Source organism: Leguminivora glycinivorella, chromosome 20 (assembly GCF_023078275.1).
Source record: "Leguminivora glycinivorella isolate SPB_JAAS2020 chromosome 20, LegGlyc_1.1, whole genome shotgun sequence".
Classification (NCBI taxonomy): domain Eukaryota; kingdom Metazoa; phylum Arthropoda; class Insecta; order Lepidoptera; family Tortricidae; genus Leguminivora; species Leguminivora glycinivorella.
Window position 1 is genome coordinate 8,148,725 of NC_062990.1, and position 230,106 is coordinate 8,378,830.

A 230,106-nucleotide genomic window follows, 5' to 3' on the forward strand; every position below is an offset into this window, starting at 1 on the left:
TCCGTCCTTATGCTTATCAAAACGCGAACTAATATTATTATCATAGTTGGAAGTTTAATTTGATATTCGCACTAATATTGAGACGCCTGAGACAGCTCAACAGATCCTCTCTATAACTCATGTGTAAACACTGAGTCACAAGTCCTTATCCATGCCACAAATAGGTATTTAAACTGAAAACCGTTAAACCTTCGTAATACATATTTAGATATTAAAAAACGGTTCCAATTTCATTCAAAATGTCGCCAAATGAGATATAATTAAAATTAGCTAAACGTTTTTAATTTTTTTTTATATTTAATTATTTAACTCTAAATGCATGATCTCGACGAAGATTTATTGAAATTTGAATTTTGACATGCTGTCAATAGAGTAAAAAATGCATGATGCATATATGCATTTACGGGTTAAAACATCTAGCGATAGTGATTATCACTGAATGGGCGAAAAGAACAGTATAAATTCATCAAATACATTATAAAACACTCTGACCAAATGCAATAAGTTTTCAGAGATAAGCCTGGACCATATTTTATTTTTATCCCTAGATAGCTTCCCCCAATGCTAGGCAAAGGTATCCTACACTTCCAATACCCTTTATTAAGTACATACATACTTAAAAACGTATTAAAGTACCAACTACCATAAAAATTGTATCATTCACGATAGCGCCAAATCTGACAAATCTAGTTTTTAACATCATGACAATACGATCCAAGTCATGCGTATACATGAATATCACAATGTTTATTTTGCAACGTTCAAACATGGTAAAAACATAGGCACAAAGATGGTGTCCTCTTACTTTCAATACAAGTCCATAGGTATTAGGGTCTCCCCAAACCTATTGACGAGGAATCAGCTCTAGCAGACCAAAAATCGCTCGTTTATATGAAGACGCTTACGGGTTTTACGTTTTACGGGTAATAACTCCGTATAGACAGATAAAGTCTAAGAAAAAAACGTACCTCAAAACCATACAGAAAAAGGTACGGTGACCTAGATGGCGATACACCTTTGGGGGACGCTCGGCTAGATGGCGCTAATATTAATTTTTGACATATCAACCTGATCAATGGGCCAAATTTTCAAAACTGAGGTTTAATAGTTTTAAGCTTGTGTCGGGAGATAGCAGTCTATACAATGTGATTACACGTTTTACTTTGACAGTAACTCTCTACACCGTGTTTTATTTTTCGTTAAATTCGACACACAGTTAGATTCATCATCAGGAACCGTCCTGTATATCGCTTTCTGTTAAATTCGAAATAGGCTAGTTTCCTATACTTAAAATAAAATATTTTATGCCGTGCACGAAATAAAGCACCACATAATTATAAGAAAAACATGGACAGTAGTTATGTTTAAACATAATTTCTATTTAATAAGTCAAAGAGAAAGATATAAAGTAGATGAATTGACCGTGACGTCACTCCTCAGTATTTCATAGTATTTCCATATAAGCAAATCGTTTTGACAGTTCTTAAAAAGAAGCTGAATTGACTAGTAGGAAACTAGCCTATTATGGATTAATTAGTGTGATAGGACCTTAATCATAACATTAAAGCCATTGTCAAGTGTTTGACGGCACATGTCAAAACAAATAACATTAGGAAGTGGTAAGGGATGCTACACAGGTGTTCAGTATTTTTTTTTTATAATTCGATAACCGTAAGAGTTAAAGAGGCTAGTTTCTTAGAGAAATTGATTGTATTTGAACTAAAGAATCTTCCCTTAAAGTTAACAGAAGACTCTTTGTTCATACTAGCGAGCGATTTTTTGATCGGTTATAGCCCATTCCGTGTCGATATGTTTGGGGAGACCTTTACAGTCTTTCATACACCGCTAGCTTGTCCCACCGTCCTCAATACAAGTTTATACATAATATATCTCTGTATATATAATAGATTGCTGTACATTTTAGGAACCAAATGATTATGCTTTCAATGCGTGTAAATAAATAGAGCCTAACCTAGGTTTGATATATTGCGAACTGTCGCTTCCGTTTTAATCAAGATATATGTCACCGTTATAAGATTCAATTATTTATATATTACGCATTATACCCACCCAATATATTTTATTAAATATAATGTAAAATTAGTTTTTTGACATTGAAAAAGAAACTAAAACTTTAAATAATCGATGGAATCAGGCGTTACTTTGCGGAAATCCATGTTAAGTCAGTTGCGGGACTTCGGACCGTCAACATGAGCTCCTGAGGATGCCTCGTATTGAGGCGAAACACGTGTCGAGTTTTGTATTTTTGGTGGTGGGTTGTTATATTTATTTGCGTATTTATTTTTATTTTTGCGGTGGGAGGGTGGGAAAATTAATTGCATGTAAAAAATACGCAAGTAATTATAACAGGTTAGCACTGATTGACTTGCACGTTATCTATTCGCGGATTGGCAAAGGAAAGTTCTAGTTTACGACTAAAACTTTAATCACATTTGAAAATTGAATAAATAATTCATCTTTTAATAATAAAACTACCGTGAGACACTGACATATTAAACATGTAAAATCGGGTAACTCACGTAAAATTGTCGAAGGTCGCTCGACATGTTTCACTCCGTAACGAGGAGCATTTTCATTGAGCACGCGCGATGTCGTTACGGAGCGAAACATGTCGAGCGACCTTCGACAATTTTACGTGAGGTACTCGATTTTACAAGTTTAAATAATTCATCGTTTAATAAAACTGAAATTAATACGTCAAAGAATAAATTTAAAAGTGGAAAATGTCTGCCCTGGGTGAGACTTGCAGACGTTTCTGCTAATCAGAAGTTAAAATTTAATACGTCAAAGTTATTAACTTTTACAAAAGTGCGTTTCTTCTTATAAATTACAATTTCACTTATAAGATGTTTAAAAAAAGGTATAAAAATTTGGAGATTCCAATTTAGACCATATAAGGCGTTTTCAGGGTTAATACATACACAAATGTTCAAAACATGCTGTTCAGTGGCTGTTTTCACCACAGTGACATGGACACTGACAATCTGTGCATATATCTGGGTTGATAAGTAACATTATTGCTCATCATCAATATTTCTTTGTCGAACAGGCAATGAACGACAAATTGTCACTGTGGTGTTACAGGCCACAGAAAACATATTATTTTTTAAATTAAATTCATAAAGACTCTAGTTATAGGTGGGTCTGAGCCTCAAAAACATAGTCGCAGTCCGCGCAAATAACATACCTTATAGTAAACGGGCTAAGGACGAATTTAGCATGAGTTTGGCGGACTGTTGCAGAAAGCGAGTGTGGCGTGAAGTATCGAGTTTATATTACGTAGTATAGTCATTTTATTATGACTTTTTGCTTACAGGTCGAGTCACCAACATCAAGAAATAAACTATGATTAAGAAAATAAGGCCCTAAAAAAACTTTATACATAAATTTTGACTGCATCGATAAGAAAATGGATTTAAACGACTAACCTTAAAGAATGGTAAAATATAACCCATTGCAAATAGTACATTACGATACAAGTGCGTAAAAAAGGATACAAGTGCGTACGAAGTTCCTTTTCGCACGTGTATCGTACGACGTTTTTCAGTACAGATGATCTACCGAAGTTTCGACCTACCATATAATGAACCACTTCTCGCACTAGTGCGTAAAAAAAACACCATCTGTACTGAAAAATAAGTTACCAGTCATAGCCCAAATAGAAAACAAATAGGCTAGTTTCCTATACTTAAAATAAAATATTTTATGCAGTGCACGACATAAAGCACCGCAAAATTAGAAGAAATATATGGACAGTAGTTATGTTTAAACATTATTTCTATTTAATAAGTCAAAGAGAAAGATATAAAGTAAATGAATTGACCGTGACGTCAGTCCTCAGTATTTCCTAGTAATTCCATATTAGCAAATCGTTTTGACAGTTCTTAAAAAGAAGCTGATTTGACTAGTAGGAAACTAGCCTATTGTGACACCTGTTACGGCTCAGCCACGACATTGGTCTAAGCGCGACAGCGGTGAGCGGCGGCCATACATTGGAGCGAGACAAAGCGATGGGACTTTTCATTCGCACGCATGGCTGCCGCTCACCGCTGTCGCGTTTAGAGCAGTGTCATGGCTAGGCCGTTATGCTGATAACCTAGACTTCACATCCTCTAAGGATGGAATCGATATTTTGAAAGCAAAACCATTATGTATAAGGATTGTTATTCTCTCCTCTCATTCGTTCTTTAGTGAGTCGACCGGTAAGAAACAAATACAGTTGACCATTCTTAACGTTAGTCACAACTTGTTTCAGATTGTTCAGACTGGTACACGTGACTGACTTCTATACAATATAATACAAATAAATATTCAACTTATTCAACAGCGAGTATCAACGTTCAGGCGGGCACGGTCGCGTGACAAAGCGTATCACGTCAGTCCTTTTGGTACTATTTTTAAGTGCGATAGGGACGCACCCACGTGATAGGGTCTATCACAATAGGGATGACGACCACATAAAAAAAATGGCATTCTTTTTAGTCCGTCAGTTAGATCGTCCAAAAATATTGAACAGTAATTTTTCGCTTTTTATTATTAATGAAAAAATACAAAGATATAGAGCATCAAAGTTCCGTAGTAGGGGCTTGTGACGTCACTTCTAAGTAAACATTGTACCTACGCGTGACGTCACGCGAAACTTCAACGCACTGTACCGTCGTCATTTTTCGTTTACGAGAAAAAGTATAAAAACGTGTCTAAAATTCTTTGATGATCTAACTGACGGATTAATAAGTTTTTTTTAGTCGTCTCGCCTATAATGCAACGGCCGGTTACATACGTATATGGGGTCTTCACACCACCGGTCGCGACGCCGTTGGTAAATCCCTCGGCGTCGGTGTAGCCTCGTGTTGCGTCGCTAGCAGAAGCACGCGTAGAATCGGGACACGTCGAGCGACCAGTACGCGTTCAATTCGTTTCTGGAAGAAAGCGAATTAAGTTAGCTGAGCCGGCCTTTTTAATAGGCCCAATAACAAATTTTGCATCAAAATTTTGGAGTAGGGCTGAAAGTCGTCACTGCCAAAAATCAGTTTCAAGTTGATATTGTCAAGGATCAGGAGGATCAACTTATAAGCGCTGGTAGCCTAGCGGTAAGTACGTGCGTCTTTCGTTCCGGAGGTCACGGGTTCGAATCCCGGCTCGCACCAATGAGTTTTTTGGAATTTATGTGCGAAATGTGTTTTGATATTTGCCAGTCGCTTTTCGGTGAAGTAAAACATCGTGAGGAAACCGGACTAATTCCAATAAGGTCTAGTTTACCCTTCGGGTTGGAAGGTCAGATGGCACTAGCAGTCGCTTTCGTAAATCTAGTGCCTTTGCCAAATCTTGGGATTCGTTGTCAAAGCGGACCCCAGGCTTCCAAAGCCGTGGCAAATGCCGGGATAACGCAAGAAGGATGATGATGAATATCAAGGATCAACTAATATACTATTTTTCACCTTAGATGAGTTCGGTGACACTTCCAATTCTGAATTACGCATACTATGTTCGCTGTACCGTACTGATCCAATGGACAAAAACAATGCGGCCAATAGCGATAAAGGAAAATGAAACAGGACCATCAATAAAAATTGTATTATGGAATAGATCAATAATGTTCTTTTACTTGACTTTTAAAAATGTGAAGAGACTTAGCATGCCTCATGTCAATAGGTAATGATCGAGTTCCACAACCGAACTGCCTGGAAAGTAAAGGAATCGTTGAAGAGTTTAGAAGATATAGTATTGAATATAGTATTTTTTCTACTCCCGTACTGTTATGCGTGAGTTACAAGGTCGTGCAGAGAACTTAAAAACCGTACATAAAATATGTCAGGACAAGTCTATCTAGTCTATACCCTGAAAACATTTTGTAGCAGTAGCACGATATAGCTGTTAAAGTTCTCGAATCGTCGTCGAATCGCATTCAAATGTATGAGAACTCGATTCGACGCGGCTCGATTCGTCTTAGTGGCCAGGCTTCAGAGAACCATACCATAGACAGTTTTATTTTCATGTTCGCACTCAAACTGCATATTCAAAATGGTAGGCGGTCCACTAGATAACTAAGATGACTGAAAGTAGGTATTTGTTGAATTTATAATTTTCTTTCAAAGTAAGTGCTTGGTTGTAGAAAAAGTATTGTATGCAACGGTGTTTAACTGAGTCAAAAAATGCTCGTGGCGTCTTTATTAACAATTTTCGGCTTCGCCTCAAATTGTTACCCACGCCACTTACCTTTTTTGACCTCTTTTAACCACCAGTTGCATAAAATACTCTAATAGGTGGTGCTAAAAAAATGAGGTACGATTCTTAGCATGGAGACTTTAAACCGTATATATTAAATGATCCTTGGTTTTGCTGCTTTAGGTCATAATAAAATATGGTAATATTTTATTTCGGTTAATTGGACAGTGCTTAATCATATAAGACAGACTTTAAAAAAGGGTCAAGTAGCCTATAACAGACAAACTCACGATCAGGGATCGGCGGGGTGTGGCGGAGAGGCCCCGCAGCTGCTGTCCTCCGAGTGCAGCGCATCGCCCATGTCTGTGCCCACCTGCGTAAAAAAATACGGCATTGATTAAAAATGCAAACAAAATCTATACTTCATATTATAAATGCACAAGTGTGTCTATGGCACTGGTCCCACTGTGAGCTAGTAAGCATTCATTTCATTTCATTTTTTATTCAGTAACAATATACATTGTATTCGAATGTCTATAATATAATCCTTAATTAACAATACACTATATTACAATAAATATAATTATATTACTTACTTACTACTAAATTACATGCTATGCAAGCTATGAGCTATCGGCTATAAAAACGAACAAAAGATAAGCACTCCCGTGCAAATGAAAGAGATACGGCGATATTGATAGCTCACCGCTGGGCGAGTAACTATAAACGTCGCCGTGTCTCTTTTATTTACAAGGGAGTGATTATCTTTTGTTCGTTTTTATAGTCGATAGCTCATAGAGCTTACTAGCTCGCTGTGGGACCAGTGCCTATCTAGCTAATAAATACATAAAAAAATCTGTCTAAAAGACTTCAGTGACCTCTTATATGTCTATTTCTGTGATTTCCTGTTGAAATCGCTGAACCGATTGACGAAATTTGATAGAGATAGTTAGTCCCAGGGACGGACAAAATATGATTTTCATCCTAATCCTCGCTAAAGTGTCGATTGCTCCAAACCGCAAGCTTCAAGCGTTCGCAAAATTTTATTGTATGGGAAGTTCGATAGACCTCTACTTGACGTTGCTGTGTCTTTTAACTATGGTTAATTCAAATATTCCTAAGTAGATAAAATTACGTCACCACCCCGAAAGAGAAATAATTTAGCAGCTCTTGTTAATTGATGTAAACAAACTTGCTGAAATTGTATTTCTTTGCCATCGATTTTAGCAGGCGCTATACAAAATACTAATTCTGCGCAGACGTAATAAATAGCAAAAAATGTACATGTGGGATAGTTCCTTTAAAATGTTACTTTAAGTTATTTTAATTATCGCAAACTCACCTTAAGTACATCGTGTAGAGAGCTCATACTGCCCAGACTTAATGGAGTGATGGAACGTTCTAATAGGAGCGAGCCGCTACCCTGGGATCCGCCACCTATCGACCTGTAAATTTCAATCGGTTAATACGTTATAAGCAGAATTTGTAAATTAGAAACAAATAAGATTTCGCGAATCGTGTACGTTACAATATTTTAGGAATTATTGATCCTTTATGAATTAGAAGACAATGAGCGTTGTAAAGTAGGTAAGTTGGCATAAATAATATTTGCAATTTTGACTCCTGCCACTATGATCGACGCGTGGTCTAGGGTCTAGGCATATTTTCCGTAAACTATGACGATAGTACGATTTTAGCTCTGGACATCACCCGGCCTTGATCATTGTTTTCGGTATATGATTTTTTATACTTAACACTTCCACTACCAGACAAAAAATAGCGTACTACGCCAGAAATCGGTTATAATTTACAACCGTCAGTTCGTATGACGAGAACCTCCCTAGCAGGTTCTCCAGCATTCGAGCAAAGTTCACGAGTGGCCTGGTGGCGGGTTTTCGGTGGAGAAAGTATTAATTTTATTTTTATTTATTAAGGTCTGCCAACAGCGGTTACAATGATACATTGTTAGGTATACATGCATTAGTATTTTAAGCTTATCGCACAACTAATTATAGGCAAACACCAGTTGTGTAATCTTAAGTTAAATTAACATTGAGTAGTTAAGAAATTAAGCACAATATGTGTAGTTGATATGACACTTTACGGCTCAGCCTCGACATTGGTTTAACCGCGACAGCGGTGAGCGATGGCCGCACATTGGAGCGAGACACAGCGATGGGACTTTTCATTCGCACGTATGGCTGCCGCTCACCGCTGCCGCACTTAGGGCCAGTTGCATCAACCAAATTTAACAGACACATCATCATCAGGCAGCAGACATCTATGGAATTTCCCATACAATTTTTTTTAACTAATGCTTTAACGGTGACAGACGGTTTGATGCAACCGGCCCTTAGAGCAATGTCGTGGGCGGGTCGTTAGAGTAGCAGTGGCGGTGTGTTACCTCTCCATGGGGCGGATGGAGAGCGGCGGCGACGGCGGCGCGTCGAGCGGCGCCGGCGCGCGCGTCGCGCCGCGCCACGACCCTGCGCAATAAACAACACTCATTTAAATACACTCGACACGATGCTGTCGTCATCATCGCAGTCTTCCTTGCGCTATCCCGGCATATTTATTTATTTATTTAAACTTTATTGCACGATTGAAAAAAAGTACAAATGGCGGACTTGATGCCTTAAAGCGTTCTCTACCGGTCGACCATAGGGCCGAACGGAAATATTTATTTATTTTATTTATTATTTATTATTGCACGGCTTATTTATTGCCGCAGCTTATCCTCTAGCGGCCGACCGTATAAAATAATTGCCAAACAAATTTGAATCAATGGTATTAAAAAACGGAGCAAAAACTTTTCGGTGAAGGAAAATATCGTGCCCGGTTGCCCTTTGTGTGTGAAGGTCGGATGGCAGTCGCTTTCGTAAAACTAGTGTCTGTGCCAAATCTAGGGATTAGTTGTCACAGCGGACCCCAGGCTCCCATGAGCCGCGGCAAATGCCGGGATAACGCAAGGAGGACGATGATGGTATTAGAAAACAAAACTGAATTCCTTTTGTTTGAAAATCGAACGAATCAAAACAAAGGCAACTCGATTCCATTTAACGTAGATTCAAATTTCTTCGTAGGTATTTTTTCCTAGAATTAAGACATAGAACCCCAGGAGGTTATGGGAGGATATGGCCTGAGGTGCGCCTTTGCCAACTAGTCCCGACAATTTGCATAGGCACTTACGTCACTTTTTATAAAAAAGGACTACTATCTGTCTGACCGAGAGAGTAATATCTTTACCTTGATAGAACTAGTCAAGCGACAACATTAAATTAAAATGTAACCCAGTCTTGCACCGCCAGCCATTGCGGACGCGCGTGCCGCTGGATTACCTGAGTGATTGCGAGTTTTATTTACCTACCTATTGTATTATTGTTAGTGTACCTATCGTAAACAACACCGTGGTGATTAGTGAAAGTGCAAGGGCTCCTGTTAACAGGAGTTCCTTGAACTAGTAATGGAACAATCCCAAATGTCTCAAAACCCCACAACGTCTCAAAACCCCACTCTGCCCCCCACCCCAATGTCTGAAACTATCCCATCGAGTTCTCAAACAGAAGTGTTGGAAAAACAACAGCCAAGTGCTCAAAAACCGGTTAGCTATGCAAACGTTACTTCGACAGCAAGTTTCCCCAAGAAAGACCAAGCAATAATTCTTGACGCTGTTGACGGTATTACCATAAAAGACTACTTGGTGGCGTTGTCGACTATCGTACCATCGACTTCAATTCGTTTCATCTCTCGTATATCGAATGCCCGAATATGTATTTACATGGATTCTAAACAAACTGCAGATAATCTCATAGACACAAAAAAACATGTTAAAATCCGAGATAAGAAACTGGAGATAAGGCCGTTAGTAACAAGAAATAAAAGAATCGTCTTATCAAACGTATGCCCTGTGATTCCGCATAGCGTTATAGAAAACAAATTCGACGAATTAAATGTAAAAATAATGTCCCCTATCACCTTCATGAAAACTGGTGTTACGGAACCTGGTTTCTCTCACGTGTTGAGTTTTAGAAGACAGTTATATGTCACCCCTGAGGATGAAAAACACCTGCCGGAGTCATTCCAAGTAACCTTTGAGGATACTAACTATTGGATATATATCTCCACGGATTCCCTTAAATGTTTTACCTGTAACAGTATTGGACACCTGGCTAAAAACTGTCAACAAAACATTGCTCAAAATATGAACATAGACATAGACACACAAGAAGCTGCAGATGAATTAAAAAATAGCTTTGAGAGGAACGATGACAATATCCCGGTAAATTCACAAGGTATCAAAAGGGCCCATTCACCTACTACAACAGAATCGTCAAAATTAGAGATGGCAGCCTCTCTCCGACCCCCTCTCCCGCAAACAAAATCGGCGGCAGCAATAGAAATAGATTCCGACGACCTTGAAACTGATGAAACCGCTAGTAATGTATCCCTAGAAGAAAATTGGACAGATGTAGAAGCGAAAAAGAAATTGAGAAAGAAATTAAAGAAGACTGACCCCAGGAACGAAGAGCAGGTTTGGAAAGATGTAGAAAAAGAAATGACTAAATTGAGCGAAGAGGTAAAATTTCCGTTAAATATAGATCAATTCAAAAGTTTACTGGATAACACTCGTGGCAAACAAAACGTAAAAGAAGTAGTTCTTTCGTACTCTGACAATGTTAAAGACATTATTATGATGTGCAACAGCCTACATGCCAAAATGAACAAAAGTCTGAAGAACAGATGTTCGCGACTATCAAGAAAACTCCATGAGATTATAAACACTGGTTGATAGATTTAATTTAAAATTATATATTTAAGTGCAACCTTATTTTATATTTATATCTATATATATTTTATATTACTCATATATAGAGTATATATAATTATGGATATACTGCAGTGGAATGTGAATGGGTATTTTGCACGTCTGGAGAATATTAAATTGTTAATTAACCAATTAACTCCAACCTGCATTTGCCTACAGGAGACTAACTTCGCTTCTGACTTTTGTGCCTCATTGAGTGGTTTCGAACACTTTTACAAAAACCGTCTACATGGTAACAGGGCCAGTGGTGGAGTAGCTATTTTTATCAAACCTTACACTTTTCCAGAACAAGTTCCATTAAATACACATTTAGAAGCTTGCGCAGTTCAGGTAAGGTTTCCCTTAAAACTTACAATATGTAGTATATATCTTCCGAATAGTAGTTCCATAAATATACATGATTTAAACGATCTTGTCAATCAGCTACCGCCTCCGTTCGTTTTGTTAGGCGACTTTAATAGTCATCATTTTTATTGGGGATCAGAAAAATGCGATACTCGAGGTCGGATAGTGGCTGATTGGCTAGACGCACATGATAACATAGTGTTGTTAAATACAGATCAACCCACCCATTTTGATAGTGGCTCCGGTCGCACAAGTAATATTGATCTAACAATTGCTTCACAAAATATTGTCGAATATTTTGAATGGAATGCTTTTGACGATTTGTATGACAGCGATCACTTTCCTATTTTGGTGAAATCCTTAGTTAATAACATAACTCCTGATCCCATAATTATGCCAAAAAGATGGAAATTCTTGGACGCTGATTGGTCACAATTTAGAGAAGAATGTGATAACAACATTAGTAAATTAATTGACTTAAATTATGATACTGACGTTTCCATCAACGAAATAGTTACCAATTTTAATAACTTTATTTTAGAAATAGCAGAAAAATGTATACCAAAGTCATCGGGAAATTGTAAAAGAAAAAACTTAGTACCATGGTGGAACGAAGAATGTAAAATAGCTACTAAAGAGGCAAAAAAGGCTCAAAGATTATATTACAAATTTGCAAGAAATGATCATGATTCAAAATTAAAGATTGATTATAAGAAAAAGAGATCTAAAGCTAGAAGAGTACTTAAAGAGAGTAGTAAACAGTATTGGGAAAAGTTTATATCAACCATTAATAGTCATACACCTATAGGGACTTTTTGGAAGAAAATCCAAAAAATTAACAAGAAAAATACTAGATGGCATACTATTGTGTTGCAACACAATGATGGAACCTTAAGTGATGATCCTGTTGCTAACTCAAATCTATTGGCTAGCTCTTTTGCTTCTAATTCTAGTTCCACAAATTATGATCAAGATTTTAATGTTTTTAGAACTTCAGAAGAAGTTCTAAGTAAATTTGATTTTACTGATAACTCTAATACAATAAATAAGGAATTATCCATGCAGGAATTGTTATCAGTACTCCAACAGTTAGGAAATACTAGTCCCGGACCAGACAATATCCCTAATATCATTGTAAAACATCTGCCGATAAGTGGTTTAAATTATTTACTTAACCTCTATAATTATATATGGAAGAAACAGGTGTTTCCAGATTGTTGGAGAGAAGCTTTAGTCATCCCTATTTTAAAACCTGGAAAAATCCCGAGTTCTTCTGGAAGTTATCGTCCTATATCTTTGACATGCAACCTATGTAAAATTTATGAAAAAATAATAAGCAAAAGAATCAGATGGTATATCGAATCAAAAGGTCTTCTATCACCTTTTCAATATGGGTTTCGCCAAAATAGGTCGACGATAGATTATTTGATGAATATTGAAAATGAACTACTAAATGCTCTTGCCTGTGACAACTCGGTAATAGCTGTTACCTTAGATATCGAAAAAGCTTATGAAATGGTATGGAAACATAGAGTACTCGAGCTTCTTCATAATCTTAATATAAAAGGTAACACCCTGGCGTTCGTCAAAAACTTTCTATCAGATAGATATATCAGAGTCAGAATAAAAAATTATCTTTCAGACACTGTCTATGTAGAGAATGGTTTGCCTCAGGGTTCAGTTTTGAGTGTTATTTTGTTCCTCATAGCTATAAATGACATACTCACTGTTGTTGACAAACCTGTGAAAGGCTATCTATTTGCGGATGATTTAACTATAACTTGTAGTGGTAGAAACCTTGAACTTACAGCAAAATTAATTCAAAATAGTTTGAATGGCCTCCAAAAGTGGTCTGCTAAAACAGGATTTAAATTTTCTAAGACTAAGACTGAATTCATTGTATTTACAAAAAGAAGAATCCAAACAAAACAGTGGAGTTATCATTAAATGAACATTTGATTAGAGAAGTTAATAATGTTAAAATACTGGGATTAACATTCGATAAAAAAATGACATGGAAAACTCATATAAATAACTTAAAATCTGATTGTCTAAAGCGAATGAGCATAATTAAAACTTTGTCGTCTTTATCTTGGGGTTCTGATAGCAATTGCCTTTTAAAAACTTATCGTAGTATAATAAGACAAAAAATAGACTACGGTTCAGTTTTATATGATTCGGCTAATATTGGAATATTGAATTCACTTGAGAGTGTACAAAACACGGCCCTGAGACTTAGTATTGGTGCCTTTCGTACAAGTCCTGTTAAAAGCATATTGGCAGAGGCTGGCGAAATGCCACTTTCATATAGGAGGAAAGCACTCTCCTTGTTTTATGCAACGAAAATTTTATCGCGGCCTGATTGTCCTACATATGAGCATTACGTCAAACAATCCGTTACTGATGATGAATTTAAATTTAACCCAGGTTTACATCAACCTTTCAAAATTAGAGTAGCAAGATATTTGAAAGAACTCCATCTTACTATTCCAGCACTATACCCAGTAATATTACTGACTGTTCCGCCTTGGGAACAATTACAAATACCGATTAACCTAGATTTAGCGGAAAATAAAAGGAGTGAAACGACAAATTACATATATAAAAGTCTATTTAATGAACTCAATGATAGTTTTGAAGATTGTAAAACGTATTACACAGATGGCTCGGTATGCAATGGCAAATCTGGATGTGCAGTTGTATCTGGTAACAAACACTACAATTTACACCGGTCAAATCTTACATGAAAATCGGCTAAAAAAACAAAGTGTGATGTAAAGCTGGATTTTTGGTATGTTATTTGGAGTCCTTGGGGGGATGTAAGACTATATTTTGCAAGCAAAAAAAAAGTGTGCTAACTTCGTAATTTAAAAAAAAAAGTAAAAAAATCGGACTTTTTTTGGTTTTTATTTTTTTATTAAAAAACTAAGCGTTTTTGGTCAAAAGTTGCTGTGTAATGTTAAAAGCGCATTAAATTTCAAACAGTTTGACATCTTTTTTATCAATGTCCGTCAAATAGTTTTCGAGATATGAAGCGTCAAAAAAGGTTAATTTTTGACGCATTTATAAAAAGTAGCGTTTTGCCAATATTTTTAGACAAATATCTGCAAAATACTTCATGATATGATATATATTGCAATATAACATTGTATAAAATTTATTTTGCTTTAGTTTTAGTGCAAATAAAGGTCAGTAAGTCGAATAGTTACTTTGGTAAACAAAAAAAATCTATAAATAGAGAAGCCAAGAGTCTGGTAGATTGGTTAAGGTAAAATAGTTTACGCTAAAAGTTTCAGGTTGAAAGTGCTATCTATTCGATCTTACTTTCCTTGATATCCGTTTATCTGAAAAAAAAAGTCAAATCGATGCAAAAGCTAACTTTGCATCGATTTGACTATTACTAATGAAGAAATAAAATACAGTAAAATTTTGAAGTTTAGTAAATTAGAAAAATAAAACAGAATTAGTTACATTTTACTTTTTCCTTTTTGAGGGTCCTGGTTCTGCATCTTGATGGCACAACTCCTGTAGTGATAGAAAATCCACTTGAGTTGTATTTGACCACCAATTGCTGTGGAATAAACTACGGGAACGGAAAGCGCCCACGCCAATTATTAAGATACTGGAGAAGTGGTATTCCCAGCAGAAGAACGTAGTAAGATGGAAGTCAACTCTGTCCACAGCCAGCGGGCTAAACTGTGGCGTGAGACAAGGAGGCAGTATGTCTCCGGCTCTCTTCAGCGTATACATGGATGGGCTGTCGCAGGCTTTGACCAGTACCGAGGTTGGCTGCTCCATCAATGGGCAAATGATAAATCACATCGCATATATGCAGACGATATGGTCCTACTAGCACCATCTGTGGGAGCTATGCGTAAGTTACTTGCAGAATGCGAGAGATACACCAGCCAGCATAACATGAGATACAATCCGGACAAGTCTGAATTTATGCTCATGGAGGCAGCACATATGCCCACACATGTACCACCTCTTTTGCTTGATGGAGTTCAATTGCGGAGAGTACACGAAGTCAAATATCTTGGCCACATCTTGTTGTCCAGTTTAAAAGACCAGGAGGACATAGAAAGGCAGAGGCGAGCCACCGCAGTAAGGGCAAACATGTTGGCTAGAAGATTCGCCAAATGTAGCGTAAAAAGACAGCTGTTCCTCAGTTTTTGTACAAGCGTGTAAACTGTCGAGTTATGGTCCGACTACACTTACGCGGCGGTGAGAGACCTGCGCGTGCAATACAACACATACTATGTACTGATATTTCGTTAAACGGAGAATACTATGATTCGACAACGACAACGCTCGTGAGATTGCATCGATGTTATTGACCCTCAGTGATATGACTGATATGCTTTAAAAACCAGTCCATACAAGAACAATTTCGGAACAATCTGATTCAATTAATGAGGGTTTTCTACTCGTAAATATTTTTTCCGCCAAGCGGCGATCCTGAGGTCTTTCTGACCGTAAACTTAACTTACTTAATAAATGTTGATTTGATATACGCAAATATGTGTCTGAGTAATACTTGAACAGCCCCCAAATAATAATAATTCGTTCTCCGCTACGCCTCCTGTAAGTTTACATAAAACTATCCCATTTGGCCATTACCATCCACCGATTATTTCTGATCCAGTTAGACTTATGATATAATCCTATTTTTTTTAAATAACTGGCACTCTTTTGGTCTTAAATGAAAGCTAGTAAAATTTCCTACATTTTTATTTTACAATTTATGTAATAGCCTGAGTTGTTTTGCTGATATCTGTCTCAAAATATTAGCAAAACGAATATTTTCATAGAAAGGGGAAAAATGCTCTTTTTTTGACGCTTCATATCTCAAAAAATATTTGACGGACATTGATAAAAAAGATGTCCAACTGTTTGAAATTTAATGTGCTTTCAACATTACATAGCAACTTTTGACCAAAAATGCATAGTTTTTTAATAAAACGGCAAAAACCAAAAAAAGTCTGATTTTTTTACTTTTTTTTTTAAATTACGAAGTTAGCACACCATTTTTTTGCTTGCAAAATATAGTCCTATATTCCCCCAAGGACCCCAAATAACATATCAAAAATGCAGCTTTACATCACACTTTGTTTTTTTATTTCTCTTTTTGACCAGTGTAATTATAGACTTGATGATTCCAGCTCAGTTTTTACATGTGAAGCTATAGCAATCTTTAAAGCATTAGAGTTAATTGAAAGGGATTCTAACGAAAAGAAACATGTGATTTACACTGATTCTAAATCATGCTTGATGGGCTTGCGGAACCCCAAGAACTCCCATCCGCTTGTCATGCATATTAAACAAAAAATTATTAATCTATTAGAAAAACATTTTAATTTTGAATTAGTCTGGATTCCAGGACATCAAGGGATTATCGGTAACGAAAAAGCGGATACAGAGGCTAAAAAAGCTACTGAAAATCTTCAGATAGATTGCTCCATTAAATCCAGCTACCCGGAATTTAAAAACAAATCAAATCAATTGTCAAAATATTTTGGAATAATTCTTGGAAAAATGGTAATTTCAATGATTTGTCAAATATTAGAGATTCTATTTTTGAAACTCCACCAATACCCTTTACGTGTAGAAGAGATCAGATAGCTATCACTAGACTAAGAATAGGACACACAAACTTAACCCATTGCTACCTTATTACTAAGAATGAAAAGAGTAAATGTGATAAATGCGGTTTGGAGTTAACTATTAAGCATATTTTAATCGAGTGTTTAGCATATAAGGAAGAAAGAGAAAAATGTAAATTGCCTACAACCTTAAAGGACTGTTTGAATGATAAGAATCTGAATGTACTTAGATTTATAAAATTAATTGATGTATATAAAAAAATGTAATTCTCTTGTGGTCGCTAATGACCTTGTTGTTAAAAAGCGACCTTAAATAAATTAAAAAAAAAAAAAAAAAACATGTAACCTTACCGTTATAAGAACCGGTGCCGTGCGATATCGTGAGCGGTGACGTCCGCTTACTGCTTTCTCGACTGCTGTACATCTGTAAAAAAAGACAAACTTTAATTATTAAATAACAATGTTTCTAACATTTAAACCTGTAACGATGTCTACTCAGTAAATACTTGTTTACAACAGCATAGTAAACATTTTGGAATGGAGATTTTTGTGTATTCATTCTTACATACATACATACAATCACGCCTGTTTCCCAGAGGGGTAGGCAGAGATCACGGATTTCCATTTACTACGATCCTGACAAACCACTTTCGCTTCACACACTTTCGTAACGTTTCTCATACACGCTCGTCGGTTTCGAGTACTTCTGACCTGGCCTTTTTGCAATATTTCCCCGATTTGATCAAGAAAAGTTCGCCTAGGTCTTCCACTACCAACTGACCCTTCCACTCCTTTTTCATATACTTTCTTCGTTAATCTCCTCTCATCCATCCTCTCTACATGCCCAAACCACCTTAACATACCCATCTCAACCTTTGTCACCACATCTACATCCACTTCACACTTCTCTCTTATCACGCTATTTCTGATCCTATCACTCAACTTTACACCAGCCATGCTTCTTAACGCTCTCATTTCCACGGCATTCATTCTTCTATATAAATAATAAAATAACATACTTAATGTTTACAACATTTTCACTGAATGACTAGTGTGACAAGTATGACATTGCATACAATTCTTTGTTAACCAGCCGTAGAGGTTTCGTGGTACGAAATATGTATAACAGAGATACACAGATTAACACTCATAGCAAAGACATGATTGTCACCGGATAGACAGATAAAATCTAAGAAAAAACGTACCTCGGAACCACAGAGAAACAGGTACGGTGGGCTAGATGGCGGTATGAGCCAAATGATATTTGACATTTTAACACATATCAAGCTAAGAATATGGGCCAAATTGTCAAAACTGAGATTCTAAAGTTATAAGAGAGAGATGGCAGTATACGCCCTGTGACTACACATTTTTCTTTGGCAGTAACTCACTAGAAACTCGATCCTCTTTGCGCATAGTAACATTAGACATATGTGGATGTCTTTGCCGCTCGTAGGATTGTCTGACCTGATGTAAGATGCAACCTTAACCATTTGAACGCTCGTTTATCTAGTGCGATGCGGCATTGTAAACCCTAAGGTAACGATCGAAGGTATATTAGACCGCATTCACAAACGTCTATAGACGTATTTAAAGTTTAAATAAATTAGTCCATACTAATATTATAAATGGGAAAGTGTGTGTGTCTGTTTGTTTGTCCGTCTTTCACGGCAAAATGGAGCGAGGAATTGACGTGATTTTTTATGTGGAGATCGTTGAAGGAATAGAAAGTGACATAGGCTACTTTTTGTCTCTTTCTAACGCGAGCGAAGCCGCGGGAAAAACCTAGTAATTTATTTTTTGTTACCTGTTGGTGGTCATCAGCAGTCTCAACGGTGGTAGGCAAGTCGAGTAGACGTTGAGAGCGGATGCCGTCGCCGGGACCCATATGAGAGAGGTGTGCGAAATTCGTCGGCGCTGAGATGAGGCGCGATCTTCGCTCCGATCTGATAAAGAAGGATAATGTAACATAGTACATTTTCTTGGTCGTAATTAATATTTTTATGAAAAAATACAAAAGGGCGTATACAATCAAATTGTATTTGCACAGAGAAATAATGCAATAAAAGTACGAAAACAGCTAAGGTATATCGCAGTCAAAAATAGACCGTCCAAAATATTAATAACTTCGCCGCTGATATAAAAAAATATTTAGCTTTAGTGTAAATAAAGGGTCGCGTGTGAATATTTCTTGAGCCCTAACATTAACTACCAAGTACCATGGAATCTGAGTGTCAGCAATATTTTATGCCTATATTTTTAAGACGGGCAAGATGTGTTTATAATATAGACGTTTTGTACCCAGTAGAAAAACAACATAAACGATTGGTTCCCACAATCGTTTACGTTGTTTTTCTACTCCCGAACTGTAATTCGTTATTTACAGAAACGAAAGTAACGAAACAAGAAGTAACGAAAAAATTGAAAACGCATTGTTTGGCTCTGTAACCTAACCATGGCAACGCATTGTTATAACGATACTGCGCGGTGGCTTTGGGCAGAACCTTTGCGTCAAAATACAGGAAACAGTGTAAATTTCACGAAAGTTATTCTAGAAAAGTACGAAAAACTGGTCGTAGAAAAAGTATTGTAAGTATGCAACGGTGTTTAACTGAATCAAAAACTACTCGTGGCGACTTTATTAACAATTTTCGGCTTCGTCTCAAATTGTTACCCACACCACTCGTCTTTTTTGACCTCCTTTAAACGCCTGTTGCATAAAATACTATTTTATATCTTTACTTGATACTTCTAACGTGTTCCTGACCAATAATAAATTTACTATAAATTCGACCCAAATAATATTAAAAAGTACTTACAATCTGTTATGCGCCTCGATAGCCTGGTGAGACTGCTCTCGTACAGAGAATCTCCGTTTGGTTGAACCCCATAGCGCGGCGTGCTCCACGTTTAGGGGACCCTCTGAAATATAAATGAGATTATAGTTAAATAATCAAGACGGAGATCTGTTCCCGTTATTCATCCTCCTTACGTAGCGACCCTGCATGTATTCGATGCTAACTTACGTTAGATGATAAAGGAGGCACAATGCAAGTTACACACACCACTTAATCAGGTATACCGTATTCCGTAAGTTACTAATCAAATTGCAATAATTAATCATAATTTCATCGAAAGTGTTTCTCTCTCCGCTTCCCCTTACATGGCGACCTTATAAGTAAGTAAGTAAATTTATTAATTAAATAAAAACACAAAGTTTTACTCACAGGCAATGTCCGGTGGACTACACAATAGGCTAGGCCTGTATCTTGCAGGTATGCTTGCTTGTACCATGTGATACAATTACAGAGTTAATAAGGATTCAAACCTAGAAGTTTCTGAGTTTCTCTCTTCGCTCCTTACATGGCGACCCTTCCAAGGTTCGCAGCTAACTTCTGTGATGATATGATATAAACTAGCAACTTACGCGACAGTAGCGGGCACAGCACAGAACTAGTTTTTACATAGAAGAAACAAGTTCATCTATTTTTATAGGGGCCGAGCGTGTCAGATTTTGTACTGAACTTGTCTATGATTTTAAATATTTCTTAGGCCCTTGAGTGTTCATAATTTTTGTGTTGTTGCAATTAAATATCTCGTAACGAGGCATTTCTTATGTTTTTATTGACTTCAACTTACAATAATTGACGCCCGTAAGCCGCAATTTGTGAATAAAGACGGACAAGTCATTTGACACGCTAAGTAGATACGTTTGCTTGATCTAGTGGGGCGCAGGTAGATGATGAAAGGCGCGGCGTCGCTCGCGAATGGGAAGCCATTGCTGGCGCCGCACTGTTAGAGCGAGACAACGCTACGACACTTCAACTGTGCGTTGCACACGCTTTTATATATCTTACATGGCGACCCTACCAGGATTCGTAGTTAACTTACGCGACATTAGCGGGCGCAGGTAGATGATGAAAGGCGCGGCGTCGCTCGCGAACGGGAAGCCGTTGCTGGCGCCGCCCGACACGCAACATAACCAGCCTTGATCATCCAGCGGCCGCGCGTTTGCTGTATAAAATACACAAGAACTTTATAAAGGGCTGATTTACACGGTGGGAGGTCTTGCATGCGAGTGTTATGCAATAGGCTATTTGATTGGTCAGCTGAAGTTGATGTACCTTCAACAATCCGCAATGTTAAATCGCATGAGCAACTTAATTTGATATGACTGTTACTGCTATATGAGTATAGAAACTGTAAAAAATATTTGACTTACGTATATTAATGGTCTGAACCCACTCTCCGCTCTCGATGTCGTAAATATCGATGTGCGTCGTCGTGAATATCAGTAGATGCGTTTCATTGATCGCTGTAAAGAAGATATGGGTATATCATTATTAACGTAAGAAGCGTTGAAGAAAGCCTTTTTTTACTACCATTAGTGCTTTTCATGTATCTATAGATAATCCGCACCGGTCGACGTATAACGCCAGAGAGCCAGTAACGTATCAGTGCTCTTATAGATTGGTGGCGGTAAATTGTTCCAGCATTTAGCTACAGCATATCGAAGTGTGCTTCGTACTGCTGTCTGAGAGCATCAAAAATATATATAATCTGAAAAAGAATCAACCTTTTAGCAGAATGGATTTACCCGAGTTTGAAGTTAAGCGACACATGTGAGTCTTCGAAAACCTGAGTTGTTCTGAGCCCGATGTCTCGATGGATCTACTTACAGAGCGAGAGAGATGTATACGATAGTAAGACAGCTGCTACGGTACTGCTCTAATACCAATTACCGTGATGGCTAGGCTGCTGTGTGTACATTAGTTCAGTATCCCTCGCTCTATGTCCACACCGGTCGATAGATAACGCCAGAGAGTTAAACACCAGTAACGTATCAGCGCTGTTTGTATAGATTGGTGGCGGTAAATTGTTCCAACACAGTTACAGCATATCGAAAGCTGTGCTGTGTACTGTTGTCAAGGAGCGTCATGCGAGCCCTCGAAAACCTGAGTTTTTCTGAGCCCGACGTACTCATTGATCTACTTACAGAGCGAGAGATATGTATACGATAGTAACAGGTTCTCTGAGACCACTTACCGTGATGGCTAGGCTGCTGTGTGTACATTAGCTCAGTATCCCTCGCTCTATGTCCGCACCGGTCGACATATAACGCCAGGGAGTTGAACACTAGTAACGTGTCAGCGCTATTTGGGACGCAGGCCGCTCCGAGAGGCCGAGCGCCAGAGTGAGATAGGAACAGGTTCACTTGGTTCTCAGGGTGGACTAGAGCTGTGGACAAATTTAAAACAATTAATAATGATAATACACAGTTCAATACTATGCTCTCGTGAATTGTGCCTTCACAATTAAAAGACTAAGCAGTTACGTCACGCACAAAATACATACTGTTTAACCCATTCATGGCCAAGGACTGTCGAGCGTACACATCACGCCGGGCCACCATACAAACCGTTTTTAGCTAAAACGCGTGACTCAGCTCATGGGTCTCTGGCCTGGCGCGAACGCAAAATAAATTGCCGCTTATGAATCCGGCCAGTTGAACAATCTTATGCAACATTTTTACGAACCAACTGTTTTCTGTTCATATTCAAAATAAATGTATTTACTAATTTGTTGCTATTTGTAAGAATTAACATTTTATAGTCTGACCAGAAATATATGATTGTCAAGAGGATGCTGTTATTCTCATATAATTAATTAATAATACGGTTCAGAAAAGTATTTATAATGAAATTCCGCAACTTAGCGCGTGATTATGTATATTTCTAGTCATCCATAGCCAAGGTCACAAAAATCACAAAATACGAAATCACTGAAGAGCACTGCGACGAGTATAAAGTCGCCAACGAATAAATCATGACTAAATAGAATTTCCCATATTACTCTAAAATACATCCTAATATTTAATTTCTTGAGTTTTTGTCAAAAATACCACGTGAAAGATGAGACGACCGCTTAAGACTCCTTATTCCTTAGAGCGCTCATCAATTTCACGAAACGGCCATCGATAGATGGCGTTGGCGCTCGGTACGCGAGCACCTGCAACTCAACGCGCGTTTCAACGCCGACACAAATAATCTTGATAGTTTTGAATTAAATTGGTAATAACATAATTTTCAATTTTATACGGGGAATTTCCTGTTCATGGTATGGTAGTAGTAAATAAGGTGTATGAATGTAGTAAAAGTATAGTAGTCTACATATACATATATAAATACAGGTTTCCTAATTGATTGATTCAACAACCAACACCGCTGAGCCGAAACTACGAAAGCTAGAAAGTCGAAATTTGTATAGATTGCATTAACAAAATTTCGAAGAGATAAGAATCGATTATGAAAATTTACACCCCTAGTAGAGGGAAAAAGGGAGTGAAAGTTTGTAGCGGGATCAATTTGTTTTTTTTTTTATTAGGAAAATTTTAGTTAGGAACTTGAAATTAGAGAATAGTTTAATAGTGATTTCTGTTTTTTAGGGTTCCGTAGTCAACTAGGAACCCCTATAGTTTCGCCATGTCTGTCTGTCCGTCCGTCCGTCCGTCCGTCCGTCCGTCCGTCCGCGGATAATCTCAGTAACCGTAAGCACTAGAAAGCTGAAATTTAGTAACAATATGTATATCAATCACGCCAACAAAGTGCAAAAATAAAAAATGGAAAAAAATGTTTTATTAGGGTACCCCCCCTACATGTAAAGTGGGGGCTGATTTTTTTTTCATTCCAACCCCAACGTGTGATATATTGTTGGATAGGTATTTAAAAATGAATAAGGGTTTACTAAGATCGTTTTTAGGGTTCCGTAGTCAACTAGGAACCCTTATAGTTTCGCCATGTCTGTCTGTCCGTCCGTCCGTCCGCGGATAATCTCAGTAACCGTAAGCACTAGAAAGCTGAAATTTGGTACCAATATGTATATCAATCACGCCAACAAAGTGCAAAAATAAAAAATGGAAAAAATGTTTTATTAGGGTACCCCCCCTACATGTACAGTGGGGGCTGATATTTTTTTTCATTCCAACCCCAACGTATGATATATTGTTGGATAGGTATTTAAAAATCAATAAGGGTTTACTAAGATCGTTTTTTGATGATATTAATATTTTCGGAAATAATCGCTCCTAAAGGAAAAAAAAGTGCGTCCCCCCCCCCCTCTAACTTTTGAACCATATGTTTAAAAAATATGAAAAAAATCACAAAAGTAGAACTTTATAAAGACTTTCTAGGAAAATTGTTTTGAACTTGATAGGTTCAGTAGTTTTTGAGAAAAATAGGGAAAACTACGGAACCCTACATTGAGCGTGGCCCGACACGCTCTTGGCCGGTTTTTTTGATAATATTAATATTTTCGGAAATTATCACAGTTATAGTGACTTTCATATTTTTATAAGAACAGCATGCACTTACGTCCAGAACAGTGACATTTGGTGCATTGGAACTGCTCATGATGTGTCACTTTTTAAGGTTCTCAATTCGTCTGTATGTTTATTTTTTTTTTCATTTTTTTATGTTTGTTCCTCGATATCTCCGTTGTTACTGGACCGATTAAAAAAAAAAAATTGAATGTATATGAATACAGATTGGTCCCATTTTTCTCAGAACCCAGTTCTGATGATGGGATCCTGGAGTAATCGAGGGAACTCCTCGAATCTGAAAGGCATACGTATGGTGATTTTTGTGTTTTTAAAGGAACAGCATGCATTTAGGTACGGAACAGTGACATTTGGTGCAGTGGAACTGCTGATGATGGCCAGAACGGAACTTCTCAAATCTGAACGGCACGCTTATAGTGACTTTGGTATTTTTATAAGAACAGCATGCACTTTCGTCCAGAACAGTGACATTTGGTGCAGTGGAACTGCTGATGATGGTCAGAACCGATCTTCTCAAATCTGAACGGAACACTTATAGTGACTTTGGTATTCTTATAAGAACATCATGCACTTACGTCCAGTCCAGAACAGTGATATTTGGTGCAGTGGAACTGCTGATGATGGTCAGAACACTCAGAACCAAACTCCTCAAATCTGAACGGCACGCTTATAGTGACTTTGGTATTTTTATAAGAACAGCATGCACTTACGTCCAGAACAGTGACATTTGGTGCAGTGGAACTGCTGATGATGGTCAGAACCGAACTCCTCAAATCTGAACGGCACACTCATAGTGACTTTGGTATTTTTGTAAGAAAAGCATGCATTTAAGTTCAGAACAGTGACATTTATTTAGTTATGTTTGTTAAGCATATTGAGTTTTCAAGTCAAAGTTTGTCAAGCTTCGATTTATTATAATCGGATTCATGAGGAATTGAGAAACTCCTCAAACCTTAGCGTTATACGTATATTGATTTGTGTTGCCATCAAATAATTAAAGCATTAAAAGCAGTTTTAAAAAATACCTACACATTTCTACATAATCCAACATTCGCAAGTAGCTTTCACCAGAACCCGAAAGGCGGCGGTTTTTTTTTTCTTAAAAATATTAAACGTTTTTTTATGGGATAGGAGGCAAACGAGCAGATAGGCTGCCTGATGGTAAGCGATGACTGCCGCCCATGGACACCAGAAGCACCAGAAGTGTTGGAGGTGCGTTGCCGGCCTTTAAGATGGATGTACGCTCTTTTCTTGAAGGTTTGAAGGTCGCATTGGTCCGGAAATACCGCTGGCGACAATTCATTCCACAGTTTAACTGTGCATGGCGTGACCAAATTTGCAAAACATTGCGTCTTAGAAACATTTTAAACTTTAAAATGTTTTTAAAATTTAAAGGGTGAAAATCAAAATATGTACATGTTCGTTCTAAAAGTAGCTGATCAAACATCGTCGGTTTGGAAAGCCTGCGGTAAAATTTTTGCTCATTACTATACATATTCGATTTAGAGGGTTTTGAGATTTAGGAAATAAAACAACGCTTCATTAGATTTAATTTAATAGCATTATGTAATTATAATGTCAATGTAAGTGCAAGCAGTCTTATTTACAATAAACTTACAAGCGGAAAGAAATATATGCAGAAAGAAAAAAAGAAGCTGTCAATACTGAATCCCCTAGGGTGACAATGTATGAATAGCACAGAAAAGTATTAAAATAACATAAAAACCGGCCAAAAGCGTGTCGGGCCACGCTCAGTGTAGGGTTCCGTAGTTTTCCGTATTTTTCTCAAAAACTAACCTATAAAGTTCAAAACAATTTTCAAAGAAAGTCTTTGTAAAGTTCTACTTTTGTGATTTTCTTCATATTTTTAAACATATGGTTCAAAAGTTATAGGGGGGGCGCACTTTTTTTCCTTTAGGAGCGATTATTTCCGAAAATATGAAAATTATCAAAAATCGATCTTAGTAAAACCTAATTCATTTTTAAATACCTATCTAACAATATATCACACGTTGGGGTTGAAATGAAAAAAAATATCTGCCCCCTCTTTATATGTAGGGGTACCCTAATAAAACATTTTTTCCATTTATTATTATTATTAACGACCTTCCACATATTTATAATGAGCCCAAATATGATGGGGTTATGATGAGGAGAATAGCAGTTCTGTTGACCACCTCCTGACTCCATCATGAGAACTTGGACCTCGTCTAGTTTAATGGTGCTCGTCAGCCCAAATCTAATGAGCCCGAACATGATGGGGTTATGATGAGGAGAATAGCAGTTCTGTTGGCCACCTCCTGACTCCATCATGAGACCCTGGACCTCATCTAGTTCGATGGTGCTCGTCAGCCCAAATCTAATGAGCCCAAACATGATGGGGTTATGATGAGGAGAATAGCAGTTCTGTTGACCACCTCCTGACTCCATCATAAGACCTTGGACCTCATCTAGTTCCATGGTGCTCGTCAGTCCAAATGTAATGAGCCCGAACATGATGGGGTTATGATGAGGAGAATAGCAGTTCTGTTGGCCACCTCCTGACTCCATCATGAGACCCTGGACCTCATCTAGTTCGATGGTGCTCGTCAGCCCAAATCTAATGAGCCCAAACATGATGGGGTTATGATGAGGAGAATAGCAGTTCTGTTGACCACCTCCTGACTCCATCATAAGACCTTGGACCTCATCTAGTTCAATGGTGCTCGTCAGCCCAAATCTAATGAGCCCGAACATGATGGGGTTATGATGAGGAGAATAGCATTTCTGTTGGCCACCTCCTGACTCCATCATGAGACCCTGGACCTCATCTAGTTCGATGGTGCTCGTCAGCCCAAATCTAATGAGCCCAAACATGATGGGGTTATGATGGGGAGAATAGCAGTTCTGTTGACCACCTCCTGACTCCATCATAAGACCTTGGACCTCATCTAGTTCGATGGTGCTCGTCAGCCCAAATGTAATGAGTCCAAACATGATGGGGTTATGATGAGGAGAATAGCAGTTCTGTTGACCACCTCCTGACTCCATCATGAGACCTTGGACCTCATCTAGATCGATGGTGCTCATCAGCCCAAATCTAATGAGCCCAAACATGGTGGAGTTATGATAAGTAGAATAGCAGTTCTGTTGAACATCTCCTGCCTGACTCCATCATCATGAGAACCAGAACCTCATCCTGGTCCCAAAATATAATAATAATTCAAACTCTCAACAAACTTCACGTATAACTTAAAATCCAAAATCATATGAAAAGCATCTCGAATGCTAAAATTGCATAAGGTGTAAAAAGGATCAAGATTTGTTTAGTCGCAGTTTACGGCACTTCTCGGAACTATCGAGCTGCTTACGAAAGCTAGGTGCGCCGGACGATCAAACGCAGGTCCGTTGTCTTCGAGCGCTCGGCGCAGACTGAGCGGGCTCGCGTTAGCACAGTGTCTTTTATTCGAATTTTAGGTGTTTTAAAAACATATCTATCGACAGAAAGGTATGTCTTATATGTATGATTTTTTTCTTATAGGTCAATAAGAAGTTCTAGTTTAGGATAATATTATTTAAGAGTTACAAAAAATGCAGGAATCGCGGGAAAAATACATAATGTAAACCTCTTTTTATCGAAAAAATGGGGAGGATACGGAAGGTTATTTATCCACCATTTCAAGTAAATCTTAAAATGTCAAAGTATTAGCTAACTCGTACAGGATATAACAAATAGGATTGTGATCATTTATTACCCCAAATAACATTTTTAACAGCACAATCACGATTCTAAACGAGCTATCCCACTACGAAATTTGAAAACGTCTTCCGAAAAAACTGATTTTTCGGAAGTATAAAAAGACATATTTTAAAGTAGTACCAATTGACTTTCTAGCTTAAGATATGTACTTTTAGGAACATTATCATTTTTTTAATAATCATTTATAGTTTCTTTATAATTTTGAATGAAAAAGGTTCCATTTTGCAAAAAACGCTCGTCTTTAGGAGTAAGGCCTCTTAATCCGCCGCCGCTCAGGTGCATTCTTTGTTTATTGGCCAACTTTGTTTATTAACGTATGCATACTAATATTATAAATGGGAAAGTGTGTGTGACTGTTTGTTTGTCCGTTTTTCGAGTCGAGGTACGAATTGACTTGATATTTTAAGTGGAGATAGTTGAAGGGATGGAGAGTGACGTATGCTACTTTTCGTCTCTTTCTAACTAACCTCACACTTTCCTAAAATGGGGGGTTGATTTTTGTATGGAGGATTACGCAATTTTCGAATTTAACGCGAGCGTAGCCGCGGGAAAGAGCCCTAGTCTCTGTATAATACTACACTTTATACTTTAGTGAACGTTATTCACTCGAGACGACGATCATATCGTCACTATCTAGAGAAAGATACTGTATGTAGTTTGATCCGTATGGAATTCGTGTCAAACTTATTGCTACACAGTTGAGTCGCTACGAACTTGACAGTCTTGTATTATGTACAATACCTATACTCTGTCAACCAAGTCTGTCAGTAAATAAGAACAAAGAAAACTATATGCATCCTTTTCTTTAGGGTGCTAGAGAATAGGATACCTATAGTTTTCTTAGTTCTTATTTACTGGCAGACTTGTTTGACAGAATATATCAGAGCCAATCGTCAATATCTCTGCTTGTATAGTTACTCTAGTCACTAGGCTAGAGTCTAGTGAGTGACGGCGGGCTGGTCACGTAAACGTCTGAGACGGCATGTGCCACATTTGCGATTTCTGAGCAAATCTCGAAGGTCACTCACAGACGGCGGGCTGGTCGTGCGAAGGTCTGCGCGGGTCCGGTAGCGCGTGCGCCGCGAACCCGCCCCGGTAGCCGAGTATGAGCCGGCCTCGCACCAGTTGTACGGAATGCACGGCGCCGGGCGCGCGGAGCTCAGCGATTCGACAACGGCGAGCGGCGGTGCGAGTTATCTCGTACACGTTCACTATGTATGCGTTCTGTAACAATAGAGAAATATAGGGTCGGTTAAAATTATGTCTAATGAAATTCCGTTTTCGGGTGAAAAGTATCAGTGGTGGAGGGAACTGCACGATAAAATATGTCGAACCCATATGTGTTGGTCTTGAGCTAACCGGCTGCGAGTAGGACACAGCCTTTCGACTCCGCTAGCTTGACGCACTCCACTTCTGAACATTCTAGAACTATGTTCTTACCTGTCGCTTGCACACGACGGCGAACCCATATGTGTTGGTCTTGAGCTGACCGGCCGCGAGTAAGTCACAGCCTTTTTTCCGCTAGTTTGACGCACTCCACTTCCAAACATTCTAGAGACTATGTTCTTAACTGTCGCTTGCACACGACCGCGAACCCATATGTTTTGGTTTTCAGCTGACCGGCCGCGAGTAAGTCACAGCCTTTTTTCCGCTAGTTTGACGCACTCCACTTCCAAACATTCTAGAGACTATGTTCTTAACTGTCGCTTGCACACGACCGCGAACCCATATGTTTTGGTTTTCAGCTGACCCGCTGCTAGTAACACACAGCCTTTGGACTCCGCTAGTTTGACGCACTCCACTTCCAAACATTCTAGAGACTACGTTCTTACCTGTCGCTTGCACACGACTGCGAACCCATATGTATTTGTTTTCAATTGACTCGCTACTAGTAACACACAGCCTTTGGACTCCGCTAGTTTGACGCACTCCACTTCTAAACATTCTAGAGACTTCTTACCTGTCGCTTGCACACGACTGCGAACCCATAATACGTATTGTTCTTCAGCTGACCCGCTACTAGTAACACACAGCCTTCGGTCTCCGCTAGCTTGACACACTCCACTTCTGAACATTCTAGAACTATGTTCTCACCTGTCGCTTGCACACGACTGCGAACCCATATGTGTTGGTCTTTAGCTGACCGGCTGCTAGTAACACGCATCCTTTCGACTCCGCTAGTTTGACGCACTCCACTTCTGAACATTCTAGAGCCCGTACTGGTACTAATCGCACGTGTCGTCCCCGACCCGCTATGACAACTGTAACAAAAAATAACTATTTAGAGATGATCAACGATCAATATTTTTAAAATTTGGCGCTTGAATTGTACAAACATGGTTTTTGATAATAGGTATTCTAAACCTAAAGAAATGGTCCATGGTCATAAACTATAGCTGGTATAAAAGGTTGGTGTGTTTTGTGCCACATGAGTAGCTTAATTGTATGACCGATAGATGTCGCCAACTTATATGCAGTCCAATCTGCTCTAAATAAAATGTTGAGCCTTCTACTACTGGTCTACTTGTGGTATACTGCTATAGATATTGGACCACTTACCAAGTAACTGCTCCTCGGGAACGTAAGCCGCCTGGGCCACAGGTGCGTGCTGTCTTCTTGGTGTAATTTCCCCCCTCTCTAGATCCACTAGGGCTAAGCCAGCGTCTCCAATCTTGAGCCATCTATTACTGGTCTACTTGTATAGATAATATGTATCATACATGTCATATATTATATGACCACTTACCAAGTAACTGCTCCTCGGGAACATAAGCCGCCTGGGTCACAGGTGCGTGCTGTCTTCTTGGTGTAATCTCCCCCTCTCTAAATCCACTAAGACTAAGCCAGCGTCACCGCCGACACAAAATCTTGAGCCTTCTACTTCTGGTCTACTTGTGATGTACTTCTATAGATATTGGACAGCTTACCAAGTAACTGCTCCTCGGGAACATAAGCCGCCTGGGCCACAGGTGCGTGCTGTCTTCTTGGTGTAATCTCCCCCCTCTCTAGATCCACTAGGGCTAAGCCAGCGTCGCCGCCGACGCAGAATCTCGAGCCTTCTAATACGACAGCGCATTGAGCGCCGCGGAGCGCTGCCGCTGCCCCGGAGTCGACTATCACGCATGCGCTGTATACCTGTAGCATATACACTATCATTAGTACGAACTCCTATTCTAAAATAGGCACAGTACAGGGGGCTACAATCAACATATCGTCACTACTTTTAAAAAATCTCGCATCTCACGCTGCTCCTCAAAGTTAAAACGCAGTAAGAGTAAGTCTATATGCATTCCATACATACTTACTACAATTTTCTTTTCATTGACAGACGAAGATACAAGTTTTTTAAAAAGTAGTATATATTTGTTAAAAGAACCTCGCTAGCGGTTTTAAACTTAATATCAAATATATCTTTGACGAACTTAATAAAACACTGTATGGACCATATTCCGCATTTATATGGAATTCTTGGAGGTAAAAAGAAACTAATGTTTCAGCTTGTTTTAATAAAGTATGCTTAGAGCGTATCCACAATACATTTGCATATGTGTACCTAATTTCAAATTGATCGGTGTAATAGTTTCAGAGAAAATAGGCTGTGACAGACGGACAGACAGACGCACGAGTGATCCTAGAAGGGTTCCGTTTTTTTTCCATTTAGAGGTACGAAAGCCTAAAAGTATCATAGGTTTAGGTCTTAATCTAAAAAATAAAAGTGGTAACTTACGCATTTGTCAGGGAGATTATTCCTCTTCAATATCCTATGTAGTTCACTTAGCGCGACCACCCATTTTGTCTTCTCGGATTCGGATTCAGCTAACATTAGTGTATGAGATCGCTTGCCTCCTTCCAGTTGAGACGTTGATATCTGTACAGGAAAACGATAAAATATTTACTATGTGTCCACAAAATAAACCTTAACCCTTCGTCTGTTTGTGTCAAAAAATTGTCATAAAAAAAATAACTTTGATATACATTTTTAAAGTCCATTGCCTTATGTTAGGATCTTTATAAAACACAGACGAAGGGATGAATATGATTTATTCTCAAAATCACAACAATAGCAAAAACTTACAAATTAACACTTATACTAAAAACATACAAAGAAAAAATTATACTACTTACAAATAAAATAATTTACCCAAGTCATCACTAGTGGGTAAGGTGCCCAGAAGGCTGGCCGCATTGCCCCGCTGGATAGCTATACTTATCCGCTGAGCGAAATACTGGTCAGCCCTCTGGTCACCAGATGCGTCTATGAGGCGCTTGGACAGCTCCTCAACCTACCTTACGGCTCAGCCACGACATTGGTCTAAGCGCGGCAGCGGTGAGCGGCGGCCGTACATTGGAGCGAGACACAGCTATGGGACTTTTCATTCGCACGTATGGCTGCCGCTCACCGCTGTCGCGCTTAGACCAATGTCGTGGCTGGACCGTAAATGCATGTGTAAATAAATTCGAGCATTGTTTAGAAGCTTCACTCGCGTTAAATATTAAAATTGCGGAATGCTCCAGACAAACATCCACCCCCCATTTTAGGGAAGTGAGGGGGTCAGAAAGAAGCAAAAAGTAGCCTATGTCACTCGCCATCCCTTCAATTATATCTCCACTTAATTCACGTCAATTCGTCGCTCCGTTTTGCCGTGAAATGCGGACAATCAAACAGACACACACACTTTCCCATTTATAATATCAGTATAGATATTTCTCTTACTCGAGTCAGTAACGATTAGGTATCTTTCATACAATATCTTACCCTAAATATACAGGGTATGTCCCTCTTGTTGGCGTGTATGACGTCAGAGTCCTTGACTGAAGCCACGCTGAAATCCGGGTCTCGCATGTCCAGCACTTGGCTCACACATACTGATGGTAACGCGTTCCTGAAACAATTTGATCAGCCAGAATTTCTAAAAAATAATCCCTAAATTTACCCATTTACAATTTTAACATTAGTTGCGTGTTGCGTGCATATTGGTTTAATACCGGGTGCATGTGCAATCTAAAACAGGATTAATTATAATCCTTTTATTATGAATTATAATCCTTTGGATAGTAAGGTATCCGCGGACGGTCGACAGCATATTTTTTTTTGGATACATGCTATCGTCGGACGGCTAAGTGGATAAAAAATCTACAGTATTTTTGCCATAATGATGTCAATGCCTAATAACAGTAACAACTCTACATTACATTTTACATTACGAATAATTGTTCATCCTGAGCTCGTAACTAAAAACATCTGTCAAACAACAGTATGAATGCTAGTATGTCTAATATGTACAAAACGCTTATTAATTTTCTTACCTGTCTTGCGTAATATCATATAGGAAGAGCTTGAAATCGCAGACGACGACAAACTGTCTCATCCATCCTTTCTTCACACCTCCCGGCTTTGGTACCTGAGAAACGAAAACAAAAATCCATTAAGATCCCGAAGGTTTGTATTGAACTGGAGGCGATGACTGATTTTATGATATTTTTTTGTGTTTTGGTTAGTTTTCGTCAAGCTACAAGTGCCAACGAAACAGGTGATGTCCACGATACACCGTCAACGGCTAGCGCAGCACGCCGTGGACTGCTAGACTGTCTTCTTCAATCCACCAACGGAGCGGCAGCTAACGTCCACGAGTGTTCATCACACATAGCCGTTAACGGACAGCGCGGCCACTCGAGCGCAGCACGCCGTGTCTCGCAGCCGCGCTAGTGTCAGCAGACCCCGCTATAATTGTGTAGTGTATACCTTGACGTAGCCCTCGTAGGCCGTGCCCTGCCCCCGCGCGGGGTCGATGCCGAGCGGGCGGCGCGAGCGCGCGGCGGGCAGCGGGCAGCGCGCCGCCACGCGCGCGCAGCACGCCGTGTGCACCGCCAGCCCGCACGTCTCGCACACCACTCCTTGACGGGTTAGACCGATCTGAGAATAAACATTTACAAGTGTGAGATGAGTGGGTCGACTTTGTCGTGCTTCTCGTTGCCATAGTTACGGTTTTCTTCGCCCCTTTTTCATGAGATATTAACCGGGTCCATACTGACCGCACGCCTCACGAGGCATATGCCTGGCTAAACGTACTTTTGATTAACCCGAGCAAATTTGCTCGTCAAGATGGCGGTTCTCGGTCAGCTATTGAAAATAATTCTGCACTAGAGCACATATTTATTACCGTGAATCGTGAATGATTTACTCTTCTTGTTAATCCTTATTCAAAAGAAAGTGCGTTAAACCACGAATTACGTACCACGGGAATAAATATGTGCAAAATTATTTTGAACAGCTGACAGCCATTTTGCCGAGAAAATTTGCTCAGGCGAGGCAAACATGAGCACGGGCGTTTTGCGCGCGAGACATTGCCTCGCGAGGAGTGCGGTCAGTGTGGACCCTTCACCTAAAGACATCAAATACGGAGAGTATTTTGCTTTAAATAAATAAATATTGGAGACACCTTACACAGATCAACTTAGCCCCAAACTAAGCAAAGCTTGTACTATGGGTGCTAGGCGACGATATACATACTTATATAGATAAATACAAACTCTATGAACTCCATAGAAAAAGACACACCTCAGGTGTCTCACTTTACTCAAAGATATACACAAATACATCTATCTTCGTACAAAAAAAAACGGTTGTCGCAAGTCTTTAAGAATGAAAAGTACATACCATAAGCGACGTGCAGTGGTTACATTTGGTGGGACTGCTGAACGTCCGCACTAGGAACTGGTGGAGTTTCTGCTTGCCCGGCACCACGGGGCCTAGTGAAGGATCCTGCGGAGCAAAATATCGGAAAGTCATATATCTATCTTACAGTTTAGAATTATTTAAGACATAAAACGTATGGAGGTGATATGTGTTTAATTTTAGGTACCTACGCTAGACATTTCGGTGCACGATTTCGTGTATGAAGCAGAAGTGACGCACGCGCTTTTATCTCGCCTTAGGATTCGGCAGAGCCATTTAACGCTGACTCTAAAACCCAACGGAGCGGCAGCTGACCGCCACAGTTCAACACTTACGGTGGACATTTCACTAGGAGAACTCTTGCTAGATGCAGGAGTAGCGGCTCGCGCTTCCATCTCAATTCAACAGAGCCACTAATACACTGGTCAAAAAGAGAAATAAAAAAACAAAGTGTGATGTAAAGCTGCATTTTTGGTATGTTATTTGGGGTCCTCGGGGGAATGTAGGACTATATTTTGCAAGCAAACAAAAGGTGTGATAACTTCGTAATTTAAAAAAAAAAGTAAAAAAATCAGACTTTTTTTGGTTTTTGCCGTTTTATTAAAAAACTATGCATTTTTGGTCAAAAGTTGCTTTGTAATGTTGAAAGCGCATGAAATTCCAAACAGTTTGACATCTTTTTTATCAATGTCCGTCAAATAGTTTTTGAGATATGAAGCGTCAAAAAAAGAGCATTTTTCCCCTTTCTATGAAAATATTCGTTTTGCTAATATTTTGAGACAGATATCAGCAAAACAACTCAGGCTATTACATAAATTGTAAAATAAAAATGTAGAAAATTTCACTAGCTTACATTTAAGACCAGAGTGCCAGTTATTTAAAAAAATAGGATTATATCATAAGTCTAGTATAACTGGATAAGAAATAATCGGTGGATGGTAATGGCCAAATAGGATAGTTTACATACATTTACAGGAGGCGTAGCGGAGAACGAATTATTATTATTTGGGGGCTGTTCAAGTATTACTCAGACACATATTTGCGTATATCAAATCAACATTTATTTAGTAGGTTAAGTTTACGGTAAGAAAGACCTCAGGATCGCCGCTTGGCGGAAAAAAATATTTACGAGTAGAAAACCCTCATTAATTGAATCAGATTATTCAGATTGTTCCGCAATTGTTCTTGTACGGACTGGTTTTTAAAGCATATCACTGAGGGTCAATAACATCGATGCAATCTCACGAGCGTTGTCGTGGACGTGCCCGAATCATAGTATTCTCCGTTTAACGAAATATCAGTACATAGTATGTGTTGTATTGCACGCGCAGGTCTCTCACCGCCGCGCAGGTGTAGTCGGACCATAACTCGACAGTATACATGCTTGTACAAAAACTGAGGAACAGCTGTCTTTTTACGCTGTCACTACATTTGGCGAATCTTCTAGCCAACATGTTTGCCCTTACTGCGGTGGCTCGCCTCTGCCTTTCTATGTCCTCCTGGTCTTTTAAACTGGACAACAAGATGTGGCCAAGATATTTGACTTTGTGTACTCTCCGCAATTGAACTCCATCAAGCAAAAGAGGTGGTACATGTGTGGGCATATGTGCTGCCTCCATGAGCATAAATTCAGACTTGTCCGGATTGTATCTCATGTTATGCTGGCTGGCGTATCTCTCGCATTCTGCAAGTAACTTACGCATAGCTCCCACAGATGGTGCTAGTAGGACCATATCGTCTGCGTATGCGATGTGATTTATCATTTACCCATTGATGGAGCAGCCAACCTCGGTACTGGTCAAAGCCTGCGACAGCCCATCCATGTACACGCTGAAGAGAGCCGGAAACATATTGCCTACTTGTCTCACGCCACAGTTTAGCCCGCTGGCTGTGGACAGAGTTGACTTCCATCTTACTACGTTCTTCTGCTGGGAATACCACTTCTCCAGTATCTTAATCATTGGCGTGGGCGCTTTCCGTTCCCGTAGTTTATTCCACAGCAATCGGTGGTCAAATACAACTCAAGTGGACTTTCTATCACTACAGGAGTTGTGCCATCAAGATGCAGAACCAGGACTCTCAAAAAGGAAAAAGTAAAATGTAACTAATTCTGTTTTATTTTTCTAATTTACTAAACTTCAAAATTTTACTGTATTTTATTTCTTCATTAGTAATAGTCAAATCGATGCAAAGTTAGCTTAGACAATTTTTTCAGATAAACGGATCAAAGAAAGTAAGATCGAATAGATCGAGATTAGTCGCTTGTCGCGATCGAGACTTTCAACCTAAAACTTTTAGCGTAAACTATTTTACTTTAACCAATCTACCAGACTCTTGGCTTCTCTATTTATAGATTTTTTTTTTGTTTACAAAGTAACTATTCGTCTTACTGACCTTTGTTTGCACTAAAACAAAAGCAAAATAAATTTTATACAATGTTATATTGCAATATATATCATATCATGAAGTATTTTGCAGATATTTGTCTAAAATATTGGCAAAACGCTACATTTTATAAATGCGTCAAAAATTAACCTTTTTTGACGCTGCATATCTCGAAAACTATTTGACGGACATTGATAAAAAAGATGTCAAACTGTTTGAAATTTAATGCGCTTTCAACATTACACAGCAACTTTTGACCAAAAACGCATAGTTTTTTAATAAAAAAATAAAAACCAAAAAAAGTCCGATTTTTTTACTTTTTTTTTTAAATTACGAAGTTAGCACACTTTTTTTTTGCTTGCAAAATATAGTCTTACATTCCCCCAAGCACTCCAAATAACATACCAAAAATCCAGCTTTACATCACACTTTGTTTTTTTAGCCGATTTTCATGTAAGATTTGACCGGTGTATAAGTGCTGAAGATTGCTTTATTCTGAAACCCAACGGAGCGGCAGCTGACGCTGCTGATCACTAGGAGAGCTCTTGCTAGACGCGGGTGTAACGGCGCGCGCTTTCATCTCATCCTGGTATTCGACAGAACCACTTAGTGCTGAAGATTGCTTTACTCTGAAACCCAACGGAGCGGCAGCTGACAGCTACAGTGTCACCATACACTCACCGTGGACATCTCCTTAGAAGAGCTCTTGTTAGACGCGACAGAGTCCCTTAGTGGTATTGCCATACTCTGGTACCCAACAGATCGGCAGCTGACGCTACAGTACAATACACTTACCGTATACATTTCACTAGGAGAACTCTTGCTAGCTGCAGGAGTAGCGACTCGCGCTTCCATTTCGTCTTAGGATTCGACGGAGCCGCTTAGCGCTACCGATGCATTTAATCCGAAACCCAACAGAGCGGCAGCTGACAGCCACAGTGTCAGTATACAGTTACCGTTGACATTTCGCTAGTATAGCTCTTGCTAGAAGCGACAGAGCAGCGGCTCTGCGTTGTTTGCACTAACTCAGCGTGATCACTTTATTCTGAGACTCAACAAAGCCGCAGCTGACCACTGCAGTGAACCAACGAAGCCATTATACACTTACCGTGGACATTTCGCTAGGAGAACTCTTGCTAGACGCGGGAGTAGCGGCTCGCGCTTCCATTTCGTCCTGGGATTCGACGGAGCCGCTTAGCGCTGCAGATTGCTGGGAACCGTACATCATCTGCTGACAAATGTTTTGACAATTAAAATTAAGACTTATTTGGGAAAGAAACACTACCATGCTCTCTCCATGCAATATTTTACTACATTTATAAAATATAGTTTAACAACGCGAGCACTGCTAAGTTTTTGGTATACTCTTGGGTCGACACTCGCCCTTTACTCGTCATAATCTTCTTTCGGCATGTTCGCTGTTAAATCTATCTTTTTCGTGTTTTGTCGTAGTCTTAGGTCGGTACCGACTTAGAATATGCCCAAATACGAAATGACGAAGAACGATTAAGGCGAAATAAGGAAAAGGCCAACAATTCATTATGGTCAGACGATCATGACTACAGACTAAGTTGATGAATGAAGAATGGCAGACGAAAGCAGAATCGGCCAAATTTAGGAACATGACGAAAAACGAACGTGTCGACCTAAGAGTATACTCGTACCAAGTTTTTCATTCAATATCATGCAGATAAGACAAACGTCAAGGCTGCCAAAAAATCTAATAATTAGGATACCTATTAAAAATATGCATTGCAATTTCATTCTTATTATTCTGTTTTTCTACAATTTTTAGAAATAAGTAATTCGTTACAATATTGATTACTCGATTAGATTAAACTACGAAGTTTTATCAAACTCGATCTGACGACATGCACATTCAATTCAGATTACAAAACAATAATCTAATAGAACAAAGAACATACACACTACATTCTAGATTTTTCTTCTGCAAATAAAAACATGCGCAAACAGTACAAAACTACTATAACATACGATACATACGACTACAGTCAACATCGAATAACAACAGACAAAGTGATCAAATATATCGTAACTATTTATTATTTTCATGGGAACAAGTGAAACTGTCACTAGGAAAGACATAGCCTAGTATAATCAAGGCCATAATTTACGATTTAAATGTTTTTCAGAATAGTTCAAATCTCGTTTTTTTTTTGCTTCCTCGAGTACGCCAAGACATTCTCTAATAAAGTTGACTACTTTGTCTGTCGCTATTTATAGTTGACTGTACAAACAAAGCTGTACCTGCGTACTGCAACAATGCTGTACGTTTCCGTATCGGTAATGCGGCGACATCTAACGACGGACAAATAAAACTTAAATAGCAAACAAAAATATACATCAAGCGCCAATTATATGTCAATTTATTTTAAATCATTTAGTTTAAGGGCAGATGTAAAAGAACTTTGCAAAAATAAATACCATAGCGTAAAAATAGCGGTTTTCTCAAACAGTGTATAATATACATTTGCACTGGCAAAGTAATAAAAGTTTCATAGATGTAAAAAAAACAATGATAGCATTACTCAAAATCAATCTTCAATATCACAATTTACCCTACTGACATATTGTCGTAAGCTCTTTTATACTTTACAATGGAATTTCTTCACAAAAATTAAACATTCCTTTTTTTGTCAACTTGCACATCTGGCTAGTGGTTTCCTACCACGTTGTGACACTTGCGACTATTGTTATATCAGTGCAGATGTCTCCAAAACCCGGCTAATTGTAGCCCTAAGCGTGCCAAACCGGCCAGCGGAAACGATAGACAACATTATACGAAATTTTGGTCCACTGCTCCTCAAAAGTAAAAAGTTTGTAGACCCCTGCATTACAGCAATGTCTGAGAGACTGTCAAAAATCCTAAATATATAATATATCCTACAATATATGTTTTTATAGAAACTAACCTTTTCATCATTGTTGACCGGCACATTATCATAGTGCCGTTCCGTCGGGGCTTCCTTCAAGAACTGATCGAGGTAGCTAAGCTGCGATGGCGGCCGATCTAAAACTGAAAAATTGAGGAAGATTAGATGGCGAACAGTTGCTAGGTTAATCAGCTAGGCTCGGGAAAACGTCCGACATTTTTAAAAGATATCTTTTGTTACTTCAAGAACTATAGTGTGAGTCGCAAAGTCAATATTTTGGTTCTATATGAGCACTTTCAGAATTTGGAACACCCCAATTAGCGAAAGTTGTTAACAAAAATTAACTCACTGTCAGTTTTGTAACGATAATAAAATTAACCATGAAATTTCGATAAAAATATTGTTTTTGTGTTAATTACATAAACTTGAAGCGATAATCTACACACAGAATGTAAAAAAAGTATATTTTTAAACAGATTTTATGCTTAATTTGTCGTCACAAAACTGACAGTGAGTTATTTTTTGTTAACAACATTTGCTAATTGAGGGGACCCAAATTCTGAAAATGTCCATATGAGTTTTCTGCGTTTTCGAATATGTTGATCGATAACTTAAAAGTCACGGAAACTGTAATATTTGATTCTAGTGATTACTCACACACGGTTACCCGTTTCGGTGTTCACCTCCCTAGAACGGTTTCTACATAATGAATGTCATTTTCCACTCAAGGTAGAGGTTCTGATATTTTTTTGACAGTGCGAATCACATGGTCCCGTCTGTTGTCATACGGATTACCACAATTTATGGTCCTAAAATGTTAGTCAATCTATAAATGTCGCTGGATTTTTAATCAAGAAAATTGGTATAATGAAGTCTATCATGTTTTTAAAATGGCGGACGTTTTTCGAGCGTTATTTCATCGGTTAGGGGAACACAAACCAATCCCAACCGAAACCAACACAGAGTTAGGACGATTTTCGGAATGTTTATGAAATAATAACACTTTTGGACGATACAAACAGAAAATACACAGGGACTAACTCACAGTGGCCTAGTAGTGTATAGAATAACCCTCTTTTTCATAAACGTTTAGGTAAAGTTTTCAAGCCGATAAAGTTCGTTTGTCCCTTTCTATCACACCAATACTACGGACAGGGACAAACGAACTTCGGCTTGATAACAGTAGTGTACGTTTATGAATAAGGGGGGTAAGTATTTTAATGTAATTTTTTATCTATTTGTTTAGGTACATGACACTCATGTTTTTGCATAATTTCAAAGAAAAACCAATACAATTGTAGGTTGGTAGGTTGCACCTACTAAACCTACTTAGATGAAATTGTTATAAGTATGTGAGACTTTTTTTACGCCATTCGATAATATAAGTTCCAATGCTTAAAGATTTATTTGTAACTAATGTCGGGAGTACCTCAACAAACAGATTTTAGGTATTTCTAATATAATATTCTAAAGAAGCATGCACATAGGACAATTCTTGTGGACACGGTACAAACTAAAACCAGGAGCCCACATTGACACAAGGCTTATATGTACAACATAAATATGAGATAGAAAGAAGATCAGTACACAAGTTTGTAAAAACATCTTATATTTCCCTTATATACCTCACCCGGTGAAAATTCGCTGTTTGGTCTAATTTCACACACAGTAAAATATACATCGTACATTCTGACCAAAAAGAGAAGAAATTAAATAGTGGAAACATTGTACTGTCATCCCTTTCAAATCAATATGTGTGAGAAAACGGGACGACACTACGATTTTGCCATTCTTTAATTTCTACTCTTTTTACCCACGACGGCACGGAGAAGGTATATGCGTTTTTGGGCAGACTGTAATCAGATTCATAATTACCTAATGACACTGAAGTTAAAATAATATTAGTAAACCAAGTCCCAAGATTTTTTCCAATATTGGCCATAAAAATTGTTATAATATTAAGAAAGTAAACTAATATTATGACAGGTACAGTGAGCCGCAAAATTTCATGGAGAAATTATGAACGAATTCATCGATAAATTCGCCATGCATTTTTGCGGCTGATAGTAGAACACACCCAAGACCCACACGATAATACATGTGTCAGAAAAATACTGTATCCCTGTATCCCTCTAATAAAAGATCATTTTTAATAATTATAAAATTTATAAATTACTCATTGCCACATACTATCCGAGGCGAAGACGTGGCCTACAATGGAGTGAGCTCGCCCAGGTGTCTATCTGTCTATTCACCCTTGATTTGAAGATTGCTGGGTTAGAGTCTGACCAGCGAGTCGCTGCACAAGCATTTTTTCACAATTCTATATATGGCAACAATTTTACATGTAAAACTGACTGTCAACCTCTGTTCGTACATAACCTCAACCTTTGTCTCAGTGCATTTATTACGGATGTTATAATGGCTAAACCGATCAGGAGCAGTGTGAGAAGCATACTATTTTCGATAATCTGTAGCTGGAATCAGGTTCGAAATGATGAAAATGAACGAATACTGAAAAAAAAACGAATATTCGTACTATGCTTCGGGTTACCAGCTAAAGATTTTTTTTAATTTGTCGGTTTTTTTTTGTGCAGCGATTCGATGGTCAGACTCTAAATGCGCTCTGAAATATAGAGGCTATATAAAGAACACCGCTATATAAAGAACACCAGCTACCTACCTATATATTTTTGTATCAATATGGGCTCATGTTACGTCTAAATTTCACAAACTCATACGATTAGTCATCGATACAAACAAGTGTTAAGGGAAACCATGGCTGAGCGCGTTAAGTGGCGTTGGATGAACTTTCAGACCTTGTTTTACTATTACAAAGTCGAACGGACATGCTACGCAGTCTGATCAAAAATAATATAAATTAAAAAGTGGCAACATAGTGTCGTCTCATTTTCTCACATTTTGATTTGAAAGAGATGACACTACATTGTTGCCACTATTTAATTTCTACTCTTTTTGGTCAGACTGTATCTTCTGTAGATAGACAACGAAGGAATATGCCTTCAGTATAAAAATGATTCTTAATTGTGACTTTATTGCAAGTGATGTTACAATGAGATCAAATATGCAGTTCGAATGAAGCTACAATATAATGTCTAAGATAGTTTAAATATCGAGCTCCTTTTGACATTGCGTTGTACCACAACAAGGAACAAACCGTTACACGTTATATTGAATCCAATGAGTAGGATATATGAAAACAATACTTTTTGGAAAAGGCTTAAGTAAGGAAAGAGTTGTAGGTAACTCCATAAATCAGTAAAAAAAAAAGTAAATGCAAGTTGTAGTGACTAGCGTCAATCACGTGTCAACTAGCGTATGAATTTTGAATGATAATGCGTTGAAATGGGATGTCAAATTTTGTCACATCCATGCCACCGCAGTAAGCTCAAGCAGAAGCAAAGCATCTTACAAAAGAAAACGGATGATAGCCAATGAGTGCGATCATCACTGTCTTGGAGTCTTTACATTTCAACTTAAAACAAACTAAAAAATATAACACTTATGTAACTAAAAGGACAAGAAATGGTTAAGACCATTCCACAAATCATACCTCATATTAAAAATAAAAGAATAAAGTTAACAGCAAAAGTACCAAAGCGCACGAGATGTTCAAAAGTATTTACATTTTTTTTTAATACGTGACCGCATAAGATCATCTTACTGACAATCAACCTTCGTACATAATGACAAAGTTGAAATGACGCGCAGCATATATTAGGGATGGCCTTCAACATGTTAAAGAGAAATCGTTTGAACATCTCGCTCTTGCCAACATTACTGTACATACATTACATAAAATATAATGTAAAAAATGTGAAATAAACATAAAAATCTTATTTCTAAAATGTGACCCGCAAAACAGTGATAACGCTAATATGATAAAAACAAATTTTCCTTGACACTTGCTCGTATTTACAAAATGGACGTTTAAGACTAGGTCTAGAGCGGCACAAACAAATAAACTAACACCTCAACACTCTATATTGTCTATTGTAGTTCTTGTTACTTTGAAAAAAAAAAAGTTGGGTCAACTCAGTGGTGATAAAATAAAAAAAAACTAGGGGCTTCTAAACGGGCAATATTTTCACTGCAATAATTATGTAGCCGGAAATTATTGGTGTCCCTCTCTTACATAATGTAAATGTAAGGCCTGAATGGGCCATTTTTTTCAAAGTTGTCCACCCCACTTTTTTTGTAACATGGGTATTTTTTACGCGATTCATACTCAGAATCGAGAGCTCTTTCGATCCTGATAGGAGAAAAAAAAATGTCCCAAGATTTCCATACATTTTTTCGAACCTTCCATTCCGTTACCGCCATACAAAATGTATGAAAAAGTGGTAACGGAATGGGAAAAAAACCTTGGGACACTTTTTTTCTCCTATTAGGATTGAAAGAGCTCGCGATTCTGAGTGGAAAACACATACAAATTTCCAAATCTAAAAAAAAGTGGGGTGGACAACTTTGAAAAAAATGGCCCGAATAAACTTGTATGAGCTTCAATTGTTTGACACGCACGTCGCACTCTCCGCCACGCTGCACGCACAATATGAGCGTGCACTCAGGCCTTATACTTAGAGTAAAGCTGAGTTTAGACCAGCAAGTTATTGCTGCAAGTTTTGAGACGCAGCTATAGGTAAGAGTGAGTGACAAATATCTGCATCTCTGTCTTGCATATACTTCTGTCTCAAAACTTGCACGTTTAAACTTAGCTTAAGACACTAATAGTTGCTGGCCACATATTGCAGTGAAAATATGACCCGTTTAGGAAACCCTTAAAAATAAGCACAAAAAAAAGAAAATTGCTCATTTCCCACCACGCAATATCTCAGCAAATAAACGCTTAGTGAAACTATCAGTATTACATAAAAAAATTATTATATGAAAGTTTTATTTATTAACATGGATTGGAACAAAAATAACAATAGACAATGTTACCGGGGCAAAACAGATGCACAATCACAAAACAAAAAATCTACTTTAAGGACGAATACTTAAAATAACTAGATAATCAGTAACACCTTACTTCTTTCTGCAACTTTTAAATCGTATCAACTGAACAGGGTGAATCCACGTAAAAGTAATGAGTCACGACTTCATTTGCGTGTTTATTTGAACTACAACAGCAAATTAAAGGATCTATGCATATATCTGGAAAGTAACACTTATTTAGAGATACTTGAACTTGCGTAGTGAATAAATGGAACACGCCACAAAATCGTGACTCATGTTACTTTCGCCGCGGATTGACCCAACATATATCTTTTTTACTATCAGACTCAAATGAGCTCATGATTTTGAGTATATCAAATATCATAAACTTCCGAATACAAAAGAGTGTAATACATAACCAACATTAAATAATGGCATAATCTGCACAAGCCATATTCCCTCAAGGATAGAATATTTAGATCATTTTGATTATTACTGAGTCAGGTCAGAAGTACTCGAAACGTTATGAAAGTGTGTGAAGCGAAAATGGTTTGTCAGGATCGTAGTAGATGGATTAATCTGTGATCTCTGCCTACCCCTCTGGGAAACAGGCGTGATTGTATGTATGTATGTATGATTATTATAGTTGTCTTTGTTTATTATAGTTGTAAACAAAATCTACCCCCAAAAGGCTCCTTGAAGGTAAAGGACAACATTACACGACCAAATACCAAGGTCGTTTACAGATCTGCATGGTTTTTGGTTAACCAACAAATTTTGTAACTACCCGAAAATTAACAAATTAGTTTTTTAGTTCTTTTGAATACTTAAAAGTACAGAGTATAGATAATTGGGAAGTGGTGAAAGTAAGGTGTTACTGATATAAAAATCAACGAACCATTTTCTTCCTTCCCCGTCCAGTATGTTGAAGATTTGGTGGATCCCTGCCTGGCTGCTTGCGCACAACTTACAACTTTAATAATAAACTTGGTTGGTAAGGTCATATTTCAATATTAGAACTGCATGATTGCAATTGCACACTAAAGTAAGCAATGTCAAAAAATAATCAAGGATATTTAATAGATATAGCGTTGAAAAGTATGACGATTTTCAGCTGCACTTTTAATGCCCCATACAAAAATAATCAGTATAGTCAAGTGTAAAAATATGGGGATACACATACACGTCTTGTCCCTTAGCATCTTAGTCCAGTGTAATAAATAAGAGCGTATTTATGAGACGATTTTTTCGATACATATTTTTGCACTTGACTGTACAACAACAATTGACCATATGGTAAGCGTTTTATAAAAATCCAACAAAAAACATGATTACCAGTCTTCGACACTGCTATTTTTATTTTTTCGTTAATAGACAGGCTTATGAAATTAAAAATAGATATACGAATTCAATGGATACTCCATCATTTTTCGCCACTGGTTCTTACTCAGTTAAAACATTTTACAGTAAAGTTTAAATTTATGTATAAGACCAATAGCGACGAAGTATAATGCCGTACAAAATAAATTAAACAACATAATATAAAAACAGGACTTTAATTATGTACAAGAACAGTACTGTACACCGGTAATAAGAAAAAAAAGTACAGCGTAAAAGAAAAAGTAATGCAAAATTAAAACATAAATGCAAAAAAAGGTGAAACAAAACGCAAAGTTTATACAATAAATAAACAAAGTTCAAGACTATTCTTAAACAGGGTGTCATAAAAATAGGGATATTTTTAAGGGCATACTCGGTATCATATTACTTGTTAGGAAACAGCGGAAAAAATATTTTTCACGCTAAAGTTTATAGCGATTTATAGTTTATCGCTCGTCGTTGAACTAATAACTCACTCGCGCTATCGCGTCTCTTTTGTTTAGACGGGAGCAACTATCTTTGATTCGTTTCTATCGAAAATAACTCATCGCACTTTTGACGGGACCAATGCCTATATCGACACAGGTATCATTTATACAGTTTGATTATTCCATACGTGACAGCTAAACGATCTGTACAATACCGAATAAGTCGACCCTTAATAGGATCCACACTATTTTTGCTACACCCTGTATCCAGTCACCTTCATTTTAAATGCATTTAACACCGTAGATTGAGAAGCCTTAAACATGGAAATAAATGAGATTCTAAAATCTAGATAAACTTAAACTAAATAATAAATAAATCCTGCGTTGTCATGTCAATTATTGTGGAGAGAAGCATTATTTTAGACGGCTTCAACCAAAAGAAGTTTAAAGGGTTTCTGTAAAATATTCCTTTATTTTGAACAATCTAAAAGTATTATTTGATCAAGATTCTAAAGAAACTAAATAAATCAGATTTTTGTTTAGGTAAAACAACTTACAAAACACAGAGGTTAGATTTGTAAAACATGAAACAACACTTTCGTAAATGAATACACATAAACTGACGTCTGCATTCCCAAAAAGGGTAGGCAGAGCACAGGAAACTGTTCAAGTTTCAGTGTCTCTTAGCAAAGAAGGAGAAAGAAAACGAAACAAAAACGAAATTGTGGTAAAAAAGAATACTTAAATAATAAAAATAACCTAAAATAATGCTTCAACCCACATTATAATAGTTAATAACGTTAAAAATGACTAGTTCGAGTGTTCGAGAGCTAATTTCTTTGGCATAGGACGGGACTAGACAAAAATAGACTAGAAATTACTCCCTTAGCGAGATTCCTATAAAATATAAATTTTGAGCACTAATATCCAAATAATTTAAAATATATGTCCATAAATTGATATTAAGTGGCGTTAAATAATAAAAAGCATGCCATTTTTGTACAGTTGTAGCATCATTTTAAGAATATAACATGTTTTATTTTTTTCTGGTACTTAATAAAATACTTTTCTTTTTATAAAAATCATAAATGTCAATCATATGGCCATTGTAACATTGCCAACCACAAATAGGGCTTGAATATATTTTTTCATATCACACCCAAATATTTTCCGATTCTAAATTTTTTATTTAGAAAAGGAGTCATCGCCAATTTGATGACCAATTAATGACTTTAAAGAACTTTTATGAATCTTTAATAAGAATCTCTCAGGTCTCTTTTTTTTTATTATTATAAATGGGCTTATTCTTGGCCACAGACTAGCCAAAGGCAAAGACAAGGCCTACGATGGAGTCAGCTCGCCCAGAAGATGCCTTCTTTAGGGAATTCATACCGATAACCTCCTTTTTAGCACATTTACACTGATAAGAAGACATCAAAATTATCAATTGATCAAATGTTCTAATTTCGCTCATTTCGGTACATACAACTATAAAGCAACGTTTTTTTATTAACCCCTATCAAGTTTTCTAATCAAAATAAGGCTACAACTGTACTATTTATATACGTCAATCGTACAACTGGTGATACACGAGTATCGCCACCCCCCATAAGCATGACGTCACCCCCAAAAACAGGGGTATGTACGGCCTGAACCACGTTCGAACTGTCATACATACAACGCAGGACCCATTCAAACCCATACAATGGAATACCACCGGTTAAAAAGTAAATGCAACAGATAATACAATAAGTTACACAAAAAATGCGCGAAAAACAAGTGTAAATTTCGATCGAATAACAATAACAACGTTTTGGAATTACGAATCACAGTTCACATTTATAGAGTCCATAGATAATATAGAACCATAGATTATTTTCGTTTTTTTCGCCGTTGTCGACGTTGGACTTTGGGGGCGGAGCCAAATTCCAAAAGGACGGAGGCCGTGGCGTCATAAATGTGGATATATTTGTATTGGATGGGATTGAGAACATGTAACGAAAACAAAAAGAAAAGGTGCACTAAATAAACATATTATATATACCGTGGTGTGCTGGAAGCGGAACTTTATAAGCATGTAATTGTGCTAGAAAATAAATAAAAGATAAAAAATAAACTGAAATAAATAATAATATAGTTGAACAAGTTTTTCTTCTTCCTTTAGAAAAAGATTCCGTCAAGGACCAGTTTATAATGTCAAAATTAATAACTGTCATAATTCATCTTGTTCAAATGATAATAAAGCAAAATCTAACGTAGAATCTGGACTAAGTCGTGTTCCAAATCTCCTCACATGGCGACCCTGGCAGAGTAGTACCGTAGTAAATAAGGGTTCCTTTTGAACCCTTTTTGGTACGGGACCTTAAAAATGGACAGGATAATTTATCTAAATTACCGGCAAACTACTAGCTTACATTGCAAATTATATTTTCACGAATTTAAATGAAAGGCACTTGCGGTTGCCATGACATAACGTTGGAATCGACGTGTCATTCTCCAAGGCTTGAAAGTACTTTATACCGCAGAAACACGCACTCAGTAATATCAGTCTAGGTCAGAACTAAAATGTGTAGAGGTGGCAAGCCTACAATGACTGGCCTTGACGCAACCTTAATTTCGAAAATACCCTCCTTCACGCGTATAATAAGGGTATACTCACAGGAATTGTTGGGCTGGTGCGGCGCGTCGAGCCGCGTCTGCATCTCGCGAATGTGTTGCTCTTTCCGCTTCATGTCATGCGCGAGCGCGTCTAGCCGCTGGCGGGTTTCTAGAAGCTCCCTGGGAACAAAATAATACAGTTTTAGTGGTTCACAGACATTTACGTTTAATAGTGCATTAAAGACACTGAGATATTGCGGGCAATTAAATTATTAGACACTTCTAAAGGTGCTGGTCCAGATGGTATACCTCCTATATTTGTGAAGCGCTGCGGCTCAGCATTGGCTTTGCCCCTCTCTATAATATATAATAGGTCACTTTCTGATGGATGTTTTCCTTCTGCATGGAAGGAGGCGCGAATAGTCCCGGTTTTTAAAAAAGGAGATGAAGCTGACGTACGAAACTATCGCCCAATCTCTATTTTGTCGTGTTTTTCAAAGCTATTTGAGTCTCTTGTACAACCAATACTCTCGCGACTTGTAGACAATTATATGTCAGATCATCAACATGGTTTTAGACCCGGACGCTCCGTAGTTTCGAACTTGGTGCCTTTTGTTTCGGATTTGTGTCAGCATGTTGACAAGGGCCTGCAAGTTGATACGGTATACACGGACTTTAGCAGTGCCTTTGATAAGGTTGACCATACAATTCTTGTACAAAAGCTTAATACTTTTGGAGTGGGGGGTAATTGGCTCAAATGGTTTAAGTCCTATCTAAGTAACAGGCCCCAAAATGTGGCTGTGCATGGCTTTAAATCTCTAACCTACAATGCCAGTTCAGGAGTACCACAGGGTTCACACCTGGGTCCAGTCCTTTTTCTCATATTTATAAATGACATTACGAACCACATAAAACAATCTAATTATTCCCTGTATGCAGATGACCTCAAGCTTTACAGATCAGTGACATGTGACTCTGATGCAAAATTGCTGCAGGGTGACCTTAACAATATAGTATCGTGGTGCAATACAAACCGCATGACTCTTAATGCAAACAAGTGCTTTTTTATAAAATTCTGTAAGAAAAAAAAACCACTTGCATATAGGTACGAGATAGGCGGTACAAACATAACAGAAGTTTCTGAAGTTCGGGATCTTGGCGTCATAATTGACAATAAGCTCAATTTTAATGCTCACATTGACGCCATAGTAAAAAAAGCTGCACAGATGCTTGGTTTTATTAAGAGAAATTCCATTGGTTTCAAAGAGCAGCAAACTAAAATAATCCTCTACAATACACTGGTACGCAGCCATCTCGAATCTGCCTCAATTGTTTGGAATCCATTCTATCATGTGCATTCGCAACGCATAGAGAGTATACAGAGAGCTTTTACCAGGTATCTGGCTTATGGTACTCCAGGATTCTCGCATAGAAACACCTACGACTGTCGCCTCGCCAAATATAACATGGTCAGCCTACGCGATCGGCGACGAATGCTGGATTTCTGTTTTTTGCACAAGGTCGTAAACGGACAAGTAAATTGCAGTAACTTGCTCGAGAGACTCTGTCTAACTGCACCATATAATTATCCTCGGCAACCCATAACGAAAGTTTTCTCGCTACCAGCAACTAGGACTAATCTTGGACTGCAGTCGCCCATGGTACGAATTTGCGCTGCATACAATGCCTTTGTAAGGGACGGGACTTGCATCGACATTTTCCACGACACTTTATCCGAATTTAAAAATAAAATAATAAGGGGGATGATAAAAGGGTAAATAAATGATTAATAAAAATAAAAATAAAAAACAACAAAAATTGTAAAAACAAGTTAATAATTATAGTTGAACTTAATTCGTGTAGTTATGTTATATATTTTTAAACTAAGTAATTTAAATTTAGTTCTTGTGTAATTCTAGGTTAGATAATAGTATTAGTTGGAGCTCGCTGCATTATATGAGAGAATGTTATGTACTCCGTAATTGTCATATATATCAGTACTTAATGCCTGTTTGAATGCTTGTTAATGTAATCTACAATATATATGATGTGGACGTACTTTTATAATAAAATAAAAATAAAATAAAGACACCTCACTGTGTCTTTAATATACATAAATTTTATTATAATATCAGACTCAACTTTGAGATTCAACGACAGGTTTAAACTGTTTTTGTCGTCGCGGCATTGAAGGTCATGTAAGGGACTATCCACACACACAGGCGACGCATGTCTTAAGACGCGGAACGGACGTCAGCGCCGCGTCGCTTGAGTGTAATTTAAAAAACGTCTCCTCAGTACATAGGAAGGACGTAAGACGCGCCCCCAGGCAACGAGGCACGCGCCTCAAGCGACGCGCCCCAAGCGTCGCGTCGCCTGGGGCGCGTCTTACGTCCTTCCTTTTCCTAGCGACGCGGCGCTTACGTCCGTTCCGCGTCTTAGGACATGCGTCGCCTGAGTGTGGGTTGCCACTAAAAAATTGCACGTAAAGGTTACATATGAAGTCGTGGCGTGTTCGGGTACAAAATGTTAAGAGCTGAGACTTTACAATAGTGAAGTTTAACTTTTTGATCAACAAAGATAGCCATCAACATGCACGGTAACAATTCAATATTAACCTTAATGAATTTCAATAAAGTTTACAATGGCAGCAATAATAGGCGTGGCATTACTACAATTGTGTCCCTTTTGATTACCTAAACATTTGCTTTGCGTTTAGGGATTATGATCAGGGGATACATTTTCATATGAAATGAAATTGTCTCCTAGTGACCACTATAACTGACCTCTGGCTGTGCAGCAGCTCGGCCCGGGTCCTGCTGAGCTCCTCGCCGACTTGCTGCTTGGCCTGTATCTCGGAGTGCAGGCTGGACTGCAGCGTGAGGATCTCCATCTTGTCCAGTTTCTGCGAGCGCCGGTTGTATAACTGACCTCTGGCTGTGCAGCAGCTCGGCCCGGGTCCTGCTGAGCTCCTCGCCGACTTGCTGCTTGGCCTGTATCTCGGAGTGCAGGCTGGACTGCAGCGTGAGGATCTCCATCTTGTCCAGTTTCTGCGAGCGCCGGTTGTATAACTGACCTCTGGCTGTGCAGCAGCTCGGCCCGGGTCCTGCTGAGCTCCTCGCCGACTTGCTGCTTGGCCTGTATCTCGGAGTGCAGGCTGGACTGCAGCGTGAGGATCTCCATCTTGTCCAGTTTCTGCGAGCGCCGGTTGTATAACTGACCTCTGGCTGTGCAGCAGCTCGGCCCGGGTCCTGCTGAGCTCCTCGCCGACTTGCTGCTTGGCCTGTATCTCGGAGTGCAGGCTGGACTGCAGCGTGAGGATCTCCATCTTGTCCAGTTTCTGCGAGCGCCGGTTGTATAACTGACCTCTGGCTGTGCAGCAGCTCGGCCCGGGTCCTGCTGAGCTCCTCGCCGACTTGCTGCTTGGCCTGTATCTCGGAGTGCAGGCTGGACTGCAGCGTGAGGATCTCCATCTTGTCCAGTTTCTGCGAGCGCCGGTTGTATAACTGACCTCTGGCTGTGCAGCAGCTCGGCCCGGGTCCTGCTGAGCTCCTCGCCGACTTGCTGCTTGGCCTGTATCTCGGAGTGCAGGCTGGACTGCAGCGTGAGGATCTCCATCTTGTCCAGTTTCTGCGAGCGCCGGTTGTATAACTGACCTCTGGCTGTGCAGCAGCTCGGCCCGGGTCCTGCTGAGCTCCTCGCCGACTTGCTGCTTGGCCTGTATCTCGGAGTGCAGGCTGGACTGCAGCGTGAGGATCTCCATCTTGTCCAGTTTCTGCGAGCGCCGGTTGTATAACTGACCTCTGGCTGTGCAGCAGCTCGGCCCGGGTCCTGCTGAGCTCCTCGCCGACTTGCTGCTTGGCCTGTATCTCGGAGTGCAGGCTGGACTGCAGCGTGAGGATCTCCATCTTGTCCAGTTTCTGCGAGCGCCGGTTGTATAACTGACCTCTGGCTGTGCAGCAGCTCGGCCCGGGTCCTGCTGAGCTCCTCGCCGACTTGCTGCTTGGCCTGTATCTCGGAGTGCAGGCTGGACTGCAGCGTGAGGATCTCCATCTTGTCCAGTTTCTGCGAGCGCCGGTTGTATAACTGACCTCTGGCTGTGCAGCAGCTCGGCCCGGGTCCTGCTGAGCTCCTCGCCGACTTGCTGCTTGGCCTGTATCTCGGAGTGCAGGCTGGACTGCAGCGTGAGGATCTCCATCTTGTCCAGTTTCTGCGAGCGCCGGTTGTATAACTGACCTCTGGCTGTGCAGCAGCTCGGCCCGGGTCCTGCTGAGCTCCTCGCCGACTTGCTGCTTGGCCTGTATCTCGGAGTGCAGGCTGGACTGCAGCGTGAGGATCTCCATCTTGTAGTGTGTGTACCACACCTTACCCACACATGTGCATAGCTTAGTATATATTGGCATGTACTTGTTATTTAAGACACATTAAACGTATACTCCATACGAAGTAGTTATCATTTACGCTCCACATCACATGGCGATCCTGCCAGTGCGGCCTCGAGCTGCACTGGCGGCGCGCCGCGCCAGCCAGTATTACTGACCGTGAACTTCCGTAAATAAATATTTGGAACTCTAAGTGAATGAAAAGGACTATTATATATTTATAGTGACAGTGAAAAGTTTCAAGAGAATAAATAGAACTTACGGATTGGACTAATATATCAAATATATGAGTATCATATAGTGAAAGTGAAAAGGTTACAGAGACTAAATCGAAAGTTACGGATTGGTGCTTATTGCAAATAAAAAAAAATATGTGCAGTGTGGACTAAATTACATTTCTAATATCTACTTAATAGACTCATGTTATCAGGAGATTTTGAAAATAAATCATTTTTTTTTTTCGAATAAACGAAAGTGGCAAGTTGTAAGGACGTTGCAGCTGGGAGATTGTTCGCGTCACGGACCCCGGGCGTGGCCTTGCCGACGTTGTACGCGACGACGAGGAGACTGGACACGAAGTCCTGGTCCCGCCACACAACGGTCATGGAATGGTCGTAATCTAAACTAGGTGGTTATATGGTTTTAGTTAATAAGTATAAGCAGTTGATTGACAGTTTCTTCTTGTGTTTAAAATAAATATGAAGCGCGTTATATGCATTATTTTCATTAGATAACTATTTTAAATTTCGTTTTTTGAGTAGGTAATAAAAATTAAGTTTCAAAATTGTGTCTGTGTATACGTAATATTAGCAATTGCTATTATTTACGGAAATTAAGTTTAATAATATTGCGATGTAGGAATACAATGCATATGCAAATTAAATATTATGTGGAATCTAATTAAATGCTGCTTGATGACGAAATAGTAATATGGTTAAAAGTACGGCACGTTTTAATATTACATCATTCGATCTCTACTTTGCATTCAGTAATTCAAATTGGTAAACTTAACAAATGATTTCGTGCACTTGGATACAACATTCGTCATAGCGTACAGGTGGGCCGCGTCATCCGCGACACGTGTTCACATATAAGGGATCGGTATGTAGCTTCTGTTATTACGTCTCGAATTTCAGTTTCAACATAATGCATTATTAATGTATTGTGCAATAATTTAGATTACTTCAAATTTATCGTATTTAACTTGGCAATTGCATATAATTATAATCTTACCGACTTTTGACCATATTAAACTGAAAATTGGTATTTAGAACTAGATTGTTAAGAAATAATAATGTACCTACTTGAATGTTTCAGATTTTTTTTCTCGGAATTGACTATAATATGTTTACACGGATTTAACAATATAATAATCACGGCAAATGACATTATACTGTGGAAAATAAATATATTTGAGATTTAATGATTTTGTAAAATGTTAAAAGTGAATTGTTGGTATATGAAATGTTTTTGTTATTTAGGTATAGGAGTGTTCAAGTTTTGTTTTATTTTGCGACGGAGTTATGGCTAGAGGTTTTATTAATGTAGAGGGTGGAATAGAAAAGAATGGTTTGTTTTTTGAAATTAGGTATGTGTGCGAGATTTTGGAAGTCGAGTAAATTGAAGCAGGTAAGTTTTTCAAAGAGCGACTGGTCTGATCAACCAAGGGTTGTTGAAATTCTTATTTGTTGAAGTTTTATGGTGTTGGTTTAATTGTGGTTGGTAATTGAATGTTTTTTTTTAATGAGTGTTACTGAATCGATATACTTATAAATATGCCTATCGTATCATCGGCAGCCCGAGAGGGGTCATGAGCGATATGGTATAGCAAGGGTACGCCAGGGTACAAGGCAGGTAGGGAATCCTTGGAGATCTGATCATGATTTGATCGAGCATCAATCGTGAAGACTCCTTGGACACATGGAAGGTTATTATGTAAGGACGTGTTAAAAGAACTGCCTGTGTGAGTTAATATATTGTATGTGTGCGCGCTTAAAAATAAATATCCTTGTATCCTGAGCAAATAAATAAATAAATATATAGTAAGGTCGGCCGGCCAGGTAAGTAAATGCGTTGTGTACCCTTGCCATAAAAAAAGAGAAGCACGCTTTAGATGCATAAGTAAATACAGTGTTATTATTATGATAAAAATAAAGTTAAGACGTCTATGAATGAAAGTAAGACTTGCAAGTAAATAATGAGATAAATATGATGTTCACCCAAGGTACCCTAGATTGGGAGTTCATACTCGTACTGTACGAACTATCTATTTGGATTTGAATTGTATCGACGGATACTTATTTCACTGTGGATTTTTTTTTAATTTAGTGTAGTTTTAAGTTTTGTGTTAAGTCTTTGATGTTGTTTACATTTTGTATTCTGGTTATTTTTATACAAATATGTATAATTGTTTATTAAACGATTCGTCATCAAAGCAAGCATAGATAACTAAGTGTATAAGTTGTATAACCTTTATAAAAATACATGGGTACCCACCCATGGTAATAACTATTGTATGGTGCCCTTAGCGTATAATGGAAATTTGTGTTTATTTTAGACAAATTTTATAAGTAAAACTTATAATTTTCATTTACCTATATATAAGTATCTCTTTAAATTTTTTTTTTATTCGTCAAATATTCTTTCTTTGAACTTCAAAGTATTTTTACTGTATGTCTAATACCTATATGTGTAAAAAAAAATGATTTAATTTTGTATAAGATATACATTTCCTGAGAGATTTTGCTTACAAAAGATACCTTTCCTTACTTTTTTTTTAATTTGTGTAATTCTTTTTTTTTGATATTTAAAAAAAAATATTCCTCATAGTATAGGACAATATTTTTTTTCTCTGAGGGGGAAGGTGTAGTGTGTGTACCACACCTTACCCACACATGTGCATAGCTTAGTATATATTGGCATGTACTTGTTATTTAAGACACATTAAACGTATACTCCATACGAAGTAGTTATCATTTACGCTCCACATCACAATCTTGTCCAGTTTCTGCGAGCGCCGGTTGTATAACTGACCTCTGGCTGTGCAGCAGCTCGGCCCGGGTCCTGCTGAGCTCCTCGCCGACTTGCTGCTTGGCCTGTATCTCGGAGTGCAGGCTGGACTGCAGCGTGAGGATCTCCATCTTGTCCAGTTTCTGCGAGCGCCGGTTGTATAACTGACCTCTGGCTGTGCAGCAGCTCGGCCCGGGTCCTGCTGAGCTCCTCGCCGACTTGCTGCTTGGCCTGTATCTCGGAGTGCAGGCTGGACTGCAGCGTGAGGATCTCCATCTTGTCCAGTTTCTGCGAGCGCCGGTTGTATAACTGACCTCTGGCTGTGCAGCAGCTCGGCCCGGGTCCTGCTGAGCTCCTCGCCGACTTGCTGCTTGGCCTGTATCTCGGAGTGCAGGCTGGACTGCAGCGTGAGGATCTCCATCTTGTCCAGTTTCTGCGAGCGCCGGTTGTATAACTGACCTCTGGCTGTGCAGCAGCTCGGCCCGGGTCCTGCTGAGCTCCTCGCCGACTTGCTGCTTGGCCTGTATCTCGGAGTGCAGGCTGGACTGCAGCGTGAGGATCTCCATCTTGTCCAGTTTCTGCGAGCGCCGGTTGTATAACTGACCTCTGGCTGTGCAGCAGCTCGGCCCGGGTCCTGCTGAGCTCCTCGCCGACTTGCTGCTTGGCCTGTATCTCGGAGTGCAGGCTGGACTGCAGCGTGAGGATCTCCATCTTGTCCAGTTTCTGCGAGCGCCGGTTGTATAACTGACCTCTGGCTGTGCAGCAGCTCGGCCCGGGTCCTGCTGAGCTCCTCGCCGACTTGCTGCTTGGCCTGTATCTCGGAGTGCAGGCTGGACTGCAGCGTGAGGATCTCCATCTTGTCCAGTTTCTGCGAGCGCCGGTTGTATAACTGACCTCTGGCTGTGCAGCAGCTCGGCCCGGGTCCTGCTGAGCTCCTCGCCGACTTGCTGCTTGGCCTGTATCTCGGAGTGCAGGCTGGACTGCAGCGTGAGGATCTCCATCTTGTCCAGTTTCTGCGAGCGCCGGTTGTATAACTGACCTCTGGCTGTGCAGCAGCTCGGCCCGGGTCCTGCTGAGCTCCTCGCCGACTTGCTGCTTGGCCTGTATCTCGGAGTGCAGGCTGGACTGCAGCGTGAGGATCTCCATCTTGTCCAGTTTCTGCGAGCGCCGGTTGTATAACTGACCTCTGGCTGTGCAGCAGCTCGGCCCGGGTCCTGCTGAGCTCCTCGCCGACTTGCTGCTTGGCCTGTATCTCGGAGTGCAGGCTGGACTGCAGCGTGAGGATCTCCATCTTGTCCAGTTTCTGCGAGCGCCGGTTGTATAACTGACCTCTGGCTGTGCAGCAGCTCGGCCCGGGTCCTGCTGAGCTCCTCGCCGACTTGCTGCTTGGCCTGTATCTCGGAGTGCAGGCTGGACTGCAGCGTGAGGATCTCCATCTTGTCCAGTTTCTGCGAGCGCCGGTTGTATAACTGACCTCTGGCTGTGCAGCAGCTCGGCCCGGGTCCTGCTGAGCTCCTCGCCGACTTGCTGCTTGGCCTGTATCTCGGAGTGCAGGCTGGACTGCAGCGTGAGGATCTCCATCTTGTCCAGTTTCTGCGAGCGCCGGTTGTATAACTGACCTCTGGCTGTGCAGCAGCTCGGCCCGGGTCCTGCTGAGCTCCTCGCCGACTTGCTGCTTGGCCTGTATCTCGGAGTGCAGGCTGGACTGCAGCGTGAGGATCTCCATCTTGTCCAGTTTCTGCGAGCGCCGGTTGTATAACTGACCTCTGGCTGTGCAGCAGCTCGGCCCGGGTCCTGCTGAGCTCCTCGCCGACTTGCTGCTTGGCCTGTATCTCGGAGTGCAGGCTGGACTGCAGCGTGAGGATCTCCATCTTGTCCAGTTTCTGCGAGCGCCGGTTGTATAACTGACCTCTGGCTGTGCAGCAGCTCGGCCCGGGTCCTGCTGAGCTCCTCGCCGACTTGCTGCTTGGCCTGTATCTCGGAGTGCAGGCTGGACTGCAGCGTGAGGATCTCCATCTTGTCCAGTTTCTGCGAGCGCCGGTTGTATAACTGACCTCTGGCTGTGCAGCAGCTCGGCCCGGGTCCTGCTGAGCTCCTCGCCGACTTGCTGCTTGGCCTGTATCTCGGAGTGCAGGCTGGACTGCAGCGTGAGGATCTCCATCTTGTCCAGTTTCTGCGAGCGCCGGTTGTATAACTGACCTCTGGCTGTGCAGCAGCTCGGCCCGGGTCCTGCTGAGCTCCTCGCCGACTTGCTGCTTGGCCTGTATCTCGGAGTGCAGGCTGGACTGCAGCGTGAGGATCTCCATCTTGTCCAGTTTCTGCGAGCGCCGGTTGTATAACTGACCTCTGGCTGTGCAGCAGCTCGGCCCGGGTCCTGCTGAGCTCCTCGCCGACTTGCTGCTTGGCCTGTATCTCGGAGTGCAGGCTGGACTGCAGCGTGAGGATCTCCATCTTGTCCAGTTTCTGCGAGCGCCGGTTGTATAACTGACCTCTGGCTGTGCAGCAGCTCGGCCCGGGTCCTGCTGAGCTCCTCGCCGACTTGCTGCTTGGCCTGTATCTCGGAGTGCAGGCTGGACTGCAGCGTGAGGATCTCCATCTTGTCCAGTTTCTGCGAGCGCCGGTTGTATAACTGACCTCTGGCTGTGCAGCAGCTCGGCCCGGGTCCTGCTGAGCTCCTCGCCGACTTGCTGCTTGGCCTGTATCTCGGAGTGCAGGCTGGACTGCAGCGTGAGGATCTCCATCTTGTCCAGTTTCTGCGAGCGCCGGTTCCGCCAGCCGCCGGGCGCGCCCGGGGCGGCCGGTGGAGACGCGGGGGCGGCGATAGTGCCGCGAGTGGCCGAAGCTGAAACAACGGGGAATATCAACTCTCATCTCAGAACCAAGCTTAACATGGAACAGGTCGCGTGACTAGGGTTAAAAATAGAAAAAAAAAACAAATGTTATTTATTTTCAGAATTATGAAAAAAAAAACGAGCACCATCGTTTTTTTTTCTAAATATTGTTTTTTTTTTCAGATGAACAAATAAAACGACAATAACGGTTTTTCGTGAGTTGTTATAACGTGTTTCAATAACGTACATTTTAATTCTATCAACATTCAGTATACAAAAGTTTATTGGGGAATCCCCGATGCGGCGTGCAGCGCGAAGAGGCGGTGGTGTTGCCAACAGTAAATAGTGATAAATACCAAATAAAGATTTCGTAAATGTTACTTTTATAAGACCAGAAATTAAAGTTATTTGATTAAATTCGTTTAATAGTTAACACGTCTAAAAACCGCATTACATTATTAACTGCTTTGCAAATTTTGAGATTTCGTACTTTAGAAAAAAAAATTCCAGAAAAAATCTGTTTTTTTTTTCACGGTTTTTATTTCATGTTTTTTTTTTCAAGCCAAAAAAAACCGTCTTTTTGCAACCCTACGCGTGACACCTCAATCAATATGACACGCATCCCGCTCGAACATCCAATTTAGTTAATTGCATTCAGAGACGTTTTAGCTTTTATTTATAAAACAAAGGCAGTTCAGCTACGCTGTTTCTAGAAATGGCCTTGATTAATAGTAAAGAACAGAAAGCAAATTCCAGAAAATCTTACCAATCTTGAGGTACTCCAGTTCCTCGGTCATCTTAGTAGCCAGCGCTTGCAAGTATCCTCGAGCCTCCTTCTCGTCCGCCACCCATCGGATGATGTCCGCTATCTGTGAACCGAACTTAACCTTGAGAGGAGGTCGTAAGGGAGAGAGAGGAAAAAATTTGCTCAGATTCTTCAAAAATTAGTGACTCTGTCTGCTAAGCTGCAGGCATTTATTTGTGTGATAAGTACAGATATTTTGTCTCTGAGTCATTGATGTTTTCTATGTATTTAAGTATTTGTATATTACATATATCGTTGTCGGAGTATCCACAACACAAGACTTCTTGAGGACTTCTGTGGGACTCGATTTAATCAATCTGTGTAAAAATGTCCTATAATATTTATTTATTATTTGTCTTCGACGCGCGACGGCACAACCACGTTTGTTAATATATGCGAATATTTGCATTCTTAATTTAATCTTACTTTCCAAAGGGATCAGTAACTTCCTCATAGTGCTAAGGCACCTGACACCAGCGTCTCTCGATCGTCTGTGCTTAGTCAACAGCTCTTCTTCTAATTTGTGTTATCCCTGAATTTGACAGTCCTCTATAGCTGCTAATTGACACAGTGACAAAACAGAGCAACGTCACCATTTTCCATATCGCCGACTAGGCCGCCGAGAAGACTCAATCTAACAATAAGTTACTGTCCCAAAGACGTTTTGTAAATACAGTCAAGTGTAAAAATATGGGTGCGTACAACTTATCAAAAATATGTCCCATAGCACTTTATGTCGGCGGAATAAGGTCTCGGTACATATTTTTGAGCGGATCACAGACCAACCCCTATAGACATCCATTACAAGACGACTCGCGGTCGCCAGCCTTCCTAGTATTTGCACTGATAAAAGCGCGGGCGCTCGCCGTGCCCGATCAGTAGCGACCAAGTAACAGACCCGAAAGCAGCGCGTGTTTTTCGCACAAAAAAATTGGAAAAGGGTACTTTGATGCCTTAAAGATGTCCACCTGTAGTGTGAAATGGTGTGGAAAGGTAACAAGAAGCTCAAATTTAACACTTTCGCTACCAAGAACCCGACTGTCGGGTACACCGCTCGTAGAAGCGTAGCCGATTACATGGGTTTCCCCGTATGTAGCGAAAATGTCGTAGCGCCGCGTAGAGCCCGGTTTCGAAAGTGTTAAAAACAGACGGCATTACATTCCACAAATAAGTCAGATTTATAATTTATTCAGAGCCGGCATAGGTCAACTTACATTGGCCACTTACGCGTCAGTAGAGGGACAGTCTCTTTCATCTGGCGCGACTGCCCGCCGTCCTTGAAACGGCCAATCACAGCGCGCTTAACACATTCCCCGCCCGCTCCTCGCACCCCAAACACTGGTGACTCGTATCGCGAACAAAATATACAAGATTTCTACTCTATAGGAGGTTCTCTGTGGAGCGGATAAAATCGATACGTATTTTTGCACTTGACTGTACAATAACGCACCTGAGTTTCCCAGTGTTGCATGGTGTCTCGTTTAGCTCTGAGCTCCTCTAACTCCATTTCTAACTGCCTTCGCTCCGCCTGCCACCGGCGACCGTTTTCGGCCATCTGTAGACAAAAAGGTTTCGTATAAAATGTTACAATTGCATTTACAATCGCTCGTTGTACTCTTCTTGAGATAATCGTACCAGATTCTAAAAGAATGTACAGTACACGACTTCAGGTAAGTGAATGTAAATGATAGTTGGATGTAATTAAGGTACAGCGGGGCAAATCTCGACTGGGGGGCAAATGTAACTGGTACATTTTTTCCATGTTTTACAATGTTTACATTATTAAATAGAGTGTCCACCGGTTATATCTGGTAGGCGTGTTCAGTGGATACATGTAGAACTCAACATCATAGTGTAATAATTGAAAAAATGGATTAGTTACAATGCCCCCCCCCCCAGTCGAGATTTACCCCGCTGTACCTTAGTAGATTGTGTTACAAGGCAGCAAAATTACATATTTACAGCGAGGGTGTAAATTGAATCCTAAATGAAGAGAAGAATCCTGAATCCTGAGCGCAGCAATGGATTCTAAAATAGAATCCTGACTTGAGCCTAGTGAGGGATTCAAGTGTTAACGCCCAAGGTGGAAATCATTTTTTTTTTTTTTTTTTTTTTTATTATAAATGGGCTTACTCTTGACCACAGACTAGCCAAAGGCAAAGACGTGGCCTACGATGGAGTGAGCTCGCCCAGAAGATGCCTGTTCACTCTTGATTTTCCACAGAAGAAGTGCGAAAAGGGTTTCCTGCGTATTTTTCCGGAAACGTTCGTATTTGTCATGCTAGTTCAGTCAATGTCAGTATATCTTGTACTGAGACTGGCTGAAATAGCATCACACGTTCGTATGTTTCCGTAACAATACGAATACGAAGGCAAATCTTTTCACACCACATCTGTACCGTGCGACAAATACTGCTTTTCACATCACCTATGATATTTTATAAGTAGTGTTCTAAAAGTTAAGTTCATTAGAACTAAAATTTCTCTATATTGATTTAAACTAACACGATCTTCCCTCATATTATTAAATTAAAACGGGACTTAACGGGGCATCTTCGTCGAATCCAGTGATTAGCAAGTGTAAACGTGAGAAAACTTCCCGTCCCATACCATCGGATGTCGTGAGTGTTGTATGTAGGCAGAGTGGCAACCCTAGCGTAAAAGTGACTGATGACAATCAAGTGCGGGTAGTTAGAAAAACTCGTACAGCTAGAAGATGTTGATACAACTCCCAGCCAGTCTAACCGTGACCACGGACGTAATGTCATGTCCGAAACGTCGGGTTAAACATAAAACGTAAGTTTTACGCGATTAAGTCCCGTTTTAATTTAATAATATAAAATTTCTCTATCTAAAATTTGATTTTCAATGTGTAATCTAATCTAAAGGAAATACTAAATTACTAGTAGTAATAAGGTTGAAATTATATGTATTACTTACCGCATCTAGGTCCTTGGCGAGTTTCCTGTTCTCGTTGATAAGCATCTGTCTGTCTTCACTGTCGTTCATCTGTTCTAACCGCCGGCTCTCCAGCTTATCTTTCGATGTCTGTAACTGAAACACACAGGTTTATAAGTATGTCTTTTTTTTGACATTGTATATCTTTCTAAGCTACAAAAAAGGAAAAACGTAGCGTTAACGTAATTACAGCACATATAAAGACATTTGGCATAGCAATGACATTTGGTTTATATTAAAAAATACTCTAAGGTACTCAAAAGAATATCTGAGTATGCACTCTTTAACAATAGGGAACTTTACTGTTCTTAAAATATTTTATACCTTGCACGAAATAAAGCATCAGATATTTATAAGAAAAACAATTTCTATTTAATAAGTCAGGTAGAAATATATAAAGTAAGTGAATTGACCGTGACGTCACTCAATTCGATTTCATATTAAATTCCATATAAGCGAGTCGTTCAAATTCGTTTTGACAGTTCTTAAAAAGAAGCTGATTTGACTAGGAGGCAATTAGCCTACAGAGGATGCCTCTTGTTAGCTAATAGTACATTACGCTGCAAGTGCGTAAAAGAGGGAATTCAAAACGAATGGCGATAAATTAAAATATAATAAAAACAAAGTATTATAAATACATCACGTACATCGTTTTGTGCTTTAATTTATTACTCCACGTTTCGAATTTCCTGTTTTCCGCACTTGTATCGTAATGTACTATTATTTGGTATGATTTTGATTACTAACCTCTCTATTGAGCACGCTCCTGACCGCATCTCCTTCGTGTAGTTGTTCTCTGAGCGACGCGAGGTCTGCGTTGTACCGCTGTTGTTGTTGCGCGAGCGATTCTTTGTACTGCAACTGTCGACAAAAATAGTTGGTTTAGTGTTTGAGTTTTATTAATTAGTGGAAAATAACTTTTAATAATTAATTTGTGTTTAGAATAGTTGAGAATTTAAGTTGTATAGTCTGGAAGTGATTACAATGGCAAATGGCAATCTATCAGTAATGGTTACGCCAATATCCATACTAGTATTATAAATGGGAAAATGTTAACGGAATGGTGGCCGCTAACAAATAGAAGAAGTGCCTGGCATCCGTTGGCTCGTTGGGTCGACGACATCCGAAAAACTGCGGGTCACAACTGGATGAGATTAGCTCAGGACCGGGAGAAGTGGCGTACTAGAAGAGAGGCCTATGCTCAGCAGTGGGCGATAAAAGGCTGATATGATGATGATGATGATGATGAAATGGGAAAGTGTGTGTGTCTGTTAGTTTGTCCATCTTTCACGGCAAAACGGAGCGACGAATCGACGTGATTTTTTTAGTGGAGATAGTTGAAGGGATGGAGAGTGACATAGGCTACCTTTTGTCTTTTTTTAACGCGAGCGGAGCCGCGGGAAAAAGCTAGTTGTATAAGAAAAGTGTAGCAGTATTTAAAAATTAATTTGGAGGGAAAGTACTGTTAGGTAGGTTTTAGTGGTATGCGGACCGATAGTGTGGAGCGATCCGCACCGGACTAATAAATAAATAAATATTGGGGACACCTTACACAGATCAACTCCCAAACTAAGCAAAGCTTGTAATATGGGTGCTAAGCGACGATATACATACTTAAATAGATAAATACATACTTATATACATAGAAAACATCCATGTCTCAGGAACAAAATATATCTGTGCTCATCACACAAATAAATGCCCTTACCGGGATTCGAACCCAGGACCGCGGCTTAGCAGGCAGGGTCACTACCGACTGAGCCAGACCGGTCGTCAAATATTATGTAGTAAGTTTTAAACTTTTTAAAGTAAAGCGGAAGGGTCCGGTCGGACGACATCAACTTCATACCAATCGGTCGTGCGGATCGCTCCGCGCGGTCGGTCCGCGAGACACTAAAACCAGCCTTACTATGTTTATTAGTGATTAGTCTCTGTCGATCTGGGTCCATACAGAGCTGAGCACGTAGCAAGGAAACGTAGGTGACGCGACGTGTAGCATCGCGTGTATTTCTTTAGTCGAGCGACTCGCCTCTTTCGAGGCACGTTTACGTTCGACGTTTGTCTCGCGAGCACATCGGGGAATTCCACGAGGTCGTCGCTTACGACATGCAATTTTTCTAATACTTCTGAAGACGTTAAGAAAGAGTCGCGTCTGACAAACTTTCATGACTCGGTTAACAAATAGGTAGTATTTTCTCGAGCTTTACGGATTTTATTGAAATAGCTGGCAAGGCGTAAGCGACATCCTCGTGGAATGAGCCATCGCTTCGCTCTTAGTGGGCCCGGGTATTGAAATGTGGAGTGTGACAAGAGCAGCATATGAGAGTGAAGAGTGCGGCGCACCTCGAGCGCGTCCACCTCGGCCTGCAGGCGCGCCACGTCGGCCGCCGCGCCGCCCGCCACCGCCACCGCTCCCGCGCCCGCCTCCGCTCGGACGGAGCGGAGCGTCTCTTCCCGCAGCTTGCGCTCCTACAAATTATAACACCATTAGCAAATACGAGCGTGAACAAACACCTACGGACACACGGGTTGATATCGTGAGTGTTGTGTGTAGGCTAAGTGACAACCCAGCGCAAAAGTAAATAATACGCCCATACGAAAAAGCGTACCCCTGAAATGTGTGGGCTTTTTAGGCTTGAAACTAGATGGCGCCGTTCCTCAGCCTGGAAATGGCCGAAAGCATATTTTCCCCAAATATTTTTACGTGTTTTTATTCTTTATAAAAACAAATGACACGGTTTTAATATCACGATATCACGTCAATATACATTTTGAAAAAAATAAATTTGTAAGCAAGCATCTGATATTCATCAGTGTAATTATGACAGTATTTAATAGGTGGCGCTAAAAAATGGAGGTACGATTCTTAGTATGAAGTTTGTAAATCCTATATAAAATAATCCTTGACACAAGTAACAATATTTGTAATTCACTTACTTTAGTAGCCTCTGAAATAGCAGTGTCGAGCCTCGCTTCTAATTCTCGCCGACCTTTATCCGAGCGACGAATATCCTGTCTTAGTGCATCTATCTTCTGCATAGCCACTTCTAGCTCCTCTTCTTTATCGCGAACCTGAAAGAGAATACTTATTTGTTACAAGGCAACCTCCAAATCAAGAGTGAACAGGCATTTTCTGGGCGAGCTCGCTCTGCTCGCTCCATCGTAGGCCACGTCAAAGACCTTTGTCTAGTCTGTGGGTGGCCAAGAGTAAACCCATTTATAATTAAAAAAAAGGGGGCAAAGTAGTTGTTTAACCGCACGTGCCCGCATTGACACCCGAGCAAGCAAAAGATTCCAATATAGAACCGCGAGCGTAGCGAGTGGTTCAAAAAGTGGAATCTTGAGCATTGCGAGGGTTTCATGGCACGAAGGTTAAATAAACTTTGCCACCGAGTGAAACACAATTTTTTTCACCACACCAACACGTACAAAATACTAACTATAAAACTAATAAATACTAACTATACTATCAAATCCATCAATTTACTCAATATTTATGATTCAAAATCATCATTTATAGGTAAATTCTAGCAGCAAGATTAAGACATCGAGTTAAAATTTGTATGAAATTACTTTGCACTCTTGTGGATAAAATGCAATGCTACCTGTTTTCGAATAGCAAAGTAAGACTTTACCCGTTGGTGTGGTGAAAAAATATTTTCCCCTCACTAGCTCGGAAACACGTGTTTTGTCCTTTAATATCAGCGGGTAAAACCGCATTTTATCCACTAGTGGGTAAAGTAATTTGACCTTGAATAAAGTCAAATTAACTGCTTTAAAAGTAGGTGAATCTAGTAATAAAGATGATTTACCACCTATGGAACTACTGGAAGCAGTGATAAACGCATTTTTTGCGTTGTACTTTCCTCGCTATAGTGAGGGGAAAAGTGTTGTGTTACACTCGGGTGCAAATGTATTTTACTTCTCGTGTGTTAAAAAACTCGCAAGTTCAGGATTCTATTCTCGAACCACTCGCTTGGCTCGTGGTTTAACTACATAATCCTTTCACTTGCTCGTTATTCAATTCCACACTCGGTGTTAAAATACAACTTTGCCCCCTTGTATAACAAATTTAATAACTATTACATTTTACCTACGCATGAAAAATTAGTGCAAATAATATCTGCTAACGTAACGTGGTTGGATCAGATAATAAACACACTAGCATTTGTAATAAAAAAAGTACAAAACGTTGTTTTTAAGAATTTCGAGAGAATTTGTCATTTAATTGAGATGCGATATTACGTTGCATTTCACACTATAGCCTGGCAAACAAGAGTAGAAAATTATAGGGGCTCTATGTAAACCGCTTTGCATGTGGCAATTATTTTGACACTTTTCTATGATAAAAACATTTAGTTCCAATTCTACTCTTTTTTGCCAAGCTATAAAAGGCATATTCATTTCGTAAAAGATCCATAAACATATACAGTTATCCATATTACCACACCTCGGACACTGGCGATCAAATATATGAAAGAGGCGCGTTCCTAGCACACAGTCTAAGCTCGTGTAGGTGAACGCGTACTATGTTTATATGAAATATGACAGGTCGACTGTTCGAGTTTTTGACAGGCGGTAACTGTGAGGTAACCGAGAGGCGGCGGGCGGCACTTTCAGCGGGGTGCAGAAGTGGCCATACTGTACGATAGTACTCTTTATTATACTGTGATATTGCATATATACATAACCACAAAATTAAAATATTGAAAAAACCTCCGACCGCAACATAGTAGACCGATTTTCATGAAACATGGCTAAGAATACTCCCGACTAACTCAGCTTTCAGACAAAAAAAAACTAAATCTAAATCGGTACATCCGTTCGGGAGCTACGATGCCACAGACAGACACACACACAGACAGACAAACAGACAGACAGAAAGACAGACAGACAGACAGACAGACACGTCAAACTTATAACACCCCTTCGTTTTTGCGTCGGGGGTTAAAAAATATAGATAAACAAACAATTATTTATTACCTGTCTCGATAACTTTTGTTTCTGTTGCCGCAACTCCGACAGCCGGTCCGTCACTTCGTTGTACTCCGTCATAGCTAGTTTCCGCTGCGCCACGGCGTCCTTCAGTTCTTTGTCCTGAAACAGAACGTACATTATTGCAGCGCCCCCTAGTGAGTTACCACCATAAAACCTATCTAAGAACATGCACCAATCATTCAAAAACCTGTTACTGTAAACCGCATCAAGATCAGTTTCATAGTTTCGGAAATAATCGGTAACATTGGTTGCATAAACAAATGTTTACTGCAGCGCCCCCTAGTGAGTTATCACCGTAACATCTATCTAAGAACGTGCACCAATCAACCACAAACCTATTACTGAAAACCGCATTAAAATCGGTTTAGAAGTTTAGTTTGCACAAACAAACGCACAATCTCTCACTCTAAACGCATATACCTTCTCCGTGCCGTCGTGGGTAAAAATATTAGTTAACTACCTATTCTACATAAGGTATTTCAAAGACATTGCAAGTTATCGAGTGTGAAACCTACTGCAGTTATTGAAAACTTTAAACCATTTCCAGGCCGCACATTCTACAAGGTTCAAAGACTTATGTAACTCCGTATAGACAGATAAAGTCTAAGAAGAAAACGTACTTCAAAACCATAAAGAAAAAGGTACGGTGAGCTAGATGGCGATACACCTTTGGGGTACGCTCGGCTAGATGGCGCTAATATTAATATTTGACATTTTAACACATCAAGCTAAGAATATGGGCCAAATTGTCAAAACGGAGGTTCAAAAGTTTAAAGCCTGTGTCGAGAGATGGCAATCTATGCACAGTGATTACACATTTTACTTTGACAGTAACTCTCTATAATACTCGATCCTCTTTGGCAAGGTTTTAAATAGAGAATAGCCGAATCCACACAGAGCGAGGCAGTGTCCTAGCGCGGCAAATAAATCTGAATACTAAAATTGAAATTACATATATTGGCACTCAAGTGGTCGATAAATTGTACTCTACCTAGCATAAACTCTTTTCACCAATAATAGGTACGGCCTCTTACCGAGCGGTAAGTTTGTTCATCAAACTTTTGACAGAAACATAATGTTTGTGATACAACGGAATTTTCGCCGCGATGGGAAAAAAGTTATTTTCATTATAAGATGCTATAAAAATAGTGAATTACCTGCAACCTGAGCTTTTCAGAAGAATCTACTTTGTCCTTGACGAGTTCCTCCTTCTCAAGATTGAGGGTTGTGACCATCACCTCCAGCTCTCGAACTCTCGTTACTAGATCTTGAGGCGCCGATGGATCCTGAAATTTATAAGTACACACTTGATTATTAAGTTCTGTTACTTAAGTCTTGACTCAAAGATAAGGAAACAGTGAGATTGTTTCACTATTCAAATATGGTTTGAAATCCTGTTAAATTCTTCATTGAATTTATTAAAAAAAAATTATTTCAGTTGTGCACAAAACCTTTTAATATTCGGGAAAAGTCAATGAAAAAATACGCTGACTAGTAAAATTTTCGACACATGACAGTCGCCATCATATACATATCTGAGCGGCCGGGACGGGCAAAAATATCTGAACTCGCCTTGTCGCCTTGACAATAAAGGCATGTTCAGATCGCTACTATATCAGCTATCAGATGGCAACTGGGCAAAGTATGTTCTTTAACACATTCGCGAACACGACTGCTATAGCATAAGCGTAGTTTTTTAGGGTTCCGTAGTCAACTAGGAACCCTTATAGTTTCGCCATGTCTCACTGTCCGTCCGTCCGTCCGCGGATAATCTCAGTGACCGTTAGCACTAGAAAGCTGAAATTTGGTATCGATATGTATATCAATCACGCCGACAAAGTGGTAAAATAAAAAGTGAAAAAAAAAAACCTCCCCCCCTCTTACATGTAAAGTGGGGACTGTTTTTTTTTTTCATTCCAACCCCAACGTATGATATATTGTTGGATAGGTATTTAAAAATGAATAAGGGTTTACTAAAATCGTTTTTTCGTAATATTAATACTTTCGGAAATAATCGCTGCTAAAGGAAAAAAAGTGTGTCTCCCCCCCCCCCCCTTTAACTTTTGAACCATATGTTTCAAAAATATGAAAAAAATCACAAAAGTAGAACATTATAAACACTTTCTAGGAAAAAATTTTTGAACTTGATAGGTTTAGTAGTTTGCGAGAAAAATACTGAAGACTACGGAGCCCTACACTGAGCGTGGCCCGACACGCTCTTGGCCGGTTTTTATTTGTTTTCCTTGGCCTGTGACAGATGACGTCACTAGCCGTCCGTGAAGCCGTGAACGTGTTTAGTGCCGTATAAATATGAAAAGCAATCACCTGAGCTACTCCACCGCTGAGCTGCTCGTAACACCGTACTTGCGCTTCTAACTCTGCGTTCCTTTTCGATAGTGCAGCGAGCTCCTCTTTCAACGTGATCGATTCTTCTGTAACAATTTGAGTTTGAAAATGAGGATAAACTAGGTTGAGCTATCTTGGGATAGATTTTCGGTTGTTGATAATGATTGCAATCCTTTTATTGCAATCATTATCAACAACAGAAAATTGCTTGATCGAAGCCAGTTACAGAGAAGTAAAAAGAAAGCTTCGATCGTAACCAGGTTACGAAAAAACTTTGGTTATATAGAGGGCCGAAGGGGACCTGTTGTTTTCTACAGGTCCCTGGATCAATAGAAAGTCAGTTTGAATTACTGAATCGTTATTTATTGATATTTAATATTTACAATAACATGTTTATGAATCCGTGTCTGTCAGAAGAGTATCAGTGTGAAGTCTCAGTTTCCTATGCATAGACAAACTGAGCTTCTAAATTTAAAACTTAGTCAAGCATGAGTCGATTGCATATTTAACCTTCACAATAACAGGACCGACACAAACGAGCAAACTATTAGAATTAGTTCGGTATGTTCAAGATATTTTTCGTTCCCCGAAAAGCGACGAGCAAATATCAAGTTTCATTTGGCACATAACTTCCGAAAACGTTATTGAATACCTCGCATGTTCTTATTGCCACTAGCGTTTTTCTACGCTACCGACGCTTATTAAATTAAAATTATACGTTAACGTTAATTATGACAAGTCTTACCACTCCCAGCGTCCAAAGGTTGGCCTCCAGATCTTAACTCGGCGATGGTTTGTGCTAGAAGCGCGTTTTCTCGCTCCAGGGCTTTTAGGGCTGCTCTGTCGCCAGCGTTTGATGGAGCCTGGAAATAAAGAAGGTACGTATTAGATGTATTCTGAAGACACAAGTTACACCATTGCCTCTTTCACGTTCAACTTCGCTGTCAAGATCGCGGCAAGTTTAGTTTAATATTACTTTATATCGCAGAATATATAATAGTAAAAGTACAAAAGCCACCTACCTACATTAACAATTTTCTTACCTACATTAACTAACGGACCGCACGCGAGCAGCAGCTATTGAGTTGTATTGAGCCGGGCGAAGGTCGTCCCCACTTTTGGGCCGCCGGCATGTACTTGTAGCTAGGCGAAAGAATCGCGGAGGGAGTCTATATAAATATGTTATTTTTCTGTGGGATATGGGAAATTGTGGCGTAGGCGAGAGGCTGGCAACCTGTCACTGCAATGTCACAGTTTCGTTTTCTTTCAACCCCTTATTTGCCAAGAGTGGCACTTCAAGCTTTAGTAGTTTCATGTGTTCTGCCTACCCCTTTATGGGATACAGGCATGATTGTATGTTGTATGTATAACGTGAAATAAACATTTCTCTTTTATATATTACAAACAGAATACAATCACAATTACTATACTTCATTACCTACATGTCAAGTCTGTGCGATTATAGTCCATGGACTTATGTTGGTAGCGCAAACTTTTTGTTCGCAGTGTCTTCTCTAGTATTATACCAGAGGCGGCTCACTCTGCGATTCCGTCGCCGCGCTACAAGTACATGCTGGCGGCCGCGAGTTCGCGGCCTAATCAGGGGTGGCGCGCATTCTCACAAAACGCACGTTAGCACTTTCTATTGTTACTATGTGTCGCTAGTTTTTCATAGGTTAATATGCGATATCCGCGTGTGGAATGGCTAATAATGCTTAGTTTAATAAAATTCATGAATAAAATAGGACAATCTTATCGATCTAACTATTAATTCTGTCATTTATGTCCCACGGAAAAGTTCAATAAGGCTTGTGACTTAAACAAAAATATATAAATACTGTATATACCTAGAAAGTACCCAAGACTTGAATATAATAGCATAACATTTTGTCTGACTATTAATTATTTTTAATCCATAGGCAACCCTAGCGTCCGACGCTGCGCACGTGCGGCTCGTTTCTTTGTAAGAATTTTGTAGGCATTTAAAAAGGCGGCATTTCGTGAACATCAAAGTAGTGGGCCTTCTGTACTTGTACTATTATATATTCTGTGATTATACCTCAATGACGTAAATGCAAGAGTGTTTGCTAGATGTGTACCTGGCTGGGAGCATTCTTGGCGGGGCTGAGCGGTGTAGCCGGAGCGCCCAGGTCGGACAGGCGGCTGCCGGCCGTGAACGTGAACCCCACGAACGGCAGGTGTAGCCCCGAGAACGCTGATGACGCTGACGGCGGTGGCACTGCTTCTGACAATCTGAAACGATATAAAAACACAATAAAATCAAGTCATTTCCACTAACAAGTCAGTGGAGCTAGTAACAATTGTTCTATGAAAACGGACGAGCTGTATCCTCGTAAGGCCCACCATAGTCAGTTTTCCCATTTTTAATTTGAACCTTATTCTATAAATAAATTGGTAAGATTTTCGTTTGTTTCAAAAATCAATGTAACAATTGAAATTCTACTTTATTCAGTTCATGGAAGGTTCAAAATTAGATTGCAATACTATGTACATTGTAATGTACATTGGGCCTTACGACGATATGAAGATTCATAAAGCCTGACCAGATATATATAGTCATAGGGCTTACGGAAAAAAACTGCATTTTATGCAGAAAGCAAACCACTTTGCACAGTGATACTAGGGACCAATACAAATGATTTCATCCGAGGAAACACGATTTTCATCCACTAGAATTCAAGATGGCGGACATTTTCCAAAATGGCGGCCGCACATTTTTAAAAATTTATAGAATCATAACGGTTGCACCGATTTTGATGGTTGAGGTGTCTATCAGTTTGTATTGAAGAGTTTATTAATATAAAAAATTAAAGTCATAAAAAAATTAAGATGGCGGCCGAATAATAAGAAAAAATTGAAATTTTTAAACTTTTTTTTTCATTCTCGTGAAATTTACCAATAAATTTTCTTTGACATGGCCACATTTTTATATATTTAAATTAAACCTAATAATATTATCTACATAATAAAGTAAAAATCATGAAAATCCGTTGAGAAGTTTTTGAACTGTACCCATTTCAAATGGAGCGCGCGGATTTAAAAGACGTTTTTGCACGTGATGTAAAACATTTTGGAATCATAACGGCTGCACCGATTTTAATGGTTGGGGTGGCTATCAGTTTGTATTAAAACGTTTATTAATATAAAAATTAAAAATCATTTAAAAAATTAAAGATGGCGGCCGAATAGTAAGAAAAATATGAAATTTTCAATTTTTTTGTATTCTCACGAAATTTACGAATAGTTTTTCTACGATATGGTCACATTTTTATTTATTGAAATAAAATCTGATAATATCATCTGCAAAATAAAACAAAAAACATTAAAATCCGTTCAGTACTTTTGAACTATACGCATTGCAAATGAAGCGCGCGGGTTTGAAAGACGTCTTTGCACTTGATGTGATGCATCGTATCGTTTGGTACCGCTATACACGCAAGACTGATTATTTATTTTGGTCACAACTTACTATATTACTGTTCAGAATCAATGTTTTTAGTATTTATATACATTATTAGTTTTTTATTCCGAGTTTAGGTATATTTAGATAACCCCCGTAAACTTTGATGATCATAATTTTTATTTTAATACCTACCTAAAAGAACTTACATACATACATACAATCACGCCTGTGTCCCATGAAGGGGTAGGCAAAGCACATGAAACTACTCAGGTTTCAGTGCCACTCTTGGCAAATAAGGGCTTGAAAGAAAACGAAACTGTGACATTGCAGTAACAGGTTGCCAGCCTCTCGTTACGCCACAATTTAACCCATATCCCACAGTCGCCTTCTACGACACCCACGGGAAGAAAGGGGGTGGTGAAATTCTTAACCCGTCACCACGGGCAAAACCTAAAAGAACTTAAATGCACATAACATAACATTTGTATTAATAGCAATTGTCCTTTCCGAGAACTCCAGAGATAATTCTCGACAACTTCTGTAGGGGCTACAGAAATATCTATGTATAAAATAATTTATTTTCTTTTCTCGTCTACTTAGCCTACGTTTGGAGATGGTCTGCTTGTTATAGACAAGGAGCGTATGTTATTGTAATGCTGACGATGTTGGTGGGATGCTGGTTATTAATTTTGGTTGGAAACAGTTCCTTGCGCAACAATTTCACCGATAAAGAATCATATATAGGCCGCAGGTGAACTTTTCAAGCTTGGCCATTATTCCTCCAGGAAAACACTGACAGCCAACAAGGCTTTTTACAGAAACTGTAGCCTGTTGATGTTATTAGTGTGGTGAATTTTTTGTCTAAACAATTTACTTCCTCAGAGAACATTTGCTCTGCTATTTCAGGGTAAACCATAGGAACGTAACCGGAAGAAGCCGATAGCCTCATTGTATCTCAGGGACTCACGCGTATCATCAAATCTTCCGATACATATGTCTTGGTATCTAAATAAAAACTACTGAAGTCTGAAGTACGAGTGAAGGATAGACGTAAAGTCAGTGGCCAGATTCGGGTTTGGACCTAGCTTAGAGCCTCGAAAGGTCTTTGCCTCATGAAGAGGCCTCGAGTGAGTTCAGGGTGCTAAAGTCCACGCTTGCTCACTAAAATATGTGTTAAGAACGGTTCCAATTTGGCATTTAAGCATGGGATCTATGGAGCTCATTATATTGGGAAATTTCAAAGTCTTGTCTAGTATATTTTCTTAATATTTCAAAGGAGAATAACCTGCCAGAGTATAAGTTATAAAATAGCTGTAATTGTTACTTTCCTCTTTTGTTACTACATACAACATGTACGGAAAATGGTAACAAAATAAGAAAAAATGGTATGGGACACTTTGGACACTGGAAGACCGACTGCTCTTCGTGGTTTTTACGCCTTTACGTATGACACCACTTCTTTTTTCAATACAAAAAGAAAAAATCATGTTCTAAAACTTGAAGTTATACCAGCTTTGATAGAAACATCGCAGTAACTACAAAGTCTTCCTGGAGGAATAATCGCCATGATTGAAAATTTCACCTGAACTTGGTGAGCAAGAAACTGTTTACCACCAAAAATAAATTAGTAACCATCATCGGCACTTGCGCTCCGTGTCGTATAACAACGCCCCATATTCTGGATATTACTTATATGCCTATGCCATCACCCTGGGGTTGGAAGACGTACAATGATAGTTGAGTACTGCAGTGGTCTGAAAACAGGGAGATATGGTATGAATGGGTATACTTGGTCAATTGCGGTTGTGAAAAAGGCTGCTAAACAATACGCTGTACGTGTTGTGGGTCTACCCTGCGCAATGCAAATAATGCAATGTAACATTTGCAAAGGCAGCTGCCGAAAAAAAAGTATTTTGCAAAAATGATATTATAAATTATTCATTATTTCCTTGTATTTTGATATTATTTTGTATGACTTTTATCTTTCAGTATAACCTAGACGAGAAGCAAAAAATAAGTTTTGTATTAATATATGTTTCCGTAGCCCCCTACAGAATTTGTCGGAGATTATCTCTAGCCTTGAAAAGGAGAAGTGATACAAATGTTATGTGTACCTGTTGAAGTTCTTTTATGTATTAAAATAAGAATTATGACCATCAAAGTTTACGGGGGTTATCTAAATATACCTAAACTCGGAATAAAAAACTAATAATGTATATAAATACTAAAAACATTGATTCTGAACAGTAATATAGTAAGTTGTGACCAAAATAAATAATCAGTCTTGCGTGTATAGCGGTACCAAACGATACGATGCATCACATCAAGTGCAAAGACGTCTTTCAAATCCGCGCGCTTCATTTGCAATGCGTATAGTTCAAAAAGTACTGAACGGATTTTAATGTTTTTTGTTTTATTTTGCAGATGATATTATCAGATTTTATTTCAATAAATAAAAATGTGACCATATCGTAGAAAAACTATTCGTAAATTTCGTGAGAATACAAAAAAAATTGAAAATTTCATATTTTTCTTACTATTCGGCCGCCATCTTTAATTTTTTAAATGATTTTTAATTTTTATATTAATAAACGTTTTAATACAAACTGATAGCCACCCCAACCATTAAAATCGGTGCAGCCGTTATGATTCCAAAATGTTTTACATCACGTGCAAAAACGTCTTTTAAATCCGCGCGCTCCATTTGAAATGGGTACAGTTCAAAAACTTCTCAACGGATTTTCATGATTTTTACTTTATTATGTAGATAATATTATCAGGTTTAATTTAAATACATAAAAATGCGGCCATGTCAAAGAAAAATTATTGGTAAATTTCACGAGAATGAAAAAAAAAGTTTAAAAATTTCAATTTTTTCTTATTATTCGGCCGCCAGCTTAATTTTTTATGACTTTAATTTTTTATATTAATAAACTCTTCAATACAAACTGATAGACACCTCAACCATCAAAATCGGTGCAACCGTTATGATTCTATAAATTTTTTAAAATATGCGGCCGCCATTTTGGAAAATGTCCGCCATCTTGAATTCTAGTGGATGAAAATCGTGTTTCCTCGGATGAAATCATTTGTATTGGTCCCTAGTATCACTGTGCAAAGTGGCTTGCTTTCTGCATAAAGTGCAGCTTTTGACCATAATTTCGCCGTAAGCCCTATGACTAATATACGCGCCATGTTGCGGAAATTCATAAGAACTATTTTCTTCATACTAAACTTAACTGTCACTCCATTCATCAGAATAACAGCGACCTCCTGACAATAGTCATACCAAGGACGATTATAAAGGACCAGCAGAGTCCATACTAAATACCGTACCCCGTTGGCAGCCGTAAATCTATGTCACTAGATGTCACTAAGAGTGTCATTTGAATAAAAATGTCGTTTTTTTTTAAAATACGTACGCGGTAGTTCAACGGCATTACAAGTGATACAGTGAAAAATATATAGATGACGCTAGGGGCCCGTGTCATGTTTCAGTCCCTGTTTACAACGCAAACCATCGTTCTTATTTTGAATTATGACAATCATGCAAAAGAGTACCATACTGTCAAATTTTCTATCTCTTTCATTTTGAGCGTGACGTCAATGATTAGTAATATTACTTTCAATATATTTAAAATTTAGATTTTAATGAGGCCATTTCGAACGGTGTTTATGATAGATATCATGTTGACAATCAATCTCCTGACCGTCTCGCTCATACCAATCCTATCCTATATTTGAACGAGTGCGACCGAAACAGTTGAGTATTATTAAAGATTTTTGAATGTCTAAAATCTTATTGGTACTTAGTTGTCGAAAACCCGCTTTTTCCATAAAGTGTTGGCGCGACGTCAAGTGGGTGATAGGCGTACGAGCAAGTACGCGTTGGATGGTCGACTACTATGCGCAGCGGTTTTTACGCGTACTTACGGTGACACACAATCGAAAAAGGTCGTCGAGCCATAAGTACGCATACCTGCTCGTATCGTACGTTTATCACCCACTTCAGACTGCGTTTCGATCGGCGTTTAGCGTCAATGATTATCAGCTCGGCTTCATGGCTTTACGAACCTTAGCTCGGACCATCGAATATGAAACTTATAAATTTCTTTATACACAAGGGTATAAAGAAGTTTATAACCAGGTGCTCCATGACACCATTGCACCAATCTGTCGCCAGCACCGCTACACTTCAACGGCCAAGTCACACAACATCCATACTAATATTATAAATGGGAAAGTGTGTGTGTCTGTTTGTTTGTCCATCTTTCACGGCAAAACGGAGCGACGTATTGACGTGATTTTTTAAGTGGAGATAGTTGACTGGATGGAAAGTGACATAGGCTACTTTTTGTCTCTTTTTATATCCCCCCACTTCCTTAGAATGGAGGATGGAAGTTTGTGGAGAGATTTTCGAATTTAAAGAGAGCGAAGCCGCGGGCAAAGGCTAGTTAACTATAATAATAAAGAAATCGCAGTAAGGAACTTTATGTAGATTTCATTACTTTTTAGAGATAAACAAGCAGCTCCATCGAGACGGCTATTTTTTACAGAATGTTTTTGGTGGGATATACATAGGCATAGGTATATAACACTAACAAGGTATCTATTGTCTTAGTCCGTTTTCACATTATCCGATCCGATATCGGATGTCGGAAGGATTTAAATGGAAAAAATCCAAGATAGCGCCTGTAATGTATGGGGTATCAGTCCTACATCCGATATCGGATCGGATAATGTGAAAACGCATTTAGTCTCATTAATTATTACTTATGTCAGAGTTTCACTAATTATTTCCTTTTATTCATTTATTATCTCAGTTTAGGTTTATACGAGTACCAAACGAGTAGTATACGAGTAGAAAATATATTACCAAAACAATACAAACTATCATTAATTTATTATAAAAACGTAATCCAAAGTGCCACACCTGGCGGCCTAACTATCCGCGTTGTGTCCAAGACGAAGCCTGACCGACGAAGCTAGCAAGTCTCTCTACATGTTAGCTGAAATACTGTCAAACCATTCACTGTGATTACTCAGATTATTATAAGCAAAATGATCTTCGAATGAACTTTCTGGACAATTGAGATGCATGGGCGCAGTCAAAACCAGCTCGCCCCTTCAGCCGTGTCCCGTTGAAAATCGGAAAGATTCTTTTCCTTAGCACATTTAATGTTTACAAATTGGATTCGCCTTCTGTCACCTAAACTGGTAATTTTATGTATGAGGTCATTGGTCATACAATTATTAATTTATACAGTTATTAATTCTGTATCTCTACTCGCATTGCTGCTGCGATTGTAAAATATTTAATATCCATATATTATGAATATTCAATAAATCATACAATGACATTTGTGATGTGACACATCTGTTGGCACAATGATTGCGTTTTGTTGAACGTATTTGAGCTCAACATATAGGTTTATTATCACTAAGTATATTATATTAATGAACAACGAAACGGATGTGACATTTTCCTAGTCCACCAACGTCATCTAGTCGTTTTATTTGGCAATAATTAGACAACATGCGAACAAACTTAGCCAGCGAAGCGATCACAACTACGTCGAGGGCGACCAAAAAATATAATTTGTAAAAATTGTGTTTTGAGCCAATATTTTGATATTATAATAAAGTTTTTTGATAGTTATTCATAGTATAATATAAAAACAAGTAAAAATATGTGTAAAAATATGTTTTTTTCCACTCCCGGGTTACGAAACAACGCCATCTAGTTTTAAAGCATAAACTAAGCTTTTTTCAGGGGTACGCTTTTTTGTATGGGCTATATCAGTCTAGTATTAAATGGTCCTTGGTCATACTATATTTCTATTCTGGTCAGCCTTTAACCCACAGAACTTAATTTAGATGGAAGAAACAAATTCATATATTTGTATAGGGGCCGAGCGTGTCAAATTTTGTACTGAAGTTGATTCTTGCCTGTAATTTTAAATATGTCTCAGGCTCTTGATTGTTCATAATTTTTGTGTTGTTGCAATTGAATATCACGTAACGAGGCATTTTTTATGTTTTGGTTGACTTCAACTTACAAAAATTGACGCCCGAATGCTGCAAGCTGCGAGTAAAAACGGACAACTCAGTGGATTTCACTGAGTTCATTTGACACGCTAAGTAGATACGTTTGCTTGATCTATGTATGTATGTATAAGCTTTATTGTACATAAAGGAAACAAAAGAGACACAGTTACAGAGTCAGTAATATACAATGTAGGCGGACTTATCCCTTAAAGGGATCTCTTCCAGTCAACCTTTGAGGAAATGAGTAGAAGCGAATTAACGATGAGTGACGAATTCAAAAATGTACAACCACTAAAAGAATTAAATGCAAATTTTGTATACACATGGTAACAAATATATACATATACAATTACATTAATACACCAATATATACATATATAATAATATAATAATAAATAAACAAATACTCATAAAATATATATTTATATAGGTACTTAGACCAAAAAGTATATGGATATTAATTCGAACCACAAAGCAAGACGACAATTAAAAAAAAATTGATAAAAATTAAAGAAAAAGAAAAAGAGAGAAAAAAAAAAAAACAATCCGATAAAAAAAAAAAAATTAAGTGTCGGAAAGCCATAGTTTTTTAACACGCTTTTATTAGGTCGTCGTGTATGTAACTATGTATGTAATGGAATCTGCGGAGGCTAATTTAACCATCTTCCAGGAGTCGTAGTGTAATGAAAATTGGCAGCTATATGTAGTTCCGATGACAATACAATAATATGGTACTGTTGAGCTGATCTGATGATGGAGTCGGAAGATATGAACTGGAACTACATGATGGAACCTCGTATCATAGCCGTTTTTGGGTTTCTTAGAAAAGTCTTGTAATGAACTTTGACTACAATTAGGTTTCAAGGTCTGATGATGAAGCCGAAAGATATGAACTGGAACTACATGATGGAACATCGTATCATAGCTGTTTTTGGGTTTCTTAGAAAAGTCTTGTAATGAACTTTGACTACGATTAGGTTTCAAGGTCTGATGATGGAGCCGGAAGATATGAACTGGAACTACATGATAGAACATCGTATCATAGCTGTTTTTGGGCTTCTTAGAAAAGTCTTGTAATGAACTTTGACTACGATTAGAATTCAAGGTCTGATGATGGAGCCGGAAGATATGAACTGGAACTACATGATGGAACATCGTATCATAGCTGTTTTTGGGCTTCTTAGAAAAGTCTTGTAATGAACTATGACTACGATTAGGTTTCAAGGCCTGATGATGGTGCCGGAAGATAAGAACAGAAAAAAGGGGGGGCTCGAGGAGGGAAGCATGAAAGAAAGATCAACGTAGTATTTAAAATAAGTTGGGTTAGCGTTTTCTTGTGACCTTTCAGAGCAAACAAAGGGGGCTCGGGGGGCGAAGCCCCCCGCATAAAAGAAAGATCAACGTTGTATTTAAAATACGTTTGGTTAAGGTTTTCTTGTGATCCTTAAGAGTAAAGAAAAGGGGGGCTAGGGGGGCGAAGCCCCCCGCATGAAAGAAAGATCAACGTAGTATTTAGAATAAGTTGGGTTAGCGTTTTCTTGTGACCTTTAAGAGCAAACAAAGGGGGCTCGGGGGCGAAGCCCCCGCATGAAAAGAAAGATCAACGTAGTATTTAAAATAAGTTGGTTTAGGGTTTTCTTGTGTTCCTTAAGAGTAAAGAAAAGGGGGGCTCGGAGGGCGAAGCCCCCCGCATGAAAGAAAGATCAACGTAGTATTTAAGATAAGTTGGGTTAGCGTTTTCTTGTGACCTTTAAGAGCAAACAAAGGGGGGCTCGGGGGCGAAGCCCCCCGCATGAAAGAAAGATCAACGTAGTATTTAAGATAAGTTGGGTTAGCGTTTTCTTGTGACCTTTAAGAGTAAACAAAGGGGGGCACGGGGGGCGAAGCCCCCCGCATAAAAGAAAGATTAACGTAGTATTTAAAATAAGTTGGGTTAGCGTTTTCTTGTGACCTTTCAGAGCAAACAAAGGGGGGCTCGGGGGGCGAAGCCCCCGCATAAAAGAAAGATCAACGTTGTATTTAAAATAAGTTGGGTTAAGGTTTTCTTGTGATCCTTAAGAGTAAAGAAAAGGCCCCCGCATGAAAGAAAGATCAACGTAGTATTTAGAATAAGTTGGGTTAGCGTTTTCTTGTGACCTTTAAGAGCAAACAAAGGGGGGCTCGGGGGCGAAGCCCCCGCATGAAAGAAAGATCAACGTAGTATTTAGAATAAGTTGGGTTAGCGTTTTCTTGTGACCTTTAAGAGCAAACAAAGGGGGGGCTCGGGGGGCGAAGCCCCCGCATGAAAGAAAGATCAACGTAGTATTTAAGATAAGTTGGGTTAGCGTTTTCTTGTGACCTTTAAGAGCAAACAAAGGGGCGCTCGGGGGCGAAGCCCCCACATGAAAGAAAGATCAACGTTGTATGTAGAATAAGTTGGGTTAGCGTTTTCTTGTGACCTTTAAGAGCAAACAAAGGGGAGCTCGGGGGCGAAGCCCCCGCATGAAAGAAAGATCAACGTAGTATTTAAGATAAGTTGGGTTAGCGTTTTCTTGTGACATTTAAGAGCAAACAAAGGGGGGCTCGGGGCGAAGCCCCCGCATGAAAGAAAGATCAACGTTGTATTTAAAATAAGTTGGTTTAGGGTTTTCTTGTGTTCCTTAAGAGTAAAGAAAAGGGGGCTCGGAGGGCGAAGCCCCCGCATGAAAGAAAGATCAACGTAGTATTTAAGATAAGTTGGGTTAGCGTTTTCTTGTGACCTTTAAGAGCAAACAAAGGGGGGCTCGGGGGCGAAGCCCCCGCATGAAAGAAAGATCAACGTTGTATTTAGAATAAGTTGGGTTAGCGTTTTCTTGTGACCTTTAAGAGCAAACAAAGGGGGCTCGGGGGCGAAGCCCCCGCATGAAAGAAAGATCAACGTAGTATTTAAGATAAGTTGGGTTAGCGTTTTCTTGTGACATTTAAGAGCAAACAAAGGGGGGCTCGGGGGCGAAGCCCCCGCATGAAAGAAAGATCAACGTTGTATTTAAAATTAGTTGGTTTAGGGTTTTCTTGTGTTCCTTAAGAGCAAACAAAGGGGGGCTCGGGGGCGAAGCCCCCGCATGAAAGAAAGATCAACGTAGTATTTAAGATAAGTTGGGTTAGCGTTTTCTTGTGACCTTTAAGAGCAAACAAAGGGGGCTCGGGGGCGAAGCCCCCGCATGAAAGAAAGATCAACGTTGTATTTAGAATAAGTTGGGTTAGCGTTTTCTTGTGACCTTTAAGAGCAAACAAAGGGGGGCTCGGGGGGCGAAGCCCCCGCATGAAAGAAAGATCAACGTAGTATTTAAGATAAGTTGGGTTAGCGTTTTCTTGTGACATTTAAGAGCAAACAAAGGGGGGCTCGGGGGCGAAGCCCCCGCATGAAAGAAAGATCAACGTTGTATTTAAAATTAGTTGGTTTAGGGTTTTCTTGTGTTCCTTAAGAGCAAACAAAGGGGGGCTCGGGGGCGAAGCCCCCGCATGAAAGAAAGATCAACGTAGTATTTAAGATAAGTTGGGTTAGCGTTTTCTTGTGACCTTTAAGAGCAAACAAAGGGGGCTCGGGGGCGAAGCCCCCGCATGAAAGAAAGATCAACGTTGTATTTAGAATAAGTTGGGTTAGCGTTTTCTTGTGACCTTTAAGAGCAAACAAAGGGGGCTCGGGGGCGAAGCCCCCGCATGAAAGAAAGATCAACGTAGTATTTAAGATAAGTTGGGTTAGCGTTTTCTTGTGACATTTAAGAGCAAACAAAGGGGGGCTCGGGGGGCGAAGCCCCCCGCATGAAAGAAAGATCAACGTTGTATTTAAAATAAGTTGATTTAGGGTTTTCTTGTGTTCCTTAAGAGTAAAGAAAAGGGGGGCTCGGAGGGCGAAGCCCCCCGCATGAAAGAAAGATCAACGTAGTATTTAAGATAAGTTGGGTTAGCGTTTTCTTGTGACCTTTAAGAGCAAACAAAGGGGGGCTCGGGGGGCGAAGCCCCCGCATGAAAGAAAGATCAACGTTGTTTTTAAAATAAGTTGGGTTAGGGTTTTCTTGTGATCCTTAAGAGTAACGAAAAGGGGGGCTCGGGGGGCGAAGCCCCCAGGATAAAAGAAAGATTAACGTAGTATTTAAAATAAGTTGGGTTAGCGTTTTCTTGTGACCTTTAAGAGCAAACAAAGGGGGGCTCGGGGGCGAAGCCCCCGCATAAAAGAAAGATCAACGTTGTTTTTAAAATAAGTTGGGTTAGCGTTTTCTTGTGACCTTTAAGAGCAAACAAAGGGGGGCTCGGGGGGCGAAGCCCCCGCATGAAAGAAAGATCAACGTTGTATTTTAAATAAGTTGGTTTAGGGTTTTCTTGTGACCCTTAAGAGTAACGAAAAGGGGGGCTCGGGGGGCGAAGCCCCCCGCATAAAAGAAAGATCAACGTAGTATTTAAAATAAGTTGTGTTAGGGTTTTCTTGTGACCTTTAAGAGCAAGCAAAGGGGGGCTCGGAGGGCGAAGCCCCCCGCATGAAAGAAAGATCAACGTTGTATTTAGAATAAGTTGGGTTAGCGTTTTCTTGTGACCTTTAAGAGCAAACAAAGGGGGGCTCGGGGGGCGAAGCCCCCCGCATAAAAGAAAGATCAACGTTGTATTTAAAATAAGTTGGGTAATGGTTTTCCTGTGACCCTTAAGTGCAAATAAAGGGGGGCTCGGCAAAAAAGAAATACTTAAATTTTGTTTGAATTAGTTGAAATGTGACAATATTTTCTAATCGAGTCAAACAAAATCCCACTAGCTGAGAGCTTCAAAACAATGTATGGCGAAAGTATGTCTCTCTAATGTCTTCAAAAAGTCCGCGATGGCACATGTCTATATTGTCTATCTTTTACGGATAACTTACTAGGTATAAACATTTTTATGATAATACCGTAATAAGAAGGTAGCCGCTAGTTATTATTAAGTAGCAATTAGCAATAAGTACACGTTAAGCCACAAATGACATGTAAAATCCGCCTACTTGAAATAATTTTATGTATAAATGTTAAAAGGTATTTATTTAATTATTAATGACTAAAAAGTATAAAATAAATTAATAGTTTAAAAAACACTATAAAACACGCTTTTATAAATGCACGTAAAAGCCAAAAATAAATTATGGATCGTTCAAGTTGTCTCTATTTGTGAGCTGAAGTTTAAAAACTATGTGCTTTTAATTATAATATTTGATTGTAAAAGCGTGGGGCGCTGGAACAGGAAAGACTTTCTTGTAAACAAATACTAATTCGAACTTCCTGGCGAATGAAGTTGCATAAGAACATAACGTTTACATATGCCGCCTAAGGGTTACCAAAGAGAACCAAAGATATCTCGTCCACGAACAAGAACTCTGCATCCTGTCACTGTAGACACTTTCCCCTTTTGTACTTTGATTACCGGAAAAAAGCTGCGTTCTAAGTGTCGGTGACTGTCGACTCTCCTCGCTACTAGCGCATATTTTGTCTGAGTTCGACAAACTGGTACCTACTTTGAACACTGACTTTTAATTGATTTGACTGTTTAATGTAGAACCTACTAGTCATGCTGCAACTCCAGTTAGCGCGTCAATCTGTGTAACCTCCTTCCCGTAACATAGCATAATTTGATTTATCAGCAAGTTATACTTATATATTCTGTGGTTATACAAAAAGTCTTTCCTGTTCCAGCGCCCCACGCTTTTACAATCAAATATTATAATTAAAAGCACATAGTTTTTAAACTTCAGCTCACAAATAGAGACAACTTGAACGATCCATAATTTATTTTTGGCTTTTACGTGCATTTATAAAAGCGTGTTTTATAGTGTTTTTTAAACTATTAATTTATTAAGGTTATTCTTGAGTGCTGCTACAGATTGGGATTGCCTCACGGACACCGGTATCTCATTCCACAATTTAGCGGCATAGACAGAAAAGGATTTTCTGTATGTCCGCGTCTTATTGGGTGGAATTGCAAGAGCAAGATTGGCGCTAGATCGCAAACGGTGATTACTGCCAGCAGCCAAGTAACTAAATCTTTCGGAAAGGTAACGTGGCGAAGACGGATTAAATAAGACTTTAAAAAGCAGTGACAGGACATGCACGTCTCGACGACGGCGAATCGGCAGCCAGCCAAGCTGAGATCGGAACTGGGATACGCGATCAAACTTACGCAAACCATAGATGTAACGGATACACAAGTTTTGCAACCGCTCGAGTTTGTCAAGCAACTCCTCACTAAGGTCCAGAAAAGCGATATCACCGTAATCTAACAAAGGAAGCAACAATGACGAAGAAAGTATTATTTTTGTTTGAAGTGGAAGAAAATTTTGTAAACGCCTCAGCGAGTGGAGAGACGCAAACACTTTATTGCTAACATCAGCGACGTGGGCTGACCAGGACAAAGTTTGATCTATGGTGATACCCAAGTTTTTCACTGTAGCGGAAAATGGGATAATTGTTCCATCAAAAATTACGTTGGGTACCACCATTTCCGACAGTTTGGACACAAAGTGAGGGCCACCGATGACAATCGCCTGCGACTTCAACGCATTCACTTTCAACCCAAACTTGTGAGCCCAGAGACGTATTGACTCAAGGTCGCTGTTGATTTTATTGACAAGATGAGGAAACTCGTCCATGCTAGCCGACGCGTAAATTTGCAAATCATCCGCGTAGAGATGAAAACTACACTTTAAGGATTCAGTAATGCCATTAATAAAAATTGAGAATAGGAGAGGAGAGAGTATCCCTCCCTGGGGAACACCAGCAGACAGATCACACCAATCCGAAATCTTGTCGTCGACCCTGACACGCTGGCGTCTCCCAAAGAGGTAGTTACGGAACCAAGATAAAGCCGTCTGTGACACATTAAAAGTACGAAGAATATGAAGAAGGATATCAAAATCTACTGTATTAAAAGCACTACTGAAGTCCAAAAGTACGAGAAGCGTAAGCTTTTTATTTTCAATATTAAGACGAATGTCATCGGTAACCTTCACCAGAGCCGTGACAGTGCTATGCCCGGGACGGAAACCCGACTGAAAGCGATTCAACAACTCATGCCTGTGGAAATATGAGAGAAGGTGGTTATTAACAAAATGTTCGACAATTTTCGATAACACTGGGAGGATGGATATGGGACGGTATTGGGAAGGTGACGTGGGATTAGAAATTTTAGGAAGGGGTATGACGTGAGCTAATTTCCACATAACAGGGAATGTACCGGAAGTAAAGGAAAAGTTAATGATTTCTGATAGAATTGGAGCGATTGATCTATGGTATCTTTAACCTTTTGACCGCCGTAGTCTGATATATCAGACAATCAATATCCAGCCCACCTCGCCGGAATCTGATATATAAGACAAAGGTCTGATTTGGTTTTTATAGTGTATAAAGTGGTCCCGTCCAAATGCAAGCTCTGATCTGCGTGGTGAAATTTTGTATTGGTAGCGCTACGGGCACGCACGATGAAAAATTCACGGCGTTCAAAAGGTTAACTTCATCAACGATACGACAATCAACGTACTATACGTTGTGCAACATGATGCGAAGTTAAATATGAGATTATTTTTTTTATAAATGGGCTTACTCTTGACCACAGACTAGCCAAAGGCAAAGACGTGGCCTACGATGGAGTGAGCTCGCCCAGAAGATGCCTGTTCACTCTTGATTTGAAGGTTGCTGGGTTATATGAGATGATGTATTGCAAACAAGAGTGAAAGTCGCGACGGATTGCCGGAACGATTTAAACCTTAAATGCATGACCTTGAGAAAGATTTATTCAAATTTAAACTTGGACAAGCTGTCAATAGAGTCAAAAATACATGATGCATATATACATCACTATGCATTTAGGGTTAAACACTCGAGTTTGCTATTCTCACTCTCCAAAATTCACACAACGATTTTCATAACACTTTCATGTAAAAAACATAAAATCAATTTAAATACGGTACTAGAACTTTACGGCTCAGCCACGATATTGGTCTAAGCGCGTCAGCGGTGAGCGGCAGCCATACGTGCGAATGACAAGTCCCATCGCTGTGTCTCGCTCCAATGTATGGACGCCGCTCACCGCTGACGCGCTTAGACCAATGTCGTGGCTGAGCCGTTAGGGTCAGTTGGAAGTGGAAGACCTAGGCGAACTTTTCTGGATCAAATCGAAGAAATATTGCAAAGGCCAGGTCAGAAGTACTCGAAACCGACGAGCGTGTATGAGAAACGTTTTGAAAGTGTGTGAAGCGAAAGTAGTTTGTCAGGATCGTAGTAAATGGAAATCCTTGATCTCTGCCTACCCCTCTGGGAAACAGGTGTGATTGTACGTATGTACATATGTACGTAATAGAACTTTCATAAGTTTCATAACTCCCTCATGATAACGAGATTTTATAACTCCCGTGAATAATTATGACTTCGAGGCCGTTCAAGATCACGTACGCACGTTTTTACGTAAAAGGCATACCTGATATCGGTGTCATCAACATCGAAGTTAGAAGTGTCAGTGGGACTTGCTACATCCGGAACGAAGGGTGCTTGCACTTCTCGAAGCGCCTCCCACTCTAAGCCAGCGAACCAACCGTGGCTCTGTAAAGACAAGAAAATGTTTCATTAGAAAAATAACAAAGATTAATACAATAGCTTCAAGACATAAAAAGATACACCATTTCAGTAGGTATTTGATAACAGTACTCCACTTTATAAGCCTGAATAACCTGATATTTAATTGTTTATTTTTATCTCTCATGTTGTTTTATGTATTTATGAGAAAGGAACAAAACATTTTTCAAACAGTTCCGTAACTTTCTTTATGAATAAGGGGGCAAATGTCTGATAGAGGAACTATACATGGCCATAAATAGTCACTAGTCAGTGACTATAAAAATGATCATATTAGTAATAATGTATGTGTCCTACATGTAAGTTTGTTTTACCTGGCAGCAAGCACGTTCGCATGATAACCGAGGTGCCCGATTGATATTCCGAAATAAAATACGCCGATTTTCGGTACGCCGACAACGATTCGCCGACATCTTTTTTGACCGAATAACGATTGGAAGAGTCTCATTTCGCATAATATTCGTTCGTAAACGGAGTCGGTAAGCAGAAATTTTATACGCCGATTGAGTTTTCGTCGAATAATCATTCAGTAATTGTAAAAATTGGCCGACAAAAAATTGGTCGAAACACAATAGGTCGAGTGATCATTTGGTTTTTTGTTTTGATGAGTTGGCTGGAACTTGCGTACAAACTGTTCTGCGGATTCAAAAATCTAGTTGTAGATCGTTTATAAGACTCACATTTATTTCAACGTGTCAAAATGTTCTGATTCTAAGGATTAATTTTAGTAAATTATGTATTGTTGTTTCCAACTCACCAAATTTATACATTTAAAATTTTTAGTTCTCCCATTCGGAAATTAGCACTTTTCTGTTCAAGAACATAATGTTAATTGCCAGAATATGTAAATTATTACCGCAACGAAAAAAATTTCACATTATACATTGTTTAAGAAGAAAAAAATTTCTATTAAGTGCGTAATTTTTTTACAACAACGATAATTCATTCATTCGAAAATATTTTATCAATGTATAAAATGTGAAACGTTATTCGACTAAACGTGGCCTACACGAAAATATTACTTTGCTAAATGAAAAATGTCCAATGATAGTTCGGATAATTTGCACAGAAGCGAACTGAACTGTATGCGAACCAAGATTCTACGTAACGTTTTTCGACCAAAAGTGACAGCGAATAGTTTGATTATTCGGCTAAATGGCATTCGGCGAATCGTTGTCGGCGAATCAATAATCGGCTAAAAAATTGTCGGAGAATCATTAGGTAGCCGATAACCGACGTAACGACAGGCCGTCCTTTTCGCACTATTTGAAAGTGCGATAGGAACACACCGATGCGATAAAGTTTATCACACTAGTGCGCTACGCCCGCTGCTTTGTTATTACCACAGATGACACTTAATATAATAAGTGTAATAGTACATTACATCAGAGGCCGGGAAAATGAGGATTTCCGGCGGATAGGGATACGAGGCCGGGAATCCGTTTTCACGCCGAGGCATGTATAGTGCTTTTCTCAAACATACAATGAAATAAAAAAAAATGCTCTAAAGGACAATATTTTATAAAAATAATATGAAATCCCTTTACAGTCCTCTCGAGTTGTTGCGCCCAAAAAGGGTTTACTGACGATTCGCCAAAAAACGTTTCCCAAAGTTTCACATCCCAAACTATTATTCCCAAATTATCATTTCCCAAATAAACGTTTGGCAAAACAACTTATCGCAAATTGACATTTAGCAAAACTTTTTTTGGCAAGTATTTGTTTCCCAAAATATTTACTTGGTCAAATTTCATTTTACCAAATATTATTTAGTCAAAGGTATTGTTAGGCAAAATTTCCATTTCCCAATATATTGTAATTAAATGGTGCACTGGAAATTGTTTGTTGATTTTATACTATGTGTCCAAGATTTGTGTGAAATAATGTGTATGTCGTACCTACTTTTTTTCCTCCTGCTGCAAATGTCAAAGATGACAATTTCACTTAGGTACATGTATGTCCGGATACATTCTATTAATAAGAAACCTTATGTTTTCAAGACCATTATGTTCTATTAATTTTTAATGACTTTAAAACGCCATTTGCTCACTGTCAACCTAACACGCTCCTCCTCGCTTCGCTCGTCGTCGCACCTAAACTGACCCTGTCACACACGAGTTTTCTGTTACAATACTAATAAAATTATTACATTACATTTATGCCTTGTAATATTTATTGTCAAACGTGGTTTTGCATGGTGTAATTTGTAGAAACATTTTTTGAGAAAAAAATAGTTGACAAAATAATTTTGTCCAGTAATATTAATTTGACAAAAATAATGTTGAGCCAACTTTTCGTGTCCAATTGAAGCCTTGGGAATAAAACTGAAATTATCATTTGACAATTTTAAGTTAAATTTGTCAAAAAAATCTTCGGTAAATTAAATTAATCCCGTAGAAATGAAAATGCAAATGCCTAAATATTTTCGAAATTTGCGATGTGAAATTTTGACCAAACATGTTTTTGGGATATAAGTTTTGCCATTAAAAACGTTTGCGAAATAAAGTTTTGACTAAATAAAATTTGACTAAGTAAAATTGTGCCAAATGATAATTTGACCAAACAAAATCATTGCGAAACATACCTTTGCCAAACAATACTTTGGGAAATGAAACTATTGCGAAATGATTATTGGTAAATGAAATTTGACGAAACGTTTTTTGGCGAAACGGCAGGACACCCCCAAAAAGCGATACTTCCCAGCCCATTTTAAGGAACGTAAAGACAATATTTCATTGCATGTTTGAGAAAATTAAATTTACCTTGAAATCTTGCAAGCCATTCTTTCCCAGCCTTTGGTCAGCAGCGCATATTAGTTTCCTAATCAAGTCCGTAGCCTCGTCTGACACCTGAAATAAATATTTAAAATTCATCATATTTAAAGGATCACTTGTATGTACATTATACCAATACCATTTCGTTCAATTTCTCAAACGGAGTGTTAGTAAAGACAGACAAAATAGTGTGTCTTACCATAATATTTTAGTAAATGAAAGTCTGGATTACTCTGTGTTGGATTAAGGGTCCCCCCACATCTAGCGTCTCGCGAGCGTCGCGTCGGGCCAACTGTATGGAAAAAGACGCCGCGTCAGGCTTTGCCCATGCAGTTGGCCCGACGCGACGCTCGCGAGACGCTAGATGTGGGGGAACCTAAGTATTAAAATTATTGGACATACTGTCTTAATTAAATATACGTCTAGCCAATCACGATAATTTAAAATGTATGTAATATAATTGAAATTACACTAAGAATTTTAGTTTCCTTTTAAAATAGTGTTGAACACCAGGAGTCTGGCTACTGTTTCTATTTCAACAGCCACGGCCCACACAGAGCAAGGCACGTCACGAAGCGACGTTCTCACGAGGCAAACTTCTATAGTAGACGTACCTTGGCCGAGGTCTTCGTTAAACAATATACATACTCTGTCTATATTTATTTTATTATATTATATACCTGTTTAGCATGTTCTAGAGGCGGCGGGCAGCTGAACGAACGAGCGTGGTTCATAATCTTGCCGTATGTCTCCACGAGAGACTCCGCGTAGAATGGCGTCTCTCCGAATAGCATCTCATACATGGTTTACTGACGATTCGCCAAAAAACGTTTCCCAAAGTTTCACATCCCAAACTATTATTCCCAAATTATCATTTCCCAAATAAACTTTTGTCAAAACAACTTATCGCAAATTGACATTTAGCAAAACTTTTTTTGGCAAGTATTTGTTTCCCAAAATATTTACTTGGTCAAATTTCATTTTACCAAATATTATTTAGTCAAAGGTATTGTTAGGCAAAATTTCCATTTCCCAATATATTGTAATTAAATGGTGCACTGGAAATTTGTTTGTTGATTTTATACTATGTGTCCAAGATTTGTGTGAAATAATGTGTAAAATCGCTGTCAATAGAAATTGTCAACAATGTAAACAAACCATTATATAAAATATCAATATTTTTGCACAATTTTATTATTTTAAAGGTTGAGGAACATAATGTGAGATGAATTGATTAAATAACACATGGATTTAGCCAGTGTCTGATGAGTTAGAATGGAAATTAAAGACATTTTGACTAACAAGGTTTGTTTACATTGTTCACAAATTCTATTGACGGCGACTTTATGTCATACCTACTTTCTTTCCTCCTGCTGCAAATGTCAAGGATGACAATTTCACTTACATGTCCATTATGTTCCTTATGTTTTCAAGACCATTATGTTCTATTAATTTTTAATTACTTTAAAACGCCATTTGCTCACTGTCAACCTAACACGCTCCTCCTCGCTTCGCTCGTCGTCGCACCTAAACTGATCCTGTCACGCACGAGTTTTCTGTTACAATACTAATAAAATTATTACATTACATTTATGCCTTGTAATATTTATTGTCAAACGTGGTTTATTGTCAAACGGGGGTGTAATTTGTAGAAACATTTTTTGACAAAAAAATAGTTGACAAAATAATTTTGTCCAGTAATATTAATTTGACAAAAATAAAGTTGAGCAAACTTTTGGTGTCCAACTGAAGCCTTGGGAATAAAACTGAAATTATCATTTGACAAAAAAAATCTTCGGTAAATTAAATTAATCCCGTAGAAATGAAAATGCCTAAATATTTTCGAAATTTGCGATGTGAAATTTTGACCAAACATGTTTTTGGGATATAAGTTTTGCCATTAAAAACGTTTGCGAAATAAAGTTTTGACTAAATAAAATTTGACTAAGTAAAATTGTGCCAAATGATAATTTGACCAAACAAAATCATTGCGAAACATACCTTTGCCAAACAATACTTTGGGAAATGAAACTATTGCGAAATGATTATTGGGAAATGAAATTTGACGAAACGTTTTTTGGCGAAACGGCAGGACACCCTCATACATACATACATACATATTTATTATATTGTATGTTTACCTGTTTAGCATGTTCTAGAGGCGGTAGACAGCTGAAAGAACGAGCGTGGTTCATGATCTTACGTCTCCACGAGAGACTCCGCGTAGAACGGCGTCTCTCCGAATAGCATCTCATACATACATACATATTTATTATATTGTATGTTTACCTGTTTAGCATGTTCTAGAGGCGGCGGGCAGCTGAATGAACGAGCGTGGTTCATGATCTTGCCGTATGTCTCTACGAGAGACTCCGCGTAGAACGGCGTCTCTCCGAATAGCATCTCATACATACATACATACATATTTATTATATTGTATGTTTACCTGTTTAGCATGTTCTAGAGGCGGCGGGCAGCTGAACGAACGAGCGTGGTTCATGATCTTGCCGTATGTCTCCACGAGAGACTCCGCGTAGAACGGCGTCTCTCCGAATAGCATCTCATACATACATACATATTTATTATATTGTATGTTTACCTGTTTAGCATGTTCTAGAGGCGGCGGACAGCTGAAAGAACGAGCGTGGTTCATAATCTTGCCGTATGTTTCCACAAGAGACTCTGCGTAGAATGGCGTCTCTCCGAATAGCATCTCGTACATGCACACGCCTGAAAACAAATAAAAACGATGTTATCAATGAGGAAAATTGGTTCAAATCTAATATATCTTCAACGATACGTCTGGCTCAGTCGGTAGTGACCCTGCCTGCCAAGCCACGGTCCTTGGTTCGAATCCCGGTAAGGGCATTTATTTGTGTGATAAGCACAGAGATTTGTTCCTGTCGTGGATGTTTTCTATGTATATAAGTATGTATTTATCTATTTAAGTATGTATATCGTCGCTTAGCACCCATAGTACAAGCTTTTCTTAGTTTGGGGCTAAGTTGATCTGTGTAAGGTGTCCCCAATATTTATTTATTTATATGTTATATTCTAAAAACTGTTTCACTCGTTCTTGTCTACAACAGAAACAGCACCATAAAATTGATGTCAGTCACTTTCAATAGGTACTTTGATTTTTTTAAAGTGAATATTGTATTATGGAGTGCACGAAGCCATTGATTACAAGCCATACATTACAGCTTTGGAAAAAAATATACATAAAAAAAATATTATTGCAAAAAGGCCAGGTCAGAAGTACTCGAAACCGACGAGCGTGTATGAGAAACGTTATGAAAGTGTATCAACCGAAAGTGGATTGTCATAGTAAATGGAAATCCGTGATCTCTGCCTACCCCTCTGGGAAACAGGCGTGATTGTATGTAAGTATGTATAAAAAAAACATACACACTTTTTACGATTCTTCATGTCTGTAACTTCCTATAATCTCGGGAAGATTTGTTCAAATGATAGACAACATATTATCAGATATATACCTACCAAAGAGGATCGAGTATTATAGAGAGTTACTGTCGAAGTAAAATGTGTAATCACTAATCACAGTGCATAGACTTGACACAGGCTTAAAACTTTTGAATCTCAGTTTTGACAATTTGGCCCATATTCTTAGCTTGATATGATGTCGATATGTTTTAAAATGTCAAATATAAATACTAGCGCCATCTAGCTGAGCGTACCCCAAAGGTGTAATGCCATCTAGGCCACCGTACCTTTTTCTGTATGGTACTGAGGTACGTTTTTTTCTTAGACTTTATCTGTCTGTACGGAGTTTATATATGTCTTTGTACTTAAACTTTGTACTTTGTACTTTCGCAACCAAGCACCCGCCTGGTGGGCACTCGTAAACTTCTCTCAGATGCCGGAGAACCCGCACGGCGGGTTCTCGCTATACGAGCTGAAGTATTGCGCCATTTTATGTCTGCTATTGAATTTTAAATGTACAATTGTATGTCACAGTTTCGTTTTCTTTCAACCCCTTATTTGCCAAGAGTGGCACTGAAGCTTTAGTAGTTTCATGTGTTCTGCCTACCCCTTTATGGGATACAGGCGTGATTGTATGTATGTATGTATGTAATTGTACACTCACCTAAAGACCACCAATCGCATTCAGGGCCGTATCTTCCTTGTCCGTCTTCCATCGCCTGAGAACATACGAGAGTCAGCAATGAAATCCATACTAATCCATACTAATATTATAAATGGGAAAGTGTGTGTGTCTGTTTGTTTGTCCGTCTTTCACGGCAAAACGGAGGGACGAATTGACGTGATTTTTTAGATGGAGATAGTTGAAGGGATGAAGAGTGACATAAACTGCTTTTTGTCTCTTTCTAACTCGAGCGAAGCCGTGTGCAAAAGCTAGTGAATAATAACAACAGTTTATGTTTACATGGGTTAGCGATCTGATCTAAAATTCATATATAAATGTATCAATATAGGTATATCGATATTAGGATAAATTACTATAAGGCCCCGCGCACACGGAGGCAACAGTTGCTCGGCGACTTTCGTATTTGTATGAAAAGTTGCGTCGCCTCGTGTGCGCACCTTCATACTAGCCCATAGACCGAGCGACGGAGACAAAACAGTTTTGTCTCCCGTCTGTGGGGGCCCTAACACGAGCATATTATTATTATTATTAAATTATAACGGGACTTAATCGCGGAAAACTTACGTTTATATTTAGCTCCTCGGACGTGACATTACGTCCGTGGTCACGGTCAGACAACGGGAAGTTTAACGCGATTAAGTCCCGTTTTAATTTAATAATATAAATTACTACAATTTCTCTAATAACCTAAGTAACTTAACACTTCTTTGCTACAACCTTATCAGGGTCCATGTATGTTATAATTATATTGTATGCAAATAAATTCTCTATTCTATTCTGTCATTACTTGTTTTACTTACCCTAAGAATCTCGGGTGATATGTAATCAGGCGTTCCAACAGCAACGTTGCTTTGTACCTGCAATGTTCAATAATTATTACGTAACATATCAACTGGTTCATGTTAATTATGTTTACTCAACAATCTCAAATCTTTTTTTCTAGACCAAAAAATGTCGATTTTAACAATGAATACATTTTTTCGGAGTTATTGCATTCACCAAGTATGGTCTCTATTTATAACTATGTGTGTTACCTTCCCGTCGTCTCCCAGTCGAAGGCACGAGCCGAAATCAGCGAGTCTGATGTGTCCGCTCGCATCCAGCAAAACATTATCTGGCTTGATGTCTCTGTAATACAAACAAACAAATATAAGTAGCAGAAATAACAAACATTTATGTTAATTCACGATTTAAATACTGGACCATACTACATCCTCAATATCGACGAAACTACTGATGAAAAACTGGTGGTAGATTTTAGAATACACAGTTAAAAGCGTCATATTTAGTTTTTTTAAATTTCTGTCTCTTTTAGTCTCCTATCATCCTCTGCTCTGCAAAGGCAAGCAAACAACAATCTTTATTTTAGTCTGATCGGTCGGAGTACTCGGCCTTATCAAATTATTTATTTGTTCCGGTAGCCGTGGAGACTAGTGGGGTAGTGGGTGCTGGTGTGTGGAAGCAAAAACCTTCCTCCGGGAGCTGGGGCGTCGTCCGCAAGAGAGCGGTCTCAACCCCCGCTCCGGGTCGTTCTTGGCGCAGAGGTTGTCCATCGCGGTTCAGCGTGGAAACGCGGCCAGTGTGATGGGCACTTTTGCGTCGGGAACGATGCGGGGTGGGTTATTTGACTAATTTAGAACTTAAATGGAAAGTAATAAAATTATATTACCTGTCTGATCGGTTGAAAGAAAATAATATAACCCAGAGTCTCAGAATAAGTTGCTAAAGTCGTAGACGAGAAGAGGACATCGTGAAGAATTTCGCGTGACAAAGTGTTTTTTTTTTTATACTTAGGTACTTGCTTTTTCCCGCGGCCTCGCCAGCGTTACATTCGAAAATTGCGAAGTGCTCCACAAAAACACCCTATTTTAGGGAAGTGGGGGGTTAGAAAGAGACAAAAAATAGCCTAATGCACTCGAACTATCTGAACTTCAAAATCACGTCAATAGGCTAGTTTCCTATACTTAAAATAAAATATTTTAGGCAGTGCACGAAATAAAGCACCACATAATTAGAAGAAAAATATGGACAGTAGTTATTTTTAAACAAGAGAGAAACAAGCTTTTACCCATACAGGGATCCATATAAAATGACACCAAGAAGAGCCACAAATAGAACATATTTAAATATTTGAAGAACACAATGTAAAATATATATATATATAATGTAACAAAAAGGTTTTATATGGAAGAATAAAGCTTAAATAATAATAATAATAATAATTTTAAACATAATTTCTATTTAATAAGTCAAAGAGAATGTCACAATTTCGTTTTCTTTCAACCCCTTTTTGCCAAGAGTGGCACTGAAACTTGAGTAGGTAGTTCATGTGCTCTGCCTACCCCTTCATGGGATACAGGCGTGATTGTATGTTGTATGTATGTAAGTCAAAGAGAAACATATAAAGTAAATGAATTACGTCACTCCTCAGTATTTCATAGTAATTCCATATTAGCAAATCGTTTTGACAGTTCATAAAAAGAAGCTGATTTGACTAGTAGGAAACTAGCCTATTCGTCGCTCCGTTTTGTCATGAAAGACGGACAAACAAACAGACACACTGTCGTATGAGTTTATTTACCTGTGCACATATCGTAGTTCATGGACGCTCTGTACAGCGAGGACCATCTCAGCGATGTAGAAACGGGCCATATCTTCGGGTAGACGGTCCTCAAACTTCGATAGAAGGGTCAGGAGATCGCCTCCGCAGTAGTAGTCCATCACCAGGTACTGGAAAAGACGGCTCATTTTATCTAACAAATATATTTAAATATATTAAAAGTGGAAAAAAATACGGTTTTACACTGTCAAGATCAGTTTTATGGTAAAATGTCACTAGAGTCCTTTATAGTATGATATGCGATGGAGTTATTTACGGTAATGGGTTAAGTCTCCTAGCTCAGATGAATAACGGGCTAGCGATTCCGTGGTGGTGACTTCAAATCTCAGCCAACACAGATTTTTTCTAAACTCTATAAAACACCATAGTTTTTAGTTGATGTTGGTCTTATATGAAGGAAGTCATTCTCCCACATTTACATAGTCTAGCCATAAGTTCTGTTACAAATGAAAATAAACATATTTTTAAAATAATGTAATTTATTTACCACAAGTAAATGTTTATTTGTAGGTAAGTTAATAAGGTTTCTAAACAATATATTTTTTATTCAAAATGCCCGCCTTTAGCTTTAATACATGCCCTCAAACGATCCGGCCACTCGTCTATAGATTTACGCACTGTCTCCATTGGAAAATTTGCCACTGCTACCTTCAAAGATTTTTTTAGAGAATCGATATTGGTATGGCGTTTAGAGCAGACCATGTCCTCTAACACTGACTACAATTTATAGTCCAGGGGATTTAAGTCGGGACTAGAAGAGGGCCAATCATCTGCCTTGATGAAGTCCGGAACATTCCTTTGCAGCCAAATCTGGGTGGTGCGAGCTTTATGACCCGGGGCTGAGTCCCATGTATGGGATGTTCCACAGACGTCTGCTGCGTGACGATGATAAGTCTATCAAATGTGGTTGATGCAACTGGCCCTTAAACGCGCTTTGTTACACATCGTATTTCCGAGCGATACGATATGTGGATCCCACTTAACACTAAATATGTGAGAAAGTGTGATAAGCTACTCACCAAATTGTGTTCGTCCTGAAAGGCGTAATGAAGGTTGGTGATCCACCGCCGGTCTCCATACACTAACACATCTCGCTCCTCTTGAAAACATGCTGTCTCCGCGCGCTGTAAACAGACAATGAGTTGATAAGTTTTTAGTAAAAATTTCATTTATGATTGCAGGATTTTATCAGACTGTTTTTTCCACGCAGGCAAGCACGGTCGCGTATAATGTCTAGCCGTCCTTTTCGCACTATTTGTAAGTGCGATAGAGATGCATCGATGCGATAAAGTTTATCCCACTAGTGTGCCCGCACGTTAAGTTGTTTTATCTCAGTTCCTACCTTTTGTCTCCTTCATCAGAGCAACTCCGTGTCATTTGACTTACATAAATAATAATAGGCGTGTCCAAAATTTCTGCTTTATCTGGATAGAGCAAGTAGTACGTCAACTTGAGGACGGTCACGGTAAAGTCAAAAAAGATTTGACCCGTAAAAACACATAGCCCACATATAATGCAATTGAAAGTTAATAAAAAAAGTAACCTAGGCTGTCTGCTTACCATCCGGCGGGCCGTATGCTTGTTTGCCATTATGTGGTACAAACTTACTGTAGACTTTTCAGATAAAACATTGTTGAAGGCAAACTTACCTTGAGCATCTCCCATTTGTTGAGTATCTTCATGGCGTACACCCGTTCGCCCGTCGTAGTCGAAACGGTACCACCGGGCACCGTGTTCGCGCCTGCATCTGTGCCCTGAAAATACAAAATTAAATTTTATTACTAAACTGGAAAAAAAAAAACTAAAGGCATGGCATGTAGCTGCTATGACATTGAGTAAAACAATCGGTTAGGTCAAAAATTATGGTCATGTGAACGAGCTTCGATTTTTCTAGATATTTCCGAAGTACCTTTTTTCTTAGACTTTACTTGTCTTCTAATTAACTTTTAAATAACTCCGTCTTTGACTCCAAGGTAGTTTTGGCTGGCAAATATCTTGGGAGATAAGTATACCTAGATATTTTTCTAGCACGAACGAAGTGACACTAGTGACTTCCTTCCGATATTTAGTTCACCGATAACTTACATTATGATACGTCATTAATTATTATAATGTCATTAATTTTTGCCGTGGCACTGAATCTTGAGTAGTTGCATGTGCTCTGCCTACCGCGTTTAGGGAATATAGGCTAGAATGTATGTTTAATGTTTTATACAAATGTCACATATTTGAAAATAAATGGACAATAATATTAAATCGAACCATATTTTAATAGTTTACATGATTATTCAAGATTTTAGAGATTATTATTAGGGGTAAATAATAACCTCATGTCCCTATTTATCGATAAAAGGATTATCGATGTTTTTATTTTGTCAAGCACTAACAATTTGACGTTGGTGCTAGAAAAATATCTAGGTATAGAGATAAGAGAGCTATCGTACCTGCATAAAAGACGCCCTGACGACGCACACCTCTCCGAAGGCGCCTCGGCCGATCACTTTAACCAGCTCGAAGTCATCGCGCGACAACCGCAGCCGTTTGAGGGCTGTCGCCACTGGCTTCACTGTAGAGGATACAAAGAAATGCTTGTAAGTATGGGGAATATGGCTAGTTGGAAAACTTGAAAAAAAAAAGGGCAACTGTTAAGTACAGTCACCAGCAATAACGATCTTACAAAAATAAGGCTGGCTCTAGAGATAAGATTGTGTCCGATTTTTTCGGCCTTTTGTGCGATGTTATTGCCGGTGACTATACTACTATGCTTAAATTTTCAGCTTAGCCATGGGATATAATATATCATCAGTTCAATATGGCGTTTTAATATTTCATTGCATGTACTTTTACCATGTAAAACGTGAAACACATCGAGCCCTGGGTGAAACAATCTGTCATGGAATGGCAAACGGCCTATTTACTATGTTGTATAATGTACGTTAGGTTACTAATGAAGTCAGAGAATTGAAGATGCTATTGTTATTAAAACACACATAACAATAGAGCGTTTTCAACTTTTCACTATATTTTACTAGAAGCTATAGGTCTATAAAATTAAGTAGTTAAGACGCAGCATTCGTACAAAACCAACAACTGTCAAGGAGCGTCTCCATATAAGTAACATTACGGACCACTAATTAAGTAATAACGTTACAATTGGCGCCCGAAGTTTTTCTCTTACCGTGTTGTATGAAGTCAGCAACAGCCTTCTCCCTCCTCAAGCTGCTGCCGCAGAACTCGTCGTACAACACCAACAACACGTTGAGGAGCGTCTCCACGCTGAGCCCGGCGTGCCCTTGGAGGAACGTCTCGATCTGCTCGAGACGTGTGATGCCAAGAGGACCGCTAAGTAATAACGTTACAATTGGCGCCCGAAGCTTTTTCTTACCGTGTTGTATGAAGTCAGCAACAGCCTTCTCCCTCCTCAAACTGCTGCCACAGCACTCGTCGTACAACACCAACAACACGTCGAGGAGCGTCTCCACGCTGAGCCCGGCATGCCCTTGGAGGAACGTCTCGATCTGCTCGAGACGTGTGATGCCAAGAGGGCCGCTAAGTAATAACGTTACAATTGGCGCCCGAAGCTTTTTCTTACCGTGTTGTATGAAGTCAGCAACAGCCTTCTCCCTCCTCAAACTGCTGCCACAGCACTCGTCGTACAACACCAACAACACGTCGAGGAGCGTCTCCACGCTGAGCCCGGCGTGCCCTTGGAGGCGCCGCGCGAGGAACAACGTCTCGATCTGCTTGAGACGCTTGATGCCCAGGACTGGAAAGATAGGATTATAATGAACAAGTTGGCGACGATCGATCGTCTTGATTAAGGAATAGATTGATTTGTACAACATAGGTGTACATAGGTAACAACATATATGTAACAACATTTCATCAGTTTTACTATGTGGCACTTTATGGTATACAAATTTTGAGAGCAAGGCGACGAAGGCGTAGTTGTCTTTAATTTAGGCGGCAGGCAAATGTTTGCCCACGTAGATTGTGTACGAGGGTGAACAGAAGGTATGTGTTGCTGGCAGTGAATCTAATTTTATAGAGGGAGCGCACCGAATGCCTCGACGGACCATCGTTTGCAGCACGTAAATCCGTTCAATTTAAATTGCGATCGAGAATTACAAATTGTTCGATGAACCTTATGTTATGTTACGGTACTTGGCATTCTATACGATAAACTGAAATAAATGTCATATACAAAGAATAAATGACCAAGGCCTCCAAGTATCCGATGCTGGATTCAAACCAGCGTACTCCGTTATAGCCACGGATGCCTCAACCACTCGGCCAACCGGTCACGGCGGCAAGGGTCGAAATTTTCAAGTATATGACACGATTCTATACGATTTAGGGATTGACAATAGATAAATTGCGGACTACTGACATCATATTCAATTCAGCTGACCAATCCAATGCTTCATTGTAATGAAACTCGCAATCGAGATCTCCGAGATCTCGTGTCATCTACAGCGGACTTACTAATACTAAAGCATTTTTGCTAAGGCTAAAAGGGAGACCTACGCTCTCGATATTTCAATTTTCCCAGCCGGCCTCACCGAATAGACAATCGTTGGCCCTACACGCCGAACAAAACCGCCGACTGGCTCTGTCGCTTCAATACGAAAGAGCAATCAAGATACCTATGATAACTATATTATCGTAAGCGTTTGCATACCCTGAAGTCCCTGAACATACCAAAGCCACACGTCGGACACTGGCGATCAAATACATGAAAGAGGCTCGTTCCTAGCACAGTCTAAACTCGTGTAGGTGAACGCGTAATATGCTTGTATGAGTGAAATATGACAGATCGACTGTTCGCGGTTTTGACAGGCGGTAACTGTGAGGTAACCGAGAGGGGGTGGGTGGCACTTTCAGCGGGGAGCGGGAATGGCCATACTGTACGATAGTACTCTTTATCATACTGTGCCAAAGCTTAGTATTTTAATTCGGATTATTTGTGATCACAATTAAGCTCTAATATATATATCAGAATGTTACAAGTTATACGTGTCAGTCAAATCAATATTGCATAACTCATGTGGCGTTCAAGAATTTAGGTCAAGCCCTGAACTGATAGGCACCATTGTTGACACAGTTTAATAGACAATTCATATCCCTATGTTAAACACACAAAGTCTACTTATTGTCAATAAATAAAATATAATTGTTATATAGAATTTCCCCTACATGTTGCAATGAGGAAGTTTCATTAACAAACTCTATAAATACATTTGATCTGGTAGTAACTATGATCACATATACTTAATGTTTAGCATTTTCGGTTTTCCATTTTCATATATCAAGTATTTTTTTATCACACTTGCTCAATAAGTGTGCGATTGTATGCAGGAGTAGCGGGAGTTATAATTATTTTCTTTTTTTATTGCAAGATTTGCAAGTGTGATTAACATTGTGTGTAACTCGGGGCGTAAGAATATTGCAAACTAGTTTTTAAACCACTCTGGCAAGCCGTCGCGATTGAACTACACTCTCGTTTGCAATATTTAACTAACGCCACCTGTACTATGACTATTATATTTACGAAATCACCACGAGGATCTTTACCGATAAAATCTTTAAAGATCTTTATCAAAACATACTTGTAATGGAGAAATGAATATTCAAGCTTATCCCCAAATCCATACAGGTGTCATTAGAAACAATGGGCAGGAAATGGTATTCGAATAATTGTAAAGGATATCCCCCTCCATATGTGAACAATACCTAAAAGGCTCTGTAATGGCGTAACAAACACGGGTAACATTCAAAAGATGTGGCTTTCTTTTTAAAAGGGACCTTACGGTTCATGTGCAAAGGCCATGTTAACAGAATTTTTGTTAGTAGATGGGCTAAAGATCTCATTACACTTTTTACTGAAGGTCCATACTAATATTATAAATGGAAAAGTGTGTGTATTTGTTTGTTTGACCGTCTTTCACGTCAAAACGGAGAGACGAATTGACGTGATTTTTTTAAGTGGAGATAGTTGAAAGGATGGGAAGTAACATAGGCTTCTTTTTGTCTCTTTCTAACCCTACGTTTCCCTAAAATGGGGGGTGGTAATTTGTATGGAGCACTGTACTGTACTGTACTGTACTGTGACTACACCATCCAGCAGTTACTGCTGCAAGGACGCAGAGGCGCTGGTCCTAACGGCCCAGCCACGACATTGGTCTAAGCGCGACAGCGGTGAGCGGCACCCATACGTACGAATGAAAAGTCCCATCGCTGTGTCTCGCTCCAATGTATGGCCGCCGCTCACCGCTGTCGCGCTTAGACCAATGTCGTGGCTGAGCCGTAACAGAGAGGGAGGGACGGGAGGCTCCTCGAGCTTGCTCAAATGCACGTACCGGCACGATACAGGCCGCCGGTCAGAGGCGTATGCTGGGTGTGCTAACAACCTCCGTCCTGGCAAGCATTCAGAAAATTTCTAATTTAACGAGATCGAAGCGGCGGACAAAAGCTAGTAAACACATAAAACATCGAACACCATCCTCGCCGAGTTACGCATAATTATCATTAGGAACTTTGAATCAGTAAACAACTAATTGATACCTATTGTATCAATTTAATGGTGTGATTCATTCAACAGGATAAAACTGAGGTAATGATGCATGTTAAACAATTTTATTGTTCGTCCGTCAACAACTTTTGTTTACTATTATAAACCTTTTAGAAATCTCATAAGGTTCAGTTTTATATTGCCATGCACATTGGTGTGGATCTGTATTTATAAGTATATGTTTTCCTTATATTGGGATAAGGTGATAAATCTGTGTAGGTACTTGCTCAATACAATGTTGTGCATTTACTTCAGTGGGTATAAAGAAAATAAAATTAGCAGTAGGAAAAAAAACAATATTTTCCTGTGAATGTATCAGCTGGAATATAATTTAGGTCATATCTTACCAACCTTTTTTTTTTGAGTAGTACTATAACCTAATACAGATAGAATGTAACTTGTATGAGAAATGCATGCAGACTACAACATAGGCATACAGTCCCCCAACTTGCTTATCTGTATCAGCCTTAAACTAAAGTAAAATATGTATATAGCAGTACATTTAGTATGGTCATTGGGTATTTCTACATATTTGTATATTATACACATTATTGTCTGAGTACCCACATCACAAGCCTTCTTGAGCTTACCATGGGACTCAGTCAGTGTAAGAATGTCCTATAATATTTATTTATTATGGTAGTTTACGTCCAAATATCTTAGTTTTCACCTTTTAACAGACTAGGAGATGAAGTGATTTGTTAAATTTTCTATGTAGATATATTATTTAGATAATCATGGATTTCAATAAGTGAGCCAGACAGTGTAAACTACTGCTAGACGGATTTCACGCCCGATTGTCTTATGAGGACTATATTAAGAAATAAAATATAAACACATCCACTCACTTGGCACATTGTTAGAGGGCACCAGCGCCCAGTCCGGTGAAGAGTCCTCGTCGTCCGACATTCTGCACTTGCACTACACTAGCATGTCCGTACACTAACACTAATATGTAGAAAAGCTACCGTAAACTTAAGGCAGTTTATTGTGTGTGTTGCTTTGATCCATGGTTGCATGTACCTGGAAGAAATGGTAACAGTTAAAGAATTTGATATAATTACAAATGTACACTATAAACATTTTTTGAGCAACCGAGTAGTGAGATCTTGGATCAAACACCCAGAAGGCATGGTCAACTAGACAAGCATAATACATATGTATACAACTCGGCTATGATTACTGTCAATGGTTACAGGCTATATCAGTTTTCTAATTGCCTGCCTGCTTAATAAATAAAATATGTTTCCTAGAATGATGAAGAAGGAATGACTTGCAATAGTTTTTATCAATTATAATCAAGCAATTGTAAAGATACTCGTCTTTATTTTAAATACCAACTGAAGTATTCCTACAAATAGTCACAGTTACATACCGTTTTATAGCCAAGGTTAGTATACTATATCACAAACTTAGGAAATTATGGGAACCATAAACATTTGAATACAGACTTTGTACACAATAACTTTTTTCAGTGCATAAAAACTAGCTAAGCTCCTGACAAAATACATCAACCAAATCTGAAATTTGATGAATTTCAATTCAATCAAAATTTATACGAATTATGCCACTCAAACTTATGATGTAACTATAAACTGGAAAGTTTACTAAAACTATTCATTAATAAAATAAACTTGATTTACATATTATACCCATTTGCAACAGCATGCTGCGGTCTAGTCAGTTAATTAGCATTTTAGTGTCATATTACTCAACCCATATTAAACATTATCATTGTAAATAAATATATTGTTGCCATCAAGAGATATAACAGATATCAAAAGGAACTTATATTGAAGTTAGATACCATGACTTGACACAAGTTATGATTTTTATCAGATAATAATATTTACAAAGCATTTACAGCTGCTTTATGTCAACACAAGTTTTGTAATCAAACCAATGAAGCTACCAGCTCTCAAAGATAAGAGATAAAAATAAATAAATAAGTTGAATGTTTAATGTTTAAAAACCTTAGTCACTAGATATCTAAATATTAATAGCATCTCTGTTTACCTTATAATCAAGCTTTCATCAACAGTAGCCGATATTAATAATAAAAGAGGCAAAGAGAATAAAAATTACAGTGGGGGAGCAAAAAAACTAAAACGCCCATAACAGCTTATAGAGCAGGAAATCAAAGCGAATTTCACCATTGTCTTAGTACACAAAAGGCGACAAATTACTTTCTATCCATTCATCACAAGGTTGCGGCGACACTCGATATTACAACTCTTTCGCAACCCAATCCAAACGTAGATTTGAATCTAAATACCAAATCATTTTTTTTTCACAAAAAAACTATAGTTAGAACACCGATGACATATCGATACGTTTCCGCATCGAACCTATAAATAAACAATAACATATTACTTGCGTGAGACGAAAATAACAGCCCGTTGTAATGCTATATTTCCAGTTTTAATTTTGTATTGTTCCGAATCCTATAGCACAGAGATCTTAACCTAAATCCATTCTATCGATTGTTATGCAAAAACACTGAGATGACTCATTGTTGTCACTTTGTGAAAACACTTTAGCTTCAACATTATAATATTCACCTGAATTTTTCGATAAGTTTAGGGGTTAATAAATTAGTTAAAAAGTCCCCGAAGCGGACATTTTACTCGGGGGTAGCCAGAGGGCTCGGTCGAATCCATTTTGTTTGACGTTCCTTGACAAACTTGCTAAAGGCTTTATCCCGTATAAGATCGCTCACAGTACGAATCATCCACTGCGTCAAACAGAGCGGAAAAACCATAGACTCAAACCAAAGACAACCAATAACATACAAATACACAAATTAGAAATTGTGGCTTATTTAATTGCAAAAGATGAAACTAGTAAAATCTATTCAAAGGTATACATTTGTATATAAATAGCAATTGATTCTTATAAAATAAGTTTCATTTCTTTGCTGTTCGAAGGACTCTACAATTGTCTCAATTTGTTTTAAATCCCTACGATCTATCAAAGGCAACTTTTGTCTCGCTCTAACTATACCTTCATCTCACTCAGGTGTGTTAATAAATTAAGTTTTGTGTTTAAATAGCTTGAAATATTTTCAAAACTATAAGTTTAAGAAAGCCAGTATTATTATGGTCTTATTTCACTGTAATTTACTTCCAGAATTCATAAATAAAATATATTTTGGTGTTAAAGGAAAATGTAGCACGCCCTTAACTTTGCCTCCTACAATCACATTCCAACCGGTTGGCTACCGAGATTGCTAAATTCGGGAGCATTGTGCTGGCAACGTCCTATCCGGAAATGCCAGCGGAAAGTGTAAACTCGTTGCAATACAAATTAACAGGATTTAATATTTAAAGAGCTAAAATTATTTTATGTTGTGTTTTTAATTTTAACTAATATTTTTTATTTTGTTAAAATTACATCTTATGTCCATTTTAGTCAATATCACAATAAATTCCAATGTAAAGAATACCTCAACTGAATGAGCGTCATATTGTACGTAATGGAGTCGATGTTCTGTTGAACATAGTTTTTCTTACAACAAATAGTGTTTTCTCGAGAAAAATCACATAAAAGTTTGTGTTATTGTGCATTATTGGATTACAGTGAATGATATACCACGATTTATGGATTCCATCGACAGAATTATCAACTCCAACAACCTCACCCGCCTGTCAATGGTATGTGTGCCATCAAAATATTTTGGAAAGTTCATTGAAATTCTAATATAAATCCCAGTTTCGTATGGTATTTTATATGAATGTAGCAGTTGAGACAATAATTCATCGATTTGTATCTGAAAATACTTGTGAAGCGTCCCTTTAACTCAAAATATGCGATGGCTTTGTGGTCCGCGTAATTGAGTAGCTACTTCGAAAGGTCACGCATTCATTTTCGTCTTTTTGTTTCCAGTCTGGCGATTGGTGCTGTTCGAATATAAATCTGTTTTGCGGACGTGATTGATAGAGCCAGGCCTGTCGACGGGTTAATGGTTTTGCGAGGGCACTTGGATTGCGGATTGCAATCAAATGAAGGTATGGCTTCCGATCAGCCCGTCAAGAAGAAGCAGCGTATAGACGCGCCCGACATCGACGATGGCAGCGACAGGTCGGCGGAGGAGATCACTGATATATTTGACTCGGAAACTTCTCCAGCAGAGCCATCAGATGACTTCCCTCGACATGGTGAGTCTCCCGACAGCGGGACCGTTAGCGAGGACGCCGTGGACTGCTCGACCATCATGCGGCTACCTAGTGAAGAGATAATACCATCCTGTTCAAGCACAACCCAGCAATGGACAGTAGCTGATGACAAACTACTTGCTGAGCTAAGAATTTTACAAGAAAACCTTGTAGGTCAGTGTCTTTGCACGGTAGAGGAACATAAAGTCTCACAAATGTTCGATAGACGGCTTAACATTGTATCATGGCCGTTGACATGCTCATTGACTTACTTATCCACAATGCAGCTAATGTTTGACATATATTTAAAACAAAATAATACAGGTACAATATGTTCAAAGTTAATGCAAGCCTGTGACTTGCTTGTAAGAAACAGGCATGATTGGATTACAGAGGTTGTGGAACTTGCTGACCATAAAAGCAAATTCATAACATTTGTGGCCAGTAGAGTGCTAGCAAGCTTTCTTATAGTCGCTAAAGACACTGTTGATGAGAACTGGCTCCAACAGATCGCAGAAAACATCTACCTTTTTGATAGAATTAATAGAATAACAGTACAAAAGATTAATTTTAGTCTTGATATAATTAAAAGGATAGTTGAATGGAAAGATGTGGAACAGCATCCGTTAGAAGATAGCAATTACATTAACTCGGTGGGCAACATGCATGTTCAGGAAGACAACCCGTTCAGGAGTAGCGTCGGTTACAGTAGTACAAGTCAGGTGCCATCCAGCTCTCATGGAGACAATCTCCATAATGAGTTTTCCAATCTTCAAACACATAGTGCACCTTCAACATCCTCAGGTGAAAAGCCTGTCGAAGCCAAACCGGCTACATTTAAACTTCATGAGCCAGTGCTAAAGTTCCCTATGGATCAGCAAGTTAGTGGGATTGAGCAGCCAGAATCCCCAGAGCCTCCAGCATCTAGGATGGAACGGGTCAATGAGAATGGTTGTGTCACAGTCATCCTAACAGACTCGGAGTCATTTGACACCTCACATATCAAATGCTTGACTATCAAAACACTAGAGCAGCACTGGCCTGTCCTAGTTAAAAACATGAAGCTCCTACTCCTCCGGTACCTGAATTTAGCAAATGCTGAAAACTGTATACTAACATTTTTCTCACTATGGGAAAATATTATTAGTGTAAAAGCCAACCTCTCAGTGATAGACACTAAGCCATTTTACGCCGATTTGCAGGGTTTTGTAGACTTATTAAGGAACACCATTCTGCCCAGCATGGTATACACGCATTTATTAAGTTTGTTTAATGAAGTTTTATGCTATGGCTCCACATTGGCACTACAAGATATTTTGCCTGAAGAGATATGTTGTTTGGCTCACTCTATTGTCCGATTTGTGAAAGACTTCAGGCTTTTAAATGATGTTAGAGTCCGAAACAGTAGAAGTGGTTTTGGCTTCCTAGGAAATGAATGCACTGTTCTCAGGGACTACTCTCTAGGCCCCACGGTTACGCCACTTTCAGCGTCCATACAACTGGTAGATCAAAGCTATGGGGATGATGAAAATGATGACTCTAATCAGTCTAGCACCGAAGTAGACAAAACTATGTTACAAAGAATGTCTCTCTTAGTTCTGAAATCCATAGCAGTAACGGTTAAAGAGATGAGATGCGATTCCTCAGATTCCTCTATTGATTCTTCTGATTACAATGCTATACAAGACATGCAAATAGTAGAAAGGTCTATACGCGATGTCTTGAAAAAACTAGATGTTTTTATTAGAAACACCATGGAATTTCACCCGGAGACTCCTTTCACTAAAATGCTGATACATTTATTTAGTGAACAGGATGACTACCTAATTGAATCTATGGTGTGCACTTTGGATATAACAGTCGGGATAGTATATAGGAATTCCATGTACCCTGACTTAATACCTATGCTGAACCCTATAGCTTCCTTTATCGAGTTCTTGAAAGTAGTGTCACATGACAGTGATGTGTTGCTAGACTATTTGGTGAGCAATGAGACATGTTTCTTGCTGTATTTGCTTCGGTTCCTCAAATACGTTAGGCGCAACTGGCCGAAGTTCATAGAAACGTGTCAGCACACAGACTCCGCTGGAAGCAGAGGCCTGGACGACACTATGAGGGTTTTAATACGGCTCAGATTGCAGATCAGTAGACTGGTATCGAGATCTTTGTTCCCGTATAATATTAGCCCGGTACTGAGACTGTTGGAGGTATGTGAGAGTCTTTATGAAGGCAATGAATTGAGCTGAAGATTAAGTTATTCACTTAATCTGATGTGTATTTTCTAACTTCAATTAGCCCTATGCATTATGCATAATCTGCATCGAAACGAGGGCATTAGAACTTATATCCTTTTCCAAATAGTTATGGATGAAATAGATAAAATCTCTCAGAATTGCTATAAATCTATGAAATGAAATGGAAATGAGTAAAATTTAAAAATAAAAGGTAAAAGAACCAATTGGAATAATCTAAAGACTGCAAACCAGAAATAATACATTCCAAAATGTCTTACTTGTTAGAATTAGTCTGAAGTTAATTTATATCAACTGTAATTTGATGTAATTTATGTAGCTTTTCTTAGTTTAGGTAATATATTGCTTGTATGTCTATTTTTATTATCAAAAGTCTTCCTTTAATATGGGCCAATGTTTTTCACTAAATTGACGATTTTTTAACAGAATTCATATTAAAAAAATACTTTAAACAATTTTATTGTAATGGCTTTCGTAAACTTCTGTAAATAAACTTTTGTGACAAATCTGTTAAGGCTGGTCCACCTTGTTAAAGATTTTGAAGTGAAAAACATGCGAAACGCTCAATTATGTGCCTTAACGTAATATTATTAAAGGTGCTTTTAATCTAATTTGAAAGTGTTTTTGCACATACATAAAGTATACAAACAAATGCATTTTTATTTTGCATAATAATTAAAAATAAATAAAATATATTCGTATAATTTAAGCTATATTTTAGATTTGAAAATAATGATAGGTACATAATGGTTGTACTATAATAGTTAGTTGTAAGTAAGCATAGAACCATGCGGGTGTATATAACATTTTACTAAATTATATTTCATGCCACAATGTTGTAAATATCGCCATCATTTACCATATTATTAGTAACTGTAATATCAGTATTAAAGCAATGCTCTATTTATTATTTAAGGTGTGGTGTCGGTTGGCAAACTAAAGTGAAATAGGTGTAGAAATCATCATCCATCCGTCCTAATTTTACCTAACTGACTGCCATCTGACCTTCAAACCGAAGGGTACCTAAGTTCAGATGTAGTGTGAAAAGGGTTTCCTTAGTATTTTTCCGGAAATGTTCAATTTTGTCATGCTAGTTTCAATGTCAATACATCTTGTACTGAGACTGACTGAAATAGCATGACACGTTCGTACGTTTCCGTAACGATACGAAAGGCAAATCTTTTCGCACTATTGTAGGCCTTATTGGGATTGGTTTCCTCACGATGCTTTCACCGAAAAGCGACTGGGGAATATCAACTGACGGTAGGTAAGAAGTGTCAATCAAAATATGTTTTTCGCATTTTGACACGCCTATAACTTCTTCTGTTTGCCATCTCATATCACATCATCACTTTGACTACGGGATCTTTTTAAGATATACATAGTTGTAGCTTTAAGAGTTAGGGAACAACATACAGACTGGTTTTATAATGGTATATCTAAGCGTTTTCGTCAAGATCTAAAATCAAGGGAAACTTATATTTTTAACAGTAAAAAAAGCTTTTTATGTATGCTTAGAATCTCAAATCATATTTATTTAAATCATCTGTATTGTTAAACGAATATTACGCTTTTGAGTTTCTGTGACCCCTCTAAACGACAGATCTTGCCAATATTGTCCTAAAATCTGTCAAACTACCGTCATAAAATATTTTTGGATTCGTATTTTGTAATTTCTTTTGAAAAATTCTAAATTTTGTATCGAACTAAGTTATCAATAAGTTGTTATTGTTAAGTAACAATAATTTAACATCAATAAAGCGAAATATTTTTATATTCATTTTTGTATTCTCTCCCACCAGCCTTTCCCAACTCATTTTAATTACAAGAATGGAACCATCTGCGTTCGGCAGGGACAAGCGAAACTGGGGATACACCAAATCAGGGGGCCTAGTACACTAGTGTCATATAGCCTATCACGTCGATGCGTCCTTGTCGCACTTACAGAAGGCGCGAAAAGGATGTACAACGCGATAAGCTAGCATCACACGCGCATCTAGGCCCGCAGGGGTGGTAAACCGCGGTAGGCCAGTTGCTTTATGAGGCTCTTCGAGTGATCGAATCATTTAAGTTAGTTCTCAGACGGAATATAAAACTTAACCACAAAATTAAAATTTTGAAAGAACCCCCTCATAGTAGACCGATTTTCATGAAGCATGGCTACGAACACCCCCGACGACTAATTCAGCTTTCAAACAAAAAGAACTAAATCTTGAATCGCGATTCAGCGTGGCAATGCTGCGAGCGTGTTGGGCACCTTTGCACCGGGGATGACGCGGGGGGGGGGGGGGGGGGGGGGGGGTTTTGACTGATAGTTAGTTAAGTAAGTTAAGAATAGATTAGTTAAGAATAGATTGGTGTTTTGCTTTGTATACTTTATGTGTTACTTGATATCTAGGTTAAGTTACGTTTAGTTTTTTTTTTGACGTGTAATTTTTATTGTGTAATATGTTAATGTAATTAAATAAACCTAATCTTGAAAGAACCCCCGACATAGACCGATTTCCATGAAACATGGCTAAGAACACTCCCGACTTCAAACCAAAAAAAAACTAAATCTAAATCGGTTCATCCGTTCGGGAGCTGCGATGCCTTAGACAGACACATCAAACATATAACATCCCGTCGGGGGTTAAAAAACGGTAGGTACCTGCCTGTTGCTGTAATAGAAGGGAGATAGTTAAGGTGTATCCATCCGACATCGGATAGGATAATGTGAAAACGCTCTTACGGTTCAGCCACGACATTTTTCTAAGCGCGACAGCGGTGAGCGGCGGCCATACATTGGAGCGAGACACAGCGATGGGACTTTCCATTCGCACTTATGGTTGCCGCTCATCGCTGTCACACCTGGACCAATGTCGTGGTTGGGCCGTTAGGTTCCCTATTGAGACAGTACTGACGCCACCTAGCAATAATCTGTATAGTTTCATTCATCGTAGAAGAAAAACAATAATAATTACGTATCACCAAACTGTATTTCTATCATAACTTACAACATAAAAACATACAATGCATCGGTTGTACACAATTCTAACATTTTACTATACATATACCTTTACACATTATTGCTTTCGAGTCTCACAGTCTTACATCGGTTATGGAAAAATCAACTTAAAATCCGTTAAAAATTAAATAACTCATCAGTTTCACTGGTAACTGGCTCCAAAAGGAAACAAACTACCGATGTATTCTCTCTACAGTTTACACGCATATAATTACAAACATAAATATAGGGTAACTACCCAATAATTGGCCTGAAAGGTACCAGTTGTTTGTACAAAACAAGAGTAACCACAAGGTAAAGTTGCCAACTGTGAAGTGCCAAAAATAGGGTAGTTTATCTAAGTCCCAAAATATCCATAGATAGCTCTAAATGAGACAATCCACGTACGTTACATCAAGGACAAGTAAATAATAAATACTGCTAATTTATGTAAAAGTATCGCTGTAAAGTCACCGGCATAAATATGTGATGATTTCTATACCTTGTCACATTAACGTCTTGTTTGAAATGTCATACGAAATTGTCAAACGATTAAAAGCGACAAGGTACAAAAATCATCACTCATTTATGCCGGTGACTGTACCAACTTTTTCATATAAAGGTGGGACCACACTACGGTCGATTCAAGTTACATTTTTTGAACGTCACCAATTAGTACATTTTCGAAGAAACAAAAAAAGAATGTAAGCAGTCGTTATTCTTTACACGTCTCTGACTATACTAACACAGTACAATTATAAATTAAATCACTTTAATGACTTATTTTTTGCGTGATCTTTGTACAGTGTCATAAAACAGATACGTGGCGTTCCAATAAAAGGGTCCTTTGCTTTTAGTGCGTTAAGCGACCTTTTCATACCTTTCTCTCATGGTAAGCCACATTTAGGTACAAAAATAGGTAGTATTACTATATTATAAATATCTTAGTAACGTTTTAACCCTCTTTCTGCTTTATAGAAACATACTCAAAGAGGGCAACACTTAGGTCACAACTGACTTTAAAACTGTAAGTTTCAACTTCATTTTACGAACTACGAAGCACATACATTTTTTCATATAAATCTCAATTTAATTGACATCCAGCAAAGTAAAATAAATTTAGCATTTTTACTTACATTTTATACACATAATTTACTTACATATAAAAACAATACAATTTGATTTGCACAAAAACATCAACTTGAAAAAATTATATGTTGAAAGACTCTTTCAAATTTTACAGTCACTGATAATGTCAGATTTATTTACATAACATAATATATAAACTCAAAAAGGCTCCACCCATACAAAATATCTCGTTTCAGTTAAAGTTTAGTGTTTACTTCGCAATTTCAGCACATTATTTAAACTAAAAGGTACTTAATACGGAGATTGGATCAAAACCATTCGGAAAAAAAATATTATACCTACGCGATTAAGTCCCTTTCAGTTGAAATACTGTTTAATTTTTACTATTAATAAAAAGATTGAAACGCTTCGTCAAGTCATACGTTAAGCCCTCGACTGACGACGCCGATAACTGAATGCGATTTAGTTAAAATTGGGCATTTTGATCGATTGAACTATACTTGACGCGGCGAATGATGATCCGCATGACAGTTCGGCAAATTCGCTTTTGGATGAACTTAATTTATTGTTAGATTTCTAACTTGATTCTAATTTTAAAACATGTCAAAGTGCCAAATAAGACCAAAAAGGTTTGACAGTGACAGTTCAGCGTTTTCACATTATCCGATTTCACATTGTCGGATGTAGAAAGGATCTCATGTCAAAGGCACATGGCGCCTTTTATATAGGATATAGGTCCTACATTCGATATCGGGTCGGATAATGTGATAAAACGCTCTTACTCCGTACAAAAATAGACTGCCATAGAGATCATTGGTCGTGTCAAGTATAGCTACGCTATTAATTCTCTAATGGCCTCCTGACGTCGCTGATAATCGCATGCGATTCACAAGGTATAATATTGTTTAATTTGATCGATTGATTGAATTCGTTGCTCCTAATACCAGTCCTACTTAGCTAAAGTTTGCACAGCTATGGCAAGAGCGAAAATAAAAAGTCGCAACATCGCAGTGTCGTCCCGTTTTCTTAAGTAGCTAACAAACGGCCGCACAATACACTACGTACTCGCAAGTGAGAGCGAGAAAGGAATAACTCTTTCTCGCTCCCATTTACAGGATAGCAATTGGATGACCTTGGTGCGGTAAGGTCCTCGCACGGTCATGTGTTAGCACTATTAGGCACTGGTCCCACCGCAAGCTAGTAAGCTATGAGCTATCGGCTATAAAAACGAACAAAAGATAATAAAAGAGAAACGGCGATGTTTATAGTTACTCGCCCAGCGGTGAGGTATCAATATCGCCGTGTCTCTTTTATTTGCACGAGAGTGCTTATCTTTTGTTCGTTTTTATAACCGATAGCTCATAGCTTACTAGCTCGCGGTGAGACCAGTGCCTTACACACATTGATTTGAAAGGGACAACACTACAGTGTTGCCACTTTTTTAATTTCTACTCCTTTATGCCAGACTATAGCAACTTGGATATTGGATTTATGGATTTAAAAGTTAGAACATTATGAGATGAGAACGGGTTTACAGACATTACAATCCGACCACCAATTTGAGCAATTGAAGCAAATGAAATATAGTTATATTTATAGTAAGCTGACATTTTGATACCTAAATAGAGCATTTTTCATTTTTATATGACATCAAGTCTGACGTATTCAAGTTTTGCTTAAAGCGACTTCCAACCCTTTGAATGCTACTTCGATCGTGTGTGAAGGTCGATAATTAGCTGTAGTAGCATGCCCTTTGGATCGAAATCAAAAAAAGTCAATGACGTTTGGGTCGCGTGCTTTTTTTTACATATTAAAATGAGAAATTGGTAATCAAATTGTAATGTCTGCGAATCCCATCCGTCCTTAAAATGAGCTTTTAGGCAGTATTTGTAGGTAAGACATGAAACTTTGGTTTATAACATAAAACCATATATACAAAAATATCAAGAGATCAAAAAATAAAAACCTTCAGGACAATCTTTATCGACAAATGTCGGTAGCGTCATTATTAAAAAAAAAAGTGTTGCCAGTAAACATTTTTATCCTTTGATAACCTTAAAGAAAATAGCTCATCTTAATTTAAAAGATAGAAGTCATATAACAAAACATGTTTTTCTTTGCAGCCACGCAAAATAAAACAATAATCTTATCTATAATTTCATTTTTTAGGTCCGACTAACATTTTGTAGGTACGGTACGTAAGAGACAAAAGTACATGTCTCTCATTCGAACTTACTAGTGTAAGTCAGAGTTAATGTCAAATTTACATAGTTATCTTATTTACCTAATATTTTGTTTCGCGCTAATATCTGGGGTCAAAACACTAGTGAACTGATTAATAGATTTTTTTGGAAAAAAAAAACAATTAGAACTAAGATATCTGTGCGAACCAAGGACTAAAATCAACTGTTTCCATTTTCAAATTCGCGTATATGACGTCATCTTTTAGTAGACTACAGTGACGTCTAGTATAGAATCGGGAAAGGTTAAACTCTGGTAACGATAGATGACGCTGTGAGCTGGTATATATGTAAATCGCGCTTTCGAAAAAAAAACAGTCGAATTTTATACTGACTCGTATAAAACTCAATATATTACTCGTCAAGAATGTCAGAATATAAATGTTCAATCTTATGGACTAGCTAGGCGATAAGATTGAGAAAATCAGAACGAATATCGATGTAGCGACTAAAACATACCACACAACTTGGTAAACAACACAACATAACATATTATATCTACCTGTTACACAATGAGGTTTTTTAAATATATTTCGCAGCAAATATTGGAGATCCCTACATCCAGAGCCACGATATCAAGATATACGTAAGTGACGAATATATAAAGAAAATAATACGTCAGCGATATTGATGTTGACAAAGAATATAGATAATGTAATTTATTTCTTATTTTATTAACACAATTGTTAGCCATTTATGTCTTTATTGCAGATTTTATAGTATCTTAGAAAAAACCCCATTGCGTAACAAACAGTACTTACAAAATACAAAAACAAAACTTACACATACTCAGGTATCATAGTCTTCATCGATTTGTAGATTGCCCGTCAAATCTATCTCGATATGTGGCGGGGGCTTAAATTTCTTCACTTCTTTCACCTCCTTTTTAGAGTTCTGTCTTTGTATTCTCGGTTTGTCTAAAGGACTTAAAACTTTTATTTCGGGTGCAGCTAAGCTTTTAGAAAAGTCTATGTTTAAAATTGGTGTTATAGGTGTGTTATTGTTTTGTGTGGGTATATCTACGTAAAACTTCGTTGGCTTTGGCACGTCGACTTTTGGGGTGAAGTTAGAGGTGGACGGTTGCGCGTAGGTCGGATTGGGGGTTATGACACTGGTCTGTTGAACCTCGTCAGGTAGAGTTTCTTGGTAGAAGTTGGCGCGGACTTTTGGTTCTGTGGATTTTTTGGATAGGTCCATGACTGTGTCGGTCGAGACTATGGTGGAGGTTGGTTCGGGCCTGTGCCTGTGTATGTCGGGGTCTAGGGAGATGCTCCGAGGCATTTCTCTTTGGGTCCGCGGCCGGGTTTCACCGCTGCTAGAACTGTTTGAGTCCTCTCTGGCTAATCGGCGAGGAGCTGAGTCTGAAAATCTGAAGAAAAATTTGATTTAATTTTTTTTTTAATAGGTGAGGGGTTAATATTTTCGCCACCCCTTTTCTCCGTAGTTGTCATCGTCCTAAGGCGCAAGGTCCTACCTGTCGTACCATCGGCAACACTACACTGTTAGCTGTACATTTGTATTGCTTATTACAAGGACATAAAGTCTACCGATGATTAAGGGCGTTGCTGTTTGTAATACCTACTTATTATAACACTTTAAGTTCTCGCGCTTTGTACACATATTTAAAGTCACACACAGGTCGAACGCGATTAATTAACATTATTTTTACCTTTTTTCCCAACGTTTCGGCCAGGTTGTGAGTGCTGTGTGTCGTGCGGTGGGAAATAAACAATAACTAAAAGCGGGTAGATTATATTTATTTGTCTACCCCGAACATTTATATAAATTAATATCGGGTAGTTTTGTGTTGTTTACATCTCCGGTGACACTTTGCTGGGACGTCAGTCTTCCGCGACCACGGCCAGTGCAACCTGGCCGAAACGTTGGGAAAAAAGGTAAAAATAATGTTAATTAATCGCGTTCGACCTACTTATTAATTTCGATTAAATTCAAATCATATTAAATTGGGACAGAGTTGCTCGGCAACGAACTATAACTCGCTCGCGCTATCACCGCGTCTCTTTTATACACGGGACTTATATACTACCTACACGGGAGCGACTATCTTTTGTTCGTTCATATATCGCCGACAGCCCATCGCTCAATCGCTTCTGGTGAGAACGGTGGCTTATAGACTGACTTTCCACTGAATCGGAGGTGAGAAAAGACCTGTAGGATTGAGCCAATGGCATTGGTTCTCTTTCCAACCCGCTTATAGAAATGGAACTATACCGGTTGTTAAATGCAAATGTAGACACATCCGCATTCATAGATAAGTCATAAAACTCATAAAGTTCAGTCCCATATCAGCGTCCGGTAAGATATAAAATAATAATGACTATATTGTTGCAGGAATAGTTGAGCAATAGCATGCACATACAATATGTGCTAGATATTTTATCTGAATATGCATCATCATCCTCCTTGCGTTATCCCGGCATTTGCCACAGCTCATGGGAGCCTGGGGTCCGCTTTGACAACTAATCCCAAGATTTGGCGTGGGTTATCTGAATATGCATAAATACTGGGTGTTTGGCACATGGACCGACAAAATTTTTTGGGGGGTTTGTGGTGTCATTTCCTTCCTTTTCTTCCTTGGAACCTTGGTCCTAGGACCCACGGATCTGGAGATACGATTTTTTATTTATCATAATCTGTTTTTCGAAGCCCCGTAACTTTTTTTTCGTGTGGTCTTGCATAATTTGTTTGTTAGTCTTAGATTTAATTAGGCCTGTCTGCTTCTAAAATACTAGATTTTTATTACAAATTTCGGCATAAAACGAACCATGAGCTTTTTTTATTAAGGTTCCGTAGTCAACTAGGAACCCTTATAGTTTCGCCATGTCTGTCTGTCCGTCCGTCCGTCCGTCCGTCCGTCCGTCCGTCCGTCCGTCCGCGGATAATCTCAGTAACCGTTAGCACTAGAAAGCTGAAATTTGGTACCAATATGTATATGAATCACGCCGACAAAGTGCAAAAATAAAAAATGGAAGAAAATGTTTTATTAGGGTACCCCCCCTACATGTAAAGTGGGGGCTGAAATTTTTTTTCATTCCAACCCTAACGTGTGATATATTGTTGGATAGGTATTTAAAAATGAATAAGGGTTTGCTAAGATCGTTTTTTGATAATATTTATATTTTCGGAAATAATCGCTCCTAAAGAAAAAAAAAGTGCGTCCCCCCCCCTCTAACTTTTGAACCCTATGTTTAAAAAATATGAAAAAAATCACAAAAGTAGAACTTTATAAAAACTTTCTAGGAAAATTGTTTTGAACTTGATAGGTTCAGTAGTTTTTGAGAAAAATACGGAAAACTACGGAACCCTACACTGAGCGTGGCCCGACACGCTCTTGGCCGGTTTTTTTACAAATAATCTGAATGTAAATTAAACTAATTTTAATTTATTGCTGATACGTCGTGTACCTAATTGTGTTTCGTTAAAAATTCGATTATCCGCTTTGTAATCGTTTAACAGTTAAGTTTATTAAAGTGGCGTCAATAAAACGTCAGTTAGTTTTCAACGAGGCTTCCATTCCTTGTACGCAAAAGAATTAATGGGGCTTCGAAAAACAGATTATGATTTGATAAATAAAAAATCGTATCTCCAGATCCGTGGGTCCTAGGACCAAGGTTGCAAGGAAGAAAAGGAAGGAAATGACACCACAAACCCCCCAAAAAATTTTGTCGGTCCATGTGCCAAACATAATTATATTTGGTATTTGCGACCACAGTTGCGACTAATTTAGAAGTAATAAAAAGTTGGTCAACTTCCGAAAATCACCCATAACTTTGGGATATTTTAGAATCCACTCTGCAAACCCGGATAAACCTTACACAGGTAAATATTTAATGAATACTAATAAAGTAAGGTCAATACGGATAAGTGTGTCATAAGGTAAAGTGTGTCTGGCCTTCACATTTGACCGTTTTACTCATGTCACAGGTGTTTTTGCGCGTTCTTACTTTTGCTACTTGCTACTCACGAGTCACGATTAAAAGTAAACGTATTATCTCTCAATAAGCACTGATCATTGTTTAAACAGGCCAAATATGAAGGTCAGACACACTTCTCCTTATTGACCGTATTGATTAAACACTTAGCCGTATTGACCTTATACCAAACAAAAAAATCCAGTAATTTTTTAGAGCCTGCTTTTCTAGTTCATAATAAAAATTATAGATTTGATTTTGTCCTTTTAAAAGGACACCAGAACTTGGTAGGATAAACACTAAATAATAGTATTTCAAGTTTACAAACTTGTGCCAAAAAATAAACAAAAGTTACGGAGAAAGCTAACTTACCTGGATGAATTTGGGGAATCCTCGGCGCTCATCATTTCTTTCTCTTCCGCCGCCGACACATCTGGTATGTTTGCGACCTAAAACAAAAACCATGTTACAAACGTGACATAGTTAAAATAAAAAGGTAGATATATAAATAGTAAGTACACATTTCGTAGGGAATGGGAGAAGATAGGGCAATCAAAAGGGTCTACTTGGGGAGACCGATTGGACGCCGTCCTGCTGGTCATCCAAAATATTGTTGGGCGGATAAAATGGAGGTTGACCTCCGTGAGCTCAGCGTCGTCAGCGAAAGCTGGCGCGATACCGCTCAAGACCGAGCAAAATGGTGTGCTCTTGTCTTGGAGGCCAAAACTCATTTTGGGTTATCGCGCCAGCCAAGTAAGTAGTAGATTTCGTAGATAGATAGATTTAGCTAAAATACTTTGCGTTGCGTGTTTCGTTGTGAACAATTGAGGGTCTACATGGTCCTGGCGGCCTGTCTCTTGTAGAATTTATGAGAATAAGTGATCCTTAGACTTTTCTTTTGTCACGCTGAAGGTATTTGCGTTTTTACGGCCTTCACTCGTAGGGTTAAAAAAAACATCCCAGATTATTTTGGTTAATAGGTGCGAAGAATTAAAAAATACTTACCAAGTTCGTTAGGCAGCGTCCCCACTTAGGCGTCGCGTGTCTTGCGGCGCGCAACGGACGTCTCCGCCACGCCGCCTGAATGTAATTCAAAAAAAAACTTGGCGCGCGCCGCCTGGGGCGTGTCTTACGTCCTTCCTATACAAAATCTACTGAGGAGACGTTTTTTGAATTACATTCAGGCGGCGTGGCGGAGACGTCCGTTGCGCGCCGCAAGTCATGCGTCTTATGAGTGTGGATTGTCCCTTCTAGGATGTCGAAGCAAGATTCATTAAGAAGCTCTGCTTGACGTGAAGAACTAAGAGTTTTCGAGTGTCTGGAGGCCTTTGCTAGTAGGGTTGTATTAAGGGTTCCTAGACAGAAACACTGGATACTTACCAAGTCTTTTAGGAAGTCGAACCGAGATTCAGCCAGAATACATTGCTTGACGTGTGAAGGGCTGAGGGTCTTCGCGTTTCTTGCTGTCGTGACTTGCAGGGCTTTGCTGAGGAGTGACTCCACGAAGAGCTCCAGTGTCCGAGGTGTTGGAGGAATCTGAGTTAAGGAGCTATGCAGCGGAAGGAATTCATCGAATGACACAGTATAACAGAAACAAAAATAACTATATATACAGAAGTAAGTACTTACAAAAACCACAAAATTAAAATTTTGAAAAAACCCCCGTCATAGCGGACCGATTTTCATGAAACATGGCTAAGAACACTCCCGACTAATTCAGCTTTCAAACAAAAAAAAAACTAAATCTAAATCGGTTCATCCGTTCGGGAGTTACGATGCCACAGACAGACACGTCAAACTTATAACACCCCGTCTTTTTGCGTGGGGGGTTACAAATGGGCGACGTCAAAACTGAGGTTGAAAAGTTTTAAGCCTGTGTTGAGAGATGGCAGTCTATGCATGTTGTTTTGGATCAACCATACGCCGGTTAAGACTATCCAAGACATGAATATTTATGAATTATTGATAGAAATTGTAATTCGATTTGACACGTAAGCATAAAGTTTAAAGGATTGTAGCAACAGAATCCAAAAATATCTTCATTAAGAAACGGGCGTTTTATTTAATCTTGCAAAATCAAATCGGTTAAGGCAATCACAGACATGAATAACTGAATATTCATTCAGGATGAAACGCGTTGTAATTTGACATAATGATGAACAGTGTATGCAACCGACAGATTAATAAATTTAGGATGCATTTATTGTAATTACTTGTATGTTGATTTTAAACACGATTACATTCACTCATATTTTTCCCCTCACTAGCTCGGAAACACGTGTTTTGTCTTTTAATACCAGCGGGTAAAAACGCATTTTATCCACTAGTGGGTAAAGTAATTTGACCCTGAATAAAGTCAAATTAACTGCTTTAAAATTGATAAAAGTAGGTGAATCTAGTAATAAAGATGACTTACCACCTGTGGAACTACCGGAAGCAGTGATAAACGCATTTTTTTGCGTTGTAGTTTCTTCGCTGTAGTAAGGGAAAAAGTTTTGTGTTACACTGGGGTGCAAATGTATTTTACTTCTCGCGTGTTAAAAAACTCGCATGTTCAGGATTCTATCCCCGAACCACTCGCTTCGCTCGTGGTTCAACTATAGCATCCTTTCGCTTGCTCGTTTTTCAATTCTACACTCGGCGTTAATAGTTATTTGTTATACAAGGGGGCAAAGTTGTATTTTAACGCCGAGTGTGGAATTGAGAAACGAGCAAGTGAAAGGATTCTATAGTTGAATCACGAGCGAAGCGAGTGGTTCGAGAATAGAATCCTGAACTTGCGAGTTTTAAACATACGAGAAGTAAAATACATTTGCACCCGAGTGTAACACAAAACTTTTCCCCTCACTATAGCGAGGAAACTACAACGCAAAAAATTCGTTTATCACTGCTTCCAGTAGTTCCACAGGTGGTAAATCATCTTTATTACTAGATTCACCTACTTTTATCAATTTTAAAACAGTTAATTTTACTTTATTCAAGGTCAAATTACTTTACCCACTAGTGGATAAAATGCGTTTTTACCCGCTGGTATTAAAGGACAAAACACGTGTTTCCGAGCTAGTGAGGGGAAAAAATGTTAAAATACAACTTTGCCCCTTGTATAACAATAAATACGGAGACGGGACTTTTAGATTTATTACGTACGTTTATTTAATGATTGCCGCGTGGTGCATAATTGGGTAAGCATAAGAATTTCACCACCCATTTTTCTCCCGTGGGTGTCGTAGAAGTCGACTGTGGAATGTCGGTTCCCTTCCCATACAACCATTTCAGTCGCAAAATCTTCAAATCAGTAACTAACTGTCAACTGTGACATAACGCGTGGTAACGTCGTGCAAACAATGCGACCGTATTGATACAATAACAAAATGTAGTCGTCGTGTGCACTCGTTACGGTAACAAAATGTGTACGAATTTGTGGCTGTCAATGTCACTGTCAGAATGACTTTTAACGACACTTTATTAGTCGACATTTGCACACATAACGGTAACAACATGTGGACGAATTTGTGGCTGTCATTGTCACTGTCAGAACGGTTTCTGACAGTGACATTGACAGAATTTGTACACACATGTGTAGGTCTGATTACCGAACTGCTCCTAAACCACTGTATCCGCAAATGACAATCTGAAATACGAAGGTTTCTCAAACTGTCTTGTGAAGTTGTGGACTGGTTGCTTTGAATCATTTAAATATGAGCGAATTAAATAATATAAACGACGACGACCATTTAAGCACTCTTCGACATTTTATAGAAATGTGGGAAAGGTAAGAAAAGTGCAGAATGATAATACAAATAGATAAGCACTTTATAGTTACTTAATGTATTAAATATATGTAGGGGGGCGGAATGAGACGCCAAGTAGGTACCAGTGGTTTATTGGTTTTCATACAAAACAAATATTATATCATACAAAGTGGGGTAAATACCTAGCTACAAAACATAGGTACTAGTGAGCATAGGGCGGTACGCATCGGCGTTCTCACCCCTTACTCGGCCCCTCAGGGGATGTCCACTGCAAGTCCAAAGGCTAACCGAGTATGAACTTATGGGCGGTCCGGGTAGCCGGTCTCGACCCGTGCTCATTTGGTGGTTAACCTTGGGGATAGCAGAGGCCGTCTCCCAAGCTAGACCGCTAGCTAGAGAATGACTGATCGGCGGCCGCGCGGCGCCTTTTATTACGGTTTCCTCGCCGCCCGCGCTCCCCGCGCCGCTCGGAGTTCTTCACGCCCGCTCGGGTAGATCGGTCCGCTGATCGTGACAGGTAGTGATGTGCGAGCGAGAAAGTATTCGGATCCGCGCGCTCGCGCGTGATGTTATTTTGTCTCGCTACATTCTCCCCTCTGGTACTCTTTGACGTCCCGTGAGAGTACCAGGAATAACAGGATCTGTGTTGTCTCTCCCTCTGGTACGTATGCAGACGAGAGAGTATCAAAACGTGTGTAGATCGGTTTATACTCCAGTTCCATGGAGTTGACGAAACACTGTACTGCTCTGCTTGTGAGGGTTTGTGAGAACCCTCCCCTGGAGTGAAGCTGGTCCAGTAGTGTTCAACAGCATTGATAACTAAACAACTTCCTTTGCACGTGATACGTTGCTTGCATCCTTATTTCTATTCCAGAAAATATTGTAGGGTAGGTGCAACTTCTTCTTTGACATTGAGGGTAGTTGTCATTCATGGGCCCCACTTGGGCGCAACTTAAGATCGGGGGCGGTACGCATCGGCATTCTCATCCCCTTGCTCTGTCCACTCACGGCTAACCGAATATGAACTTATGGGCGGTCCGTGTAGACGGTCTCGACCCGTGCTCATTTGTTGGTTAGGCTTGAGGCATAGCAGAGGCCGTCTCCCAAGCTAGACCGCTAGCTAGAGAATGACTGATCGGCGGCCGCGCGGCGCCTTTTATTACGGTTTCCTCGCCGCCCGCGGTCCCCGCGCCGCTCGGAGTTCTTCACGCCCGCTCGGGTAGATCGGTCCGCTGATCGTGACAGGTAGTGATGTGCGAGCGAGAAAGTATTCGGATCCGCGCGCTCGCGCGTGATGTTATTTTGTCTCGCTACATATATAATTTTTAAGTCTTATTCATAAAAATGAAGTGTAGTGTTGCTTTACACAATAAAAGTAGGAATCAAATGAAATAGAGTATTTACTGTGATATTAATAGAATTTCTATTGCGCAATGATAGTTTTTTTCAGTACAGATGCTGCTTTTTTAACGCAGTAGTGCGAGCAAATCAAGCAATGATTCATTTCTTGTCTGGTCGATTCTTTCGAATTCGAATTCTCTTAGCTTAGATTTAGGTACTGAAAATCGTCGTACGATACACGTGCGAAAAGGACATTCACAACTCATGTCGATTTAAAACACTCCCTTCGTTCGTGTATTAATATATCGCTACTCGTATCGATTTTCCTCTTTTCCGCACTCGTATCTACAAGTATTTTGTTTGGGTTACAAAAAAAACACATTATTTACTCTACTACGTTTTATTTATGTCTCTTTAACATTACAAATTTGTAGATACTTATCTATACAAAAATCTTGACAAAAGAAGTACAGATCGCTGAAATTAATGTTGATAGTAATATGAATGACGACTACTTCAACAAGTGTCAATTGTGAAATGCCGCAAAATACTAGTTGCTCTATAGAAGACCATAATAATATGATCCCCGATCCTTTACAACCCAGCAGCTCGGTACGCACGTTACAATTTTTTTTTTAATCTTCTTTAGTGAGGGCAACTGAGTACGACGGCATATTTAATTGTTTATAAAGTTTGAGGATACCTGGAAAAAATTAATACAAGAAGCATTCACTGCCTTCGGTCACGCGTGTACGCTGCGACCATTTTGCGACCGTTTGTCGACCGTTTGGTGACCGTTTGGCGACTGTTTTTTACATGGAATATTACCGTCTTAATCCATATTTTAACAACTTTATTGGTTTTCTAGGCATTATTTTTATTATTTCAGTATAGTATATGCACCGGAGCACTAAAACTTCACCAATCAATATACATAACACGCAAACACCGAGTAGTCAATAATATTATTACTGGTTAAACTGAGGTAAATTGATGGCGCGTTGATAAATTTAGACTTATTTTATGAAATCACTCGAGCAATTTAATTGGCCATGGTAATTAGCCCACATTATATTACAAATGCAAACAATAATTATCTTTAACAAATTCTTACGCCATTACATTTTAATGTCAAATGATTTTATTTCATTTTTACTTTGACGTCTCTCACGTCTCTGACAGTCGCCATTTGAAAAGAATGAAATGAACGAATGATTTTGGAAAAGTAGTCGCCAAACGATAACAATGTGTGCACGCGTAGTGCACACTTCTGTGACCATTTGTGCCTGTTACAAATCGTCCCCATTTGGGTCGCCGCGACTAAACGTCGACCGTACTGCGACTAAGCATTGAGACCCGAAGACCTGTGTGTACACAAAATAGGAGGATTTGCGTAGGAACGGCGACCGATTATGGTTATATGGGTTGCGGTGTGACCGATGGGCTGGCAGCCTGGGACTATATCACCATTTAGACGGTACGACAACTCGCATACGATTCAATTCAATTCAATTCATTTATTTCGTCATCATGGGTTACATACATTACAATAGGTGTCAGTTTACATTATAAGTCCGACCATGGTGTGCCTTTCGGCGTACGATATAAAAAATACTTATGCTAAACACATTTACATGCATAAAATTAAACTAAACTGACTAATAAACAAATTGGAAATATCAAAAGTAACTTTATATAATCATGTCAAGCAATAACAGTATTTAAATTGAAAATAAAATAATAATAACAATAGAGACATAAGATTGTGCAATCATTCATTACATTCATTAATAAATTCATTGATCGAATAGTAGGCTTTTTCTATCAGGTACATTTTCAAAGCTTGTTTAAATTCATTCAGACCCTCTTTACCTCGAATTGTCTTTGGTAATTTGTTGAAAATTTTTGGTGCCATTCCTATAATACTTTTTGAAAGTAATTTGGTCTTTGATGGCATACCTATCACTTTATCACATCGTCTCTCACTAGAGAAATATTTGAAGAGGTGTGGATTACTTTTAACAAATAAAGCGATTTCGAATATGTATAGGCAAGGAAATGTAAGAATTTTCAAATCAGTAAAGAAGGGTTTACATGGTTCTAAATATTGTAGTCCGCACAAAGATCGTAAACACCTTTTCTGTGCTCGAAATACGAGTTCACGATTAGTAGAGTTTCCCCAAAAAATAACGCCATATCTGAGCGTTGAGGAAACGTATGCATGATAAGCTGTCAAAGATGTTGATTGATTCACTATTTTACGCAGCATAAACAAAGTGTACGAATATTGGCTCAACTTTTTGCAGACATTTTCGGTTTGAAGTTTCCAGGAAAGATTATTGTCTAATGTTAAACCGAGAAATTTTGTATGGTCCGTTTCTGAGATTATGTAGTTGTTAAATTTTGCTACTGGAACCAATAGATTTTTACATCTCTGTTTAAAATTCATTATATATGTTTTGGCCAGGTTAATATGAAGGTTATTTCTGTCAAGCCATTCGATAGTGGACTCTAAAGTTGTATTGATATCAGATTCTATAGTATCTGGTGGACTATCAGAGAAAATAATTGTACTGTCATCTGCAAATAAAATTGTTGGATGCGTTGTTACTCGCGGGAGGTCATTGATATATATTATAAATAAAAGGGGACCTAAAATACTCCCTTGGGGGACGCCGTACCTAATGTCTCGAAGACATGACGAATAAATAGTCTCTACCTTTGATTTAAGATCGATATGATTTATTTGTGTCTTTTGTTTCCTGTTACTAAGGTAAGATCTTATTAACTCTAAAACATTTCCCCTGATACCATAGGTACTTGCAGAGTTTATCTAGAAGTATATCGTGTCTGACAAAATCAAAGGCTTTTGTCATGTCCATATAGATGGCTGACACTGGGAGCCGTTTATCCACGTTAGCAAGCACCTTCGTTAACAGCTCATAAATAGCCATGTTGATGTTCTTATTTTTACGAAAACCTTTCTGTTCATTGGCGAATAGATTGTTGCTCTCAAAGTAGTTATACAAGTTGTTGTAAATAACCTTTTCGATAACTTTTGAAATTATTGGTATAAGTGCTATTGGCCTATAGTTTTTAGTATCATATTTACTATGCTTCTTGTGTATAGGTTTAATTACTGAAGTCTTTAACTTTTCAGGAAAAACACCATATTCTATACACATATTTGTGATGTAGCTAAGAACAGGGGCAACTATGTGAGAAACTCGTTTAAGTATTTTTGTGCTTATGCCATCATATCCTACGCTGTTTGTATTTTTCAATGAGTGTATAATATTAAAAATCTCAGTTGGGGTTGTTGGAGACATAAAAATAGAGGACATAGTATTACATATCAAACTACTCCCAGTGATAGTTCCGAGCGGTACCGAACTACTATTCCCATTTGTATGTGGTATGACAGTGTCAGAGCTGTCAAATTTGTTCGCTAAGTTGCGTTCTACCACATTTATGAAGTAGTTATTAAACGAGTTTTATTACATTGCGGTATTTGATGGCTGTGCAAAATTGTATGTAACTTCAACAGCCCGTAATGTCACTCTCACTAAAATCACATGCGAGTGCGTACACCGCCGTCTAAATCAGGCCCTAAGGGACCATCCCCACTCAGGCGACGCATGTCCAGAGACGCGGAACGGACGTCAGCGCCACGCCGCCCGAATGTAATTTTAAAAACTCCTCAGTATATTTTGTATAGGAAGGACGCGCAAGGGACGTGGCTTGGCGCGCCCCAGGCGGCGCGGTGCGCGCCAAGCGACGCGTCGCCTGAGGGCGCGTCTTACGTACTTCCTATACAAAATGTAGTGAGGAGACGTTTTTTAAATTACATTCGGGCGGCGTGGCGCTGACGTCCGTTCCGCGTCTCAGGACATGCGTCGCCTGGGGATGGTCCCTAATAAATAAATAAATAAAATAAATATTGGGGACACCTTACACAGATCAACTTAGCCCCAAACTAAGCAAAGCTTGTACTATGGGTGCTAGGCGACGATATACATACTTAAATAGATAAATACATACTTATATACATACAAAACATCCATGACTCAGGAACAAATATCTGTGCTCATCACACAAATAAATGCCCTTACCGGGATTCGAACCCAGGACCGCGGCTTAGCAGGCAGGGTCACTACCGACTGAGCCAGACCGGTTGTCAATATTGAACATGACGTGTGTTTGTGACAATCATATATCGTCACTATTGTCCCAGATTTGTAAGAACCTCTTTTTGACACATGACAGCGACCACAAAACGTAAACTCGAGCAACGTAATGAAACTTTAAATAAATATATGTATGTGTTCTAAAAAAAAAATCCTGTAATAATATTTTAAAAAATCAAGTACTTAAAAACAATATTTCGCTTACTTTAAACATAATCTAACACATGTTACATTTTTGCGGATCTTCGTTAGTAAGTATTTTACGATATTAATTTATCAACCAGGATTTACTTATTATGTCATTTATCATTCATTTTTATTTTTAAACTAGTGCTGTGGCAGAGTCTGTCGTATATTTGTTTAAGCACCTCCTTCTAATTCCACGGAAGTTGAAGTGAATGATAACACACACAGCTAAATGAAAATTAGTACTGATTGCAAAAAAATGAATGAATGAAATGAGTGAGTGAATGTAAAAAAAAAACGATTAATATATTTTTGAAAAACATTATTATTTATTGATTTATCATTAATGGTATTAAAAGCAGTAAAAAATAATGAACAAATCCTTTTATAAACCACCGTCACTTGGCATATCTTCATCTGATTCGTTAGGATTGATTATAAGGTTTTGGTTTTCGGTTAAATCATCTATCATAGGTTCCCTTTCCATAGGGAAAAAGAGGAAGAGGAGGAGGAGGAGGAGGAGGAGGAAGAAACGTTTCACAGTATTTTCAGAAAAACCCAAGAAAACGAAGAAAGATATAGATCTTTCTTCGTTTTCTTGGGTTTTTCTGAAAATACTGTGAAACGTTTCTTTATCAAGTGCTGCTATTTCTTCGTTTAATTTTCTCATGACGCTATTAAATGTGAACTCAGTATTACTAGCTGGAAGTCGCGGTGGCACGAATAAAATTTTGCTAAGGACAAACGATATTATTTTATTAAATTAAATTATCCGGTGAACTTTATAGCTCATATGAAATTTCACTTCCAAATAAGTATTCCGCTATCGATATATTTTATATCGGAAGGATGTCCCTATGTTAATTGACGTTATTGCTACTGCGACTTCTATGTCTGCTAATAACTAATGAAAAAATAGGTAAACACCATTTTAACAGCTACGATGATAAAATAAGGCAATTTATTACATATTATCTTTGATTTCTACGATTTATATTAGATTAGATTTAGATTTCTTTATTTCATGATAAAAATTACACTATAAATTTGTTACATGCCAAAGTTATGTTTATCTTCTCATCATGATCGTCAAAAATTACATTATGAATTGAAAATAATAAAATGAATAGTTTCTCCCAATAAGGATCGTCATTTACAAAGAGAAATACACAAAGCACAATAAAATTAACAAATGAAATAAAATCAGAAATGAAATACACAAAGCACAATAAAATTAACAAATGAAATAAAATCCGAAGTCAGTGTAATCAAATGCATGCTATCACAAATTCAATTCCATGTACTCATTTACAGAGTACAGAGGGTTATCTAACAAAAGGTTTCTCAATTTGCGCTTAAATGCTTCGTCACATGGCTCATTCCTAAGATCGGCAGGTAAGTGTTCGAAGTAAGTAGGGCCGATGACACGCGGGTTCTTTTTGAAAGTGCCATGCGACGGGGGACTGTCCTCAGACGGCCTGTAGCTCGAAGCTGTTTGCCCGGACAGGCAACGCGAGCAAATTGAGATATATTTTGCTTAACAAATAACAGTATATCAAACATATATTGTGAGTAGTGCGTCATTATACGTTGAGAAATAAAGAGCTCTCTGCATGGGTGCCTGTCTCTTACACCAGCAAGTATACGTATTGCGCGTTTCTGCATTATAAGTACTCTTATTGTATCTGATGAGTTTCCCCAGAGCAGTGATCCGTATGCCATGATAGAGTGGAAATGCGCAAAGTACACCTGCTTTAAGGCTTCTGCGGAGATAAGAGGCTTCAGCTTTCTCAACGCGAACGACGCACCACCCAATCGATCACAAAGATTGTCAACATGGCACTTCCAATTCAGAGTGTTGTCTATCAGGAACCCTAAAAACTTACTCTGTTCACACATGGGCATCGGAAATTATTAGTCATGCATGATGGTGGTTGTACCTTTCGACCGGAAAATAACATTATATTTGACTTAGAATAATTGAGTATGAGACCATTTGCTGAAAACCATGACTGCAATTGGTGGCAAGCATCATTAATTTTTAAAGCCAACTGGTCATATGTACTACTATTACAATCATAATCTGACAATTAATTAATCACATACGAGATATTTTATTTTCTGTTTTGTTTGAAAATTGTTCTATAGATAGATAGATAAATATTTATTCATAAAACAATGTCAATGTCAATTATAGACGTAATTCTTAACAAAATAGTAAATAGAAACTTTTTGGTCTTTCTTGCAATTCACTGTTGAATCTGCAGTCGGTACACGGTAAGAACACTAATTTCAAAATCTCGTTGTCATTACATGACAGTGTTATAGTGTGCGTGGCCTCAACTGAGTTGAAACTACCTATACATAGGGCCTAATCGATTCAACCAATTCGAAATTAATCGTTAGATTTGGCAAACGATACGTCTTAGCCACATCGCAACATACTTCAAAACAAATGTGTCAAAAATGTGAACTTACAAATCTGGTACAATACTTAGTAATAGTAATGTCACACACGTTGCCAATAATTCTATCGTTCTATGGTTTAGCAAAAATTCTATTCAATAGCTTCCTAGAGAATATAAATAAATATAAACCTACATCATAAACAGGTAACTATTAAATAAAACTGATTTAACACCTCATTGTCTCTCAATTCCCATCCCAGAACTTGTAAATTAGCAAATAATTATTGCGTGACACTTTTGTGATCGTGACGCGAGTACAGTCAAGTTCGTTTACAACTACACGCACTGAATAGAGTTCACTGGGCCCGAATGCCCTTTTTTTTTTTTTTTTTGACGAAGTGGGAATGCTGTTACGCACGATGTGTGGGACTCGCCGTTTCTTTCCCCTCCCCTGTCGAGAGGGGGGAAACTTGGCCCTACCCACTAAACCCACTCCGGCGTTCCATCCTCTTTGCCGTTCGTGAGGGCGCGCTGGGATCGATGTTGTCATCATGTCATTCACCACGGCGCCCTCCGGCATTGCCCGGCCAAGGCACCCGCAGGGCCCGAATGCCCTAGAAAGTTTTATACAAAATCGAACGTATATTATAATTTAAGGCGAGTCACTTTTTGGAAAAGTGCAATCTAATTTGTACCCTGAATTGTAGTTTTTAGAGTAAATCGCTTTGACACATAATTAGTCGCTGAAACGTACTTGATATGCCTGGAAAAGGGTTAACTGTATCGGAGCAAGTGTTATAAACTAATAAACAAACAAGATTGTAGAAAGAATTAAACTTCTCTTGAAGATCGCGTTTTGGGGCGTGTTCCAATATTTCGTCACTACTTTGAAAAAATCTCGTATCTCACAATGCTCCTCAAAGTTAAAACGCAGTAAGTCTATATGCATTGCATACATACTTATTACATTTTTCTTTTCATTGACAGAAGAAGATACAAGTTTTTTTCAAAGGAGTGACGATTTTTGAGCGCCCCGGCCGCTCCAATATATCTACTGGTATGTATTGGCGACTGTACAGTAAATAGTTGTTCCAGATCGTGCTAGTTCTATTTTTAGGTATTGATTTGCGGTGCCACAGGGTGGAGGGCGGCAGCCGTCGAATGTCTAGGCTAGGCTATCTAGCTGAAATACATGTCAATGAGTTCAATGACATTAAAAGGACTTGAGCGACCTACATTTTAGATAGAGATTCTCGACTTGACTCACAATTACTTAGATTCAATTATTTTGTTGAAGATCAAACAAATATTAGATTCCAATCTAATAACTCTAATAAGTCTGATAGATGTCTATTGTACGATTAAGGCACTAACGAAAAAAAATCAGAACGCAATACCCCAACAGCATAGATCGACACGTAAAATAATTTCATGTTTTTATCGACAATCGACAGAGATATTGTCGGCAATAGAAATAATGGTGGTTTGTTGACACGCCTTGGGTCACTGGGTCAAGTATACACCAGCGTGCGTAGCCGAATGGCATTTCTCCGACGCCAAACGAAAACGAAACGCCGCGCCAGTTAGTCTGGCTCTGTCGCGCCAATACGCACGAGCGATAGAGATAGATATCTACGAGCGCTTCGTTTCGTGAGCGTTTGTTCCATTCGGCTACGCACGCTGCTGGCCTAACCAAAGTTATAATACTTACTTACGAATTTATGTTTTAGAATCAGACCCCAGTAATCCCAGTATAATAAAGTGTACCTAGTATCGTACAGTATGGCTACTGGCTCCCAGCTGAAAGCGCCACCCACCCGCTCATGGTTACCTCACAGTTACCGCCTGTCAACAAACCTGTCATATCTCACTCATACAATCATGGTGCGCGTTCACCTACACGAGCTTAGGGCCAGTTGCATCAACCACATTTGACAGAGACATCATCGTCACGCAGCAGAGGCGTATGGAACTTCCCATACAATAAAATTGAACTAATGCTTTAACGGTGACTGACTGTTGGTGCAACCGGCCCTTAGACTGTGTGCGTAGGAACGCGCCTCTTTCATATATTTGATCGCCATTGTCCCAGGTGTGGTCAGACCAAGATAAGTTTGCAACGACAACGACTTTGATAGCCACGCCATCAACGGCATCTTTCATCGAAAATTGACGTTAAAAATAATATTTTCCCCTCACTAGCTCGGAAACACGTGTTTTGTCCTTTAATACCAGCGGGTAAAAAACGCATTTTATCCACTAGTGGGTAAAGTAATTTGACCTTGAATAAAGTCAAATTAACTGCTTTAAAATTGATAAAAGTAGGTGAATCTAGTAATAAAGATGATTTACCACCTGTGGAACTACTGGAAGCAGTGATAAACGCATTTTTTGCGTTGTAGTTTCCTCGCTATAGTGAGGGAAAAAGTTTTGTGTTACACTCGGGTGCAAATGTATTCTTCCCCTCACTAGCTCGGAAACACGTGTTTTGTCCTTTAATATCAGCAGGTAAAAACGCATTTTATCCACTAGTGGGTAAAGTAATTTGACCTTGAATAAAGTCAAATTAACTGCTTTAAAATTGATAAAATTAGGTGAGTCTAGTAATAAAGATGATTTACCACCTGTGGAAATACTGGAAGCAGTGATAAACGCATTTTTTGCGTTGTAGTTTCCTCGCTATAGTGAGGGGAAAAGTTTTGTGTTACACAGGTTACACTCGGGTGCAAATGTATTTTACTTCTCGTGTGTTAAAAAACTCGCAAGTTCAGGATTCTATTCTCGAACCACTCGCTTCGCTCGTGGTTCAACTATAGAATCCTTTCACTTGCTCATTTTTCAATTCCACACTCGGCGTTAAAATACAACTTTGCCCCCTTGTATAACAAATAACTATTACTTCTCGTGTGTTAAAAAAAGTTTTTTAACACATGCACGTTCAGGATTCTATTCTCGAACCACTCGCTTCGCTCGTGGTTCAACTATAGATTACTTTCACTTGCTCGTTTTTCAATTCCACACACTCGGCATTAAAATACAACTTTGCCCCCTTGTATAACAAATAACTATTATTGTATCGACGAAGCTGTACGTCGTCTTTCCTCATTATTGTACGTTTAATTCATTAGATCTCGCCTTAAAGGGAACAATAGTGAGTGCTTGCATTCGCCAACAAACTGTCATACAGTTTGGCGAAAATAATATAATTAGAATCCCCTTGTAACCTTTTTTAAGTTATAAATAAATAAAAAACTACATAAAAAACACTATACTTTACGAGTAGAAAAAAGTTATCTTCATATTTGTTCAGCTTAAATTTGTTATAGTAAAGATAATCTGGTATAACAGTTCAGAAATAAACTAAAACAAAGAGCTTGCAAGATGACGTGTCTCACGTCACTCACGTGTCTTATCACTGTTATCACTTAATCAGTGAGATGAAAGCGTTTTCGATAAACGGAGGCCTATTCGTGCTCTAAAAATGGTAGATTGATTTGATACTAATATTAGACTAAAGGCCACTTGCACCAACGAAAATGGAGGGTTAACCCGAGGGTTAGCCCACCATTTTATATGGAATTTGACAGTTGACAGCCCACTAACCCCGAGTTAAGTGGTTGGTGCAAGTGGGCCTAAGACGTGTACCGGTAACCTCGCCAACAAGGCGGCGAGGTGGCATGTGGGGGGGTTTTTGGTGGGTATACCGTGGCCTCATTAGCCAATACGGGAGTCCCACATAACCGCTCGGGTCCCCCCTCGCACCCGAGTGGTATGCGGAACGCATTTCCCCCCCCCCCCCTAAACAAAAAAAAAAAGTGGGCCTAAGACAAGTAGTACTGACATTAAAATAAAATAAGGCGGGTATTTTCGCGAGAACAATCACATACAATATTTTTTCTAAGGTAGGTAGATTTTATATTTTTCCTACTTAGAATCACGAGCCCTTTCGATTTAGGACAAAGAAAGGGGACAACAAATGGACAATTTTTATTTTATTATTTTGCATACTTTCCGTAACCGTTGTACAAAGTGTTTGAAAAATCGTAACGAAGTGGAAAGATTCAATTTGGGAGGCTTTTTTTACCTAGTCGGAACGAAAGGGCTCGTGATTCTGAGTAGGAAAAACATTAAACTTACCTATTTTAGAAAAAAAAAGTTTTTGAATATTTTTTCGCGAATATGCCCAGGCATGAGTGAACGCTCATATTGGGCGCGCAGCGGGCGGGGCGTGCGGCGTGCATGTCAAACAATTGAAGCTCATACAAGTGTCCTGAGTCGACGCTGCATAGGGTGGACCCACGCTCGCCCGCTCCGCTGCACGCCCCGCCGAACGCTCCGCTCCGAGCGTCCACTCAGACCTTACACTGAAGGGGTACTGGGCATGTCTGTAGAATGCACCATAAAAGCTCGGTCACACATGCGTGAGAGCGTAGGCGGAGCGTTAGCGCAGCGCAATGATAACGGCGTGCCGGACGAACGCTGGCGTTGCGCCTAGCGGACGCCGGCAGGAACTAACAAGCGCGGATTGCGAGCGGAACGCCAGCGTTCGTCCGGCGCACCGCTATCATTGCGCTCCACGCGACGCGACGCGTTTGATAAAACGCTTTATGTGTGGCAGAGGCTTAAGAGGATACGGTAGCGAAAATGCTAAAATGGAAAGGAGCCCCCCTTTCAACTTGGGAATTTTAGTTAAATATACAAGTGTTATTTTATTAACTAGATTTATCGAAAAAAAATTGTCCATTAAGAACAACTCAGTCAAAAGATATTTCAAAAAAATCTTTAAAATCGAGGTTCCGCTCTCGACTCTTTCCTCCTTCAAAACTTAATCAATCTGAACGAAATTTGAGAATCTGAATAACAATGAAATAATCTATGTCGGACCTAAAACTCGAAACTAAACAGTTTTTTTGGTTAATTGTTACCAATCTTGAGTATCACACCTTTTCTGCGCCACAATGAAAAAGGCCGTTTTTGGAAATTTTTGATTGGCTCTAGAATCTTTAAAAAGCAGAATATCAAAAAAATCAAAACGGTCCGACACAGATAAAAATAATAACAATCTGTGTTGAAAAATTCATTGCTCTATCTTCAAAAACCAGGGAGGAAATAGTCGAGAGCGTTTGTATGGAAAATTGACCCCTACCGTATCGTCTTAAAGAGTATTTAAGTAGCGGCTACATATTGATCAAATACCTTAATAAAGACAGAGATGCAACCTTTTTTTAATAAATTAAATATCATTTATTTCAGGAACTAAATTTCTCTATTGTATTAATATCTCATTAACTTTTTGTATGATTTTATTGCCGGTGACTGTACATTGTACAAGCCTAATCCAGCCATCAAATCAAGTTAAGCTGTTTATAATTCAAATAGGAGTATGTAGCCTGCTTTGAAAAAAAAAAAAACATTATAGGACAATCTTACACAGATTGACTGAGCTCCATGGTAAGTTCCAGAAGGCTTGTATTGTGAAATGAAATGTCATAAAAGCCTTTTATTTTACTTAATTTTTGTAGAACTAGCATTCTACATTTTTATGGAGTTAATCATTCTTGTCTTTATCAGCATGTACTACTAGAAGAGCCAAGTTAGGGACACTGAATTACACAAAATTATTTTATCCACATCCTGCCCAATGTGATTTATAAAGGACATATTCAATTTTTTGGAATTTATAAATTAAAAGCTTGGGTAGGCAAAAACTACCTATTTTTTTATACCACGTCGGTGGCAAACAGGTATACGGTCCGCCTGATGGAAAGCGGTCACCATAACCTATGGACGCCTGCAATTCAAGGGGTTTCACATGCGCATTTTACCTAAATCAAAGGATAATCTACCCTATTTATTCAATAATTTGGTTTAAATTTCAATGGCTCAAACTGTATATTGTGGGCAGGACAAGGTTAATTGATATACCATCCAAATGGATCGTAATAATATCACAGATTGTCATCAAATACAACCAAAGTATGAAAAATTGTATAAATGACTCTTTTGACCATGACATATTGCAATTAAGTATTTTAATGAAGATGTGTCATTTGCCATTTTGAGCGATAATATCGGCCATCACACAGAGATGAGTTACAAAAACTTTTATGTGTATTTATTTATTTATCGTTATGAAATAATTTTGTCCATACTATAATGCAAAGATACTTGTATTAAATGCTTGTTGCTCACAAGCTGTCACTGTAACCATGATGATTATAGTACACTGATGGGGTGAAAACTATGAGTAACGTAAAAATACCTCTTAATTAATGATAGTGCAAATTAATTCTGCCTGGTTTAATTTATCAACATATAAGGTTTACACACTGTATGTGTATGTTAAAAAAAATTAAACATTTGGCAGTTATTATTTTAGTTTCAATATCATAAAAGAATTAAAAACCACAACATCATGATATAAATACTGCTAAGAAATATCATATTTCGCTGAATCATGGATGAGATATACAATTGTACACTCAAAGATTAAATCAATATAGATCAAGAGCCCAGGCCCGCCAGACCTTCCTCAAATTCTCAAGGATGAAACTTTGGGACAATGTAGAGTTCACATCGGCGGTTAATGTGTGCATATTTTCTAGTTCGGCCCATCGGCCAATTTTTTGCTATCAAGTGATGAAGGTGAAAAAAAAAAGTGCTTACTTTCCTTAAATTCTCAAGGCTGATTTTTATATATGTGTTAGAGCACGTTGTTAGAAATTGGTTATCATCAATGCCAGACCGTTTCCGCCAGCCATAACTTTTGCCAGACGCGACAAAGTTGGCAAAAAACGACTCTAACTTACCTCATTTTCTCAAGCCTGATTTTGATATATGATACGCAGGGACCTATAACTAGACCGTTTGTAAGCAGCCAGACCAATCGGATGGACCCAACCATCCGCCAGACCGACTTAAAGTTTCGATATGAGCATTAGTAGAATTGAAATATTCCGGGTCTATAAAAGCTAAAAACTTGAATTTTCTACATTAAGCTACGTGTATATTGTATACTTGACGTAATAAGCGACTTTAAAAAATTTTACTTCTAAGGAAATAAAAAAATGAAAGTTTATATGTGGTGCAAGATTAATTTTTAGCTATGAATTTTATTTACACTGCGTAAGTACATGTGTATTTTATTATAAATATAACTTTTACCAGACGCGACAAAGTTGGCAAAAAACGACTCTAACTTACCTCATTTTCTCAAGCCTGATTTTGGTATATGATACGCAGGGACCTGTAACCAGACCGTTTGTAAGAAGCCAGACCAATCGGATGGACTCAACCATCCGCCAGACCGACTTAAAGTTTCGATATGAGCATTAGTAGAATTGAAATATTCTGGGTCTATCAAAAGCTATAAACTTGAATTTTCTACATTAAGCTACGTGTATATTGTATACTTGACGTAATAAGCGACTTTCAAAAATTTTACTTCTAAGGAAATAAAAAAATGAAAGTTTATATGTGGTGCAAGATTAATTTTAAGCTATGAATTTTATTTACACTGCGTAAGTACATGTGTATTTTATTATAAATATAACTTTTACCAGACGCGACAAAGTTGGCAAAAAACGACTCTAACTTACCTCATTTTCTCAAGCCTGATTTTGATATATGATACGCAGGGACCTGTAACTAGACCATTTGTAAGCAGCCAGACCAATCGGATGGACCCAACCATCCGCCAGACCGACTTAAAGTTTCGATATGAGCATTAGTAGAATTGAAATATTCCGGGTCTATAAAAGCTAAAAACTTGAATAACGAATTGAATTTTATATTATAAATAACGTAAACAAGGAAAAAACAAATTGGTGCAGTGCATTATAAATTAAATATTCAATTCAAAGAAGTAAACAATCAATGTTACAACGGTATATAACTAAACGAATTTCCTTTCTCCTACAAAACATGGTAACATACCTAAGTGACGAACTTTAGAATTACAAGTTTAGGAAGTTTAAACATTTGTACTCAATACGAACATCATCAACCCCGTTATAACCCATGTCGGAGATGCTGAATTTTCAGACACGAATAAATTTTTGGCATTCTTCAAATACATGTATGCCGTTATAAAAAGTTTAGAATACTTTACGTGTGTACACAACATATACACTTATACTTTCCACCTCATTTTAACTGAACTTATATAAATGCTTAAATAACTTTTGTAGTATGCGAGGGATTTGACATTATATGCAACATACACATAGTGCCTTTATACATAGTGTGAGGTCCCTCGCCCACAAATTAAAAAGGATCGATCTTAAAACTAATTTTAAACCACCTTGTTCGACGACCGAAAAAAAATTTAATTTACTTTTCTTCTTTAAATTTATAATAAAATACACATGTACTTACGCAGTGTAAATAAAATTCATAGCTTAAAATTAATCTTGCACCACATATAAACTTTCATTTTTTTATTTCCTTAGAAGTAAAATTTTTTAAAGTCGCTTATTACGTCAAGTATACAATATACACGTAGCTTAATGTAGAAAATTCAAGTTTTTAGCTTTTATAGACCCGGAATATTTCAATTCTACTAATGCTCATATCGAAACTTTAAGTCGGTCTGGCGGATGGTTGGGTCCATCCGATTGGTCTGGCTGCTTACAAACGGTCTAGTTATAGGTCCCTGCGTATCATATATCAAAATCAGGCTTGAGAAAATGAGGTAAGTTAGAGTCGTTTTTTGCCAACTTTGTCGCGTCTGGCAAAAGTTATGGCCGGCGGAAACGGTCTGGCATTGATGATAACCAATTTCTAACAACGTGCTCTAACACATATATAAAAATCAGCCTTGAGAATTTAAGGAAAGTAAGCACTTTTTTTTTCACCTTCATCACTTGATAGCAAAAAATTGGCCGATGGGCCGAACTAGAAAATATGCACACATTAACCGCCGATATGAACTCTACATTGTCCCAAAGTTTCATCCTTGAGAATTTGAGGAAGGTCTGGCGGGCCTGGGCTCTGGGTCTAATAGTATCTGAATCAAATATACTAAAGCTTGGCAATGGCAACATTATAGTGTTGTTTTTTTTTCTCACACCTACTGAATTGAAAAGGGCAACATAACAATGTAGCCACTTTTTAATTTCTACTCTTTTTAGCCGTAAGTAAGAGATATATAATTACTTGCTGCTAAAAAATATTGCATAAATAAAAGAGATTCTCATGTAAGTGAATAATACATATTCTTATGAGAAATGTGTTTCAACCTAAATACTTGTAAACACCATACTCTATTAGACCAAAGATATAAAAATAATAATACCACTGTTTACACTTTCATTTTATGTAAACAATAAACAAAAGAATGTAATAATGTTTTCATAAAAATAAAATAGAGACGAAACTATAAAATTGTATAACTGAAGTCAATCATTAAGGTTTACTTGTTAAATACCAATGATGGCTATTTAGAACAGTAATAAAAACACAATATATGGTCACTGTTGGCAATGATTACCCTGCTGGATCACTCATTACACTTTATAATTAAACACAATGAAATATTATACCTTCTAATGATCCCCAAGCTTAAACAAAAGCTCAAAAACCATTGTCTATTAATACCAAACAACAAACAGAATAGAAAAACAAATTGCAAAATGACGAATCTGATTAAGCTCGTCTATTGAAAAGGATATAAATTATGATTGGCACGGCCTGGGCCACTTTCCCGACCTCCTCGTCCGTCTGCATTATCTTCTTAATTCTCCCCTACAAATAAACAATATCTCGATAGTACAATCAATCTAAAAACAACACCTATTTCACGCAAATAACGTCGTTTTACGACGAATAACTACTTACGGCGGGAAACCGGGCGTTGTATTTTCTCTTTTTCGATGGCATTGTGGTAATCCGTTCACTTTAGCACTAATTAATGATTAGAAAAAGCTCACTTCACCATTGGAGTTTGATGCATCTCGCGCATTTTTGAGGTTATAAAAGGGAGACGTTTCGCAGAGTTCATTTATATACGAAAATGACAGTTTTGCCATATTTTTTTCTTTATTATATTTTTTGCAGTAGCTACATTATATTTATATCAGTGAGGTATTTCTATGTCTGAAATGCACTTATGATTTATAAAGCCTTAAATGCAAAATTACTAGACTATAAAACAACTCTTTAATTTTATTTGTTGAGTTGGCGGCATAAATAATACGTTGGCCATCATAAAATCAATGAAAAAAATTATAACGGGTACGTTCCTAAACAAGTAATGGTTTGGTTCCTTCAACGAAGCCAATCGAGAGAGCAAAAACCCAATATTTCAAAATATATAACCATAAAGTCTTAACTTCTAATAATGAAATTGAATTTTTCTCCCCTTTCTACTTACTGCTTGTTTAACAGACTATAATAATAGATCCAAGGGAGAAATTACTTTTGTTACTCGTTTTGGAGTTTCTGTTGCGAATGATAGGAAATTTAGCTTACTCTACTCTGTGCTAATTTAAAAAGTAAAATTGAAAATGGCGTCTTTGACGAGGTGTGTTGATAAATTTGTGTTATTTATTAATTTCTTAACTACTAATTTTACTTACCCATATCAGCAGTGAAATCAATTCTAGTATAGCTTGGCGTTCTTTTAAATCCAGTCCAAGTGCTGTCCCCAGGAATCCTAGTTGTGGTTATTTGGTTTTCTACTTGCTGTTGTCTGACGTGTTTTGGTCTTAAAATTTTCATTAAATTAATATTATATCCTTTCTTTTCTCTTCGATACTGTTCATCATCATACACTAAAAATACTGTACCTAATTATTTAACTCTAATGCTCAACATATGCGTCGTTATTTCATAAATGTCTTGAAGGACGTAGGCTCTCTCTATTTACCAGTTGTACCTATTTCCCAATATTTTGCTTCTTTTTTCCAGTTTACTACCCGCGCCCACACAGCAAGTGTGGGACCGCGATGATGAGCTTAAAGCAATGCGCGTTGGTAGCGCGCTGGTGGTGTCCCAGACCAGTGTGCCACCCTATGGACAGAGGAAAGGATGGGTGCCTCGAGCAGAGGAGGATTTTGGAGGTGATGCTTCTTGAAATAAATAAACTTTGTTGGGATATCTTAAGTACCATACACAGAACAACCCAAACTAAGCAAAGCTTGTACTATGGGTTTTAGGTGATGATATACAATATACATACTTATATACATAGGGAAATATCCATGGCTACATCTATGATACCATACTTGAGCTACTGGTAGAAAAAGACATGCTGCCATTATGTATTTGATTCTTTTAAATAGCATTGTTAAAAATTACATTTCAAATATCAACTTATCATCTCATAATATCAATAGGTGTCATAGGTTTAGTTATTGTACATTGATTTTGAAATTACTTCAGTAATATAAGGCACTAAAATCAAATTATCTGACTTCTATATTCACAAATAAAACATCAACTTTATACTCTCAGCCTGAGCTAAAATTAGAATTAGTAATAGGCAACTCATCTTTGTCATGTTTTCAGATGGTGGAGCATTCCCCGAGATCCATGCGGCACAGTATCCCCTGGGCATGGGTGCTCGAGGCAAGGAGAGCACATCCAATGCTCTGGCAGTTCAGTTAGATGAGACCGGCAAGGTCAAATACTCTGCTATCGCTCGACAAGGCCATGGTGCTGATAAGGTATTCTTATTTAGTATTGAATTTGTAATTTTTCATTATTTACATATAATTATAGAAACTAAAAGCTAGCATAATACAGTGATACATGAAGGAAATGTGGCCAGCATCCTCACTACAATGCACAAAGCCCTCGAGGACCTCTGTTAGAGATAAGCTAGCTATTACTTTACTTCTTAGAGTTCTTAGTTAGTTTTGTCTAGGCTGTTGCTCTTTCAAAAACTTGTTTATTTTTACCAACTTGGATAACAAATTATTTTAACAAACTGTACATTGCATACACAATACTGGGGACGCTATTGCTATGTCTTGTATGGGAACCCTGCATTTTATGATTAAGCACTGAGACTTGGCACAGTTGTTCATTGGGTGGCCCTGAGTAGATAAAGATCGGGAGGCATCGAGAGCCCCCCTTAATTTAGGAGGGAGGAGGGGGGGAAGGCTGGCGCCTCCGCGCTTCCTTTGAAACCATATTTCTCTAAAACTATACAAAATAGGGCATGCGATATATCATTTTCGGATAAATGAAGGACGAGAAATTCATTTTTGGAACAAAAAAGATGTATTTTAGAACAAAAATACAAAATAAAATGGGAAAATCTGAAAATGAGATTTTTTTTTATACATATTATTGCACATTTTATGAAAACTGTAATGGTTTTTTCTAAATAAAAAATAATATTGAATAGCTACATTTATCTAGTTTTAGAAAATGTATAATTTGTTATAGAAATATATTATACGACGAGTAATAAAAAATAATTTACATCGCCCGATAGGGTGATTTGAATGCTCATTTCAATAAGTTTTGTCAATGATTTCAGGTATAATCACTATTTTTAACACACGAAAGCCGTAATCATTGTAGTTTATGGCTATTTTAGTGATTAATGTACTTAAAATAAAAAAATACAAAAATAAAAAAAAAATATTGTGATAACTTTTTTATAACATTATCCTATTATTTTCTTTCTATACAATATATATCTAAAAGCAATAAATATGAATGAAAAGCCACATTTATGTAGTTTATAAAAATATATAGTTTGTTATATAAATATATTACGAAACGCGAGATAAAAAATAATGAAAGTGACGTGGCAGGGCGATCTTGATGTACGGTACGGGTCAGCTTGTATGATTCGATGAGGTGAGGTAAAGGTACTCAAAGCTCTCAAAAAGTGTAGTTATTTAGAGTACTTCAAATTAAACAACATACTCCTATATAGTCTGAATTTAACTATTTATATTACATGAAATGATCGATTGATATGATAGGTCAGATATATATACATCTGATCCTAATACATCTTGTGAAATAGTAGTTATCTATATGATTTGCATAATTTATGGATAATTCTTACTTGACATATTTATTATTCCAGATCTGCGTCCTGTACTTTGGTTAACGAGTGCCGAAAATAGTTATTAACCAAAAAAGACCGACAAATTAACAGCATTTCACCGACAAAAGCTGCCTTGCACCATTTTTGTAAGGGTTATAGGTATATCAAGGTGTCCATTTATGGGGTCAACTAAACCCAATTCAAAATTTGCCATTATTTGCTACTTGTGGCTGGACGAAAGTCTGTAACAATTGGGATTTGGGAGCCTACTTGCCCGCAACGTTGCCTGTTGCTGCAGAAACATGCCTCGAAATTGTCGGATGCAGGTGTAAAAAACAGTGCCGCGTAAGGTGCAATCGTAAAAAAATACTTTTTAAATTAAATGTTCGGAGCTGATGTGCTTATGCAGTGGATGTTGTGATATATACATAATTAAATTCAGACTATTCATGTTGTTTTATTTGAATAACTCAAAATAGCTACACTTTTTGAGAGCCTTGAGTACTAGCCCCGATACACATTTTTCGTCTAGTCAGACCATTTTTTGAGGTTCTCCTTTGTACAAAAGCAATGTCTTAGTTCAAAAATCATTCATGTTTAATGCTAATACGAATCTAGTTTATTTTTTATGGCACTATTGCGCAATAACTAACTGTCATTGATACTGAAAGGAAGAATATGACGATTTTATCTTTTATGGATGGGTAAAACCGATTTAAGGGGGCCCAAAGGAAGTAACTAAATTCTGCTAGTACACAAAAAAATCTTCAAGCCTATGCATGCAGAACTGCTTTAGGAGAGGAGAACGTGATTAAGACATTTTTTTTGCAATATAAGTCACATGCAATTTTATTTTACAATCAAAATAAACTATATTATAGGACTTTTACAATTTTCTGTACTGGGTCGTGATATACCTACATGTGTAAACGTTATTAGAATAAGTATATTTCTGTATTACTAGACGAACTCCATTGCATAGCGGGTAGTACCTTTACCTCACCTCATCGAATAATGCAAGCTGACCCGTACATTAAAATTTTCATTTTCATTATTTTTTATCTCGCGTTTCGTAATATATTTATATAACAAACTATATATTTTTATAAACTGCATAAATGTGGCTTTTTATTGATATTTATTGCTTTTAGATATATATTGTGTAGAAAGAACAAAATAGGATAATGTTAAAAAAAAAATCACATTTTTAATATTTTGTATTTTTTTAAATTTTAAGTTCATTAATCACTAAAATAGCCATAAACTACAATGATTACGGCTTTCGTGTGTTAAAAATAGTGATTATACCTGAAATCATTGACAAAACTTATTGAAATGAGCATTCAAATCACCCTATCGGGCGATGTAAATTATTTTTTATCACTCGTCCTATAATATATTTCTATAACAAATTATACATTTTCTAAAACTAGATAAATGTAGCTATTAAATTATATTTTTTATTTAGAAAAAACCATTACAGTTTTCATAACATGTGCAATAATATGTATAAAAAAAAATCTCGTTTTCAGATTTTCCCATTTTATTTTGTAATTTTGTTCTAAAATACATTTTTTTTGTTCCAAAAATGAATTCCTCGTCCTTCATTTATCCGAAAATGATATATCGCATGCCCTATTTTGTATAGTTTTAGAGAAATATGGTTTCAAAGGAAGCGCGGCGGCGCCAGCCTTCCCCCCCTCTTCCCTCCTAAATTAAGGGGGGCTCTCGATGCCTCCCGATCTTTATCTACTCAGGGCCACCCAAGGAACAACCTGTGCCAAGTCTCAGTGCTTAATCATAAAATGCAGGGTGTTGTGCAATAGCGTCCCCAGTACAAAACTGCAACATAATACATTTATTTCTTTAGTAAATTTTACAAAAGTCAAACTTAAGTAGGCATTATCAGTCTGCCAATGAGCCTTCAGGCCTAACAGAGTCTTAATTTGAGCAAAAAATATAAATTACATTAAAATTACTGAAATTTCGTGTCAATAACTTTAGTATGTTAAAACTTAAAACCTAGTTCATTTATAATAACAATACTTACACATGCCATTCTTCCGCAGATAATCTACTCAAAACTGACAGACCTGCTTCCATCAGAGGTTCTTGCCGAAGATGACCCGACTCTACAGAAACCGTCCGAGGAAGATATTCAAGACATCACAGAGAAAACCAAACTTGCCTTGGAGAAACTGACCAATGCTAAAATTTCTGCCGCACTGCCTGTTAAAGCTGCTCCCAAAGCTGTAAGTTAAAAGTTTCTGTTATAATCTGAAGAAGATGATTGAAAAGATGTGATTATACATTATTGTTATTAATCATAAAAGGAAATTGAAGAATTTTCCATTTTGAATACTTATTCCAGCAGTTGAGGTTAGCAGTCCAGGCTTCTAATGACAAGAATGACTTGTTGAAGTTCATGGCACTACCATGTGTGAAGTATGATTTCATGCCTACTAGCAGATTTTCTGTGAAGAAACCTAAACTAAAACTGTTTTTGAAATATGTTTGTACAAATTAATTTAAGGAGAACATAAGTATAACTTTCTGCCCCGCACAGCTAAACTGTGGAATGAATTGTCGCCTGCGGTATCTTGCGGTTCTGGACCGATATGACCTTCAAGAAAAGAGTGTACACCCATTTTAAAGGCCGGCAACGCACGTCCAACACTTCTGGTGTTTTGGGTGTCCATGGGCGGCAGTGATCGCTTACCATCAGGCGACCTGTCTGCTTGTTTGCCTCCTATCCCATAAAAAAAAACCGGCCAAGTGCGAGTCGGACTCGCGCACCGAGGGTTCCGTACAAACTGCGTTGACATAGAAGTTTGATTTTGTTACAGCTTAAAGGTATTATAGACCTGAGTATTTGGTATGAATTTCAATTTAAGAGGGGGTCGTACGAAATCCTCGAAAAGTGCATTCGGCGTTTAACAAATGCTGCTCACATTTCTAAATTAAATGAAATAAAATAAATGGAGTTATTATCTTAAAGAGTGTGTCTACAACTTTTGACTATTCAGAATCTCTAATTATTAAAGGTATAATAAATAAACCCATGCAAAGTTGACCTAAAATGAGAAAAACGTATGTCGCCGTTTAGTAAACTTTGTTAAAAAAATTCAATACTTTAGTTATAACATTAAGTGATTCTTAAAGCCAGATAAATGGACTAGAAGTTTTGAGGTTTTTTATATTTTTCCTCTCAAAGGCAACAAAGAAATTTTACCTTAAATTTAAACTATCGTAAAATTTCCATACATTCGCCATTGCTGTCAGAATTCTCCTTTCGATTAGATGCCGTGAGCGGCTCATCGGAGGCAGACGTGTCGCCGGTCGCTCCGCGTTGACAATTAAATTTGACAAATATTTTGACAGAAAATAGTGTACGTACACGAAAAACCATACCAGTGTAAAACTGTGCTCAAAATAAATAGGGTAAATCAAATATGTCAGGTGGAGATCCAATCTCATTTAAAATTTAAAGGTGCATGGCTTGTGCATAACAAATAAATAAAAATATATCACATTATTAAAGAAAATAACGAACACAACCGAATGAGTATAAATGATTTCATTCTAGTTCGGTTAAATTGAAAAAAGTTTCATGTTTTGTTTTACTCATTGGAATACATTTTCATTACGCTGGTATTAACAGTACGTCATTTTAAAAATATATATGACAGTACCTACGTCAAATTTTGTCAACCAAACTTCACAGGTTGTATGTAAACAATTACAATTTAATTTATTCATACATATTCAGATACGTATTAAGCTTCTGTACCGTTATTTGAAGCCTATTTAATATATTGAGACAGCGATACTGCTTGTAGATGCGTAGCGGTTCACAGCAGGTACCTACAGCTGAACACCTGTAAACAACTTGCAACTCCAGTTTTACGATTCAGGTTTCCCCTTCCCCCAGGCGACCCGTGCCGTAGGGACGGCAACGATGTTTCACCATTGGCGTTCTGTTTGTCGGAACGTTCGGTTCACTACAAAAAATTTCTTAGAATTCCTTAATTCTTGAAATTTTTTGTAAGTTTAATCAAAAATATCGTTTTAGAAAACGGTTTTACCGTTCGTTTACTATTATAAATTAAATGTTTTAGAAGCTGAGCACCTGATCGATTCACTTTGAGCGCAGCGTGTCGCGTAAGTAAGCGATTTTTTATTTCTTTTTCAGTTATTTTTTTCAGTGAATCGATTCGTCTTAAGCACGGAACAGGTCAAGAAAGTAAAAATTGAAAAATGATCTCCTTGTCCTCTTTGAGACTAAAACAGTCCTAATTAAAGTCGTAATTGACGCGATTAGTGTTTGTTTTGCCTTGCGACCGAAGATGAGCCTGTGCTGTGACCTGATAATTTCCGTGCGTGCCCATTGTGGTAGGTACTGTGCTGCGGGATAAAATTCCTTTACAATCTCTTTAAATAGATTGATATTCTGTAACGGAATTCAGAAATAGATCAAAAGTCGAAAGTTAAAGCCTATAGCCGCCGGACTTGGCAAGGGCGTCAATAAATATTTATTGATTCTAAGTATCATGTTGGCTTTTATATCCGATCCCTGTGCGCCTTAAAATCGACTTTCCGCTCTAAAGAAAGGTAACTAACAAACCTATATCATTAGCGTCTTTGGGGAACATGTTTGTGTAATCCGAAAAATGTTCCGTAAATAAATATGGGCAATTTTAAATGCACAGTACGGCATCGTCAGGGATACCTCTGAAAAATGTAGTTTGGTAATGTTCTTATGCCTTAATCAAATCTAAGCCGCTTGCCAGTGGAAGTAAAGGATTACAAAGTGAAACTCAGGTATGTGGAGAGTTGTATTAATTACCAAATATAAGTTCCGGTAAAAGATAATTGAGAAAATCCGCATACGAGAGAGTCACTCTTTAATCCTTAACTATAATAATAGCGTTTAATAACGCAAGGCGAGCGTATTTGATTAATTTGATTACTTGGCTGCTGCGTAAGCAGAGTAAAAGGATGCATCATTGCACTAGTTTACTAAAAACTTCTTACCTGCGCAAGGTGTGAAGAAATTTACAACCAGTATGTTTTTATTTTGTGTATAGTCCGCTTAAGGATATTAAAGGCTAGTATAATAATTATTATTCTGTGGAAGCAGGCATTAGTAGAAAAAATATCAAGTGTTAAGACGGTGTAAAAGCACTAGTCTAACACAGTAGGCAGTAACCCTGTCTGCAGAGCCTATGGTTCTGGGTTCGAATCCCAGTATGGGAATATGTTTGTGTGATGCACACAAATAGCGGGACGTAGTTGAACGAAAGAGAGCCATCCTCTGAAAATAGCCTTTTATTTGAATGGCTTTTCCCTTTTTACGTTGAGATTATATTCAAATAATTATGTTTATATGAATTGGATCTTTTTCCTTTTACTACGTCCATTTTTTCCCGAGTTACGGTTGTGTTATTATGTATTTAAGTATACATATGTCTATAATAAGAGTAATATGTCGCCTTGCTACCATAGTACAAGCCTTCCTCAGTTTTTGGCAAAATAGATTCCCCAATGTCTATTTATTTTGGTACCGATAATAAATTTCCCGCTTATTAAGGCTTATGAGTATTACTATTTATCTAGATAAAAACCAGCCGTCTGCGCAAGACGTGCATCTTCCCATTTTCATAATTCCCGCCTGCGCAAGGTGTGTGAATAATATGATTGTTAAGACAGCTGAAAATTTTGCAGTCTGCGCAAGGCTTGCAATTTTCGTGACTCAATTTTCTGCCTGCGCAAGGCGATTAAATATTTTATTTAGCCTGCTGAAAACCTGCCGCCTTCGCAAGGCGCGTGTTTACATATCCTGCGTCACAAGCAGATCAAGCAGATGTGGTATAATAGGTATAATACAATTAGCATGGTTCTAAAGCGGTTTTTGTCGGCCTACGCAAGGCGTTTTGAAACTTACGTGTGATGGAGGAAACAACACAATATGATAACGCCTCCTAAGCTTAGTACCAAGTGCTTACTTTGTTAATTACAAAGTCATTTTGACAGGGGTTATATATTTCTACTGCGGAATCACTTCCCAGTAATCATTAAATAGTCTCGAGAAGACTTGTCAAAGCGGACCCCAGGCCTTCACAGGCCGGGGCCGGGGCCAATGCCGGGATAACGCAAGGAGGATGATGTTGAGTCTGGTGAAGACTAAAAAGATTATCACAGTTATTGCTGGCGACTTGATAAACGTGGTTTCTTTTTTTTGTGGAAACTTTTTCCACTATATAGTTATCTACTACATATGTTATCTTTGTCGTTAACGACGTTTGAAACACCTAGCTCACGCTGACGCGGAGTGAGTTGACACGATAATATTCAAAATTAACCACGGTTTTATCAGTCTACTTATTTAGGTTTTAAAGTGGGATTTGTGGTAATTTAATCATTTAAGTAAACCTTTTGATAGTGTTGATGCATATCAAGGCCGCAGTATTCTTTGGTTCAGGATATTAACCGTTTCCCAAACATCTTAAATGGGTTATTTATTCTATTATTTTAATCAAATAGTTATCTAGCCCGCTGGCCGCTCCGGCGCCACATGAGGCCAATAATATAAAGATCAAATTGCTTTGGACTGTTTGAGGTCATTAATTTGTTCAGTTAAGCCCACGTGGGCTGAACACATTTTAAGGAATTGGCTATGTGGATGAAATAGCAAACATTTTTGCATAGTTTTTCGCTATGTAAGAATGCAGTTGTGATATGTTATTACATATTTTGAGGCTCCAGGAACGACCTGAACCAATGTTACAAAGAACCATTACATTAAAATGTGTTCACATCCTCATAAAGTAGCACGGGGTGACTCGTCTACTCATTATTTAGTCCGAATGAAACAATACGTATTTAAATTATGAGTTTTAGGTTAAGATTACCGCCATAACACGTTTTTAAAAATAAAAGGGGGGAAAAGGACACCTACGTAAGAAGTGATGAAATGTACGGGTTAATAAACCCAACTACAAACTTAAAACGCTGTCATATTACAGTTTTTAATCTGTTTTTTAAATAAAGTAACCTCTATGGTTAATAAATATATCACATTCATGGGGTATTCGGAAAACTATTTCTCATACCTAATCATTGTTTTTGGTAACAATATTTTGCAAGATAAGTACTTGATGTGGTTTCAAAATGATTTTAATACTCATATAAAGATGGACCGTCAAAACAATTTTAAAGCTATGCCGAATAAGCCCATGACCCATGGGGTTTTATGAGTGTCTCAAAATTTTGTTTGGACCTCAGATCTCGGAACTACAGATCTAGGTACCTTAACCTCAATATCATATTCTTCATTACAAAACCAGAAGGCTACGTCATGCCATATAATGGAATGATTATATATCTTTATGCTTCCAACGAAAATCACGGGTCTTACCCGCATACATACGTATCCTTAAGGAGAAAAATATTTGATTGTAACATCTTGCGCTTTCATAAGCTGGTTACCCAAAACAAAAAGGCATTTATATACGAAGAAAATTCTATCATCAGCATTGGCTTAACATGTGTACAAATTACAAATAAAACGCTTCGCACATGTGCGTCTAGCCGCCTAGGCGTTGTTAGCCTATGCCAATCCTTGGCTTAACAGAAAGTACATACATATTGGGTAAATAACTAACAAAAAATATTAGGGAACTGGGAGAGAACTCTCCAGACAAAAAGTCTAAGGTTAAGTTGTAGCCTGTTAACCAAGGCAATTAAAAGTTGAACTGTTGTAGTACCACTACTACCAATTGCACAGGAGGTACTTTGTTTAGGACTGTATTCATACATGGATTCAATGACCTTAATACGTATACTCATAATGTATAACGAATGACTAAGTTATACTTATACAAAGCCTCAATAGTCTTGTTACTTGATATACTTACACTTCCTTCCTGGATGATAGATTCGTTTACCAAAAGAGTATCTTATGCTTAGGAGTTTTCAATGATGAAAAATTCACAAGTGTGCTTATCCTCAATATATGATAATAAGACTTTTTAGAATGATTAGATTATTTTTTTTTTTAGCACTTACCAAACGTGCCCAGATTATTATTTCCGTTAATAAAATTGGAACCACGTTACACATGGGTTCAGTATGGGTTATACCCAAGAGGCCGAGAATATTTCCGGCATACTAGAATGCTCGGGAAAATTACTAAAATTAGATTTCATAAAACGAATTAAGTACATCACGAAAGAACCATGATTGTCGGAACATTAGTCATACCATGGGTATTAAGGTTTTCAATAGCTGCGCACATTAGTGTTATACACTTTTAAAGTTGTAGCCGATTGAGCGAAATTTTTCTTCGCTACCAAATTTTGCCATGTCATAGCCATAAGGCAGTAATTATAATATTCACTGTCTATTATGTAATGCTGTAATTGCCGGAAATAAATAGTGACTATTTGGATAAGGCATTAATGAATGGATCAGTTCCTTAACTGTTTTCTATAATATCATATGTAATAATATCATGTCATGCAAATCAATATATCAATATAATGTACCTATGTCATGTCTATTATTCTATGATACTGAAAAGAGATAAACGAGTTGCGAGGAATTTGACACACAATCCAAAACTTTTTTCGCTTATACCCTAAAAGTAATGATACTGCAATAACCCTACTTACTGGCAATTGCAGAGTCGGGGTCAAAACATTAAAAACATACTAAGTGTATTAAATTGAATATTATAATGAAATAAACGTAAACATAAGTCATGACCTGACCTTGTTAGGGGGATGAAATAAAAAAGTAACAGGTTTTTCATAATTTATTTTAATATCATTATGGGTATATACATAATAGGTATATACATAAAATTTAAAAATGTTTCAAACTTTCCTTACCGACGAATAATAAGTTACAATAGAAAAATAGGTCACTGTGCACTTATCAATTCAGTCACTGCAGCTGCTGTCAGCTGCAATTCACATTCCTCCATATAGGTACACAAGGTACCTATCTGATGTGTGAAGTGCACTTGAAGTTGTTATTTCCATTGGCGATTCAATTAATCACATTGGCGTTTCTTGACCACCAGGCGAATACAGACACGTCTCAATATATTAAATAGGCTTCAAATAACGGTACAGAAGCTTAATAGCAGCGTTTTACCTTACAATAAAACGCATATTAAGCGAAATACCTTATTTGAAGCCTATATTTTTAACTACGCCTGTGGCTACAACACTCAGTTGCAATAAACCAAGGCACATTTATTTTTCCATTTGAGGGTATTTGTTGTTCGCTGCTAGTAAACAACATTTTTAGACTATTCAGTTTCGAAGATACGTCTTTATTTCATTTCACATTTGAATTCATAAATGATGCAACTGTTTGGTAAGTGGTATATTGCAACTTCGGTTAAATTAATATTTTGAGAACCAATGATGAAACATCGTTGCCGTCCCTACGGCACGGGTCGCCTGGGGGAAGGGGAAACCTGAATCGTAAAACTGGAGTTGCAAGTTGTTTACAGGTGTTCAGCTGTAGGTACCTGCTGTGAACCGCTACGCATCTACAAGCAGTATCGCTGTCTCAATATATTAAATAGGCTTCAAATAAGGTATTTCGCTTAATATGCGTTTTATTGTAAGGTAAAACGCTGCTATTAATCGATTCTTACTTAGAATAGAAAAAAGGGGAATGCGAGCGGGTATAGGTATAGTGCTTCTGGTTCAAATTTAATTGTGTATATAAAAAAATGACTCAATTTCATTAAAGATTTACTTTGTGCATACCGCGAACACGTAACCGTAAGTTGAAAACAATAATAATTATAAATCACCTAAATACATCGTTGTTTACAAAGCGCTTGTTTTGAATGGCACGTCTCCACTCAACTTTAAACCAAATATTCATGGAACACCAGCTGGTGACCAGCATAAATGACTATGAACAGCCGTGCAAAAATATCTGATTTTCTATAGTGGGCCATAAGTATATGACGACATGTTCCCGGCATAAATTTGTGATGCTCCGTGACCGGCAAAAACATCGTCTCTCTTTCTAGCGTCTCGCGAGCGTATAGCGTCGGGCCAACTGTATGGAAAAAAAAGACGCCGCGTCAGCGCGGCTTAGCCATACAGTTGGCCCGACGCTACGATCGCAAGACGGTAGATGTGGGAGGGTCCTTATCCGCATACATATCTGATCGTGTCGCTTAAAAATATTTGATTCTTTATAAAAACCTAAATTACACTTTCACCCGCATAAATATCTATCCATTCTTAAAGCAAATATATATCTTACGGGCTAGAAATCATTAATATGTAATTAAAGTGCAATAATAAACCCTACCTGGTTGCCTTACAGCCGTAAATTGTATGAGGTGATTTGACAGTTCACGAAAACGGTATAGACTTGTGTCATTGGATATGTCTGTCTCATCTGTTCTTAAATTATGACAAGTAAACTTATTGAAAATCTAGTATCAGAAGCCTTTATACAAGCTTTTATTCAACTTGCCTTGTTAGTAGGTATGTTAGTTTGAGTCAAAACGTAGAAGCTAAATTTGACCCACTTTCCGGTTTCCAATTGAGCTGAAATTTTGCACACCTATGTAAATCAAGTGACAATGCAATATTATGGTATCATGGAGCTAATCTGATGATGGAGCAGAAAGGTGATCATAGGAACTCTGTTATGAAACGTCGTATCCCCATTGAGTCAGGGGTTTTTAAAAATGTCTCGGAGTCACTCGGAGAGCAATAAATATTTTTTTTTGCAAAAAAAACTTATTATGAATTGGGAGGTGTAATTTTTTATTATCTCTTACATAGCATTAAGAAGAAAAATCGACCAAGAGCGCGTCAGTGTAGGGTTCCGTAGTTTCCGACATTTTACATAATGACAATTAAATAAATACCGTAATTTGGGGTGAAAAGGGTTCCGGGGGTATATAATGTTATTATATTTCTTGACATATTCCTTCTATTTTCCGCAATCAAAGTAGGAAAATAATATATTATGTTTTTTTATTATTCTCAGTATTTATTTTCTTTCTTAGGCTAGGCTGTTTATAATATGAATATAAAAGTAAGTAAAATTTTTATCATTATGTTTGTTCTTTACATATCTCGGGACCATGGGGTCCCGGACTTTTGTAAGGCATACGTGGGGCCGAAGCCAACAGCGCAGAGGCCCTTTAGAACAGTTTAATCTAAATGTAATTATTATTATTATTGGTATTTAGGACAACAGCCGTAAATATTCAACTTACATAGGTATTTTTACATAGTCCTAGGCCAATAACAGTTATCTGTTGAGTGAAAAGTATTATACACAATATGTTACTAAAAAAAAAGTGTTACATATTTAAAATTACAGTGAAAATGTGCAAGCCACACATTTTTATTTACAGTTTCATGTCTGTCAAAGTTGACGTTAAAATTTATTGGATTTTTACTCATTTTAATCGTTCATTATCCTTTTTAACCGACTTCAAAAAAGTAGGAGGTTCTCAATTCGACTGATTTTTTTTTTTTTTTTTTTGTATGTATGTTACTCGATATCTCCGAAAATCGTGAACCGATTTTCAAAAATTTTTTTTTTGATCGAACGGGTATAACCCCGAGATGGTCCCATTGGCACCAAGTCGGGGTCTGATGATGGGATCTTGGAGAAATCGAGGGAACTCTTCAAATGTTATAGGCACATGTAATGTTTTTAGTGTATTTTTCAAAGGTACACCAGTATTTACGCCTAAAGGTAATAATTTTATGTGGCTGAGCTGATGATGGAAGGTCAACTCCTCAATGGTTAGGAGTTAAAGGATAATTCTTTCACTACTGTACATATATTCGGACTGATACATATAATATCACTAGGAACCACTAAAAATCAACAAATAAATTAACTTTTTAACAAAAAATAAAACCGCCTTCAAAAAAAGCGTGTTACAAAACACGGAGAAACTAAAAAGCCAAAAATAATAAACCTTCGAATTCAGATTTCTTATCGGATTGCAATAATCTAAACATCCAAATTATAAACAAATCAATTATTTTTGGAGTCGGGGCCAGCCTGCGTATGGTTGGGTGGGGCAAACAGGTAATAGCAAGGCGACGAACAGGTCTGGTACCGACTACAAAAATAATTGATTTGTTTATAATTTGGATGTTTAGATTATTGCAATCCGATAAGAAATCTGAATTCGAAGGTTTATTATTTTTGGCTTTTTAGTTTCTCCGTGTTTTGTAACACGCTTTTTTTGAAGGTGGTTTTATTTTTTGTTAAAAAGTTAATTTATGAATGTGTATACACTTCTAAAGTTTATGAATAACAGAAAATCATAAGACATATTTTCATTTTTATAATGGTTTTCATGAAGAAAGCGATGCAACTGTGTTGGGGAATTTTTACGGGATGAATAAATATCCGCGGCCTGAGGGGTGAATGGGATCAGGAATGGGGGGAATCGGGTCGCAAAGGGGGTGAATAGGTTTACGAAGGGGCTGATTAGGGTCGGAAGAGGGGTGAATTGGGATGTGTGGTCAATGCTTGTCACATTGTATAAAATATATATAATTTACCTAAAGTGGTATTTTTATGAATGACCTCTCTGTATATGGACGCAATTTATACGTCAATGTATTGCTTCGTAGTTAATAGACTAGATACAAGAAATTAACACTTAGAAATGTTAATCACATTTCTGTCTACCTCCACGTTTCTACTTAAGTCCGCAAAAATCACCCATGGTTGCTATAATATAGACGGATTAATTTAAAATAAAAATCATAAGTATGAAACTATACAACTAGGGAAGAAATAAAATTATTTTATTGAATCATTTTTGATTTATTCTTTTTCAAGTTCATATAAATAATAAATTTTCAATTCGCTCAAAGGTTGGAAGAGATCCCTTATAGGGATAAGTTCGCCTTTGTACATCATAACTATACTGTATTTTTATGTCCTAACTTGTCTTATGTACAATAAAGTGTTCACATACATACATACATACATATATTGAAATAGATATCATACACGAAAGAAAAAACGACAAGGCCCACGGTGGCTGAGCCGGGAATCGAACCCGGGTCTTCAGCTTACGCAGCTAACGTTATTACCACTAGGCCACCAGGCCAGGTTAAAAAAAACCGACCAAATGAGAATCTATTTTCGCACAATTGTAAAACTAAATTATTTTTACTAGTTACCTCCAAAATACCAAATAAAATTGGGCTACATAGTACATCGTTTTCTGAAGATTTTGGGTTCATGGGGTCGGAACGGGTATAACTAACGTAATTTATGGTGAATAGGGCCAAAACCGACTTTTGAACGTCGATAGCAGTTTTTTTATATGTGCCATGCTAATTTTTTACACAAAAAATCTTCCGGCAGTGTGAACTTCGGTTTGTCTTTGAAAATATGTCGTTTTATTTAGTAATTTTTGCTCACCCTAACGTTGGAGTGAATAGGGTCGGGAAGGGGGTGAATAGGGAAAAGGGTTGACTCTTTCGGATTGCGAACAAAATATGACCTGTCACGAGCGTATTATATTTATTTTACCAAAAAATAAGGATTTAATATGTTATGAGTGGTCGGTAATGAAATCTACACATATTATGATAACCCTTAACCAACCTTTATAGTTAGATGGTGCTCTGACGCGGTGAATAAGTAAGTATGGTCGTGGGCAGTGCGGATAACGTGTCAAAATATAAGCATAGTTTGTTGCTATTTTTCATGTTTAAATAAACTTCTAAACTAACGTAGTGGGTATTAAAGTAAAAGGTTCACAGTGAATATTAGGTTGCCAGAAATGTGTTTAGCTATACCATTGTATTGAATTTTGTATCATAAAGTCAAACTAGGTATTTACTACTAATGATTTACTCTGTGGGGTGTCTTTGATCACTTGCATGGGGTAACATTGACCATAATGACACATAGTTAATTATTGTCTGATTTTGTCACGGTACTTGTTGAGGCTGATAATTTGATCGCTTCTTGTGATAAATATTGAAATAATTGCAAATAAAGTTGGTTTTTCGAAGATGTTAATTTTTATTCTTGATCAAAGTAACCCCAAAATAGCGTTAAAGAGTTGTAATATTTGACTGCGAACCATTTTTTTTTATCTTTTCTTGACATAAAATACTTTTGTAAGGGATTACATTCGATTATCATTAAAAAAAATATATAGTGTATCAAAGTAACCCCAATGTCGGTTTATGTTTGATCACATCGTTTTTTTTCTGCGTACATTATTTTATTTATTTATTTATTCCTTATTGCACATAAAAAAAATAAGTACAAATGGTGGACATAATGCCTTAAGGCATTCTCTACCAGTCAACCACTGGGTTAAAAAGAAACATTTCATACGTGCAGGCATCGTGACAGAAAACAATAATCCTGATATCACTTATTTTGTTACCTTTTTAGATTTTTAGCAGGAAAAGACTGAAAAAGTTGATGGTCCCATTTTTTTTCTTCCTTAGTTACGTTACGTTTAAATTCCCAAATTGGTCAATGTAACCCCAGTTTACGGTAGACACCGTCAACCTATTCTAATAATTCTCTTATTCGTTACTTATTATTTGAAAGAAAAATCGTTACGATAATCCATACTATCCATCCATACTATCCATACTAATCCATACTATCCATCCATATTCCATACTATTCCATACTATTCCATACTAATATTATAAATGCGAAAGTAACTCTGTCTGTCTGTCTGTCTGTCTGTCTGTCTGTCTGTCTGTCTGTCTGTCTGTTACGCTTTCCCGCTTAAACCACGCAACCGATTTTGATGAAATTTGGAACAGACAATCTTTAGACCCTGAGACAGAACATAGGCTACTTTTTATTTCGAAAAAAAGGGATGAAGGGGTTGAAAAAGAGGTTGAAAGTTTGTATGGGATTTCTTAATTTTAAATGATAAAACCATGAAACTTTATATTTTAGCACTTGATAAGAAATCATTAAACATATATTTAAAGTCACATACAGGTCGAACGCGATTAATTAACATTATTTTTACCTTTAAAATAAACATGGTGGGAAATAAACATTAACTAAAAGCGGGTAGATTATATTTATTTGTCTACCCCGAACATTTATATAAATTAATATCGGGTAGTTTTGTGTTGTTTACATCTCCGGTGACATTTTGCTGGGACGTCAGTCTTCCGCGACCACGGCCAGTGCAACCTGGTCGAAACGTTGGGAAAAAAGGTAAAAATAATGTTAATTAATCGCGTTCGACCTGTATGTGACTTTAAATATGTGTACAAAGCGCGAGAACTTAAAGTGTTATATTATTAAACATATTGATAAGGGATAGGGATAGGGATAGCGATAGGGATAGCGATAGGGATAGCGATAGGGATAGCGATAGGGATAGCGATAGGGATAGGGTTAGCGATAACGATAGCGATAGCGATAGCGATAGCGATAGCGATACGGATACGGATACGGATACGGAGAATATGGGTATCGTTAGAGGGATACGGATAATCGGTCGGCGGTCTCTTACAATCAATGTGCTCTAAGACGATCGTTGTTTGCTTGCTTGAAGATTACGTTTGCGATAAGTATAAGCAAAATGTAAAAAATTGTAAGGGATAATAGAAAAAAGTACTTTTTACCCAGCGATCATAGTGTCTAAATACGGGCTATGTGGGATGTTTATAAAGGTTTCCCCAGCGTATATAGAATTACCTACGCTGTGGTCGATGTGTAATATTTCTACAATCATTGCAAGCAAAAGTATTATGTGCAATCGAAATAATCGCAGATAAATATACCTACAGAGAAACCTACGGTCCCTACGGATCCAAATGAAAATCTTAATGAATACTTTTATTACGCGGGCGAAGCCGCGGGTAAAAGCTAGTATGCATATAAAATATGCAATCTAAGATAAAAAATGCTTTTCATATAGTTACAAACTTAGTTCAGATTTTTTTTGTACAACTTTTAAAAATTGTTCTACCTATCAAGTTCAAAATAATTTTCCTAGAAAGTCTTTTTTCTACTCCCGAACTATTATTCGTCATTTACAGGGTCGTGCATAGATCTTTAAAACCCTTCATAAAAGTCTATTCCCCAAAGCCAGTGTCCGCCGGCTTTCCGCGCATGCGCGCAGTAACGAAAAAACTGAAAACGCATTGTTTGGCTCTGTAACCATGGCAACGCCTTATAACGATACGGCGCGCGTGCGCGGGAAGGCTTTGGGCAGCTGAGCTGACAGTGCAAACCTTTGCGTCAAAATACAGAAAACAGTGTGAATTTCACGAAAGTTATTCAAGAAACCTATTAAAAACTAAGTGCATGGTCGTAGAAAAAGTATTGTATGCAACGGTGTTTAACTGAGTCAAAAAATACTCGTGGCGTCTTAATAACAATTTTCGGCTTCGCCTCAAATTGTTACCCACGACACTCGTCTTTTTTGATCTCCTTCAAACGCCTGTTGCATAAAATACTATTTTAAAGTTCTGCTTTTGAGATTTTTTCATATTTGAGAAAACAGCCCTTATGGCCTGAAATACGGCATACGGCAGTGATATTGACATTGACATATGCTTTTTCTTATTTTGATGGTATTTTGACTGCACTGTATTTTTTGTCATGCTAATTTGAACCTTATCTCTGAGCGATGTTTTTTAATTTTCAGTTACATCACAGATGTGTATGACATGACATCTAGGTATTTAGCCATTTAAAAGAAACTACAAGGGGCTTTACAGACGTGGCGACTGCAACTGGTACAGGGCCTAAGCCATAATTTAAAATTATATTGTGATTTTTATATGTATTTGTGGTTTATTTAATACTAAGTATGAGTTTCAACATTTTCAACTCAAGGAACTGAAATTAAGAGAAGGGACTCGGAAATTGGGTAAGATCAAGAGTCTGATGCAGATGCCGATGACAGTATTGGATAAGATAAGATATGCGTCGATATTCCCTGTCTTTCTTTGTGTCTCTGACATGACTGCTGCTAGCTGTACTCTATTCATTAAGTTTTTATTTTATACACATACTTTATTTTTGTATCAAAATAAATGATAAATTGATAAAAAACCTAACGACCAAAAAGAATAAAGTACCTATCTGTTAGTCTTTAATACACCCCGCATATACGTAATGCACAGCACAGGCCTCCGAAGACCGGCAGGGCAATCATGGTCGCGCGATAAATGGTATAACATCGGGCCGTCCCTATCGCACTTACAAATAGTGTGATAGGGCTGATGTTTTATCATTTATCACGCGACCATAATTGTCTGCCTGGAGGTATCGGCCTTTAGCCCTTCACACACGTCTTTGAATAATGTTTGCGGGGATAGGCAGGCTGACGATTTTTTATCTAAGTATAGAAAAGTAACGCAAAATGAAGTGCAAAGTAATTTGAAATACACCTAGATAAACAATCAATTGAATAAGGAACGTTATCTACATATTAAGGTAAATTTAAGTCACATGAGACATGAACAGAGAAGGAAAGCTAGATGATGCGTATTTTTTCTCTGTCTTCTTGTATGCTACCTTTTTTACAGTTTTAATTTCTCAAAGGAGGTCAGTAGTTGACTACAAACTCAAAATAACACTCTTGAAAAAAATTAAGGGTCACTGACCTTTCACAGTAAATTGAGGTAGTGTGAGTGAAGGGTGTTTGTGTGTGTAATGGGGTAATTTGACAGATTCTGAAAATTCTCCCTGCTCTACCCCCTCTTAATACCTCTACGCGTTTATGAGGAAATGGGTAGTAAGGTTAAAATTATTAAAAAAAAATATATTATGTGATGTAACTAAAAATTTATTGTTTTCGTAATTTTTCCTTTATCTATGCTATAAGACGTTGCTTCGTACCAAATTTCAAGATTCTGAGTTCACGGGAAGCACCCTGTAGGTTTTGATTCCCTTGCAAGTGTCGAAAATTTGCGGCATAAACGGCTGTATCTTTTGATTGCGTTGGCTTAGAAGTTTGATTTTTTCACAGCTTCAAGGGACAGTAGACCTGAGTAATTGATATAAATTTCAGCTTCATACCTCCACGCGTTCCTGAGAAAAAGGGTCTTGACAGACGGACGGACGGACGGACAGACGGACAACAAAGTGATCCTATAAGGGTTCCGTTTTTTCCTTTTGAGGTACGGAACCCTAAAAAGCATTTAACTTTTGCATTCATCTTCACTACAGCATAAAGGTGGTAGAGCAAACTACTTTGAGCTAGAACCTGTCTAATATTTTCTTCTAATAGAAAACTTACAGGATTTCCAACCTTCAAAATAAATAAATAAATATTGGGGACACCTTACACAGATCAACTTAGCCCCCAAACTAAGCAAAGCTTGTACTATGTGTGCTAAGCGACGATATACGTTTAAATTAGGGATGTACCGACTAGTCGCCGACTAGTCGGGAAAGCCGACTATCCGGCCACATTTCTAGTCGGCGATTAGTCGGCGACTAGTCGGCAAAATAGGCCGATTAGTCGGCACTTTATTACTGATAGAAAAACAGTACAAAACTAAATTATCAGCTGAAAATTATGGTTGCATTATGTACCTATTCGTAAAATTCCTTTCTTTGTCAAAAGAACAAATGTCTGTAATCATCACAGAAATAAATTTCCTACCTAGGATTATAGATTTCATAGGCAGGATCACTACCCACTAAACCAAGCTGCTTGTTAAAAATGGAAAATGTATATAAATATTGGCATGAACCTTACGGCCCAGCCACGACATTGGTCTAAGCGCGGCAGCGGCGAGCGGCAGTCATACGTGCGAATGAAAAGTCCCATCGCTGTGTCTCACTTCAATGTATGGCCGCCGCTCGCCGCTGTCGCGCTAAGACCAATGTCGTGGCTGAGCCGTTAGAACCTGTAAAAAATCATAAAAAGCGAGAACGAAGAACCAAAAATGACATTCAAAATGTGAATTTAGTCGAAAATTATGTTTTGGCCGACTAGCCGACTAGTCGGCCGACTAATCGGCCACTCAAGCGCCGACTAGTCGGTAGTCGGCCTAGTCGGCCAAATCAATAGTCGGTACATCCCTAGTTTAAATAGATATATACATAGAAAACATCCATGACTCAGGAACAAATATCTGTGTTCATCACACAAATAAATGCCCTTACCGGGATTTGAACCCAGGACCGCGGCTTAGCAGGCAGGGTCACTACCGAACCAACTGAGCCAGACCCGTTGTCAAAAATGGTTGTATTGTGTGCATCCTCTCCTATGTTGCTAAAAAAGCGATAGTATCAATATAAACCTCACCATCACTGTAACCCAGAGTTTACAAAGGTCTTGTATAGTGACTCCCCTTGCAGGCCCCCGCTCAGTACATCCGCTACACGCCGGCGCAGCAGGGTGGCGCGTTCAACTCTGGCGCCAAGCAGAGGGTTATTCGGTAAGTTCATTTATGATTCTTTACCCGCGGTTCCCTCGCGTTAGAAAAAGACAAAAAGTAGCCTAAGTCACTCTCCATCCCTTCAACTATCTCCACTAGAGATGGGCGCTGACGGGTAAATACCGGGAAAATACCCATATCTACCCAATCTACCCGGTATTTACCCGTATCTACCCAAATGAGCGGGTATAAAAAATAATCTATGAAATTAAAGATTATTCTTAATTTACATGACTGAAAATATATTTTTCTACTAAAATAAATATATATATTTGACTAACTAATATTAAAATGTTAACAGAGATTCCAAATATCATGTGTAATTTACCACATTCAATTAAAAAGTTGTATTCCCCAGATGTTTTAGGCCCACTAAGTATGTATAACTTACTTAACTTAAACATGGTGGACAGACAAATTCAAATTCATTAGCCAATGAGGTCACAGCTTTGCAAAACGCCAGGTAGTTGCATCCGTATTTAAAGGGTGCAAGAAGTCACTTGACCGGTCAGTTACTTTTTTTTATTTTTATTTATGGGATACTTATACTTTAGTTTGTACTTAGTTAAACAAGCGCCACGTCCATGTGTGATTTTAATTAACACTTGCTTTGAATTCGGACTGTAATAATGCCTTCTATGTGACTTCGGCTAGATACTGGACTTCGGCTAGATAGTAGGTCTTACCAAACAAACAGCAAGTAACATTTTAGTGCTATAATTTTGGTTTTCGACGCTAAAAGCTACTATAGATGTCGTATAAAGGTTTTCGCGTGACCGCCTGTCGTATAAAAGCCTCCAGTAACACCTTTTAGCTATATAAGCTTGTACCGCTAAAAGGTGTTATTAGGAAGTGATGTAAACGTTTATATCACCATTTTATAGAGCCGCTATAGGCCTGCACGGGAAGCATGGTCGCGCGATAGACGATAAAATATCAGGCCGTCCCTACCGCACTTACAAATAGTGCGATAGGGACGGCCTGCTATTTTATCGTCTATCGCGCGACCATGCTTCCCGTGCTGGTCTATAACAGGATCAAATATGACTACTATAGGTCTATATTATTGTATAATAGTGTTAGGAATCACTGCTATGCAATCAATTTGCGCTACTAAGGTTCCCGACAAGCCGCTATAGTTGTTGCGTTATACAGCTAAAAGGTGTTATTAGGAAGTGATGTAAACGTTTATATCACCATTTTATAGAGCCGCTATAGGCCTGGTCTATAACAGGATCATATATGACTATTATAGAACAATATTACTGTATAATGGTGTTAGAAATCACTGTTATGCAATCAATTTGCGCTATTAAGGTTACCAACAAGCCGCTTATAGTATTTTTAGTAGTTGTGTTTTAACAGATTTAAAACCTAACTATACCACTTTTTTGGGATATAGTGGCTTTGGAAAACACTGCTATAGTATTTAACACTGTATAGTAGTGATATGAATACCATTATAGAGCTATTTTTATAATGAAGTTTTCAGGATACGTTTATATAGCTTTGAAAAGTTATAGTCGTTTTCTAATGCATTTTATATCTCATCGCCGTATACGCCACAATGACTCTTTAAATATCACAGACCTGTTGAATAATGATTTGGGTATCTCTTTTAAAACACAATAGCGTTATAGCTGAGTTTACTATATGTTTTATAAACCAAATCAGATATATAAGAGTAGAAAACGATTACTTTTAAATGACAATTTTGACCTTAAAAGGCTGCTTTATGGTGTTTATACATCGTAATTATGAAATCAGGCCAAAGATACGGTATCTGGTTCCGTACAGTGTTTTTCTAGAAATTAACTTTAAAAATACACATAGCGACCAATTGTAGTTTAGATTTGTCATACTAAAAAGAAAACAACATTTATTAATACTGTTTAAAAGATCTTTCTACAGTAAAACATTGAAAACAAGTATGGTTTTCTATATAAAGAACTTATAAGTTAAACTGGATCACAGTTAAATTCTCATGCAACCCTAATTGAATCCACAATGGCGGGCTTATGGCAGTGAATGCGTATGATAAGTGATATAGTCGAACTATAAAAGCGTATGTTTTACTTCTTGGATCCATAGTAGAAACTATGGTGCCAATAATTTTATTGTATTAAATTATGTTTATTTATTTTATTCAAAACATGTATAAATCGAGGGCGCATTTAAAATACTCCATTAAACTAATATTCTTTTAACGGTAAAATTTTCATCGCATACCTTTTTGCAGTAATGATGGAAGTATACGAAATCCAAATTATGTTAATTGACACTAAACTTCACAAGTTCACACGCCACTTTTCGTTAAGTTCCTCGTTTAGAACAGTTTTTGTTAAATATTACACACATTAAATTATTTTAGAAATTTCGCATTAAAAGGGACGGCAACTGCTATTATAGAACAAAATAACCTGTATAACGGAATCTCAAATGCTACTATAGCATACATTGATACTATAATAGCGTTACTGTGTCCTCTATGTCAACAAATTAGCACAATAGTCATCATTACATCACCATTATAGACCTTAAACGTCACGGATGATACTGCTATAGGCCTATTATATCACTAAATGGCTGCATAATTGCGCCAAATCGGCTCTACAGTACCAATATAGACTATTTATAGGACCATTTAGTGTGATTTAATTTGGTGTCCTCCACCACTATAGGACCAGAAATTGTTACTTGAGAGGAACTATAATAAGCACACAAAATTTCATCCCCATCGGTTCAGCCGTTTAGGAGGAGGAGGTAACAAACACACAAGCATGTCAATGATATTTAACAAATTCCTTATTCAATACAAATACTTCGATATATGTTTATAGAACTATATTAATAAAATATAAATATATTATACAATACCAAGAAAACATTTTTTCACGATTAAATTCAATTTATGACCCATTTTTAGGGTTCCGTAGCCAAAATGGCAAAAACGGAACCCTTATAGTTTCGTCATGTCCGTCTGTCCGTCTGTCCGTCTGTCCGTCTGTCACAGCCGATTTACTCGGAAACTATAAGTACTACAGTGATGAAATTTGATGGGAATATGTGTTGTATGAACCGCTACAAAATTATGACACTAAATAGTAAAAAAAGAATTGGGGGTGGGGCCCCCATACATGTAACTGAGGGATGAAAATTTTTTTTCGATGTACATACCCGTGTGGGGTATCAATGGAAAGGTCTTTTAAAATGATATAAAGTTTTCTAAAAAACATTTTTCTTAAAGTGAACGGTTTTTGAGATATCAGCTCTCAAAGTCGTAAAAAGTATGTCCCCCCCCTCTATTTTTATAACTACGGGGTATAAAATTCTAAAAAAAATAGAGGTGATGCATGCTAATTAACTCTTTCAACGATTTTTGGTTTGATCAAAGTATCTCTTATAGTTTTTGAGATAGGTTGATTTAACCATAATAAGTTTATTATATTTGCTGCTACGGAACCCTTTGTGCGCGAGCCCGACTCGCACTTGGCCGGTTTTATTACAATATTTATTTATACCCACCGATTAGGGTAGAAAAGGTAAATATCGGGTAGATTGGGTAAATACCCGGTAAATACCCGATATCTACCCCGGGTATTTTCCCGCCGCCCATCTCTAATCTCCACTTAAAAAATCACGTAAATTCGTCGCTTCGTTTTGCCGTGAAAGACGGACAAACAAACAGACACACACACATTCCCATTTATAATATTAGTATGGATTAGAGAAGGAACCTGGCTCATCATCATCTTCCTTGCGGTATCCCGGCAGGGCTCATCGGAACTTGGGGTCCACTTTGACTACTGATCCCACGTGACTTCGCGACCTTGGCGTAGGCTTTTTACGAAAGTGACTGCCATCTGACCTTCCAACCTAAAGGCCTTATTAGGTCTCATTGGGATAAGACAGGTTTCCTCAAACCCTTGCACTCCTTTATCGCGCGGCACATTCGAGCGCGCCAATGATCGTGTTGGTTCGCGCGGTAGTCTGGTATCTATTACGCGCGGCAGCCGCGCGAGGCGATGTCAGATAGTTTGCCGCGGCATATCAAGAGTATCAAGACGCGACTTAAGATGGCCTCGATCGGGCCCTGTTGAAATGGTGTCCAAAGATAAAACCGAGAGGACATTTACAAAGCCCTCTTAGGCCGTCTCTTGCGTGGACGACACACTTATGACACTACGTGACACTACCATAGAAATCTAAGTTTTGATTTCGTCGCGTCGTGTGCCCGTCCTCCACGCAAGCCACGGCGTTAAAGGGCATATAATAACCTGACCACAAAATTAAAAATTTGAAAAAACCCCCGACCTCGACATAGTGGACCGATTTTTATAAATCATGGCTAAGAACACTCCCGACTAACTCAGCTTTCAAACAAAAAAACTAAATCGAAATCGGTTCATCCGTTCGGGAGCTACGATGCCACAGACAGACAGACACACACACGTCAAACTTATAACACCCCGTCGTTTTTGCTTCGGGGGTTAAAATAGTTATTTGTTTTACAAGGGGGCAAAGTAGTTGTTTAACCGCACGTGCCAATTATGATACCCGAGCAAGCGAAAGATTCCAAAATTGACCCGCGAGCGTAGCGAGTGGTTCAAAAAGTGGAATCTTGAGCGTTGCGAGGGTATCAAGGCACGAAGGTTAAACAAACTTTGCCACCGAGTGAAACACAAAATTTTTCACCACACCAACACGAACAAAATACTGACTATAAAACATCAAAATAAATGAAATCCATCAATTTATTCAATATTTATGATTCAAAATCATCATTTATAGGTAAAATCTAGCAGCCAGATTAAGACATCGAGTTAAAATTCGTATGAAATTACTTTGCCCCCTTGTGGATAAAATGCAATTTTGCTATCTGTTTTATAATAGCAAAGAAAGCCTTTACCAGTTGGTGTGGTGAAAATGATCTTTCATGTCTCCACAGGATGGTAGAAGCCCAATCGGACCCGATGGAGCCGCCGCGCTTCCAGATCAACAAGAAGATCCCGCGCGCCGCGCCCTCGCCGCCGGCGCCCGTGCTGCACTCGCCGCCGCGCCGCGTGTCCGTCAAGCAGCAGCGCGACTGGAAGGTGCCGCCCTGCGTCAGCCACTGGAAGAACGCCAAAGGTAACCGGTCCACTAGTCTTCGCAATAGGCCAAAGGCAACCAGACTGTATGGGGGAAGGCTGGCTATATCTAGTAAGGTAGAAGCACAGATAGACACGATACAGCCTATGAGATTGTTTTCACATGAACCTCGAGAATCTCATGAGCGTATCTCGAGAGATCCTCCTCGAAGAATATTTGTACTTTACTGTGCTTTTTGTGCATTTTTACAAGCTTTCATTCAACTTGCCTTGTTAGTATGTTAGTTTGGGTCAAACTGTAGAAGCTAAATGTGACCCACTTCCCGGTTTCCAATTGAGCTGAAATTTTTGCACACATATAAATCGCGTGCCAATGCAATATTATGGCATTATGGAGCTGATCTGATGATGAAGCAGAAAGGTGGTCATAGGAACTCTGCTATGAAACGTCGTATCCCCATCTAGTAAGGGGTTTTTAGAAACGTCTCGGAGAGCAATAGATGACTGTTGAAGGAAAGGTACAGTCGGCGATAATAGCTTGTGCCATAGCATTGTGGGGCGGCCGCTGCAGGGCACCATCACGAGCGCAGACTTCTGGCCTGAAAGGTGTGGTTTTTCGGCGGTTCCGGGGCAACCTGCCAAATCCCACACCGGGGCAACCTGCCAAATCCCACACCGGGGCAAATGGAGCAACGGAGCCACGCTGTGACGTCATCGCCCAAATCGATCATTTAATTTTATTGTTTGTAATTTTTTTTTGTTATGTTCTGGTAAATTAAATTTTTGCAGAAAACTTATTCCATATAAGTATATAACCACAAAATTAAAATTTTGAAAAAACGCCCGACCGCGACCTAGTGGACCGATTTTCATGAAACATGGCTAAGAACACTCCTGACTAAGGGCCCATTTAGACGGTACGAGAACTCGCATACGAGTTTTATTACATTGCGGTATTTGAGGGCTGTGCAAAATTGTATGTACCCTCAACATCCCGCAATGTAACAAAAATCGCATGCGAGTTCGCACGCCGTCTAAATCAGGCCTTACACAGCTTTTAAATAAAAAAAACTAAATCGAAATCGGTTCATCCGTTCAGGAGCTACGATGCCACAGACAGACAAACAGGCAGACAGACAGACAGACAGACAGACACGTCAAACTTATAACACCCCGTCGTTTTTGCGTCGGGGGTTAAAAATTTGAACAAAAAAATTCAATACTTCATCAATTAATCCAGTTAAATTTCGTCCCCAGGTTACACCATCCCCCTGGACAAGCGTCTGGCGGCCGACGGGCGCGGCCTCCAGCAAGTCCACATCAACGAGAACTTCTCCAAGCTCGCCGAGGCGCTCTACATAGCCGACAGGAAAGCTAGAGAGGCTGTGGAAGCTAGGGCTCAGTTGGAGAGAAGATTGGCGCAACGAGAGAAGGAAAAAAAGGAAGAGCATCTAAGGATGCTGGCCCAGCGGGCTAGGGACCATAGAGCTGGTTGGTTTAGTTTTATTTTTCTATTTTTAAGTGCTCTACATAGCTGATAGGAAAGCTAGAGAGTCGGTAGAGGCTAGGGCTCAGTTGGAAAGACGATGTGTGCAAAGAGAAAAGAAGAGCGTTTAAGGTTGTTGGCGCAGCGGGCTAGAGACCATAGAGGTGGGTGGGTGTAGTTTTATTTTTCTATTTTTAAATGCTCTACATAGCTGATAGGAAAGCAACAGAGACGGTACAAGCTAGAGTTCAGCTGGAGAGAAGACTAGTCAACGAAAAAAGGAAAAGATTTAAGGATGAGTATTTTAGGATGTTAGCGCAGCAGGCTAGGGACCATAAAACTGGTTGGTTGAGCTTAATTATCTAGGTTTTTAAGTGCTCTATATAGCCGGCAGAAAGGCTAGAGAGGCTGTGGAAGCTAGGGCTCAGTTGGAGAGAAGATTGGCGCAACGAGAGAAGGAAAAAAAGGAAGAGCATCTAAGGATGCTGGCCCAGCGGGCTAGGGACCATAGAGCTGGTTGGTTTAGTTTTATTTTTCTATTTATAAGTGCTCTACATAGCTGATAGGAAAGCTAGAGAGGCTAGCTATGGAAGCTAGAGCTCAGTTGGAGAGACGATTGGCGCAGCGGGCTAGGTACTATAGAGCTGGTTGGTTGAGCATAATTATTATCTAGGTTTTTAAGTGCTCTACATAGTTGATAAGAAAGCTAGATAGGCGTTAGAGGCTAGAGCTCAATTAGAGAGAAGACTAGCTCAACAAGAAAGGGAGAAAAAGGAAGAGCATCTGAGGATATTGGCGCAGCGGGCTAGGGACCATAGTTTTACTATTTTTTTTTTAAGTGCTCTACATGTAAACTGATAGGAAAGCTAGACAGGCTGTGAACCATAGAGCTGGTTGGTTTAGATCTTGCATTTCTTTTTAAATAGGAAAACGTGAAAAAAATCAAGAGCTAAAACGAAACAAGAATAGATACTGGTTGAAGAAACTTTTCTCTGGGGAAAAGCGCATTTTTTTAAAAATTATGACCCCCAATGATTAAGATCAGCTGCTATGGATTAAGATCAGCTGGTTTATTTAAATTTAATTTTTTCTGATTGCCTCTCATAGGAAACAAAAGTAAGCAATACAGCGGAGGCTAAAAAAGTGGCTCATAGAAAATAAGTTTAAGAACTAGATTTTACCCGTGTGTAAAAGATACTTCTCTTTTTTAGGCATACGAGCTCCGGAAGAGGAAGGCGAGGGCGAAGTTGACGAGAGCGGACTATCAGCTGCGGAGCGTGACAAGCTGAGGGCAGACAGACATAAAGAGCGACAGAGAGACAGAAATCTTGCTAGAGCTGCACCGGACAAGAGGTGACCATTTCTTTTTTTTTTTTTTTCATCACTAGCTTTTTCACCATCTGCTTTTTATTTTGTTGCCATTTTCCGTACATGATGTGTGTGGTAACAAAAGAGGAAAGTAACAAAAATGTATGGAAATTTTGGGACACTCTTTGTCTCCCAGTGAGACTGAAAGTACTCGTGTTTCCAATTGACCTAAAATTCCCTAAAAAGAAAAAGAAAAGCTCAGGTATGCTAACCATGTGTTAAATTAATGTCTTATCACATCTGACTGTTCGTGATAAACGTAATCTACTGGGAAATTTTTCATGTAACTTGGTTTCGCTTGCTTCGTTCGACCGGTATACATCTTCGGCCGGCAACCCCTTTCGTTCCGGCCTCTATAGTAATTACTCCTCCATGGCTCATGGAAGCCTGGGTTCCGCATTGACGACTAATCGCAAAATTCCTATTCCCTATAAAAATAAATACTCAACAAATGTGTGTCTACAAACATTAAATAAATGTCATATACAATGAAAAAGTGACCAAGGCCTCCAAGTGTTCCGAGCTGGAATCGAACAAGCGTACTCCGTTAACCGGACGGATGCCTGTAAAACCACTCGGCCATCGGATCACGAAAGCAAGGGTCGAAATTTCCAAGTATATGACACAATTACCGAAGGCTAATGGCGTTAATGTTTATAGTATACTAGTAGTGTTACTACTTAAAAATACAAAATAAATATTTTCAAATGAGAATAATTTGATTTGTTCTAAGAAATGTGTGTCTTTTCAGGTCTAAACTAGTGAAGGATCGCGAGCGTGATATCTCTGAGCAGATAGCACTCGGTCTGCCCGCCAAGACCAACCAGGGCGGCGAAGCTATGTTCGATCAGCGACTCTTCAACAATAGCAAAGGAATGGACAGTGGTAAGTGGCTAGGCAAATAAAGAATCATCATCATTTCAGTACAGATGGTGTTTTTTACGCACTAGTGCGAGAAGTGGTTCATTATATGCCAGGTCGGAACTTCGGAGTGCCATCTGTACTGAAAAACGTCGTACGATACACGTGCGAAAAGGAAATTCGGAACTGGTCCCTCCCTTCGGTCGTATTTTAATTTATCTCCACTCGTTCCGAACTTCCTTTTTTACGCACTTGTATCGTATTCGTAATGTACTATTTAATCTGCCCGTGACCACGAAGATAACGTGATGTTCGAAACGGGTTCCCTCTATGTGGCATAACTTTATTTGTCCGAAACGCTTTTTCATAACAGATTTGGCATAAACTATTTTTGCCGAATGTTAATGTAGCATAAACATTGTTTGGTATAATTCACAATATTTCGAATATTATTTTGTCCGAAAGTATATTGGCCTACTATTATTGAGGCCGAGTGTCATTAGGTAGAAATTGGATGAGCATAAATATTTTTGGCATACATCCCATTATCCGAAACTTATTTCGCATACATCTTTCTTTAAGCAGAAATGCGCTTTTAGGGACAAATGGTTACACTAGGTTAGAATTGCGAACTCTACAGATACTTACTGCTCCAGAAAAGTAGGTTAGGTTAGAGCTGCGACTATTACAGAAAAGCACCGCTAGGGAAAAGTGGGTTAGGTTAGGTTAGAACTGCGACCACAACAAACACGCACCGCTAGGGAAAAATGGGTTAGGTTAGGTTAGAACTGCGACCTCAACAGAAAAGCACCGCTAGGGAAAAATGGGTTAGGTTAGGTTAGAACTGCGACCACAACAGAAAAGGACCACTAGGAAAAAGTGGGTTAGGTTAGGTTAGATCTGCGACCACGACAGAAAATTACCGCTAGGAAAAAGTGGGTTAGGTTAGGTTACAACTGCGACCACAACAAAAACGCACTGCTAGGTAAAAGTGAAACAAAAATAAAACAATAACGTTTATAATTTTAACCTGGTTTTATTTAAGAATATATAATAGTAAGATTCGACCTATACTGATATTATGCCAAAATAAATTCGACAAAACATTAAATCGGAACATTAAGTTTATGTACATAAAATTTATGCGTAAAAATGATTCGGAGCACCAAATTTATGTACAAAGAATATTCGGACAAATCACAATCTGCCTAAACAGATTATGCTAAACTTGACTATGCCATAGCAGTTTATGCACAAAGCCAATTATGACTAACTCGATTATGCACAATATAATTATTCATAAAAAAATTATGCCACAACAGGGTGAACCGTTCGAAACGTCAGGCCAAATATAAACGTAAGTGTTACGCGATTAAGTCCCGTTTAGTTCTAAATTTTTTTTAAAGGTAGCAATTGAAAGTTTATCTAGAGACCGCGAGTTCAAGTCTTTTTTCCACTTAATTTATTTAGGGCCAGTTGCACCGACCACATTTGACACACACATCATCGTCACGCAGCAGACATCTATGGAACGTCCCATACGATAAAATTTAACGAACGCTTTAACGGTGCCATATGATTTGGTGCAACCGGCCCTTAAACTTATTAACTTTTCCATCTTCTTTCAGGTTATGGCGATGACGAAGCTTACAATGTTTATGACAAGCCTTGGCGAAATCAAGATACGGTCGGGGCACACATATACAGGCCTACTCGCGTCAAGGATAAAGACAACTATGGCGACCTGGACTCCATCGCTAACACCCGCAGGTAATGTCCAATATAGTCTGGCAAGGCATTTACATCAGTAGAAGCGTTAAAAAAGGTAGGCACAAGGTTTGATGATAGATACAAACCAGATATACGGCCGTTCTTTTTCTTCACGTTGGAAAAAAAGAGAGGCATACAGACCTATGATCATATTTCTATTATAAACATATGATAGTGGACTATCGGCTTAAATATTATAGGACTTTTTACACAGATTGATTGAGAGACGGTAAGTTCAATGAGGCTTGTGTTGTGGGAACTCAGACATCGATATACAAATACTTATATACATAGAAAATATCCATGACAGGAACAAATATCTGTGCTCATCACACAAATAAAATGCCCTTACCGGGACTAACCCAGGACCGTGGCTTGGCAAGCAAGTTCACTACACCACAGTATAAGGACGAATCCGTAGTTACTTACCTACTGCGTTCGAAAGCACTTAGTTGAATAAAATTACAATAAATGTTACTCGACATGGTCCAAAATAACATGTTGTTATTTAATACTGTTAACTATGGTAATGTTTTATTTTGACGAAACCTTAGGTGGATGAACACTATAAGTATTAGTATAATAATACCACATTGTATCAGTCAGAAAACACAAAAAAATATTATTATGCATATTATTCTTATCCACGTTTATCCAAATCCGCTTGCATAGTGCGGTTTATACTGTGACTACACGCTAGGCCGCGGGGGCAAACCGGTCAAATAGAATAGATGAGCATTTCTTTTTTTTTTGCCACTTTTATGAAGTGTGATATTTTTGAAAAAAAATATGCTATTTCTACTCAGAATTACTAGCCTTTTCAATACGAGTAGTTAAAAAAATTGTCCCATACGATTTTTTCTTATTTTGTTACCATTTTCCGTACATTTTGTATGGGGTAACAAAAGAGGAAAGTAACAAAAATGTATGGAAATTCTGGGACACTTTTTGCCTCCCAGTGAGATTGAAAGTACTCGTGATTCTGAGTACAATTGACCTAAAATTCCCTAAAACAATAAAAAAAAATTATTGGCAAAAAAAAAGAAATGCTCAGATAGTAGAATGTATCATACTTGTGTGTAAAATTTTCAGAATTACCTGTGGAACAAAAAGTATAGTCAATATTTAAAGTTTCTACAGTCGCCATCAAAAATATCGGAACTGCGAAAGCTCTCACAACTCCGATATATTTGATAGCGATTGTACCCGTTATGAAAATTTTACCAAAATGTCAATGACATAGACATCTTTATTCAACATCACATGAAAATGATCCAAACAATGAAGAAGTGTTACATTAGGATTTGATAAAGTAAAAAACTTAAATCTAGACTAAACGTCTAAGAAAATGAGTTATACAGGTGAGATTAAAATATTAATGTGCGTTAAATAGGAGCTTGCCTCGGCATAATGTTGCAGCATGTTAACTACAACATACTATCGCCTCTTCTTGGGCCTAAATTTATTTTGCTACTAGCTTTTCCCCGAGGCTTCGCTCGCGTTAGAAAGAGACAAAAGTAGCCTATGTCACTCTCCATCTCTTCAACTATCTCGCACTTAAAAAATCACGTCAATTCGTCGCTCCGTTTAGCCGTGAAAGACGGACAAACACACACACACTTTCCTATCTAAAATATTAGTGTGGATGGTTGTGGTCGTATTTTGCATCAGTCCGTTTCCCCTTAAGTAAAATTCATTTGAATAAGGATGAAAAAGTGATGAAATATTTTTCCTCAACATTTACAAAACAAAAGAGCTTTTGTTTGAACACATACATATGTGAGTGTGTTTAGTAAAACATCCCACTTTGTCGGTTACCATTAAGGCGACATTTGCTTGTATCTTCATATGAATACACTGACAAAGCGGCTTTATAGCAAACGACAAAGAGGGATGTTTTCCCGTGCACAATCACATATACCTTTTTTAACTATTTCAGTGTTATAACAACGGCCAAGGTTCCCGTTTCCCGCAGCACACGTGCTGAGCGATTTATGTGCTGAATGTGGAGTTGCGTGTAGGAACTTAAATGAAAAATAAATAAAAGGATGCGTATTTGTGTGTTGTGCAGATTCGTGGCCGACAAAGAGTTTTCTGGTACTAGTGCGGGCGCCGTGCGCTCAGGCCCCGTGCAGTTTGAGCGCCACGCCGGGCCCTCCTCCAGCCAGGAGCAGGTAAACTGTCATGTCCAACCATCACAACAGACTCCTTATACCTCAAGTGCAATATTTACAGTCGGGCATTTTCGCAAGAACAATCACCAAAAATATTGTTTCTAAGGTAGGTCCTCCCTTTCGATCTAAGACAAAAAATGGCCCTAAAATTTTCTGTTATTTTGCATACTTTCCACTTGGTAACCGCTGTACGAAGTGTTTGAAAAATGGTAATAAAATTTGAGACGCTAATTTTACCTAGGAGGATCGAAAGGGCTCGGGATTCTGAGTAGGAAAAACATGAAATATATATTAAAAAAAAAAAAAGTTTATGAATCTTTTTTCGCGGAGATGCCCAGTCGGAAACGCTCAAGTAGCTCCGATGATGTTGCTTATGTCCACGGGTAAAGATTACCACTTCATTTTCCGCAAGCGCCTCGTCCGCTCGTTTGCCGACTATATTACATAAGTTCTATGAAGACCTTTTTTACTGTACAGAAATTCTTCCTTATTGCACCCAAAGAGACGTCAAATTGTGTCGACCCTAATAATTGCAAAATAGCAATGCTGATCCGGATGAAGAACAATACGTGAAACAAATTCAATTTTTCTATGGAAAGTCAAATTCTTCATCGTCATAATTATCATCACGGAGTTAATAGTTGATTGTTTTAGCTCTGATTGATTGACAGCGTGCGAACTCGCATGCGATTTTAGTTACATTGCGAGCTGTTGAGGTTACATACAATTTTGCACAGGCATCAAATACCGCAATGTAATAAAACTCGTATGCGAGTTCTCGTACCGTCTAAATGGGCCCTTAGTATGGCGGGCGATTAAAGGTTAAATAAATTCAAATTCGTCAATACTAGCCACCAAAATTGTTTTGGTCCTCATCTCATAATTCTATGATCAATTTCATAACACATTGTATAATATAACCCATTATTTTCCACAGCCGTCCCGCAGCGCAGCGCCCGAGGCCGACTTCGATCCGTTCGGTCTCGACCGGTTCCTCAGCGAGGCCAAGCGCGCCGACAAGGGCGGCCGCAAGCGCGACCACGAGCGCCAGGACCACCCCTCCGCGCACCAGAAGCGACGCCGCGACTAGTCAGGTACTTCACATTATACTGTAGGCTAGCTAGCTACTGTAGGCTAGTAGTCTAGACTACTAGTTCCTCAGCGAGGCCAAGCGCGCCGACAAGGGCGGCCGCAAGCGCGACCACGAGCGCCAGGACCACCCCTCCGCGCACCAGAAGCGACGCCGCGACTAGTCAGGTACTTCACATTATACTGTAGGCTAGCTAGCTACTGTAGGCTAGTAGTCTAGACTACTAGTTCCTCAGCGAGGCCAAGCGCGCCGACAAGGGCGGCCGCAAGCGCGACCACGAGCGCCAGGACCACCCCTCCGGACCACCCCGCGACTCCGCGCACCAGAAGCGACGCCGCGACTAGTCAGGTACTTCACATTATACTGTAGGCTAGCTAGCTACTGTAGGCTAGTAGTCTAGACTACTAGTTCCTCAGCGAGGCCAAGCGCGCCGACAAGGGCGGCCGCAAGCGCGACCACGAGCGCCAGGACCACCCCTCCGCGCACCAGAAGCGACGCCGCGACTAGTCAGGTACTTCACATTATACTGTAGGCTAGCTAGCTACTGTAGGCTAGTAGTCTAGACTACTAGTTCCTCAGCGAGGCCAAGCGCGCCGACAAGGGCGGCCGCAAGCGCGACCACGAGCGCCAGGACCACCCCTCCGCGCACCAGAAGCGACGCCGCGACTAGTCAGGTACTTCACATTATACTGTAGGCTAGCTAGCTACTGTAGGCTAGTAGTCTAGACTACTAGTTCCTCAGCGAGGCCAAGCGCGCCGACAAGGGCGGCCGCAAGCGCGACCACGAGCGCCAGGACCATATAACCATAGCTGGGCATTAACTCGTTAATCCGTTAATCGTTAATTAACGAAGTTAACATTTCGATTAACGGATTAACTTTTAAGTTAACTTTCAAAAATGTTAACGGACTCGTTAACTTCCGTTAAATTTCATAGAGTCCGTTAATCGTTAATCCAGCACCCCAAGCGGCTCGCTGCGCCGCGAAAACGCAGATCCGTCGGTTATAAACAGTCTAAAGACCAATTGGCGACTTTGGATCACTTATTCGAGATCTTCTAAATCTTATTAGGCGTGCTAGATCGATCACTAACCTGGGAATAGAGTGCAATCATCAGGCATGACAGACATATCGCGCAACCGACGCATCGACGAGTTAGAGTCCGGCGCGGGCCTTAGATTACTCTACCAAGTTATCGTGGCCCACAGCATCGAGTTGTCATCTCAAATCTCAATCTGAAGAACCGACGCACCACGATCGCGACCGCATGAATGACCCAATAATTACCAATCCGAAGTAAAACCTAGGATTTAGCCAACCAACGGCGGTACACGCCCGAAGAGACCGAAATTATTACATTTCGGTTTTTTACCGATTGGCGTCACAGGTTTTAATGGTTTTTTGTGGATACTTAGTAAATATAAATTTATTTATTTAATCGTATGGCATACACAAAAAACAGGCAGTTATATGAATGTCAGAGAATACACATTAAAATACAATTACAATTTAAACTAAATGTCAACATTCCGTGAGCTCAGCCACGCAATTGCGTCGGGTGTTAGGCGCAGCAGGTCTTCTGGTGGTCCCGAGTATGAGTTCAGAGGGCATCGCTGAATTATATGCTCCATAGTTTGGACTTCTTCGCCACACTCGCACATTGCAGAGTCTTTCCACCCCCATTTGTGCAGACAGTAATTGCAGCGGCCGTGACCCGTTCTCAGTCAGTAAATATAAATACATAATACCAACAGTGGAGTCCTATTTTTATGACGTGTTAACGGATTATCGATTAACTTTAACTTCCGTTAAATCTACCGAAATGTATCGCTTTAACGATTAACGAAGTTAACTTTTTAAGTAACGGATTAACGATTATCGAAGTTAACTATTTGATTAACGATGCCCAGCTATGTCTATAACTATTTGGACACATTAGGCCTCGATCGGTTACTTAGTGAGGCTTAGAGAGATTATGATCTTCCCTCCGTGCACCAGAAGCGACGCCGCGACTGATCAGTACAGTCTAAAAATATTTGAGCACATTCGGCCTCGATCGGTTACTTAGCGAAGCTTAGAGAGACCACAAGACCACCCCTCCGTGCACCAGAAGCGCCGCCGCGGCTAATCTGGTTCAGTCTAAAAATATTTGGACTCATTCGGACTCGATCGGTTACTTAGAGACCTAGAGAGACGACGACGCCCCGATTAATCAGGTACTTCACATTATACTGTAAGCTAGCTATGCTAATTTGGACTCTTTAGGCCTCGATACGTCTCTCAGTTCCGGCCTCGACAGGTTTCTCAGGGGGGACAATAGAGACCTCGAGCGTCGAGACCACTATCCACAGCACAGGTACCTCTAATTGTAGTCCATAGAACAATTTGGACTATTTCGGTCTTCTTCTAGTCTAAACCTTTGATCTATTTGTATTAATTAGCTTTTTCTTTGTTTCAGATTACAAAACTTGACTATGGTGTTCATAAAATACATTCTGTATCATATATTCTAATAATGTTAGGAAGGTTGAAAATTATGTAAAATACTTAGTTTTATAATTCGTGCCGTCCTCAATTAAAAGGTACCATATTGTCGCTTACCGTAAGGACGAAATTTGCTCGAAAACTTCATACAAACCTAACACCCCTTATGCTTAAGCGAGAATGTGGTGCCTTTTGCTTGAGAACGCCACATTTAGTGTTTCACTTTGTACCGATAAAAATAGTGTTATGAAATAAATACATTTAGAATAATATTTCTTTTATTTGAAGGTCTAGACTAAAATTACAAAACCTATTCTAAAAATTGAACATAATTATTAATCTATAGTAAACAGTTATTTATATAAAACTTGAGAGTTGTGTAAACTATTGCATTCGTGGATTGCACAATGCACATACTGGAGAACCAAAACTAGGCGTTCAGTTTCCTCATAAGGTTGTAGTAGACTAAATAATCTAGGGAAAATACTGTCCTTAATTCTTCAGCTAAATAGCGGTAGCGTACTTCACAAGTACTTGCATCCCCATATACCAATTGATAAGCAACTGTACACCATAAGCGACGTCATAAGCCGGCAAAGGCACGACAGCATACGCAAGGGTATGAATTATAGGCGCGACAGTGTACACACGAAATAGGAGCGTAGCCAAGGCGACTGTAGGGTGCGTAGTTACATACAGTGCTCCTAAGATCCAGAATACTGGAATATTCTCCAAGTCTTCTATATGCGCTTTGGATACGCGATCGTCTGGAGATTTTTTTCCGATGAACCAAGATTCGTTTGACGATTTTCTCGTCCTTATACATTTGATTGCTGCAAGTGCTACTAATTTTAATGCCAGTATCGCCGAGTAGACGATGTATGATTGCAATGCTGGGTTTTGTAGGGAAAGAAGCATTTTGTAAGATTTAAAGGATTTTCAAAGCACTGACTTCTCTTGTCTAAATGACAATGATGGCATAGGCAATTTTTTTCTATGAGTTTCTATAATTTATGTTTGAGGCAAGTGTCTACGCATGTCACTGTCATTCATATTATGTGTGAGAGAGAAAGATATCTTCTCGCTTTCACGTATGTAATTCTTTATCTGTGCAATGGACTAATAAGGTGGCGCCATCTGTCATATAATCTTGTGAGGAATGAAGAATAGAGGTAAATGGTTTTCTCTTTTCTTCGTGTGTAGTTTGAATCTTTTCGCTATGGAGTGTCATATGTACCTATCTCCATACTTTTCGCATTAACAGTCGGGGAAAAATAAATAAAAAACCGATTTATAAATACAATTTATTCAGCAAGTCACTAGGTCAATAATAGTTAATAAAAACGCAACACTAACAAATCCTAAGTCTTTACAAGGCATTATCGCGTTGCGCGGGGAGCAAAATCGTATTTTGCGTCTACTGTGTCGAAATAGTACATTACGATACAAGTGCGTAAAAAAGGAAGTTCGAAACGAGTGGCGATAAATTAAAACACGACCGAAGGGAGTGTTTTAAATCGATACGAGTTACGAATTTCCTTTTCGCACGTGTATCGTACGACGTTTTTCAGTACAGATGAGCCTCCGAAGTTTCGACCTGGCATATAATGAACCACTTCTCGCACTAGTGCGTAAAAAAAACACCATCTGTACTGAAAATAAACTACGTAGCAACCTACTTAGAATTTATTTCACTATATCGTCACTACTTTTTAAAAAACTTGTATCTTCGTCTGTCAATGAAAAGAAAATTGTAGTAAGTATGTATGGAATGCATATAGACTTACTGCGTTTTAACTTTGAGGAGCAGCGTGAGATACCAGATTTTTTAAAAGTAGTGACGATATCTTATGATGGTATCCTATATGATAACCCCTAGTAAGGGCTACTTTTATAAACATACAAAAATGTTTATATATATCCTTTTGCGCAATATAACTGTGTATATGTATAATCAGTATGCAAGAAGATACCAAAGTTTAATTCTTTATAATTTTCAATCTTTTATTTTGCTCCCCGTTCACTCTAATGTTATTTGTTATGATGAGAAAGAGACCATTTTCTATATCTAGTAAGTTGACACAAATTAGTCACCAGAAATAATATTATGTTATATCTTCGAAGGCCGCAAAAATATATGACCAGCCGGCGTATCATGCTGCCAATTTTATCACTTATCCACGTGGATAAGACATCTGTCACTCTCACACTGACATACTTGCTAAAGCGTGACGGATGCTTTATCCACGTGGATAAGTGATAAAATTGGCATCATGATACGCCGGCAGGCAGGCAATTATGGTCGCGCGATAAATGATAAAACATCAGGCCGTAAATGAATAAATGAAACTTAAATGATAAAACATCGCACTATTTGTAAGTGCGATAGGGACGGCCCGATGTTTTATCATTTATCGCGCGACCATGATTGCCCTGCAGGTCCCGTCTGGCTCTGTCGCGTCAATACGCAAAAGCGAGAGAGAAATAATTGCGGCTTTCGCTAGATAGCATATTGGTGACTCTACATACTCTATGGGAACTCCTTCACATCACTACAATATAGCTTAAAATTAGGGACGAAAAATGCATGTGTTAAAAAACATATAGTAAATAGTCTGAGCAACATATAATCTGAGTATTCTACATACAATAAAAATGCAAAATATAGTAAAAGACGTTTAATATTGGCGTCATTTTAGATAACATTTAAATTATTCATTTTGCCAAATGTAAAATGTAAGTACGTCGCAAGTTACAAGTAGATTTAGGATCCGGAATGTTATAAATATTTAAAAATGGCTTCGTTACTTCATGTCTGCAAAGAGAAATAAACTAGAATAAATGGAAAACTCACTAAATTCCATTAGGCGATACTTTTAACCAATCTATATTTTAAACTGAATAAAAGCGATCTAAGGTCACTTAGCTCCTTTAAGGATATAAATATAATCATTATATTTATATAAGTAATTCATAATATTTAAATACGCCTAGGGCAGTTATAAAAAAAAGATCGCAATGATTTAGTAACCTTTATGCGTTAGTTTAAGGTTTATCCATCGAGTTACAATGTGACTTTCCATATATAAGGGATCTTATGAGACAAGGAGCTATTAGGCTTGAAATGCCGCAAATGTTCCAAAATAGGACTTTCTTTTTAACCCCCGTCGCAAAAACGACGGGGTGTTATAAGTTTGACGTCTGTCCGTTTGTGTGTGTGTCGGTCTGTGACATTGTAGCTCCCGAACGGATGAACCGATTTAGAGTTAGTTTGTTTTTGTTTGTCGGGAGTGTTCTTTGCCACGTTTCATGAAAATCGGTCCACTATGTCGCGATCGGGGGTTTTTTCACACTTTTAATTTTGTGGTTAAGTTAGGTTAGTTATTGTTCATGAAAAGTAAACGTTGAATTTAGAACGTCTGTCTCATGGATATACATTTATTATTTGGATGTATTTATTTATCTAACAAAAAATATGACATGAATGGTATAATACTTTATGCAAGACTAATTCTAAATAAAGATAAAGTACGCTAAAATTTGGTGCGAAACTAAATAAAATTGCGTGAATATTCTAAGAAAAAAAAAAAGAAAATACACCATAGACAATGGATTTAAGGTCATTTACTAACCAAAATATAAAACGTAATCTCAACTGTACATTTTGTTCAAAATAACTTTTATATGTTGTAACATATTTACCTTATACATAATGTAAATATAAATACATTTCTATACGTAGGCCTCAAGATTTTACGGTAAAATTACAAATCATGTAATATGTAAGAAGAAAGTCACCCATGACACTTTTAAAATAATCACTCTATTTTTGTGTAAAAAATCCATTGTCTCGACATGAAGAAAAGTGTAATACATTGCACTCAATATCTTATCCCGAACTACTAGTTTAATGCCTTACAAAAAAAACCATAAGTAGTAAGAACAACTATTATAATATTTATAAATTCATGTACATACCACTAATTTAGAACATCAGCAGGGTTAGCACATGATTGCCGCGAGATAGACTACCCGTCCTTATGTCATTAATACAGTTAGAAGACGTGTCATGCATCTCGCGGCGATATACTCTCGCGGTCATCATGTGATAGGCCTACAGGTGAATAAAAAGTATTAAGACATTTCACTCAATTCGATGGCAAATTACAAAATACACTAAAATAAACAAGAAATGCACTTATTCTTGAGCTAATGTTCGTAAAGGGTTAGCTTTGGAAGTATCTGAACTGCAAAGACACTATAGTAAACCTCAAATTTCTAATATGTATTGTAATAAATGCAAAACTTCAATACACTAGTATTTAAGAAAGTATACTAGAAGTATTAAGGTTATTATCTCAATCTCAAAATCCGTATGGCAATATTCATACATATACTCAAGCCTGTATTTCCGATATGGGGTAGACAGGCCACTCCTAGCAATAGGGGGTTAAAGAACACGAAATTGCAGTTCAAATACAACCTTCTAATAATATTAGGGCTGGTTGCATCAACTGTTTAAATGGGCCATTTTTTTCGAAGTTGTCTACCCCACTTTTTTTGTAACATGGGTATTTTTACGCGATTCATACTCAGAATCAAGAGCTCTTTCGATCCTGATAGGAGAAAAAAAATGCCCCAAGATTTCCATACATTATTTCGAACCTTCCATTCAGTGGGAAAAAAACCTTGGGACACTTTTTTTCTCCTATTAGGATTGAAAGAGCTCGGGATTCTTAGTGGAAAACACATAAAAAAATCCAAATCTAAAAAACAAGTGGGGTGGACAACTTTGCAAAAAATGGCCCAAATAACTAGTCACTAAAACCAATTTTAGTATTGGTGTACACTTTTTGTATGAGATCAATACCAGGGTAGTTGTATCTCAGGGTAGTTTAGTAGTTAGTGCAACCAGAATCAAATTGATGATAATGTTTGATACAAACGTAAATGCAAATATTACAAACTACACAAATGACTTTGTGCTGATATCAGATATTACCTGTTCCTTAGTTTTTAGGTTTTTGTTCTAAGATTTATATTGTTAGGAATATTAGCTATTACTTGAAATGTGTATTTATTACTGGTAGTAAATAAGTTTAAATCGAGGTAATTTTAGATACTGTTATTAGTATTTATACGTGCAAATAAATGTAGCAAGTCATAAGTTTTAGTTTAAGCCAGATACTGTTTTAAAATCTAGTAATAAAACTGTAGTGACATTATTAACGGTGTAGTGTATATTTTAAACTAATTGGCTTATATGGTATATAATGCAAAACTAGTAAAGGGAAAAGTTTTTCATAAGAAAAACATATTGAATGCCATTTTAATCAGTCCCCGAAAGTTATTAGGACAAATTTGCTCAATTTTAGAGGCTGTGACTAGCCCATTGTTAAGATTATACTAAGTTCTTTAGTACATTTAGATATTGGTGACTTTTATTCTTAGATTTTAACAAAATGCAATATTAATCCACTTTTAGCCTGGGATAGTTTTAAAGGTAGCCGTTTAATCTGTTAAATAAGCCACCAGGCTGTCAGTTAAGTGTTGTGAGTTTCTTAAAAACACACTTCTTGATTGAAGTCTTAGCGTAGGTCTACAGTTTAACTAGCGTAATTCTTGCTCTACAAGTCGCAAATCTCAACCGATTCTCGTGAAATTGTGTGAGTGTGTGGCCAAATTTTATGAATAATAATTCAGCCGGTGACGAGTCTACCCTTTACGAGCCGATTCCGGCCTAGCTCGCAACACTAAGGGCCGGTTGCATCGAACCACCTGTCACCGTTAAAGCGTTCGTTAAATTTTATTGTATGGAAAGTTCCATAGACGTCTGCTGCGTGACGATGATGTGTCTGCTAAATGTGGTTGATACAACTGGCCCTTAATTACTAATTGGGTTATGTTAGAGATGATCATCACAACACTACTTTTGAATAGTCCCTATCCGTATTGTGTTGGACATGTAGTAGTGTGTGCACGAGACTAGTCTCGTAGTGTGTGTGTGTGTGCGTGCTCAGTCGGCCTTGCGCGGTCTGCGCTTGCGCACCTCGGGCGCGCGCGCGTCGCCGCCGGCCGCCGCGCCGACTGACTCTTCCTCGGAACTCTGAAAACATATGAATAGCATATACACTATGTAACATAATTGCCGAAGATAAATCCTACGGCTTATACATTACCTTCTATAGTACCTTTAATTTTCATGGTGTTTATTTTAAAAAAAGGAAGTGGTATTCGTAACCGCTATTCGATACCGGTTATGCTCTTAAATGGATCACCAGCATTAATGTTACATCCTGTATGTAATAAATTTTTTAAACCTTAGGTACTAGTTAACTTAAGTACATTTTGCTCAATCCATCAATTGTGTCGTTAAACTTCAAACTTGGGTAAATCCATTCTGCTATAAGGTTGATTATCTTTCAGATCATAATATATTTTTTTATATAATCAACCTTAAAGCAAAATGAATTTACCTAAGTTTGAAGTTAAGCTACACAATTAGGCACAATAGGTATTATTACACTGACCCGCTGACACTAAATATCTAAGATCCGGCTAGTTGCTCCAAACATTCCATTACCAAATGTGGCGTTCGTATTTTTTTTTTGTATGGAAGTTTCCATAGACTTCTGCTGGGTGAAGCTGATGTGTCAGATAACTATGGTCAAATTCTAGGGCTAGCCCAGACTCTTGGAGAATGTCAGTGTGGCCTTTCCGCTCTTTATTAATTAAAATAGTTTAAAAAATAAAAGTTCCCAGAAGACGTGGTTTCAGCATAAAATGTGAATCAGTTTAAAAATAGACTAGACAAGCACATCACATCTGCAACTCGGCTATGATTACTGTCATAATGCTCACTGGATATAGGCTATATCAGTTTTTTAACTGCCTGCCTGCTAATTAAATAATAATAAAAATAACTTACGTCGCTGGGTGAGTTCTTCTCAGCATCGCTGTCAGCACCAGAGGGCGCGTCGTCCACAATATCTTCGTTTATCAATTCCTCCTACAACATAAATTTATAGTTAAGTATATTGAAATTTCTTTTATTTTTTATTGCATAAGTGGAATTATGAAATCTAAGCTTTTAGTGATATTTTTTCTCTATTTCGTATGTTTCACTGTAAACACGTCAGATTTTAATGGAGACCCATTTAAATGTACATCATACATAAACTTGTACCTGTATTTCCAAACGTGGTAGGCCGAACACATAATACTACATATTTAGGTTTCAAGTGTTTGTCAGACTTTTCTCCTCCACAAGATTACGCTTATTTACTGCCCTCCTATCTTCCTTGCGATATCTCGGCACTCGCCACGGCTCATGGGAGCCTGGGGTCCGCTTTGACAACGGAACTAATCCCAAGATTTGGCCCTAGTTTTACGAAAGCGACTGCCATCTGACCTTCTAACCCGAAGGATAACTAGGCCTTATTGGAATTAGTCACGATGTTTTGCTTCACCGAAAAGCGACTGGCAAATATCAAATGACATTTCGCACATAAGTTCCGAACAACTTATCGGTACGATCCGGGGTTCGAATCCGCGACACAGTATAATAAGGAGTGCTATCGTACAGTATGGCCACTCCTGCTTCCTGCTGCATCTCCGTTACCTCACAGTTAACGCTTTTCCAAAACGCGAACAGTCGAACTGTCATATTACACTCATACAAGCGTAAGCGTACTATACGCGTTCACCTACACGAGCTTAGACTGTGTGCTAGGAACGCGCTTCTTTCATGTATTTGATCGCCAGTGTCCGAGATGTGCCCGCGACCTCCGGATCGAAAGTCGCACGCTCTTACCGCTAGGCCACCAGCGCTTAAACTGCCTACAAGCAGGGGCGGCTCACTCCGCGATTCTATCGCCGCGCTACAAGTACATGCCGGCAGCCGCGAGTTCGCGGCCTAATCAGGGGTGGCGCGCGTTCTCACTGAACGCACGTTCGCACTTTCTATTGTTATTTTACGTCGCGAGTTTTTTTTTCTTGGTTCATATGCGGTGTCCGCGTGTGGAATGGCTAACAATGCTAAGTTAAATAGACATCATGAGTAAAATACATATTATGTATCATAGGACATTCTTACACAGATCTACTATTGATGAAGTCCCACGGAAAAGTTCAATGAGGCTTGTGATGTCGGAACTTAAACCAAAATACTGTATATATATCTAGAAAGTACCCAAGTCTTAAATATAAAATTTTATCTGAGTAATTCATTCGTTTTAATCCATAGGTAACCTTATCATCCGACGCTTCGCACGTGCGGCTGGTTTCTTTGTAAGAATTTTGTAGGTATTTAAAAAGGCGGCATTTCGTGAACATCAAAGCAGTGGGCCTTTTGTACTTGTACTATTATTTATTCTGTGGTGCTAATAAGAAAAACTGGTAATCCATACTAATATTATGAATGGGAATGAGTGTGTGTATTTTTGTTTGTCCGTCTTTCACGGCAAAACGGAGCGACGAATTGACGTGATTTTTTAAGTGAAGATAGTTGACGGGATGGAGTGACATAGGCTACTTTTTGTCTCTTTCTAACGCGAGCGAAGCCGCGGGAAAAAGCTAGTCCATCTTATTAGTCCATTGCACAGATAAAGAATTTCATACGTGAGAGCGAAATATTTTATTTTCTCTCTCACATATGAATGACAGAGAGATGCCTACGCACTTGCACAGGCGCCGCCTGGCGGGATAAAATGTCAGTGTGCCTCCTAATTTCAATGGCTCAAACTGTACATGGTGGGCAGGACGAGGTTACATATTGGCTAAAGTGAAGTAGGTACCTGTTCGTCGTCGGACTTGTTCCCGGCGTCGCCGCGGGCGCCGGCGTGCGCGGCGGGCACGAAGTCCTTGCGGCGCGGCGGGTACAGCACGTCGATGAGGCACACCAGCACCTGACACACACATCCACTCTTATCACTGCTTCAGGACGGAATACATTCTTACTATCATTTATTGTGACTTGTGACTAAGGAAACACCGAAATCACTTAAAATAAGATTAGTTTCAGAACTATTCGCATCTTATGTATGATAAAATATAAAAATATTACCTTCCAATAAAATTGTTATTATTTTGCCTGGTATATCCGAGGTCTTATATAGAGAGAGTACGTCGTAGACGTCGCATCGGACCGATAGATGGCGCCATCGTTCGTTGTAAGTCGCTCCGGCGTCACACCGCCGCGATGTTGGTAGTCCCGTTTTCCCCACCTGCAACATAAGGCTCCTACGCGCCCCGGCCCGCCACCAGCCACCCTCATTGTTGAGGAGAAGTGCCGACGGTATATTAAGCCTACCAGGAAGGCATCACTCAGACCTCGGATATACCAGGCAAAATAATAACAATTTTATTGGAAGGTAAAATTTTTATATTATTTGTGCCGTTTGTATATCCGAGGTCTTATATAGAGACCTGTTTATTATCTCCTGGTGGCGAGTCAGCTGGCGCGCAAGCCTTTGGTAGCCCTATTGGCATAGCATAGAAGAATAAGTGAATCGGTTGTTGAACCGATTTGACAGATGTATCAGTCGAAATCGCCTTCGATCCGCGAATATCTCGGTGCCAGAAACGCCTAAAGAGATTTTCGTGATGACGTTTAGCTTTAGTCAGCGAATAGTTAGAGAAATGACATTATTATACATTGTAGGCGAGGCTGACTTGAACAAGATACAAAAACCTTAGATACACTTTTATTATTAACAGACACGTTATTTTATCAGGTTATTATAAACCCAATTTCAGACACAAAGTGTGGAAATTAACTGTAAAAGTAGTGTAACTATCTGTACTGTAGCAGGGTAACGTAATTGATACTGCTTTTGTCAACCCTTCGTAAAAATTATCTAAATCAATATTAGCTTTGATATGACTATTTAAAGTCCAACGTCTTACGTCCATATCAAACACAGAAAAAGGTCATCACTCACGCGCCCGAGGGCTATTTGTTACGATACTGGTATTTTCGATCAGACTATTTCGCGTCAAGCGAGCGCGGTTACAAGCGAGACTCCTGAACTCTGAACTCTTTTTAGTGAGGGCATTTGAGGATACTGATCGCTCGGTAAAACTAGCCTAGAAGATGAAAAGTACGAGCGCTGTCGATTGCTTAATACGTACCGTTGTACGGCGTAATGCAGGGCTCTCGCAGACGAAGAGGTACGATGACGGGCGAAGCAGAAGAAGGCGAGGTCACCGAAGGTCACTTACTTGGCTCCCAGGGGGTGCATACTGACCTCGTACGACAGTCTGTTGGAGTCAGCAGTTACTGTCGTAGTTACTCGTAACCGAAGAGATGTAGTCCTGCCATCGTACAGCATAACATAACATACAACCGAACTGTGCATAGCATATAGTGCTATGCGAACCTTAATCCGGCTGCATGTCACTTCAGTCGCCGGCGCCACCGCCTGTTGAAGATTATTTTCCATCGGAAGAGCTTTACTTTGTACAATATTCCGATTATTTAAGGTCTTATCGGGCTGCAAATGCAAGCAAAACAGGAGCGATTGGCCTACAGCTATCGGCAGCTGTACGAGGTAATGCTGGAAACCAACCTCCCTCTGTAGACTACGAAAGTTGTGAAATTGATGAAATCAGGTTCTACGATCGAATCAAGCTCTATATTAATTCAGTATAGTCGAGCCAGATGATAACTACTGAAGTCCTCCTGAGTTCCTGGCCCCTTTCGCTTTGAGCTGGAATCTCAAGTTCACTAAGGCGAAGCGGGTTTATTTTTCCCAATTTGTTTATTAGAGGCTCGGCGAATAAGTTAATCTCTCGAATGGACAGGGGGCGCCACAAGCCTCCGGGAAATCGTCGTGTACTTGGAACCCCCGCGGCCAGATTACCGATCGGTTTTGGTGTCCGCCCGGTAAACAGACGCACGCTCAGGATGCAGCACGCTGGCTCGAATTCAGATCTGGACATTCTGAAAGAGTTTTTTTTTTTTTTTAATTCCGCAAACCTTTACGATGTCTTTGACCTACACAATGAGCGACGTACAGGAATCACAGGGTCGTCTCGCGAGGCGCCTCTCCGATTAGATAGCTCGCGAACATCGTCAGGACACCCTCGCAGCAGTGCGGCTCCTCGTCCGGTTATTGACGTCTTACCTCGTTCAACTATGGGTGGCCAAGCCACGTTAGGACGTAGCATCTTTAGAATTTATCTGTTCTCACTTCGGCGACGGAGGAGTCATTGGTCAAAATAGAGTGTAAATACTGTCGAAGTACTTCACGGGAACTGGAAAGAGAAGAGTGGATACCATAGTGTACGGGATGTCAGCTGATAGCGGCGCCCGGCGTCACATTGGAGGGCAGTATCAGCCTGGTCAGCAACAGAGTCTGCAACGATACCGTAGCAGACGGAGCCCGGATATGGTCGTGGCACCATTGTAGGGGAAGACAGTGCTCGCGGTGAGCGTGACATCTTAGGCGCGACGGGCGTTATCAGCGTGGCGGCTAGCAGTACCAAGGGACCACATCAGCAATCTTACCAGCTTGTCACTGCAGCAGACGATGTTACGTTCGGCGGTGAGATTGAGACGGCCGTCGTCTCGAGGTCGCCGCCGTCAGCGCGGGAGGCACCGGCGCCAGCATGACAGTCAGCTACATCGGTGAACAGCATCAACAGAGTTCGCGGCGTCGTCACGGCAGACGCGGCAGGAAAATTAGCGACGCCTTCGCGGCAGCCGCAGTATTGCGCTCGGTGGCGCGATGAAGGTCGCCGCGTCTGCAATCTTACCTCGTGCGATCGAGGCGACATCAAGGCGCCAGCATCAGCGTGTCGGCCGACGACACCGGTGGAAAACTTCAAGTAGCTTGCGGCGATGTCACGGCAGACGCAGCAGAAGGATTGCGACGCCTGTGCAGCGGACAGTATTACGCTCCGCATCACCACTGAGGCTTGTCACGGCAGACGAACGCTCTGCATCACCATCGAGGCGCCAGCATAAGCGTGGCGGCCAGCGATACTGGTGGACAGCTTCAGCAGGGTCGCGGCGTTTTCACGGCAGATGAGCGCGCTGCATCACCATCGAGGCGCCAGCATAAGCGTGGCGGCCAGCGATACTGGTGGACAGCTTCAGCAGGATCGCGGCGTTGTCACGGCAGATGAGCTCGCTGCATCACCATCGAGGCGCCAGCATAAGCGTGGCGGCCAGCGATACTGGTGGACAACTACAGCAGGATCGCGGCGTTGTCAGGGCTGACGCACGCTCTGCATTACCATCGAGGCGCCAGCATAACCGTGGCGGCCAGCGATACTGGTGGACAGTCAGCAGGATCGCGGCGTTGTCACGGCAGACGAACGCTCTGCATCACCATCGAGGCGCCAGCATAAGCGTGGCGGCCAGCGATACTGGTGGACAGCTTCAGCAGGATCGCGGCGTTGTCATGGCAGACGAACGCTCTGCATCACCATCGAGGCGCCAGCATAAGCGTGGCGGCCAGCGATATTGGTGGACAGCTTCAGCAGGCTCGCGGCGTTGTCAAGGCAGACGCACGCTCTGCATCACCATCGAGGCGCCAGCATAAGCGTGGCGGCCAGCGATACTGGTGGACAGCTTCAGCAGGATCGCGGCGTTGTCATGGCAGACGAACGCTCTGCATCACCATCGAGGCGCCAGCATAAGCGTGGCGGCCAGCGATATTGGTGGACAGCTTCAGCAGGCTCTCGGCGTTGTCAAGGCAGACGCACGCTCTGCATCACCATCGAGGCGCCAGCATAAGCGTGGCGGCCAGCGATACTGGTGGACAGCTTCAGCAGGATCGCGGCGTTGTCACGGCAGACGAACGCTCTGCATCACCATCGAGGCGCCAGCATAAGCGTGGCGGCCAGCGATATTGGTGGACAGCTTCAGCAGGCTCGCGGCGTTGTAGGCGGGGGCAGAAGGTGGCCGCGCTGGTAGCCTGCATATTGACGACAGATCACTAACGGCGCGGCGCTCGCGTCGGGGCAGCAGCAGACATACTTACAGCGTCGCACGCGACGCCTATGTGGCGGCCACAACGTTGTTCGGCGGCACCGCAGAGATGGCCATCGTTAACGAGGAGGCAACTTCTACGCAACTTCGGCGGCGCCAACGCGGCGGACAACACTGCCGCGGTCAGTGGCGCTATCGCAGCGCTACAGTAAGTTCCGGCGCCGACACGTGGTTTGGGGCCTCCGCACCGAATCGGAAACCGAACATGTTCTTTCTAAAATAATGTGAATCTGCTCACCCATTCGGCGGAGAAATTCAAACCTCCTTGGAGCGCGGTATTCCTTCACCGCGCCCTTCACCGCGCCCTCCGCCGCCGCCGCCGCCGCCGCAGCCCGCAGGTCGCGCAGCCCGCGGTCGCGAAGCACGTGGTCCCCGGAGCACGTGGTCCCCGGCGGAGCAACTTACCTACGTTACCGCTTATATTCTCGCGCGAAACTTTTAATACGCGAATAACACTTCCTACTTTAGTCTCGGAAATGCGAATAGTTTAAAAAAAAACTGATTAACGGTAACGATTTTTGCAGCATGGAACTTTCTTACAAAAAAGTGGGTAGAATCATAAAGCACCGCTCGTTCATTTCTATCGTGAGAACCCCGAAAGACGAATAATGATCGCTAGCGAGGCATAATATATCTCATTATTCAAGAAGAACGAGCGTAAATTAAAAGGGAAGAAAGAATTGACGGTGAAAATTGAAATTGAAAAATTTCATAATTCCGAAACGTTATAAGCCACTTTTTAAATAAAAACACGAATAACTCTGGTTTGACCAGGAGTAACAAGGAAATAGAAACTAAAAGATTAATTTCGAGACACCATGCTGTAAAAATGTTCGAACGGAATACGCGACAACCGGTCACTTCGGCGTTCGACGAAACAATGAGGGTGGCTGGTGGCGGGCCGGGGCGCGTAGGAGCCTTATGTTGCAGGTGGGGAAAACGGGACTACCAACATCGCGGCGGTGTGACGCCGGAGCGACTTACAACGAACGATGGCGCCATCTATCGGTCCGATGCGACGTCTACGACGTACTCTCTCTATATAAGACCTCGGATATACAAACGGCACAAATAATAACTCGTTAGCAGGGCTCGGAAAAAAACAGTTATCATGTACTTGCGGCAAAACCTTTAAATCTCGTTTTCGCTCGAAAAACCTCTATTTTTAAACGGGTTTTTAGAGGAACGCTTTCATAAAGGTTTCGTTCGATTAACCGGTTAAGAACAAAATAAACCGGTTTATTCCTCAGTATGATAGGTAATACTGTTCTAACCAAACAAAAAAGCCGCTGCGTAAACGTAGGTATTTACGTGGCGCCGGTGCATCTCGCCACTCGTCGAATAAACCGGTTTATTTCGGTTAAAATAAAGTTCTCATAACGTTCGCGATCTTTAGAAAGTTCGGAGTAAAATCGAAATAAACCGGTTTTAAACGGTAAAAATAAAGCGGTTCCGATCCTTCCTCGCTAGTATGAAAACGCTTACACATCGGAAAGCCGAACTAACAGACGATTTCCCATTCATAAGATGCGAATCGATGTGGATGAAGGTGAATACACCCTAACCCCCTATTCATAAGCGTACACTAAAGTTATCAAGCCGATAAAGTTCGTTTGTCCCTTTCCGACGTATTGTTGTCATAGAAAGGGACAAACGAACTTTATCGGCTGGATAACTTTAGTGAACATTTATGAATAAGGGGGTAAGACTTTACAATTACGAATCTAGAGGAATTCAAGAAAATGTCATGTACAGGTATTCTTCAATTTTTCGAATAAATGAAACTCAACTCAATTTCAAGTAGGTACACCTAGAATCAAATGGGGTATACCTAGAATCAAAATCCCTTAGCAAAAATGTTGTATGGTGGGCGTTACGAGGCTATAGATATAAAATAAAAAAAAACACTATAACGCTCAAATTGGTCAAAAGGGTTTCCTATAAAATGGGATCTATGGATCCCAAGGAAATTATTTTAATTGTGGAAATAATTCCTGATTACTTACCTCTTATTTACAATTTGGTTTTATCACAGACTCCGAAAGTACAAGCTCACAACTCACTGCTTAATAAGTTTGACTATTAAATTAGTAACTAATAATAAATATTATAAACACAGACATACCAATCCGAGCAGTGCTCCGATGAAAATAGTGGCGACAGCAAAGATCAGGTACGAGCCCCACGTCGGTAGCCCGTAAGTCTCCATCAGCATGTTGTGCACACTCTGTAATAGTACATTACATCAGAGGCCGGGAATCCGTTTTCACGCCGAGGCATGTATAGTGCTTTTCTCAAACATACAATGAAATAAATAAAAAATGCTCTAAAGGACAATATTTTATAAAAAAAGTTTCTTTGCAGGCCTAGGCCTAAAAAATAATATGAAATCCCTTTACAGTCCTCTCGAGTTGTTGCGCCCAAAAAGCGATACTTCCCAGCCCATTTTAAGGAACGTAAAGACAATATTTCATTGCATGTTTGAGAAAAACATATTTAAACTATTGGTAAATTTTATCAAAACAAGTAAATCTAGGGGGTAGAGGGCGATGGAGCGCAGCATCCTTGGTGTCAAACTGACTGACAGGATTAGAAACTCCATCTTGCGCTCCAAAATCAAAGTAGCCGACGTAGCCCTGACAGCCGCTAAGCTTAAATGGGACTGGGCCGGACACATCTGCCGCATGCCAAACGACCTGTGGGCCAAGAAAAGTACCGAATGTACATCGAACAGTGCGGCGTGACGGCAGACCGCGAAGGAGATGGCGGCACGACCTTGACGTCTTTCGAAAAGATTGGCCAAACATTGCCTTAAACCGAGACGCGTGGAAGAGAGGGAGGCCTTTGCTCAGCAGTGGGACACAACAGGCTAACAAATAAATAATATAAATAAAGTAAATCTTTACTTCATTTAACATATTCACAACCAAGAATCTGCCTGGTGGGCACTCGTGAACTTTGCTCAGATACCGCTACGAGGGTTCTCGTTCTCGCCATACAAGTTTATAAATTACGGGCGGTTATAAATTACGACCGATTTCTGACGTAGTGCGCATTTTTTGTCTAGTATTGAATGTGTTAAGTTTCTCGAAATTTTCCTTTCCTACTTTCGTCCCCCCAATGACTGGGATTTGACATAATTTTCTTCTATTGTTATCCAGATTCTACCATTGGCTTCTAAGCTTTGCCAAGTGAATTAGTGCAGTGATTTAAGCACGCCATCTAATATGTGGTGTAAAATACAATATTTCGTATAAAACTTGAATGTTGTTATTAAACTTATTAAAAAGGTCCACAATTTTTGATACCAGTTTTATTGAAGCTTGCAGTCGGGTCCCTTTCAGGGTGGAATAGGATTGTCACACGCACAGAACTACTTATACTAACCCGGAGCGTCTGAGACAGCTTGAAGAACTGAGCTACAAGTCCCATTTGAAGCGAGTCGGGGCCCTTCCAGGAGGGAACGGGCTCTGTCTGCTGCCACAGCTTTCCTGCATGTAGCTCAACATTGTCACATCTATAGAACACTATACTAACCCGCAGAGCCTGAGAGAACTTGAAGAACTGAGCTACAAGTCCCATTGGAGCGAGTCGGGGCCCTTCCAGGAGGGAACGGGCTCTGTCTGCTGCCACAGCTTTCCTGCATGTAGCTCAACATTGTCACATCTAAAGAACACTATACTAACCCGCAGAGCCTGAGAGAGCTTGAAGAACTGAGCTACAAGTCCCATTGGAGCGAGTCGGGGCCCTTCCAGGAGGGAACGGGCTCTGTCTGCTGCCACAGCTTTCCTGCATGTAGCTCAACATTGTCACATCTACAGAACACTATACTAACCCGCAGAGCCTGAGAGAGCTTGAAGAACTGAGCTACAAGTCCCATTGGAGCGAGTCGGGGCCCTTCCAGGAGGGAACGGGCTCTGTCTGCTGCCACAGCTTTCCTGCATGTAGCTCAACATTGTCACATCTAAAGAACACTATACTAACCCGCAGAGCCTGAGATAGCTTGAAGAACTGAGCTACAAGTCCCATTGGAGCGAGTCGGGGCCCTTCCAGGAGGGAACGGGCTCTGTCTGCTGCCACAGCTTTCCTGCATGTAGCTCAACATTGTCACATCTACAGAACACTATACTAACCCGCAGAGCCTGAGAGAGCTTGAAGAACTGAGCTACAAGTCCCATTGGAGCGAGTCGGGGCCCTTCCAGGAGGGAACGGGCTCTGTCTGCTGCCACAGCTTTCCTGCATGTAGCTCAACATTGTCACATCTACAGAACACTATACTAACCCGCAGAGCCTGAGAGAGCTTGAAGAACTGAGCTACAAGTCCCATTGGAGCGAGTCGGGGCCCTTCCAGGAGGGAACGGGCTCTGTCTGCTGCCAAAGCTTTCCTGCACGTAGCTCAACATTGTCACATCTACAGAACACTATACTAACCCGCAGAGCCTGAGAGAGCTTGAAGAACTGAGCTACAAGTCCCATTTGAAGCGAGTCGGGGCCCTTCCAGGAGGGAACAGGCTCAGTCTGCTGCCACCGCTTCTGCTGAACAAAGCTCAGCATCGAGTCTACGTCGCGAGGTCCCTTGTATTGGCGGAATTCACCGTCAATCACACTGGAATAAATGAGAGTATTTTAAGTATACAAGGATTGAGTTGAATGATTTTTTTAATGGATGGAATGGAACGCCAGTCATGAACTGAGTCGATAGTAGAAATGAATTGATTAAAGATCTTAATTAAAGACATGACCTTATGTGTTTGATTTGATGCCAGGTTTATTACACCGATAATAAACGGTACATCTATAGAAACGAGCGTATCGTTAGCTTAGACTATCTTTCTTCTGACTGACCATAGGTGGATCTGAAATTAATCTTATAATGCTCAAATAGGTGTGAAAGGTACTGGAATATAGTAGGCAGCGCTGTCACCACAAAGCGTCCGCTGAGGCAGGGCGACTTGGTGACATCTACTGAGGTGGCGCGCATGGCTAGGGACTGTTTCTCCGCACAAGCTGAGAGATCCCACCAGTTTTGGGATCCGACAGATGTGCGAACGATACACACTGGAATATAATTGGCAGCGCTGTGACCACAAACCGTCCACTGAGGCCAGGCGACTTGGTGACGTCTACTGAGGCGGCGTGCATGGCTAGGGACTGCCACACGCAAACCAGGCAGTTTCAATCATGTTAGGGCTCTTAACTGGGCCATACATGGCTCTTGAAACAATCTTATTATGCTCAAATATGTATGAAAGTTACTCACTGGAATATAGTGGGCAGCGCTGTGACCACAAACCGCCCGCTGAGGCCGGGCGACTTGGTGACATCTACGGAGGCGGCGCGCATGGCTAGGGACTGTTTCCCCGCGCGGGCGGACAGTTCCCGCCATGTGGGGGCTAGGGCGGAGCAGGCGGGACACCATGGCGCGTAGCTGGGGACAAGTTATATGTCAGTGAAAACATTCTTTGTTTAAGGCCGACTAGGTTCGCGGATTCTTCCTAAGTAGGCCTAACAAGAGACAAAGTATAGTATTCATTTGCGATATAAGTAGCATTTTTCTATGGTAATATCATTGGTGAGGTAAATAGGTCAACCATGGAAATAAAATTACATAGGTATAAACATAATTAACATTCATCATTTCAACTGTAATGGACTTTACTGATTGCATTACCTCATCTACTATGCAATTAAAATGAAGCCTGGTTACAAGTCACAAGTGATATCATTGATTATCAAAATTATACAGTACCTACTAGTAAACATACCTACATCAGGATTATGTACTTAAAAATGTTATAATAATAGTTTCTTTTTCATAGTTTTTATTTGGACTACAGCATTATCGCGCACGCAATACTGATAACCCTTTATAATTTACTAGCTTTTGCCCGCGGCTTCACTTGCGTTAGAAAGAGACAAAAAGTAGCCTATGTCACTCTCCATCCTTTCAACTATCTCCACTGAAAAAATCACGTCAATTCGTCGCCCCGTTTTGTCGTGAAAGATGGACAAACAAACAGACACACACACTTTCCCATTTATAATATTAGTATTGAAGTATGGATTTTGCGGAACCTCCAAACAACCAGATTTTAAGATTTTTTAGATAAAATAGTTGGTCTTTAGACCTGCCACCGCAGTATATGTGTAAAGCGAAAGATCGGCCTGAGTGGAGAGCACTGCATCGTACAGCGACTTAAGTGGACCCTCAGTCATGAGGTTTCGACGAAGAAGAATATGTGTATAGTCATCGGCAACAACATCACTCAAAATGAAAGCTGCATACCAGTGGCGTACTAGAAGAGAGGTCTATGCTCAGCAGTGGGTAATAAAGGGCTGATATGATGATGATGATGATACCAATGTTATTCTAAATACCTGACACACTCTTATGCTTCTAGAAATAAGATATTTTTTGCAGCCTTTTTGTGTAATGTACGGTCAACCAATTGGAACCCTAGGCCACTGTACTGCCCTGCTAAGCCGAGTGGCGCTATCTCAAAACCTAATGATTTTGAAAATGGAACTGAAATAAATTAATAGTTTAAAAAACACTATAAAACACGCTTTTATAAATGCACGTAAAAGCCAAAAATAAATTATGGATCGTTCAAGTTGTCTCTATTTGTGAGCTGAAGTTTAAAAACTATGTGCTTTTAATTATAATATTTGATTGTAAAAGCGTGGGGCGCTGGAACAGGAAAGACTTTTTGTATAACTTGCTGATAAATCAAATTATGCTATGTTACGGGAAGGAGGTTACACAGATTGACGCGCTAACTGGAGTTGCAGCATGACTAGTAGGTTCTACATTAAACAATCAAATCAATTAAAAGTCAGTGTTCAAAGTAGGTACCAGTTTGTCGAACTCAGACAAAATATGCGCTAGTAGCGAGGAGAGTCGACAGTCACCGACACTTAGAACGCCGCTTTTTTCCGGTAATCAAAGTACAAAAGGGGAAAGTGTCTACAGTGACAGGATGCAGAGTTCTTGTTCGTGGACAAGATATCTTTGGTTCTTTGGTAACCCTTAGGCGGCATATGTAAACGTTATGTTCTTATGCAACTTCATTCGCCAGGAAGTTCGGATTAGTATTTGTTTACAAGAAAGTTTTTCCTGTTCCAGCGCCCCACGCTTTTACAATCAAATATTATAATTAAAAGCACATAGTTTTTAAACTTCAGCTCACAAATAGAGACAACTTGAACGATCCATAATTTATTTTTGGCTTTTACGTGCATTTATAAAAGCGTGTTTTATAGTGTTTTTTAAACTATTAATTTATTTTATACTTTTTAGTCATTAATAATGAAATACTTTTAACATTTATACATAAATTTATTTCAAGTAGGCGGATTTTACATGCCATTTGTGGCTTAACGTGTACTTATTGCTAATTGCTACTTAATAATAACTAGCGGCTACCTTCTTATTACGGTATTATCATAAAAATATTTATACCTAGTAAGTTATCCGTAAAAGATAGACAATATAGACATGTGCCATCGCGGAATTTTTGAAGACATTAGAGAGACATACTTTCGCCATACATTGTTTTGAAGCTCTCAGCTAGTGGGATTTTGTTTGACTCGATTAGAAAATATTGTCACATTTCAACTAATTCAAATAAAATTTAAGTATTTCTTTTTTGCCGAGCCCCCCTTTATTTGCTCTTAAGGGTCACAGGAAAACCATTACCATGGATAAACATAAACTTAATTTAAATACAACGTTGATCTTTATTTTATGCGGGGGGCTTCGCCCCCCCGAGCCCCCTTTGTTTGCTCTTAAAGGTCACAAGAAAACGCTGACCCAACTTATTTTAAATACTACGTTGAACTTTCTTTCATGCGGGGGGCTTCGCCCCCCGAGCCCCCCTTTTCTTTACTCTTAAGGATCACAAGAAAACCTTAACCCAACTTATTTTAAATACAACGTTGACCTTTTTTTTATGCGGGGGGCTTCGCCCCCCGAGCCCCCCTTTTCGTTACTCTTAAGGGTCACAAGAAAACCCTAAACCAACTTATTTTAAATACAACGTGTCTGTATCTTTCTTTTATGCGAGCCCGAGCCCGAGCCCGAGCCCCCCTTTGTTTGCTCTTAAAGGTCACAAGAAAACGCTAACCCAACTTATCTTAAATACTACGTACGTTGATCTTTCTTTCATGCGGGGGCTTCGCCCCCCGAGCCCCCCTTTTCGTTGCTCTTAAGGGTCACAAGAAAACCCTAAACCAACTTATTTTAAATACAACGTTTATCTTTCTTTTATGCGGGGGGGCTTCGCCCCCCGAGCCCCCCTTTTCGTTACTCTTAAGGGTCACAAGAAAACCTTAACCCAACTTATTTTAAATACTAGGTTGATCTTTTTTTTATGCGGGGGGCTTAGCCCCCCGAGCTCCCCTTTTCGTTACTCTTAAGGATCACAAGAAAACCCTAAACCAACTTATTTTAAATACAACGTTCATCTTTCTTTTATGCGGGGGGCTTCGCCCCCCAAGCCCCTTTTTGTTTGCTCTTAAAGGTCACAAAAAACGCTTACCCAACTTATCTTAAATACTACGTTGATCTTTCTTTCATGCGGGGGGCTTCGCCCCACGAGCCCCCCTTTGTTTGCTCTGAAAGGTCACAAGAAAACGCTAACCCAACTTATTTTAAATACTACGTTAATCTTTCTTTTATGCGGGGGGCTTCGCCCCCGAGCCCCCCTTTGTTTGCTCTTAAAGTTCACAAGAAAACGCTAACCCAACTTATCTTAAATACTACGTTGATCTTTCTTTCATGCGGGGGGCTTCGCCCCCGAGCCCCCTTTGTTTGCTCTTAAAGGTCACAAGAAAACGCTAACCCAACTTATTCTAAATACTACGTTGATCTTTCTTTCATGCAGGGGGGCTTCGCCCCCCGAGCCCCCCTTTTCTTTCCTCTTAAGGATCACAAGAAAACCTTAACCTAACTTATTTTAAATACAACGTTTATCTTTCTTTTATGCGGGGGGCTTCGCCCCCCGAGCCCCCCTTTGTTTGCTCTTAAAGGTCACAAGAAAACGCTAACCCAACTTATCTTAAATACTACTTTGATCTTTCTTTCATGCCGGGGCTTCGCCCCCGAGCCCCCTTTGTTTGCTCTTAAAGGTCACAAGAAAACGCTAACCCAACTTATTCTAAATACTACGTTGATCTTTCTTTCATGCGGGGGCTTCGACCCCCGAGCCCCCCTTTTCTTTACTCTTAAGGATCACAAGAAAACCTTAACCCAACTTATTTTAAATACAACGTTGATCTTTCGTTTATGCGGGGGCTTCGCCCCCGAGCCCCCTTTGTTTGCTCTGAAAGGTCACAAGAAAACGCTAACCCAACTTATTTTAAATACTACGTTAATCTTTATTTTATGCGGGGGGCTTCGCCCCCCGAGCCCCCCTTTGTTTGCTCTTAAAGGTCACAAGAAAACGCTAACCCAACTTATCTTAAATACTACGTTAATCTTTCTTTCATGCGGGGGCTTCGCCCCCGAGCCCCCTTTGTTTGCTCTGAAAGGTCACAAGAAAACGCTAACCCAACTTATTTTAAATACTACGTTAATCTTTCTTTCATGCTTCCCCCTCGAGCCCCCCCCTTTTTTCTGTTCTTATCTTCCGGCACCATCATCAGGCCTTGAAACCTAATCGTAGTCATAGTTCATTACAAGACTTTTCTAAGAAGCCCAAAAACAGCTATGATACGATGTTCCATCATGTAGTTCCAGTTCATATCTTCCGGCTCCATCATCAGACCTTGAAACCTAATCGTAGTCAAAGTTCATTACAAGACTTTTCTAAGAAGCCCAAAAACAGCTATGATACGATGTTCCATCATGTAGTTCCAGTTCATATCTTCCGGCTCCATCATCAGACCTTGAAACCTAATCGTAGTCAAAGTTCATTACAAGACTTTTCTAAGAAGCCCAAAAACAGCTATGATACGATGTTCTATCATGTAGTTCCAGCTCATATCTTCCGTCTCCATCATCAGACCTTGAAACCTAATTGTAGTCAAAGTTCATTACAAGACTTTCCTAAGAAGCCCAAAAACAGCTATGATACGATGTTCCATCATGTAGTTCCAGTTCCTATCTTCCGGCTCCATCATCAGACCTTGAAACCTAATCGTAGTCAAAGTTCATTACAAGACTTTTCTAAGAAACCCAAAAACAGCTATGATACGATGTTCCATCATGTAGTTCCAGTTCATATCTTTCGGCTTCATCATCAGACCTTGAAACCTAATTGTAGTCAAAGTTCATTACAAGACTTTTCTAAGAAACCCAAAAACGGCTATGATACGATGTTCCATCATGTAGTTCCAGTTCATATCTTCCGACTCCATCATCATATCAGCTCAACAGTACCATATTATTGTATTGTCATCGGAACTACATATAGCTGCCAATTTTCATTACGCTACGACTCCTGGAAGATGGTTAAATTAGCTTCCTTAGATTCCATTACATACATAGTTACATACACGACGACCTAATAAAAGCGTGTTAAAAATAGCGCTTTTCGGCTTATCAGGGCAGTGTAGAACTATGTCACAGTGGCGTTATAAATCAGATTGTAAGAAATCTCTTTCCGCTTGTCATTTTGACATGGTTGTAGAGTGGCCTAGGGTTCCAATTGGTTGACTGTACAAGAAAGGTTAACCAGCATGTTTATAAACTTAGCTCCTTACTTCACAAGCCAAAAGCTGTATAATGCAGTAATGCATTAGTCATGACTTACAAATTACCATGCCATGATGTAATGTGGGTGTGGGTGTGAATATGCTAATAAGCATTTAATAAATTAACATGTTTATGATCAAATTCACTAGCAAATAATGTTTTTGCCTTGCAATTTATATATAAGTTGCTAAGACTATTTCTTTTCAGAATTTGAGTTTGTGTATGTATGTAATAAACCAAACCACTATTAGTATTAGGTTTACAAATTTTATGTTAGTACCTATTTGTTTTTATGTTTCACTATGAAACATGTTAATAGAATGCAAATTACCTAGTCAATGGATCACTAAAGTTATCTATTATCAAGACAGTGTCTTTTATAGTTGTTACAAACACAGTTATTTACACAAAAATTGTGGTATTATGTAAAATGCCTCTTGAAAACATTTGTCCAGCTCATAATAAAATGTTTGATTATATAGCTTGCGAGTTACTAAGCTCACTTAATGTGTAAATGTCAAGAACCTGCAAACTATTTGTACAAATAAGTTAATGACCTGACTGAAAACTTGAATGTTACATAAAACTCGTTACAACCGAGTCAAAACAAGTTATAATACGTCTATTAACGTGCGAGTATGTAACAATAGGAGTCTAGCTTCCCGGATTTTAGTGAAAAAATGCAGCAACAATAGACTGTGCGTCATGGTTTTCAAAACGGTGCTTTGTGGACCTTAACGGCCTTGTAGAGGTTTGATGAACTCTAGCATACGTTCATTCGTCATGTACTCACCACCCACACACCTCAAAAACAAGAATAGCACTTAAACTGCGAGACAAATACACTAGCTATAAATAAATACCAGAAACTGCACTATACACTTTTTATTGTCTAATTTATAGATCAAAGAATCTGACACGTTTTTATTTTCTGCCGACACCGGCAGGAAAAACACATTTTTATACTCACAATTCTACCATCCATTCCCCTTCGAGTATGTCCCTCCAATTACTTTCATCTAGCTCCCTGTTTGCACTAGCCAAATTAAGTAAACAACATGAAAATATTGAGAAATAAATGAAAAAGTGAAAAAAATCCGGAATTCTGTGTACCCGCGCCATGTCTGATTTTTGTTTAAGTGTTGCAATACCATTACACTCGGACACTACTAAATTTTACTACCAACAATGGTAGTTTTAAATTTAAAGTACAGATTTTTAACCTCTTAAATTACCATTCTGAAAAATAGTTATATTTTGATATATAATCTTTTGTCTTAAGTTTGTAACAAGTTAATAAGAAGACAAAATATTAGAATTAAGCTTCTGATTAATTGCTTCTACTCGTATTTTTTTCTACTGTGGCTACATTCATATTAAGATTTTTGTATGTTTATCTGTAACACAATATAGCATTGTAAAAAAATAAAAGATGTAAAATAAAGTAAAATCAATAACTGTATTTTATGTTAAATGAATAACAGTTGTTATCAAATTTAATATAAACTTGAAAATTATGAATAAGTACTGTTAAGTAATATGCCATCTATCGATGGCTGTTGGTAACATCATCATATGATAGTTGTTTAATATTGATGCTAGATGTCGCTACAAGTTTTGAAATGTTTCACGAAATAACAATGGTCCGATGGTGATCCGACACGTAGAGGGTCTTATGGCCCCCATGTTTCTAAAAAATACAAATGAGTATACATGTGATGACGAACAGCTTTTCAATGTTTATCAGTGTGTTCAGCATATTCATCGATGCAAGTTTTAGGTTTAGAAGGATGAAAGAAGTGCCCGATGATGTTTAAGAGCATTTCACACTGTACGATCCGACATTGGATATCAGTGTCAGGTCGGTTATCTTTGGAGAATAAAGCTAGGAATATACTACGCGGACGTCCGTCGTCGAGCGACCGCGGACGCGGATCTGGACAATGAATATACCTTAAGCTAGGAACATACTACGCGGACGTCCGTCGTGAATCGACCGCGGACGGGAATCTGGACAATGACATTACACATAACCGTGCAAACTATCGGTCGACGGACGCGGACGTGGCCTTGAGCGCACGGACGTCCGATCGAAATCTGGCTCTCTGGATGTTTTGTTCCGTGCACACTGATCGGTCGCGGTCGCGGACGTTTTACGACGGACGTCCGCGTAGTATGTTCCTAGCTTTAACCGTGCAAAGTATCGGTCGAAGGTCGCGGACGTGGCCTTTGAGCGCATGGACGTCCGATCGAAATCTGGCTCGCTGGATGTTTTGATCAGCCGAAGCCACTTCCCGAAGACGGTGCACACTGATCGGTCGCGGTCGCGGTCGCTCGACCGCGGACGTCCGCGTAGTATGTTCCTAGCTAGCTGTCTGCTGTAGTTGATGCTTGAAAATCGCCAGCCATTAACGACCTGTAAATTATTAGCAAAAAGTAACAATCCCTAAGTGCCTACAGTCATACCACGCTAAGTTAGCAGCGATTTAGACAACCACGTCGGAGCAAAGGGACCGACGATTTTACTAAGTTAGTAACTTATGATGAACATCTTTATTTACATGAGCATATTTACATAATTAAAATGATATAAGAAACTGCCTGCTGGTGCCTGTGTGGTGACGGGTTAAGAATTTCACCACCCCCTTTCTTCCCGTGGGTGTCGTAGAAGGCGACTATGGGATATGGGTTAAATTTTGGCGTAGGCTAGAGGCTGGCAACCTGTCACTGTAATGTCACAGTTTCGTTTTCTTTCAACCCCTTATTTGCCAAGAGTGGCACTGAAACTTTAGTAGTTTCATGTGTTCTGCCTACCCCTATATGGGATACAGGCGTGATTGTATGTATGTATATAAGAAACTAACTAGAAAAGGATGGATATTTATTTATTTAAACTATATTGCACAAATTTACAAAAAAAAAAGAGTACAAATGGCGGACTTAACGCCTTGAGGCATTCTCTACCAGTCAACCATTGGGCTAAACAGAAAGCTTAGTTTGGTGCTGCACGGGAAGCATGGTCGCGCGATAGACGATAAAATATCAGGCCGTCCCTATCGCACTTACAAATAGTGCGATAGGGACGGCCTGCTATTTTATCGTCTATCGCGCGACCATGCTTCCCGTGCAGGATTTTAAAAATTAAATAAGAAAACACAAGTCAGTATTCATACTTATCGGATATCGTTTTCTTTGTTCTTATTTACTGACAGGCTTGTTTGACAGAGTATAGATAATATGACTGTAGTACGTATACTCTGTACTTTAAGATATTTAAAACATTGAAACATTTATTTTAAAAGAATGTAAACAAATAATTTGAACGTAAACAAAAAACCAACCAAATACAAAACTAAGCCGATCTGTTACTGAGCGGCCTGTCTTTAGGTAACCTTCTTTTTTGGTCGTGTAATCTTTTCATTTAAAGGAGCATTTTGAGGGTAGTTTCAGTTTATATTTAGGCCTACAACAGACAGTTTTAAAATTCATAATCTGAAAAAGAAGATTTGTATACAATCTGAAAATCCATGCTACTTAATATTATAAATCCTCCGTGAATCTTTCTCACTTGATGGTCTCATCGGAAGATGCGCCTGAAGTCACCAGCAACACGCTGAGATGAGGCCATTTCGTGGCACTTCATTATTTTCTGTCTTATTGTTATTATGTGTATTTTGTCTTGCCTGTGTTCACGAATAAATGTTATTCTATTCTATTCTATTCTATAAATGGGAAAGTGTGTGTGTCTGTTTGTTTGTCCGTCTTTCAGGGAAAAAGGGAGCGACGAATTGACGTGATTTTTTAGGATGGAGAGTGACATAGGCTTTTATTATTTATTTATTTATTTAACCTTTATTGCACAACATAAAGTACAAATGGCGAACTTAATGCCTTAAGGCATTCTCTACCAGTCAACCATTGGACCAAACAGAAACTTACAATTGGTGCGGAAAATAAAACAGAAATTTAAATAGATATAAGTCACTATCTAAATACTATATGCATCATCAATATACATACATAAATAAGTACAATCATATACATACATAAACTAACGAAAATATATAATATACATATATATACATATATATAGTACCTATTTAACCATTACTGTCTAACAACGTTGGTGTACCTGCGAGAAGTGTTTACGTAACGTTGTGTAGGCTTTTGTCTCTGTCTCGCGAGCGAAGCCGCTGGCAAAAGCTAGTTCATAATAAAAAGAGTGTGTGTGGACAGTTGCAAAATTGTATGGAACTCTGTGCATTATGATTTTTCAGATTATGAATTTTAATAAGACTGTCTGTTGCCGGCCTTAGTGATTCAATACTCTTTGGCCGGCCTTACTTAAATACTATACAGATCGCTTTAAGAAATCAATCACTTACGGAATGGCTACTAGACAAATGTTTTTACTCGGTAAAAGAATATTTAAGTTGCCAAGATCTCAATTTATTGTAAATCCTGAAATTAAGTAATTTATCTATGCCTATATTTGACATCTTAGCTGTGTAACTTATAAAATGTAATAAATTGACTCAATCCTTGTGTATATTTGTAATGAATTATTGTGTAAAATGTAAATGTAAAAAAAAAAGTTGTGTAACAAATTATACTGACATTATATTGTACATAGTGTACATACTTGTAAATAATTGTTAAATATTGCATGCCTTGCTTGGTAGAACATAAGAACTGCTTTTCAATGTTATCATCTTATGTAATCTCACTATGTTCTTGCAATAAACTATTGACTATTAACTATAATTTACAGTAGCCGGTAGCTTATTGTCTATTATTTAAAACCCATATGGCCCCTGTACACACATGGCCAACGGTTCCACCAGCCCTTTGTGAAACCCCTTGGCCAAGATAAGAGCCGCTGTTTACACATTGGCGAACCAATCACTTGGCATTGGCTCTTCATGAAAGATGGACGTGGAATGAAAAAATCTAGGAAATTCTTGGTCATAGACGTTGTCAGAAAAAAAATATTAAAAAATAATAACCCCGTAGTAAAATTAAATTATTTGCAATATTAACAATTTTTTGAATATTCTGATAAGAACATTTATCTTTTTTAGGAAATACATTAAACATTTGCAAGGTTATTTTATTTCCTAAAATCTACACTATTATTGGCATAGATAAACTTATTATTTTCGTAAATATATCACTACTGTCCTCTCTGACGGCTGACGACCAACTGAATGAAGCGCCAACGTGTAAACGCAGTTGGCCATTGGCGCCAAGATCCTTTGATGTGTGGACAAAAAACCGACACGAATCGGTTGGCCGGCAAGCGCAAGCGCCAACTGCCAACTTACGGCCAAGTAGCCCTCTACACACATGGCCAAGGGGGTTGGTGGAACTGTTGGCCATGTGTGTACAGCGGCCAATAGACAAGTGTATTGTATTTGGCGTTGCGTCACAGGGTATCGGTGTCGCCTTCGTACGGCTTCGCTGGCTTCGTCTGCAATCGATCGGGGGTCGAACCCTGCTCATACTTTACTATTATAGATTTGTATTAGTAAGTAAAGCATATAGACGGTTAAGCGAATATTGTCACTAATAATTTTTAAGAAAAAAAAAATTGCCGCCTTTGGGGTTCTGGTGAAAGCTACTTGCGAATGTTGGATTATGTAGAAATGTGTAGGTATTTTATTAAACTGCTTTTAATGCTTTAATTGCGTGCCGTTCAGATTTGAGGAGTTCCGTTCTGACCATCATCAGGAGTTCCACTGCACCAAATGTCACTGTCCTGGACGTAAGTGCATGCTGTTCTTATAAAAATACCAAAGTCACTATAAGCGAGCCGTTCAGATTTGAAGAGTTCGGTTCTGACCATCATCAGGAGTTCCACTGCACCAAATGTCACTGTCCTGGACGTAAGTGCATGCTGTTCTTATAAAAATACCAAAGTCACTATAAGCGAGCCGTTCAGATTTGAAGAGTTCGGTTCTGACCATCATCAGGAGTTCCACTACACCAAATGTCACTGTTCCGTTCGTAAATGTATGCTGTTCCTTTAAAAACACAAAAATCGCCATATTTATGCCTTTAAGATTTGAGGAGTTCCCTCGATTTCTCCAAGATCCCATGATCAGAACTGGGTCCTGAGAAAAATGGGACCAATCTGTATGCATATACATTCAATCAAATAAAAAAAATTCAAAATCAGTCCACCAACGACGGAGATATCGAGGAACAAACATAAAAAAAAAAAAAACATACAGACGACTTGAGAACCGTCCTTCTTGAGATTTGAAGCGACGGTTAAAAAGGCGGCAAATTCGAAAAAGTAGGGGCAAAGGTCTATCGTCCCATAAAAACTTCTACGACATATATACTAACAACATTTTACGTTTTATGACTTATAGGCACCTGAGGCACCCACCCTCATGATGTTACTTTTTGCTTAGTTCTCAGGAGCTCGATTCTGATTAACAGTTTATTAATAGTTTTTACCTAATTTTGATACGACTAACAAAATTACTCACCTTAATTAACTCATTGGAGTCTGGCTACCTACGAGACAGGCTGAGCCTAGTGTAGGAACCAGAGCAACCTGACCTGTAAATATCTTACCTGAGGTACCTGCATTTGATATTGTTAAATGTACATATTCTTAAATAGGATTAAATAAATAAATAAATAAATAAATATTGGGAACACCTTACACAAATCAATTTAGCCCCAAACTAAGCAAAGCTTGTACTATGGGTGCTAAGCGACGATATATATACTTAAATAGATAAATACATACTTATATACATAGAAAACATCCATGACTAAGGAACAAATATCTGTTGCTCATCACACAAATAAATGCCCTTACCGGGATTCGAACCCAGGACCGCGGCTTTATAGCAGGCAGGGTCACTACCGACTGAGCCAGACCGGTCGTCAAAACTTAGCACAAAACTTTGTAAATGTTTGTCTGTACCTTATAAATAAATAATTTGTAATAATTCGTGCAAAGTCATGTGTCAGGCAGACAACCTCCAAGAGCATTTATGATGCTCCCACACTGGCTGTTATAAATGTTATATAACACGGTGTAACAGGGACAGCTTCATGTCAATGCCATCGCGTTGTCCCTGTCACATCGTCATCATCATCCTCCTTGCGTTATCCCGGCATATTGCCACGGCTCATGGGAGCCTGGGGTCCGATTTGACAACTAATCCCAAGATTTGGCGTAGGCACTAGTTTTACGAAAGCGGCTGCCACCTGACCTTTCAACCCGGAGGGTAACTAGGCTTTATTGGGATTAGTCCGGTTTCCTCACGATGTTTCCCTTCACCGAAAAGCGAGTGGCAAATAACAATGACATTTCGCACATAAGTCCCGAAAAACTTATTGGTAGGAGCCGGGGATCGAACCCGCGACCTCTGGTTTGAAAGTCGCACGCTCTTACCGCTAGGCCACTAGCGCTTCTCCGCTAGGCCACTAGCGCTTCTCCGCTAGGCCACTAGCGCTTCTCCGCTAGGCCACCAGCGCTTCTCCCTGTCACATCGTATTATGGAGGAAAAGGACAAGAAAGGCCACTTAAATGGGAAAAGGTCAAGGAAGAAGAAGAAGAAGTGTGCATGGGAGCACCATTAATCCTGGCAGACAAAGTATGGTCGCGCGATAAATGATAAAACGTCTGGCTATCGCATAAGTGTTTATCATTTATCGCGCGGCCATACTTGCCTGCCTGAAGTACATACTCATAGTATCAAAACCGATGTGAAACTATAACAAATTCTTAAATTAGAATCAATCAAATCTATATTAATAGGTAAATAATTACAAAGAATGCTAAATATCAACTGCAATTTCATTTTGGAGAACCTACTCGTACTTGTACCTACCAGACATCAAGCGCGACTTCAAGTATGGACTCGCGCGCGACAAGGCAAGTTGTGCTAAAGGGGCAGGAATAAAACAAATGTGCCTTTCTTTTTTGAGAGGCTACTTTAAATTACGAAATAAGTGTATAGGTAGTTTTAACATTTTATGTTGTTTCATTGATCCAAATAAGGCATTATATTAAAGATTATATTGTAACTTTTTACAAGCCCAGACATAACACATGACAGCTTATGAACTGTCAAAAGAACCTAACCTTCAAATCAAGAGTGAACAGAACTGTATCCACACTATAACCTATACTCTGTCAAACAAAGTCTGTCAGTAAATAAGAACAAAGAAAACTATATTCATCCTTTTCTTTAGGGTGCTAGAGAAAAGGTTACCTATAGTTTTCTTAGTTCTTATTTACTGACAAACTTGTGTGACAGAATATAACCACAAAATTAAAATTTGAAAAAAAAAAAACCCCGACCGCGACAATGTCGACTGATTTTCATGAAACATGGCTAAGAACACTCCAGACTAATTCGGCTTTCAAACAAAAAAAACTACATCTCCATTGGTACGGAGCTACGATGTCACAGCCAGACATACACACAAACAGAAAGACAGACACGTCAAACTTATAACACGCCGTCGCTTTTGCGTTTGGGGGTTATAAACGACAATTGCAATAGTTACCATTTTAAGTAACAAAGATCAAAGTTAATAATAATTACAACATAATAGTTTCGATTCTAATTTGTTTATGGAATTTCAAAAACGAAATAAAGCGTTCGATATCGATCAGACCCACGACAGTTGTCAAATATCAAAATATTATTTGTTCGATCCTAGCTTCGTAGGGTTGACAAAAGCTTAGCTCTTATTTGACAAGTAAGAATTGTAGTCTTTGATATGAATTGCAGGATTTATATCCAATCTATAATTAGAGAACCTTAAATTTAATATCCGTAAGTGTCTAAACTAAATTTTATAGGACCTAGGTTCTGAATGTCACAAAAGAGAATATTGTTTCCAAACTAGCAAAAGTTTCTTAAAGTCAGAATATATACCTGCCGGCGTATCATGCTGCCAATTTTATCACTTATCCACGTGGATAAAGCATCCGTCACGCTTTAGCAAGTATGTCAGTGTGAGAGTGACAGATATCTTATCCACGTGGATAAGTGATAAAACTGGCAGCATGATACGCCGGCTGAGTCGGATTTAGCTGATATAAAATAATAAATGTAAGCTAAAAGTAATTAAAAATACATCAATGAATAAGCACGTATGACTATTTTAGTATTTACCAGAGTGAGAAATAATGTTTCAGATTTTTGACAAAAGTAGTAAGTTACGCAGTGACACCCCTAAAGTTTGCTTCAATTTCAAAATCGAACGCGACGCCGTGTCTATGGTGGAGGTACGTTTTATTTTTTCAATTTCAAATATGGAATGGAAGCTTCGAATGTTTATTTTTTTAGAATAATGGCATTGTTTGTGAACATGATTTCACGTATCTCGATCAAAGGCGAAGTATTTGGAACCATAGACAAACTTTTTTTAACCTGACGGTGCGTTTTTATACACCGGTCTTCGAGCGTATAAAGAGTGTGAACTACTTGTCAGATCTGAAGATTTTAAATATCACATTGGAAGCATCCATTCAAGGATATACCTTATCGGATGATCCAGGTAGTTCAGTGACTGATAATCAATAATCACAGTATGTAATGTTAAGTGATTATTATTTTTATATTATGTACACCAAATTTTCAGTTCATAATAATAAGAAAAACATGTTCATCTGTAACTCTAGCTTGAGGTGTAAAGGAGTATAATATAAAGCCCATACTTATGCTAGAAGAAGGGTAGAGGGGAGTCCCCTCTAATATACCTCTTTTATAAGTGTTACATAATCATAAGGTGCAGTCTAATTTTATAGCACAACGAAATTAAAAAGTTGGGGGCAACATCTGAAAGTTTCTTGTCTTTCTCATGGTTGAGGTATAAACGGAACTCGAAGGACGAACAATGAACGCTCAAAACTTTTTACGACCGACACCGCCAGAGTTTCAAGTTTCACGAATACGAGTTTATAATCCTCCGTTTGTAAATGTAACTACATAATTAATAATTAAATTTTAATCATAATTTTCGTTGAAAATCAGAAAGCATTAAGCCATCCGCCCGCTGTCAACTTGTGTGATTTAAAAAATCAAACTGTCAAACCCGACCAGAGATACGACACACTTGTCAAATTATTTTTTCTTACGCCACGGGCGGGGGAATCGAGTTCCGTTGTCAAATTAGACGCCGTGTGTTCGATATTTAACACTTTGACACTGGCTGATAATCCCAGACAATATTTTTTCTTTTTCCACCGTCTCGAGTGTCATGGGTGCCAGGGTAATCCTTTTAAACGCTGTCTTAGTAAATACCTTCATCGTATTTCTTGGCTTAGGTACTTTGGTTGGGATTGAAAAATTGAAATCTGAAACTGGAGAATTTTAATTACAATTTCAGGAGGTCGGGGTCGGGACGCGTTTCTGTCATAAGTATATGGATGAACCGATGCTAACGTATTGTGATTTTTTTGACGTATTCAAATACGAGTATGTTCAATTACATGTATGTAGTTGTTTGCGGCAGATAAGGATAGGGTACTTAAATATTTTTCTTAAGTATCCATACTTGCACAGCTATCTTGTGTTGGATACCGGTTCCTTTAGAGGTAGATGAAAGTTGTCCTAGTAGTAGGATATTGGCATTGGCAACAACGGTAAGAAATCCTTAGGATCCACCAAGCGATCCCTTACCGTTGATCCCAAGAAGCTCCGTCCAAGAACCCTTCCGTTTTCCCGGATTAAAAATTAATGAGTAGGTAAGATAAGGTCCAATCGTGCTATCCTCACAATGGTCCGTTGATCAAAACTATCAAAATCTGGAAAAGGATAGGGCACGTTTTTGAATGAATTTATGACTTTTTAATACAAATATAGTTTCATTTGATGCACAACCTGACGTGTAAAGAATCTATAGATTCGATCAAAAAGGCGAAAATATTTTCACACGCAATTGCTTCCATTTAACAATACAATTCGTCAAGTCACTCCAACGCATCATATTGTTGGGTAACAAACTACAAAAACCAACTTCTGTTCCTTGTCCATCATAGTTTGAATTGTATAACTTACACAAGCTCTCATAATCTTTTAGATATAGGGAAAAAACAACTTTAATTACAGTCGTCACGACTGATTTTTCGACCGTAGTTTTAACCATGTAAGATTTATTTAAAATTATCGTTCCATATGTCTATCTTCTTTTTTCATCAGTATAAAAATCATTCAGTAATTTGAAAAACACTTTTATTTGCCTCGCCGTGTTATATTCTATGATAGGAGGACAAATGTTCATAATCGATTGGCAAGGCATTAGTTTCTTAATATTTTATCACAGCGGCTGACTTGCTTTGCATCGGTGGTTCAGTGGTAGAATGCTCGCCTGCCTGCCTGTCTACATACAATTCATACTGGTTCCTGATAGAGCGTAGTTTTTCAGAATCTTTGGGTCAGGTTATACTAGAAATATGATGATTTCGATAAAACTATTTGTGAACAGAGTTATCCTACATCACAGACTTCCCTAGTAGCGTATTGTCAGCTATTTGCTAAATCATTGATCGACGATAAATATGGATCTATGGCACATTGACACTTGCTATGGGAGGCAGTTCGATTCAAACGATATCAACATCTTTGATAAGCAGGTGTACATTTGTTTCTGGTCATTGTAAAATCTAATTTAATATTGTATGTAAGTAATGCCTATTATCTCTTACTTAGGATCTGTGACTCATAGTGAAATTACGGTACCTAATGAAAGTGCGATAGAAACTATCAGTAGATTTTCCAAGACATGTTAACTAATTAACTATACCTACTTATTGGAAAAAGCCACAGATGTCATATATACCATAGATCAAGCAAACGTATCTACTTAGCGTGTCAAATGAACTCAGTGAAATCACTGAGTTGTCCGTCTTTACCCGCAGCTTGCAGCTTTCGGGCGTCAATTTTTGTAAGTTGAAGTCAACCAAAACATAAAAAATGCCTCGTTACGTAATATTCAATTGCAACAACACAAAAATTATGAACAATCAAGAGCCTGAGACATATTTAAAATTACAGGCAAGAATCAACTTCAGTACAAAATTTGACACGCTCGGCCCCTATACAAATATATGAATTTGTTTCTTCTATCTAAATTAAGTTCTGTGGAAAAAGCAGTCTAGCAAAACAATATTAGTATCTATCGGACAAGTACATTTTTTTAGAAAATTAGGTACGTTATTTATAAAACTGTGACTCATTGCATTGCACTAATCTCATTATGTTCCATTTTTTTAACCAAATCCATTTGAGCAAACCCATAGACAACGAGCAGCTACCTAAATAAATAAAAAAAGAATAAAATATTACGAAATTTGAATTTGGAAGCCCAATTCGGTGTGGCCAGGTCTAAAATGCGTTTGTCGTGTAATCCTCTAGGGATGTGGATTATTTTTTTCTATTTATTTTTTTACTTTTTAAATTGTCGCGTGGGATATGGCGACGGTATGCCGGTTTATTAATTTCGGATCGGTCATTGTTATTCGATAGTGATTGACACTTTGTAAGGTGTATAGCGTGTGATTAACCGAACCCGATACGACATCGTTGCTAGTTGTAAAAAATATTGCGTAGGTATCTATGTTGGGTGTTTTGTACTCGCTATGAATGGGATCAAATTGAATTGATGCAAATGGAAGAATATACGTCGTAAGTGTTGAAATATTTGTAGTAAAATGGGCGTGATACAAATTGCCAAAGTTCAAGTCAAGTGCAATTTGGGTTTTTTGTTTTACCTTTACCTACGTATAAGTTAACGTAATGTTACGTTCATTAGTACTACTAGAACAATACCGCGAATTTCATATTAATTAATGGTTTGAGAAACTTATAATGCCAATAAATTCCGTAGCAATGTACGCGTTTATTACTTGAACAGTCTCGCCAAGGCAATATGATAAGAGATAGGCATCCGTGATATGCACGGGCCTTTATGCTTTTACATTATGTACAGGTATGCTACGTGTATTGCTTTGAAGATGACGTGTGTCGTTGTATGAGTTCCTTCATTTGTATTCTGCCATCTTGGAACCAGATAATTTGGATTTCATTTTTTAGACTAATTTCTGTTTACTATATTTTTTTACTTTAATAAATATTAAGAATAAAACCAACTAACTACAGTTAACAGTAGGTAATCTCTTTCACCCACATTTGATGGGGAGGCTGACACATATTTGACAGTAGAAGGATCGACTTACAAACCGCAATGTTTTCAGTATCGCGATTTTTCCTACAAATGATTCTGTTAGAACTTATACCCCTTGTTTCCATCGTGTTTTTGGTCACGGCAGTTGTACGAGCTCCTGAGAAACAGCCACGTCAGTAATCTACCATCTTTGACTTGTGTGGTCGCTCCCTGGAGGACGCCATTGTTGTGGGCTTATGATGCTTTTCCTTTAGTTTTTCGTGTGCATTTATCTCTAACATCGGCATCTATGTGTTTGGACGAGAGGTTGATGTTTTAGTAAATTTTGACTTTGTTTTGCTTACCTCCGTCTAAGCACTGGTTTCTTAAAGTTCAAGCATTTTAGTGCCTTCGAATTTATAACAGTTGCATTTCTCACAAGTCGGGACGCAACAAAACTTTATTTAAGTTACCTATCTCAAAAAAAATCTTATTTAGTCACATGGAAAATTGCTGAAAAATTGTACCTATAGATTCTTTCCTAATCAAGGCTTGACTCCATTTCGATGTTCACAACAGCGGCTTTGCCCTATACCCGCCTTGGTTTCGTCATCCGTTATTGTAATACAGTCGCATGAGTCGCGTCGAAAACTATCCTTATTATGCTTATTCGTTGCACATCATGATGTACCTAACAATACCTACCTTTCCATCAAGATCCAAGACACAATTGTACGACAGACAACCCGCGCTAAAAAATCACCAAAGATCGCTGACGCAAATCCGGGCACCAAAAAAAAAAACTAAAAAAATAAAGGACTATGGATTAAGAGGCACGCTACATTGCCGATTATAATTTCCGAACGTGAAGAATTGGCAGTATCCTTTTTTTATTTTTATAGACCCAGGTGTGGATTTGCCAAATACTTTTTAATTGGGACGTCTTGAGCAACCCTTACGGTTAAAAAGTGGACAATGGAGTCAGTGGGGGGTGAAGGTATGATACGTTGTATTGTATCTATTTGTGACGAAGAAAGGATCGTATGCTGTAAGGTATTATGAGCATTGAAGAGTAGGTAAAGTCCGACTACAGGAGGTACTCGCAGGGTGTCGTGTATAATGTAGGTAGTTTCAAAATACGATTGTTCGATATTATATTTGACCCTGAAATCTCTTAATTAGAAAAGTGCCATAATATGAAACATTCAAAAATGTTCATAACAAGTTATTAGTTTTAATGTTGCAGTTTGTATTAAAACTAGCTTTTACCCGCGGCTTCGCCCGCGTAATAAAAGTATTCATTAAGATTTTCATTTGGATCCTTAGGTTTCTCTGGTATATTTATCTGCGATTATTTCGATTGCACATAATACTTTTGCTTGAAATGATTGTAGAAATATTACACATCGACCACAGCGTAGGTAATTCTATATACGCTGGGGAAACCTTTATAAACATCCCACATAGCCCGTATTTCGACACTATATGATCGGTGGGTAAAAAGTACTTTTTTTCTATTATCCCTTACAATTTTTTACATTTTGCTTATACTTATCGCAAACGTAATCTTCAAGCAAGCAAACAACGATCGTCTTAGAGCACTTTGATTGTAAGAGACCGCCGACCGGTTATCCGTATCCCTCTAACGATACCCATATTATCCGTATCCGTATCCGTTTCCGTATCCGTATCCGTATCCCTATCTCTATCCCTATCGCTATCGCTATCGCTATCGCTATCGCTAACGCTATGGCTATCGCTATCCCTATCGCTATCCCTATCCCTTATCAAGATAACACTAAGTTCTCGCGCTTTGTACACATATTTAAAGTCACATACAGGTCGAAAGCGATTAATTAACATTATTTTTACCTTTTTTCCCAACGTTTCGGCCAGGTTGCACTGGCCGTGGTCGCGGAAGACTGACGTCCCAGCAAAATGTCACCGGAGATGTAAACAACACAAAACTACCCGATATTAATTTATATAAATGTTCGGGGTAGACAAATAAATATAATCTACCCGCATGTAATTATTTACGACATCACATTAGAAACCTCAAAAATAACAGTACTTCTCCACTATTTAATGGATGTTATTATACATATAAACCTTCCTCTTGAATAACTCTATCTATTAAAAAAAAACCGCATCAAAATCCGTTGCGTAGTTTCAAAGATTTAAGCATACAAAGGGACATAGGGACAGAGAAAGCGACTTTGTTTTATACTATGTAGTGATATCGCTATCCCTATCGCTATCCCTATCCCTTATCAAGATAACACTAAGTTCTCGCGCTTTGTACACATATTTAAAGTCACATACAGGTCGAATGCGATTAATTAACATTATTTTTACCTTTTTTCCCAACGTTTCGGCCAGGTTGCACTGGCCGTGGTCGCGGAAGACTGACGTCCCAGCAAAATGTCACCGGAGATGTAAACAACACAAAACTACCCGATATTAATTTATATAAATGTTCGGGGTAGACAAATAAATATAATCTACCCGCATGTAATTATTTACGACATCACATTAGAAACCTCAAAAATAACAGTACTTCTCCACTATTTAATGGATGTTATTATACATATAAACCTTCCTCTTGAATCACTCTATCTATTAAAAAAAACCGCATCAAAATCCGTTGCGTAGTTTCAAAGATTTAAGCATACAAAGGGACATAGGGACATAGGGACATAGGGACATAGGGACATAGGGACAGAAAAAGTGACTTTGTTTTATACTATGTAGTGATATATAAATATTATGGTTTTGACATGTCAATCATATTAAGTAGAACTCTTACCTCCTTGTTCATAAACGTACTCTAAGTTATTAAGCCGATAAAGTTCGTTTGTCCTTTTCTATCAAACCAATACCGGAAAGGGACAAACGAACTTTATCGGCTTGATAACTTTAGAGTACGTTTATGAATAAGGATTTTAGGCTTCATATTGGTTGTAGCTAAATCAAATTATATTACTTATCAATAAAATTGTACTCTGTAAAGTCTGTAATAAAAATTAAGCATGTTCAAAAACGGATATTATTGGAATATTTGGATATTGATCTGATTTAGAAATCGAGTCGTTTCCTGTCCGACACGAACATTCCTAGTTAGGAAGAACATCCGCCTCATTCAAAAATCGAACACATTAAACCGTTCCGCCCGACTAATCCCCAAAGAACTCAAATCTAAACCAATTACAAAAAAGCGACCGAAATAAATAAAATCAAGATCTATAAAAAATACAAAGGTCACCTTCCGATCCGCCAGGAAACGTCTACGTCGAAAAAAACACAAAAATATAACCCCATAATTCACAATTAAAAACTGCTACTGGTCATGCCGCATGCCCGAAAGTATACATAATAAATTTCTACCTTAAAAAGGTCTGACTGAAAAGGGCAGGATACTGGCACAAAGGCGGGACAGGCGAGCGGCGAGAAAAAAATAAAGTTGTTTATGGTCATTTTGCCGCCAACGCTCCGTGTTTAAATTTAGAATTATACTACAGATATCGTTCGGTAGCTGCTCGAGAGAAAGCTTGTAATCGTAATAAATATTATAATATTATTACAATACGTACTTACTAGTCTGGAATTTCTTGTGTAATACTGTTTATTATCTAGTCGGTCTACCTTTACAGGTATGTTTAGTAGACAGGCGTTGTTTCCTTCGTACTTGTAGCATGCAATATTTTCAACAGAAAACAGACAGAATTATACTTAAATCTTGAAGTTTGTTATTTCTAGCTACAGTTTACTACAGATATTATTTAGTTACAACTTCGTCTACAAACAATTTGATGGATGGGTGGAATAACAAATACACCTGTGTACACGGCGAAATCGAAAAAAAAACGTTCATTCATAGAGAACGGAACTACATTCTACGCTCGGACAAAGGATATCGCAGAGCATAGAGGTTCTCACGTTTTTTCGAAATGACAGTAGCAAAATTTATGATCCGCCCATAAAAGGTTTTAATTGTTGCTAATAGTTGTTAATTGAGGTTTATCTGGACTTAAAATGTTTAAAGTACCACGTAAACATATTTACAGGTTAAGGTTAGCTACCTAAATTGTAGCGTTTATAACAAGACATTGAACTGTTGTAATGATCGGTTTTAATTTAAGTGGTTTATGTTTTTACGAATGCAGTCACTTGCTGATATGCAATTATTTTAATGTACACTCATTATAATGTTTAAAACTCTGAATATATTTCCAGATCTTTTTACAACATATTTCTGATATCAAATAAGCATCTAATAATCGTAAAAACCATACTTATCACGTCAAGTAGTTAATGAGACATAATCCACGGTCATGGAGCTTCACTATCTTTGAAACGCGCGGGAACTATTGTTTTCTTAATTCAAAGGGGTACCACAGACAAAACATTCGATTTGGCGATAGCATAGACAATTGAATGGGCCACGCGGCGGCACGCGGCTGGAAGTGGCGCGCAAATTGAGTGCTCCAATTACGGTGTCGGGTGTCTATGGTACAGTGGGAGGGTTTTTTTTTTAATTTACCTGCAGCCGTGTCTTTCGATTTGCAAATAGAGAAAAAAATAACTATCTATTTGAAATTTATCAATAAGAATAGTGTTTTCTATTGTTTTTTAAGTTCAGTGCGATATCTTAGCTGAGCTGCAGGACGTGAGAGTTCTAAACCGGGGGTTAAATCCCGACGTGTCATCATTGATAATTAGATAAATACCGTAGTTCAAAGAACGGAAATAAACCATATTAGATTAGACATAACAAACCCAAGTAACGAAAAGATAATTTATTTCCCCACCCTATAAAATTCTCCGGTATAGATAACTTTTCTTTAGACCAGTAAGACAATTAAGTATTACTTATATGGTACGCATTGAATATCACTCGTACTTAACTAAAACTAAGTACAGGTAGTAAATACAAGCGGCTTCTTGGCCCTATATCTAAACTCTAAGACAGATGATTGCTTTAGATATGACAGTAATAAACGCTATCTCTTCCCTTCAAAATGAACTCATCGCCATGAATGCGTCTGGCTCGCTAAGCTCACTTTACGACCCGTCCATAAAACACCCTGTATCTACCAGCTCCTTATTTGCTCGCACGTGACCTAAAATGGCCGCGTTCGAAAATCGAATAAATCAAGAGGATTGCCGGCTAATCGGTGCACGGAAACTACCGAGTGTTTCCGAAGGCTCAACCCTATATTCCTTTGGATAAAACCAGTATAACCTTGAAACTTGATCTCCCATTGCAGTTCAGAATGTTTAGGTCAAAATTGAGCGGTTTTGAGAAGCAAGTAATCGGTAAGCGAAAGGGCGAAAGAGTAAGGCCGGAGGAATTAATTGTAAACGAATAGGGTAATCTGTAATGTAATCATGCAATATTTATATGGGGTAAAGTTAAGTAAACTACCATGCCAGATTAAGCAAGAGTACGAATAATCATTTTAAATGCTAATCAGACCCCGTTGGCTATAAATGTCTGTAGCAAAGAGTCGTCATATACGTATTGATGACAATGCGAAATTTATTGAAAAATATCTAACGGGATTGGCGACAACTTGTCTTTATCGTAAATAAATTGTACTTACCTAAGGAGGGAAAATAACTGTAGCATACAAACGGCTACCATCGTCACTGCGAAAAACAGTCCTTTTTACCTTTTTAGGTGCTTCACTTGATGTTAGGATACAATAATATATTGCTTCCCTAAAACAAGTTTACTTAATCGTTAATTTGCACCAGTACAGTATATAGGAAATATGCTGTTCCTAACCTAGGTGTAATTTATCTTCCGTTTAATTCATAAATTGGGTTTTGGCTGCGTACAAATTTCCACTAAATATTTCACTGCTTAGGCAAAATCTAAAAATATTGAGCATTATAAGTTTGATGAAGATAATTCGCGGGGAGCTTACACCGATCATTTCCCTCGATAAAAGGGACGACAAATTGAAAAGTCGAGTTCTGCATAATCGAATATTCTCAATTCGCTCAATAGCCACCCACATCAAAGAATTTTTCAATCTAATTCAATAAATCGTTCGTAAATTACCAAACAAGCAGAATTGGCACTCCGTCTTAACACGGAAACGTCATTTGGCCATTTTGTTTAGCGAGTTCGAAATTTGAATCTATACTTTTTTAAATGTCTATGGTTTTTCTGTGTTGCCAGCCTGCAGTGTGAGTGTTCCCGAACTTTGTGCTGAGTAAAGAAAATTGAATTTTACAAATTTCAAAGGAGCCCTGTGCGGTAAAGCGTTACGATTCAATTTAGTTGAACCGTCCGAAAAGTAAATTTATTGCATTACTCGTGCATGAATTTGCATCGTTTTCCCTCTTTGATCTATTTTCTTGCCGATTGCTATTCGGCGGAATTTTCACTTTCGTAATACGCGGTTTTCTCATTTCCCGACATTGGATTTAGATGGTTGGTTGGGTTGAAGGTTTATTAAATAACTGGGTACGGTTTGTATGAAGGCAAAGCTTTGGCCTTGTAGGCATTTACTAGGTAACACATTTTTTTGTTCTGCAAAAATCTTTGGTTACGGACTACTGTCAGTCTTTGGTAGATTAGGTATGTCGATTTTTATAAAAAGCTTAACCTAGTTACTTGTTTAGTTAATTAGATAATGTATTTAAGATAAAGAAAGAAAATATAATTTAAAGAGTTCAATTATTTCTGGATTTAGATTTTAGTGACTTTGCAGCTTGCAATGAACTCTAGGTATTCTCTATTCAATGAACTCTAGCTTGCCTATGTTATGATATTCAGTTTTTGACGTTGACGTTACGGAGTAATAATATAGATATAATCTTTAAACATGATTTGTACCTGACTAACTACGAATAGTTATATATGACTAGCTTTTGCCGGCGACTTCGCTCGCGTTAAATTCGAAATATGTTCCATACAAACTTACAACCCCCCCCTCCCCACATTTTAGGGAAGTTGAGATTAGAAAGAGACAAAAAGTAGCCTATGTCACTCTCCATCCCTTCAACTATGTGCACTTAAAAAATCACGTCAATTCGTCTCTCCGTTTTTCACGCAAACGAACAGACACACACACTTTCCCATTTATAATATTAGTATGGATTAATATATATTATCTTCTTCAAACGACTTCAAGTTCAAGGTTTTTAGGTAAATTTAATTTCATGACTAAGAGTGTTTCGAAACTTCGAAAATGAAGAGGAGTTTCTGCGCCTTATGTCCTAGACTACCTTTTTATTAACCGATTAAAAACTTATAAAAACATAGATTAATATTGCCTCTCTCATACATAATTTGACGACCGGTCTGGCGCAGTCGGTAGTGACCCTGCCTGCTACGCCGCGGTCCCGGGATCGAATCCCGGTAAGGGCATTTATTAGTGATGAGCACAGATATTTGTTCCTGAGTCATGAATGTTTTCTATGTATATAAGTATTTATATATTATATATATATATGTATATCGTTGTCTGAGTACCCACAACACAAGCCTTCTTGAGCTTACCGTGGGCCTCAGTCAATCTGTGTAAGAATGTCCTATAATATTTATTATTTTAATTTTATAATAGAGTCTGCGCGGAAAAGAAAGATATTGAATGCAACAGATTTAACGATTCTTCTTTTTTTCGCACTGACTTCCGTAATCATGCATCACCAACTGTCAGTCTTACACGAAAATGAAACAATTACACCACTCCCACTCAAAACCGCGTAGGTATTTAACCACAACACCGATACCCCACTCAACATCAATCGAAAACTCATAACCGTCAGATGTATTAGGAAAATGAATAATAAATCCGTACCACAGACAATAGCGGCATTAGGTGCACCATAGACAAGGAGTGATTACGAGGGGGTAACACAATCCGTACGTCAACTCTATTATTTATGGATTCTTTAACATGTAAGGACGTGGGGTGAGGGACATTTGGCGCTAGGAAGTGTTCCTTCTGCCTCGGAGGGCCCGAGAGGGCTTTGCGAATTGTTTGCCCAGGTTTATTTTGAGACGCAATAGTTTATGCTTTTTTGAACATGTGGGCAGTCTATAAATGCAATTTTTAACCATTTAAAAAACGTAAACTCATCTAGATCTTAGGTACTTACAAAAGTAATTATTTGTGGAAAAGTTGCCTTAGTATGTGCTTGATATCATCTTCTTTTGCGTTATCCTGAGTCTTTGCGACAGATCATAGCAGCCTAGGATCCGCATAGCAGCTTATCCTAGAACCGAAGTTTGAACCCACGACCTCCGGATTAAAAGTAGCAGTCGCTTTTCCTATCTTTAACTACCCCTAAACAAGAAAAGCGCGCACACCCTTCTTAAATCCCGGCAACGCACCTTCAACACTTCTGGTATTTCGGGTGTCCATGGGCGGCAGTGATCGCTTACCATCAGGCGAACTGTCTGCTCGTTTGCCTCCTATCTCATAAAAAAAGGAAACTCAAGATTGGCTACCGTTTGTCAAAAAAAAACATGTATAATTAAAATAGAATAAATGTGTAGGTATGCAGTACCAACTTCAAAATAACAACTTATTCCTAAGTCAAGTCTGCCAACTACGAGGCAGCAATTAAAACTTGGAACGAAGTACAAATTCAAGAGAAACGTACTAATTTACGCTAAATAGGGATTACGGCTTTAATAAGCTGTCTGATTGGGAATTTCCACTATTAAATAATATTAGCAGTATATTTGCGAGTAATTAACTAATTATTGAATGTTACTTGAGTCAACTAATAGTCTTTGAAACAACAACTCTTTGAAATATTATGTTTTTCCAATGTCAGTATAAATTACTCGTAGTTAGAGATATTGTTTTGTGAACGTAATTTAATTACAATTAATGTAATGATAATGATACTTCGTGGTTTGTATGATACGGTTGTGTTGCTTGTGTTAGTTGTGTTTGCTACATACATACTTATACATATTGGTGGAATACAAATAAATTTGCTATATTGAGTATGTATAACGAAACTACTTCTATATGTACCTGTCATGATGGATGGATGGCTATTTACAATCAGTGAGTCTGGACAAAGAAAAAGAACTTGGCAAAACTGAAAATATAAAAGGCGTAGTAGGTTATTATACGCTTTTTCCTGCAATTTCGTAATATCAAAGAGGATCTAGTATAATAGAGAGTTACTGTCAAAGTAAAATGTGTAATCACAGTGCATAGACTGCCATCTCTTGACATAGGCTTAAAACTTTTGAACCTCAGTTTTGACAATTTGGCCCATATTCTTAGATTGATTTGTTTATATTATATGTCAAATATATAAGATGTCAAATATTAATATTAGCGCCATCTAGCTGAGCGTACCCCAAAGGTGTAATGCCATCTAGGCCTTTTTCTGTATGGTACTGAGGTACGCTTTTTTCTTAGACTTTATCTGTCTATACGGAGTTATGTATGTCTTTGGTAATATTCATAGCTATCGAGAGTATATACGTTGGTAGGTATATATTAACATATTTACATAAGTGTTTCGTAACACCCAATATACTTACCTATACTGATTTTTTACTGTCCAGCTTTCGATATTTCAACGCAGTTTACATTCATGATCACCGGTGTCTTGAAAGTACCGTGAATCATCTTACCTAACCTAACAATTAAAAATGGAACTCAAAAAAAACGGCAATATCGCTCTTTACCACTAATTAAAAACTAAAGGGCCATAGACAAGAATTTGGCGGGAACCGCGCATCGAAATGTCAATAGCGGAACATTTGTTTGAGCTCTTGAGACCATGGAGTGGCCACATGCTGCCAGTTCATTTTTATCGTTCATTCATTCAGTTGGCTATGCGGTTTTTACTTTGTGGTCAGGTTAATTTAAACAACTGGACGGTTTGGTAAAATTTTTGGGGTAATTTTTAGGTTTATAATCATAACGCGCGAGGATATTATGTAGGAAATGGACATTGGCTGCCTAAGAAGCTCTACCAATAAAGTGCGAACGGTTCTAGAATTAGATAATTACAAAATTAAAACTTATAATAAATATTATTACCTTAAAATTTTGACTTTACTATTACTAACCTTATAATTTTGACTTTAGCCTAAGTAGCCTAACCTTACGTAAGGATTAGGTATTTTATTTATAAGATAAAAATATACAACATTTTAAAATGTATCGAGTGCAACCAAACTATGCAAAACTGTCCAATAACATTTTAGTTTACCAGATTACATGATAGCTTGCCTTGTTAATCCCTAGAATTAATTCTAACTTTTTCGTAAATTTTTGTCATGCCAGTCCTGTAAAAATAAATTACCCGCCATCAGCTATGTCACCAGGAACCATAAGCGAGTCGAATTAGGCAACTACTAATTTTCTCGCTACATTTCTAGAAAGTTCCTTGCCTCAATTACCAACAAAGATACCTTAAAGAAAGTTACAAGAACATTAATATCAAATATTATTTCGTAACAAAGGAGGTGTACAACCCAAAAGTCAGGGCGCAATATCGCTTGAAATTCAGCGCCGCCATACGCCGTACGGACATATAACGTGATATAGTACATAATGTATAACATCGAGATGTATATATGAGGGGCGATTCTGAAACTGTTTTGACGACGTCGCGATGTTGCGTTGTTTAGAATTTATTTACGTTAAGAATTAGCTAACCACTATATGTGAGTGTGTTTAGTAAAACGTCCCACTTTGTCGATTACCATTAAGGCGAGATTTATTTATATCTTTATATGCATAAACTGACTTTATAGCAATCGACAAAGTGGGACGTTTTCCCGTGCACACTCACATATGGATTTGATGTAAGCCGTTCTTAAAAGTTTTTACATAGCCACGTCAGCAAATTTTAATTGATCTTATTTTGTTACCAACATTTAGTAATAATAAGTCTTCTTTCGTAAGATATATACAGGATAATTGTTATAATTAAGAAAATATAGATACTAGAGAACCTTTATGACGAAATAAAACTTACTAAAAACTCAATTCATCAAAAAATCTTACTAACAAAATAGGAATTATAAAAACAAATTTAACTTTTTCCTTAATTTTTGTACAAACTTTTTGAGAACTGCTGACGTAACTATCAAAAGTGACGTCTCTTCAAACAAAAATTACAATTTTGATACCGACA

General features: G+C 38.7%; 5 protein-coding genes across 16 annotated transcripts; 2 read left to right on the plus strand and 3 right to left on the minus strand.

Annotated features, from left to right (window-relative positions):
- Positions 1–4,703: 4,703 nt before the first annotated feature.
- LOC125236902 (serine/threonine-protein kinase Genghis Khan) lies at positions 4,704–107,524 on the minus strand. Of its 9 annotated transcripts, XM_048143821.1 has the most exons (48): positions 107,411–107,524; positions 105,698–105,872; positions 101,871–102,044; positions 100,723–100,844; positions 99,928–100,032; positions 99,298–99,402; positions 98,240–98,388; positions 96,693–96,786; positions 96,459–96,515; positions 95,638–95,692; positions 94,129–94,259; positions 91,518–91,604; positions 88,601–88,722; positions 72,783–72,936; positions 71,429–71,546; positions 70,663–70,769; positions 69,495–69,623; positions 68,323–68,436; positions 66,277–66,411; positions 65,683–65,808; positions 64,087–64,200; positions 63,322–63,435; positions 61,832–61,936; positions 60,343–60,445; positions 59,380–59,587; positions 49,416–49,534; positions 45,847–45,900; positions 40,032–40,135; positions 39,367–39,417; positions 38,207–38,326; positions 34,696–34,800; positions 33,781–33,951; positions 33,345–33,439; positions 32,794–32,920; positions 31,765–31,905; positions 30,965–31,172; positions 30,132–30,298; positions 29,066–29,261; positions 22,009–22,200; positions 21,185–21,277; positions 20,854–20,976; positions 19,782–19,884; positions 18,770–18,908; positions 17,314–17,386; positions 8,591–8,672; positions 7,529–7,631; positions 6,477–6,559; positions 4,704–4,940 (listed from the first exon to the last, which is right to left on the minus strand). In XM_048143821.1, the coding sequence occupies exons 2-47, from the start codon at positions 105,756–105,758 to the stop codon at positions 6,479–6,481; spliced, it is 5,436 nt and encodes a 1,811-aa protein (XP_047999778.1). In that variant the 5' UTR covers positions 105,759–105,872; positions 107,411–107,524; the 3' UTR covers positions 4,704–4,940; positions 6,477–6,478. The 9 variants fall into 9 exon arrangements, 1 of the variants encoding a protein (XP_047999778.1); XR_007178246.1 differs by lacking the exons at positions 4,704–4,940; positions 6,477–6,559; positions 7,529–7,631; ... (18 more) ...; positions 45,847–45,900; positions 107,411–107,524 and adding exons at positions 48,636–48,663; positions 52,141–53,697; positions 101,664–101,733; positions 107,223–107,393 and having other exon boundaries at positions 56,732–59,587; positions 101,941–102,044; XR_007178245.1 differs by lacking the exons at positions 4,704–4,940; positions 6,477–6,559; positions 7,529–7,631; ... (18 more) ...; positions 45,847–45,900; positions 107,411–107,524 and adding exons at positions 48,636–48,663; positions 52,141–53,697; positions 92,210–92,323; positions 107,223–107,392 and having other exon boundaries at positions 56,732–59,587; positions 94,243–94,259.
- Positions 107,525–108,290: 766 nt separating this feature from the next.
- Positions 108,291–113,029, plus strand: LOC125237129 (protein lines). The gene is made up of 2 exons (XM_048144103.1): positions 108,291–108,502; positions 108,735–113,029. The coding sequence occupies exon 2, from the start codon at positions 108,811–108,813 to the stop codon at positions 111,247–111,249; it is 2,439 nt and encodes an 812-aa protein (XP_048000060.1). The 5' UTR covers positions 108,291–108,502; positions 108,735–108,810; the 3' UTR covers positions 111,250–113,029.
- A 3,648-nt stretch (positions 113,030–116,677) lies between these two features.
- LOC125237140 (dr1-associated corepressor) lies at positions 116,678–143,359 on the minus strand. The gene is made up of 5 exons (XM_048144117.1): positions 143,214–143,359; positions 143,048–143,120; positions 122,883–123,025; positions 121,875–121,951; positions 116,678–118,939 (listed from the first exon to the last, which is right to left on the minus strand). The coding sequence occupies exons 1-5, from the start codon at positions 143,253–143,255 to the stop codon at positions 118,360–118,362; spliced, it is 915 nt and encodes a 304-aa protein (XP_048000074.1). The 5' UTR covers positions 143,256–143,359; the 3' UTR covers positions 116,678–118,359.
- A 396-nt stretch (positions 143,360–143,755) lies between these two features.
- LOC125237150 (puff-specific protein Bx42) lies at positions 143,756–182,404 on the plus strand. 3 transcript variants are annotated; one of them, XM_048144127.1, is made up of 14 exons: positions 143,756–143,898; positions 144,285–144,436; positions 144,885–145,042; positions 148,455–148,637; positions 165,733–165,812; positions 170,761–170,942; positions 172,160–172,271; positions 172,783–172,904; positions 173,600–173,741; positions 174,508–174,641; positions 176,246–176,387; positions 178,459–178,561; positions 179,499–179,655; positions 182,109–182,404. In XM_048144127.1, the coding sequence occupies exons 1-13, from the start codon at positions 143,882–143,884 to the stop codon at positions 179,649–179,651; spliced, it is 1,680 nt and encodes a 559-aa protein (XP_048000084.1). In that variant the 5' UTR covers positions 143,756–143,881; the 3' UTR covers positions 179,652–179,655; positions 182,109–182,404. The 3 variants fall into 3 exon arrangements, with proteins under 3 accessions (XP_048000084.1, XP_048000085.1, XP_048000083.1); XM_048144128.1 differs by lacking the exon at positions 182,109–182,404 and adding an exon at positions 179,728–179,935 and having other exon boundaries at positions 179,499–179,564; XM_048144126.1 differs by lacking the exon at positions 172,783–172,904 and having other exon boundaries at positions 172,160–172,393.
- Positions 182,405–184,797: 2,393 nt separating this feature from the next.
- Positions 184,798–206,980, minus strand: LOC125237060 (thioredoxin-related transmembrane protein 1-like). 2 transcript variants are annotated; one of them, XM_048144003.1, is made up of 8 exons: positions 206,798–206,980; positions 200,392–200,559; positions 199,563–199,737; positions 197,257–197,358; positions 190,930–191,040; positions 189,063–189,143; positions 188,184–188,240; positions 184,798–184,949 (listed from the first exon to the last, which is right to left on the minus strand). In XM_048144003.1, exons 1-8 carry the CDS (start codon positions 206,947–206,949, stop codon positions 184,944–184,946), a joined length of 852 nt encoding a protein of 283 aa, XP_047999960.1. In that variant the 5' UTR covers positions 206,950–206,980; the 3' UTR covers positions 184,798–184,943. The 2 variants fall into 2 exon arrangements, with proteins under 2 accessions (XP_047999960.1, XP_047999959.1); XM_048144002.1 differs by lacking the exon at positions 184,798–184,949 and having other exon boundaries at positions 186,822–188,240.
- Between the last annotated feature and the right edge of the window lie 23,126 nt (positions 206,981–230,106).

Bases quoted from the DNA above. Each gene is read 5' to 3' on its own strand.
- LOC125236902 (XM_048143821.1), bottom strand. From the start codon at position 105,758: ATGTCGGACGACGAGGACTCTTCACCGGACTGGGCGCTGGTGCCCTCT. The intron at 72,937-88,600 runs GTATGCCTTTTA...ATATCGTTTCAG, and splicing joins GTTGATGACACCGATATCAG to ATTGTCAGAAGCAGTGCCAC. The intron at 8,673-17,313 runs GTAAGGTTACAT...TTTATTGCGCAG, and splicing joins CGGCACCGGTTCTTATAACG to GGTCGTGGCGCGGCGCGACG.
- LOC125237129 (XM_048144103.1), top strand. From the start codon at position 108,811: ATGGTTTTGCGAGGGCACTTGGATTGCGGATTGCAATCAAATGAAGGT.
- LOC125237140 (XM_048144117.1), bottom strand. From the start codon at position 143,255: ATGCCATCGAAAAAGAGAAAATACAACGCCCGGTTTCCCGCC. The intron at 123,026-143,047 runs ATATCCTTTTCA...TTCCTCCAACAC, and splicing joins GGCCGTGCCAATCATAATTT to CTCGGACACTGGAGCTCTTC. The intron at 118,940-121,874 runs GTAAGTTAGCTT...ATTTTTCTTCAG, and splicing joins GATTCCCCAAATTCATCCAG to ATTTTCAGACTCAGCTCCTC.
- LOC125237150 (XM_048144126.1), top strand. The intron at 144,437-144,884 runs GTGATGCTTCTT...TCATGTTTTCAG, and splicing joins AGCAGAGGAGGATTTTGGAG to ATGGTGGAGCATTCCCCGAG. The intron at 173,742-174,507 runs GTGACCATTTCT...GTGTCTTTTCAG, and splicing joins AGAGCTGCACCGGACAAGAG to GTCTAAACTAGTGAAGGATC.
- LOC125237060 (XM_048144002.1), bottom strand. From the start codon at position 206,949: ATGGCGCGGGTACACAGAATTCCGGATTTTTTTCACTTTTTCATTTAT. The intron at 200,560-206,797 runs GTGAGTATAAAA...ACTTGTCCCCAG, and splicing joins GGGGAATGGATGGTAGAATT to CTACGCGCCATGGTGTCCCG. The intron at 189,144-190,929 runs GTACCTACTTCA...TTTATGTTGTAG, and splicing joins ACAAGTCCGACGACGAACAG to GAGGAATTGATAAACGAAGA.